Source organism: Pongo pygmaeus, chromosome 9 (genome assembly GCF_028885625.2).
Source record: "Pongo pygmaeus isolate AG05252 chromosome 9, NHGRI_mPonPyg2-v2.0_pri, whole genome shotgun sequence".
In the NCBI taxonomy this organism is placed as follows: Eukaryota; Metazoa; Chordata; class Mammalia; order Primates; family Hominidae; genus Pongo; species Pongo pygmaeus.
In genome coordinates, this window is record NC_072382.2 from 74355702 (window position 1) to 74629026 (window position 273325).

Here is a 273325-nt window from a genome sequence, read left to right on the forward strand (position 1 = left end):
GATGGTGCTAACAACAGGGCTCACCTCACGTGTGCTGTGAGGACCGAATGCCTTAACAATCATGAGCAGCAGGCACCAGCCACACAATAGATGTCAGCTTTATTGAGTGGATGACTCAATGGATTTCAACTCTGAATGGCTTCACTGTGCTCCCACATCACACACTTAGGTAGGTGCTGAAGTTGCCACTTACAGCTCCCCAGCAGCTGTGAGACCCTTAGGGCAGACCCCGTCAGATCAGCTGTAAGATGCACCATAGGTTTTTCTTGACTACTGAGAACCAGTTTAGCATCAACTTGGGGAGAAGCCCAAGGGACTCACTGGCCCAGCACAGTCCTCTGTGCCTCCCTCCCCAAGAACCACTCAGTCTAGTCACCTAAGACTTTTTTTTGGGGGGGAATTTTTTTTTTAATAGTTATTGAGTGTTCTACAGCTTACAGTAAATATCATAGTTACAAATTCTTGGCTTCAATCTTTCAGAGTGATCACTGTCTGATCTTCAAAACAAAACAAAAACCCAAAAGAATCCAAAACAACAAAACAAAACCAGATTTACACTTCATACACACAAGCGAGGCCATGGGGCTTTCCAATTTTTACACTCCGGACTGTGTTTTGAAAACACCTATAAATTCTTTGATCAAACTACTTGGAAGACACTGGTCAAAGGTTTATTATTATTATTATTATTATTATTATTTTAAATTTTATTTCTTTTTAAAATGTGAGTTCCAATAAAATTTAAAAATTAGATTCCAACCTGTAGATTAAAATGAATTAAAAAATACAAAATCATATACAACGCTCTCTTCACAGGGATGTTACATGCCATGAGAACAGGTTTCTGTCATGTGATACGAAACAGGGAAACAGATGCCTTTAAGTCAGGATGGGGACAGGCCCTTGGGCCTTTCAAGATTATTACAGACAACTCCAAGTAGCTAGAGGCCTGGCCTTACCTCCCCTGGGTAAGGAGGAGCTTGAATCACACCATAGATCCAGACTATCTGGCTGACCCGAGGTCTCTGGGACAGTCTCCCCTCTTTCCCTGACTCTCTTAGGCCTAAGGAGAAAGGCTGGGGCCTGGAGATGCTGGTCTTGCTGGGGTCAGGCCCAAAGCTGACTTCACCCATTTGATTCCTATGGGCTGGGACTTATCTGCAAAGCTGTTACATCTGTTCTCCTTAGGAAGGAAAATCCCCCCGCTATCAGTGGCTGGCATGGGTAGAGGACCTCACTACCACAGCAAGGATATCCAGGGACTATCCATGTGGCCACAGGGAAGCGAGTGCTGTCTTGTCCCTTTCTAGCTTTGTGGCAGCCAGTCCCAATTCCTGTGTGCCTCGGTTGGCCTTTGGGTTGGACTCAACAGCACGCACCACAGAAGATATCCACTGGAGAAACTGAGGGACTGGGACCCAAGTCTGGCTTAGGCAGGGCTGGCCATGGAATGTTGAAGCTGGCCGGCCAGGAATTTTGAAGGCTGGGCCCTGGAACCATATAATGCCTAATTTCAGAAACAAGGAGTTTTCTAGGAAAGGGGCAGATAGATAAGTAAAGGACAAACCCTGCAGCCCACCTGGCATGCCTGCCTGCGCGCTCAGAGGCTCTGCTGTGGAATCCCATCAGTTAGTCTGGTGTGTTTCTTCAGCTCTGCCGGTGGGTCCCACTGGCCCACTCTACTACTGCCCCTCTCTGGATTCCCAAGCTTGGCAAGCAGCGGGGGCCGCACAGCCAGTAGTGATATAGGAGAATACAGGATAGAAAAGCAGACTTCCACATACTCTCACTTAACTGCAATTCAGGAGGAATTCTGATACAGATGGTGATATATAAGACAAAGTTCACAGGGCACAGAATGGGGCCCGTCCCCTTTGGGCACAGAACAAAGCTGAGGAATTTGATATGGAAGCTCTGGGCCTCGCTTAGCCAGTGCCTCTTTGGAAACCTGGATGAGTCCTATCTGTATGAGGAGCCAAAACTTGGCGACCAAGGGGCCTGTCCTTTTATACTTCATGTGATTCCTTTCTGAAGGCCATCAGAACAAAGCAAGCCCTCCAAAGAAGGACCCCCAGATCTCTGGGAACGGGGTACCTCAAACTTGGAACAATTTGGGTGGCCAGGGGTAAGGATGCTCAGAGTCTGGTTCTGGTCCTCACCCATGGGAAAAGCAAGCCCAGGGACTTCAGTCTGTATGCTTTTGGCCAAGGCTACACCAGATCCCCTTGAAGTACCAACTCACTGGATCTGGACAGTGGGCAGGCTCTCAGGTGTTAGGAAGCCAGGTGTGCAGGCTTACCAAGGACATAGGTCTCCCAATAGAAAGATGCCTCGTGCTATCCTTGAACATGTCTTCGGTCCTGGGCATTGTGACCCCGAAGTGTTTTGTCCAGTGAGGCCTTTAGTTGCAAATTCTCATCCTCCTTGTGCTGCCAGCTAGATGTGCCTCTGGGTCCCTCCCCAGGGCTCATTACAGGTCCTGGCCCAAAGCATTTCATACAAATCTGCTCAGCTTAGAGGACTGGACTTCCCAGTTCTATAAAGTACAGTTAGCCCCTCCCTCCATGCTTGCCAAGAGACCCAGCAGGTGGCAGCAGAAAGAGCAGAGGATTTGAAGAATCACTTACAAGCTGTGTGACCTTTTAGCAAGTCTCAATCCTCCTGAGCCTTAGTTTTTTCATCTATAAAATGGAGGCCTTTGGCAACCAATGTCAAAGTACTTTGCATACCAAAAACGCTCTGGACAGGTGTGTGTGTCTCTGCTAAATATTCAGGAAAGAGGATATACATTTTAGGGTCATTGCCAGGTAAGAAAGAACAGCAACTGTCCTATCTCATGAGGAAGAAATTAAATATGCATTTTTTTCAAAACATGGCAAACCATTATGTTTCAGGCTTTCACTATTTGCAGGCAATCCAGCTCCCAGACTCAAACTTCTTGGCCCCAGGCCAGTGAGGAGACGGGATCAGGTAGAAGTAGAGGAATTCAAAAGGGTTGGCTGGTGACTGGAGCCATCTGTACCCCTGATCCTGGCCATAGGTGTTGCACCTGGGGAGAGGCAGTGGCATGAGGAGGAGAGAGGGGTTTGCATCCTGGGGCCAGTGCTGTAGCTGTCAGGCGGCTACATCCCTTGTCCTCTCTTGGTTGCCTGCCTTCAATGAGACGGCCCTTCCAGCTCTGACTTTTTGTCTAGCTTGACCATCGTGCCATCTAGAATCTTTGGAGGTATCTACCTATGGTACCTCCCACTAGATCTCTGTGACCTTACCAGTAACTATGCCCATCCTACCAGAGGCACATGACTGTCCCCGCTCTCCTGGGCTCAGTCCTTTTGCAGTGACTCCCCAAGCTTGGCTAGGCTTGTGGATCTCCATCACAGCAAGAGGCTGAGGCCGGCTGAACTGGGGCTCATACTAAAAAAGGGGTGCTGGACCTGGGCTCTTCCAGACCACAGCCTTTCAGTGCCTTATTTTCACCTTGGGGCCCCCCTTTGCTCTTGAATTACATAGTAGGGGCTAAGATAGGGCACAGAGCACAGATGCTTCAGTACGTGAGCCTGTGTGGGGATCAGATGGAGGGGAACGAGACAGCAGACAGCCTGGGATTCGAGTGGCTCTGTCACTTATTAGCAAGTCACTTGACTTTTCCAAGCCTTGATTTCCTTATGGATCAAATAGGAGAAATAACCTCTACTTCATCGGGTTAAACCAGATAATTTATGTTCAACTGCTCTGTGAACTGTGAGGTCCAGCTGTTAGTTTATTTACTGGTGTTGAAAGAACAAAAGTTACAAGGTCATTCCTAGGTCTCCTCTTCTTCCTTTCTCCTCTCTGTGGTTCCACCCCAGCCCACATGGAGGCAGCAGGGTTCTGGGAAGCCTGGCAGATACCAGCATGCTGCTCACTGTGGGCCTGTTCCCTTCCATAACCTGTTTCCTCATTTGTCAATTGACTGTAATAACTCTAACCCTGTCCCTCTCAGGGCGAGTACATGAAAGGCTGTGAAGTGCTTTGACCTCTGTGATGCACCTGACAAATCCAAAGGTTTCTATTATTATCATCATTATAATTATTATTATTTTGGCATTTTTCAAACACATATGACATAATCTAGAACAACCTTCACCCACCTTTACAAAACCAAAGAGGGTGGGAGGAGGTATTTGCAAAAAGTGAATTAACACTGGAAAATTTTCTATTGTTTTAAAGTGAAACCTCATCAGCACCCCAGAACAGATAATTTAGAACAGCTGAATTTTTTCTTACTGCTCCTAAAGTTCCTTGGAAGCCCAGGAAGGTGGGCCCCCAAACTGGCTCTAGGCCAAGGATGCTGATGGGCGTTACCCTCCTGGGAATGGCTAGACAGCTTCTGAGCTCCTTCCAACCCAAGGGTTTCCTGATTTTTCCCTCCCTTAGGGAGACATGGGAGGTTCGGGTAAGGATATGTCCAAGTTTGCGTGAATTTAAAGTGAAAGCAGTTCTTTAAAGTCCCAAATGTTGTCAATGATCCCATTTTTTACAATAAAATGTTCGTGCCCCACCCCCAGAGGGGCTGCTGGCCCAGCCAAGCGCTGGGTGCCGGAGGCTGCTGCTGGGCAATCCAGGCTCCTGGCTGAGACTAGCAGGGACCTCCTCGTCCCAGGGGTCCCTCTTCTCCCAGATGAGCCTGTCTCTTGGGCCTCATCCTCATCCTCCTCTCCTGATGACTCCCACTGTCTTCCTCCTCTTCCTCTCCTCTCAGGATGAGGGGCTACTGTCCTAAAAGCATGGCCTCTCCTTTGCGGCCAGTCCACCTGCTCCTTCTCCTGGAGGTGGAGTCAGGTACAGGACGAAAGTTCCAGATGTCTTCACAGAATTTCCAAATGCTATTTCTTCATTTGCAATTTCTGTTCCTGCCATCTGCCCCCATGTAGCCTCTGCCCAGTCTTCAACCCCTGCCTTTGGAGTCCGTGGAGGAAAAGAGCAGAAACAGGAGCCCAGAGACCATTCCAGACTCACCAGGTATGGGCGCTGCCGACTTAATTTTTACAAAACCAAGCCAATCCGTCCCTAGGTAAATTTTTGTAAGCAAGGTGCCCACTAGGTAGGAAGGCTGCATTTAATGCTAATTTACTGTAAGGTCTAGGGAAGTCCTTTCCTCTTCTCTGGGCCTCAGTTTCCTCATCTGCCAAATAGGGAAATGGATGAGATGATTGCTAAGGTCCCTTCAGTTCCATGAGTCTATGAAATGTTTATTGCTATTGCTTTTCCTTCACTATCCTCACCTTCAGAGCTGCCAGCACCCACCTGGAATGTGGTTCCTTCACTTGGGCCATGAATGGCACAGGTAACCAAGAGCTTGGCCTGCCTGCAAGCTCTACGGTCAGACAGGTGAGTCCTGGCACTGGGAAGGGCAAAAGAAAAGGGAGAGAAATGCCCTAGGTTCCCACTCCAATCAGGAGGAAACTCCTCATCAGAGTGGGTCCATGACAGCTCAAAGGCTGAAGTCTGGATGACACAGGGCATCTGGCCTTCCAAGGCCTCGGGATGCTAGGATCCCACCACCCTGCAGCCGCTTGGCAGGTCTAAGGACAAAATCACCTTTTGAGGAAGTGCCAGGTCAGTTAACATCACTGTGCAAATCAGAAGGTCCAGGGCCAGATGCTTTGGCCAGAGACCTTTCAAACCAAAGCCATGAGGCAAGCACCGCTCCTCCCTTCTTCCCTCTCCTTCCCCACAATGCCCTCCCTCCCCCCACCCTCCCCCAAATTCTAAAGACTTTTTTCCCCAGGTTCTCAGCCTGGGATATTAAGCTGCTAATAACACTCCTACATACTCAGGTGGTTTTGTTCTTGGTCTGTTGCACTGGTTCTCAGGAGACATTTCATTTGTGTCCGGGACATGGGAATGTCCTGAACTAATCTTGCTTAAGAAGAAACAACCAGAACACTCCCCTAGAGATGTAGCCTGCTCAACAGCTCTGAGTTCCTACCCTGGACCACATCTGTTTATGCTCTTCAAATGGAATCCAGCCTTCAGATGAACCACTGCAATAAACCCTACTTTCTGCTTGCCTCTAGACTGGGATCCCAGGGACAGGACACTTAGGGAAGAGCAGAGAGGACATGGCCTGGTCAGGTAGGAGGAAGGGGGTAGAGCTGGAAGGGCAGGGGCTAAGAGGGGGACAGTCGGGGAGAGGCAGGAGATTAGAAAAAGCAGCTTTTACAAAAACCAAAAATAAAAATCAAAACCATTAAAGATGCATAAAGTGACCCTTGCACTTCCGTTGTCTCTTCTTGCAAATAGAGGTGGTGCTGCTAGGGAACTGCTCCAGCACCGGTGTAAGACTTGAGTAGTTGCATACAATGTGTGACTCCAGATCTGTGGAGGGAAAGGGGAAAGAAACAGTGTCAGTTATATCCAGAGGCTTCTCCCCTCAACTCGGGCACCCTCAATGGAGCCTCTGTACCTTCCTAGTGAAGCTGCCCGCTTCCCGCCTGTGGACGTTGTTGTGCTCTGGTGCCAAGAGCCCTGGAGGAGATGGGGGAGGCCAGATGATGTGGTGGGCCAGAGGATTTCAAAGTGACATCCCTGGAGCCCTATGGTTCACTGTCACTGCCTCAGGAGCTGCCGAGGGGACCAAGGAAGCCAGAGGTCTGGGTCAGCCCAAAGCCTCCAAACAGCTCCAACCAAAGCTCTAACATATGATCTAGGCAAGAGTTCATTTGAAGAATGGGGCCCATAGTTAAAAGAAGTCCGAAGACCATAAGGTAAATGGCACAGAATTTAGTACTAGAGAACTGAAGTTTAAGCCCTAGCTTAATTTTTACTGGCTAAGTGATATTGAACTACATATTTATCTGTAAAATAGAGCTAATGATCCTTATTTCACAGAGCAACTGTAAGGATTATGAGATAATATAAGTAAAGGGATAGCTATTATTATTTCTGTTATTATTTAGATTTCAACAAGCAGTCAACAGAAGTGATAGCTAATATTAAGAATGATATTATGGACCTTGGAGCAGGAAAGCAACTGATAACTTGACAGCTGTTACCTGCCCCAGCTGACACCTGTGCTCCAGACCCAAACCAGGGACATTGAGGCAGTTCCTGTATGTATCCCCCTCCCACTTCTCTCACCCTGGCCACACTCACTTGGATGGGCTGCAGGCTTTACCAGTGTGGGGGCACGTAGCTGTACGCAGGGGTTCCTTGGGCCCTGTATGTTGGCATGGAGACAGGGTGTGCCCCAATCGCCGTGTGCTGGGGTGTAGTCAGCAGGGTACCTGAGCATCCAGAGAGAGAAGAGTAACCTGACGAGGCTGCACCAGACACAGGAATGAAGAGGATGAAGCTACAGTCTTTCGCATGGCTGCTCCCTCTGCCCAAATCCCCCATCTCCCTCGCCTTCCTGATGACCTGTTGTCTGCCCTTCTCCACCTCACCAGGCTTCACCTCCTTAGGGGAATCTTTTCTGATGCTTGAGGACAGAATCAATCACTATTCTAAGTCCTCCTTTTCCTTTTTTCTTTGAGACGGAGTCTCGCTCTGTCACCCAGGCTGGAGTGCAATGGCGCGATCTCAGCTCACTGCAGCCTCTGCCTCCTGAGTTCAAGCGATTCTCCCGCCTCAGTCTCCTGGGCAGCTGGGATTACAGGTGCCCATCACCACGCTCGGCTGATTTTTTATTTTTACTAGAGATGGGGTTTCACCATGTTGGCCAGGCTGGTCTTGAACTCCTGACCTCAAGTGATCCGCCCACCTCGGCCTCTCAAAATGCTGGGATTACAGGCGTGAGCCACCATGCCCGGCCTTCCTTTTACTTTTCTTTGTATGCTTCTCTTATTGCACAATCATACTGAGTAGTAATTGTGATGTCTGTGGTTGTATTTCCCACACTCACCTGGGTGTTCCTTAAGGACAGTGTTCTGATCTGATCTACTGATATTGGGTTCCCAGGACCTGAACAAGGCTGGCACTGAGTAGATATCCAACTGTTTGCCAACTTGATCTGGGGAGTAAGAGGCCTCAACCATACCCTTACGTTAGGGACAGAATAAAATCCAAATGCTCACTCTACCCCTTGTACTTTCTTACCTCAGATGGTATCCTAGCTGGTTCTTTAAAAGTTGGGTCTCTAGGCTAGGCATAATGGCTTATATCTGTTACCCTAGTATTTTGGGAGTCTGAGGCCGGTGGATCCCTTGAGCCCAAGAGTTCAAGACCAGCCTGTGCAACATGGTGAAACCCTGCCTCCACAAAAAAACACAAAAATTAGCTGGGTGTGGTGGCGCATGCCTGTGGTCCCAGCTACTTGGGAGGCTGAGGTGGGAAGATCACTTGAGCCCAAGCAGATCAAGACTGCAGTAGGCCAAGATCATGCCACTGCACTCTAGCCTGGGTGACAAAGCAAGACCCTGTCTCAAAAAAAAAAAAAAAAAAAAAATCTAACAATCCTTGGGGACTTCTGCTTTTGTCATCCCTCATAATTATTATAATTATTGCACAGGTCCTTAAGCTCCTGCCTAGTAAAGAACATTGCCCCTGTGTCCTCTTTTTTGGCACCCCTGCTGTTACTGGAGTGCTAGCATCATCTCTCTCCCCTGAAGTACACTGACAGCCTCTTCACTGACCTACTTGCTTCCAGATCACCCCTTCTAATCCTGTCTCCACTCTGCAGCCAGAGAATGTTTAAACCTAACCACATCCCTGCCCTGCTTGACCCCCACTGCGCGCAATAGAGGTACCACAAGGTATTCAGGACTTTCCAACATCTCATCCTTGCTAGCGATCCAGCCACCTTCCAACTCCAAGCCCCTATTTCCGAAGGGCCTTGGCTCCATTCCTCCATTCTGTGGACATGCCATGTTCATGTTCTTTCTGCACCGCCCTTCCCTCTTTCACTTCTCTAGTTAGCCTGTGTTCACCCCTTAAGGCCTAGCTCGATATGCCCTTCTTGGTGAAATCTTCCTTATCCCCATAGACAGATTTAGAGGCTCCTTCCTCTGGGTTCCCAAGCCCCCTAGCACAGGATCTCTTGTGCTGTGCTGCAGCCAATTCGATGACTGTGTTCTCTGCTCCGTTTTGAGTTCCTAGAGGAAAGGGATGGACACTGATGTAGATGCTGCCCTCACCTGCTGACATTGCCATGGTGGTGCCTGCCACCATGCCCATGGCCACGCCGTTGGTCCTCGGGGCAGCAACAGGTGCCGGGTAGATAGCAGAGGGAATGCTGTTGGGCTGAACAACCGTGGTGTGGTGGATGACATGAGGCTGGGCAGCATACACCGGCTGTGTGTAGTAGGCTCCCTGGGGGAAAGAGGCTGAGGTCACATAGGCATTTGGAGAGGTAGGTGGGATATGGAGAGAGCAGCACTGGCTGAAGGACACAAGGTCTGGACCCCAGCTGGGGCTCTGCTTGTCTTACTATGTGACTGTGGTCAGTGCAGTGCTGGGCTCAGCTTCTGGTCTGAAAAATAAGGCTCTAATCCTGTCCTGCCTTGCTCCTAAGGCTGCTATGATGATCTAATGGGATAAGAGCTCTACTCCCTTAACCTTGGTTTTAGCATTTTAAAATGTTCTATCTTACTGCAATGAACTTTTGTAAGCTGCCTAAAATTTAAAGTTATGAATAACAATCAATCAGTTACCAAGCATGTGAACAGGGCTGGTAAACTCCAGAACACATACACGGAAGGATAATTAGTAGTAGTATCATAATGGTATAAGTGCATGTTGTAAAAAAAAAAAAAAGTACATGTTGAAAAAAAATGGCAGCCGGGCACAGTGGCTCACGTCTGTAGTCCCAGCACTTTGGAGGCCAAGACAGGCAGATCACTTGAGGTCAGGAGTTCGAGACCAGCCTGACAAGCATGGTGAAACCCCATCTCTACTAAAAATACAAAACAATGAGCCAGGCATGGTGGCGCATGCCTGTGGTCCCAGCTACCTGGGAGGCTGAGGCAGGAGAATGGCTTGAACCCAGGAGGCGGAGGTTGCAGTGAGCTGAGATCACGCCACTGCACTCCAGCGTGGGTGACAGAGCAAGACTCCGTCTCAAGAAAAAAGAAAAAAAAAAAAAAGGCATACATGGATAGCATTTTCCAGGATGTCTCTTACTAGCCATTTCCCTTTAGGTAAAAAGGTAAGGATGAAGACACTGGTCCAAGGTGACTCCCAATGCCTGAATCACATGGCTGCTTCCTGCTGCCACAATCCACTGACTTATAGGGGAAGTAAACAGGAGCCCCTGAGATCATCTTAATTCAGAAATCTTCAAATGTTTCTACTAAATGAGATTAAAAAAAAAGAGGCTTGAGATCAATTTAAGTTTTGTCTTCTACTCTAAAATATAGCTGTTTTTTAAACTAAAAAAGTATTCTCCTCACCACTTATATTTCCTATAGAGTTGTCACTCCAGAAGAATGTGTCATGGGTGTGCTAGAGCCCCATATGGTCCCCTGTCTCATACCAATCCTGGAATGCATACATCCTCTAGCTGAAGGAGCCCAGAAAGGCCCATCAGGCACAGAAAGAGAGAATAACTTGCCCAAGGTCACAGAGGACACTGTTGGCAGAGCCTGTGTACTTTCCTCCTCCCCACTCAGTTCACAGACTGAGGAAGGGTAGATGTGGGGGTTAGGGAGAAAAGACCAAGGTGTTGGGGTCTCATCTTGACCAACCAATAGCTCGTGGTGTAACCTTGGACAAGTCATTCCCCTCTTTGGGTCTCAGTTTCCCCACTTGTTTAACAAAGGAGTTGAGCTAGAAAATCTCTGAGGGCCTTTGTCCTCTGATGTTCTGGGCTCTGTTAATCTAAATGACTTCATGCCTACCCCCTCTAGGGGCTGAGGTGGAGTGAGGGAGTAAGCAGACTGTGGGGATATTGCTTCAGTGATACAACAAGGACGGCTAGCCAGAGCCACAAACCATCCTCTCCTTCCCTCACTTCCTCACCCTACCCCACCACACTGCACCCAGGCTGGAGGCTCCTCTACCTGCAGAAGAGGTGGCTTTGACATGTACCTACCTGGGCATACAGATTCTGCTGGGGGTAGGCACTTCTGATTGGATACATGGCCGTCTGATAGGGGTTGGGTGATGGGGAGTAGGGGGGTGGAGCAGTATTACTCTGGGTTGGTGGGACCTTGTATGGTGTCCCCGCAGTATATCCTGTACCAAGGCAATAAGAGAGACTTCCGGTTAGTTGGCAGAAAAGCATTGCTAGAAGGCAGCAGGTCCCAGTCACGACTCCCCAGACAAAGATGGGCTGAATCCAGGCTGGAAACAGAGATGAGAACAAACAGAGAACAGGGCTCCACCCAGAAAGCCCTGGCCCCAGAGGCAGCTCCCTCAGTCCTGGTGCACAGGGCTGCATGGATGATTCTGGGCATCTTTTCTTTCTCTGGGTCTCAGGGCTCTCATCTATAAAATAAGAGGCTAGAACCACATGGTCCCTTTTAGCTCTGACAGCCTGGGATCTGGAGCTGTCTGTGTGAAATGGGCAGGTGCACGGAGATGGAAGCCCTCAACTCACTTGCTCTTTATTGCTACTATACTTGCTTTTCTGTCTTCTCACACAGAATTCAGGGTATCTTTTTGCTGCTGTTTCTGTCTTTCTCTCTTTTGCCCTATTTCTTTTTCTCCTTATCTTTTTCTCTCTCGCTCTCTTCTTGGACTTCCCTCCATCATGTTCCCTCCCCTCCCCACCAAGTTCGAAGGTGAAAACCCCATACAAAACACCATTCGGAGACCCTCATCTTCTGGGATGCTGACCATACAAAACACCATTCAGAGATCGTCATCTTCTAGGATGCTGAAAAACTTTGCTCTGCAGAGTTGGCTCCTCCTTCTCTCCTGGGCTCTAGGGGAAGGCCACCTCTGCCTGAAAATACCTGAAGTCAGGGATCACAAAGATTCACATCAACCTGGAACCTGGGCCATGTCTGTCCCTCAGCAGGATGGACAAAAGCTGGAGCTAATGGGGCTGAGAAGTCAGGCCCCAAGAAGCTCACAATTGCCCATGTAAATAAACTGTGCTGCCTTTTAATCCTCTGGAAAAAGAGTGACAGATCCTTTGTTCACAGAAAAAAACTTGAAACATGAGTCATTCAGGAACAAGACTGTCTCCTTTTAGAATCACAAAATGGAATCATTCTATGGAACCCATAGGGTTCCAATCAAGGGACTCCAATCCTTGCACTTTACACAAGGGGATCCTGGGCTCAGAAAAGGCAAGTCTTTTTAATAACTTCTCCTAAAGACTCTAAATTCTTCTAAGTTGGAAGGGACAGTGCCTGAGGACCTAGGCTTTGAAGCCCTGCTGGGGAGGTGCTGAGGTGGCTTCTTTCTTGTGGTTCCATCTTGGGTAGGTCTAGCAGACCTCACTGAACCTCTCTGGGCTTCAGCTCTTTCACCTATAAGATGCTCACCAAGGACCCTTTCAGCTCCGAGGTGTTGTTTCTATTATACAATAAGGGACTGGGGCAGAGTGGAGGGAGTGCTTTATTGGAAGAGAAGACATCTAGTCTTCAGTCCTGGCTTTCCCCCTAATTTTTCATGACAATTGTCAAGTCTTTGGGCCTTAGTTTCTTATTTTGTAAAATCAGGTGGCTAAGAATGAAGATCTCTTCCTAAACAAAAATTCCATGGTTCTAAAGATCCTGGGTCTCTTCTACCTTAACCCCAAGTAAAAGCAAACTACCACATGGTCACAAATCTCTCTCAGTCCACATCACACCTCTTTGGCTTGGCACCCCCCTGCCCCTGATGACTCAGGAGGATAGGAGAGCTGCTGCACAGCTGCCACAAAAGTCAGCCTATTCCCTGGATTCACATCATTTATTTTTTCACCTGCAGATCCATAGTTTTTTCCATAGTTTTGTGATCAAATATGCTTGGGAAATAAGTAGCAATGAGGATAGAGTGGAAAGTACATATGAAAGAGAGGGAAGCATGTTAAAGAGAAGTAGAAACTAACTGGAAGTGGGACTATGAGCTGAGTGAGAAGTCTAGAGCAGATTCCTCAAAGTTTCTAGATTATGGAGCTAATCATGAAATGTCATAGGAGGAGAAGCAGATACTGTGGGGGAAGACAGGCAGTCTAGCTTTGCAGATGTCTAGAAGGAACCATCTGATGTGTAGAGAGACACAATTTACTTACCTATAAAATAAAGGGGTTTTATAGATAAACCAGAGATAGGCATTTCCCAAATGTGGACAACGGACTATAGATTCCAAGGGATCTTAATAGTTGTTTTTGCCAAAGAAAAGGAAACAAAAGAGTTCTATAGTCCCATATGTAAAATAGAGATAAACAGTTAAGATTTTGTTTTTATTCCACGACCCTGAGAAGTTTTTAAAGCAATAGGGTGGGCTGGACGTGATGGCTCTCACCTATAATCCCAGCACTTTGGGAGGCCAGGGCAGGAGAAGCACTTGAGACCAGGAGTTTAACACCAGCCTGAGTAACATAGACAGACTACATCTCTAAAAAAAGAAAAAAACTTAGCCAGGCATGGTAGCTGGTGTAGTCCCCAGCTACTTGGGAGGCTGAGGCATGAGGATGGCTTGAGCCCAGGAGTCTAAGGCTGTTGTAAGCCATGATCACAATACTGTACTTCAGCCTGGGTGACAGAGCAGGACCCTGTCTCTTAAAGAAGGTGGGGAGGTGAACTGTGAATCTCTAAGATGGGAGTATGTACAAGACTGTATTTTCCAAATTAATTTTACCACAGAATCTTTTATTCATACTATAAACATTTAAAACAATTAAATTTCAGCCATGTTTTTTGTAATTGAAGCTAGTTTTGGTAAACAAAGTTATATTGTAACACATCCACATCCATTCATTTACATATTGACTAAGGCTACTTTCCTGCTACAATGGTAGTTACTGACAGAGAGCATATGGCCTTTTTAAAAGCCTAAATATTTGGCCCTTTACAGGAATGTTTACTGACCCCTGATTTAAAGGAATATATCAAGGTGTAGAGAAACCTAGCAGAGCTGAAAGCATCCCTTTACTATGCAGGAGAGTAGGACACCCCTGAATCAGAAGGTGCCCGTTTCTGAAAGCTCTGTAGCACAGAGCCATGGTTATGAGCAGTCTGGAGACAGACTGACTGCCTGGGTCCAAACCCAGCTCTGAGACTTAATAGCTATAGGATACATCAGTCTCCTCGTGTGTGATATGGGAACAGTAATGGTACCTACTTCACTGTGATAAATACATTAACTGTTAAGTAAAAAGCACTTAGAACAGTACCTGACATATTAGAAGCACTTTATAAAGATCAGCTATTATTATTTTCTCTCTCACTTTATAGAGACAGTAAGCTTCTGTCCTAATGGTATGCAGGCAGAGCCTGGTCTGAGAGACTAAAGCTAAACTATGACTACTATGGTCTGTCCCAGCTTGGAACACAGACTCCAGGATTCTAAGATTCTAAAGTGTTATGGCTTAAAATGCCACAATTTTATGATTCTTTAAAGTTAACAGGCCAACGATGCTGATGACTTTCCTTTATGCTCCTGGAGAATGTGCTCTGGAATTTTTCTCTTCCCTGGGGAAGCTGGATTACCCACTCTATGCCACAAGGACAGCCATATTACAAAGTGGTGAGACTATCCCTCTGAGGAAAATCAAAAAGCTCCAAGAGACTGCAGTAGAATTTGGTTCCCACATCTAAGAATAACCTTGTCTGAGAATGTTTTCCTTTCTTTATGTTATGAAATGAGACACACACATACTCAGAATACAAATCAGTAGCCAAAACACCCTTGGCAGCCAAAGAGATGATGCTGCAGAAGAAGACCTTGCTTGTTTGTCCAGACAGTCTGAGATAGGAGAAGCAGAACTGCAGAGTTAGAAGACTCAGAGATCGTTAAGACCAACATAAACATTTCACAGATGAGATAATGAGTAGTTGCTGAAAGAGAGAGCTGTTAGTGGGGATCTAAGACTCCGTGCTACTTCCTCTAACCACAGTGGTTCTCAAGGTTACTGTTTGTCAGGAGGATCTTCATGAGGCTGGAGAAACTGCCTGGGGGCCCTCCTCCTAGGTTCTGTCAGTAAGTCAGGTCAATTCCTCTCTCAGGGAATATCCTCATTTGGACTAGACAGTATCAGAGAACCTTTCTAGTGCTGACATTCTAAGTCTCTGAGTATTTCAGAAGACTTTCATGAGGAAATCATTGCAGAGGACTTTCCATAATTTACTGGTGGTCCTGTCAATACTCTTGAGGAACACTGAAAATTCCCCTGGAGCTATATAGCCTGAGCTTGGGTAACACAAAAATCAGGGTTTATTACTTTATGCATCTAAAGTAAAAGAAGCTGTTGGGCTTGTTGCAAAAAAGTCTCATAGATTTTGCCCAAATGAACTTAGACTCAGTTCACTCACTGGAGGCCTGGCTATCCTGAAAGGAATTCTAAGTCTGAAGGTCACAGAATTAAGACTTTGGAATGTTGTGCCTGAAGGATATTAGAGGTTTACATTCAACCTCCTCCTTTTCCGAGAAAGAACCTGGAGCCCAGAAAGACAGATTTTCCCCAAATTGTACAGCACATCACTACAGAGCTAGGCCCAAAGTTCAGGGCTCACCCTGCCCTAGGCAGAGCTCTTGCTGAGTTAAAGTCTCTGTAGTCCAATCTTGGGCATTTAATATACTGGCCTTTGTTGTCCCCATTTCACTAAAGGCAATATCATGAAAGAAAAAAGGAATTCGATCACTGGAAGTCCCAGCTCTGCCTTATAAAAGAGGCTTTGTTTATGATGTCCTATTCTTTCTCTTAGGTTCCTAACCATAATTTTAGAATCAAATGGGATAATAAAAAGAGTATGTACATTAACAAGATAAAACCTTTTCAGCCCTTTCTGCAATCCTTTTTCACTGTCATAAATCTTTTTCAGTTGTAGAAGCCCTACCACCTTCAAAGGCATTGATCCTTGCATCACGGATGCCTTTTAGACTAATTGGTTTATTGATCATCAGATTTATATGTCTGGACAAAATAAAGCTCTATGTCTGAATCTTGCTTTGACCCCTAAGACTCCTTGTTGGTAGCCAAGTAAGACAGTGATGAATAAGTAGGAGACCTAATTACAAACAGGCTTAGCAAGTATCAGTGAAATTGAACTGAATTTGTCAAAGTGCCCTGAATTTTCTGTGGTACTAGAAGCTACAAAATCTGAATGCTGGGAGGAATCTTTTTGAGTATGGTAGGGCCAGTCAACCCCAACTGCATTAAAAAATGGCACAGGTTTATACATTACTTGCTTGAAAGAGAGGTAGGCCAGGCATGGTAGCTGGTGGGCAGACAGCTTGAGCCCAGGAGTTCGAGACCAGCCTAGGCAATGTGGGAAAACCCCATCTCTACAAAAACTAAAAAAAATTAGCTGGGCATGGTTTTGCATGCCTGTGGTCCCAGCTACATGGGAGGCTGCGGAGGGAGGACTGCTTGAGCCTAGGAGCTTGAGACTGCAGTGTGACGTGATTGTGCCACTGGACTCCAGCCTGAGTGACAGAACAAGACCTTGTCTCAAAAAAAAGGTGGGGGTGGTCTTTTTCAGGGACTGTGATAGCCTGTCTGGGACGGAACAGTGGGATGTGGCTGCTGGACACTTAATGGGATTTCAGGAAGATTTCAACATAGTAGAAGGCAAGGCCTTCTGTTACTCAGACTTTCTAACTGTGGAAAGGGTTGCCTCTGAAGGGAATAAGTACTCCATTTTCGGAGATGGTTTGTTGGCCAGCTACTGTTAAGGGCAGCTAGAGAGGTGGTCCCTGTTGGGGTGGAAGACGCTGAGTACGCATCATCTTGCTAAGAGATAAGGAGTCTAATTGCAAGAAAGAACCTTGGAGATGATTTAGTTCAGTTCCCTCATTTTGCAGTTTGAAAAATCAAGGTCCAATGCATAGACATCAATTATCCAAGGTTACACAGAACCCAGTCTAGAATTCAATGCAGCTTCCACTCCAGGCTGCTTTCTGCTACACTACAGTAGGTGTGCCTATATGAGTCTATATCCAGATGTTTAGATGTAAGAGAGAATATGTATATCCCTATTTTTATATATATATATAATCTTATGTATGTTCATTCATTCTACCTGAGGTATCTGGAGAAACTCCTTATGGCTGACATACCTCTCTTTTTTTTTTTTTTTTTTGAGACAGAGTCTCGCTCTGTTGCCCAGGCTGTAGTGCAATGGCATGATCTCGGCTCACTGCAAGCTCTGTCTCCTGGGTTCACACCATTCTCCTGTTTCAGCCTCCCGAGTAGCTGGGACTACAGGAGCCCGCCATCATGGCTGGCTAATTTTTTATATTTTTAGTAGAGACGGGGTTTCACCATGTTGGCCAGGATGGTCTCGATCTTCTGACCTCGTGATCCGCCCACCTCGGCCTCCCAAAGTGCTCGGATTACAGGCGTGAGCCACCGCGCCTGGCCTGACATACCTCTCTTAAAGAGGAAAATCAATCTCATGAGAAAAGTCAGTAATTGAATCTTAACCTGGGTGATACCTTTTTCCGGTTGTGCTGCTTACTAGCTGGGTGGCGTTGGACCTATTACCTTTCTGAGCCTCATCTTTCAAACTGGGATGAAAATCCACCTAAATAACTTAGTAGACTGAGTGTAGTGTAGATTAAATGAGAGGGTGATTATGAAACTATATTTTACAAAAGGTGAGTTATGTTGTATAAATATAAACTGATGTTGACATCTAGGGGCAATGAAAACTTGAGAAAATGACATTGGATGTTGATATGGTTTAGATGTTTGTTTCCTCCAAATGTCATGCTGAAATGTAACCTCCAGTGTTGGAAATGGGGCCTGCTGGGAGGTACTGGATCATAGAGGTAGATCCCTCATGATGGCTTAGCACCATCCCCTTGCTGATGAGTGAGCTCTGATTATTTAGAGTGTGGCACCTTCCCAGCCCCTTGCTCCCTCTCTCACCATGTGATATGCTGGCTTCCTCTTTTGCCTTCCGCCATGACTGTAAGCTTCCTAAGGCCCTCACCAGAAGCTAAGCAGGGGTTGGTACCATGCTTGTGCAGCCTGCAGAACTGTAAGCCAATTAAACCTCTTTTCTTTATGAATTACCCAGCCTCAGGTATTTCTTTATAACAACACAAGAACAGACTAACACAGATGTTTTAAAGAAAAGAAAAAAATACAATGAATTCTTCTACACTTACTTAGTAGATTAATAATTTGTGGAACCACACACTATCAGGCCTTGTCTGAAATATCCCTGTGAGGGCTTATGCAGCCCTCACAACTTAAGAGATAAGTTCTCACCACATCCAAAGTCAGTCATTCCTCTATTGAACAGCTCCAACAAGACACAAAGTTCTTCCTTATATGGAGTCAAAATGCCACTCAGTAATTTTTTTTTTTTTTTTTTTTGAGATGGAGTCTTGTTCTGTCACCCAGGCTGGAGTGCAGTGGCGCGATCTCGGCTCAATGCAAGCTCCGCCTCCCAGGTTCATGCCATTCTCCCGCCTCAGCCTCCTGAGTAGCTGGGACTACAGGCGCCCACCACCATGCCTGGCTAATTTTTTTTGTATTTTTAGTGGAGACGGGGTTTCACCGTGTTAGCCAGGATGGTCTCAATCTCCTGACCTCGTGATCCGCCCGCCTCGGCCTCCCAAAGTGCTGGGATTACAGGCGTGAGCCACCGCGCCCGGCCACCACTCAGTAATTTCTAAACATCGGTCCTCATTTCCCCAGTGGAACCACTTTGTGTTAAAAATTAGATGTGAAGGTGACAACATCAGTTACCCTACTGAGCCTCAGGATGAATATGACCAGTCTGACTGGCTAGCTGGTTTCTGGCCTCCCTGAAGACTCCTCATACACACCTTGGTCCCACAGTGCAGCTTCCACTAGGGCAGTGTTTCTCATACAGAGGGCAATTTTGCCCCATAAGGGACATTTAGCAATGTTTAGAAACATTTTTGGTTGTCACAATGAGGCTTTCCTACTCGCATATAGGGTAGAGGCCAGGGATGCTGTTAAACATCCTATAATGCACAGGACAGCGCCCCCATAACAAAGAATTATTTGGCCTAGATGTCAATAAGTGCTGAGATTAAGAAGCCCTGTGCTAGAGGGGGGAGCCCTCTCTGTCCAAAGACCCACAGACCTTCAAAATGTGCCCTCTGTCCTTTGCCCCTAAAATGCAGTAACAGTCCTTCCCCAATCAACTTGTTGGCCAGATGAGTATTTCCTTCTCCCTCCCTCAGTGCTTTGTGTCTCCCCAAAGCTGAGCCCATGATCAAAGAGGATGACCTTTCCTGAATAAGGAGGGCCAGTTTTTTGCCTGGGTAAAAGAACCTCTTAAAACAGTATTTATCTCATAAATGTCATTTTAAAAAGCTCCCTTTCCTTTCTTCCTAAGAAACAAATCAGTCCCAACCAAGGGGAACAAGGAAAGGAGACAGGCTGTATTTACTGAAAGCCGCAGAGGATGCTTGGTAAGTTCGGTTCTCGGTCCCGGTGTCCACTGGGAGGTGGAAGGTGCCTTCAGTGCCACAGGAAGACGAGTTCTGTGGCCAGGCCTGTTTCATCAGCAGAGTTGCTTAAGGGAAGACACAAGAATGGCATTAGGCAGAAATAAGAAGTGGCCACCACCAATCACAGACACAAAGCAAGGGTCTTGTGCTGGACAGAAACATACAACCCAAGGGGCCTGTTCAGACACATGGGATGGTCAGCCTTTCTGAGATGGCTGAGTGGGTTAGGAGGAGTGCTGAAGTATGTTTCCAAATGATTTGAAATCAAGGAAATCTGAACTTATACTAAAAGAGTCAGGACTTTCTACCTCCTACTAAAACCACAAAGATGCCCATGAACAACCATCTCCTCCTACTACCTGACACTGTGGCCTAGGGCTCTGGTATATTCCTCAGCCACTTTCTCATTAATGTGTAGCAACTTGGGAGCCTTTGTGTGTTCACCAGATCAACTGAGCACTCTTTGTTGTCTGAAATATCATCTGGAGGTGTATTTATAAGCTGCTTTGAAAGACAGGCCCACAAATAATGACCACATTACATGAACCTTGCTGGACTACCATCTCTTCTGAAGGGACTGAGCTGTGGCCATGGTAGCTTAAAAGGCACTGGGCACTGTGCTGCACTGAACCTAGTTAGCCAGTGGGGCACTCCTTGCTAATAACTCCTTCTCCTGTACACCCAGCTGAGGCCAGACAGACATACTTCTTGCATACCCCTGAATATCTCCTACTGAGGTGTTACTGGGTGCCCCACCTGGGATATTTCCTCATGAATTAGAGGTGGTCCTTTGGGCCATTAAGAAAGCACATATGAAATTTGGGGTAGGTATGAAATATAGATGAGGCCCAGTTTAAGATCTGCAGAGACTTCCCAGGCTGACTCAAAGCTCAGCTCCAGACATCTGAAGGATGATACTTCATATGTTTTAGAAATGGGGAGTGACTCAAAAAACTTACCTTCATGGTGTCCTGAGGGGAAGGAGAAGAGAAACAGAGTTCTGAAGTGGGACTTGCCTAACTTTTTAGACATTTTCCTTGTTATAATTTCAAACACTAGAGAGGAAACATTCTTGACTCAAATTACTGTTTATGGTAAAATGAAGAATTTTAGCAACATCTTTTCCACTCAAATAAAGTCCTGGGTGGGGGCGGGTAATGGATATGGGGTGTTATATAGTATATTAGCAGAACGTGGGGCTGCATTGGCAATACTTAAAACATTTAAATAAAAGGCTAAGACAGGGTTTTATGAGAATAAAGTATGCCTATACACTCTCTAATTCCACCAGGACAAGGACATTCTACCTCTAGAGAGATCCCGAACCCCCTGTGCCCATTCAGGTAACAGGTAATGCCTCTGGTTCCTTCGATCCCGGAAGTACTGGGGCCAGAGAAGGTCAGGGACTGTGCTGTTTTTGTCGAACCAAGGCTAGAATTATGGCTACTGTAGGCTGACTCTGCGTTTGCATTAATGGCCCGCGATATATACAGCAGATGCTGAGAAATGAGAAGGAAATCATGGGCAGGAAAGTCACACTAAAAGGAGAATTCTGATAAGAGAAATGGAGACCCAGCAGTACTCCATGTAGAGCCCAGGGCCTTTCCTGGACATGAAGACATGGCTCTGTAGACAATGCAGGAGGAGGAGAGTCTGTTTTAAACAATCATTTTGCGTTTCTTTTCTTTAGGGGGTGAGAAACAGGAAAGGGATAAAGAATCCAATTAGTGTTAACAAATCTTATCAACATGTCTCCAAATTTAGACTCCGCCACACATGTGGCTGGAAAGCAGTGGCCACCCAAAACAATTCTCTAAAAAGTAAAACATGTAGCTCTGAAAAGTCAGATAGAGCAAACCCATGCCCTCAAGACCCCACAGGAATGCCATCAGGGGGCAGGAGGCCTGAATTTGGCTGTAGGAATTTAGAGAATTTGGAGGTTCTCTTCCATTCAAATTTTTTCCTCCAAGTGGTATATACTTTACCATAATTTTCATCATAAGCCAAAAGTCTGACATTAGCCTGAAGGACTGTGTGACCATTAAAGTTAGTAAATCAAACTAACTTATTCTTTACGAAAGAGTAAATCACTCTTTTATCCAAAGAGTGACTGAGGCCTACACTGCACTCAGCACTGAGGGGAGCACCACGGTGGAAGGGAACACACGTGGGTCACAGTCACCACACACAAGGTACTTATGGTCTAGCTGGGGATGCAACACAGCCACACGCCAACCAGGGAGTGAACAAGACAGCATGATACATAGTAAAATAATGTTCCAGGTTAACCAGGAAAGAAGCAAGTGCGACTGTGCCTTTGGTTACTATGTCTTTTCCAACTGATGACATGAACTATACTATATATTTTTCTGAATAAAAATATTTTTCTTTATTTTCTTCTGGTTTCTTTACAAAGAAAATGAATTAGTGTCTTCTGTACGTCTCTGTATATTTGAATCCTTATAATTTACATAACTAGATAAATGTGAAAACACATCAAAAAAACAAATATTAGCTGTCAATTTGACCTCCCCATTAGTTAGCTGTACCATGTGATCCAGCTACTCCATATAACGATTCTAAAGTCACCCATTCTATTGGTGGGAGCGATGCAGAGCTCAGTTGTGGGATGAAGACAATTCCAACTGAAGCTTTTAGAGGCATGGTCACAGAGGAGGCTGCTCTGAATGGCATGCCTGCCTTTGGGTGCTTGAAAAGTACCACTTCCTAGAGATGTTTTGTATTTTGAACTGAGTGGTAGTTAAATATAGGCATAAACATATGTAAAGACATTATTAAGCTGTACACTTAAGATTAGTGTACTTTATATACTTTGCCATCTATGTGTTATCCCTCAATTAAATGAGAGAGAGAGAGAGAAAGAACCCTTGGCAGTGAAGGGCCATGGGCCCAGTCACAGCATGCTGCCCACATCCAGGTGCTGGGTTGTTCACTTCCCTGGATACGGGGCCCTCAACACCCTCTGACAGTTGAACAATCTGTTTAGCACACTTACAAGGAGACGAGGCAGCAAGGGACCATCATCCTGAACAATGTACTGAGTCAGGAAATCTGAGTTGTAGCCTGGGCTCTGCCACTTATTAGCTGTGGGACCTTGGGCAAGTTACTTAAACTTTCTAAGCTTCAGTTTTGTTGTCTCATAAAATGGCAATAATCATCACTCCTTGATTGCTTCATAGTACTGATGTGAGGGTCAAAAATAAAGTGTCACCCAGTCTTATAGTTTGTAGTTCTGGTATCTGTCCCCTCTTCCATCTCCAAAGTTGTAGGCTACAGCTCTAATTGAAGCTCTCATCATCTCTCATCTGAACTACTGCAACTGCTTCCTCATGTTAAATCTGCTCCCTCCAATTTTCAAGCTGCATTCAGAGTGATATACCTAAGACCTAAACCTAATCATAAAACCCCCTTTCTTGAAAACATTCCATAGTTCTCCACTGACTCTAAGCGAAAGTTTGAACTCCTATGTAGCATTCAATGCCCCACCATGATCATCTTGTCCCAATGACCTCTCTAGACTCTCTCATTGTTCTCAATCTCCAGCCCATACTATAGCCACAGAAACTGCTTATCATTCCCAGAATATGCCAAGGAGCTTCACATCTCCATGTTTTTGTCCACACTGCTACCCCTTCTGGCATGTATCTCCCCAAACTCCGTCTGGTAACATTAATTAATCCATCAATCATGAGCTGAAGACTCACACCTACTACGAAGCCTTTCCTTCTCCCCACCCCTTAACAACAGCTCTCTCATGGATCCTTATAAACTGACTATCCCAATCCCTGTGATTCTTGGAAGCACCTGTACTTGATGGCATGTCTTCTCTCCACTAAACTGTGAGCTCCTTGAGAACAAGCCCCTTGTCTTACTAGTCTTCGTATTTTCAAAGGGCCAGCTTAGAGCCTGGCACAGAATTTTATAAAGTGAAGAGCTCCATCCATATTCTTTATGCAGATCTATTTCAGATGCTATAACTGGAAGGGGAAGAATGAGAGCTTCTCTAACTTTTTATGCACCCTTCTGTCCAGGTTCATATATCTTGAGGCAAACAAAAAATGACTATATGAGAAACAGGTCTGCGACTAACAAAATTGAAGTAATAAAATTATAAGAGGACAGTGTATTAGCATTTAAAGGGACCTCAGAGATCATGTGAAATTAAACAATTTATCTATGGCCTGGAGACAGTAGTAAATTGCCCAAAATCACACAGCCCACAGCAGTGGCAAGGAGAAATTTCACAGCTCATCTCCTGACAGATGCGCGACACACAAATTCAATTTCCAGCATCCAAATAATTCAAGGTTAAAAGTTGAGAAAGGGTGCAGAGATTTTACAAAAACATTTTCCTGAGCAGCCCAGGTGAGGGTGGTGAAAGTTGCAAGTCCCTCCCATGGTCCCTTCCTGTCTATGACAAAAAGGACCTAGTCAAGTTATACTGCTGGGACCCTCACAGGTGCCCAGAAGTTCCCGTGGTGCCTTGGGCCTGGAGTCCACACTGTCCAGAGAACCCAGTTCTGGTCCCTCATTTATTAGCACGCTGCCCCCCAACCTCTCACCATCTTCTAGGAAAATGAGCCCAGAGCTCAAGTTCTGGGCTAAGGGAACAGATTGTATCTAAAGTCAACCAGATCTTCAAACATGTCAGACTGCCGATGGAGATGGAAAATCTGATCCTGGGGCAGACTAGTTTTTTGGGTTCTAATAGGTATAATCCAGGTACTCCTTCACAGAGGCTGCCACAAAGCCAACTGAGGAGCTGCATACAGGCCCTGGAATTTTTATTCATTTGTTTGTTTGAATTCGGCAGCCAGGTTAGGGTGAGAGACGCCTTTTAGTGCCATGATCCTTTGCTGCTGCCCTAGGGACGGTTCATGTGTGTCTCCAACCCATGATTTTTGCACCATCAGACATGTTCCTGCATGCTTTAGGAACTGCTGCTGAGCCACCTGGGGGGAGCCCAAGCCTAGGGGATGGGATCTGGGGAGGAGAGGAGAGGGGATCTACCATTGTTACAAAAGAACACATTCATAGGCTGTAATACAGATGAGGAAAAATAGCTTTCCTACCATAAGCTGAATGCAGGAACTGAAACTCTGTTGGATAGAAATGTTAGTTGAAATTACCACTAAGAATTTGTGCAAAGTTGTATACATTGCAGTTACATAAACAGACTTTGTTTTGCAATAGCAGTTTCCCCCAAGCTTCACAAAAACAGTCAATAAAGATGTAAAGCACTTTTACCCTAGAGAGGGTGACAGACTTGTCATCTGGGATAGTCCATTCAATGCAGAGAGCCCCTCCCTGGATGCCATAGTGTCTTCCAGACAGCTGACCCAGAGCTGCCGGATGTGAACAAGCCCAAGTTCCTGCTTTTTGCTTGTCTGTTATAAGAATACATTTCAGTTCTCCCAGGAACTGCAGAGGGATTTCACATATGGCAGATATGTTAGAGGAAGTGAAGGTTCAGAGACAATATCACCATCTTTGGCCTCTAAAGAGCTGTCTGTAAAACCTCTGAGAGATAGGACCAATGCAGAGGCACTCCATCCCTGAAGTCTCTGGGTCACTGTGGTGCTATAGAAGGAGCACAGGTTGTGGGGTCAGACAAGTTGGGTTTGAATCCCAGCTATACTGCCTTTTTTGGAGACAGTGTCTCACTTTGTTGCGCAGGCTGGAATGCAGTGGTGCAATGATAGCTCAATGCAGCCTCCGGCTCCTGGGCTCAAGTGATCCTTCTGTCTCAGCCTCCTAAGTAACTGAGACTACAGGTGCATGCCACCAAGCCTGCCTGTTTTTTTAAATTTAATTTTGTGTAGAGACAGTGTCTTATCATGTTGCCCAGGCTGGTCTTGACCTTTGGCCTCAAGGGATCCTCCTGCCTTGCCCTCCCAAATCTACTGGTTTTTAGCCGTATAACTTTGGGCAACTTATTTAACCTGTTTGAACAAAGTTGGAGGCAGGAAGCCCCAACTCACAAAACTAAGGTAAAAATGAATGTTTGTAACATGACTTGTGCAGGGCTTGGAACAGGGCAGCTGTTCAGAAAGCACAAATTCCTTTTCCCTACCCTTCTCCATGTTTGTTATATGTAAAATGGGAATAATGTATTTGTACTTTATAGGGATGCAATGAAATCAAATGAGACAATAGGGGAAAATGTTTTGTCAACAGATTCTCACGAGGAGGTTATTTTATTTTTATCTGTATTAGTTAACCTGTTTATCCGTCCCTTCATTTATTTTCAAGCCAGATTACCATTAATAGGTCCCTCGATTCTGAAAGCCAAGTCTTGATTGGCTCTTACCTCTTGTGGGGCCAACGAGTTCTTAAATAAGATCCCTGAAATCATTAAGAGCTTGGGAAAAAGCTCCAAATACCCACATTGCTTTCAGAACCAATGAAAAGAGTGAAATGTTTCCCTGCATCCTGGACAGATGACATCTTAGGGTACTCAGAGCTGCTAAAAATAGCTCTCTCTCAAGCAACTTCTGGGTCTCCTTAAAGCAGCTGAAAGAAATTTAAACCTAAGAGCCTGGTTCCTTCTGAAGGCACCTCTCTGCATCACAAATGGCTGGCTCTGGCAGGAAGGTGAGAGTAACCTACACTGTCCTTTCTGACCTTGAGCCAGCTTCTCCATGGTAGGAAGTCCCCCAGTCAGGAAACCTGCACTGTGAATCCAGAGGCCGGCATTCCAAAATATGCTCTGTGTGTGTGTGTGTGTGTGTGTGTAAGTAACTCAAAGGGTGTGTGTGTGTGTGTGTGTGTGTAAGTAACTCAAAGGGTGTGTGTGTGTGTGTGTGTGTGTGTAAGTAACTCAAAGGGAAAGGGATCTTCCCAAGGTTGCACCAAAATCAGAAGCAAAGTTAGTACTACAACCTAGGTCTTTCAACTCTGAGTTTGGGGCCTTTAAATACAATACTCTAACGCTACCCTCTCTTGTGGATTTTGTGGGTTTTTGAGAAAATAGTCTGGGTGACTTTAGTAGAAATATGTTGACTTTTAAAAACAAAATTGGGGACAATCAAGTTAGATGAGGGCTTATTTTTTGTTTGGAAATATGTTTTATTTATTTATTTTTTTTGAGATGGAGTCTCAATCTGTTGGCCCAGGCTGGAGTGCAGTGGCGCGATCTTGGCTCACTGCAACCTCCACCTCCTGGGTTCAAGGGATTCTCCTGCCTCAGCCTCCCGAGTAGCTGGGATTACAGGCACATGCCACCACGCCTGGCTAATTTTTTGTATTTTTAGTAGAGATAGCGTTTCACGGTGTTAGCCAGGATGGTCTCTATCTCCTGACCTCGTGATCCACCCGCCTCAGCCTCCCAAAGTGCTGAGATTACAGGTGTGAGCCACCGCGCCCAGCCTGGAAATATGTTGACTTTTAAAAGCAAAATTGGGGAAAATCAAGTTAGATGAGGGCTTACTTTTTGCTTGTTTTAAAATTAAAGCTGAATATATATGCCAGGATGTACTCAATCTCAATCTCTTTTTTTCCCCTACAGTTTCAGCCTCCTCCTAGCTGTACTCCTTTTCCTCTTTAGCCAGTCTAATGCCTTAATTTCTCTCTGGCCCACTGATGCCACTACAATGTAGCAGTTAAGAGCTCATGCAGCACAGTGGCAGGGTGCTGGGGCTTGGATCTTTGGGCTAGTTATGTAACTTCTCTAAGCTTTAGTTTTCCCATTTCGGAAATGGGGATAATAAGAGTACCAACCTCAAAAGTTTATTGCAGTATGCAACAAGCTAATATAGATAAAGAACTTCAAATAGTTCCTGACACATAGAAAACGTTCAATAAATAGTAGCTATTTTTCCATGTCTTTCCACTTATTGGCAAACTGATCCTAAAACAATCCCACAGTCTATCACCAGAGGTGCTGAACATTATGAGAAAATAGCCCAGTGCTGGGGATGAGAGCCTGGACAAATTCCCAGCCTCCACCATTCAGATGGGCCCCCAGTGTGACCCTGCTCTGTTATCTTTTGGTAGTTTCCAGTCCTACTCCTTCCTGTGAGGCTCTCACATCCTGGCCTCCCTGGTTAAGAACCTCCTTGATCTCTACTCCCCTCTGTCTCAGCAAATCAAGGTCATTAGATGAAAACTCTCCACTTTCCACTGGGCAATTTATTCTAAGCACATCTACCTGTGACCTTTCCTTTAGTCTTTCCTTTAGTTGCCCTCCTGCGTGAGGCACCCTGTCTCCACCTGCTACTCAACTTCCCAAACCAAAGAAGAGAACTGAGCTCCAGATTTCCCACCCCTACAGCAGCCTCTGTGGAGGCCTGGCTCTGACTGGCACCACCTCTCCTGTATCTCTGACTTGCACCTTCCTATCGGTACCCCACACTCATATCCGAGAAAACCTTCCTTCAACCCTACATTCACTTCTAGTCAGTGTCCTTTTGTTTTTCCTTTCCTGGTAGCTAAGCTTCTAGTAAGAATAGGCTATATATGCTAAATCTACTTCTTCACTCCTGATTCACTGCACTCTGGTTTCTAGCCTCACCATCTCACTGACAATGCTTCCAATGAGGCCACTGATGGCCTCCTGACTAGAAAGACAATGAATCTTCTTCACTCTTGATCTTATACTTGACCTTTTGCAACAACTCATTTTGTTTCTAGACAGTTTACAAAGTCAATTCACAGATCTCACAGCACTTAAATTTAAGTCATTTATATATCATGATACACATGATCCTCGAAGCCATTGTAGTTAAGATAGAACTTACCAAATTTGATTATCAGAGAGAATTTCTGTAGCTTTGTTTTTGTCTTCTATCATAGATCTTAGGGAAAATATTATATGTCATATTGACTAAAAGTAAATATAAAACCAATGCTGAGATACCATTATAGAACTTTAGCCCATGTGTCACTGCTCCCTTCATAAGCTTTCCAAAGGCAGTGACTACACTTTCCTCAAGTTTGAATCATCTACGGGGTCTTCCAAAGTATCTTGGGCATAACAGCGTGGGTCAAAATGTCTGTGAAATGACACATTTATGTAAGCACCTTAGGGGATACCATCGCCTATTTACATAAAATAGTTCTTGTTTGTCCAAAAAACAGGGGCTGTCTGATAACTTCTTGGTGTGTGTGTATAATTATGACATGATTCCTACTTACAGATGGGGGAAATGAGGTTCAGATAGTTCAGGTGACTTTAAGGTTGCACATCTAGGAAATGACACAGTGAGGACTCAAATCTAGGTCTTCAGACAACCTTTTCTCCTTTAAGTAAGCCCCAAGAAAGAGAATGACAGTAGAATAAATACCAGATTGGCAGAGAAAAGCATAGGACGAGAGTCAGGAGATCTGCCGAAGATTCTAGTCCATATGCGGCTGCTGATTCACTGGGTAACTTGGGACAAAACACTGCTTTTTGATTCTCCTTTTTCAAGAGAAAAGGTTGAACTGGACGATCTCTAAGGTCTTTTGAAGCTTTCTAATTCTATAATGATAAGTACTAAACAAGAAAATGGGGGGGTATTATCAAGACATTCAAGGCCTCTCCAAATCAGCCGTTGTAAATCTATAGTTCAGATTCATCTAGCTGCTCACAGTTTAGCCACTCCCCTACTTCTACGTTCCTCACAGTGTCATGTTCTCACATCTCTAAGCCTCTGCCCACACTCTACTCTGCCTGGAATGCCCACTGTTCCTTTGTGTGCTTAAAGAACAGCTTCTACTTCTTCAAATCTCTGTTGTTCTCCACTCTCTGAAGCCTCCCCTACACTTTCACCCCCAGGCAGACTGTTGTTCCCTCCTCCTTCCCTTATATGTATTCCTTTTTTACAATACTTAGCACATTAGTACTGCAATGAGTTTATATGCCAGGCTCCCAAATGGGAGCTACTTCAGGCAGGCAAAGATGGCATCTTTTAATTTTTCTATCCCAGTATGGAAGACATTCAACAAATACTTGTTGAGTAAATGGAACTTACATAAAACCATCCACAACCCTGAGGCAGGTGCGTCACATTTGAATCTTAGAGAGGTGAGGTGACTTGCCCAAGGCCTTACAACTAGTGAGTTGGGTAATCAGGATTCAAACCCAGGACTTTCTAACCACAGAGCCCATACTCTTTCTCCTGAGTATTAGAGCACCAGCTGAGCATGAGGGTTAAGATCAGAACTAAGACCGCTGCAATGATCCAAGCCCAAAATAGAATAAACCTTTTCAACATTTTCAAACCCATTTCAACCTCAATCCGAGTGTCAAGCCTTTATTATTTTTGAAAAACAAGTAGCTTATCTCAGCTTGAAAACCAGCTCTTTACCCTCTGGTGGCAAGAGCATGTGTGTGTGTGTGTGTGTGTGTGTGTCCCAAGGGGTGTGTGTGTGTGTGTGTCCCAAGGGGTGTGTGGGTGTGTGTGTGTGTGTCCCAAGGTGTGTGTGTGTCCCAATGGCAGCCTCAGGGAAAACTGAGCAAAGAATGAATTTGGACATTGCTTGGGAGAGCAGAAAAGGTTCTATGAGGAGGATGCAGGTCTCAGACATTCCAGCATAGGAGAGATGAGCCAACCTTAAGTCCCAGACAGAGTGGAGGAGATTCTATTCCCGCCCCCACCCTGAGGCTGATTGTCCCAGTTCCCAGAAGGGACTCCCAGGAAAATCAAGCCTGGAGAGGCTGGGCCCGGAGCAATTAAGAACAGGAAAAGGCCAGCAAGTGGTTTTGTTTTTCCAAATAGAGTCCCCCTTCCCACTCCATTGGCCACTGCTGTCCCATTTCCTCCTTACCTGGGGCATAACTGGGACTATTGGTGGGGTACAGGCTGGGATTGTAGGCAGGGGCAGCTGCTGGATAGGCTGTGGGGTAACCTACAGAGAGATAAGAAAAGGCTTATTTAGTTAGGCAAACAAAAACAAAAACAAAAACAAACACAAAAAAACACCCCAGATTTTTGAGGAAATAGAATCCAAGTCCTAGGCTTGGCGTTCAGTCTCTCCATGGGCTATTTCAGATAGTATATGTGACCAGCTTTCAGCCTCTCAAGAGAAAAGTTACCAATACCAAAATCCCAATATATGCAGACTTTTTGGTCTATTTTTTAAAAGCGATACAAGAAATATTCTATATGCTCACTACAAAAAAAAAAAAAGTAAGTGGCCGGGCGCGGTGGCTCACGCCTGTAATCCCAGTACTTTGAGTGGCTGAGGCAGATGGATCACGAGGTCAGGAGTTCAAGACCAGCCTGGCCAAGATGGTGAAACCCCGTCTCTACTAAAAATACAAAAATTAGCCAGGCGTGGTGGTGGGCGCCTGTGGTCCCAGCTGCTATGGGGACTGAGGCAGGAAAGTCACTTGAACTCGGGAGGCGGAGGTTGCAGTGAGCCAAGATCATGCCACTGCACTCTAGCCTGGGCGACAGAGCAAGACTCCATCCACCGCCCCCTTTACCCCCCCGCCAAAAAAAATGGAAGCAACATTGAAGTTTACACTTTTTATGTTCAAGTTTACTTTCACATTCCTGCCACACTACTCTCCTCCCCAGAAGTAACACCATTAACAGTTTGGCATCTATCTTTCCAGATGGCTTTCTACACATTTTTATATACATATATTCAGTGGTGTGCTGGTAAATACTTAACAACAGGCTCAAAAGGGGTTGGAAATGAGAGCTACTTTGCAGCATTTGCCAACTGCCGTGGCATAAATGCTTCCACTATGACCAATTTGATGCTATCAACATCAATGAATGAGTAGTTTGGAAGAGGTGCCCACAATCAGCTCTCAAGAGCTTACACAAACCAACTCCAGCTCACTACAGTATACTATATTAAGTTTGGGGGATTTTTTGAAAATTTTTTTATCATGGTAAAATACGTGTAATATAAAATTTGCAATTTAACCATTTTAAAAGATATAATTCAGTAACATTAATGACATTTACAATGTTATGCAACTATCATCACTATTTGTTTCCAAGACATTTTCATCATCCCAAACAGAAACTCTATAACCATTAACAACACATCCCCCAATATTCACTCAGCCTGGTAACCTCTAATCTACTTTCTGTCTCTCTGAATTTGCCTATTTTATGTAATTATTTTATGTAAGTAGAATCATACACTATTTGTCCTTTTGTGTCTGGCTTCTTTCACTTAGCATAATGTGTTTAAGGTTCATCCATGTTGTAGCATGTACCAAAACTTCCTTCTTCTTTATGGCTGAATAATATTCCACTGTGTATATGCCAGATTTTCTTTATCCATTCATCTGTTGAGGGACGCCTAGGTAGTTTCTACCTTTTGGCTATTGTGAATAATGGTACAATAAACAATGACATGTAAGTATCTGTTTGAGTATGTGTTTTCAAATCCTTGGGATACATACCAAGTAGTAGAATTGTTGGGTCACATGGTAATTCTATGTTTAGCTTTTTAAGGAACCACCAAACTGTTTTTCACAATGTCTGTACTGTTTTACATTCCCTCCAGCAATGCATGAGAGTTCAAATTTCTCTACATCCTCAACAACCCTTGTTTTATTATTATTATTATTATTATTATTATTATAGCCATCTTATAATAAGTGTGAAGTGAGATCTTAGTGTGGTTTTGATTTGCATTTCCCTAACGACTAACGATATTGAGCATCTTTTCATGTACTTATTGGCTATCTGTATATCCTCTCTGGAGAAATGTCTATCCAAATCATTTTCCCATTTAAAAATACAATTATTTGGCCAGGCGCAGTGGCTCACGCCTGTAATCCCAGCACTTTGGGAGGCTGAGACGGGCGGATCACAAGGTCAAGAAATCGAGACCAGCCTGACAAACAAGGTAAAACCCTATGTCTACTAAAAAAATAACAAAAATTAGCTGGGTGTGGTAGCACGTGCCTGTAGTCCCAGCTACTTGGGAGGCTGGGGCTGCAGTGAGCCGAGATGACGCCACTGCACTCCAGCCTGGTGACAGAGTAAGACTCCATCTAAAAAAATTAATAATAATAAAATAAAACAATTATTTGTTTATTTTTTAGAGACAGGGTCTTGTTCTATTACCCAGGATGGAGTATAATGGCAGGATCATAGCTCACTGTAGCTTCCAACTCCTGGGCTCAAGCAATCCTCCTGCTTCAGCCTCCTAAATAGCTAGACCTACAGGTGCGTGCCACCACGCCCCACCTTTTTTTTTTTTTTTTTTTTTTTTTTTTTTTGTAGAGACAGGGTCTCATTATGTTGCCCACGCTGATCTCAAACTCCTGGCCTCAAGTGATTTTCCTGCCTCGGCCACCTAAAGTGCTGGGATTACAGGGCATTTTCCCATTTTTTCATTGGGTGGTTTGTCTTTTTGCTGTTACACTGCAGAAGTTCTTTATGTATTCTGAATATTAAACCATTATCAGATGTATTACTTACAAATATTTTCTCCCAGTCTGTGGATTGTCTTTTTACTTTCTTTATAATGCCTTTGATGCAAAAAAAAAAAAAATCAATTTTAAGTCCAATTTACCTATTTTTCCTTTTGTTGATTATGCTTTTGGTGTCCTATCTAAGAATCCACTGCCAAATCCAAGGTCATGAGGATTGACCCTTATGTTTTCTTCTAACAGTTTTATGGTTTTGGCTTATATTGAGATCACTGATCCATTTTGAGTTAATTTTTATATATGATATGAGGTAGGGGTATACATAGTTATATATTCTACTTTTTCACTTTAACATTATAAACAATTCCTCATGTAATTACATATTCTTCGAAAGGCTTATTTTAATATCTTTATGATATTCCATATGTAGATACATCATTTAACCATTGCCTGTTTTAGTTGTTTGAAAATTTCATTTTTATAATAGCTAACAAACTAAAATAACCTAAGTAAATCTCTGACTGATTATTTCTTTAGGAATGAATTCTAGAAGTGAAATCTCTAGGTCAAAGGGTAGGCCTTTTTTTTTTTTTTTTGAGATGGGGTTTCACTCCATCGCCAGGCTGGAGTGCAGTGGCGCTGTATCGGCTCACTGCAACTTCTGCCTCCCGGGTTCAAGAGATTATCCTGCCTCAACTTCCCAAGTAGTTGGTATTACAGGCGCATACCACCACACCCAGCTAATTTTTGTATTTTTAGTAGAGATGGGGTTTCACCATGTTGGCCAGGATGGTCTTGATCTCTTGATCTCGTGATCTACCTGCCTTGGCCTCCCAAAGTGCTGGGATTACATGCGTGAGCTATTGTGCCCGGCCAGGTAGGCCTATTTTTAAAGTTCATCCATCCAACAAACAATTTGAGTATCTATTTGGTGCCAGACACTGGTTTAGGGACTTTTGTCAGTGAACAAAACAAAGATTCCTGCCCCTGTGGAGTTTATATTCTAAGAGGGTGGGAGAAGGCACCCTTGGATAAATATTAAACATAAAGTCTTCAGTGCTATGGAAAAGAGAAAATGGGCAAAGTAAAGGGAACCAGAAGTGCCAAAGTGTCGAGGTTAAGGGCACTGAAATATTAAACATGATAATCAAAGTAAGACACATTGAGAAGGTATTATTTTTGCAAAGGCTTAAAGGAAATGATAGTGTTAAGCAGGTGGCTGAAGGAGTGTTTTAGACAAAACAGTCAGTGCAAAGGCCCTAAGGTGACAGCATATGGGACAAAGTTGGAGGAATAGCAAAAAGGCCAGTGTGGCTGGAATGGAACAAATGAGGGGGCAGTATTAGTAGAGGAAGTCAGAGAGGTAAAGGGCTGGCCAGTTCATGTAGGGCTTTACAGGCCACTGTGAGGTCTTAGACTTCTATTATGAGTGAAATGAGAAGACCTCATAGGGTTTTCAGCGAAGAATAACATGCTTTGACTTATGTTTGAAAAGGGTCATTCTGATTGATGTGTTGAAAACTGACTATAAGCGGGTAGAGAAGTACAGCAATCAGCTGAGAGGCTACTGCAAGCTCCTGGCAATAGACGTTGGGACTCAGACCAGGGAAATAGTGGAGATGAAGAGACGTGACATCCTAAGAACCTTCACATACTTTGCCATACTGTTTTCTAGAAAGACCATCAATTTGTACTTGTTCTAGCAGTGTAGAAGTGCCTGTCTCACTGCTTCCTGCAGTTGTTAAATGCTCATTGGTATTCTGAATGACAATGAAAAGCTCGTTTTAAAAGTCAAAGATTAAATCCCTAAATCCCTACAAGCTTCTTTGGGATTTGTAAATATTGGAGCTTTAATAATGTATCTTTGTTAATATGCCTTTCCCTAAATCCTTTCCAATTCCAAAGAAAATTCATCTCTTTACCCCCTAATCATTTTCTGATTTTAGAACTGAGGTAGCTAACTTGTCGATTAATTAGCAATCTGGAGGTGTGCTACTTCTCAAGAAGAAAGTCAGGGGTCTAATCTGGGAAGCCAAGTGATCCAGTCTCATAGCCAAAATCTGTATTCAGCTTCATGTGAGAAATTGTGCAGCCACAGGTAATCACACTCCTGTTCTGTCATTTCAGATGCCTTTCACTTTAGGGGCAATTATAGGATGTTCCTTCAATGTTTCCAAGTGGAATTATTTTTAATTCACTTGAATTTGGCAGATATTATATAATGGCAGCATTACAGGGAGCTTTATTTGGTCCTCCCTCCCTCTCTTTCCTTCCTTTCTTACTTCTTTTCTTACCTTCCTTCCTTCCCTTCTTACCTTACTTCTTTATTTATTTATTAATTACAGGGTCTCAAGCGTTGCCTGAGTCCAGGAGTTTTATAACTGTTAATACATTAAGTCTGGTCAGGCATGGTGGCTCACACCTGTAATCTCAGCACTCTGGGAGGCTGAAGTAGGAGGATTGCTTGAGCTCAGGATCTCTACAGTCTTGTGACACATGACTGTACACTGAGTTGAAAAGACATACCATGTATATTTCACTCATTTCTCATACAAAAGATATTTTTGCACTTGCTTTTCATTTGAGCCTCAAATCAATCCTAATGTGATTTCTCCCATTTTACAGCTAATCAAATAGAGGTTGAGAGGTGAAGTAACTTTGTGGTTAAGATTATTCAGCAAGTCAGTGGTCGAACTGGGAAGGGAATCCCAAAAGCAATGCCTTTTCCACACCTACCAAATAATTATCACTTTGTCCTTAGAAACAAATCTGCCCCTTTTGTATTTGTATTTTTTGAAGGTCAAGAGTGAAGAGAATAAATGGACACAAGTTAGCTTTTCTCCTTTATATCCTAAAGGCTGCAGTAGTGATCAGGTATTCTGGGATTTTGATGTGTACATTTAATTGCTTTATAGATGTCAATACAATCTAAGCCTCTTTTCTTGTTGGTACTAGGATTAGGACTAAAGAAATGTAAAGCTATTTTTTGATTAATATGGAAATTAGAAATTACTTTCAACAGAAATCAGGGGACTATTTCTGAAAATACTTTACCTTTAGGAGCTAAAAATAGCAGAGTATCAAAAGGCCAGAGGAAGACAAACTCCCTGGCTCAGAAAGACAAAGAGGCTTACTTCTTTGTGAGCAGGAGAATACTTAGGCAATGAAGACATTTTAGGTCTGAAGCTCACAATTAAAAAGAAAACTGCCCTGCAAATGACCCCCTAGGGTGATCAAAACCAAAACAAGACCAAAAAAAATCTTTATTCTCTCAAGATAATAGAGAAGAGGGCAAGAGGAAGGATGTAATTTTGAATCTGTATTATGTTCTGGCCACTGTGCTAGGCACTTCTTTATCTGATTTAATCTCTACCCAAAGTCAACAAAATATATTACTAATTCCATTTTAGAGATGAGGATATTAAGACTTCTCTTACAGAGCTAACAAGTAGAGAGTGGAGACAGAACCCATTCCTACCAACCTCCCTGCCTCTCCTCAAAATGAGTCTACTCAGAGAAAATCTCTGGATTTGGCTGCCATTTACTTTGCCAAGATTCTTTTACTTTATCTTCAAAACCAAGGAAAATAGGAAATTACTCAGGAGAGTCAATTTGGTCAAAGATGGCTGTGTTTAAGAAAAAAAATAAAACAACAACTACTGTTTCCACTCAGTGGAAAGTTCATGGTCCTTTCCTGTGTTATTCAAAGTATCACAGGCACTGAATTATAGAGTTGGAAGAGGTATTACAGGTGATTAAGTCCAATTTGTCACTCAGCACAGGAATACCCTTTATAGTGGCACACATGACTGGCAGCATAGCCTCTGCCAGCATACTCTTTTTTTCCCAAGACGGAGTCTTGCTCTGTCGCCAGGCTGGAGTGCAGTGGCGTTATCTCGGCTTGGCTCACTGCAACCTCCGCCTCCTGGGTTCAAGCAATTCTCCTGCCTCAGCCTCCTAAGCAGCTGGGATTACAGGCACATGCCACCACACCTGGCTAATTTTTGTATTCTTAGTAGAGATGGGGTTTTATCATGTTGGCCAAGCTGGTATTGAACTCTTGACCTCGTGATCCATCCAGCTCGGCCTCCCAAAGTGCTGGAGTGCTGGGATTTACAGGTGTGAGCTACCACACCCGGCCACTCTTTTTTTTTTTTTTTTTGAGACAGAGTCTCACTCTGTTGCCCAATCTAGAGTGCAGTGGTGCGATCTCAACTCACTGCAACCTCCACCTCCTCGGTTCAAGCAATTCTTCTGCCTCAGCCTCCCACAGCATACTCTTCTAATGATGGTACGCTCAGAACCTCTTCAGTGAGTCAAAGCACTGACTGGAGAGCTCTGGTTAGAAAATTCTTCACTCTGAGCTAAAAATCTGACTTATTACGAATCTTACCCTGAACATTTTTTCAGCCACTGGAGTGCAGAGGCTGAGGCAGGAGAACTGCCTGAACCCAAGACACAGAGGTTGCAGTGAGTCGAGATTGCACCATTGCACTCTAGTTCCTGGTCCTAGTTCTACCCTCACAGAACATGTCTGTTTCCTCTCCTCCAGGACAGCTTGCTAGAGATATGAAGATATCCATGATTCCTCCTGAATTTTCTTGTGTCCAAATCTAACAGACCCAATTCCTTCAATCTTCCCTCATCCTGACTGCTCACCTGTGATCAGACTTCAATTTACAAATCCCCTTCCCTTAAAACAATTCAATTTTTCTTCTTGCCTTGTTCATTCTTCTGCTGATAGTTTTTCCCCAATTAAAAAAAGATAATTAAGCTGACATAACAAGACTATGGTGATTGTGGTCAGTGAAGGCCTAAAGTGACTACATCCAGATTTCATCGTCGTCGTCGTCGTCATCATCATCATCATCATAGCATCTGGCAAATACTCTGTGGCAAGCAGGGTGCTAGGTTCTTTACAGAGCACTTACAGTCTAATGGGGAAATAATATAGTTATTTAAATTAATCTATAGCTGTAATATATGTAAGATATAATCAGAGAATGCTGAAAGTGTTATCAGAATGCTGAGGAGGAAATGAAGAACATGTTTAGAATAGTTGGGAAAGGCTTCTTAGAGAAATAAACATTTTAGTTGGCTTTGAACAATGAATGGGAGGAGTTTGTCAAGGTGCGGAGGGGGCAGTAACAAAGAAATATATACTGATTCCATGCATGAAGGTATGAAAGTGCATATCACATTAGGGAAATGGCAAATAGTTAAGTACAGTTGGAATTTACTGCGTGCGGTGAAAAGTGGCAGGAAATAAAGACAAGGTAGACTGGGGGACAGGCTGTGAAGGGATTTGAATGCCAGGCTAAGGGATGGAATTAATAAAAAAAAATAGGAAAACATTGGAGGGTTTTAAACTGGGGGGTTTCATATGTATGTTTTACAAAAACTACTCCGGTGGCAGCATGAAAAGGAGTTCAGAGTGGTTAAGATCAGAGAAGGAGGAACACGATAGTAAGTCACTACAGCAGCCCAAAGGAAAAGCTAAAACACTAGCAATAGGATGAAGAGAGGAGGGACTACAAAGATGTTTAGAAGGCAGAGCCTACAAAATTTGACCCTGAGCACAAAACCCCATTTTAGTCCGGTGGGCTAAGAAGCTACAAAGAATGACGGGAAACACTCTAACTGCAGGGTTTGCAAGTACTATCCCCCCGCCCCACCCCCGCTTCTTTTCTTTGATAGGCAGAAGGAAATAAAATAAATAGACCCTTAAATCTGTTAGCTCCAGAAAAATGCATGAATCTGAATTTCTCTTACTAGCTGGGAGGCTTGACTGCTGAGAGTGCTATACTGGTGAAAATGTAGGTCAGCCCAAGCAGGCAGCAGTTCTGTAGTGCTGGCTCTGAACCTGCCCACTAGACCTGAATCTAAGATAGCCTGTATATTAGATTCAAGGCCCAGCCACCCAGCCTTCCACTGGCGAGCGGCAGGCAATTGTAAAGGGTGTGAACTATAATAAATGAGGCACTGTTCTCATCTAGGGCAAGGCAGCTCCTCCTGAGGTAACAAGACAGGAGGAAATATCCAGTAATCAATTGTGCTCTGAGTTGTGCTGCATCTTCAGAGAAAGCATACCTATCCAGGTTAAAGGCCAGCAACCTCTGGGTCATTCACCTAGGCTGAGCCCTAGCACAGAAAGGCTGCTAAAACCAGATCAGCCTTAACTTCCTATGTTATTAGTGTACAAACAGTATCAACACAAAAAAAGATAAGAAAATAAGTTGCTTAGACGCTAGTAATATAACTGCTCCTAGGTAAAAATATATAAGGCCAAGAGTGTGCTGTTGCCTCAGGACAAATTTTTTTTTAACAAATCTAAAAATATCTCTGCAGTTCCCTATCTGCTGGTATAGGAGAAATTTTAATGGGAAGCAGATGGCCTATTCTCTCAATCCCCATTCTAGCAGTGTGCTGTTGCTTCTTTTTTCTCCTACATTTATAAGGCACTTGGGAGGTACTCAACACTTCAGACGTTGTTTGGTGTCTCTGACCTCTGTGTGTTTATCTTCTAAAACAGATCAAAGAGCAAGGTGAAATTTTGTGAATCGATAATTTGGTCCATGAATACCTTTGTCTCTCAGGTCAATTCACTTTTTTTTGAGTCGGAGTTTTGCTCTTGTCGCCCAAGCTGGAGTGCAATGGTGTGATCTCCGCTCACTGCAACCTCTGCCTCCCAGGTTCACGTGATTCTCCTGCCTCAGCCTCCTGAGTAGCTGGGATTACAGGCGCCTGCCATCGCGCCCAGCTAATTTTTGTATTTTTAGTAGAGACGGGGTTTCGCCATGTTGGCCAGGCTGGTCTTGAACTCCTGGCCTCAAGTGATCTGCCTGCCTCGACCTCCCAAAGTGCTGGGATTACAAGTGTGAGCCACTGCGCCTGGCCCAATCTTTTATTCTACTGTTCCATTTAAAGAGATCTACTGAAGGGAAAAATCTTGCTCAGATTCAACAAAATGTATTGGAACACTTGTTTTCCATGTAAAACAATAAAACTAGATACCCGCAACCCCACACCTCACACTTCTCCAATTCTAGAAAGACCAAAGACTTAAATATAAAATAAAACAGGCTGGTCATGGTGGCTCACTCCTGAAATCCCAACACTTTGGGAGGCTGAAGAAGGAGGATTGCTTGAGCACAGGAGCTTGAGACTTGCCTGGGCAATGTAGCGAGACCCTGGCTCTACAAAAAGTGGTGGTGTGTGCCCATAGTCCCAGCTACAAGGGAAACTGAGGTGGGAGGATCACTTGAGCCCAGGAGATTGAGGCTGCACTGAGCCGTGACTGCAGCGCTGCGCTCCAGCCTGGGTGACAAAGTGATACCCTGTCTCAAAAGAAGAAAAAGAAAAAAAAAGAAAAAGAAATAGGAGAATATCAGATTCCCAGAGAATATCAGTATGACCTTGGGATTACAAAGTGTTTCTTAGATGATACCAAAAGGGAGAACCACAAAAGGGTGAAAAATTTAACTAATTAAAACATAAAGTTCTATATGTCAGAAGATGCCATAAACAAAGTTAAAAGGCAAGCACAGAGAAATAAAAGACATTTGTAACATATGTAACATTGGACTAGAGGCCAGATTAAAAAACTCGTATTAATCAATAAGAAATGAAAATAAGCCAATAGAATCTAATCAGGCAACAATTCACAAAAGAAACCATACAGCTGACTGGGGAGAAACAGAAAGATGTTCAACCACAAGAGTAATCAGCAAAATGCACATAAAAGGAATATTATATCATTTCATACTTATCAGACGGGTTGTTTTTTTTTTTTTTAAGACAGAGTCTTGCTCTGTCGCCAGGCTGGAGTGCAGTGGCGCTATCTCAGCTTACTGCAACCTCGCCTCCCGGGTTCAAGCGATTCCCCTGCCTCAGCCTTCCAAGTAGCTGGGATTACAGGCACGTGCCACCATGCTTGGCTGATTTTTTGTATTTCAGTAGAGATGGGGTTTCACCATGTTGGCCAAGATGGTCTCGATCTCCTGACCTTGTGATCCACCCATTTCAGCCTCCCAAAGTGCTGGGATTACAGGCGTGAGCCACCGCACCCAGCCTAGGCAGGCAAAAAAATTTTAAAGTGTAACAATATCAGGTGTTGGATAGGACCCAAAACAATGCTCATATTTTGTTCAGGGTTTCTACATTTGTATTCAAATAGGTTATTGTTCTATCTATAGTTTTCTTGTGATGTCTTTGCCTGGTTTTGGTATCAAGGTAATGTTGGCCTCATAGAACGAGTTAGAAAGTGTTCTTTTATCTTCCATTTTTTCAAAGAGTTTGTGCAGGATTGATGTTAATTCTTACTCAAATATTTGGTAGAACTCACCAATGACACCATCTGGTCCTGGGCTTTTCTTTGCGGAAAGTTTTTTGATTACTAATTCTCTCTCTGTTATAGGTCTAGTCAGATTTTCTATTTCTTCACGAGTCAGTGTTGGCAGTTTCTTTCTTTCTAGGAATTTGTCTATTTCACCTAGGTGCCTAATTTGTGAGCATACAATTGTTCATGGTCTTACCTCATATTCCTTTTTATTTCTATAAAAGTCTGTAGTAATGTCCTCTGTATCATTCTTGATTTTAGTAATTGGAGACTTCTCTCTTTTGTTCTTCATCAGCCTAGCTAAAGCTAAAAAGGTTTGTTGATTTTGCCGGTCTTTTAAAATAACCAACTTTTGGTTTATTGATTTTCTCTGTTTTTCTCCATTTTATTTCATTGATTTCTTTATCATGTCCTTTCCTGTACTTGATTTAGGCTTCATTTGCTCTTCTTCCCCCCAGTGTGTTAAGGTGAAAGATTCAGTTATTGAGTTGAGGTCTTTCTTTTTCTTCTTTTTTTTTTTTTTTTTTTTGAGATGGAGTCTCGCTCTGTTGCCCAGGCTGGAGTGCAGTGGCATGATCTCGGCTCACTGCAAGCTCCGCCTCCTGGATTCATGCCATTCTCCTGCCTCAGCCTCCCAAGTAGCTGAGACTACAGGCGCCTGCCACCACGCCTGGCTAATTTTTTGTATTTTTTAGTAGAGACGGGGTTTTGCCGTGTTAGCCAGGATGGTCTTGATCTCCTGACCTCGTGATCCATCTGCCTCAGCCTCCCAAAGTGCTGGGATTACAGGCGTGAGCCACGATGCCCGGCCTCTTCTTTTTTAATGTAAGCACTTACAGCTATAAATTTCCCAGACATTTTGGTATGTTATGTTTCATTCATTTCAAAGTATTTTCTCGTTTTCCTTGTGATTTCTTTTTTGACCCACTGGTTATTTAGGAATGTGTCATTTAATTTTCACGTAATTGTGAATTTCTCAAATTTCTTTCTGTTACTGATTTCTAATTTTGTTCCACTGCAGTCACAGAACATACTTTGGTATGAGTTCAATCCTTTATACGTACTGAGAGTTGTTTTATGGCCTAGCACACTGTCTATCCTGAAGATTGTTCCATGTATTCTTGAGAATTATATTCTGTTATTGGAGTGCCCTCTAGGTGACTGTTGGGTATACGTGGTGTACAGTGTTGTTCAAGGCTTCTATTTCTTTTCTTTTTTTTTTTTTTTGAGACGGAGTGAGTAAAGATGCTGACAGTAAAGGAAAGGAGAGGAAGTGACAGCTTGAGGGGACAGAAGAGTCCACAGGAATTTTCCTTTATATATACAAAGGATATATATATATATATATATATATATATATATGCCAAGCCTTTTTTCCACCCTTAAAAATGGAGGAAATTAGGAGCACACATCTAAAGGCATCTTTGTTAACATTTACACATTTACACTCAGGTTGCTAACGTTCACTTTTATATTTATTTTATCATCCCGAAGCCTGTATCCTACAACCTTTCTTAGCCCTTTCCCAGTGCTATAATTAGTTGTAGGCTGGAAAGCCAAAAATCCATGCTTTTTAGAATTGTGTATACATTAAATGTTAATACTTGAGCGACTGCCTTCAAAAATAAGCCAAGTGCACAAACTTTGGCCAATTCAACTAGATAAATACTTATTTGAACACTTAATGTGTGCTAAGTGCTACAATGAATGCAAAAGGAAGACATAATTCTTGCCCTCCATGAACTCACCATCTAATGAGAAAGACAAGCAAGCACATAAGTAACCCTGATATTAGGCCGCCAGGGACAAAGGCCGTCACAGAGGGAGATATAAGGGTTGTGGGAGAACAGGGAAGAAAGACGAAAAGACTTTTAATCTGGTCTGGCTTCTGGATTGGAAAGGTTGCTGCAACTCCAAGTTAGTGACAGGAGATACCTTAAATAGAGTGTTACCTGTGCTCAGGTCATGTCCCCTTCCCTACTGTTGTGGACACTGACAGCAGGTGTCAAACTGAGACAACCTGTAGTGTTATGCAACAGTGGAGCTTCATTTACAGGCAGACCTAGGTTTAAATTCCAGCTCTTTTACTTTTTAGCTCTGTGACTTTGGGCAAATCACTTCAATTTTCAAAGCCTGGGTTTTGATATTTTAAAAAATAGACACAATCAGTTAACTTACTTATTGGTAAATAATTTTTGAGTACCTACTGTATGTTAGCACCAGTGTCCTTTTTTCCTTCTCCTGTATCTGCATGTGGGCTGGCTTGGAAGGTGAGCAGGGCCAGACCAGAGTAAGTTCAGAGCAAGCCCTAAACTTACTTTGTAGAGACCCATCTAAACATTCTTACTGTGAATCAAAAGAAGATATTTCCTCCTCTGGCTATCCTAAAGGTGCCATCACAGTCCAGTGGGAAGAACAGGGGTTCTGAAGGCAGGCAGTGTGGATTCAAAAGTCAGCTGTACCATTCACCAGACATAATATCATAGAAAAGTCCCTTTACCTAATCCTCATGAACACAAGGATATCCTATACTGCAGGCTAGAAATTTTTAAAAGATGGCATACAAAACACCTAGCATAAATACTTGGCATAGAACAGTAAGTACTTCAGTAAATAATGGTCTTCCACCCATGCCCTTTTCATTAAAAGTTCCCTGTTGGAAACAATTGTGTTTGCCCATGGATTTTAAGATTGTTTGATGAAAAATCTTCCAGATCCTCAGTCATGTGCCTTATCACCCTGCCTTGCCCTCAACTCTCACATGGCTCCAGCCGGTTAGGCCTATTATTGTTTGACCAAGCACAAGCTGGACAAAAGCAAGCTTCTAGTCAGCATGGCTTTTTGTAGAAACAGCAAACCAGTCATTCTCTGAATACAGGTAATTTTTTGTATACTGTTGTGTGTATGTGTATTTACAATCTTTTGTGCATTTTAAAACATTTTTGTCCCTCTTTAAAAAATTGTAAATGAAAGTGTCCCCACATTTTTGCCTTTTTATTTGTAATTTATTTCAGTCTATTATTTCTGCTTTATGCTACTAGCTAATAGTGAAAGTTCAAACAACCTAAATGTCTACCAACAGCGCATTAGCTGAAACAAATCTAAACCCAATCTAGAATTTCTTAAGTAAATTAAGGTGAGTTATAGAACAGTACATAGCATATAATCTCATATTTGCTGAAAAACAATGTATGTATGTTCATTTTAAAAGACCTAGAAAAACAGATACACCAAAGTGTTAACAGTGATTGTCTCTGAATCAGAGGAATTATTAGTGTTCCTCTATGTTCTTCTCATGTCAGTATTCTCTATTTTTTCTAAAATGAGCATACACTGTTTTGGAAATAAGGTAAAACAAGAGAAGCCATAAAATGATTATATTGGCTGGCCACAGTGGCTCACACCTGTAATCCCAACATTTTGGGAGGCCGAGGCGGGTGGATCACCTGAGGTCGGGAGTTCAAGACCAGCCTGACCAACACGGAGAAACCCCGTCTTTACTAAAAGTACAAAATTAGCTGGGCGTGGTGGTGCATCCCTGTAATCCCAGCTACTTGGGAGGCTGAGGCAGGAGAATCGCTTGAACCTGGGAGGTAGAGGTTGCAGCAAGCCAAGATGGCAACATTGCACTCCAGCCTGGGCAACAAGAGTGAAACTCTGTCTCAAAAAAAAAAAAAAAAAAAAAGATTATATTATCGGTCGGACATTAGATATTTTCAATTAATCTCTTACTGTTAGACATGTCATCTGTTCCAAATAACTGCCACTCATACTTCTGGCAGAGCCAGGACTAGAATACAAACACCCAGATTTTCTAGATATATGTAAAAATGTCTTTTTTTTTTGTAGAGACAGGGTCTCAATATGTTACTCAGGCTAGTCTCTCCTGGCTTCAAGTGATCCTCCCTCCTCAGCATCCCAAAGTGCTGGGATTACAGGTCCAGCCTTTAAAAACTCTTATTGGGCCCTACAAATTTAAAGGGTTGTTGTTTCTAGAGACTTTGTCAACAGGCTGGTGAGGTCCTAAAGGAAGTAGGAGGGAAATATGTGCAACATGCACACCAGGACAGGATTTTCAAATAAAGTGAAATGGAATATGTCTTAGGTCAATGATCTCTAGAAAATACTACCATTTCAACACTTTTTTGTTTAGAGCTACCACTAGGTTACTGTATGACCTGGGCAAGACACTTATAGCCCTTATCAAATATTCTATCTCTGTTTCCTCATCTGCAAGATAGTAACAACAGCTACTATTAAATGAACATCTCCCATAATGTTTTACAAGTGGGAAAACAGGCTCTAAGAGGTTAAGTAATTTGCTCATGGTTATTTAAGTGACAGTTAAGATTGAAACCAGATCTATCTGACAAAAGAGAATGAAGGTAGGGAAATGTTTGGCTCTATTTCTATGAGTTATTTTATTTTTTCCTTTTAACATTAAGGAGGTATCAGCAGAACTTTCTTTGTACAATGCAAATGACACTGTGTACTCTGTGGCATTGAATTAGAAGGTACATTGAATTACAATTAACTCAGGCCTCATCTTAACAGCTGAGTAATTAGATCAATCTAATCTTCTGAATTTTATTGCTTGTTTTATTATGACCTATAATCGGTTGAAATTATAACAGGAAGTCTAAAAGTCTTACACAAAGGCAACATGCTGCAAAGGAAAGAACATTTCCTAACTCTCAGTAGCTGGATGATTCAAGGCAAGTTACTTAACTACTTTGCACCTCAGTTTCCAAATCTATTAATATAAAATAGGAAGACCACTGTCCCACAATTACCAAGGTATACTGTTTAGAAATGCCCAAGAACTATAAAAAAGAGGGATTCCTCAAGGGATATGAGAAGATTACCTGAGCAACATCTAAAAGGAAAGGTCTCTGACACACACTCTGGCCTCAGTACCCCCAAGAACTCAGTGAAGGTCATGCCCATGCAACCTGTCACCTTTGCTGGAGGAAGCCTGAGGTAAGTCCAGATTCCTCGTCCTCCCTCACTCCCCAAGTCCAACATCAAGTCCTAACTTATTCATTCATATTCCACAAATATTGAATGCCTACTGAAAGCTAGACACTGCTCTCTCTAAAAATGTCTCAAACATGTCCCCACCTCTGCATCTCAAATACAGTTCCTAGTTCAGGTCTCTTGACTGAAGTATCAACACTCTCCTAACTGGTCTTCTCCTTTTTCCCTCTCTCTCCAATCCATCCATCTCATTACATCCAGAGAGATCTTTCAAAAATGCCAACCTATCCATCGTGCCTAAAAGTCTCTGGCAGCTTCCCACCACCAAGGATAAAGTTCCAAACTTCTTATCACAGCATAAAGACCAGCCAAGTCTAGCTCTTGCACATTTAGATGTCCTATTTCTTCTCTTGCCAAGCCGGGTCTGGCATTTTACACTTCAACAACACACAGCTGTTCTAACATTTGATTATTCTACTTTCATGTCATTGTTCAGGCTCTTTTCAATGCTCAGATAGTCCTTCTCTTGTTCACTTTACCTCCTTCTCCAACATGTCTTCCTTGACCTTCTCCCCTTCAGACTAGATTAGGTGTTCCTTCTGGTTATTATTCCCTTAACTAGTTTTTCTTATATTCCTTATCAAATTACATTTCCAGTTTTCTCAAATATTGCTGGGCATGGTGCCTCACACCTGTAATCCCAGCACTTTGGGAGGCAGAGGCAGGAGAATTGCTTGAGCCCAGGAATTTAAGACCAACCTGGGCAACATAGCAAGACCTCATCTCTACCAAAAATTAAAAAAAAAAAAAAAATAGCCAGGCATGGCAGTATTCCCAGCTACTTGGGAAGCTGAAGTAGAAGGATCACTTGAACCCAGGAGATCGAGGCTGCAGTGAGCTATGATCATCACACCACTGCATTCCAGCCTGGGCAACAGAGTAAGACCCTGTCTCAAAAAAAAAAAAAAAAAAAAAAAAATTCACCCCCCAATTTGTTAGGTCTAGTTTCAGTCCAGTGATGGCTCCCTACGTTGTGGTTCTCTATGTCCTTATATGTCCCATATGGGGGTTTCTGCTTGGGCTCTCACTGCCCAAACCTATTTTTTTTTTCAGTCTTCCTCCCTCTCTAATCCCTCTCTAATCACCAAGGCTTGTGGCTGATAAGACCCCTTGGCCTGGGTCTAGCCAAGATAGACCCATCAGCTAACTACCATTTCCCTGCTGATTCAACTTCCACTGCAGAAAAAGCTGCATGGACTTTAGATTCAGAGACAGACTCAAATCCTAATTTTGTCATTTCAAACTGTAAATTCAGGCAAGTTACTTCCACTCACTGAGCTTTAGCTATCTCTTATATAAAACGGATAATAATCACTTTGCAGAGTTGAGATGATAATGCTAATAATAAAAACCACTATTATTACTTATGTGTCAAGTTATTTTTTCGTTTGTTTGTTTGAGACACAGTCTTGCTCTGTTGCCAGGGTGGAGTGCAGTGACATGATCTCGGCTCACTGCAACCTCTGCCTCCTGGGTCCAACCAATTCTCCTGCCTTAGCCTCCCAAGTAGCTGGGACTACAGGTGCACAGCCACCACGCCCAGCTAATTTTTGTATTTTTAGTAAAGACAGGGTTTCACCACGTTGGCCAGGATGGTCTCGATCTCTTGACCTTGCGATCCGCCCGCCTCAGCCTCCAAAAGTGCTGAGATTACAGGCGTGAGTCACCACACCCAGGCCCATGTGTCAAGTATTTATGCTAAGCGCTTTACATTAATCCCATCTAATCCTCACAACCCTTTCATGAGGTAGGTCCTACCATTACCTTTATTTTATAGATGAGAAACCAACTAGAGAAGCTAATTTACTTGCCTGGGTAATTGTGATGGACAATGGGCTCACTAACCCAATGATCATTCCCAACACCCTTTGCCCTTACCAAATGCTTTCACTACTGAGGCTGGAAAAGCTAAATACTCACTTTCCCAGCTTTCCTAGCACTTAGGAATAGCCATGTGGCCCAGTTCTGACCAATGAGATATACACAGAAGTCTGCTGCGGGTATTTGGGTCTTTGCTTTCCTAGGAGAAGAACAGACATTACTCGCGTTCCTCTATACCCCTTTTTTCCTACCTCCATCAGAGACATAATGACTAGAGCTACAGCAGCCATCTTAGAGCAGGAGGAAAAGGCCAAAGAATCATAGAGATATTGGTCTTGTACTCACTGACCTAATAAATCAATGTCACCTGCCACTGACCTTCAGTCTTCTTTTTATGTAAGAAAAATATACCTCCTATTGACCTATTTACTTAAGCTCCTGTTTTTTTTTTTTTTTTCTCTCTCTCTCTCTCTAACTCTATCTCTATCTTTCCTTTCTTTCTCTTTTTGAGATGGGGTCTTGCTGTGGTGCCCTGGCTAGAGTGCAGTGGCATGATCATGGTTCACTGCAGCCTTGACCTCTTGGGCTCAAGCAATCCTCCTGCCTTAGCCTCCTGAGTAGCTGGGACCAAAGGTGTGCACCACCTAATTAAAAAATTTTTTTTGGAGAGCCAGGGTCTCTCTATGTTGCCCAGGCTGGTCTCCAACTCCTGGGCTCAAATGATCCTCTTGCCTCAGCCTCCCAAAGTGCTGGGATTACAGGCATGAGGCACCACACCTGGCCTAAGCTACTGTTAATCAAGTCTTCCAGTGGCATATTCTGGCATTTATAACAGATGCATAGTGAGGGATCAAACAGTGGAGCTGAGATTCAAACATAGGCAATTCTTAACTACTAAGCTACATGAAAAAAAAAATCTGGCACTGGATTTACTAGGGAATGGGTACTCAAATGATGAAAATAACTATAATAATATGAATCACTCAGCCTACCTTCTTAAGGCTCCAAGCTCCTCTGGAAACTCAGGATGGTTAGGAACCCAAATTACAACAGAACTGCTTAGGATCAGGTCTCCTCTTTGGACACTGTGCCCAGCCCTCTTATCTGCATTTCAATTCAGAGCTCCCAGCTCAGGATCCACACTAAGGCGGGAAGAGGGTAGGAAGGTTTAGAGTCAGGTCTTGATTCTTTGCCCATCCCCACCTATCTTATGGCACCCACAAAGATTTCAGGCCTCCTGCCATGCAGGCATAAGGCAACAGAGTTCAATGAACTCAGCATAAACTTACAAATTGTGTCAGCACTTGTGGTGACAGTGAAGGCCAAAGCTTCTCCTTGGTAGACAGAGACTTTTGGAGGTAACAAGAAGATATGGTTTTGTAGCTTAAACAAGACCAAGGACTACTGATTTTTCTGCATCTTCTCCTGCTGACAGCAGTAATAGCAAAAATCTGATTTAGACACTTAAATTCAAGTACCTTCCCCACCAGCTGAGCAATTTTCAAGTAATCACACTTTCGACCTTACCCAACATGAGTCCTTTTAAAGTCAATTTTGGGGGCCAATTATTTAGTTTTCCTAAAATGTGCAAGGAAAAAGAGAATTGTTGGCTATCCTGCTGGAAACTAGCTTGCATCCCTGTGTCCAGGGTTTAGGACCACCCAATCTGTCTTGAGAAGGTGCCAGCAGCCCCTCCTGTCATAGCTGACACATGTGTGACAGTTGACACATAACCTGCTTCTAAAGCTGTTTTGAACTTGAAGGAATTATGACATTCATGATGGCAAGATTCCTAGACAAGCTCACAAAATTGGGAGAGAAGAGGAAGACTATGGAACATTTACTAAATGGGAGATAGGTCCATTAGAATCATCTAGAGAGCTTGTAAAAACACCGATTTTGCTGGGAACCACCTCTAGGGTTTCTCATTCAGTAAGTCTGAAGCTGAGGCCCAAGAATTAGCATTTCTAGTAGGTTTGTAGGCCCAGGCGTTACATTTAGAAAATCACTGCTATAAAATATAAATCAATTATTAGTCACAGGGACTTTGGAAACTGACAATTGGGCACCTCCAGATGCTAGAAAAGTTTCTCCATCCGTAAGAAAAGGTTCACTGTATCAGGATATTCACCTAGCTTATGGCCTTTTTTTCCTCCCAAAAACAAAACAACCCCCCTTCTCCACTCCCCTCCCCCCAAATCTAAACAGCAATAGTGACAGGTTTCAACTGGTTTCTTTTTATGGACCAGACAGACCCTGAATGCTCAGAACACAGGGAAATGCCTGTGGGTTTTCACAAGGCAAAGCTGTCTCTTAAAAAAGATGCTTTGAGTTCAGAAGAGGAATTCTCCTAGAAGTTCCGAACAATATACCCTGAAAGAAAGGACAAGTCTACAGTGGAGGTTCTCTAACCTCCCAAAGTATGCATATACTACTACTAGCTGCTACTAAGAAAAAAAACTCTTAGACCAGCTTTTTCCACAACACACCTGTGCTTATCATAGTAAGAACCAGGAATGAATAGGTGCAAGGATGGAGACGAGTGTGTGCATGTGTGATATATATTAGGGGCTGGGAAGACAAACATAAACCAGATAATTCTGAGAACCTCTTCATGGTAGCTTAGGAGCTATCTAAATGGGTTACAGGTTGAGTTGAGATACTGATTCCTTAAGCTCTTAGGCTGTCTGGGAAGAAGGTGAGGCATAAGAGCTCCTGGGCAGCTTTGTCTATCTATCCAGAGTTCCCTAAAAATAACATCATTTTCTGTGTGAAAGCACTGGCTTAGAGCTAAATGTGAACCACTGTTTAGAGAAGACCCTCGGGACAAAAAGTCTATTCCAAACTCTCAGGTCAATTTGCCAGAGAGATTTATGGACCTCTGAAAAGGCTTCATTATTAGAGGTTTGATCATTCAGTCCTTTATTCACTCAACTAACCAATATTAATTGAGAGTTCACTTTGTGTTAGGCACTTTGTGTTAGCACTGAGAACACAATGACTGCCTGCAAGAGCAATGGGTATTACTAAAGATATAAACAATTATAAGACAGTCTACAGTCATATGCTGCATAATGACATTTCAGTCACTGACCGCATATATGAAGGTGACCCCGTAAGATTATAATACTGCATTTTTACTGTACCTTTTCTATGTTTAGATACACAAACAACCATTGTGTTACAATTGCCTACATTACTCAGTGCAGTAACATGCTGTACAGATTTGTAGCCTAGGCTATATACCACATACCCAAGGTGTGTAAGTAGGCTGTACCATCTACGTCTGTGTAAGTACACTCCATTATGTTTGCACAACAACAAAATTGCCTAATTGTTGCATTTCTCAAAATGTATCCCCCTTGTTAAATAGCCCATGACTGTAAGTTAACTATGTAGCTTAGTGGTTAAGAGCATGAAACATTCGAACTTAGGCTTGATTCTGGCTTCTCTACTTCCTGGCTCTGTGACAGAAACAAGTCCTTTCATCTTTCTTGATTTGTGTCTACACCTATTAAAACTTGGATAATACAGATTAAGTAAGAGAAACCTTGCAGCGCAGCTGCCAGCACTGCCACCACCTTGAGTCAGGAGAACCAAGCCCAGGCTGGGGTGTTGGAAGTCTGGGGATTCCAGCCTCAGTCACTATGGACAGTTTTTCTTCATCTGTAGCTCTCTGGCCACACCCACTCCTTTACATTCAAGGTAGAGGAAGAAGATAATATGAAGCATGTGCTGGCATTAATTATGCTCTGCTTCACCAAGGGGGCTAACAATGAGTGTAATGTGGTAGAAGGTGTAACCTGGAACTATGACCACCAGGAGATTACAGTCCCTCTGGCAAATCTCAAGTTGTCCTGTCAACCCAAGTTACAATACGCAATGATGTTTCTGAGGAAGAGGAGGAACCTGAGTTGTGCCCTGTCCTTCCTGCCAAAAAGCAGTGGGGATAAGACCTAACCCTCATTGTTTAACTAGCTGCCTGCTACATGTGCCATATACCATCTTCATGGACAAGACTGAAGAATTCTGAATGTCTCTTCTCTGATGAAAAGGAGAGTCTGGGGTGAGGGGGTGAGTGGGAGGGACTTGGGCCAGTGCTAGAAGAGAAGGAGGCCTGTTCTCCATAGGGCCCTGGTGTTCTGGTCCTGTACCATGTCTAGGGCTTACCTTTTCTCTAGGGGTGGGAAGCACTCTGAACTTCTATCCTGACCCTCTCTCTTCATCTACCTATGAAGATTGGAGGTCAGTATCCAAAGCTCAGGACTACACACTTTTAACCAGTTACATTTTTGGATGAAGGTTGAAATAAAATGGTGTGGAAAGTTTTGCAAAAAAAAAAAAAAAAAAAAAAAGATTAAGTAAAATAATGACATAATTCTCAAACTGGGTACAGGAACTCATGTGGTTACTCAACACTATGCTGCAGGGTACAAAAAAAGAGTACTGAATAAATAGGCGCACCGTCCTGGGGTGTTAATTTTACCAGACGGTAAATAATTTGAAGTGTTTGTTTTATAGAAAACAAGTACAACTACGTAACGGTGCCTTAAGGCAAAATCCTTATGAATTCTGAAGATAAGACATAGACTTCAAATAAATTTTAACCTTGGCGTAGCTGCTGTGGGCTATTCACTCCTGCATCAATCCAGAGATGAATTCATTCTCCTCTGATAGCAGGTACACTTTGGTAGAAAAGTTTCCAAAACACGGTGTATGGCCCATAAGGGCCCTCAGCAAACAGCAACCATTACTGTTATTCATAGATAGCTGTTATAATAAACCCATCCACTAGAGGAACAAAATGGGTGGGGAGAGGGGTCCTCTCTACCCAGACACCATTTTTTTCCCAAGCTCTGGACCTCTCTGGTTCCTGATCAGAATCCCTGTGATTCCATGGGAAGTAGAACTCTGGGAAGCTGGCCAATTCTGACCCCAAATGCCAAGGAGTTCTCTTCGAAAGAGAGATCAGCACTAGTAAAGTTACTAATCTCAACAGCCTCCTGGGGACCCAGCCCGCAAGCAGTTAACCCTCAAGATAAGAAAAGTCAGTACAAGGATCAATGCAGCTCTACCTATGACTAGATCTGTCACATTTAAAAGGTTCTTCCAGATCAATTATCTCCTTAAAGTGTCACAAATAAGTGACAGATAGGGTAGGTACTATTATTCCTACCTTTATAGAAGAGGAAACTGAGGCCCTTGGAAGTAAAGGAACTTATTAAAGTTTTTAGAGGCAGAGCCAGGAGTCAGACTCGGGTCTTCAGACTTCAAGAACAGGCTCTCCCCACTACATTAAGCAACAGAAACCATTCCAATGAGAATCTATGCAGCACAGCCAAAAGCTCTTCCAGTCCTGTGTCAACATCCCACTGATTTTCAGCTGTATTCGGGGCCACAAAAATTATATTACCATTGATTAAGGACAATACATAACTAATAGAAAGCTAAATTAAATTGCGCGAGCTTAATTAGCTGGAAAAGGGAAGTCACTCACTGGTGGTAGCTATGGCTATACCTGACTTTTCATAGGATACTTATGAACAGGCTGGCTTTCATGGTCTATTGAGCTTGCCCAAGAACTTCAGAAGGTCCAGAGAAAGAAGCCCTGGACTGTCACTGTAGGAGAGGGTGCTGAGTAAGGGTACTGAGCTCACCTCATCTTATCTGTTTCTGAACCCTTCATTAACACCAGGAATTCCAAGAAGGAACACAGAAAAATTGCATTCACAAGAAAATGCAAAAGAAATAGACTAAGGGAAGGAGTCAGCCAGTTGATTTATAATAAAAGAGATCTAACAAAAATTTAAAGATTAACACCCAGATTGTTAGAGCTAACAGGGAAACTACTAAACAACTCACATAAGCCCCTCATAGCCTAGATGGGAAAGTGAAGGCAAGGGAAATGGGTGGAACTTGTCAAGTGTCTCCTAGTTGTTAGTAGCAGAATCAGAATTACAACTTAGTAACTCCTCTCCTCTCATGCTTCAAGATTCACGCTTGCCTTCTCAGAAGGCTTTCCTGACACCAACCTCTTGATAGGGACAGAGGGCAGAGAAATTCTTGGCAGAAAAGAGCAGGTCCCTGGTGAAACCCCACCCTCAAGCCAAAAAGCCTGAAACCGTGGCCCAAAGTGAGAACTTATATCTCTGTTTTCCTGCTCTAATGTTGCCTTTTCCTAAACCACCCATGGTCCCACCCCATCCTGTGCCTATAAAAACTCCAGATTCAGCTGGTAGACGGGACTATGGCTGGACATTGGAGAGAAGTGGCTTGACTTCAGAGGTACAGCTTGACAGCAAAACTTCAAAGAATCTGGCTGGAGACAGCTGGACTTCAGGGGAAGATTACCTACCCGCCCCGTCCCTTTTCAGCTCCTCTTCCCACTGACAGCCACTTTCATCAGCAATAAAATCTCCTGCATTTACCACCCTTCAATTCGTTTAGGCGACCTCATTTTTCCTAGATGCCAGACAAGAGCTCGGGAGCCACGAGTGTGGATACAAAAAGGCTGGCACACTGGCCCTTTGCACTCGCTGGTGGAAGGCAGCCTCACACAAAAAGGCAAAGGGCCCACTGGGCTGTTAACACTTAAGCTGTTCATGGACAGCAGAGCTAAAAGAGCACTGTAACACGCCCTCTGGGGCTTCAGGGGTCGCAGGCACCCCCACCTGGACACTGCCTTGGGGCCCGAACAGAGTTCACTGATGCCGGAGCCCAAAAGTGGCCGGCTGGATCCTGTACTCACTTGCCTACTGCTCCCTTCCACAAAGGGTTGAGCATGGCGAGCTGAGTGAGCAGAGTTTGTTCCTGCCAGCGCCCAAAAGCACTTGCTCCAGTTCCTGCACTGGTTTGCTCACACGCTCCGTCCCACAAGGGGTAGATAAGGGTGGGCTGAGTAAACGAGGCACCCCTGTCGCAAGTCCGGCAAAGGGGTCAAGAAAATATCCTGCTTCACTCTGACAGTGTTGTGGCCCTCCTCTATACACACCATGCTTCCACAGCAATTTGTACATTTATTTATTATGTTAGGCTTTTGGAATACAGTGGCACATCCCTCTGAGACAGTATTTGTCTCAGTGTATTCTGTCTTCTTATACTTCTGTTTTTCCATTTCTTACAGATCTGTGCTGGTTAAGATGGAGAGTCTATGGAGGTACCATAAACACAAAGAACACACAATCACTGTGTGTATGAGTCTTTATAAAACTGGTAATCTTACAATTTAAAGAACAGAGTATGTAACACAATTGGAAGGTCAGACTTCATCCAGTCCAGTCATTTAGGCCCCCTCCTATGGCAGTAGAATCCTTCTCATCTGGATGCCTAATCTATAAAATAGGCAGGAGCAGATCTCTACTGGAGGAGAAGAGAGCACCTATGTGGCTTACTGCTTTCTCTTTTAACAGCTCCTAGGCATCCTGAGGCGCAATCTCCTAATTTTCTGAATAAGGAAACAGCTAAAATAAAGGAACTTTTTAATTCTAGCCTCTCCCTTCATTCAGCATGAACAAAGAAAAAAGTAGGGCCTTTGGAGCCAGGCAAACTGTAAGGGAATCTTCTATGACCTTGGAAAAGTCATTTGACCTCTCTGCATCAGTTTTTTAACTGATCAGTTTTTTAACATCTATCTTCTAGGGATGTCATGAGGATTAAATGAAATCAAATATATAAAGCATCCAGCTTGTGCCTGGTACAAGCTCAATAAATAGCCACCATAGAATTACTCTTACTTGAATCAGGCTGGAATCTGGTATTCCCTAGAGCACTGTTCAGCAAATCTGCCACCATCAAAGATTGGCTTACCATAGAAAAGATGTGACCACCAGCACCCCTGGAGGGTGGCAAAGCAGGTTTAAAAACCTTGATGCAAAACCTTAAATAAAATCTCTCCAGACATAAGTAGCCACCTAAATATTAATTCAAAACTCTCAGCATGGTAATGAGTAAAGATTTTTCCCCCTACCAGGGCAGAAGACAGGTAAGAAAGTGAGCTATAGGACAATTTTCCATCATTTTATAGAAATTTACCAATGACTGAATATACTGCTATGTCTTGAGCTAACTGTGAGAATCCATCATTGTGAACAGATACATGGAAAGCATGTCTCTCACTGTCATGCAGGGTGATGACCATTCTTTATTTGTAAAAAATATTGTGATATAGCAAGACTTTAGCCAGAAAAAGAAAAAAAAAATCCTTACCCGATACTTTCTTTTATGCAATGGTAACAAACTACATGACACTGACAGTTTTTCATTGTTTTTGTTTTAAGGATACCTACATTGGGAGCTCTTTTCCTATTCTACCTTTGTCCATAGGAATCCTCCACCTCAACAACTACTGAGCCAGCAGAAACTATCTGAAGTAACTATTTTGGAATTCCAGAGTCTAATCAGAACACTTGCAGTATGCAGAGGGAGAGTTTAATGAAGAGGCTGGTAAAATTTTCAGAGAATTTCAGCTTTTTGCCCAGCGGCTACCATCCTCCAAGTCCCTGGTGCAGATTGCTGGGGCTAGACGGGCAATAAGGACCTTGGCCTCCAAATATAGGGGTTATGTGTTCTGACTGTTAGTTTTGATCACTGAGAGGCCAGCACAGAGGCTGACAGCCATGGTTTCAACCTCTACTGGCCAAAGCAGATTCCAAGGCATTTACAAGAACAGATGAATGAATAAATAAATATTGTATGATTCTACTTATATGAAATATCTAGAATAGGCAAATTCATAGAAACAGAAAGAGCCAAGTATAATGGCTCGTTTCTATAATCCTAGTGACTTAGAAGGCTGAGGTGAAATGATTGCCCAAAGCCAGAAGTTTGAGATCAGCCTGGGTAACAGAGAGAGATCCCTTCTTTAAAAAAAAATTTTTTTTTTAAATTAGCCAGGCACAGTTATGTACACCTGTAGTTCCAGTTACTTGGGAGGCTGAGACTGGAGGATCCCTTGAGCCAAGGGACTTCAAGGCTGTAGTGAGCTATGATCGCACCACTGCACTCCAACCTATGGGACAGAGTGAAACTCCATCTCGTTTAAAAAAAAAAAGAAATGGATTTAGGGGTTACCAGGGGCTAGAGGCAGGGCAAAAGATGAGTAAAAGAAGAGTTATTGTTTAATGGTTACAGAATTTCTGTTGATGAAAAAGTTCTGGAAATAGTGGGGATATTTAAACAACACTGTGAATGTACCTAATGCCACTCAATTATACACTTAAAAATGGTTAAAATTGGCCAGGTGCAGTGGCTCATGCCTGTAATCTCAGCACTTTGGGAGGCTGAAGTAAGAGGATCAGCTTGAGCCCAAGAGCTGGAGGCTGCAGGGAGCTATGATTGTGCTACTGTACTCCAGCCTGGGTGACCAAAAAAAAAAAAAAAGAAAAGAAAAGAAAAAAAAGACTAAAATGGTAAATTTTGTATTACATATATTTTAGCATAATAAACTTTTCATAAGTGTACCCATATTTCACATAAGCTGGCTTTTATAAGCTAGCTTATAAAACCTTATTCCCTCATATGTAAATATTCAACCTTATTCCCTCATATGTAAAATAATAATAGCTCTCCCTTGAAGGATTATCATAAAAATTGGAGACTATGTTTGTAAAGTACCTGGCACTCCACTGACAGTAATTAATGGTAGTTATTACTATAATAACTAACAGCAACAATAATATAATTTGTATAAACTAATAATGATAATTTAATTCAACATATATTTAATGAACTAACTGCCTATTCTGTTGTGGGCACAAGAAGTACATAATTTCTGCCCTCAAGGAGCTCACAGTCTAGAAAAACATACAAATAAACAACTTTTTATAGAGAACAGGAAGCCAAGGAGAATTTAGGAGCAGAAAAATAATAACCCAATAACAGCAATACTTCTTTGTTTGGGAGAAAGAGTTATTCTTCTTTACAGAAGTGGGAAATTATTTTGTAACTCAGGAAAGTAAATCAGTCACAAGCAAGGGGGTGTAGCTCAGTGGCAGAGTGGGTGCTTCGCATGTAAATCAGTCACATGCAAACATGTAGTTTAATGTGCATGATTCTTGCCCTGACAAGGTTTAATCCATCTGCTTTTAGCATCACACACAGTATCTGAAACAGATACAAAATCACTGCTTATATGGACTACAAAACCCAGAGAGGACTTGCCTGATGCTTTGGTGGAGTGGAAAGAGCTTGGATTTCTGAGACTTTCCTCACCTGTAAAATAAATGTTCTAATAGAAATTTCTTTCTTTTTTTTTTTTTTTTTTTTTTGAGATGGGAGTCTCGTTGCACTGTCACCCAGGCTGGAGTGCAATGGTGCGATCTCGGCTCACTGCAACCTCCGCCTCCCGGATTCAAGTGATTCTCCTGCCTCAGCCTCCCGAGTAGCTGGGATTACAGGTGCCTGCTACCACGCCTGGCTAATTTTTTGTACTTTTAGTAGAGATGGGGTTTCACTATGTTGGCCAGGCTGGTCTCAAACTCCTGACCTCATGACCCGCCCGCCTTGGCCTCCCAAAGTAATGGGATTACAGGCGTGAGCCACTGCACCCAGCCTCTAATAGAAATTTCTACCTCACAGTGCTTGTTGTAAGGATTAAATGAGATCACAAATGGTAATTTTAAGTTGTAAAGTATTGTGCTTCTTATGTATTATATGGGGTTTTGTGAGCCTTTGTTCTCACATGCTTCAGAGAAAATTTGTCATAGGAAAGTCAAACTTTGTTTTTGTTTTGTTTTTATAGACGGGGTCTTGCTCTGTCACCCAGGCTGGAGTGCAGTGGCGTAATCATGGCTCACTGCAGCCTCAACCTCCTGGGCTCAAGCAACCCTCCCACCTCAGCCTCCTGAGTAGCTGGGACAACAGGCATGTGCCACCATGTCCAGCCAATTTTTAAGTTTTTTTTTGTAGAAATGAGGTCTCACCCATCCTGGCTAACACAGTGAAACCCCATCTCTACTGAAAATACAAAAAAATTAGGCGGGCGTGGTGGCATGCACCTATAGTCTCAGCTACTCGGGAGGCTGAGGCCGGAGAATGGCGTGAACCTGGGAAGCGGAGCTTGCAGTGAGCCGAGATTGCACCTTGCACTCCAGCCTGGGCGACAGAGCGAGACTGCATCAAAAAAAAAAAAAAAGGAAAAAGAAAAAAAAAAAAGAGGTCTCACTATGTTGCACAGGCTGGTCATATTTTGTTTTTAAAAGTCAAATCTCCTGAGCAAAGCAGCTGCCACTCAAAATGAGCTACCCTAAGGCTGACTACATAGGTAATATAAGAGGTTTGAAGACAGCTCTTCCTTGCTAAATAGCTCAAAGGAATTGTCAAATTTCAACTATCATTGTTCTAAAAAAGAATAATTGCTGTAAACCAAGCAGGCAAGGAAAGAGGGTCTCTTGTTTTCTCTGAGGATCTCTGCTGTCTCCATATGACTCAAAAACAGAAAAGTCTCCCTGTTCCATCTGGTCCATTCAGAGGAGTTGACCAGTCACAACAGATAATCCAAATGAATTTTTTTTTTTTTTTTTTTAAGACGGAGTCTCTGTCACCCAGGCTGCAGTGCAGTGGCACGATCTCAGCTCACTGTAAGCTCCGCCTCCTGGGTTCACGCCATTCTGCTGCCTCACCCTCCCGAGTAGTTGGGACTACAGGTGCCCACCACCACGCCTGGCTAATTTTTTGTATTTTTAGTAGAGACGGGGTTTCACCGTGGTAACCAGGATGGTCTCGATCTCCCCACCTCGTGATCCGCCCGCCTCGGCCTCCCAAAGTGCTGGGATTATAGGCGTGAGCCACTGCGCCCGGCCTCCAAATGAAATTTTTATTCACCTACAAAGCAGAAAAAAATCTCTCCCACACTGGCTACCTGTCCCAGACTCTCCTTGCCATATCAGAGGGCTACTCATTAGCAAGGATAGACAAATCACAGGAGTCTTTTCCTCAAACCCATCTCATACTTCTCTGCTGTGACCTTCTTCACTCATTAGAGCCTCACCTCCTTCCCTTTATTTCTTTCTTCTCCCCCCTTTCTTCCTTCAAAATTTACTGAGAGCCAACTCTGTACCAGTCCCTGTGCTAGGTGCTGGGGATATAATGATGTCGAATAATAAACAAAGGCTACTAATGCTTTTTTTTTTGAGACAAAGTCTCACTCTGTCGCCCAGGCTGGAGTATAGTGGCTCACTGCAACCTCTGCTTCCTGAGTTCAAGCGATTCTCCTGCCTCAGCCTCCCCAGTAGCTAGGACTACAGGAATGTGCCACCATGCCTGGCTAATTTTTGTATTTTTAGTAGAGACGGGGTTTCACCATGTTGGCCAGGCTGGTCTCGAACTCCTGACCTCAGGTAATCCACCCACCTCGGCCTTCCAAAGTGCTGGGATTACAGGCGTGAGACACTGTGCCCAGCCCATCAAAGCACTTTTGAAGTAAGCAGACACTATTATCCCTACTTTATAGAAGAAACTCAGAAAGGTGGGAAATCACCTAACGTAAGAGAGTTACCTTGTTTAAAGAAGTCTAACTAAGTGTCTTGGAAATTAAAAAGGAGCTATAAGATGAGCAGAAAGAGAACTATATTGGCTGCCAGAGGTCCGGATTCTACTTCCAGCTTTGACATCTATCTGTCCATCCATTTGTTGAAAAACTAGTCAATATTCATGGCATGCAGGGGCCTATCTGGGTATTAGAGATACAGGAGTAAATTGAACACTGAATTCATTGTCAATCTTTTTTTTTAAGACAAGGTCTCCACTCTTGTCACCCAGGCTGGGGTGCAATGATACAAGCATGGCTCACTGCAGCCTTGACTTCCTGGGCTCAAGTGACCCTCCCAACTCAGCCTCCTGAGTAGCTGGAACTATAGGCAGGTGCCACCACACCCAGCTAATTTTTACATTTTTTTATAGAGATGAGGTCTCGCCATGTTGCTCAGGCTGATCTCAAACTCCTGGCCTCAAGAGATCCTCCCCCATCAGCCTCTTAAAGTGCTGGGATTACAGGTATGAGCCACGGCACATGGCCCACTGTGAATCTTAAGTGCTTTCCTTAGGCACTTATTAGACCTCAAGTTTCTCATCTAAGAATAGGGTTGGATTTGATGGTCTCTAATAATCTTATAATTCTAAATAAAAACATAATACCAGCCACCAGCTGGACTGAGAATATAGATAAATAGGATGAGCAGGAGATGGGCTGGAGATACCTGAATGGTAAGGTCATAAAAACTTTCTATTGCAAGCTAAGAAGTTTGGACTTTATCCAAAGGACAGTGAAAAGTCATTGAAGGGTTTTAAGCATTGGAGTGATGTCAAATTTTCAAGAGAGAAAAATGATTATGGCTATGTTATGTAAAGAATAGACTGGGGACAGGGGTATATGAAAGGAGTTAGGAAGTCCAGTTAAGAGGCAACTTAAATAATCCCATAAAGAGTAATAATGACCTGAATGATAACAGTGGAAAGATAGGGAAGAAAACTCTAATCTAAGAAAGGTAAAGGAGGTTTTTTAAAAATAAAAAGAACATTTCAAATCCATTATGATGGCTATTATTTAAAGAGAGAGAGAGAAAAAAATAAACATTGGCGAAGCTGTGCAGAAACTGAAACTTTTATAAACCACAAGGGAGAATGTAAAATGGTGCAGCCACTAGAAGAAAAACAGTATGGCAGTTCCTCAAAAAATTAAAAATAGAATTACTGTATGACCCAGCAATTCCACTTCTGGATATATACCCAAAAGAATTGAAAGCAAGGTCTTCAAGAGATATTTGTACATCCATGTTCATAGCAGCATTATTTACAACAGACCAAAAGCAGAAGCAACCCAAGTGTCCACATACCACTGCATGCGGCATATACATACAACAGAATATTATTATTCAGCCTAAAAAGGAAGGAAATCCTGACACACGGATGAAACCTGAGGTCATTAGGCTGAGTGAAATAAGCCAGTCACACAAGGACAAATACTGTATGATTTCGTTTATATGAGCATCTAGACTAGTCAAATTCATAAAGATAATAAGTAGGCTGGTGATTGCCAGGAGCTGAGGGGGAGGGTGAAATGAAGAGTTATTGTTTAATGGATACTGAGTGTCAGTTTTGCAAGACGAAAGGAGTTCTGTGAATCAATAGTGATGACAGTTGCAAAACAATATGAATGTACTTAATGCCACTAAATAGTACACATAAAAATGGTTAAGATGGCTGAGCACGGTGGCTCACGCCTGTAATCCCAGCACTTTGGGAGGCCAAGGTGAGTGGTTCACCTGAGGTCAGGAGTTCCAGACCAGCCTGGCCAACATGGTGAAACCCTGTCTCTACTAAAAATACAAAAAGTAGCCAGGCGTAGTGGTACGTGCCAGCTAAGAAGGCTGAGGCAGGAGAATTGCTTGAACCTGGGAGGCGGACGTTTCAGTGAGCCAAGATTGCACCACTGCAATTTCTGGGCTATAGAGAGAGACTCCATGTCAGAAAAAAAGAAAAGAGAGGGGAGGGGAGGGGAGGGCGGGGGGGGAGGGGACGGGCGGGGAGGGGAGGGGTAGGGAGGGGAGGGTGGGGGGGGAGGGGAGGGGAGGGGAGGGGAGGTTAAGATAGCAAATTAAAAAAAATATATTTATTTATTTTTTGAGACACAGTCTTGCTCTGTTGCCCAGGCTGGAGTGTGGTGGCATGATCTTGGCTCACTGCAACCTCCACCTCCCAGGTTCCAGCGATTCTCATGCCTCAGCCTCCAGAGTAGCTGGGATTACAGGCGTGTGCCACCAAACCTGGTTATTTTTTGCATTTTTAGTAGAGACGGGGTTTCGCTTTGTTGGCCAGGCTGGTCTGGAACTCTTGGTCAAGTAATCCACCCCCCATCAGTCCCCCAAAGTGCTGAGATTATAGGTGTGAGCCACCGCGCCCAGCCAAGATAGTACATGCATTTTACTGCAATCTTTTTTAAAAAGGCAGGACTTAATAACTGGCTTTAGAAGGCAAAAGAGGCAAGAGTATCAAGGATGATGTTTTCTGATTTTAGGAATAGGCAGATAGTGGTATTAATCACAAAATGATAAAAAATGGGTTACAGGGGAATGATAAGATAATGAGCTCAGTTTTAGACGTAATAAGTCTAAGCAAAGCATGAGACATTCATGGAGGAGATGTTCAGAAGACGGCTGGATAAACTAGTCTGAAGCTCAGAAGAATGGTTTGCCACAGCCCTAGAGTTTATGAATCATCAGCCTATAGATAGCAGCTGAGGCTAAGAGAGAAACAGAGCCCTTGTGCAACATCAACTTTTAATGGATGAGCAGGGGAAGAAAATTCTGAAAGGAGACAAATTCAGGAACAGCTGGAGAAGAAGAAAGGGAAAACAAACAAAAATAAACAAACAATTATGGTCAATGAAAATTATGGAGGCAATGAAAGCTTGCTTCAAGAAAGGGGTCAGGTGTCAAATGATATAGAAGAGTCAAATTAGGATAAAGGCTAAAAAGGGTCCACTGGATTTAACCACAAGGAGATTATATTCATGAGAACAGTTAATAAGAATTCTCTTTAGATGCTCTTCTTCAACCATAGGTGAAAAAGTAATTAAGTGACCTTGGAGTTCTCTCCTGAGCAGAGGAGATCAGCTTGAACATCAAAGGGGGAGTTGTGAGAGCAGTTTCAGAAATTAGAATCCATTTTCCAGGCTCATCTGAGATCCTAATCACTGTACTGTCCAAGACATAGCCATGTATGCTAGAGCCCTAAAAGCACCTACTTTGTAACTGGGGTTAGTTTGGGCTCTGCTATACAGTGTGACCTTAGAGAAGCTTAATTTCATCTGGAAAATAAAAACTATCTTCCAGAGTTGTTATTAAAAAAAAAACACATATGAAGGGAAAAATCCCACAAAAGTTCTTTGCAAAGAATAAACAAAGTACAAATGTCAGTTAATCAAAACCTCCAACAGGTGATCCTTACAAAGTTTTAAGCAAAAACAGCAATCTAGGGGGGAAAAAAACCCACCACTGGTTTAAATAAAAAAAAAAAGATGGTAGTCTTTGAACAGATTAATTTCCTAGCCTTCTAACCTTCAGAGTTGTATCTTTTGTTAGTGTATTTGTAGCATTTAGACCTATGTTTTCTACTGGCTGAAACCAGGATATGCATTAAGGGTCAACACAGAAGGAGTCAGAAAGAGCTCTTGAACTGGAGTGGGCTAGCAGAGGAACGTGAAGTGGCCACAACGGAATGAAGAGAAGGGAGGATGCTTGTTATTCTGTGGTAGAGAGACAATGAATACACAGACCCAGATGGGGAGATATGGGTTCCAGACTCAACCCCAACACTTTCTTCAAAACACTTCTTATACTCCATCTTTTCACCTATAAAATGATGGATTCATTTAAGGGCTTCATCTGTTCTCCCGTTTTAGAATTATTTTCTAATTGTGTTTTGGAAACTTCATCACAAGTCAGTGGCTAGCCCTGTTACATTTATTACTCTCAGCTGTCACGTGAGGAAGGCATTCCTAACCCTGTTTTATCTTTTTTTTTTTTTTAAAAAAAAAACAAATGATAGATTGAGGCCCAGAAAGCTTGATAACTTATCTGATGTCATACAGCTCTTAAGCGGCAGAATAGGGTCTGTAATCTAAGTCACTAACTCTATGTCCCATGCTCTTTTCCCTGTAGGTGTATACTCATTGCTATGCATTACAACAACCATTAATTGAGTGTCCACTATGAGCCAGGCATGACACCAGAAGCTTTATAAACATTTTCACCGACTACAAACCAACCATCTGTATAGGTCATTATTCCATTTTACAGTCAAGGAAACTGAGATTCAGAAAGATTACTCAATCAAAGTTCCATAGCTAATTAGTGACAGAGACCAGATTTCAGCAGAGATCTGACACACTCCAGAACACATACTAGACCCCTGGGTGATGCTTAGACACTGACACAATCAGAACATTTTAGAAAAGAAAAGATAAGAAGAATGTTGAGGTCTTGACTACACTCCAAAATTCGAACAGAAAAACCTTTATGAAACTTTTGGAAAAAGAAATGCCCTAGTCTATAAACAGCCCACTGTCATGGTGAATCTAGGTAAAGGGTTTCAAGTGTTCACTGCACTCATTATCTGTCCCAGTCAGCTTGAGCTGTCATAACAAAATACCAGACTGGGTGGTTTAAACAACAGACATTTATTTCTCATAGCTCTGGAGGGTGGAAGTCCAAGATTAGGGCGCCAGCATGGTCAGGTTCCAGTAATGACTCCCTTCCTGGCTTGCAGATGGTTACCTTCTTGCTATGTTGTTACATAGCAGAAAGAGCTCTGGTGTCTCTTCCTCTGAGGGAACTAATTCCATCCTGAAGCTTCAACCCTCATGACCTCATCTAAACCCACAACGGTTCAATCTCCAATTACCATCCCATTGGGGATTAAGGGTTTCAACATACAGATTTTGGAGGGACACAAACATTCAGTTCATAATATATAGTCTATGCTTAAACATTTGAAAGTATATGGCATATTACATTCTCTAAATTCACTCTGCCAAAATATATAAGGAGCTAGTTATCACCACATTATAGATTGCTGCAAGTGTAAAAATAGGTATTTTCTGTAAAATACTGAGCTCAGGTTTTGTCACACAGTAAGTACTCGGTGAAGGGGCTTTAAAAGGGAGACAGAGAGAGAGAAAGAACACTGTCAATTGGCTAGAAGACAGCTGCTTACTGGAATATATTGCACCACAAAGCTATATTTTATTTCCCATCTTCAGACTTCAAGAGAATTTCAAACCAGGAGTGTTTCTGACTCCTCTGTTCCCTGCAGCCACCATTCCATTTCCTCTGAAGCAGATAACAGTACAATGGACTGGACCCCCTGTACTTTTGCCCTCCTGAGCCTACCCCAAAATGCTGGCCAGGAACAGACTTCTAGCTCCTCAAAGGGAAGCTTTCCTAGCCCTAGAAATGGAAAAGACAATCCTCTTCTTTAGTTTATCATGGGGAAGAGAGAAAGCAGCATAGATTTTAAGACAGATTAGCTTACTGTAACAGAAAGCACATATACTTTGAAACCACAAAGTACTGAGTTCAAATATTTTCTCATCCCTTAGAAGCTATATACATTAGTCAAGTCACATGACCTGAATTAAACTACCATAGTTTTTTTATCTATAAAAACTATAGCATCTATGATTAATGAAATTATAATTAATATATAGTACCCAGTATGTTCTTACCAAATGATAATATTTTTAACATAACCATATAAATGCTTACTGTAATGCAATATATTTGGCATTTGTTTATAAATTATCTTCACTTAGATCTTCCATTTCCAGTAATACAGAAGAAAAATAACCTGAAGATCTGCCTACTGCATAATACCTAGAAAAGCTGGACGAAGTATAACAAACATCGTATTACGTAGAGTTGAGATTTTAAGAAAGAAAAAGAAATCCCTATTACTCAAAAAATGAAGAGGAAACTAAAAATCAGGAAGTCTATGTAGTGAGCTGATATTGGGCTGCTTTGGGGAGATTTTTTAGTCTAGGCACTCAAAGGGCTTGCTTTTTATAGCCACCAGGGGTAGGAGATAGGCTGTGGGCCCTGGAGCAGCCAAGAGCTGCAACTCAAATTCCCCTGCATAAAGTTGGGACCTTGGAGGAGTCATAGTGTCAGTTAAAAAAAGAAAAAAAAAATCCAAAAGTACAGAGATACAACAGCCAAGGTTGGGTTAAAAAATAAAAGTCTCCCTACAAATTTGAAACTTTGGCCTGTATGAAGTCTGAATTTATACTACTTAAGTGGAGTTTTTACTATCTGTGTGGTCCTAGAATCTACAGCAGGGAATTAACTTAAAACAGTTCCAGGCTCATAATATTCCTTGGTGATTAATAGAGACAAAAAAAGATCCTCCTTTCCTCTAGAGGAGTACAAATTATCTTGTTTGATTCTCCCAACTGTCCTATGAAATGGATAATATTTTGTCCCATTCTCAGAATTATCTAGTATGAAATAGATAATATTATCCCAGTTCATCAAAGAAATTAAGTCAGGGGAGGTTAGGGCAAGTTGTCCAAAGTCACCCAGCTATTCTCTGACACAGCTGGGATTTGAACCTGGTTGTTGTCCAGTCAGTCAAAACACATTACCGAGTCCTACTATGTGCCAAGCACAGATAAAGTCTGTTCCCTTTCCAATTTTGGAAATTTGGAAAATTTGACAAAGTCAATTCCCCTTCCAGATTTACAATGTTTAAATCTTGATGCAAATCAATAGATAAATGCAACTGTTCTCTTCCTTCTCTAGTTTAGCAACTTAGTAAGAATGAAGGCAGCCAGGATCAAAGCAAATAGGAAACCAAAGCCCCACAGGGTTCCCCTGGGCTCTGTCTGCCAAAGCAGTTCAGTTCCCTCTGGCAAAAGAACTTAAGTTGCTGGAACACTCTGAACTGGAAAGGGGAAAAGCAACAAGCTCCATGAGCTAGTAGGGTGTAGGATATTGCCCCATGAGTCCTGGTTACTGGAAATTAATTTTGTTAGAATAAATATACAAATAGAAATTCAAACAGAAAATATTTACTGTTAATTTAAGTAATAAGGATAATGAAACTGTTGTGATAAACACAAACATGGGAAATAGAAAGTTAGTGATAACAGTTACAGTTATATCAGGCTTAAACTCCAATATATTTCTGAATGTTAATTTGGTTGCATAGCATTGAGAAAAACCTGACTTAAAAACATAAGCAGATGTAAATGGTAGCATTTTTTTAAAAAATTAACAGGCATTCTTAGAAGCTTAACACACTGATCATCTAACATGTATTCATGTTTTATAAAAACAGTCTCAATATTTTAAAATAATCAAATCAAATGTTTGTAGACTCTCTAAAACACTCTCCTGGTATTTTTGTAGAACAAAGTTGGGAAACAACCACACAACAGGTTCTCTGAGATCTTTCCACTGGACCTCAGACATATCTTCTGCATGTTCCCAAACTTTCCCAAGACTTTTGGAGGTGTATGTTAGGAGGAGGAACAAGTTATTTGGTAATATCCTTAACCACCATTTCTCAAAATGAGAGCCATTCTCACACTACTCACCCGTGTAGGCCATGTTCTTAGGGTTGCCATAAGGAGCCCCAGGCTGCACGGGGCTGTAAACAGGGTTCATTGTGGAAGACTGAGGATCCTACAGAGAAAACAAAGAAAACGGCACTGATTATTGATTGTTCATTCTTCCTGACATCAGCTTCTCCTCCATAATCTTCAGTTTTCCCTGAAAGGAAAGCATTAGGGTGTAGTGGAAAGAAGACTAAACAAAAAAGCCAATTTGCTTGTACTTGGCCCTATACTAAATACTTTCCCCATTTTACAGATGAAGATAGCAAGGAACAAGGAAGTAATATAACTTGCCTAATGTCAACCCAGGCATTTTGGCTCTCAGCTCAGTGTTAGTCCCACTGTCCCACAGACAGCTCTGGCACTAGAGTACTATGTGGCACTGGCCATGTCACTTCCTCTGTCTGGACTTCAATCTCCTGATATAAAATGAATTAGTTTAAGATCTCTGAGGTCCTTTCTAATTCCAATGCTGCTAGTCTAAGAGTTGGAAAAGGATATGCTTTCTACGGTTCACTAGCGGAGCTTGGTGTCTGGTGATGAGCAAACAGACTGCTGGAAGGAAAAGCAGCATCTCATCCGCCCCTTGCACCTGCAGAGGACAAGATACCAGTTACCAGCAGCTTTAAAAACAGAAAAGGGAATTTGTTGCCACTGATAATTTTAATGCAAACAAGGAAATATGGCCAGGATTTCTCTCCAAATTTATTCAAGGGAAAGAAATAAACTTGGAAATTTGTGTGCAATAAGTATCACCTGCACAAGTGCTCTGTTAATTATCTTAATGAAGCACATTCTCCATTCTGATTAATGGAAAATCTGTCATTAAGCTCTATTAGCCAGCCAATTTGTCCCACCTTGTTTAGGGAGCCTTTCCTTACTATATAGCCTGACACATTTGAAAATGTGTCTCCAAATATATTATTTACACACCATAAAAATCAAACAATTCCTTCCTAACTAGGTTCACAAGACAGACACACAATTTTTTAGGTCATTAACTTCTCTTGTATTACTTCAAAATAGGAAACAAGTCAAATGTTGAAGGCAGGCAGTGAACAGCTGGCATGATGACAACTGCTCTGCGATTAGTCTGTCTAGGGTTCAAAAACGAGATGTGGAGAAAAGGTGGGCTAACAAGGAGAGGAAGCTGGGACCATCAGATAAGCAAAACGGAAAATGCCACTGGCCAATTTCAGAGGACAGAATGTCCTAAAACATACGTAATGTGTAGCCCTGGCAAACTACCCCAGGGCAACGAGCTAGATAAAATTACCATCAGCCAACAAATTGAAACTAGAACAACTTGAAGATGAAAGTTAAGGGAGTTATACATATATTTCAGTTAAACTTAAGGGAAAAAAATATTCTCACAGCCAGAGTTATCTAAAAATATACCCAAGCAACATACACTCTCTCTCTCTAAATAAAAGCACTCTCCTCACAGAGTATTGAGACATTAATAATGAAAAGAGATTATAGATGTTTTTGTTTTTGTTTTTTTTTGAGACGGAGTCTCACTCTGTTGCCTAGGCTGGAGTGCAGTGGTGTGATCTCGGCTCACTGCAACCTCTGCCTCCTGGGTTCAAGCGATTCTCCAGCCTCAGCCTCCCGAGTAGCTGGGACTACAGGCACGTGCCACCATGCCTGGCTAATTTTTTGTATTTTTAGTAGACACGGGTTTCACCGTGTTAGCCAGGATGGTCTCGAACTCCTGACCTCGTGATCCACCCGCCTCAGCCTCCCAAAGTGCTGGGATTACAGGCGTGAGCCACTGCGCCTGGCCAATCACAGATGTTAAAATAAGTTGCAAACTGTCAAGTGACACGCAAATGTAAACAATGATGATGTGGCAATGTTGCTCATATGACAACAACAACACAGAGACTACTTGTACTCTTTCCAGCTTTGGGTCTCTCTTCTACCCAACCAGTTCTCTGCCTGGTACATCAGGGTGAGGAAGACTGATAAAGTGCTGCAGTGGTTTGAATGTTTCCCCCCAGAAAGCACGTGCTGGAAGCTTAATAACCATTTTAACAGTAATTAAGATGTGGGACTGTTAAAAGGTGGTTAGGCCATGAGGGATCTGCTCTGATGAATGAGTTAATGCCATTATTGCAGGAGTGGGTTTATCATGGTGGGCATGGGTTCCTTACAAAAGGATGCGTTTGGCCCCCTCTTGCTCTCTATCACCCTCTTTTTGCCCTTCTCTCTTCCACCATGGGATGACACAGCAAGAAGGCCCTTGACAGATGCTTGTACTCTGATATTGGACTTCCCAGCCTCCAAAACTATGAGCCAATACATTTCCATTCGTTATAAATTACCCAGTCTGTGGTATTCTGCTATAGCCGCACGAAAAGGACTAAGACAAGTGCTAAGCAGTACAACTTGCCTGTAAACATCTGAGCACTCTCCTACTGAGAAGACACTGTGTGTTGCTGATTGGACAAAGTACAAAATTGCTTTTTATAATCAAAGAAACTCATCAGCTTAGAAACTGGTCTCCGGCTGCTCCAAAATGAGGGTCACTGCCACAGGAGGAGATCATGCCTGGGGTAGCACTCCATAATAGCATCAATTCCAATCTCAATTAATGACTGACAGAAATGAGATCTGCCAGGGTTTCAAACTTTAGAATATGACAGCCACTTCTAGGGAGCTGCTCCAGGGTAGACGGGATTCCCAGCTTCTAAAGGAAGGTTGGCCTTTTATAACAAAATCTATACTGTAAATAGTTTCAGGGACAGGCTAAAAATGAGTAGGAAGATCATACACTCTACAATCAGACAGATTTAGGTTCAAATCCTGGATCTGCCACATAGCATGACGGGATCACAGGGTAGTCCTTTAACTTCTGAGTCTCTGTTTCTTCTAACCTCAAAATGGGAAAAAACAAAAAACATACTTTGTAAAAAAAAATTCTAAATGACAGGTTCATTAAAGTATAATTTACGTATAGTAAAATTTTACCTCTTTTAGGTATATAGATCTATGAGCCCCTGAAAAATGTATTCAGTTGTACAAACATCACCACAATCAAGATATAAAATATTTTCATTACCCAAAAAGTTCTCATACATTTGTAGTTAATACCACCCGCCGTCTTTAAAAGCCTTACGAATAAAATCCAAACTCTTTCACAGAGTATACAAGATCCTTGATACTCTATCTGGGATGGGGCTCAGAAATCTGTGTATTTATGTTCCTAAGGAGATTTTGATGCCCAGTTTGAGGACCATGCCTTAGGCTTTCTTTCCCAAATGCCATTTCTCTCATATAGGCTGTCTAGAGGAATTGAGATACAGCCGAGAACAAGAACAACAAAAATTTCTGCTTACATGCTAGTTGGGAGGGGAAAGAAAGAGAGATTTTTTTTTTCAAATGAAAGATATATCACATGGCAATAAAAACTGTAAAGCAGGGGTTCCCAACCCTGGGGCCATGGACCAGCACCAGTCCATTCCATGGCCTGCTAGGAACCAGGCAGCACAGCAGGAGGTGAGCGGCAGGCAAGCAAGCATTACCACCTGAGCTCACCTCCTGTCAGATCCGAGGAGGCATTAAATTTTCATAGGAGCGTGAACCCTATTGTGAACTGCACATACAAAGGAATCTAGGTTGTGTGCTCCTTGTGAAAATCTAATGCCCCCCTCCCCGCCCCATCCCCACACATACCCCTGGTCCATGGAAAAATTGTCCCTGGTGCCAAAAAGGTTGGGGACCGCTCCTGTAAAGAAATCCACTCAGGCTGCTTAGGGAGTGCTAAGGGCAGGTTGTTGCAATTTTAAATAAGATGATTAGAAAAAGTGTCATTGAGTGACATCTGAGCAAAGACCTGAATAAGTTGAAGGAGCAAGCCATGGAGATCTCTGAGAAGAAACTGTTCAAGTAGAGGAAACAGCAAATGCCCCCAAAGTAGAAGCATTTTTGAGAAACAGCTTAGAGGCCAGTTTAGCTGAAGTGGAGTAAATGAAGGGGAAGAATAGCAAGTAAGATCAGACAGGTAATGAAGGCCAAATCATGCAGAGCTTGTAGGCCACTATACAAACTTTGTTTTTATTCTAAATAAGATGGGAAGCCACTGGACTGTTTTACAAAGAAGAGTGAAATGATTTGTCTTCATTTTAAGAAGAGGTAGATTGTTGTGCTGAGATCAGACAGCAGGAAAGCAAGAAGAGAAGTACGGCAAGCGGGAGGTTTTAGAAACAGTTCAGATGAAAGATGATGGTGGTAGTAGCAGTGATGGTGGTGGTGGAAACTAGTCATGTTTTTTATATATTTTGAAGATCAAGCTCATAGGAATTGCTAATGGATTTAATATAAGGTATGAGAGGAAGAAAGACATCAAGAATGATGCCAAGGCTTGAGAAACTGGAATAATAAAAATGCCATTTACTGGTGAGAACTATGAGAGGAGTAGGTTTTGGGTCAAGAACAGAAATCTGGATTTGGACTTAGATTAGAGATGCCTAAGAATTTTGCTTAGAACAATGTTTGATATACAATAAACACCCTATAGAAGGTTAGCCATTAGGACTACCACAAACATTACCTCTTTGGTGGTTCTGTGGAGGTTAAAAAAAAAGGAAAAAAGAAAAATAAATAAATACTACCCCTACTACCAGCAGCTACCATTTACTGAACACCTACCATGTGACAGGTACTGTGCTAAGGACTTATTAAGTCCCTGTAAGTCTTACTTGCAAACTAAGTATTATTTTTATTATATTACAGATAAGTAAACTTAAGTCCAAAAAAATGAAGTGACTAGCCCAAGATCTCATAACTAAGAAGTGAGGAAAAGCCCATTTCAAAGCCAGGTCTGTTTGATTTCAATGTGCAAGTTACTTTCACTGTACTAGATGAGGCTCCCAGGCTCTCTAGTCACCTACCCCAGTACTAGGTTCGCCTCTGGAACAGTAGGCCTCAAACCCTTGTTCAACTCAAGAGCCTAAGTGCTCTGCTTGGACCCTAACAGATCACAACATGGAGGCAGTTCATATCTACCACAGTACCTGGCACCTGCTGGGTCACGGCTGGGCACCATGAGCAGTTATAACTATATGATATGGCCTGATGTGCCTACCTCTCTGGTTGCAACTTCTACCACTATCTTTTTGTTTTCTTCACTTCAATCACAATGACTTCCTTGTTGTTCCCTGAAGACATCATGCATGCTTGTGCCTCTGGGTCTCTGCACTTACTTTCTCCCCACACCTAGAATGCCCTTTTCCCCAGATATCCAAATGGCACAGTTCCTCACTTCATTCAGGTCTCTGCTCAAATGTCACCTTATCAGAAATGCCTTCCTTAACCAACTTACCTAAAATAGGTCCTCCACATACTGTTATTCTCTGTTCTCTCATCCTTTCTTACTTTTTTTTTTTTTGAGATGGAGTCTTGCTCTGTTGCCCAGGCTGGAGTGCAGTGGCGCAATCTCGGCTCACTGCAACTTCTGCCTCCCAGGTTCAAGCAATCCTCCTGCCTCAGCCTCCCAAGTAGCTGGGATTACTGGCACCCACCACCACACCCAACTAATTTTTGTATTTTTAGTAGAGATGGGGTTTCACTATGTTGACCAGGCTGGTCTCAAACTCCTGACCTCAAGTGATCCACCCACCTCGGCCTCCCAAAGTGCTGAGATTACAGACATGGGCCACCATGCCCGGCTTACTCTTCTTATTGATACCTATTTTAGTCTGCTTTGTGATGCTATAACAGAATACCTGAGACTAGGTAATTAATAATGAACAGAAATCTATTTCTCACAGTTCTGGAGCATGGGAAGTCCAAGATCAAGGGGATGGCATCTGGCAAGGGCCTTCTTGTGACATCATCCCATGGCAGAAAATGGAAGGGCAAGAGAGAGAATCTATTCCTGAAAGCCTTTTAAAAAAATGATTTTTTTTTAAAGAGATGGGGTTCTTACTATGTTGTTCAGGCTGGACTGCAATATCTATTCACAGGCACAGTTATGGCACACTACAGCTTCAAACTGCTGGGCTCAAGTGATCCTCCTGCCCTAGTCTCCCAAGTAGCTCCCTGAAAGCTGGCTCCTCAAAACCCTGTTAAACAGACATTAAGCCCACCCCTGAGGACGAGGCCCCCAGAACCTAATTACCTCTTAAAGGTCCCACCTCCCAATACTATTACATGGGCAATTAAATTTCAACGTAAGTTTTAGAGAGGACAAACATCCAAACCATTGTAACACCTATTACTGTCTGACATATTTTCTTGTTTATTCTTTCCCCCATTAGAGTAAGGTCCATGAGAATGAGATTCTGTTTGTCTTGTATCCCCAGTGCACAGAATATTACCTGGCACAAAACAGGCACTAAATACATATTAGTTGAATGAACAATGAGCCATCTTTCATGCTTCTCCAAAATAAAACTGTGAAAAAAGCTTCAAGATGTTTGGCATTTCTTGGCATATCCCAGTCATCTTCTTGGCTCCCTATCTCTCCAGCAGCTACTTCCAATGCCCAGAGAAGCCGCTACTAGGAGCTCATCTTGGGCAAAATAAGCAATGTTAAGGCCCAGCAGTTGCATGACATGTGAGAGAGAAAAGAGAGGTGCTAAAGATTCCTCCTGGTGAAGCTGATTTTTCACTTCTAGACTCCTACCCACTGTTCTGCAAATGGCTTCCTGCTACCCTCAAAACATCTGAACTATTTCTTTCAAAATAACAAAATATATGACCATTAAATGACAAGCAAAAAAGCCCAGAGATTAAAGTAATATTTGCACAACAGGTTGCAGTGTTTAAAATTAGTGTTTTAGTTTGCAAACTACTACACTTTGCAAACTAAAATGGTAAAATTCTTTGAAAAATTTACCTTTGAAAAATGGTAAAAATGGTAAATTTTTCAAATAATTTTACCACTTACACAGTGCTTTAGACTTTACAATGAGATTTTAACCATTATCTCACTTGGTCCTTTGAAGTAAGCAATGCAAAGATTATTAATTTCATTTGACAGACCAAGAAACTAAAGCTTAAAGGTTTAATGCCTTCTGGGATAGATACTGTTGGGAAAGGAAAAAGATTGTGTTTGCCCAAAAGAGGCTATGGTCTACCTAGGAAAGTTTAAAAGTTAAATAAAAATTAAAATGCCAAAAGTAATAGAAGGAGGTGGAACTTCTGGAACAAAGTGCTTACCAAACCCTTTCCCCCAAAAGCAAAAATAAAATGAGACAAAATGGTAAAAAAAACAACCATTTTGGGCCAAAGTATGAAATGTCTATTCAAGAAAAACTTCTGAATCACATTAAGAACAGTGAAAATCCATGGCATTTTACCCTGGGGCTGCCCCTATCCCAATCCCAAGCTCCGTAGGGGGCCTGCTACTAGGGCAGGCTAGACCAGGTTAAAAGGACTACTGCTACCAGAGTGGGCTGATTTAATTTGAAACTGAGCATAGAAAATCCTATGCCCAGAGTCATTGTCAAAAACAATAGTGAGGCAATTTGAGGAACAACAGCAAATAATCCAGGAAGGCCACTAATGCAGCTACTCTGAGGTCATACTAGTTGGTGCAGGCAACAGACGTGCAGATAAGCCAGAAATTTTAAAGGGAGTTCTGGGGAACACAACCACCATGGCGGGTCTTGATAAACTTTCATAGGATCCCTAGTGGTCTGTAGAGAAGGTCTTCTCTATCTGCTGATCCTCGGTGAATTTAAGGCCTTGGACATAACAAAACTAAAAGTTAGAGCATAACTGTAAATTGCCTGAATTTTGAATGCATTCCCCAAACCACATACAGATCCATTGGTAAAAGGTGGAAGCCTTCCTGGCCTACGTTTAAGCAGAACTCCTGATCAAACATTAGATGGCCACTAATCTATGCCAACCCAGGGGTGACCTTTAGGAAGCCAAGTTTAAAAATTAAAATAGTAATTAAAAAAATACGGCCAGAGACATCAGAAATCACACTGCAAAGGAGACAGACTCTACAGAAGAGTCTAAGCAAGTCACTAAACGAAAAATCCCAGCAACAACAACCTCCTGGTGGTGGGGCGGGGGTGGGGTGGGTGGGTGGAATCTGAATCAAGAATTGCTACAATATATATCTAAAATATGTAGTTTTCAACAATACCGACAAAATCATGAAACATGCAAAGAAACAATAAAGTATGTCCCATTTGTGGGGGAAAAACAGGTAACAATAAATTTTGTTCTTGCAGGGGTCTAGATATTGGAATCAGCAGATAAATATTTCAAAGCAGCTATTATAAATGTTAAAAAAAACTAAAGAAAACCACACTTAAAGAATTAAAGTATGATAATAATTTATCAAATAGAGAATATCAATAAAAAACATAAAAATTGAAAGAGTCAAATGGAAATCGTATTCTGAAATGAATCATTCAAGAGAGGCTCAGAAGCAAACATGAGCTGGCAGAAGAAAGAATCACTGAACTTGAAGACAGAGCGATAGAAATTATACAATCTGAAAAACAAAAAGAAAACAATGAAGAAAAATAAACTGTGAGAAACTAGCAAGCATCGGAGTCCCAGAAAGAGGAGAGAAAGAAAATTAGGTGGGAAAAATGGGAATACTATGCCATTAAAAAAATAAAACAAAAAACAAAATCATGTTCTCTGCAGCAACATGGATGCAGCTGGAGGTCATTATCCTAAGCAAATTAACCTAGGAACACAAAACCAAATACCACAGATTCTCACTTATAAGTGGGAGCTAAACATTGAGTACACATAGACACAATGATGAGAACAACAGACACTAGGACTTACATGGGCAGGGAGGGTTGAAGGAGGGTGAAAGTCAAAAAAAAATGTCAGGTACTATGCTTGCTACCTGGGTGATGAAATCATTTGTACACCAAATCCCAGTGACACGCAATTTACCCATGTAACAAACCTGCATATGTTACCCCTAAACCTAAAATAAAAGTCAACAGGGAAGAAAAAGAAATTATACTGCAAATTGAAAAAAAAAGAAGATATAATGTCCAAAAACTTCCCAAATTTGATTAAGACAACAACAACACATATTAAACTACACATCCAAGAAATACAATCAACTTCAAGTTGGATAAACACAAAAAGATCCATAACTGGACACAATATAGTAAAACTTCTAAAAGTCAAAGAGAAAATTTCAAAAGTGGCAAGAGAAAACAACTTATCTGATAAAAGGGAATAACAATAAGATAACAGCTGACTGGAGGCCAGAAGACAGGAGGTTGGTATATTCAATGTGCTGAAAAAACAAACAAAAAAAAAACCTGTCAACCAAGAATTCTGAATCCAGCAAAACTATCCTTTGAAACTGAAGTCAAAATAAACACATTCCCAGATAAATAATTGAGACAATTCATTGCTAGCAACCTGCCTTTCAAAAAATACTAAAGAAATACTAAATATTTATGACTGAAAGGAAGTGATACTAGACAGTAATTCAAGTCCACACACAAAAATAAAGAGCACCAGGAAAGCTGATATGTAGATAGATAGATAGATAGATAGATAGATAGATAGATAGATAGATAAAACAAGGTATAAATATTTTTCGTGTTAACTGGCTTAAAAGACAATTGCATAAAACAATTAATTATAAAACTGAATTGTTGGCCTTATGATATATAAAGATATCATTTACATAAAAACAAGAGTCCAAAGTAAGAAAGTATGGGAATGCTGCTATATTGGAGCAACATTTCTACATTTTACTGAATTACATTAGTTTGCATCTGAACTAGACTGTAATAAATGCAGTAAGTTATAATAAATTAAGATGCATATTTAATCCCCAAAGCAACCAGTGAGAAAATAAATTTTAAAATCTTAAATATCGACAATATCAATAAAAAGGAACAAACTGCTGATACATGTCACAACATGAATTAACCTTGAAAATATTATGCTAAGTGGAAGAAGCCAGGGCAAAAGAACACATATTGCATGATTCCATTTATATGAAATGTTCAGAGAAGACAAATCTGTACAGGAAAACAGTAGATTTTTGATCATCTGGGACTCAGAGTAGGAATGGCGATTGACTGCAGATAGAAGCAAGAGATTTCTTTGGTGTGAAAAAAAGGTCTAAAATGATTTTTGGTGGTTACAAAATTCTGTAAATTTACAAAAAAAAAAATTCTGTACACTTAAAATGAGTATATTTATCATATATAAATTATACCTCAATAAAGCTACTAAAAATACAAATTGGTGATTCAATAAATAGTTACAAATTTTTAATAAGCTAAAAGAGATTAAGTCATTTACTTCAGCACACTCATTTTATATAAACTGATACCTACTGTGCCAGGCCATGCATAAAGTGTTACAGATTCAGGGGTAACAAGGCACAATTTCTGTCCCTGTGGTATTTATATGAGGGAAACAGCCTTGGAATTAATAGCAATATAGTACTGTTGTTATACTGAAAGCTAGAATTTAAAGGAAAAAAACAACTAAAGTGGGGTGATGGGGGAGCAGGTGGGCAGTGCTGTGACTGCCACTAGATGGCAACATGCTCAGTTAAAGGTTTCTATTTCCCAACTTCCCCAGGAATAGTTAGGTGTGGCTTTCTGATTAGTTTTGCTCATGAGATGTAACCGAAATACTCTGTAGAACTTCTGAGAAGGCTGCTTAAATGGAACTCTGTTACCTGGGGAAGGTGCCCCTTCCTCTCCCCTTACTGTTTCCTGCTATCTAGAATTAGGACATGATGATTATAGCTCAGCAGCCTTCTTTTCCATGAAGTGACCTTGAGAATGGAGGTCTTAAACTGAGAAAGGTAGAAACAACCTTGATTTCATGGAACAATCATTTCAGCTCTGCTATACATACCTCTGCGCTTCTTTTACATGAGAAAATAAAACTATATTTTAAAACCACTATTATTTTTTATTACTGTTATATGTAGCTGAACCTAATCCTATTTAATTGGGAGGATAATACAGGTTTCAAAAAAATATGTCATTTGATCTATGTTTTAAAGGATGAAAGGAATTCTACAGAGAGAGGAGGAAAGGCCATTTGTGAAATTACACTGTGAGAGGGCAAGAAAACATTCAGAAAATATCAAGTAATTTGGGAAGGTTGGACCATACAATCTGAGGGAAAACACAGCAGGGATTTTATTCCTGTCCCCATTTCTCAACTGAGTCCACTTAGCTCTTAGAAAATATCTCAGAAAGCCAGACTGTGCATGGCTACAGGTAATTTTATGATCCCAGAGCTCTCCACGCTTCTGTGTTATAAATACTCCTTCCAACTGTAATTTGCTTGCCCAATTCTTTTCTTCTTGCTACATTTTAAGCACCATGAGATCAACAAATTACCTCTTTTATTTACTACTGAATTCCTGGAAAAGGGCCTGATATTAAAGCAAGGTGCTCAATAAACATCTGTTGACTAGATGAATGAATTAATGGATGAATAAAAAGAAACAGTTTACTGGAATTCAACAGCTTAATTTCCCTTTAGAAATTATTTCTTCTTACCAAACAACTTTAAGAAAACTCCATTTCAGTGGTTTTTTCTTAATTCTATCAGTACGATATATAAGAAAGCCATTTTTATAGTAGCTGTCTGCTTCTTTATATTGCTTGCCAAATATAATCAGACAACACATTAGATTTCTACATTTTATAATACTGTATATAATATTTCATCTCAGAAAATGCTTCAATTTAAAAATGAAATGGAGGAGAACCCTGATTTCTAGGAATCTGCCAGAGAAACTCAATATCTGAAAGGCTTCCACAGTTACCAGAAAGATCTTTCATGCAAAAGCTCAACACCCAGCTTTGTGTGTGCCTGTAAATGAGATGCTCATCTGCAAAATGTCACATTTCAACCACCAGAGCATTTAGCCCATTAAAATAGCTTTAAGAAAATGGCTTTTTAGCTAATCAAAACCACAACAAAATTATCTCCAAAGCAAATGCTTACAAATAATAGAAAATTTCTCTTTTTTTTTTCTTAAGAACAAATTTCAGAGAACACCTGCCTAAAGAACCCAACTATTCATTAAACCACACAAGTACTCGGACCTTACTATGTGCCAATTCTCTGCCCTTAAAAGAACTCATCTTTTAGTGGGGAAATAGTTGTATTTAAGATTGACTGTAATACAAGGTGCTGCATTAGAACAAAGTGCTTGAAACAGAGACAGGATGTCATTTTTCTTGGTAGAAGGGTCAAGAAAAGCTTTCACAGTATAGCACTTTTATAGCTTATAAAGAGGGTGCAAGAGTTAACAACGACCATTTTACAAAACAAACAAACAACAACAACAACAAAAACAGAAGTTAAGTGATTTGTTCAAGGTCCCATAGATAGTGGGATGCCAGAAACTCAAACCTAGGTCTACAGACACCAATTCCAGTGTTCTTTCTATGATATCATGCTGTTTCACAATCCACACGTATTATCTAAAACGGATGTAATTTCAAAATAGCATTTTTCTGCGTTCACAATCTACAATACAGCAGACTTGATATTTTGAGTTCCCCTGAACATGCCATACTCTCTTGTCTCTGAGTCTTTACACATGCTGTTTTGTTTTTAATACCATCGTTCTCCATCATTTCTGGTTTTTCTCAATCATCTTTCCTAGCTCTCTCCCTCTGTCCCTCAGTCTGGATAATTCTTCTTCTTCTTTGAAGATGCAGAGTATCACTATATTGCCCAGGTTGGACTCAAACTCCTGGGCTCAAGTGATCCTCCTGCCTCGGCCTCCCACGTAGCTGGGACTACAGGCATGTGCCACCACACACAGCTTCTGGATAATTCTTACTCTTCTTTTTAGGGTTCAATTACATGCAACTTTCTCTGGGATGATTCTGTAGCATTTATCACACTATAATTGTATCCCATCCCTGACTGTAAAGCCCATGATTTGTCTTGACCAGACTTTCATCCCTAATACCTAGCACAATCAGGCACAGAGTACCAGGGTTTCACAACCACATCACACAATGGCTTTAAACTACCACATACCTCTGAAGCAGAATTATAATTTGCTAGAAATGGATTGCTGCAGGCAGACTTTCTGTAACACCCCCACATATTAGAAATTGTGATCAGGGATTTCTAGAGAGACAATAAATCAGCAATCCTCAGAGTCTCTCTGTAACAGTTACTTACAAGAGGTTACGTGTGCAATGCAAATATATAAGCTGGATTTTTATCTCCTTAGTCCAATAAAGGCCTGTGATACAGTATAAAAATATAGGGGCTCCTCTTCAAAAGTACAAACTGCCATATTACCTATCATATGTAGTTACAGAGAGCTAGTTGGAAGAAGTCTATGGCATGGCATCTGCTATGGTCTAAATATGTCTCCCAAAATTTATGTGTTGGAAACTTAATCCCAAATGCAACAGTGTTGGGAGATGGAGCCTTCTGGGAGGTCTTCAGGTCATAAAGGCTCTGCCGTCATGAATGGATTAACATCCTTATAAAAGGGTGTGATGGAGGAAGTTCATCCTTTCATAGCCTTTCCACCTAGAGCCATGTGAGGACACAGCATTCCTCCTCTCCTCTGGAGGACACAGCATTCAAGGTGCCGTCTTGGAAACAGAGATGGAACTCTTAGACAATGAACTTGCCTTGATCTTGGACCTCCCAGCCTCCAGAATTGTAAGAAATAAATTTCTGTTCTTTATAAATTATCCAGTCTCAGGTGTTTTGTTACAGCAGCACAAAATACATAAAGACAACATCCAACAGCCCTTTTTTTTTTTTTTTTTTTTTTAAGGGGGAGAATACTGAAGCATAGAGAAGAGAAGGGACTACCCTAGAAATGCACGGCAAGTCATGGTTGTGGACAGGGCTCTGAGCAAAACCCAAGCCTCCTGACTTTAGATTGGAGGCTTTCTACTATAAGTCATCTTGATACTCTTCTCTGGATGGACAGATGAACAACTGGATAGAAAGACCGACAAATGAATATATAAGCTATGTGACAGCATACTTCCAGGAAAGCCCCTCCCCACCTTTCGCTGGTCATAAGTCTTCCTGGGTATTTCAGATCCATCTGTCATGAGACATAGGATACTGAGGGAATCTGAAGAAATACAGGTGTTTGTTGAAGAACCCACAGAGTCAAGGGGTTCTACCAGAATATATTAGTTTTCTGAAGCAAACCTATGAGGCCCACTAGATTATAAATTCTCAACAGCAGGTTTATAGCATGCAAAATAATCACCTTCCCTGAGGAAGCAATATGTGTGAAATGCCACCTAGAAATTTCATATAATGGTTAAGAACAGGTTTTTTGTGTGTTTTTTTGTTTTTTTCTTTTGAGACAGTCTCGCTCTGTCACCCGGGCTGGAATGCAATGGCGCAATTTCAGCTCACTGCAACTTCCACCTCCCGCGTTCAAGCGATTCTCCTATCTCAGCCTCCCAAGTAGCTGGGATTAAAGGTGTGAGCCACCACGCCCGGCTAATTTTTGTATTTTTAGTAGAGACGGGGTTTCACCATGTTGGCCAGGCTGGTCTCCAACTCCTGTCCTCAGGTGATCTGCCCACCTCAGCCTCCCAAAGTGCTGGAATTATTTGGCACACCCAACCAAGAACAGGTTTTTAAGCCACAGTTAACAGCTGTGAGGCCTTGGATAACTTAATCTCAGTTTCTTCTTCTGTGTAGTGGGAAATACTAGTGGTATCAATATTCCAAGATTGTTGGAAAAATTAAATGAAATAATATATGTTCTGCCTGAGCACATGTAAAAACGATAAATTGTGGTTTTTATCATTATTTTGCCTATAGGAACATCCTCATCACATGCAACTGTCAACAACCAAGACCTACAGTGTCCATAGGGACCCAAGACACTGGACTGTCCCTTTCCCAGGTCTAGGGCTTTAGAAGGGTAATTACAGAGCCTCAAATGAGTAAGGAAAGCGTTCAGTTCACCTTGAGGCTATCTGTCACAGGAAGACAATTACCTCCTTCTCTATAAAACAGAAATACTACCACTTAATATAAAGAATTGCTATGAAGATGCTATGGAGGATAAAAGTAACAAAGTAATATAATCATATCTGTGTTCTAGAATAATATTTCATGGGAAGATGAAGGATGGGTTAGCAAAGGAAAAACAGAAAGTCTTAAAGCAGCTATCCAGGTTAAGGAAATGAAGGTATGAACTAGAAAGGAGAGCTAAAACGGAAAAGGAAAGAATATAGGAAAATATTTTGCAGTTGGAACTGACAGAATTTGAAAATTCTCTGTATGCAGGGCTTGATGAGGGGAAAGTCAGAGGTTTCCGAGGTAAGCATTCAAAGATGGTGTTCATTTTGAAGAAGCAGAGACAAAGATGCCCAACAGAGAACTGGGAATCTGGAAATACTGATTTGGGAGATGATGGTTGCTGTGAACTAATTACCCACCAACCATTATTTTTATTAGCTTAGAGGTTAGCAGAAGAGTCCAGCAAGAGTATAAAGGTAGGAAGGAATGAAGATTGTATGGGGGAAGTATAATAGCACAAGAGAATATTGTCAGATGTCATAATTCAGAGCCAAACAGGGCTCTCAGAAAGAATGTCTTTTGAACCTTCTCAGTCATTAAAGAAGCAAGCCTGCTTGGTTCCCAATGTACTTTCTTGCTGCTTCCTTCCTCCCTCCTTATCTTCAGTCAATAAACCTTTACTGGGTCTTTATCTTATGCCAGGCCCAGCATCAGAGCTGAGGATACAGAGTACGTTATATACCATAACTGTTAACATCTTTAATTTTAACAGATGTTTAATGTTAACATCTTTAATTTTCACAGCCACTTTATTTATTATCCCCATTTTACGGATGTATAAGCTGAATAGCCCAGCCTATGATGAACACTCTCCTCTGAGCTTTCATAGTCCTTACAGATTTTATATCACACAGTACTCTGTATCATCAGGTTTTCTTAAATAACCATAATTTATTCATATCCTTTTCTTCCCCGGGGTACAGCACAGGACCAACTACACACTACAGGTATTCAGTATTTGATGACTGTATTAGTCAGGGTTCTCTAGAGGGGCAGAACTAATAGGATATATATATATATCCTATATATACATATATATCCTATATATACATATATATATATCCTATATATACATATATATATATCCTATATATACATATATATATATCCTATATATACATATATATATATCCTATATATACATATATATATATCCTATATATACATACATATATATATATATGGGAATTTATTAAGTAGTATTAACCCATAGGATCCTAAGATCCTACAACAGGCCATCTGCAAGCTGAGGAGCAAGGAAGCCAGTCCAAGCCCCAAGCTGAAGAACCTGGAGTCCAATGTTCAAAGATAGGAAGCATCCAGCATGGGAGAAAGATGTAGGCTGGGATAAGTCAGTCTGGCCTTTTCACATTTTTCTGCCTGCTTTATATTCAACGGTAGCTGATTAGATGGTGCCCACCCAGATTAAGGGTGGGTCTGCCTTCCCCAGCCCACTGACTAAAATATTAATCTCCTCTGGCAACATCCTCACAGACATACCCAAGATCAATACTTTGCATCCTTCAATCCAATCAAATTGACACTCAGTATTAACCATCACTTTTATTTTAACAACCATCATGTTGTTAAATATACATAACACATCTAAAGGACTGTTTCAAAGTCATTCCACTGACCAAGTTTTTACCTGAGATCCTAAAAAGTAATTTCTTACTAATTCATTCAGCAAATCCCTAAGTACTAGATCTGAGCTAATCACTGGTACTGGATCTACAAGAAACAAATCATGCACAGACCCTGCCATCAGGTTTATTGTGGCACCCACTAATGTCACCTATTGTTTAAAATGAGTTCTACTTCCTTCAGACATTAGAACCAGAGATACACATGTCTTTTGAATATTCAAACACTTAATAGGAATAAACTATCAGCTGAAAGAATACATGAATGAATGATAGACAATCTGAACCTTGGACCAGGCCTTGGTCTGGTCACTGGAAAGCTGAGCATTCTTAGCAATGAGCAAAAACTTCTAGTACTAAATTTACCCTGGCTTTTTTACTAAATTTACTATATTCTCCTATTTCCCCTTCACTGATAATCTGTTTGTTTTTCGTCCTATTTTATTACGTGTATTTTAAAAATTCATTCCCTTTGGGAAAAAACCGTAGATATACAGAATGTAATCAATCAACCTGAAGATGGTATAATGAGTCTCCTACTTTGTCCAGATGCCCTGCTGAAGGTTTGGAGTCAAACCAGGCCCAATGTGCAAGTCAGCAGCAAAGTCAGTAGCTACTACTACCTAAGTTCAATAAAAATAATAAAAAGTTCCTCCTCTCTGCTGGAGGAACTGTGTTGCTTCAGAGCAGCCAGGGAACTCTATTCTTCAAAGCCCACCCTCTTCAAGTTTTCAGCCCCCACATTTATAAATAGGGAAGTTCTGGAACTAGACCATGGAGGACTACATGTGTATCTCTATCCCTGACCTACCAATACCTTACAATCAGCTTCCTTATTTATTCTTATCTACCTACTATACAAATGTAAAGTTTGGGGGAAAAGGGCTCATTATTGGTAATACAATGTGGGTATGGTTGACTTAGTTTAGACAAGCAGTCCTGTAAGCACTGAATACTCAAAACACTGGGGGTTTTGCTTGTTTTGTTGTTAAAATATACATAACACAAAATTGACTACTTTAATCATTTTAAAGTGTACAGTTTTGAGGCATTAAACACATTCACATTGCCATGCAACCATCACCACCATCCATCTCCAGAACTTTTCATCTTCATGAACTAAACCGGACTCTTCATACCCATTAAACACTAACTCCCCATTCTCCTCTTCCTACCCAGTCCCTGACACCACCATTCTATATTCTGTCTCTAAATTTAACTATTCTAAGAACCTAATTTAAGATGAGTCATACAATATTTGTCCTTTTCTGACTGTCTTATTTCATTTAGCATAACATCTTCAAGGTTCATCCATGTTAAAGCATGAAAATGCTGGTTTTCAATAACATTCCAGACTTCCCATTTCAGATAAAGATAATCACAAACTGTAAGTCTGACCATCATTTATTAGCTTTTAGAGATAAAATTAAAAGCTCACTGTAGAATTTTTCCCCTCCTGTGCCATTGAGATTTCCAGATTGATTTATAATCTGGAACAAGTGTTTCCAAATAGATCATTTAGATGGAGCATCCTGCTACTTGGAAAATAAGTTCTAACACTTTCATCAGGAATCAAAATGGCCCTCAATAGAAAAGACAATGTGGTATCAATGTTTGAATAAAGATTAATGCCTAGCATAAGCTACTCATCTGTTTTGGTATCCCTAAACATATTTTCTTGCAGGAGAACAAGTGTGCATCTATCTGGTTTTCAGAATATATGTACAAATATTTCTTATTACTAGTAGTATGTTTTCAGGATTAATAAATTTATATCATCCACATTGATGAGCCATGGATTATTTTTTAACCAGCAAGACCAATGTGAATAAAATACGAATGATCTTACTAAAAACAAACAGAAAAGACCTCTTCCTCCTCAGTTGGGGATATTATTTTTTGTTTGCTTTTTTCCTTTTTTCCAGCTCTCATCTTCCAGACTTTAATCCTATGTGGCTCTGTACATTCCATGCTCCAACTCTCATCACTCTCCCCTCTTCATCTTCTGATCTTTTTCCACTGTATTCTCTGGAACTCAAGGTTAGCAAAATCCTCTACAACTTCAACCTCTCCTATGAATGTACCCTGCTGTAAGTGAAATCTGGCTGTCTCACATAATAATGCTTTCCTGTGCAGCACTTTCAAGCGGGGGCTGATTTTCTCTCACTTCTCACCTTCCCCTGGGCCTTGAACCTCACTGTTACTTACAGACCCTTCTCCATAAAAACATTCAGTTCTGAATCTCACATCATCAGATTCAACATCATCCCTCTTTGTAGCCATTTACTGTTTCCAAGTAACTTTCCTCTTATGCCTTAAAGATTGTGGCTCCTAGCTCACTGTCATTCTCTCTAATATATTCTTATCATAATTCCTGGTAATTTTAATAACTACATAAGTAATGATTATAATGCATTGCCCTCTCAGTTATTTGATCTCTCCTCCACTGATCTTGACACTTCCACCCAACCTCAGCCTCTCATTTCCATGGCTATAATCCTTGACCATGTTATTACTAATAACCAAAACCTTTTTTCTCTAATCTTAATTTCAAATACCTCATTCGCCAAACACCATCTCTTATTTTTCTAGTTTGCTCACTATAGTATCCCAATTCTAACAATCCCTCAACCTATCAGGACATTCAATCTACTAATTCTACCTATATTTCATTGTCCATCACCCTCCTCATACCCTCACATCTCTCCTAACCCTGGCTATCCTAAATTCCTTGGTCAATTTTTTAATAATCATTCCCTTGCCCCTCTATCACTTGTATTGACACTAGTTTGGTTAAACCACAACCCTGGTTAAATTCAGTCACCATCTACTCTCTGCCAACACTGGTATAGGTCTTGGGAGTAGGAAAACACACAATTATGTTTACTAAAGTTAAAATTTAACTTTAAACTCAGGATCACTATTTTCACGTGGGTCCTTTTTTTTTTTTTTTTTTTTTTTTAGACGAAGTCTCACTCTGTTGCCCAGGCTGGAGTGTCCTGGCACGATCTTGGCTCACGACAACCTCTGCCTCCCAGGTTCAAGCAATTCTCCTGCCTCAGCCTCCCAAATAGCTGGGATTACAGGCGCCTGCCACCGTACTTGGCTAATGTTTGTATTTTTAGTAGAGACAGGGTTTCACCACACTGGCCAGGCTGGTCTTGAACTCCTGACCTCAAGCGATCTGCCCACCTCAGCCTCCCAAAGTGCTGGGATTACAGGTGAGAGCCACTGTGCCCAGCTTCATGTCGGTTCTAAATGAAATCTGACAATCATTCTATATTTGCCTCATCCATCCTATACTATTTCATGCTTTCTTTGCTCCTAATCTCACTCTCAACTAGTGATTTTGCTTATTTGTCTAAAGAAAATTAAGCATCAAGAAGAGAGTTTTCAAGAGCTCCCACCACATTTACCTACCAAACTGCACCTGTACCCACATACTCTTAACTTCTCTCCTATCACCATGGATGAACAGTCCACGTTCCAACCTTCCAGTGGTACACTAGATTCCATTCCCTTACCAAACAAAGGATACTACTTCAAGTCATTTCACCCCTCTTTCTTGAGCATTATTAGGACTTCCCTTCTCTGCAGGATTATTCATATTAACATACTGTTACTTGTCTCACATAAAATAAATACATAAAATAAACAAAAAGTTCTGTCTTGATTCCATCTAACATACTAGCTACCATTTCTTTCTTTTTTTTATCTTGAGACAGAGTCTTGCTTTGTCACCTGGGCTGGAGTGCAGTGGTGCGATCTCAGCTCACTGCGACCTCCACCTCCCAGGTTCAAGCAATTCTCCAGCCTCAGCCTCCCGAGTAGCTGGGACTATAAGTGTGTGCCCGTCTAATTTTTGTATTTTTAGTAGAGACAAGCTTTCACTATGTTGGCCAGGCTGGTCTTGAACTCCTGACCTCTTGATCTGCCTGCCTTGGCCTCCCAAAGTGCTGGGATTACATAGGTGTGAGCCACCGCACCAGGCCCCAGCTACCATCCTTCCCTTCACAGCAAAATGAAGGGAAGGGAAGGTCTCCTTCCCTTCATAGCAAAATTCCTATAAAGAGTTGGGTTTTTTTTCTTTTAACCCTCCTGTATTGAGAATTCTAGAAAGAGCTGTTTTATACTGTACTTGCTTTCTCTTATCTTTCTTCCGATTCTTTTGAACTCATTCCAATCAGATTTCCATTCCCACCACTCTACCACCATGTTCTAATCAAAGTCACCAGTGACCTCCACTATGCTAAAAACTAGTCGTCAATTTTCAACCCTCATCTCACTTGACATGTCAGCAGCAGCATTTAATATAATTGATCATTGTCTCCCCCACACCCCATCCCCCCCACTTTTTTTTTTTTTTTTTGGAGATCGGGTCTTGCTCTTTTGCCCAGGCTTAAGTGCAGTGGCACAATCATGGCTCACTGTATCCTCAACCTCCTAGGCTCAAGCGATCTTCCCAACTCAGCCTCCCAAGTAGCTGGGACTAAAGGCACATGCCACCACTCTTGGCTAATTTTGTTTTTGTTTTCGTAGAGATGCCGTGTTGCCTGGGCTGGTCTTGAATCCCTGGGCTCAAGTAATCTGCCCACCTCAGCTTCCCAAAGTGTTGGAATTACAGGCATGAGCCACGGTATCCAGTGTCTCCCCTGTTTTCAACATTTTCATCACTTGGCTTTTGGACACTATACTCACCTGGGTTTTGATATGTTTGTTTTATTTTTCTCCCTATCATTCTGGCAGCTCTTTCTCAATTTCTAAACTTTGTGGTGACCTAGGCCCCTTCTCTTTTCTAAAGTCTCCATACACTCTCAAAGCCCCCTTATCTAATTGCATAACCAAATACCATCTATATTTTTATATTTACCACCTCCCACTCTCCTAAAATCTGTTTCTCCTGAAGTCCTCCCCAGTTCACTGAATAGCAACTCCATGCTTTTAATTGCACAGGTAAAAATTTTGGTGTTGTTCTTGACCTCTCTTTTTCTCATACCTTAACAACTAGTCCGTCAGCAAATCACTTTCAGCTCTGTCTCTAAAATATATTCAGAATTTAATCAATTCTCACTACCCTCACTTCTACCATCTTAATCTAAATCACTATCATCTCTCACAAGTATTACTGCCCTCCCTGTTTTTGCATTTACTCCTTCTTTTGTCTGTTCTCAACACAGCAGCCAGAATGGCTCTCTGAAAACATAAGTTAGATCAGGTCACTCATCTAATCCTCAATGACTTCCTACCTCACGCAATGGAAAAGCTAAGTCTTTACTAGGATCTAGAAAACCAAACAAGAAATGAATTTATAATGCCACACATTATAAGTTATCATCTCAACCTTTTGACTCCTGTTACTCTCCTCAACTTCAGGCACTTCACTTCAGCCATCCTGTTCCCTGTTCCCTTGCTATTCCTTAAAACACACCAGGCTTGACCTCAGGGCTTTGGCATCTATTCTCTCTGCCTGAAATGTTCTTCCTCCAGTTCATTCTCTCACTTACTTCAGGTCTTAATTTAAAGTCGCCTTCTCAGTGAGGCTTTCCTTGGCTCCCTACCTAAAAGTGCAAACCTTTAACAAACTCAACATTATAGTTATCTTCCTTGCTTTATTTTTCCTCTTTCCCACATATCTATTGTACTTAATATTTTATTTTTTATCTTGTATGTCTTCTCCCCCCTTCACCCAAAATGTAAGCTCCATGGTGATTCAGATTTTAATCTGTTTAGTCTACTGTTGCATCCCCAGTGCTAGAACAGCATCCAGAATATTGATCACTCTTCTCCACACTTTTGAGGGAATAATTTGAGAGGTGCCCCTGTTCTATGACTCAGATGATACACAGATTATACATAATGAAAACTCCCATTAGTCAGTGCCTACTGACAAATACTAATTTCAGTTGGCCTCACTGATATTATTATATTTATTCCTCATAATAATCCTGAGCCTTCCAGGACCAGCTGTTGACAAAGAAAACACACATATATACACATAGTCCCCCGACAGCTGGCCAGAGAGGGAGGTTAGGAGCTGATGGGAGATGAGAAAAGAGCCCATGGAGAGGGGAAGACCACAAACAGAAAGGAGACATGATGGGAAGTTACTTATGGTAATACCACTCCAGCGGGAAGGAGACTTAATGTTTGGTCATCCATGGTGGAAGCCTGCATGTCTGCATAATACTAACAACCAAAAGACGCTCTTACAAGGCATAATTCTTCTCATTGGACTGAGAGTTCCTAGAAGACTCTCCTTTCACTTCTGAAACTTCAGAATCCAGCTAGCACAGAGAAGACTCCCATAAATGTTTGTTAAATTGAACTGAATAACTATTGAGGTGTTTATTCTGTTTTTACTCAAGACAAAACTGAGTTTCAACAGTATTATGTAACATACTCAAGGAGGATGCATAGTTTCTAAGTAACAGACCGGAGACTTGAACTCAAGTTCCCTATTCTTTCTCCTGTACCACACCGTTGCTGCTGTTGTTGTATAAAAATGATAATACCTAGTAGAACACTGACTCTCATCTCATACGTGGGATGCAGACCTGTTAACCCAGCTATAGTCTAAGATGTCATAGAAAGAATCTTCACAAAGCCAGCCAGATCTCCAAACTGAACCACATAAGCTTGCAAGTCCAACATTCATATTCTCCAATTATTTTCCCCATCTACCTCCTTTGTTCACTCCCTTGTTCCTTTGTGTGCATAACTGCCTGACCAATAAGGTGTGTAAAGTGTAAAGTCCTTGGAATACAAAGGCCATGTATGATTCTTCTTTCCATTCCTCCAGCACAGGGCTTATTATATCAAAGGTACTTTGTGAATGTTAGTTAAATTTAAAATGCCAAAAGCCAAAGAAATAAAAAGATAGCTTTATGATTTCCAAAGCATTTCCATAGTCTCCATGGAGAATCAGAGCTGGTATTAGTGTCTCCTTTACAAATGAGAAAAGCATAAAAGGAGAGAAGCAACTTGCCCAGACTTTACCCTGACTCCTCACATGCCAAGCCCAATGTTCCTCCCATCATGTCATAATGTTAACCGTATTTCTTAGAGCCAAGAAGATGGCTGAGGCAAGAACGAAGGATCAAGATAGACAAAAAAGAATACCACACATTATAAATTAATCACTTAACAACTTAACCAGCACATCCTGAAAAAATAAGCAAATATGACACTCATATCAGAGCAAAAGACTTGGTTTAAAATAAACAAACTCAGCCTGGTGTGGTGGTTTACGCCTATAATCTCAGCACTTTGGGAGGCCGAGGCAGTGGATCCCTTGAATCCAGGAGTTCAAGACCAGCATGGTGAAACCCCATCTCTACAAAAAAAAATACAAAAAAATTAGCCGGGCACGGTGGCGTGCACCTGTAGTCCCAGCTACATGGGGGGCTGAGGCAGGAGGATTGCTTAAGCCCGGAGGTCAAGGCTGTAGTAAGCTGAGATCGCACCTCTGCACTCCAGCCTGGTGACAGAGCAAAACTTGTCTCAATAAAATAAAACAAAATAAACCATATTTAATGATACTCTGCTCTGGATTATTCCTTATGTAAATCACTTAGAGGTGGCACAGATGATAAGAGAATAAGATATGTTTTGTCCTTAGAAGCAGATAGTCTAATAGCAAAAATGTGACTCAAATACTCAGAGTTCAAAATCCTGGTGGCAATGGAACACAATGCAGCCATAAAAAAGATCAAAGTCCTGTCCTTTGCACCAACATGGATGCAGGTGGAGGCCATTATCCTCTATTCATTCTTGCAAATGAATGCAGAAACAGAAAATCAAATACCACATGTTCTCACTTATAAGCAGGAACTAAACATTGGTAAACATGGACATAAAGAGGGCAACAACAGACATTGGGCTCTACCAAGAGTGTGGAGAAGGATGGACTGAAAAACTACCTACTGGGTACTACGCTCACTACCTGGGTGACAGGATCATTCATACACCAAACTTCAGCAACATGCAATTTATCCATGTAACAAACCTGAACATATACCCTCAAACCTAAAATGAAAGTAGGAAAAAAAAATCACAAAGTGAAAAAAAAAGTCCTGGTGGCAGACAAAATGAGAGAAGTAGCTTGAACTCATACTTCCAAATAATAAAAGAAAGGCAAGATAACAAGAGCTAAATGAACTTTACAGGTAGCCTGTAGACCATACGTATACAGTTATTGTAGAGGTTCGGAGAAGGGAGGAAAGGCTCACTGTGACTGTGTATGTATCTTTAGTTTTTAGGGGTTTTTAAAGGTTGTTTTGTTTTGTGTTTTTGAGACTGGGTCTCACTCTCTCACCCAAGCTAGAGAGCAGTGGTGCAATCTCAGCTCACCGCAATCTCTGCCTCCTGGGCTCAAGTGATCCTCCCAAGGCCTCAGCCTCCTAAGTAGCTGGGACTACTGACGTGTGCCACCATGCTAGGCTAATTTTTGTATTTTTTTGTAGAGACAGGGTTTCACCACGTTGCCCAGGCGGTCTCGAACTCCTGGGCTCAAGCAATCCACCTGCTTCTGCCTCCCAAAGTACTGGGATTACAGGCGTGAGCCACCATGCGCAGCCTTGTTTTGTTTTTATTTAAGGAGGAACGTAACTTATCCTGAAAACTGTCCCAGAGTTTAAAAAAAGACCAGGTTTGGGAATTCACACAGAGATGGGGAGAGGAAAGAACAACAGAACAGAGATAAAGACAAGACCAAAGACTCAAATGCTGTCTCCTACATGAAGCTTCACAGACCCTTCCAACTAAAACTAATCACTGTCCTCTATCCCAAAAATACACGGTGACAGTGCCATTCTAGAAACACTTCATGTTAGAAGATCTAGTTGTTTATGCAACTGCTTCCCTCCTGGACTATGAGCTCTGAAAGCAGAGGCTATTTTATTAACCTATGGAGTGCCCCACTGGCTAATAAAGAGCCAAGAACACCAAGACATGTATATTATGTATAGTATGTACATATACATGTACATGTATGATTAACAGAATTGAACCAAAGAATGTTAGAGCTTGGTAGGACCTCAAAGATCATTTAATTTAAGCCCTTCATTTTGCAACTGGGAAAACAAAGACAAAGTGACTCACTCAAAGTCACAGAGCAGGTCACAAATCCAGAACATGACCTCAGGCCCCTAGAGTCCCAGCCAAAAGAGTGGCAGTGAGGCTGCTCTTCTACTCAAAGGACAAGAGATCTCCTGTGCTTATTGGTTAGTTCAAAGACACTGAGCCATTGCAGTGGGAGGTCTAAGGCTCTGAATCAGGAACTGTTACATTCCAAGCGGTTGACATTCTGAATACTAGGCCAAGTCCTTTGTCTCAGGACAGAAGGGCTCAGAAAAACCTGGCAGAACCACCCTTGTTTGATGCAGAGGCCCCAGAACATTTTAGTCTGCAGGCTTGGGCAAAGAACCAGGAAGAGTTTTATTGTGATGAAGATGTAGAAAAATTGGGGAAAAAATGGAGGATGGGAGCAATGGAGAGGTAGATTCCTAGGAGCACCAATACCAGGAAAGCACTCTTGATGGAAAAGGAAGTACACTTTTAGAAGTTAGCTCATGCCTGTAATCCAGCACTTTGGGAGGCTGAGGAGGGCAGATTACTTGAGGTCAGGAGTTCAAGACCAGCCTGGCCAACATGGCGAAACCCCATCTCTACTAAAAATACAAAAAATTGAAAAGAAGTCATGGCGGCGCTGTGTGGGACCCGTGCTGTGGCTGCCGAGAGCCATTTTCTGCGAGTGTTTCTCTTCTCCAGGCCCTTTCGGGGCGTAGGCACTGAGAGTGGATCCGAAAGTGGTAGTTCCAATGCCAAGGAGCCTAAGACGCGCGTAGGCGGTTTCGCGAGCGCGTTGGAGCGGCACTCGGAGCTTCTGCAGAAGGGTTCTCCAAAAAATGTGGAATCCTTTGCATCTATGCTGAGACGTTCTCCTCTTACACAGATGGGACCTGCAAAGGATAAACTGGTCATTGGACGGATCTTTCATATTGTGGGGGATGATCTTTACATAGATTTTGGTGGAAAGTTTCATTGTGTATGTAGAAGACCAGAAGTGGATGGAGAAAAGGAACCAGGGTCCGGTTGCGGCTATGAGATCTTGAACTTACGTCTAGGTTCCTGGGAGCAACAACAGATACAACTGTACTAGAGGCTAATGCAGTTCTCTTAGGAATCCAGGAGAGTAAAGACTCAAGATCAAAAGAAGAACATCATGAAAAATAAATGAACTTTGCTTAGTGGATTGACTCCTTTGCTGAAGTCAGGTATTCATCAAGAATGCAATTAGACTAATTGTGAATAAATGATTGAATGAAGATATAATAAATAAAAGCTATAATTATAAAAAAAAAAAAATACAAAAATTAGCCAGGTGCGGGGGCCCATGCCTGTAATCCCAGCTACTACTTGGGAGGCTGAGGCATAAGAATCGCTTAAACCCAGGAGGTGGAGGCTGCGGCAGTGAGCCAAGATCATGCCAATGAACTCCAGCCTGGGTGATGGAGTGAGACTGTCTCAAAAAAAAAAGAAGAAAAAGAAGAAGCTAAAGGCTGAGAAAATGGAAGAGAGGGTAATTTCAGGACTCAGTAAAGACTCCCCAGGGAATTGCCTGTCTAATTTGAGGCTTAATGGTATAGACGTAAAAAAAAAAAAAATCAAACTGACCCCATCTCTGCTGAAAATACAAAAAATTAGCCGGGCATGGTGGTGGGCACCTATAGTCCCAGCTACTCGGGAGGCTGAGGCAGAAGAATGGCGTGAACCCAGGAGGTGGAGCTTGCAGTGAGCCGAGATCGTGCCACTGCACTCCAGCCCGGGCGACAGGGCGAGACTCCGTCTCAAAAATAAATAAATAAATAAATAAATAAAATCAAACTGAAGAGTGTGTGATGCCAAGAATAACCCAATCAAGAATAATGCAGTTTGAGCAACCAAGCCTCCTCATTCTCCATCACCACTGCTGGCCCACTCACCACCAATCTCCATTGAAATCACCTGGGGTGCTCTTCCAGCCTCCTTGAGTGACATCTCCAGGCATGGGAGCGAATCAGACGGATAGGGGTACTATTTAAGACATAGAGTTTTACAAATAATACAATTTAAAAATGGATAAAGAACTTGAACAGGCATTTCTCCAAAGATATACAAATGACCAACAAGCATATGAAGGTATGTTCAAGATCATTAGTTATCAGGGAAATACAACTTAAAACTACACCGAGATACCACCTCACACCCATTAAGATGACTATTATCAAAAAAACAGAAAATAGCAAATGTTGATGAGGATGTAGAGAAATTGGAACCCTTATTTAAAATTTGGTGGTAATATAAAATGGTGTAGCCACTATGGAAAACAATACAGAGGTTCCTCAAAAAATTAAAAATATAATAACCATACGATCCAGCAATTTCACTTCTGCATATACATTCAAAAGAATTTAAAGGAGGATCTCAAAGAGATATTTGCACACCCATGTTCACTGCAATACTATGGACAACAGCCAAGAAGTGGAAGCAACCTAAATGTCCACTGATGAATGAATGAAGAAAATGGTGTATACACATATGCATACACACAACCCGCATACACGCAACCTGCACCCACACACGCACGCTGGAATATTACTCACTCTTAAAAAAGAAAATCCTGCTGTATACTACAATATGCATGAACCTTGAGGACATTATGCTAAGTAAGCTACTCACAAAATGACAAATACTGCATGATTCCACTTACATGAGGTATCCAAAGAAGTTAAACTCTTAGAATCAGAAAGTAAAATGGTGGTTACCAAGGTGGAAGGTGAAAAGGGGAGTTGTTGTTCAATGGATATATTAGGTTGGTGCAAAAGTAATGGCAGCTTTAACCATACTTTCAATGGCGAAAACTACAATTACCTTTGCACCAACCTTTAGTTTCAGTTTTGCAAGATGAAAAAGTTCTAGAGATCTATCACACAACAAAGTGCATATAGTTAACACTACTGTAGTGTATACTTAAAAATAGTTAAGATGGTAAATTTTATTTTTTTTGTTTGTTTGGTTGGTTGGTTGGTTTTTTGAGACAGAGTCTCACTCTGTCGCCCAGGCTGGAGTGCAGTGGTGCGATCTCGGCTCACTGCAAGCTCCGCCTCCCGTGTTCACACCATTCTCCTGCCTCAGCCTCCTGAGTAGCTGGGACTACAGGCGCCCACCACCATGCCCGGCTAATATTTTGTATTTTTAGTAGAGACAGGGTTTCACCATGTTAACCAGGATGGTCTCGATCTCCTGAACTCGTGATCCACCCACCTCGGCCTCCCAAAGTGCTGGGATTACAGGCGTGAGCCACTGCGCCCAGCCCTGTATGTTCTTGTAACACACACACACACACACACACACACACAAAGTTTTAGGTCTAACACCAAAACTACTAAATCAGGCCACCTGGGAATCAGAATTTTAAACAAATTCCTCACGTGTTTTTGAAAAATGGCCGAATTCAGAAAACACTTGCTTCAAAATAAAGTCCAAATTTGATTACTGCATCGAAAGTCCTGTTTGATCCCATCCCTTTTTATCTTTCATTCTCACCACTTGCTCTTTCCTCAGGCCTCACTCTGTTTTGGCCTCTGGCCTATGTACCAGGAGGAACTACTGTCCACCAGGCACGGTGGCTCATACCTGTAATCCCAGCACTTTGGGAGGCCCAGACAGGCAGATCACGAGGTCAGGAGATTGAGACCATCCTGGCCAACATGGTGAAACTCCGTCTCTAGTAAAAATACAAAAATTAGCCAGGTGTGGTGGCGCGCGCCTGTAGTCCCAGCTACTTGGGAGGCTGAGGCAGGAAAATCACTTGAACCTGGGAGGCGGAGGTTGCACCACTGCACAGAGAGAGACTCCATACCCACCCCCCCCAAAAAAAAAAGATACACTGTCCGGATGAACTTTCCATAATGATGGAAATATTCTATTCTATCTGTGCTGCCCAATATAGTAGCTATTAGCCACATGTAGCTACTAAGTACTTGATATGTGGCTATTGAACAGCACAGGACTAGAGCAACAACTAGGTCTCTAGAAGAAAAAGAGAGGGCATGATTAAAACTCAAAACAGAAAACCAAACACCACACGTTCTCACTCATAGGTGGGAACTGAACGATGAGAACACTTGGACACAGAGCAGGGAACATCATACACTGGGGCCTGTTGTGGGGTGGGGGGATGGGGAAGGGATAGCATTAGGAGAAATACCTAATGTAAATGACAAGTTAATGGGTGCAGCAAACCAACATGGCACATGTATACATATGTAACTAACCTGCACGTTGTGCACATGTACCCTAGAACTTAAAGTATAATAAAAATAAATAACTAAAACTCAAAACAACTCCATTTAATTTTTTTCTCACATATTATTGATGTGCATTCATTCATTTAACAAATGTTTATTGCTTACTACATGCCAGGTACTACTCCAGATACTGGTGAAATAGCCATGAACAAAACAAACACCCCTGCCCTCAAAAAGCTTATGGTCTAATGAGGCTGACTAGTACAGCAGTTAAGAGCAATGACTCTGGGGGCCAAGATGGCCGACTAGAAGCAGTGGCGTTTGGAGGCTCCCATCGAAAAAAAACATAATAAGCATGTGAATCCTTCACCGGCCACCAAGGATCTAGGTTCTCTCATCAAAATTGACTAGAAGGCTGGCGTGACCCACAAAGAAAAGGAAGAGCAGTGCGGTACAGCAGCCCACCCAAGAGCTGCACAGGAAAGGGGAACCCCCTTCCCCCCAGCCAAGGGAGGCAGTGAATGAGCACCCTACCCAGCCAGGGAAAGTGTGCTTTTCCCACACAACTTTGCAACCCACGGATCAAAAGATCCCACTAGCGAACCCACACCACTGGGACACACAGATTCTTACAGCCTCTCAGCTGGAATCTGCTTAAGCCTACCGAACTCTCTGGGGGAGGGGCGACCAGCACGGGCTGCGGCTGCCTGCTGTCTAAGCCGTTTGAGCTCCTTGGGGAGGGGCAGCAGCCAGCACTGGAACTCGCAACTGCCTGACATGCTAAGCTGCCTGGGCAGGGTAAGGGCAGCACCCATTTCTATAGCTCCAGGCTGTGTTTTTCCCCTGCTGGAGCCCGGGAGGCTGAATGGCTCGGTCCCAAGACTTGTCCCACAGCCCAACACACAGGGTGTGGCAGTCTGTGGGCAGAGTGCCACTTCAGGTCTAACCCTGACCCATCCTTCTTCAGTGAGAGGGGCTTCCCTGCAGGATCTCCAATAATTCCAGCCAGAGGCTCAGGGATGGAATTCGGATCTCCCTGGGCCTCAGCCCCTAGTGGGGAGGGGTGGCCATAGTTTCTTTGGACCAGCAGGCTTAGCCTCTCCTGGTAGTTCTGAGGAATCTGCGCAGCCCAGATGAGTGGGTTTCCCCCCAGCAGAACACACCCTCTCCACCAAGGGACAAAGTGCTTCATTAAACAGGTGCTGCTCCCCATGCCACCTGAGACCCTTCAACAGGGTTGTCAAACACCCTATACAGAAGCAATCCTACTGGCATCAGACTGGTGCCCCTCAAGGTCAGAGGTCCCAGAAGAAGGAGCAGGCACCCATCTTGGCTGCTCTTCCAGCCTCCTTGAGTGACATCTCCAGGCATGGGAGTGAATCAGATGAACAGGACCTGAAGTGAACCCTAGGCAAACTGCAGCAGCCCTACCTACAGAAGAGGGACCTGATTATTGAAAGAAAAACGAACAAGCAGAAAGCAACAACAACAGCATCAACGACAACAAAAAAAGGCTCCCACAAAAACCCCACCCAAGAGTCAGCAGCCTCAAAGACCGAAACTAGACAAACTCACAAAGATGAGAAGAAATCAACGAAAAAATGTTGAAAACTCAAAAGGCCAGAGTGCCTCTTCTCCTCCAAATGATTGCAACATCTCTCCATCAAGGGCACAGAACTGGACAGAGGATCAGATGGACGAATTGACAGAAGTAGGCTTCAGAAGATTGGTAATAAAAAACTATGATGATCAAAAGGAACATGTTCTAACCCAATGCAAAGAAGTTAAGAACCTTGATAAAAGGTTGGAGGAATTGCTAACTAGGATAACCAGTTTAGAGACGAACATAAACCACCTGATGGAGCTGAAAAACACAGTACAAGAACTTCGTGAGGCACACCCAAGTATCAACAGCCGGATCGGCCAAGTGGAAGAAAGGATATCAGAGTTTGAAGACCACTTTATTGAAATAAGACATGCAGACAAAAATAGAGAAAAAAGAATGAAAAGGAAAGAACAAAGCCTCCAACAAATATGGGACTTCATAAAAAGACCAAACCTACGGTTGACTGGAGTACCAGGAGATGGAGAGAATGGAAACAAGCTGGAAAACACACGCCAGGATATTATCCAGGAGAACTTCCCCAAACTAGCAAGAGAGGCCAACATGCAAATTCAGGAAATACAGAGAACACCATTAAGATATTCCACAAGAAGATCAACCCCAAGACATATAATCATCAGATTCTCCAAGGTCACAATGAAGGAAAAACTGTTAGGGTAGCCAGAGAGAAAGGCCAGGTCACCTAAAAAGGGAAGCCCATCAGAGTAACAGTGGACTTCTCAGCAGAAACTCTCAGCAGAAACTCTTCAAGCCAGAAGAGATTGGGGGCCAATATTCAACATTCTTAAAGACAAGAGTTTACAACCCAGAATTCCTTTTTTTTGAGACAGAGTCTTACTCTGTCACCCAGGCTGGAGTACAGTGGCGCGATCCCAGCTCACTGCAACCTCTGCCTCCAGCGTTCAAGGGATTCTCCTGCCTCAGCCTCCCAAGTAGCTGGGACTACAGGTGCCTGCCAGCACACCCAGCTAATTTTTGTATTTTTAGTAGAAGACAGGGTTTCACCATGTTATCCAGGCTGGTCTCGAACTCCTGACCACAGGTCCACCCATCTCGGCCTCCCAAAGTGCTGGGATTACAGGCATGAGCCACTGCACCCAGCCTTAACCCAGAATTTCATATCCAGCCAAACTAAGCTTCATAAGCTAAAGAGAAATAAAATCCTTTCCAGACAAGCAAATGCTGAGGGATTTCATTACCACCAGGCCTGCCCTGCAAGAGCTGCTGAAAGAAGCACTAAATATGGAAAAAAAAAACCGGTACCAGCCACTGTAAAAACACACCAAAATATAAAGACAAATGACACTACGAAGAAACTGCATCAACTAGTATGCAAAATAACCAAATAGCATCATGATGACAGGATCAAATTCACACATAACAATATTAACCTCAAATGTAAATGAGCTAAATGCCCCAATTAAAAGACATAGACTGGCCAATTGGATAAGGAGGCAAGACCCATTGGTGTGCTGTATTCAGGAGACCCATCTTATGTGCAAAGACACACACAGGCTCAAAATAAAGGGATGGAGGAAAATTTACCAAGCAAATGGAAAGCAAAAAAAAAAAAAAAAAAAGCAGGGGTTGCAATCCTAGTCTCTGACAAAACAGCCTTTAAACCAACAAAGATCAAAAAAGACAAAAAAGGGCATTACATAATGGCAAAGGGAACAATTCAACAAGAAGTGCTAACTATTCTGAATATATATGCATCCAATACAGGAGCACCGAAATTCATAAAACAAGTTCTTAGAGACCTACAAAGATACTCAGACTCCCACACAATAATAGTGGGAGACTTTAACACCCCACTGTCAGTATCAGACAGATCAATGAGACAGAAAATTAACAAGGATATTCAGGACTTGAACTTAGCTCTGGATCAAGTGGACCTGGTAGACGTCTACAGAACTCTACCCCAAATCAACAGAATATACGATCCTCTCAGTGCCACATGGCACTTATTCTAAAATCAACCACTAATTGGAAGTAAAACACTCCTCAGCAAAAGCAAAAGAACTGAAATCATAGCAAACAGTCTCTCAGACCACAATACAATCAAATAGAACTCAGGATTAAGAAACTCACTCAAAACCACACAATTTCATGGAAATCGAACAACCTGCTCCTGAATGACTCCTGGGTAAATAATGAAATTAAGGCAGAATCAAGAAGTTCTTTGAAACCAATAAGAACAAAGAGACAACGTACCAGAATCTCTGGGACATAGCTAAAGCAGTATTAAGAGTGAAATTTACAGCACTAAATGCCCACATCAGAAAGCTAGAAACATCTCAAATCAACACCCTAACATCACAATTAAAAGAACTAGAGAGGCAACAGCAAACTAATCCAAAAGCTAGCAGAAGGCCGGGCATGGTGGCTTAAGCCTGTAATCCCAGCACTTTGGGAGGCCAAGGCGGGCAGATCACAAGGTCAGGAGATCAAGACCATCCTGGCTAACACGGTGAAACCCCGCCTCTATTAAAAATACAAAAAATTAGCCGGGTGTGGTGGTGGGCGCCTGTAGTCCCAGCTACTCAGGAGGCTGAGGCAGGAGAATGGCATGAACCTGGGAGGTGAAGCTTGCAGTGAGCCGAGATCGCGCCACTGCACTCCAACCTGGGTGACAGATCAAGACTCTGTCTCGAAAAAAAAAAAGCTAGAAGAAGACAAGAAATAACTAAGATCAGAGAAGAACTGCAGGAGCTAGAGACACAAAAAACCCTCAAAAAAAAAAAAATCAACAAATCCAGGAGCTGGTTTTCTGAAAAAATTAACAAAATAGATAGACTGCTAGCTAGACTAATGAAGAAGAGAGAAGAATCAAATAGACAAAATAAAAAATGATAAAGGGGATATCACCACTGACCCCACAGAAATACAAACTACCATCAGAGAGTACTATAAACACCTCTACACAAATAAACTAGAAAATCTAGAAGAAATGGATAAATTCCTGGACACATATACCCTCCCAAGACTAAACCAGGAAGAACTCAAATCCCTGAATAGACTGATAACAAGTCTGAAAATGAGGCAGTAATTAATAGCCTATCAACCAAAAAAAGTCCAGGACCAGATAGATTTACAGCCGAATTCTACCAGAAGTACAAAGAGGAGCTGGTACTGTTCCTTCTGAAACTATTCTAAACAACTGAAAAGGAGGGACTCATTTTATGAAGTCTCATTTTATGAAGCCATCATCATACTGAGACCAAAACTGGGAAGAGACACAACAAAAAAAGAAAACTTCAGGCCAAATATCCCCAATGAACATCGATGCAAAAATCTTCAATAAAATACTGGCAAAGTGAATCCAGCAGCACATCAAAAAACTTATCCACCATGATCAAGTCAGCTTCATCCCTGGGATGCAAGGCTGGTTCAACATATGCAAATCAATAAACATAATCCATCACATAAACAGATCCAAAGACAAAAACCACATGATTATCTCAATAGACGCAGAAAAGGCCTTTGATAAAATTCAACATCCCTTCATGTTAAAAACTCTCAGTAAACTAGGTATTGATGGAACATATCTCAAAATAATAAGAACTATTTATGACAAACCCACAACCAATATCATACTCAATGGGCAAAAGCTGGAAGCATTCCCTTTGAAAACCAGTACAAGACAAGGATGCCCTCTCTCACCACTCCTATTCAATATAGTATTGGAAGTTCTGGCCAGGGCAATCAGACAAGATAAAGAAATAAAGGATATTCAAATAGGAAGAGAGGAAGTCAAGTTGTCTCTGCTTGAAGACAACATGATTTTATATTTAGAAAACCCCATCATCTCAGCCCAAAAACTTCTTGAACTGATAAGCAACTTCAGCAAAGTCTCAGGATATAAAATCAATGTGCAAAACTCACAAGCATTCCTTTACACCAACAATAGGCAAGTAGAAAGCCAAATCATGAATTAACTCCCATTCACAATCACTACAAAGAGAATAAAATACCTAGGAATACAGCTAACAAGGGATGTGAAGGACCTCTTCAAGGCTAACTACAAACCACTGGTCAAGGAAATAGGACACAAACAAATGGAAAAACATTCCATGCTCATGGATAGGAAGAATCAGTATCATGAAAATGGCCATACTGTCAAAATAATTTATAGATTCAATGCTATTCCCAAACAATTCACTGACATTCTTCACAGAATTAGAAAAAACTATTTTAAATTTCATATAGAATCAAAGAAGACCCTGGATAGCCAAGACAATCCTAAGCAAAAAGAACAAAGCTGGAGGCATCATGCTACCTGACTTCAAACTATACTACAAGGCTACAGTAACCAAAACAGCATGGTACTGCTACCAAAACATAGAGACCAATGGAGCAGAACAGAGACCTCAGAAATAACACCACACATCTACAAACATCTGATCTTCAACAAAGTTAACAAAAACAAGCACTGGGGAAAGTATCTCCTATTCAGTAAATGGTGCTGGGAAAACTGGCTGGCCATATGCAGAAAACTGAAACTGGACCACAGAAAACTGAAACTGGGCCTCTTCCTTACATCTTATACAAAAATTAACTCAAGATGGATTAAAGACTTAAATGTAAAACCCAAAATCATAAAAATCCTAGAAGAAAACCTAGGCAATACCATTCAGGACACAGGCATGGGCAAAGACTTCATGACAAAAATGGCAAAAGCAATTGCAACAAAAGCCAAAATTGACAAATGGGATCTAATTAAACTAAAGAGCTTCTGCACAGCAAAAGAAATTATCATCGGAATGAACAAGCAACCTACAGAATGGGAGAAAAGTTTTACAATCTACTGATCTGATAAAGGTCTAATATCCAGAATTTACAAGGAACTTAAACGTATTTACAAGAAACAAACAAGCAACTCCATCAAAAAGTGGGCAAAGGATATGAACAGATGCTTCTCAAAAGAAGACATTTATGTGGCCAACAAACATGAAAAAAAGCTCAACATCACTGATCATCAAAGAAATGCAAATGAAAACCACAATGAGATACCACCTCATGCCAGTCAGAATGGCAATTATTAAAAAGTCAGGAAACAATAGATGCTGGCGAGGCTGTGGAGAAACAGGAACGCTTTTACACTGTTGGTGGGAATGTAAATCAGTTCAACCATTGTGGAAGACAGTATGGTGATTCCTCAAGGATCTAGAACCAGAAATACCATTTGACCCAGTAATCCCATTACTGGGTATATACCCAAAGGAAAATAAATCATTCTACTATAAAGACACATGCACATATATGTTTATTGCAGCACCATTTACAATAGCAAAGACATGGAACCAACCCAAATGCCATCAATGATAGACTGGATAAAGAAAATGTGGTACATACATACCATGGAATACTATGCAGCCATAAAAAGAAATGAGATCATTTCCTTTGCAGAGACATGGATGAACCTGGGAGACATCATCCTCAGCAAACTAACACAGGAACAGAAAACCAAACACCGCATGTTCTCACTCATAAGTGGGAGCTGAACACTGAGAACACATGGACACAGAGAGGAGAACGACACACACCAGGGCCTGTTGCGGGGTGAGGGGTGAGGGAAGGGAACTTAGAGTACAGGTCACTAGGTACAGCAAACCACCATGGCACACGTATACCTATGTAACAAATCTGCATGTTCTGCACATGTATCCCATTTTTTTTAGAAGAGATCTTTTAAAAAGAAATATGATGCATACACATAATATGGCCATTTTGCCAGCAACATTGTGATTAGTTCAAAAGTGGAAATTAAATGTCATGGAGTTTTGCAAAAAGGAAAAAAAAAAAAAGAGCAAGGACTCTGGAGACAGAAAGCTCAGGTTCAGATTCTGGCTCCACTGCTAACCTTCTTGTGTTCTTTGAAAATCACTAAACTTCTCTATAACTCAGTTTCTTCATCTGTAAAATGACAATAATAATAGTACTATCTAACAGGGTTTTTATGAGGATTAAATAAGAGCTAACATATGTAAAGTGTTCAGAACAATGCCCAACATATAAAAACTAGCTATTATCATTATCATTTTATTTTGTTGTTATTATCATGAATGGAGAGGAAGACAATTAGCAAACAGCAAAAAGTAAGGACTATTAGTGATATAGGAGAAAAATAAAGGCAGGGCAAAGGGACGAGAGTACCAGGACAGAAGTTACAATTTTTAAGAGGACAGTCAAGGAAAGCCTCACTGAGAAGGTGCTACCTAAGAAAAGACCTAAAGGAGGAAAGAGAACAAGCCAGCAGGTACGTGGAGAAGAATGTAACCCCTTCGTGAAGTACTTGGTGTACTTCACCATTTTATAGATGGGAGAACTGAGTCTCAGACTAAGGAAACTGTTACATGGCTGATAAATGACTGACCTGGAGTTGAATTCAGGACTGCCTGATTCCAATCCGTTCTCCACTGAGACACTGACTTCCATTCTTTTCTGGACCAAATCAAGATCAAAGGACCTTTTTCACATCAGCTTCCCCTATTGGAACTGAGATTTATAGATTCAATATGACTATACAAGCTCTCTAGGTTAATGGATTAACCAAATAAGTTAAAGGCATAGGCTGTTAACCCACTTGCCCACTCTCACACGCACTCACTCTCACCCACCACTTCCTAAGAAGTTCCACACCAGGACCTCCATGTTAACTGCAGGCAGCGCATAGAAAACAGGCATTTATCAAAACCAACAAGCCTCAAATACCAAGAAGAAGAGGTAAATTATACATCAGAAACAAAGGCCACTTCTTCTAACCAGGCCTTTGAGGGGAAAAGCTCTGCTAGATGTGGGCTGTGAAGAAACTTGGATCAAAAGTGAGGTTCAACCTACTGAATCTGATCTAATCTAACCTTGGTATACAAGATCTATAGAAATAAGGAGAAAGGAGCTCCAGTGGCGCAATCAGTTAGCACATGGTACTTATGTGAAATAAGGAGAAAAAAAAAAACAACAACCCTCATATCTCACCTTAGCTTTAAAGAAGGCAGTGATTCAAAATACTTTCAACAATATTTTCTCTGTATGTTTTGCCTGTGCTCATGAAATCCCTGTGAAAATATTAGAAATCTATTACAGGAAATCATTAGTGCTGCCAGGAGCAGTAGATTCTGGTCCTCCTCTACAACTTACTAGAAAAGTCACTTCAACTTTCTGGGCCTCAGTTCCCCCATCAGTTAGAAGCAGAGAACAGACAAGATATTCTTTAAACGTCCTCCATCTTTAACCCTCTATAGCATACTATGTTAATGTGATAATGTATAGCACATTTAATATATTATATATCACATACATAATAATGAAACAGTATTCTGCACCTTCAGACTCAGACCCAAAATTCACTCACTCAATAAATATAAGTACTAATAGTAAATCAGGCATTGAAAACACAGATATGCTAAATGACAAATTCATAAAAAGCTTCATTCACATATATTGCTTTCCCCACTCACATATATAATCATTTCAGAGTTAAGTTCCTACTAAAACAAACAAAAAAACTTGACTCTAAGATTCTGTAGGTTTTTTAAAAATCACACAGAAGAGTGTTGCAAATCTTTTATTATCATATATTATACTTAACAACCCTCAAAAAGAAAACACACACACAACAAAATCCTCCCTATTAAAACATAGCTCACACTGATATTTCCTGGCTAAATCACTTATAGTCTGAACTACTCAGAGACTTTTGTTTTTTCCCCACGAACTATACAGTGGGAGCACTTCTAATTGTGTTCATATCTTGTTTCTTACAACCATTAGGTCCTTGGGAACAGACCCAACATCTTATTTTTCTTTGCCTCCCCAGTAAGACCATTTTATAATTTATTTATGATCCATCCAAGAAAAAGTGTGAAGTGGCTCATCTTATTAAGATATAAAAATAAGACAGTTAAAGATAAAAATAAATAAAACCCATCTGGGACAAAGTCCATTCTAAATTAAATAATCAAAATTCAGGTCCTACAAAGAGGGGAATAATAGACTCTGAGGCCTACTAGACGGTAGCGGCTGGGAGGAGGGAGGGGACCCAAAAAATAACTATTGGGTACTGGGCTTAATACCTGGATGATGAAATAATCTGTACAACAAACCTGAGTTTACCTATATAACAAACCTATGTGTGTAATCCTGAACCTAAAATAAAAGTTAAAAAAAATTTCAGGTCCTGATAATGTCTACCATATACATGCCATGTTATTATTGGTAGTTTACTCATTTTTAAATGAACGTGCAATATTAACAACTGACCTCTGAATAATATCACAGGTTTGAAATGTACTGATCCACTTATATGCCTCCCTCTGACCCCCTGACCAAATATGGATCACAGGATGCGAAACCAGCATATATAAACGGCCAACTTTTCATAATCAAGGTCCTGCAGGGCTAACTGCAGGACTTGGGTATGTGTAGATCTGGGTATTCACAAGGGATCTTGGAATTCAATCCCCTGGGTATACCAAGGGACAACTGTACTTCACAGATATAATACAATCAGCTGTTAGACCAGACACTATTCAGTTCAAATCATAGCTCTATCACATAATTAATTGTGTAATCTCGGGCATAGTTACTTAACCTCTTTGGGTCTTGGTGTCATCTCTCTTAAGCGGTGATAATACCATTTTTACAGCTGATGTAAGAGTTAAATGAAATAATAAAGCCATTTAGCACAATGTCTAGCACATAGTAAGTACTCAATAAAAAGTAGCATCACCTCTAGATTGTTTATTAAAATATTTTAAATAAGTGGGGGAAAGGCTCTGAAGTTTAAAGTGCTATGAAATGTTCAGAATGCTTATTACCATTACTCATATCCAAAATTAAGGAGCAAATAAAAAAGGAAAAAATATTCAAAGACAGTTGTCTTACACAACATAGTTCTCTGTTTTGCATTTCTAGCCTCCCTTTAAACATCTTTAATACACAATAAAATACAAGTGGAAATAAATGCAAGCTATGCATTTGCAACTGGCAGAAAGGTGAGGCCTGGGGTTTTTCCACCAAGTCGAAACAAAATTGCTACGTCTCCTACTTCTAGCCCTGCAGGTAGGTGCATGTGTGCATGCGTGCATGCATGTGTGTGTGTGTGTGTGTGTGTGTCCCTGAGAATACCAGGGGTGGGTAGGGGTGTGTGGGTGTTTAGGGGTGTGTGCGTACGTGGGTGTGTTTCCCCTGAGAGTACTAGGGGTGTGTGTGTGTGCACGCACGCGTGCCCTAATAGTACTAGACCACAGTAGTTCTCTCAGTCTGTGGCCTGCTCTATAGGATGACAGGGGGTACAGCCTCCTGGCAGCAGAGGACATAAGAAAAGACAACCAAAGAAGGGTAAGACAGAAGAAAAATACTCAAAAAGCCAGTGTAATATGATCACCAATGGGATCTAGTTTGTGCATATATGTTGAATAAGCCAGTATGTGTGTAGTCACTGATCATTATGTTTTATTGCATTAAAACATAATGATGGCTTTATAAAGGGCAGTTCCCCTGCACATGCTCTCTTGCCTGCTGCCATGTAAGACGTGACTTTGCTCCTCCTTCACCTTCTGCCATGACTGTGAGGGCTCCTCAGTCATGTGGAACTGTGAGTCCATTAAACCTCTTTCCTCTATAAATTACTCAGTTTCAGTATGTCTTTATTGGCAGTGTGAGAACAAGCTAATAGACCAGTACAGCATCATTGTTATTACAGATACAGTAACTAAGGACCAGAGAGGGAAAGAAGCTTATCCATGATCACACAGGCAAGTCAAGGAGCAGAGCTGGATCAGAACTTAGGACAAGGCTGATTGTGAACTTGAGTATAAAGTGTGTTAGGAAGGGAGTCTGTTAAAAACCTTATCATTTGTTAACAAATCTCCAAGGATGGCTTAAGAATTCCCACAGTTACAAATCCTGCTATTAAGTGGGAGTCACTAAGTAAATCCTGCTAAGTAAATAATTCCCATCCACCACTGCCTTGGTGAATGTTTTTCAAAGGTTCACCTCAAAAAAATGGGAAATTATGACATGTCATGGACCTTTGAAGCTGCTCAAGAATAGCCAAAGCGCCACATATTAAGTACATCAAAGTGAGATATCCACCACAAAACCCCAATTTGTAAAGGGCAAAAAGGCAGACAGTTCTATACCCAACTGCTGTACAGGGTTCCCACAACTAACTTTATAGAGGGATCAGTGGTATTAATGGAAATAAAAATTAAATCCCCAAATCTAGAATTCTAGGCTTTTAAGACCTATCAGCCTCCACTCTCCAGCACTTAACAATGTTCTAGGCAAACTGAACAGGTGCTTGGCCTTCTAAACTTTGTGTAAAGAGGAAGAGAAGTGTGTGTTCACTTTCCCTCCACAAATTTTATGCCATCTATGTAAATTCAAATCCTGGCCATCCTTCAGGCCTAGTTCAAAGCTCCCAACTCTGGGAGGCTTTCCTTAAAAAGCCCATAGTACAGAGATCCCCTTTTCACCTTTTTCCTCCAGCATTTCTCACTGCTTTCCCTTTAGCGCCATTCACTTAATACAACTTATGCTCTGGCCATATTAGTCTAATTGCTTCTCTTCAAGTGCAGCTAACACTCAACTGCCTCCAGAGCTCTGCTCCGTCTGTTTCTCCCCCGTGTAAATCATACCAATCCACTCATAGTGTACTAGAAAGCAGACTAGACAACTCAGATTCAGAATATCTGAGTTGGAACCTTGGATCCATCTATTCGTAGCCAAGATCCCCCATCCAAGCCTACCTAGCTCTTTCAACTAGGCAACACATCCCCATTATGTAAAACCTGATAATAACCACTAATTTAATAAACCTGAGAGGTTATTAGGCATATCTTTGAGGGATAAGAGATAAGGCATAATCTCTGTCCTCTAAAGAGCATATGACCTTATGTGAGTAGAAAATTAGGAGGTAGTAGAGCCTCGTAGGGAGAAAAACTGGCCTGGAGTCAAGGCATCAAAGTCCTAGTCTCACCTCTGCCACAGAATATGTGGGATCTGGGTAAGTATTAGGTTAGTGCAAAAGTAATTGCAGTTTTTGCCCTTACTTTTGCACTAACCTAATACTTTCACTTTATTGGGCCTAAGCTTTCTTCCTCTGTAAAATAAGCAGGGATTAGAGGCCATCCCAGCTTTGATATTCTGTGGAAAATAACCACAGTACTAGCCCGTTCATGAGATAAGCCAAAAGGCGGTATAGATAATGCCTAATGTAATCAGAAACAAGCTGCTGAATTCAATGGAAGCTGCTCTGTGACCACCAGATCCAATGGAACCTCAAAGGGGGGATGGAAAAGTTGAAGCCAGATGATGAATGCATCTGTTGCTAGGAGGTCAGGAACACTTCTCATTCACAGGAAGCTCTGCACAAACCCTCAAGTCCCAAGGTCCCTTCCCACAAAAGGAACCTCGTGGCCCAGAAAAGGAAAGGTACCAATCAGGAGCCTGGAGACACAGACAACGGACAAAGCCAAATGGTGCAGAGCCCATTCAGCCCAGAACCAAGGCCACATCTTGGGCCTTCTCAATTGTCAGGTTTTTTTTTTTTTCCTCTTTCGGGTAAAAGGGAGCAATAAGCTCCAGTAGCACTGAATTTTTCTTTATTTTTCTTTTTTTTTTTTTTTTTGAGATGGAGTCTAGCTCTGTTGCCCAGGCTGGAGTGCAGTGGTGCAATCTCAGCTCACTGTAAGCTCTGCCTCCTGGGTTCTCCTGCCTCAGCCTCCCAAGTAGCTGGGACTACAGGCACCCGCCACTACGGCCGGCTAATTTTTTATATTTTCAGTAGAGACAGGGTTTCACCTGTGTTAGCCAGGATGGTCTCAATCTCCTGACCTCATGATCCACCCACCTCGGCTTCCCAAAGTGCTGGGATTACAGGCGTAAGCCACCGTGCCCGGCTGAATTTTTCAAAATATGTAATGAATCTTAAGCTCTTTTAGCCAAAAACAGTTTTTGCTTTGTAGGACTTATTTGGAAATTTCAGAGAAACAGCAGCAAATTCTTTCTGTAAGCATCAGAAGAGTAAAAACACAGGTTTTGCACTTCATCAGAGTCAGGTTCAATCTAAGCTCAACTATTTACTATCTAGATGATGTTGTGCCAGCTATTTAACATCTCTGAGTCTTAGTTTCCTCATCTGTAATAATGTGACTAAGGAGCCCCACACTTCACAGGATTAGCCTGAGAATCAAATAAGATACATGAGAAGCACATTTCAGCCACTTTGTGTATTCCTCTTTCCTTCTTGCTCCCATATCACAGTGTATTTATTTCTACCACAGCATTAATCCTAATATAAAGTATGATCTAGCTATCTATTAGTATCTTTACATACTCTTTATCTGTCTCTGTCATGAGATTGCGAAAAGCTTGCAAACAGGGGAAGTATTTTAATCCATATTTGAGATCCCCTAAAACAGTACCTGGCACATAGTAGAACCCCTAGGAAACTGGATAAATGTGCCTACCATATGTCCGGTCCTATGCTAGGTACTATACAAGGAATGAAAAAATGATCACAATAATATTGAACATAATAAATGCATAACAACAAACACATATAATTTACTTTGTGTTAGGCACAATTCTAAGCCCTTTAACTCTTTCCCTGCTCCCATATCACACTTATAACTACCTGATGAGTAGGTATTATCATACCTACATTTTTTATGAGAAAACTGGGGCACAGAAAGGTCAAGTAGCTTTCCCAAGTCCAAAATAGGCAAATCCATAGAGAAAGAATGTAGATTATTGGTTGCCAGGGCCTAGGAAGAGGAGAGAATGAGAAGTGGCTGCTAATAGGTACAAAGTTTATTTTGAGGGTGATGAAAATATTCTAAAATTAGATAGATGTGATATTTGCACAAGTCTGTGACTATACTAGAAACCTCTGAATTGTGTACTTTCAAAGGTGGATAAGGGTGGATTTTACAATATATGAATTATATCTCAATAAAACTATTTTATTAAAAAAGAAAAGAAAAAAAAAAAACCTTGCCCAGGGTCAGAAAGCTAGGAATTGGCAGACCCAGAATTCTGACCCTTAAAATCTATGCTTTTAACCACTATTCTATACTATACCATTCTATACTAAAAAGTTAAAATCTAGTACTATCTAGTTATTATTATTTACATAAATATAATATAGCTAGCTAGCTAGCTAGACAGATAGAAACATAGAGGCTATAGATATTGGAAAGAAAACAAGGCCTGGAATTGCAGATGTTCAATAATGTTTAGTTGAATAGAACTGAAAAATATGCCCATTTATTAATTTAATCCCTGACCTCAAGGCATTCAGTATGAAACATGGTCCAGACACACTAGCAAACTCGTCCTAATGTAAAGCTGGAAGGAAACATGCACTATGTAAAGATATTGCCCTAGGGAAACATCTGCTGTAAAGTAGTCTGGCAGAGATATTCAATACCACTGACTATCCAAAAGCTCTTCAACAGTTTCCAGTTCCATGGTTTCTCTCTTGTAGTTAGCACCATATGACCAGTTTTGGCCAATGTTCTATGAACAGAAATGACATGTCTCACTTCCAGGTCAAAGTTTTTTTTTCTTTTTTTTTTTTTTTTTTTTTTTTGAGATGGAGTCTCGCTCTATCATCCAGGCTGGAGTGCAGTGGTGCGATCTCAGCTCACTGCCAGCTCTGCCTCCCGAGTTCACGCCATTCTCCTGCCTCAGCCTCCCGAGTAGCTGGGACTACAGGCGCCCACCACCATGCCCAGCTAATTTTTTTTTTGTATTTTTAGTAGAGATGGAGTGTCACCATGTTAGCCAGGATGGTCTCGATCTCCTGACCTCATGATCCACCTGCCTTGGCCTCCCAAAGTGCTGGGATTACAGGCATGAGCACCGTGCCCCACCCAGGTAAAAGAATTTAAAAGCTAGTATATGACTCTTCTGCTCTCTCTCATCTACAAAGGCACCCTAGAAATCTCATGTTGAGATGGCAGCATCATAAGACTGAAACAGCCTAAATACACTAGTCATCACATCCTGGAGGACAACGGCCCTCCAGAGTCACCTGACCCGCACTGGAATTCATAAGCAAGAATTCAACAAATCGTTTTTATATTAAACCACTGAAATCCTGGGGCCAATAAGTTACCACAGCATAATTCTGTCTGTCTAATGTAACAAGAAACAAACCCAGAATATGTGAATTCAAATCTGTACTCTACCATTTACTATTTTGGCTATGTTATTTGAACTTTCTGGCCCTTGGTTTACTCATCTTTAAAATGGAGGTAGTGGCCAGGTATGGTGGCTCATGCCTATGATCCTAGCACTTAGGGAGGCCAAGGTGGGCAGATTGCTTGAGCCCAGGAATTTGAGACCAGCCTGGGCAACATGGCAAAACCCTCTCTCTACAAAAAATACAAACTTTAACCCAGAGTTATGGTACATGCCTGTAGTCCCAGTTACTCAGGAGGCTGAAGCTGCAGTGAGCCATGATCACGCCACCGTACTCCAGCCTGGGCAACAGAGTGAGACTCTCTCTCAAAAAATAAATAAAACAAAATAAAAAGAAGGTAGTGAGCACGCCACTGTACTCCAGCCTGGGCAACAGAGTGAGACCCTCTCTCAAAAAATAAATAAAACAAAATAAAAAGAAGGTAGTGAGCATGCCACTGTACTCCAGCCTGGGCAACAGAGTGAGACCCTCTCTCAAAAAATAAATAAAACAAAATAAAAAGAAGGTAGTGAGCATGCCACTGTACTCCAGCCTGGGCAACAGAGTGAGACCCTCTCTCAAAAAATAAATAAAACAAAATAAAAAGAAGGTAGTGACAACACTGCCCTTTCAGAGTTGTTATGATAGTTAAATGAAATATATAAACGCACCTGGCATAATACAACTGCTTTTGAGGAAAAAAAATAAAACTGAATCTGGTGCTTGACTGAGAAATTCTAATTGAATTTCTATGTTGTCAAAAGCAAGAAAGGGCATATATAGTGTTTGGGGGAAATTGTGCTTTAACTAGTTTAGAAAGAACAGTTAATTGCTTCTCTAGGGGAGAAAAAAACAATCCCAGACTTCTGTCTGTACAACACTTTATTTGTATGTCCAAAATAACCTCCCTGTGAGGTGTGGTGGCTCACATCTGTAATCCCAACACTTGGGAGGCCAAAGCAGGTGGATCACTTGAGTCCAGGAGTTCAAGACCAGCCTGTGCAACATGGCAAGACCCCTGTCTATAAAAAAATACAAAAAATTAACCGAGCGTGATGGTGTGCACCTGTAGTCCCAGCTACTCAGAAGGGTGAGGTAGGATGATCACCTGAGCCCAGGAGGTTGAGGCTACAGTGAGCCATGATCACAGTACTGCATTCCAGCCTGTGTGACAGACTGAGACCCTGCCATCCATCCATCCATCCATCCATTCATATATCCATCCATCTATCCATCCATCCATAACCTGTACACTACTACATTTGATCTTCACAAGGGTCCAGGAAAGCAAAGATCCTTATCAAAGAAAGATTAACACAAGCCCCCAAAGCTTAATCTACACCTACCCATGGACCAGTGGGAAGAGAACAGTGTCCTTTTAAAGCAATGGAAAGGAAAAGTACTTAACCTATCAGTAGCTCCCCACAACCACCTCAAGGAGTGACAGAGGTGCCATAATTTGCTCTGCCCCAAAATAGCTCCCTCTGGCCCATTTATAGTGCCTAAGCTTCCTTCATTAAGATACTCACTCCAGGAAGAGATAATACAACATCAACAATTAACACATAAGTTCTTATAAACCAATGAAACGGCCAGGCACGGTGGCTCACGCCTGTAAGCCCAGCACTTTAGGAGGCCAAGGCAGGCAGATCACCTGAGGTCATGAGTTCAAGACCAGCCTGACCAATACAGTGAAGCTCCATCTCTGCCAAAAATACAAAATTAGTCTGGTGTGGTGGCAGATGCCTGTAATCCAAGCTACTCCGGAGGCTGAGGCAGGAGAATCACTTGAACCCGGGAGGCAGAGGTTGCAGCGAGCCGAGATCGTGCCATTGCACTCTAGCTGCGGTAACAAGAGCAAAACTCTGTCTCAAAAAAAAAAAAAAAAAAAGAAAAGAAAAGAAACAACTATCAATTAATTAATTTTAAAAGGAAAAGAAAAAGTACCATTACCAATCTATCTCATTCACAACAAAAAAAAAAATTTGTAGGGGAGATATAAAAAAACTATAATCATTCATAATATATAAATTATAAAATCCCATGACCTAACATAGGGGCTCAATTGAACGGGCGCTAATCAAGAATAGAAATGTCATAGAAAGAATGAGGTCGAGGAAACACTTCTCACAGGACAAGTATCATGAAAGAGGTAACATTTTGGCTCAGTCTTAAGGGTCTTAAGAATCAGAATATTCTGGCCAGGCTCACGCCTGTAATCCCAGCACTTTGGGAGGCTGAGGCGGGCAGATCACAAGGTCAGGAGATCGAGACCATCCTGACCAACATGGTGAAACCCCGTCTCTACGAAAAATACAAAAATTAGGTGGGTATGGTGGCGCATGCCTGTAATCCCAGCTACTCAGGAGGCTGAGGCAGGAGAATCGCTTGAACCCAGGAGGCGGAGGCTGCAGTGAGCCGAGATCGCGCCACTGCACTCCAGCCTGGCGACAGAGTGAGACTCTGCCTTAAAAAAAAAAAAAAAGAATCAGAATCATCTTAGGAAACTCCTCAAAGGCATTAAGATTTCTGGCTCTTTGGGGGAACATCTGGGAGCTCTAGAAAATGAACTTATAATATAATATAAAAGGCTTGTAGTCAAAAGATCTAAATGTGTCCTGGCTCTGTCCTTTATTAGCTGTGTTACCTCAAGAAAGTTACTTAACCTCTCTGGTTTCAATTTCTTCATTTGTAAAATGGAGACTAAAACCACTTACCTTACTGGATTGTCAAAATAATTAAATGAGAGAAATTGTTGAGGAAGTGCCTGATAAACTGAGATTGCTAACAATACTTAACTCTAAAGGAATATCCTTGGGACTAATACCCCTCCATCCCTATACTATGATAGAATCAAGTTTAAGTAATTTTCTACTGTTAAATTATTGCTGGAACTGAATGCTGTTACATTTCTAATAATTATACTTTAAACTAAGCCCAGTTAAAGTTTACTTTTAAATGTAGATTCCTTACCTCCTTCTCTAGGTTTCTGCAGAACTTCATGTTAAACTTCTAATATATATATTTTTTCCATGTCCACCTCTTCTCATAGATTTTGAGTGTCTCTAGGCAGAGTGTCTCATGGGCAATTCACTTCTAATTCAGTGCCTAGCAGTAAATGTCTGTTGTGTGTTGTCTACAAATGAGTCAATGGACCTCTGGTACTTTAAAGAATGTCTGCATGTTAGAAAACCCCTTATTCATTCATCCAAAAATATTTATTATGCACTTTCTATGTGCCTGCTCAATCTTACAGAAGCAGCAATGAACAAAAGAGACATTATCCCTGCCTTCATGGAGTTTACTATCTAGTGGGAAAGACATATATGAATCAAATAATTTCAAGTATACTAATAAATTATTTTTTAAAATGCAGATTGCTATGGGAGCTTACAGTAGACAAGAGCATGTAGTAACCGAAAATTTGTAGCTGTAAGGCACTTGCGAGACCACTGATTCCACATACTTGCAGTGGCACAATCACAGCTCACTATAACTTTGAACTCCTGGGCTCAAGCAATCCTCCCACCTCAGCCTCCCGAGTAGCTAGGACGACATGTGTGCATCACCACACTCAGCTAATTTTTAAATTTTTTGTAGAGACATGGTCATGTTGTTCACACTGGTCTTAAATGATCCTCTCACCTCGGCCTCCCAAAGTGCTGGGATTACGGGTGTAAACCACCACACCCAGCCTCTACATACTTTTTAAAAAGTAACTGAGTAGTAAATAATCTCCCCCATCCCAATTTCCACCCCCCTTCCCCTCATGCAGCTAGTCCAGAATCCAGATTACCTGACTGCTAGAAGCTATTTGCTCTTTTTACTATTCCAATTCATAGATTTCTAAGTCCAACAGAAAAAGATTCTATATTATTAACAGTTAAAGGGTACTGTTTCAGGGGGTGGGGGTTAATACATGACGTGGTGGATTGTGATTGCCCATTAGTTCTTCGGAAGGTACACTCCTAACATGCAGAAATAAATACTTCTGTCTCTCAAGAGGATCAGGGAAAAACAATAACTCAGAAGTGTCTTTTATACTATACAACCTTGGTCTTGGCTCAGGAATACCAATTACTTTTTGAAACACCCGATATGACCTTGAGTGTTTTTTAACACGAAGGCAGATACTGTAGCTTTTTAACATAAAATAGGAAGCATTTGCCATTCATATAAGGGTCAATTACAGAAGTAGAAGATTTGAAATCAGTCCTTTCAGCATATGTCACAACTCAATAGCAAATGTCTATTCAAAAAAAAAAGGAGTGGGGACTGTCAATGATTCCACTTACTGCCTTGCAGGCAGGAGCAAAGGCAATCTGGTTCACTACTGCATTCTCAGTGTCTAACACAGTGTCCAGGTCTTGACACATACTAGTACTTGTTGAAAGCCTGAAAGAATGAAGAAACTACATTTTTAAACAGGTTTTCTTTTTCTATCACTAGTAAGTGACAGAACCAAGCTCTGAACTCCTGACTTTTACACCATAGTGGTGACTATCCAGGGATATTAGAGAGTAGTATACAGGCCTATAACCAGGCTGAATCAATTTCCCAGGGAAGATATGCAGTACCCAGCTAGGAATAATCTCTTGCAACAGATTGTATTTTCCAAAGATGGTCACAATTACATCTCTGCTACAGTTTGGAAATCTGACCTTCCAAACTTCATGTTGAAATTTGATCCCCTATCCTAAGTGAAATAAAAGAAATTTTAAAATATTAAAAAACATTAAAAATTAAAAATTAATTAAAAATTAAAATATTTTCATGTTAAAATATTTTTTAAAAAGAAATCTGATCCCCAGTGTTGGAGGTGGGGCCTAGTGGGTCATGGAGACAGATCCCTCATAAACAGATTAATGTGGGGAGGGGGCATGGAATTGTGATGGGGGAAAAGTTCTTGCTCTGTTTGTTCCCTCCAGTGCTGGCTCTTAAAATGAATTTCGGACAGGTGCACTGGCTCACACCTGTAATGCCAGTACTTTGGGAGGCCGAGGCGGGTGGATCACGAGGTCAGGAGTTTGAGATCAGCTTGACCAACATGGTGAAACCCCATCTCTACTAAAAAATACAAAAATTAGCTGGGCATGGTGGTGCGCGCCTGTAGTCCCAGATACTCAGGAGGCTGAGGCAGGAAAATTGCTTGAACCCAGGAGGCAGAGGTTGCAGTGAGCCGAGATTGCGCCACTGCACTCCAGCCTGGGCGAGAGAGTGAGACTGTCTCAAAAAAAACTGGCACCTCCCTCAACTTCCTCTCTCACCATGTAATTTCACTGGCTCCCCTTCCCCTTCTGCCATGAGTGGAAGCAGCCTGAAGCCCTCACCAGAAGCAGATGCTGACGCCATGCTTCCCACACAGCCTGTAGGACCATGAGCCAAAGAAGCCCCTTTTCTTTATAAATTACAGCCTTAGGTATTCCTTTATAGCAACACAAATGGACTGAGACAATCTCCCATCCCACATGCTCTACTACAATGTGATCTTGCCACAACTCCATCAAGAGGTAGATACTATTTCTCCTCCCCTTGAATCTGGGTGGGTCTGATCTTATGAATACCATTAGAATGCAGCTTTTGCCTGGTTTTCATGGGATGCTTCCTAGGAAGAAACTATGAAAAAAAATGTAAGGGTCTCCTTCATTCATTCAGGCTTTCAACAAATATTTGTTATGAGTTCCTACCATGTGTCAGGCCCTAGACATTGTGTTAGGCACTGAGAATGCAATTATACATTACTCAGCCACTGCCCCGTCCTCAGAGTTTACACTCTAGAGGAGGAAAGAGATGAAGGGCAAGTGGGACAGACTAATACATCCTATAATTACAACATGTAACAGAAGCTTATAAAGAAGCAAAAAGAGATTTGCTTGAGGATGGCAAGTCAAGAAAGGGCATTCCAAGGCAGTGACATTTAAACAAGCCATAACAGAGAAGTAGTTAGCCATGATGGACAGAGGAACAGGCAAATATTTTAGGAAAAAGAACAGCATGAGCAAAGTCACTGAAGGAGAAAAAAGCTTGACAGGCTCTCAGAGGAGCTGAGAGATGATGAGAATAGCTGGAACACAGTGAACAAGGGAGAGAGCAGCACAAAGACCAGGGCGTGTATGTGTGTGCATGTGCATTTGTGTGTGTGTGTGTGTGTATACATATATATATATATAATTTTTTTTCAAGAGATAGGGTCTCACTATGTTGCCCAGGCTGGTCTCAAACTCCTGGGCTCAAGCAATTCTCCCACCTCAAACTCCTGAGTAGCTGAGACTACAGGAGGTGACTCTGCCCAGTACCTAGATTTTTGAAGCAATATTGCTGGGTTAATCACAGGTCAAGAAGTGTAGCATATCAGATTCACCTCTTAAAATTATAATTTTATTATTATTATTATTATTTTGGAGGCAGAGTCTCACTCTGTCACCAGGCTGGAGTGCAGTGGCACAATCTCAGCTCACTGCAACCTCCGCCTCCCTGGTTCAAGCAATTCTCCTGCCTCAGCTTCCTAAGTAGCTGGGACTATAGGTGTGCGCCATGATGCCCAGCTAATTTTTTTTTGTATTTTTAGTAGAGATGGGGTTTCACCATGTTGGCCAGGATGGTCTCGATCTCTTGACCTCGTGATCCACCCGCCTCAGCCTCCCAAAGTGCTGGGATTACAGGCGTGAGCCACCACACCCGGCCTAATTTTATTGTTCTCTTAAAGCTAGCTTTATATAATTTCAGATATAAAACAAAATAACTCAAGTAATAAATGCTGGTACTGAATACTGTATAACTAGATGTAGTCACATAGAAAGCACATTATGCAAAAATGGGACTGTTTCCAAGACAAAGAAACATATGGTTTGAAGGCCTTCCTGTAATTAACCTCTTTAGAATTTCAGGACACAGAAAGACAGGGCTTTCTCATTGCCTCATTAATGGTGCATTACATAAATCACACCTGATTCGACCTAATTTTGTTAGCAGTCATCTCAAAATGTTTCACTGAAATTATAATCCTTGAATGAAAAGGATAATCAACCCTGTCACCAAAGGATGCCCTGTCTAAAATGAAACTTAGCCCCTTTATATATTCAGAACATCAATGAGGCTCCCTACATAACCTGCCCAATGGCTTTGTTCCTCTTATCAGGTGTCAAGCCCATTAAAAAAAAAGAGAGATGTGGTTATATATTATTTTAAACCACTGTCAAACATCTGTTCAATCCCCCAAAGAAAATGGAAATAAGCAGCTGAAAAAAAACAGTACTGGTAACGGGTTCCAGGAAACCACCTCACAAGACCAGGGACCTTCCAACAAACACTACCTTATAGTGTTTTGATCTAGAAAACTGTCTTTTACATTTATGAAACCAGTAGGTTCCAAGTGATAAATGAGTTGATAAAGTTTCATTGTGATAAAATAGTTTCAGGAAATATATGTGCTATCATTTTAATAAGACTGATTATAGCCTTATAATTTGACAGGATTGGTAGGTTGTTCTGCATGTGCGACCTAGCCTATGAATGTTGATTATCTCAGTAAGTGCCACAGTCTTTTCCAGTTAGCCCCATAAACGAAATCTTTTGGCCCCCTCTCCAGGGAAGCCTGAGTAACAGGACACACACCCTATACTATTGTGTGTACTATTGTTGCAACTGAAGGGACTGTTCCTCAGGGACAAGAGAGCTGAGACACAACCTACCCTACTACCCTACCACCCATCCTCTCATCATGGGCACTTGACCAAGCTGAGGGGCCCCCTCTTCCATGCCACTGAGCCCAAGGGTGGAAGGAGATTAGAAAAAAAAAAAAAGAAGAAGAAGAAAACTCTGCTCTTCTTTTTGCTCATATCTAGTTATAACTTTTGCTCTGGTGGAGATGGAGAGGTAGGGGATAACTGCTCCTAATTTCCTCTTTAGAACTAGGAATTAGTCTTTACCTGGATAAAATAACCACAAAGTATCTTCACTACTAAGCAAAGAAAACGCAGGGAGCTTGCAGCTAATGTCTGAGAAGAAGAATGCTTTAATGGTAATAACAATGGGGAAGGGGACAATCTAGTATTTGATGTAAACCACCAGGATACTGACTCATCTTGAGGCCCTCATTCTGGGCTTGAAGCTGTTAGTTGGCACATGAGGGCAAAGAATGACTCCCCAGCACTAGACAATGGGACTCCTCACTGAGAATAAAACTGTCACACATGATGGATGAGTGATAAATTATTTACAGAAGTAACCCAAAAGACTACATGAGGCACAGCAAATTTGGGAACAGTAGAGTTCAACAAAGGTGTTAAGGAGGGAATTCTCAAGGAAGTTGAAACTGTACCCTAGAAAAGAAGATATCCTACTTTACTAAAAGGAGGAAAAAAAACGAAAGAAAGTAATGGAGCATAGCTTGCACTCAAGTTCTCTGACTTCTAAACTCTGGCTGTGACTTCTCTCTTACCACAGGGGTATTCTGTCAGGGGCCAGCAATCAACTTTTAAATTGAAGAGCATGGATGTATATAATTCCTATAAAGGGGTATCTCTAGTCCATCAAAAAAAAATGGACATGGCTGCAGAACTGACATTTTGGAAAGCAATTTTATGTTAATTTATTAACACAGCATCAGCTACTCAAGAACTGGGGTCATCAGGACTCTAGGTTTTTTTTGTTTGTTTGTTTTGAGACGGAGTCTCTCTCTGTTGCCCAGGCTAGAGTGCAGTGGTGCGATCTCAGCTCACTCCAAGCTCTGGCTCACTGCAAGCGCCACCTCCCAGGTTCACGCCATTCCCCTGCCTCAGCCTCCCGAGTAGCTGGGACTACAGGCGCCCACCACCACGCACGGCTAATTTTTTGTATTTTTAGTAGAGACAGGGTTTTACCGTGTTAGCCAGGATGGTATCAATCTCCTGACCTCATGATCCACCCACCTCAGCCTCCCAAAGTGCTGGGATTACAGGTGTGAGCCACTGCGCCTGGCCAGGAACTGGGGTCATTAGGACTCTTACTGGCTATGTCAGATACTTTGCAGTGTCCCAAATGCACAGGTTGTAACAGCCAATATAAAAGACAATGAGGCCAGGCATGGTGGCTCACGCCTGTAATCCCAGCACTTTGGGAGGTCAAGGAGGGTGGATCACCTGAAGTCAGGAGTTCGCGACCAGACTGGCCAACATGGAGAAACCCAGTCTCTACTAAAAATACAAAAATTAGCCAGGCATAGCGGCAGGCATCTGTAATTCCAGCTACTTGAGAGACTGAGGCAGGAGAATTGCTTGAACCCAGGAGGTGGAGGTTGCAGTGAGCAGAGATAGCACCACTGCACTCCAGCCTTGGGCAACAGAGCAAGACTCTGTCTCAAACAAAAAACAAAAAAACGAAACAAAACAAAACACACACACACACACAATGAGAGGAGGGTGCTGCTGGAACCACAGGTTTACTCATGTGAACATCACCAGCAAACACTCCAAAGAAGGTTTCTGCTTTCTCTAGAGCAGAAAGGGCAATGGTGAGAGTCAGAGAGTCAGAGCCAGAACTGGAGTCTCAGCTTCTCTAGTAACTCATTCTAAAAACCTTTGGCCCCGTAATTCTACAGGCCTTATTTCCATGTATGGTAATAACACTTTACTTCATATGTTTTTGGGGAGAAGGAAGGCATAATGATCATTTATAATTTAACTTAATTTTATTTTATTTATTTTTTAAGAGACAGGGTCCTGCTATGTTGCACAGGCTGGCCTTGAAGTTGGGCTCAAGTGATCCTCCTACCTCTGCCTCCCCTGTAGCTGACACTATAGGCACACAGTGACCGCCTTAATTTTACATTTGATTAAAGCTAATAGATTGATAGTTTCACAAGTCAAACTCAATACTATAAGGCTTATATCAAAAAAGCAGCAATCCCCTATCTTACCTTTGACCTCTGCTTCCCAATGGTAATCTCTTTCAACTTTTAGCACCATGCCTGGTTAATTTTTCTGTATTTTTTGTAGGGACGGGGTTTCGCCACATTGCCCAGGCTGGTCTCAAACTCTTCCTGGACCCAAGCCATCCTCCCACCTCAGCCTCCCAAAGTGCTTGGATTACAGTTGTGAGCCACCATGCCCAGCCCCTCTTCCTTTTCTATCTCATTTAGGTATATCAAACTACCAAGTTTTCTGAGATAGCACAGGTAGGAGATAAATCTTTTAAGATATCGCATATCTGAAAATGCCTCTTTTCCCCTATTTTTTTTTTTTTTGAAGAGACAGTCTCACTCTGTCGCCCAAGCCACAGTACAATGGTGTGATCATAACTCACTGTAACCTCAAACTCCTGGGCTCAAGCAATCCTCCCATCTTGGCCTCTCAAAGCACTGGTATAGGTAGGAGCCACTGCCCCCAGCCCCTACTCTCATAATTAATTGTTAGTTTTGACTGGGTATAGAATTATAGCTTGAAAATCCTTTCCTCTCAGAATGTAAGATAATTCATCCACTTTCTTCTAGCTTCCAATACTGCTTTTGAGAAATCAAATGCTTTTGTATATAACCTCTTAATTCTCTCTGGAAGCTTTTATATTCTCATTCCGAAATTTTATGGTGTTCTGAAATTTTATGGTGACGTGTTTCTTTTTTCATTCAGTGTATTGAGAACTGATAAGGTTTTCAATCTAACACATGTGTACTTAAGTCCTGGGAAAAGTATAATTTCTTTGATGATTTCTTTCACTTCATAAGCCAAAATCTAACTATGAGGAGATCCAAAACTCTGAAGGGAAGAAACTAGAGAAACTGGAGAAAAGGAAATCATAAAAAAAAAAATAAATTAATATTCTTAAATTTAAATATCTTTTAAATTTAAATAAACCTTAAATTGATCCTCTAATTTATTTCTTTCCTCTTCTATTTTCTACTTGTTTCCATTCTACTTTATTTTTGATATTATATACATATATATGTGTGTGTGTATGTGTGTGTGTATATATATGAAACAGAGTCTTGCTCTGTTGCCCAGGCTGGAGTACAGTGGCATGATCTCAGCCCACTGCAACCTCCGCCTCCCAGACTCAGGCAATTCTCATGCTTCACCCTCCCAAGTAGCTCGGATGACAAGCATGCACCAACATGCCTGGCTAATTTTTTGTATTTTTAGTGAAGACAGGGTTTCACCATGTTGGTCAGGCTGGTCTCGAACTCCTGGCCTCAAGATGATCCACCTGCCTCTGCCTCACAAAGTGCTGGGATTACAGGCAACAGCCGCTGCATCCAGCCTACTTTCAATACTGTATTTTTAAGTGTTCAAAAATTATTTCTTGCTGACTATTCCTTTTTCAAATAGGACCTTATTCTTGTTTCACTAAGGTAATAACTTTTTTGATCTGAGTCTTTTGCAAATTTTTTTTTTTTTTTTTTTTTGGCTCCTACATTGTTTCTCTCGTGCTTGTATGCTTTCCCTTTGCCTCAATCCTTCTCCCCTCTCCATTCCCTCTCTTTTTCGGGGGGTAGGGTTCCTTCTTTTCTGTTATTCATGCCAGACGTTTTTCTCAAATATCAGGTGATCTTTGCCTATTCTTTCATATTTAAGATTAAGACACACATAGACACGTACGAACAGTAGAGCATTTTAATTGCTAGGTTTCACTGTAACAAGACAAAATGCCATGCCAATTTTTTTAAAATTGGGGAAAGAGACGTTCAAATGTCTATGGGTCAGTTTCTCAGCAAAACATCCTCCAGTCTCCTATCTGAGGAGATTAAGTTTGACTACCTATATCTGGGAACTAAGAACTGAATGAAGACCTTCACTAAATCCCTGTTTTGGGAATGTCACCTCTCAGCTGAGTCTAGCATCCCCAAGTACAGGTCCTGCCTGATTTTATTTCTCCAGAAAATAAACCTCCAAAGTTCTGCTGAGAAAGGATGTGGGAGTTTAATTTTTCCTTATGTAACCTTTGAACTAATCCTCCTCTTTTCACAGCTCCACCTCTCAACATTTGAGAACCTCTAATACCTAGGCTAGGGTCTGTACCACAAAATGACTGTTGATACTGACATTCCTCTGCAGCCTAAGTTTTCTGCTTTCTGCAATTTGCTAAATTGTTCACAACCTGCACCTCTTCCCATCTTCCAAAATCTTGTTCCCTCTTATTTACTATTATCTCCTCTCCTATCTTCTTAGCCCTTGTGAAATACCAGTTTTGTTCCATTTCAATGTTTTTGAAAAGATGTAAGATGTACATGTTCAAATTACCTTATTTTAATTACAAGCCCCCTCATGAAGTTCTTGAAAGGACAAAAGACATAAAGAATATGAAAGTTTCTTGGAAAACTCAGAAAATAAATTTTAACTGGTAGTGTTAACAGGGATAGTAGTATGCTGTTTTTTGAACAATTAGCCTAGTATAAAGGACTATTTTCTTTGGTGCTCTAGGGAAGCACAAAGTTTCATAAATAAAACATCAAAAATATTTGCACCATGTATATCAAAAGAATTAATACTCTTAACATACAAAGAGTCTCCACAAAAGTGATAAGAGATGAAGAACCCAATATAAAATGTACAATAAATGACACAAAATTCACAGAACCATAAATGGCCAATAAATATTTAAAAAATTAACTTCACTAGTAACTAGGGAGATAAAAATTAAAACAATGAGATATTTTTCTTTCAATGGGTTGGCAAAAATTACAGAGTGATAATATCTAATGTTGGCAAGGTGTGCAAGGTGTGACGATGTTCTTAGTGAAAATCAGAAACCCAAAAATAAAAGGGCTTTCTTGCGCCTGAGTTCTATTTCTAACCCTGCCTTTGACTCGATAGGTGTCTCTGAATTAAGTCACCTCTTCTCTGGGCCTCAGTTTCCTCATCAGCTAAAAACAATAACAAAAATCATTAAGAGTATCTAACTTGCTTATTTTATAGAAGTATTATGAAGAAAAAATGCAACACTGACCATGAAAGGACTTTGAAAACATCATAGCTCAATACAGTCTTATAGCATTTATGAGAAGGAAAACCAGTGAATATTCTTGAAAACAAATTGCTTATTGTTGGCTAAACATCTTGTGAAATAAACAACTAATTTCCCCAAAGAACTACAGGAAGAAAGTTAAAAGGAAGAAATCTAGGTTCACCGTATGACTTTAAACAAATCCTCTAATCTCTGTGTTTTAGCTTTTGAAGATCTCTCCACTGCACTCCAGCCTAGCGACAGAGCGAGACTCCATCTCAAAAAAAAAAAAAAGAGGGAGAGAAATGAAACAAACTGAAACAGTTGGAATTCAAACTTGCCAGAGTCTCTGGCTTGAAAAGACTAAGTAGATCACAGGTCAGCTTTGTGGGAACATCTAGCTTCTGGCCCACAAATATTTTTTACTGGCCAGCCCTCTTTTGTGGTTTGGTATAAAGAAACAGCAAAACTAACAGCATGATCACACCTCCTTAAAGGACCATAACAAACACTCCTTAATCTTGTGTACTGACCAGACCCAGAAATACAAAGTATTGGAGGTTTTGAACCACAACTCAGCCTTTCTCATCCACTAACAGCAGAAATAGGACTAAAAGTTAGGAAGGAAACTCATGGGGGAAACGACTCCATGGTTCCATCTAGATACATGAATACCAGAAGACCACATAAAACTGCCCCTAAAGGAAATGACATGAGCACCCCACTGAAAGAATTAATCAATGAGTATGTATTAAGCCCTGACCCATCCCACAGGAAATAACTACCTTTAATGATCTCTTTCTTTAGGTCTTCTAAAAACAATGGGTCATAATCACTTATTGAGCACTTAGCATATGCAAATTCTATGTACCAAACATACCAGTAGACATTTCCATTTAAATTAGCCAATTTCTTTCTCAAACCAAACCTATTGTTGAGGAATTATTGCATCCATTTTACAGATAAATTGAAGTTCATGGAAATTAACAGACATGCAAAACCATGGATTGCTATTGTCATTATTATCATTATTCTCATTTTAATGAGAAAACTGAGGCTCAGAAAGGATAAATAACTATTATTAAGTAGCAGAAGGGGGTTTTGCCCAGGTGGGTTCTAGTAAAGCTCATACTAATACCACCACACGACCTTTCCTGTTCTATGCTAAACGACAAAACAAAAAAGACTTCAACTTTATATAGAGCATGCAGTTAAAAATAAGTGACACATACAGGCTCTTTCAGGTCCTACCAAAGAATAAATGTCATCACTTCTGAAAAGCAGTTAGGCAGCAGTGTTTACAGCCAGGAAAACCAAAGAGGAAGGTGACTATCCTAAGATTCCCTCAATAATCATAGTACCAAAAGAAACTAAGGAAAGATGACATTGATCCAAGGACTTCTCACTCTCATCATGAGAGCACACTTTCATGTCAGCCAGTCTCTGTAGCCATCCAGTGGATAATCACAAAATAAACAGCTAAATAATTTGATTAGCAAATCCTGACATTACTGGCCTCATCCAATACTTTTGATGAAAATTGTCTCCTAAAACAGAATCTCTCCCAGGCCATATGCAATACTCTTGTCAGAGGCGTTCGAACCAGAGAGACTCCATTTTTAGTGAGGGCTAGGAAAATGAGGCTGAGACTTGCTAGGCTGCATTCTCAGAAAGTCAGGCATTCCTAGCCTCCAGATGTTTATGGTTAAGGGAACAAATTAATAATGTTTACTAAACAGATCCACACTTGGGAGTGTACAGATATCCCAATATCCGGAAAACAAAGTAGCATTCCTAATTTTGCTTTAAAGATAATAGTATCAATTCTTGCAAAATATAGTAATTAAGAAAATTAATCCCTTATCACAAACTCTTGTAGCAGAACACATCTCCCCATATATACAAATATTGTACCTAGAGTGGATATGTTACTCCTCTTACTTTCAGGAATGTCCTATTCTTTCTATGCAGTAGCTGTCCTTTCACCACTTTACTTCCTTAATAAACTTGCTTTCACTTTGCACTGAGGACTTGCCCTGAATTCTTTCTTACATGAGATCCAAGAACCCTCTCTTGGGGTCTGGAACCTGGACCTCTGTCCTGTAACACTCTGACCCTGCAAGTAATGAGAGACCAGGGTCCCCACTTGTGCCTGGATGATGATCTGGGAAAGGCATAACTGACTCCCAATCCTAAATACTTTACTGAGAGTCTTTGTGTCTGTTGGCCCAGAAGCAACAACACCAGCCTCATAAATTTTGCTTACTAATAATAATTAAGTGGTCTACCTAGCTTCAGCCCCCAAAAAAGGAAAGAAACCTGCCAGAGCAAGAAAAGAGACGCTTAATATTGCAGGGAATACATCTGCATTCTTTTGTGAGCTGCTAGTATGGGATTTAAAAAAAAAAAAAAATACCCTGCTGCTAGGTAGCAACTGTTTCACAAATCAGGTGTCTGAAGCTCAAGCTCTAACTGGCTTATTTAAAAGGTCGATTGTTACCAAACATTATTACTGCAGCTTGCAAGTGCTGCTATTTTGCATTGTTGTTGCTTGCCCAGCCCCCCAAACAGCTAGGAAGAGAAATCACTTCCACAGATTTCTACTGCTATCAGCTAGCAAAAACTCTAAGCTTGCATTCATAAGCTGGGAGAAAGGAAGGTGTTGCCTGTTCAAATTTTAGAACAGCCAAACCTGGGCTCATGTCCTAGCTTTGCCTCTTACTTTCTGTATAACTTTGCGTAAGTCTCTCAACCTTTCTGAGCCTCAGTTTCTCCATCTGTAAAATGGATTTTAAAAATGGGCTCCAGAAATGAAATAAACTAATTGTAAATGACAGATAATGTTTGTCTCTTTGCCCTTCTGAGGAGTACACTATGGGCAAAGCACCTCCCCTAGATTTCAGATGGTCACCCTTTAGGAAAGAGGATATGTTTAATCTCAGAGTATATTAATATCAACAGTAGAATGTTCTCCTTACCCTCTCTCTAGCATCTAACACAAGCTATGCACATGACAGGCACAAGAAAAATGACATTCAATAAAGCTTTAACTTACATAAGAACAGAGCTTCTAGGGAGGATGCCTATTCCAGTGGTCCCAATCCATTCCAAGAAGAATCAGAATTAAGCCAACCTAGAGAAACACCTAGGGAAACAAACACCTTTCCCTATCTTCAAGAGACATTCCTTCATTCAAACAATAATTTTTTCTTTTTTTTTTCTTTTTTTTTTTTTTTTTTTGAGACGCAGTCTTGCTCTGTTGACCAGGCTGAAGTGCAGTGGCGCAATCTTAGCTCACTGAAACCTCCACCTCCTGGGTTCAAGCAATTCTTCTGCCTCAGCCTCCAGAGTAGCTGGGATTACAGGCGCCCGGCACCACACCCAGCTAATTTTTGTATTTTTAGTAGAGATGGGGTTTCACCATGTTTGTCAGGCTGGTATCGAATTCCTGACCTCAGGTGATCCACCCGCCTCAGCCTCCCAAAGTGCCAGGATTACAGGCATGAGCCACCACACCCGGCCCAAACAATAATTAATGATCAACTTTTTAGTGCCAAAGTCACTTCTGGGACAATGCAGATATGGAGACAAATCAGACTGTTCCAGACACTACCAAGTTCATGATGCAATAAGGAAGACATATCAAAAACAGACAATTATACAGAAGTTAAATTATTGCCTTACAGTTCCAAACTAATTCTTCATTGCCTTGCTCTGTGATACTAGACTAGCCTAGGCTGACTACATTTCTCCTTTCCCAGTGGAGTGTGTGGCTCTTAGGTTCTGCCAATAGAGGGTGCTGGAAGGAGAATACAAAGCTAGTTGCAATGCTCAGTTTTTTACAAAGTAGCAAGTAGATCAGTGTGCAGAGGGGTCTTGGTACATTTCAAACCAGCGACTCTCCAGGTTCTGAGGTGAGCACCCTCCAGCCAGTTTCTTCTTCACCACAGCAACAAGCAGCATACTGCCACAGCAGCCATACTCTCCTCAGAGGTCTGAATCTCAGCCTTGTGGAGCTCTTATGTTCTTTCCTTTTTCACTTTTTCCTCAGCCTTAGGTACAGCAATCTTTTTCGGCAGTTACTATCTCTATTATACCTTAGAATTCTCTTTTATCTCTTTTAAGTAGTTAAAAACCTTTTACCTAAACAATTCTTAATATTAAATTTTATCTATTTAAATTATTGATGGCATTTCTGTCTCCTCAACTGGATCCTGACTGATACAAGTAGGATAAATGTTATGATCCTGGTCATAGAGTGCAGCCCCCATATTTTACAGATAAACTGGAGCTCCAAAGATTGGAGTGACCTGCCCAAAGTCACACAGTGGTAAACCTGGGATTAGTAGTCCTGTTCCCAACTCTCAATAAATAATAAACATGTAACAAACACCTAGTCTGCATCTGGGCTCTATGTTGGCTGTTGAAAAAAACAAGACATGAACTAACAAATCCCTCCCATCAGGGGAACCTACTACCTAGTAGAGGAGACAGACACTGAAACCAGAAGGAGTTCTAATGGAGGATGACAAGCACTAAGACAAAGAGAATAGGAATTACTAACTCTGGGAGAGTGGGAGAAGGCTTCCTAGAGAGTCTCATTTCACTACACTTTACTCCCCAATCTGAAAGATACCTGAGTTGAACAGAGGGTTAAACAACTTCAAAATAAACCTGTAACCAAGGCTTAAGAAATGCAAGTAACCAAACAAGAAGCCTCAACTCTGGGCATAACCAGAAATACCACTAATGGCAAATCCTAAAGTAGAAAGCAATACAGAAACAAATTATGGATGAACACTCATCAATATTAACTTAGGAGATGAACTGCGCTGGCTTACAAAGAGCAATAGATATCAGATGAACGACAACATCCTGGAAGGCTTTTGAGAGGAGAATATAATCATGCTAACTAAGCTCTGAAGAAAGCCTGGCAAGACTACAGAGGAGATGCAGCCTGTTTCAGAGAGCACTTGCATATGAGTAAGAATATACCTATAGTGAGCAGACACTGGCACAGAGTAACAGGAAGAGATCTTGAGAGCCCCAGACCAGAGAGGAGACCTAGGTTACCTTACTCTCCAGTTCTAACTGAATCAAGCTTCTCACTGCTTCCCTTAAACAACAAGCTCTTTCATATTTCTGTGATTTTGTATATACTGTTTTCTCTGCCCACAATGCTTTTCATTCCCTTTCTGTCTAAAGAGCTGACCCATCCTGCAAAGCACAGACCAAGTATCACTTTTTTTTTTTTTTTTTTTGAGACAGGGTCTCCCTCTGTCACCCAGGCTGGAGTGCAGTGGTGTGATCATAGCTCACTGCAGCCTCAATCTCCCAGGTTTAAGTGATCCTCCCACCTCACCCTCCCAGGTAGCTGGAACCACAGGCGCACACCATCATGCCTGGCTTATTTTTTTTTTGGTAGAGAAAGATTTTCGCCATGTTGCCCAGGCTGGTCTCAAACTACTGGACTCAAGCAGTCTACCCTCCTTGGCCTCCCAAAGTGTTTAGATCACAGGCATGAGCCACCATGCCTGGCCCCAAGTATTACTTTCACTGTAAACTTTTCTCCAGTCATTCCCTGCACTCTTGATCTGGGCAAAATTAATGATTATCTGTTTAGTGCTCTTTATACATCTCTTCATTATAACTTATTATGCTGTAATGTAATTATCTGTGTGTCTCTTTCCAAACAAACCATGAGATTCTTATCAGGACATATACCTACCCCACCCCTGCCCAGTGCCTGTTATTATTCCTAGTACACAGCAGGAGTAATGTATATAGAATTGCTCTACTGAATTGCCTGGATAAACTCAGCCTTTAAGCCTAAGAATGAATGGATCCTGGAGCCCCAAGATTTCCCAATTCATGATAAATCCTTCCTGGGGTCTAGAACATTAGGCTGTACTAGAAATTCAGTAAATATTTCTACTTGAGAGCTTAAGTATTTCTTTGTGCCAAACTGGCAATGCAACTGTGTATCTTTAGAGCTTCCACTAAAGGAATCAGTTTTTTGCAAGTCCAAACACAACAGTTCTTTATCCTCCTCCTCTACATAAATTGGAAAATAGACTGAGAATTCCAATCAGCTGAAACCTTCCTAGAGAAGAGGACTTGGTTGTTTACTACAGTTCAAACCATTGCTATCTAAATTTCAATGTTGCTGGCATATTTTTTCTTTTGGCAGCTCATTCTGACTTAGGGTGGATGATGCATCATGCACCGCAATCAGAGAGCAGGAGTTGGAGTCAAAAGAAGAGAATGAGTCCCAGACTCTGTCACGCCTTATTTTTTCAGGTGAACTTGGACAAGTCATTTAATCTCTCTGAACTTCAATTTTCAGCTGGGAAAGAGGAAAAATGCTACCTGTCCCACCAGGCTACTACAGGATCAAATGAGAAGTATTCCTTACTGCATTGCTCTCTGACCTTAAGAATTTGACCTTCTCTGTAGAAGGCCATATACAAAGGCTAGAACAGAGAAACGACAGAGAAGTAAGGTTCGAATCAGACAACCTGAGATTAGTCCCAGCTTACCACTCAATTATGTGATACGAGCAAGGCATTTAATCCTCTGAACTTCAGATTGTCCAATCTATAAAATGGGGATAATCCTACCTGCCCTACTTACCTTACAGAATCATTATGAAGCTTTAAAAAAATGAGATAATATAGATGAAAGCAATTTATTTGAGAAATCATGAAGTTTCATTATAATATGTCACTTACGTGGAATTCAGCAACCCAATTACCTTGTCTTTCTGGAACACACAGAGAACTAGGAAGCAAGCAAAAAAGGCCTCTCTAAAGCCAAAATAACTGTCTTTAATTCTTCACACTTTACTACTAGTAGAGTCCCTAGGGCCTTACTCTTCCTTTGAAAACACATCTAATAAACAGTAATTTGGGAGCACCACACAGAGTAGGAGAGAAGTGACAAAGTAAGAAAGGAGAACAATATTCTCTGTTGTGTTTCACAAACAGCAAGGAGAAAAGGCAAAAAAAAATTCAAAACAACCACAAAAATGTAAAAAGCATAGTATTCACACCAAAAAGTGGCTTTTAGCTTTTTTGTTTTAAAGTATAGTATTAGGGTATTTAGTATAAAATGTATTACTGTAATATAAAAAAGCAGACTAGCTGATGTTCAAAATAATTAACTTGAACCTCAAGAAAGATTCAATAATGTTCTAACTATTCTGAAGAGGGTAATATATAATGTTTTTAGGGGGAAAATTCACTCAAAACAGTAAACTTTTGGGGGGAGTGCTTAAATGAATAAAGTGTCAACTGTCAAGGTAAGTTAGTCATCTGGTGGGTGCCTCTACCTAATTTGCTAACGGACATAAAAATTTATTGATGGAATTATGAATAAGTGCCCTAAGGTCACACAGCTTGTTAAGCAATGGATTCAAAACCCAAGCCGCTCAGAATCAAAAGCCCATACTCTTCCCAGTGCAAATAGCTACCTTCAAACATGGTAATATATGATTTCTTCACCTGTCAAATAGGGAATGAAATGCTGCTACAGACATCATGATAAAGTTGATAAACTGAATAAATGTCCTCTCCTCAGACCCTACTTTTGGATTTTAAATAAAGTGTAAAACCATAAAAACAAAGAGAAATGGAGAAGAGCAATAGCCATAAAATACTGAAAGCTAGAAAGCAGACGGATGAGCAGAAACTGACTTATTAGATCCAAGGAAAATGAATACTAAGTCAGCAGTGGGAAAAAACAAAAACTAACTCAATTTTACCTGTAGAAGCCACACAAGGCTCAGAAACTGGCAGTACCATGTATTTCTTTCTTTCATTTTTTATTTTTATTTATTTTTATTTTTTTTGAGACAGAGTCTCACTCTGTCACCCAGGCTGGAGTGCAATGGCGCGATCGCAGTTCACTGCAACCTCCACCTCCCGGGTTCAAGCAATTCTCCTCCCTCAGCCTCCCGAGTAGCTGGGATTACAGGTGCCCAACACCACGCCTGGATAATTTTTGTATTTTTAGTAGAGACAGGGTTTCGTCATGTTGGCCAGGCTGGTCTCGAACTCCTGACTTCAGGTGATCTGCACACCCCCCCCGCCAGCCTCCCAAAGTGCTGGGATTACAGGTGTAAGCCACCACACTCGGCAGTACCATGTATTTCTAGAAAGAAAGCATGCTAAAATCAGGGGAATTGATTACATGAAAATCTGTCTGAGAACCAGTTAAAGACCAAGATTGCCTCCCCTAGTATAGAAGACTGAAGGTTTTCTTTTCCCTCTGGAGAGAGTAAAACAGAGAGGGTCTCCAGACTAGGAAATAACAGGCACAGTTGAGGGCAGGGTTACTATACAGCAAAGAAGACTGTAAGTGAAATGAATATTGAGGATCCCCCTGCAGCCTTCTTCTCCCACTTAGCTTCCAGACCACAGGCAGCCAGGACTCCAACTTGTAGGAAGGGGACTAAAGCATTCTTCCAGAGAATCTGACCAGCTCTAGTGGAAAAACCTAAAGATACTGACATGTAGTTGCCCCATACATAGCCCAGGCAAATCATCACACAGAGAAGTCCATACTCAGTAAGCCCAACTCATGTATTTAAAACCTTTTACAGACAGGGTCTCGCTGTCACCTTGTCTTCACACTTTACTACTAGTAGAGTCCCCTTCTTTGAAAACACATCTAATAAACTCAGTAATTTAGGAGAATCACACAAGGCTGGAGTTTAGTGGCACAATCACAGCTCACTGCAGCCTTAAACTCATGGGCTCAAGGGATCCTCCCACCTAGCCTCCCATGTAGCTAGGACTACAGGTGCTCACCACCACATCCAGCTATTTTCTTTCTTTCTTTTTTTTTTTTTGAGACAGAGTCTTGCTCTGTCGCCCAGGCTGGAGTGCAGTGGTGTGATCTGCGGCTCACTGCAATCTCCACCTCCCAGGTTCACACCATTCTCCTGCCTCAGCCTCCCGAGTAGCTGGGACTACAGGCGCCTGCCACCACACCCGGCTATTTTTTTGTATTTTTAGTAGAGACGGGGTTTCACTGTGTTAGCCAGGATGGTCTTGATCCTCTGACCTCATGATCTGCCCGCCTTGGCCTCCCAAAGTGTTGGGATTACAGGCGTGAGCCACCGCACCCCACCCTTCTTTTTTTCTTTTTTTTTTTTTTGAGAGATGGGGGTATCACTATGTTGTTCAGGCTGGTCTCAAACTCCTGGGCTGAAGTGATCCTCCCGCCTTGGCCTCCCAAGGCACTAGGGTTGCAGGTGTGAGCCACCACATCTGGCCTGCACTTAAAACATTTTTTTTTTTTTTTTTGAGACAGGGTTTCACTCTGTCACTCATGGCTCACTGCAGCCCCAACCTCCCTGGACTCAGGTGATCCTCCCACTTCAGCCTACTGAGTAGCTGGGACTACAGGTGGCACACCACCACGCCTGGCTAGTTTTTCTATTTTTTGCAGAAATGAGGTTTCACCGTGTTGCCCACGCTGGTCTCAAATTCTCGTCTCAAGCAATCTGTCTACCTCAGCTTCCCAAAGTGTTAGGATTACAGGTGTGAGCCATCACACTCGGCCAGCATTTAAAACTTCTAATCAGCTTTTTAGTATTCCACTTTTAACAATGAACAGACAACCAAGAATCATCAGATATACAGGAAAGCCCCAACATAAAAGACAGAATTCAGATCCTATTTATACCAGAAGAAATTTGGGGCCCCAAATAAAAAGTTATTTGAAAGAAAGCATAAACATGCTTGTCTTCATCAAAGTTTGTCAGTGGTAAATCATATCAGGTGAACCTCAGCCATCAACCTGAGAATAAATAGGCCTCCCCAGGCCAGGCGCGGTAGGTCACACCTGTAATCCCAGCACTGTGGGAGGCCGAAGTGGGCAGATCACGTGAGGTCAGGAGTTCGAGACCAGCCTGACCAACATGGAGAAACCCCATCTCTACTAAAAATACAAAATTAGTTGGGCGTGGTGGTGCACGGCTGTAATCCCAGCTACTCGGGCGGCTGAGGCAGGAGAATCGCTTGAACCCAGAAGGTGGAGGTTATGGTGAGCCGAGATCATGCCATTGCGCTCCAGCCTGGGCAACAAGAGCTGAACTCCATCTCAAAAAATAATAATAATAATAGGCCTCTCCAAACCTAGGGTTTGTTTTATTGATGGTTATTCACTTCATGGGGGCAAGAGGTACAATAAAAAATAATTTGCTGAGTCCTGCAAGATGCTGCACCGTATCTGCACTTATTTTCCTGATTCCAAAGATATCTGTTGTGAATGGATCCATATGTGGATAAATTGAGTGTTCCAATGAAGGCACTAAAATAAAGAAACTAATGGGTCATAAACAAAGCATTAAAAGATGCATCACTGTGTTTACTAATCATTGATGCTACAACATGTAGTTAGATTTTTGTATGAGGAAGGAGGTCTCTCATGCCATATGAGAAAGGAGGTCTCTCATTTCCCCTTCAGAAGTCAGGGAGAACCTCACACAAAACATGGTGCTTGAGAAGAGTTTTAAAGAAAGAGTAGAAGTTTGTCAGGCAAAACAGAGGAACAGAAAAGAGGGTAAGTGTAACATAAAAGAAAGACTACGAAGGGCTAGTCTAAATGAGCACAGAAGAGTTGAGAAACTTCAATTAATACAGTATTGCAAGAGCAGTAGGAAGTGAGGCTGAAAAGGCAGGCAGAAATCAGATCAAGAAACACTTTGTAGGCCAGGCATGGTGGCTCACACCTGTAATCTTAGCAATTTGGGAGGCCGAGGCTGGGGGTTCACTTGAGCTCAGGAGTTCAAGACCAGCCTGGGCAACATGGCGAAACCCCGTCTCTACTAAAAATACAAAAATTAGCCAGGCATGGTGGCATGCGCCTATAGTCCCAGCTACTTGGGGGACTGAGGTAGGAGGATCCCTTGAACCCGGGAGGCAGAGGAGGCAGAGTGAGAGTGGCTATAATCTTCCAAGCTATGTACTAGCTGTTCCCAAAAGGCAGTTCTCATACTTACAAATTCCAGGTTCCGTTCTCAGCTTATTGTGAAGCAAATTATTCCATTTCTAAGAGACCAGTGACTACCAGAGACACTCTAATGGTCCCCCTGAGAAAATCAGCAGCTCAAGGCCTCTACCCTCAGGTTCTTTCATTTTTCCTCCTGAGGTCTTCTTTAAGCACACAAACGTTGTGTTATGTTAGCTTATCAGAAAGTATTTCTCAGTCTGGTTTCAAAGAAGACATGTATCTGCCCCAAGCCTTCACTTCCCAATTCTCAATGATGGTGGCAAATTCCAGCCACTTTTTAGAACTATATTAAACTAACATGTGTACACACACACTTGCATAAATGTCTGACTTCCCCATGTATACTCCTTAAGGAGACAGGAAGAAAAATAGAAGGGAATAGTTAATGAGCACCAACTTAACACTTGATCCTTTCCTATATATTCTCTCATTTAATACTCACTGTAACCTTGGGAAAGGTGATATCTATAACTCCATTTTCAGAGATGAAAAAACTATGGCTCAGAAATTAAATGATTTACCCAAGGTCTGAAAATTGAAGCCACATGTTTGGGTTGACCAACACTTTTCTACTACCTCATGTTAGGTTCCCCATATCTTATTTTATTCATTACTAAATATTCACTCAACACAGTCTGCTGAATTGCATTATACTAAGCCTCCCACTGAACAAATTAGCAACCAGGAAAAGCAACTGAACAGAAAAACAAAGGACAAATTAAAAACTTGGACAATGGATGCAGGTTCCAAAAAAAAAAAAAGAGAGAGAGAGTGAAGTAGCAACATCAACCCCAACAAGCTCTTCGGAGCCCTGACTAATACTGGCAAGGATTGAAATAGCCAAAATGCATGTTGATAGATCTCCATTCCAGAATTTTATCTCCTCAGCCAGCCCAGCGCCCAGCACAGTCCCTGGTAAATTACTGCCAGTTAGGCACACATCACAAATGAATTACAATAAGCAGATGCAATCTCTCCCTGTAGCCTTCCCACTCTCACAAAACCACTAGGAACTAAAGAAAGCTTTTGTTCTCCATCTGAACTGCCCTTGCTGGTAAAGGGAAATTGGGTTTGAGAAGCAGATGGCTTGTCAAAGAGCCTAAAACCTAAAGTGAAAAGGAAGTGATTTACTAAAACCAAACATTCCAAAAGAGAAACCAAGCTTCTCTGAGGTGACAAAGAGTGTCTTCATTGTCATGGTTTGCCGTCTAAACAGAGTGTCCCCAAATCACCTTGTAGGAGGGGCTGAGGCAAAGACTCAGACTAGCTCTAGCCACATTCATCTAGATTTTTCTAAAAGTAAGCATCATTTGTTTGTAGCAACTGTGTTTGGTTATGGAGATTTGACTATCAAAGTATTTTGTTATGGAAGAAAAGTACTACTACAGTAGTTAGATCCTCAATATAAGAAGATGAGACAAAAAGGAACTTACAGGTTAAATAAGATAATGTAAGTAAAGAACCTAAAAACTGAGCTAGCACAAAGTAGATGATTAATTTGGCTGCTCATTTCAATCTGCTATGCAACTTAGGTCTCTTCCCCTATCTGGGTCTTCATTTTCTCAATTCAACAGTTAAATGGTACAACATTTAACTTAAAAAATCAATTGAATTAAATGATCTCAAACACTCCAGGAACATAGGATACACAATCAAGACTCTTTGTTTTTATTTATTTTTTTTTTTATTTTTATTTTTTGAGACGGAGTCTCATTCTGTTGCCCAGGCTGGAGTGCAGTGGCACGATCTTGGCTCACCACAACCTCCGCCTCCCAGGTTCAAGCAATTCTCCTGCCTCAGCCTCCCGAGTAGCTGGGACTACAGGTGCATGCCACCATGCCTGGCTAATTTTTTGTATTTTTAGTACAGACGGGGTTTTACTGTGTTACCCAGGATGGTCTCGATCTTCTGACCTCATGATCCACCCGCCTCAGCCTCCCAAAGTGCTGGGATTGCAGGCGTGAGCCACCGGGCCCAGACGCAATCAAGACTCTTTACTAGACAAAAGCTCTTACTGCTCCTTCTAGCTACACTCTCAGGACTAAGAGATTACCTCTACCTGTCCATCAGCCACTTCTAAGCCAGGAGCATCCTTTACAGTGCAGCTCACCATCTGTGCTAGATGCTTCATTAAGTGTAAAGCTGATACTGTACTTTGTTAGAAAGCTAGTGCACAAATGTTACCTGGAGATGAATAAATCATTCCAGTTGTGTTGGGTTGCAATTGCAAGGGCAGCATCTGTGGGTCTGAAAACAGATGGTCTTATAAGGATGGAGGATTTGGCTCTTATCTGAATTTCCTAAGGCAAGCAGGTTTGGATCAGCAGGAAGCCTGACAGGGAAGTGCCAGAGTAGAGCTAGTATCCAGTGATGAGGAAAGACGACAGAACTGCACATGCAGTTTCTTTCCATAATAAATGAATATATCAGAGGATGCAATTACCAAAATCCCAAGCTCTTCTTTTTGTACCTACTCATCAACTTCTAAATCATTTTCTTTTTCGTCCAACACTTTCTTATTTCAACACAAAGACATGCTCAGAGAAATTACCTAGTAAAGCCCTGGCACAAAATAAGAACTTTAAGATCTACTGACTAAAACAAACTGAAAAAACAAAGAAAAACAAATTAAACTGATTTGATAAAAGTAGAATAAATGCCTATGATACTGTCAATAATAGTAGGTATACATTAAACACGTTAATGTTTGAGGTCTAGGTATTTTACATACATTCTCTGATTCAATTCTCAAGGTAACCTTTATTTTATTATCTCTATTTTATAGATAAGAAACTTAAAGTTCCAAAATGTCAGATACTCTGCCCAGAGTCACACACCAAATTACCTAATGGAAGTCAGAACTAACCACCACTCCCACCCCTACCAAGGGCTAAATGACTCCACAACTCTATGCATTTTGTCTGCCTCCTGTCCAAGCAATTGCCTTCTTACTATTCCACAAAATGCACCTGGCTCATTCCCACCTCTGGATCTTTCTACTTGCTGTTTCCTCTGCTGAACTCCCTTCTATTATATCTTCTCATGGCTTACTACTTAAAATCATTCAGGACTCTGCTCAAATGCAATCTCTTCAGAGAGGCTTTTCTTGATTACCCTCCCAACATATGGTGTTTCCTTATCTTGCTTTATTTTTTATTATGGCCCTTACATTATATTCTTTACTAACATATTTGTTTATTGTCAGTTTCCCCCACTAGAATGAAAGACTTATGAGGGCAGGAACTTTGTCTTGGTTACAACTGTATCTCCAGCACTTTGAGCAGTGACCACTAGAGCAGGTGCTCATCAAATAGTCATTGAGTAAATAATTAAATTAGGCCGGGTACGGTGGCTCGTGCCTGTAATCCTAGCACTTTGGCAGGACAAGGCAGGCGGATCACCTGAGGCCAGAAGTTCAACACCAGCCTGTCCAACATGCTGAAACTCCCTCTCTACTAAAAATACGAAAATTAGCTGGGTGTAGTGGTGCGTGTCTGTAGTCCCAGCTACTCGGGAGGCTGAGACAGGAGAAGCACTTGAACCTGGGAGGTGGAGGTTGCAGTGAGCCAAGAACGCATTACCACACTCCAGCCTGGGCGACAGAGTGAGACTCCATCTCAAATAAATAAATAAATAAGCTCACAATCACAGAGCTCTATAATATTAGTGTAAAAAGGTAGTTGCTATATAATAGAAAGACCACAGGCTTTGAGATCAGGCAGACCTGCATTCAACTTTCTCACTGATTATGATAGTGTAACTTTAGACAAGTGCCTAAACTTCTTCTTTTTTTTTTTTTTTTCCTTTGAGACAGAGTCTCGCTCTGTCATCCAGGCTAGAGTGCAGTGGCGTGATCTTGGCTCACTGCAAGCTCCTCCTCCCGGGTTCACACCATTCTCCTGCCTCAGCCTCCCGAGCAGCTGGGACTACAGGCGCCCGCCACCACACCGGGCTAATTTTTGTATTTTTAGTAGAGACAGGGTTTCACCACATTAGCCAAGATGGTCTCGATCTCCTGACTCGTGATCTGCCCACCTCAGCCTCCCAAAGTGCTGGGATTACAGGCGTGAGCCACCGCGCCCGGCTCCTAAACTTCTTTAATCTCTTCATCTGTAAAACAGGTATAAATATCTAGGTCCCATAGATTTGTTATGATGATTAAATGAGATAAACTTATGAAAATGCTTTGTGTAAACTATAAAGTATTATAGAATGTTTATGATGTTTATGATGATGATAGGAGAAAGTTTAGAGACAATCTAGTTAAGCCCTTCACTTTAGAGATCACCCCAAGGCCCTAAAAGGTAAAGTGAACTATCCAATGTCCCACAGTTATTTAAAACCAAACCATAATTAGACTCTAGGACTTCAGGTGATCACACTAGGACACTTGGCATTACCCACCACAGATTACCTGATCTCTGGTACTCCACTTTCTCTAGGTTCTTCCTCTACCTCACTGGCTACTCCCTTGATCTTCTCAACTTCTCTATGTTAGAGTGTCCAGAGTTTGGCGGTCAGATCTCTTCTTTGCTCTAAGTACACACATTTCCTAGGTGAGCACATCTACTCCATGGCTTTATATATGCTAATTACTCCCAAATTTATTATCTCCAACTTGAACTTCTCTGAATTTCAGACTTGTATATCCAACTGCCTGACATCTTTTGGTTATCTAATAACCATTGTAAAAATGTAGTATGTCCAAAACCAAATGTCTAACTCCTTCCTGCAAACCTGCTCCTCCCACTGTTTCCCAACTCTATAAGTGGCAATTCTAATCTTGTAGTTGCTCAAGGCAAAAACCTCCGAATCTTCTTTGACTACTTTCTTACTTTCATAATCCTCATCCAATCTATCAGCAAATTCTGTCAGTTCTACTTTCAAAACATATGCTGATTCTAACCATTTCTTACCATTACTACACTGACTCAAGTCTTCATTATTGTTTATAACTATTATAACAGCCCCTGCTTCTATCCTTGCCATCTGCTTATCCTGTCTCTCTCTTCCCAGAAGCCAAAACGATCCTTTTAAATTCAGTTTGGAGCATGTAACTCCACTCTGTTCAAAACCCTGCAATGAGTTATCATCTCAGAGTAAAATACAAGGTCATTATCATGACTTACCAGGTAATCTAGCTCCCTTTCACCTATCTAATCTTACCCCATAGCACTCTCCCCCTTGCTCCATACTACAGTAAATTTAAATTTTAGCATCAACATTTGTGTTGTTTAGAAACCATTCTGAGGGGGCCAAAAGCACAGACACCAAGAAGAATATGTAAGCCTTGGATCGCTTAAGCTGAACAACAGGAAAATTCTCCTCTTCTTGTTATTCTTTGAAAAACTAGGTACATTCTCACTTCAAGGAGTTAGTACTTACAGTCCTCTCTGCCTAAAGCATTCTTCCCTCAAATTATCAATATGACTTGCTCCTTTATTTCATTAAGATCTCTACTCAAATTTCACCTCATCAGCAAGGCCTAAATTAACTGATTATATCTAAAATGGTTCCCACCCTTTCAATCACACCCTTTTCCCATACACTGCCTGTTTTTTCCTATTACTAGGACACAATTAAAAGCAGGGACTTTATTTTATTCACTGCTGTATCCTTGGAGCTAAGATCATATTGTAAGTATAATCAATACTAGTAATCAACTTCAGCCATTAATTGTTCTTTTTTTTTTTTGATGGAGTCTTGCTCTGTTGCCCAGGCTGGAGTGCAGTGGCACAATCTCAGCTCACTGCAACCTCCGCCTCCCAGGTTCAAGCAATTCTCCTGCCTCAGCCTCCCAATTAGCTGGGATTACAGGCACCCACCACCATGTCCAGCTAATTTTTCTATTTTTAGTAGACACGGGGTTTCGCCATGTTGGCCAGGCTAGTCTCAAACTCCCAACCACAGGTGATCCACCCACCTCGGTCTCCCAAAGTGCTGGGATTACAGGCGTGAGCCACCGCGCTCAGCCCGTTAATTGTTCTTTATATCTTCAGTCTTCAATTGGGTCTTCCCCTAAACAGACTGAATATTCTTTGAAAATGGCCATTTTCTAGATATGCTAACTGAGTACTTTCAATTTAACCTGATAGAAGTAACCAAAAGAAGGAAAAATGATAAGATTAAGCTATATTTATTTCCTCTGGGACTCTCTTATAATTAACTAACAAATCAGTATTAATAAGCACTTTTGGGTGCAGAGTACCATCTTACTAAAGAAGGATATCACCAAGCTAGGTAGTAAAGCACGAAGAGATACATAAAGTGGCTCACATCTATAATCCCAGCACTTTGGGAGGCCAAGGCAGGAAGATCTGCTCAAGCCCAGGAGTTAAGAGACCAGCCTGGGCAACAAAGCAAGATTCTACCTCTACAAAAAATAAACAAAATTAGCTGGGTATGGTGGCACACGCCTGTAGTCCTAGCTAGTTGGGAGGCTGAGGCAGGAGGATCACTTGAGCCCAGGAGTTTGAGGCTGCAGTGAGCTATGATCCCACCACTGCAATCCAGCCTGAGTGACAAAGCAAGATTCAGCCTCTTAAAAAAAAAAAATAGTAACAAGGTGAGCAATGAGCTAATGAAAGATGTTCAGCATCATTAGCCACCAGGAAAATGCACATCAAGCCAAAATGATATACCATTTCACACTGAGTAGGTTGGCTAAAAGAAAAAAGACAAATAACAAGTGATTACAAGGATGTGGAGAAGAAAATGGAACCTTCATACACTGTTGGTAGGAATGAATGTGAAGTGGTACAGCCACTGTGGAAAACAAGTCCTCAAAAGGGTTAAACATAGAGTTACCACATGCTCTAACAACTCTACTCCTAGATGTATACCCAAGAGAAATAAGAAACCTATGTCCACATAAAAACTTATATGCTAATGTTCACAGCTACATTACAAATAATAATAATAATACATTACAATGATAACAAGAGAAATAAGAAACCTATGTCCACATAAAAACTTATATGCTAATGTTCACAGCTACATTACAAATAATAGCTAAAAGTGGGAACTATCCAAATGTCCATCAACTGATAAACGAATAACAGGTGGCATATCCATACGATGAAATATTTAGCAATAAAAAGGAATGAAGTACTGATACATGTAACAACATGAATGAACCTTGAAAAAAAAAAAAATATATATATATATATATATATATATATATATATTTTTTTTTTTTTTTTTTGAGACAGTCTCCCTCTGTTACCCAGGCTGGAGTGCAGTGGCACAATCTTGGCTCACTACAACCTCCACCTTTCGGGTTCAAGTGATTCTCTTGCCTCAGCCTCCTGAGTAGCTAAGACTACAGACATGCACCACCACATCCAGCTAATTTTTGTATTTTTAGTACAGATGGGGTTTCACCATGTTGGCCAGGCTGGTCTCTAACTCCTGACCTCAAGAGATCCACCCATCTCAGCCTCCCAAAGTGCTGGGATTACAGGCGTGAGCCACCACACCCAGCCAAACCTTGAAAATATTAAGCTAAATGAAAAAAGCTAGCTATAAAGGCCACATATTATATTATTCCATTTATATGAAATATCCTGAATAGGTTAGTGATTGCCTAGGGCTGATGGAGAAGGGGACAACAGAGAGTGATTGCTAAAGGGTGCAAGTTTCTAATAGGTAATGAAAATATTCTAAAACTGACTGTGGTAATGATTACACAACTCTATATATACTAAAAAACACTCAACTATACAATTTAAATGAGTGAATTGTGTGGCATATGAATTATATCTCAGTAAAGCTCTTTAACTTTTAAAATATAATCTTGGGCTTATTTTGGATTCAACTTAACATTTATTGAATACTATATACTTTTTTTTTTTTTTTTTGGAGACAGAGTCTTGCTCTGTCATCCAGGCTGGAGTGCAGTGGTGTGATCACGGCTGGACTCAAACTCCTGGGCTCAAGTGGTCCACTTGCCCCAGCCTCCCAAAGTGTTGGGATTACAGGCGTAAGCCACGGCGCCCAGCCAACATACTCTTTATTTTACTTAATATTCACAACAAAAAAAACCCTGAGATGAGGGTTATCAATTCACCCATCTTGCAGACAAAACACCTACATCTCACAGAAATTAAAAGATTTAAGGTTTTTTAGAAAGTTGTCAGAGCCAAGAGTTGATTCTACATTCACTATCTCAATCTAGGGCTCTTTCTTTGCTCTTCCCACTTCTTACTACTGAGCATACTTAAGACCTAGCTGTAGTTCTTTTTTTATAAAAGCTTCTATGGATTAATAAACCAAAGACTAAGATCATAAGAACACAGATTGACAACCACAGATTGAGAGAATGTTTGCCAAAGTTATATATCTAAGATCCCATATCCCTGCATTTAATTATTTGGTCAGCAGTAGTACTCTGCTACATGAAAAGAAGGGGCTAAGTCTGATTCCCAAGTTCACCTATGTGGGGGGCAGGAAGGGGGGAGAAAAAAGTATAGAGTATACCCCAGCAAATCAATCAAGAGCCATAAGCACTTTGGACTAATTTACAACTGACTAACCAATTTTGAAATAAGACAGCTTCTCAATAACACTACTGGAAAGCACCTATTAAAAAGCTAGCTGTTGGGCTGGGCACAGTGGCTCAACACCGTGTAATCCAGCACTTTGGGAGGCTGAGGCAGACAGATGACCTGAAGTCAGGAGTTCAAGACCAGCCTGACCAAAATGGTGAAGCCTTGTCTCTACCAAAAATACAAAATTAGCTGGGTGTGGTGGCACATGCCTGTAATTCCAGCTACTCAGGAGGCTGAGGCAGGAGAATTGCATGATGTAATCCCAGCACTTTGGGAGGCTGAGGCAGACAGATGACCTGAGGTCAGGAGTTCAAGACCAGCCTGAACAAAATGGTGAAGCCTTGTCTCTACCAAAAATACAAAAATACAAAATTAGCTGGGTGTGGTGGCACATGCCTGTAATTCCAGCTACTCAGGAGACTGAGGCAGGAGAATTGCTTGAAACTGGGAGGTGGAGGTTGCAGCGAGCCTAGATCGCGCCATTGCACTCTAGCCTGGGCAACAAGAGCGAAACTCCATCTCAAAAAAAAAAAAAAAAAAAGCTAGCTGTGATAAAGATGATTTTTAGGGTAATGGAACTGTTCTATATCTCGACTGTGGTGTGGTGACAGTTACATAAATTACATATGTGTTAAAATTAAAAGAATTTTATTACAAGTTTGATTTTACTGTTGTTAATTTTAAAATAAAATTTAACAAAAACTGCATATGAAAAAATAACAACAACAACAAAACAATTACAATTTTAAAATGTGCAAAGAACTTGAATAGACATTTCTCCAGAGAAGATATACAAATGGGCTGTGCACAGTGACTCACACCTGTAATCCTAGCACTGGGAGGCCAAGGTGGGAAGACTGCTTGAGCCCAGAAGTTCAAGAAAAAAAAAAAAGAAAGAAAGAAAACAAAAAGAAGAAGAAAGAAAAATGAGGAGGAGTAGGCAGAGGAAAAGGCGGGGTGGGGAGGAGGAGGAGGAAGAAGAAGAAGAGAAAGGAGGAGGCAAAAGGAAGGAAAAAAGAAGAAATACAAATAGCTAACATGCATTTTAAAAGATGCTCAATATCACTAACCATTAGAGAAATGCAATCCAAACCATAATATCACCTCATATCCATTATGATGGCAGGTATTAAAAAAAAATCCAAGACAAAATAGAAAATAAGAAGTGTTGAGGATATGGAGAAACTAGAACCCTTGTGCACTGTTGGTGGGAACGTAAAATGGTGCTGCTGCTATTGAAAATAGTATATCTGCTTGCAGGAAGTAACAAAAGAAAAAGAAAAGAAAATAGTATAAAGCTTCCTGCAAAAATTAAAAATAAGCCAGGTGTGCTGATGCACGCCTGTAGTCCCAGCTACTTGGGATGCAGAGGCAGGAGGGTCTCTTGAGCCCAGGAGTTCGAGGACAAGAGTGTACTATTATCATGCCTGTGACTAACCACTGCACTTCAGCCTGGGCAACAGAGTGAGACTCCATCTCTTAAAAAATAAAAATAGAATTACCATACTATCTGGCAATTCCATTTCTAGATATACATCCAAAAGAACTGAAAGCAGAATCTTGAAGACATATTTGCATATCTGTGTTCAGTGCAGCATTATTCACAACAGCCAAGAGGTGAAAGCAAACCAAATGTCCATCATTGAATGAATGGGGAAAAAAAAACACGTGATATATACATACAAAGGAATAGTATTTAGCCTTAAAGAAGGAAATCCTGTCACATGCTACAGCATGGATGAACCTCGAAGACATTATACCAAGTGAAATAAGCCAGTCACAGAAAGATAAATATTGTATGATTCCACTTACATGAGGTATCTAAAGTAGTCAAACTCACAGAAACAAACAGTAAAATTGTGGTTGTCAGGAACTTGGAAGAAGGAGGAAGGGAGAGTTGTTGTTCAATGGGTATAGAGTTTCAGTTTTGCAAGAAAAAAATGTTGTAGAGATCTGTTATGCAACAATGTAAATTAGTTAATACTACTAAACTATACACTTAAAAATGGTTAAGACAGTAAATTTTATGTTTTTCATCACAATTTATAAACAAATAAATAAGCAAGCAAGCTGGGTATACATGGTAGTAAGAACTAGGAAGTAAGATGATAATAATAATAGCTAACATTTACTGAGTGCTTACTATAAGCAAGCACATTATTTCGCCCAACTGTGACTAAGGTGGGGACTATTATGACCTTTCTTTTACAAATGACAAGGTTCAGCCTAGAAAAGTCAAATCACTTGCTCAAGATCAAACAGCCAGGGGCTCCAAGACAGTGTAATTCTTTAAGCTGCATATGTGACAACCAGTTATATCTACTCATTTTTTAAGACTCATAAAGATATAATACTTTCTTGAATCCCTCTCCCCACTCCCAGAACTGACCTAATCCTAGAGAGAACCCTAGATATATTTCTTTCTTTTTCAACTTGATTTTTTTTTTTTTTTTTTTTGGTGAAAGGGTCTTGCTCTGTCACCCACACTGGAATGTAGTGGTGCAATCGTGGCCCACTGCAGCCTTGACTCCCTGGGCTCAAGTGACCCTCCTGCCTTAGCCTGCTGAGTAGCTGGGACTACAGGTGTGCTACACCAAGGCCAGACAATTTTTTTTTTGTAAAGGTGGGGTCTCCCTATGTTGCCCTGGCTGGACTTGAACTCCTGGCCTCAAGTGGTCCTCCCTCCTTGGCCACCCAAAGTGCTGGGATTATAGGAGTAAACGACTTCACCTGGCTCCATAGACATTTCTCTTTTTTTTGAGACGGAGTTTTGCTCTGTCGCCCAGGCTGGAGTGCAGTGGCACGATCCCAGCTCACTGCAACCTCCACCCCCCGAGTTCAAGCAATTCTCCTGCCTCAGCCTCCTAAGTAGCTGGGATTACAGGCATGCGCCACCATGCCCAGCTAATTTTTGTATTTTTAGTAGAGATGGGGTTTCACCATGTTGGCCACACTGGTCTCGAACTCCTGACCTCAGGTGATCCACACGCCTCGGCCACCCAAAGTACTGGGATTACAGGCATGAGCCACCACGTCTGGCCTCCATAGACATATTTCTATCATAGTACCTACTACACTTAATTGTACTTGCTTATTTACATGTCTGTCTCTCCACCGATCGGCACCTCTAGATCTGTGCTTCCAATAGCCATTAACCATTCATAGCTGTTTAAATTCAAATTTAAATTAATTAAAAGTAAAAAAAATTTAAAATTCAGTTCTTCAGTCTCACTAGGCATATTTCAAGCACTCAAGACCCACGTTTAGCTGGTGACTACTGTATTGGACAGCATGGATATAGAACATTTCCATCACTGCAGAAAGTTCTGCAGGACAGCGCTATGTCTAAATTCTGTGTGTTCCCGGAGGCACAAACAGTCTAGCAGGCAGTCTGGCAGGAGCTATGCCTAATTCATTTCTGTATCCCAGCACCAACCTTTAGTAAATCTCCAGTAAGTGTTTCTTAGCAATGACTCGGGGTAACACAGAGCTTGTTCTACCTTATTATCACACACCACCCATGATTTAAGTTCCATACATTCAATGTCCCTTACAGACTAGCATCTGTGTAATAACCCACCATCATCCCAACTTGTGGAAAGAGGGAGGAATCACAATAAGTAGAGCTAATCGGAAAGTCTTTGTCTAGTCCTTCACCCCAAACCGAATTTCCACTACTTAATGTGAGACTTGATTAAGAAGAGGGCTTATTTCTTACTTCAGGTTTGGCATGTAATTAAATTACAGGTGTTTCTAAAACGAATTTTTTTTCAAATATTGGAACAACCTCATAACTTGGCAGAAATAAAAATAAGAAGACTGGTTGAAATTTATCATACTTTTTATCATATCATTCATACTCTATGAATAAATATATATGAATGAACATATCCTCAGAATGCTCTTCATATTAAAAAACAATCACTTGACACACATTTTCTGAGAAACTATAATAAAGAAAGAGAGATAAATAAATTGTGTTGGTAGACAGAAACTTAAATTGGAATAATAGAAAGTGGTAAGAGCTCTAAGATAGAGAAAGAACTGCTAGCAACTATGAAGACCACAAAGGAGAGTCAGAACTCAGTAGTGAAATGGATAGAAGGTGGGGAAACCACAAAGGAAGCTACTCAGAGATAAATCCCAATTAAGTTTTAAAGGGTAATTAAGGCCAGGCTTGGTGGCTCATGCCTGTAATCCCAGCACTTTGGGAGGCCAAGGCAGGCAGATTGCTTGAGCCCAGGAGTTCAAGACCAACCTGGGCAACATGGCAAAACCCTGTTTCTACAAAAAATACAAAAATTAGCCAAGTGTGGTGGCAGGTGCCTGTAGTCCTAGCTACTCAGGAGGCTGAGGTGGGAAGATCACCTGAGACTGGGGGGTCGAGGATGCAGTGAGCTGTGATCGTATCACTGCACTCCAGCCTGGGTGACAGAGTCAGACTCTGTCTCACAAATAAATAAACAATAAGTAAATAAATAAATATTTTTTTAAAAGGAGGGTGAGAGGGTGTCCCAAATAGAGATAAATGTCATGGATGAAGATACAGGAATATGACCTGGACAGCACGTGAAAAGTAGTTCAATTTGGCTGGAACAACACATGAAAAAAAAAGAATTTGGCCGGGCATGATGGCTTATGCCTGTAATTCCAGCACTTTGGGAGGCCAAGGCGGGCAGATCACAAGTCAAGAGATCGAGACCATCCTGGCTAACACGGTGAAACTCTGTCTCTACTAAAAATACAAAAACAAAATTAGCTGGGCACGGTGGTGGGTGCCTGTTGTCCCAGCTACTGGGGAGGCTGAGGCGGAAGAATGGCATGGACCCAGGAGGCAGAGCTTGCAGTGAGGCGAGATCGCGCCACTGCACTCCAGCCTGGGCGACAGAGCGAAACTCCGTCTCAAAAAAAAAGGAGAATTTGAGGCTAATGAGGCAAGCAGAGGCCAAACCATGAAAGAGCCTGCAAGCTAAGTTAAGGGGTTTGAATTTTATCCTCCAAGTTATGAAAAAACCTCTGGAAGGTTTTAAAGCAGAGAAGAGTGCAATCTGTACTCAACAAAGCTCAGGGAGAAGCAGTAGGGAGGACAGATTTGGTGGAGATGAGACAGTACGTAGGGAGACCAGCCAGGAAGTTGTTGCAAAAAGTAATGAGACAGGAACTATCTGATACAAATAGTTTTAAACATACCCTATCTTAAATGGGTCTCTCTCTATTCGTCTATGCCTCTCAAAGCTGGAACACCATGATTCAGCTATATAGCACAATTACAAAAACAACTGTTAAAGTCAATTCTATAAACTAAAATTTTAACTGCACTCCTTTATTCAATAGCCATTCCAGATTTCGAACTAAAACTGCTCATTCTTCTCTTTCCCACTGCATACAATTTTGGAAAAACATTTCAGCCAGACGATCACATCTGTGCAGTGTGCAACAAGTGTAAACAATTTAACAGGAGTTTAATGAAACATTTCCTATTCAATTGGAGAAAAAGATTAGAAAATTCTAACATGGCAACATCAGGTTGCAAATTGACATTTTTTAATTAGCTTTTTAAAAAAATATGAACATGCCAATTTTAAATCCCATCTGGTTGCATGTTGCAGCTGCCCTGAATGAATTTCCAGTTATTAGGCACTTGGCTAAAGCATTCAGAACTGCCATGTGCTATCAGCAGCAGCAGCCACAGTACAGTACTTAGGAAGTACTTAAATACCCATGCTGGTACAAAAGGATTTCTTAGTCTGCCCTGGAGAGAAAGGAATATATGGGGAAAAGGAAGGAACGATCTCACATTTTTAAGAAAATATCTTTCAGTTTTACCTCCTCTCCTCTTCAAAAGCAATGGACTTTCTTATCTTTGACCTCACAGTGCCTTAGCCTGGAAAGTTTTACCTACCCTTCTGCCTTGCATAAACAAAATCCTAAGAACCAAGGATTTGGAATTGGACTAAAACTGGGTTCAATTCCAACTCTACCTCTTACAAACTGTGAACTTGGGCACATTTCTTAATCTTCCTTAGACTCTATTTCCTCATGTTTAAATGATAATGCCTAACCTTGAAGAGCTGTGGGGAAGATGAAAGACAATGTATATAAAATATCTATAGAATGTCTGGCTCATATGGGCATTCAATACATGGTAACATTTAACACTCTCCTTTGTATTCCACTATAATTTGTACTTTACAGTAATTATGCACTTTCTTTAAAAGTTTAAGAATTAAATGAATTAATTTAGGTAAAGGCTTTATAACAGTGCCTGGCACATATAGGCAAGCATTAAGTATTAGTTGTGGTTGTTGCTACTATTACATACCAATATCATAGTATGTTTCATAGTGAACTACAATTTCTTTATTTGCTGTTTTCCTTCCTATCTAGTACTTAGCATAAAACCTGGCATGAAAGAAGTACTCAATTAACATCTGTTGACCAGTTGAATAAATAATGGATGAGGCCAGGCATGGTGGCTCACGCCTGTAATCCCAACACTTTGGGAGGCCAAGGTGGGTGGATCACTTGAGGTCAGAAGTTCAAGACCAGCCTGGCCAACATGGCGAAACCCCATCTCTACTAAAAATACAAAAATTAGCCTGGTGTGGTGGCACACAATTGTAATCCCAGCTACTCAGGAGACTGAGGCAGGAGAATCACTACAACCCAGAAGGCAGAGGTTGCAGTGAGCCAAGATCGTGCCACTGCATTCCAGCCTGGGTGACAGAGTGAGATTCCGTCTCAATCAATCAATCAATCAATCAGTCAATAAAGGATGAATGACTGAAGGAATGAACTTAATTTATCATACAATTTTACAAAGTAGCCATTCAATAATATATTGTTTTATGAATTAATTAATCCTATCAAGCCCATATGATAAGAAAGGGAGTTATTATTATGGCCCTTTTTACAGATAATAAACAGAGTCCCAGAGAGATCAAAGGTAAAGGTCACCCAGGTAGAGTAGGAATTAGAATCCCTTTGGTCTCTCAGACACAAATTCTAGATTTTTTTTCAACGAGACCTTAATCTCTCTCCATATTTTAAATATTACCTACAGGATTGGTCAAGTTTTTCAAGTCTCTATGGTTTCAAGAACGGCCCTCAAAGTCAGAAGATGCTACCAATAAATGATGGAAGGGTGAAGAAAGAACATGACCAAATGAGAAGTTCAGTATCTCTTCTTTGGGAAAGAAGAAATAAAGACCTGATTTCATCTGGCCTGAGCACAAAGAAAGCAATTAAGTCTGACTAATAAGAGAATAAAGCCCTTACTGTAAACAAATGAGGATGGAGGGCACTGAGAGGATCAAATATGAAAGGCAGTATGGGGAGTTAGAGCCACTCATCTACTCCTGTAAAGAGCATGACTACTCAGTCTTTCTAGGGGGTAGTCATTCTTTCATTTAACAAATACTTAGTCCCTGCAATGAACTAGGATAATAACTCAACAGTGTATAACAAGAGCCTTTAAAAAGTTATACCTGGCCAGGTGTGGTGGCTCATGTATGTAATCCTAGCACTTTGGGAGGCCAAGGCAGGCAGATGGATTGAGCCTAGGAGTTCCAGACCAGCCTAGGCAACATGGTGAAACCCTACAAAAAATAAAAATAAAAATAAATTAGCCAGGTGTGGTGCCATGCACTTGTAGTGCCAGCTATTCAAGAGGCTGAGGTGGGAGGATAGTTTGAGCCCAGGAGGCGGAGGTTGCAGTGAGCTGAGATTGTGCCACTGCACTCCAGTCACTGCACCCCAGCCTGTGTGACAGAGCCAGACCCTATCTCAAAAAAATAAAAATAAAAATAAATTATACCTTCACTCCAATTACCCTATTCCTATTTATCCTAAGAAAACCATCAAAAAAATAAAGACTGAGGCCAGGCGCAGTGGCTCACACCTGTAATCCCAGCACTTTGGGAGGCCAAGGTGGGAGGATCACTTGAGCCAGGAGTTCAAGACCAGCCTGGGCAACACAGGAAGAACCCATCCCTACAAAAAACAAAATTTTAAATTAGCTGGGCGTGGGGTGTGCGCCTACAGTCCCAGCTACTTGGGAGGCTAAGACAGAAGATTTCTTGAGCCCAGGAGTTTGAGGCTTCAGTGAGCTGTGATCGTGCCACCGCACTCCAGCCTAGGTGACAGACCCAGATCCTGTCTCAAAAATAAAAGGAAAATGCTTATGATATAATGTTAAATTAAAAAGTACTCCAAAAGACTACCTATAGTATGATCTTAATTATATAAAATAAATAGAAAAAAAACTTTTCAAAAAAGCCTAAATGCTGAGTTTTAAAAGTAATCTCTGCATGGCAGAATATAGAGCGATATTATTTGCCAAGTTTTCTAGTTTTTCCATGACAGGCATTTTTCCAAAAAACAAGGTGAAGGAGATTTTAGGACAAAAAATGAGTATATAAAATGCCATCAGGATTAATTAAGATCATTAGAATCTCTGCTAGGTGAGAAACATATTAGAGGCATATTATTTTTACACAAAAAGATTATGTTAATCCTACTGAGAACTGACACAAATGCAAGGGTGAAATACAATGGGAGAGCAATAAAGAGGAAATCCCATCAGACTCCCAGGAGGTCACTTTCATTTCAGAATGTCTGTCATCAGCAAAGCCAAGTTCAATGAGTAAAGAGAGAAATGAAACTTGATGGGTGAAGAAGATGGCAAGCTAAAACCCACTGCTAAAATCCGTAAGTTCCTCAAGATCATGGAACTTGTCAATTACCATATAGTGTGACAAAGGCCATGGAAGGAAGGCAGCAGCAGGAATGTGGCAAAGTCAAGAGAAGGTCAAGGTAGCCTTTGTTGAAGATGACTAATTTAAAGGAGAAAGACATTAGCCTAGAGGAAAAGGGCATTCTAGGAAAAAGGGAGAGCCTAGAGAATAGAAACAGCTTAACATGCCTTGGGAAATGACATTTATTTCAGTGTTGCTAGAGTCCAAAGTGCAAGGCAGCCTGTGGTGAAAGATGTAGTTGCAAAAGTCATCAGGGGCCTGTCTCAGAGGACCTGAATATCTGGTCTACCATTAAGCCAAGCAGCTATACATGAGTCAGTCAACAAGGGTACCATTCCAGTAGAAGAGAGAGTTAGGCAGCATTATAATAAAGATAAGTGATGGGTGGTTACAGCAGAAGAGGAACACCCAATCCAGCCTGGGGGCTCCTGAAAGGCCTCTAAGAGAAAGTGCCAAAGTAAGGCACAAAGGAAAAATGGGGCTAAGGTCCCAGCACTTTGAGAGGTCGAGGAGGGTGGATCTCTTGAGGTCAGGAGCTTGAGACCAGCCTGGCCAACATGGCGAAACCCCATGTCTACTAAAAATATAAAACAAATTAACTGGGCGTGGTGGTGGGCGCCTGTAATCCCAGCTACTTGGATGGTTGAGGCAGGAGAATTGCTTGAACCCGGGCGGCAGAGGTTGCAATGAGCCAAGATCACACCACTGCACTCCAGCCTGGGTGACAGAGCAAGATTCCACCTCAAAAAAAAAAAAAAGAAAATGGGGCTAAGGGCTGCAACATCCAAAGTGAGGACACACAGTTGATACCTGGCCTAATCATAAACTCAGCAAATCAGGGAACTAGTCCCTGGCAAGGCTTCCAAAGAGGGAACCATCTTATCAACAGAATGTAACCTCCAATGACCTTGTTAGTCTTGTTCACTGCCAGGCTTCTAATACTAAAAATAGTGGGCATAAAGAAGCTGCTCTACAAATATTTGTGGAAAAAAAGAAAAAGAGAAAGGAAGGCTTGCTGTTATATTAAAAAGCAATGGAGCTGGTAAGCTTCAACCCAGTGTCATGTTAAAGACAAAAGAACAACAAAAAAAGCAATGGGGCTGGGTATAGTGGCTCACATTGTAATCCCAGCATTTTGGGAAGCAGAGGCAGGAGGATCATTTGGGGCCAGGAGTTCAAGACCAGACTGGGCAACATAGCAAAACCCTGTTTCTACAAAAAAAAATTTTTTTAATTAGCCAAGTGTGGTGATACACGCCTGTAGTCCCAGCTGGTTGGGAGGCTGAGGCAAGAGGATGGCTTGTGCCTAAGAATTCAAGGTTGCAATAAGCTACGATCGTGCCACTGCAGTCCCTCCTGGATGACAAAGTGAGAACTGTCACTTTAAAAAAAAAAAAAAAAGCAGTGAGAACCCATTCCCTCCACCCCACCACTAGCAAATTAATAATAATAATAATTTAAATAATTAAATAAAATAAAAAGACAAATCCTATATGATTCTACCTATATGAGGTACTCAGAGTCATCAAAATCACAGAGACAGAAGATCGAATGGTGATTGTCGTGGGGGTAGGGAGAATGGGGCAATAGGGAGTTTGTGTTTAATGGGTAGAGAAATTTCAGATCTGTAAGATAAAGAGTTTTAGAGATAGTTGACAGTGATGGTCACAACGTTATGAATGTATTTATACACTTTCAAAAAATTGAGATGATAAATTTTATGTTATATGTATTTTACTGCAATAAAAAAAAAATTGAGGGCCAGATGCAGTGGCTCATGTTGGTAATCCCAGCACTTTGGAAGGCCAAGGCAGGTGGATCACATAAGGCTAGGAGTTCAAGGACAGCCTGGCCAACATGGCAAAACCCTGCCTCTACTAAAAAAAAAAAACACAAAAATTGCCAGGCACAGTGGCATGCACCTATAATCCTAGCTACTTGGGTGGCTGAAGCATAAGAATCGCCTGAAACCAGGAGGCAGAGGTTGCAGTGAGCCAAGATCACACCACTGCACTCCAGCCTGGGCAACAGAGCAAGACCCTGTCTCAAAAAAAAAAAGAGGAAAAAAAGCAATGGGAAATTCACAACCACCAAAAGGTGGAAGCAACTCAAGTATCTGTTGATGGATGAATGGATCGAAAAAATGTGGTATATACATACAATGGAGTATTATTCAGACCTAAAAAGGAAGGAAATTCTGACATGTACCAAAACATGATGAACCTTGAAGACATTATGCTAAGTGAATTAAACCAGTAATAAAGGACAAACACTATTATTCTACTCATATGAGACACACAGAACAATCCAACTCATGGAGACAAAGTTGAATGGTGGTTGCCAGGAGCTGGGGTAGGGGAGAAATGAGAGTTACTGTTTAAGACAATAGTGCCACCACTCCTGGCTAAATTTTTTTTTTTAATTTTTAGCAGAGATGGGGTCTTACTATGTTGCCTAGGCTGGTCTTGAACTCTTGAGCTCAAGCGATCCTCCTGCTTTGGCCTCCCGAAGTGGTGGGATTACAGGCATGAGCCACCATGCCTGGCCAAAATTAAGTTATTAATTTAAAAATCCTGTATTCATGAATTGGAAAATTTTAATATTGTTAAGATGTCACTTCCAAAGCAATCTACAGATTTTATCAAAAGTCCAAAAACCTCTTTTTGTAGAACTGGAAGAGCCAGTCCTCAAATTCATATGGAATTGCAAGAGGCCACAAATAGCAAAAATAATCTTGAAAAAGAACAACAAAGTTGGAAGACTCACACTATGGTAATCAATACAGCATGGTACTCGCATAAGGACAGGTATATAGACCAATGGAACAGAATCACAAATCTAGAAATAAATCCATACATCTCTGGCCAATTAATTTTCAACCAACATGCCAAGACTAATCACTAATCAATGAGAAAAGAAAAGTCTCTTCAACAAATGGTGCTGGGACAACTGAATATCTACAGGCAGAAGAATGAAGCTGGACCCCTATCTCAAACCACATATAAAACTTAATTCAAAATTAAAGACCTAAATATAAGGGATACAACCATGATAAATCTTCATGACCTTGGATTTGGCAATGGATTCTGAACTATGACAACAAAGTAAGGAACCAAAGAAAAAATAAACTGGACTTCATCAAAATTTAAAATTTTTGTGCATTAAACGATATTATCAAAAAAGTGAAGAGGCCAAATGTGACAGCTTACACCTGCAATCCCAGCACTTTAGAAGGGCCAAGGTAGGAATTCAACATCAGCTTGGTCAAATAGCAAGGCACTGCCTCTACAAAAAATGTAAAAAAGAAAAATTACCCAAGCATGGTGGTGCACATCTGTAGTCCTAGCTACTTAGGAGTCTGAGGCTGGAGGATCACTTAAGCCCAGGCATTCAAGGCTGCGGTGAACTATGATCATGCCACTGTACTCGAACCTGGGCAACAGAGCAAGACCCTATCTCTAAAAAAAAAAAAAAAAAAAAAAAAAGTGGAAAGACAACCCACTGAATAAGAAAAAATATTTGGAAATCATATATTTGATAAAGGTCTGGAATCCAGACTATATAAGGAACTTTTATAATTCAACAACAAAAAGGCAAAAAAAATTTTTTTTAATGGGCAAAGGACACGAATAGGTATTTCTCCAAAGGTATACAAATGGCCAACAAGTACATGAAAAGATGCTTAACATCATTTATTAATCATTAGAGAAATACAAATCAAAATCATATGATATATTATGCCATACTCATTACAACAGCTATTTATTTTTTAAAAAAGAAGAAGGAAATAAGTATAAGCAAGGATGTTAAAAAATATGAACCCTCAAACATTGTTGGTGGGAATGTTAAAATGGTGCAGCCATTATGGAAAAGTCTGGCCAGCCCCTCTGCAAGTTAAACACAGAATTACCATATGACCCAGCAATTCCATTCCTAGGTATACACTGAACTAAAACAGGTACTAAAATACATCTACCCACATGTTCATAGCAGCAACTTCACAATAGCCAAAGGTAAAAACAACTCAAAAGTCTATCAGTGGACAAACTGCAGCCTATCTATACAATGTAATATTACTCAGCTATAAAAAGCTTAAAAAAGTAATGAAGTACTGGCCGGGCATGTTGGCTTATGCCCGTAATCCCAGCACTTTGGGAGGCCGAGGCAGGTGGATCACCTGAGGTCAGGAGTTCGAGACCAGCCTGGCGAACATGATGAAATCCTGTCTCTACTAAAAATACAAAAATTAGCTGGGCATGGTGGCAATCACCTGTAATCCCAGTTACTCGGGAGGCTGAGGCAGGAGAATCACTTGAATCCGGGAGGTGGAGGATGCAGTGAGCCGAGATCACGCCACTGCATCGAGCCTGGGCAACACTGGCAGTGAGCCGAGATCATACCATTGCACTCCAGCCTGAGCGACAAAGAGTGAAACTCTGTCTCAAAAATAAAAAAGTAATGAAGTACTGATACATGCTACAACATGAACATCAAAAACATTATTCTGAGTGAAAGAAGCCAGATGCAAAAGGCCACACGTTATATGATTTCATTTATATAAAATATTTACAATAGGTAAATCCATAGAGACGAAAAGCAGATTAGCTGTCGCCAGGGGCTAGGAGGGAATAGGAATGGGAATGACTGTTTAATGGATACAGAACTTCTTTTTAGGGTGATCAATGTTTTGGAACTAGACAGAGATGGTTGTTGCACAACACTGGGAGTGTATTAAATGCCACTAAATTGTTCACTTTAAAGTGGTTAATTTCAACAATGATATATAAACTTCACCTCAGTCCCTCAGTCAATGATGAGAATCCTCCCTTCACGCAAACTTCCCAAAAATTGTTTTGTTATCTTTTCTTCTTCCCATTGCCCAAGTTGTAACCACAACAGATGGCAAAGCATTTCTTGATTCTCAGCAGGAAAAAAAACAACAGCACTGAGGAGTTGCCACAAATGAGAACAATGTAAACAAAATCCTTAGTACCACTACTGCAGCATTAAATAAATGCAAGCAGTTATATCCACAGAATTAGGCTCACTTAAGGAAAGGCCAATGAAAGTTTTTTTCTTGTTGTTTTCTGAGACAGGGTCTCACTCTGTCTCCCAGGCTGGAGTGCAGTGGCATGAACACGGCTCACTGCAGCCTCGACCCCTCAGACTCAAGCGATCCTCCCAGCTCAGCCTCCTGAGGAGCTGAGACTATAGACATGTGCCACCATGACCATGCCCGGCTTTTTTTTTAAAGAGATGGGGTCTATGTTGCCCAAGTGGTCTTGAAATTATGGCTTCAAGCATTCCTCCCACCTCAGCCTCCCAAATTGCTGGGATTATAGGCATGAGCAACCATGTCCACTCTCCAATGAAGGTACTTTTGCTAAGATGTGTGAAGATACCTGTTGCTGGGATCAGGAGACATGAAAAAACTAAGAAAAAAAATACTGAGAAAAGTTTTCAATAGCTTTGTAAGCCTTCAGAACGTAAAGTACATTAAGAAATAAAAACTTAAATGCAGTGGGTACAAACATGGCAAATATGAAAGCTAAACCTGACTAAGGCTATCAACCTGCCATGTGCTAAAAACAAATGTACTCACTCAGAAAAACGGAAAGAGGTACTACATACCTATTAAAACAGCTAAATTTAAACAGTGATAATACTAAATGCTGACAAGGATGCAAAGAAACTGGACTTCTCATACATTTCTGGTAGGAATGTAAAATGGTACAGACACTCTGGAAAATAATTTGGCAGTTTCTTATAAAACTAAACATGCAGTCAGGCATCGCTGCTCACGCTTGTAATCCCAGCACTTTGGGAGGCCAAGGCGGGCACATAGCCTGAGACCAGGAGTTCGAGACCAGCCTGGCCAACCTGGTGAAAATGTCTGGACTAAAAATACAAAAATTAGCTAGGCATGGTGGCACACACCTGTAGTCCCAGCTACTCAGGAGGCCGAGGCTGGGAGAATTTTTTGAACCTGGGAGGCAGAGGTTGCAGTGAGCCAAGATTGCGCCACTGCACTCCAGCCTGGGCGACAGAGCAAGACTCTGTCTCAAAAAAAAAAAAAAAAAAGACCGGGCGCAGTGGCTCATGCCTGTAATCCCAGCACTTTGGGAAGCTGAGGCGGGCAGATCACCTGAGGTCAGGAGTTTGAGATCAGCCTGACCAACATGGAGAAATCTGTTTCTACTAAAAATACAAAAAATTTGCCGGGCATGGTGGCATGCGCCTGTAATCCCAGCTACTCGGGAGGCTGAGGCAGGAGAATCGCTTCAACCTGGGAGGCGGAGGTTGCAGTGAGCCGAGATCACGCGCCATTGCACTCCAGCCCGGGCAACAAAAGCGAACTCCATCTCAAAATAAAAAAAGTTATCCTTCTCTCCTAGACTTCCAGGAAATTCAGGGGTAAATTTGTAGCTCACCTACAGCAACTGGGGAGACATATATATATATATAATTCTATTTTCAATAGTACTCAGGGTTTTTCTTTTTTAGGTTATTTTATTAGATTACTTTTGTAAACTACTCTCAATCCCTTGTGGAATAAACACAAAGACCACACAAACGTGGTAAATGCTACTCTGTCCCTAATAAGTACGTTAAAATTATTCCACAGAGAACTAGAAATGGCATAGCCATTCACTCTTTTTTTAAGCATCTGATCATATAAGCAGAGTCATTCACTTTTTTGTTTTTTAATTCACAAACCAAGATCTTTATGAGGCCTCCCTTCCTTTATTGAAATAACTTTTACTTTTATATCTGTATCAACTAAGGGGTAAAAGTAACACTTTAGTCACTTTGGACAATAAAAATAAATTTTTAGATAATTTTAATACCCTTTTATCCCATACGATTCTTCATCTTGAATTTCAATGCTGCAATCTTAGGACTGTGGTTTAAAACATTACAGGAGGATTTTCTTTTTTTTTTCAAAGACTGAGTCTCACTCTGTCACCCAGGCTGGAGTGCAATGGTGCAATCTCAGCTCACTGCAACCTCCACCGCCCAGGTTCAAGCAATTCTCCTGCCTCAGCCTCCTGAGTAGCTGGGATTACAGGCGCACGCCACCACGCCCAGCTAATGTTTGTATTTATAGTAAAGATAGGGTTTCACCATGTTGGTCAGGTTGGTCTCAAACTCCTGACCTCGTGATCCGCCTGCCCTGGCCTCCCAAAGTGCTGGAATTACAGGTGTGAGCCACTGCGCCCAGCCTACAGGGGAGTATTTATAGCTGTATGACCTCTCTTCATCTCTCTGACCCTCATCATAAATGAGGATAGTAACACTTATGCTGAAAGGTTCTTTTGGGGATTATATAATATATGCAAATCATCTAGCAGGTCCTTATAAACAGTATCATTTGACTCAGACCTCGGTCTACAATCTAGATCTCTTGCTTCAAGGAGAAAAGTGTTTTCCATCACAGAATGAAGCGTATAATGCTAGCGAGACTTTTTCATTTGATTTCTTGCTTAATCTAGAGTATGAGTTTAACACTCAATAAAGAATAGAAGGTTGGCCTGGCACGATGGCTCATGCCGGTAATCCCAGCACTTTGGGAGGCCGAGGCAGGCAGATCACCTGAGGTGAGGAGATCAAGATCAACCTGGCCAACATGGTGAAACCCTGTCTCTACTAAAAATACTAAAATTAGCCGGACACGATGGTGGGCGCCTGTAATCCCAGCTACTTGGATGCTGAGGCAGGAGGACTGCTTGAACCCAGGAGGTGGAGTTTGCAGTGAGCCAAGATCACGCCACTGCATTTCAGCCTAGGCAACAGAGTAAGACTCTGTCTCAAAAAAAAAGAATAAAAGGTTACCTACTAACAGGGTGGTTCTGCCTGAACCTGAGCAAAACGTACCCTGAGTACCAGCTGAGCATATTTAGTAAGGCATCAATTCACACGGGCCCCAGGGAGGGGACATCCACTGTAATATTCAATGGGACATCACCATAATATACAGTATCCTCGTGACCAGTATTTCTAATGCCACTACTCTCTGTATCTTTTATTATTATTTAATAGTGATGCAATGGATTAGTGAAGTCAATTAAACTATGCCAAGAAAAGACTTGAAAAATAGCTTTTCAAGCAATTCCAAACCAGGCCAGGATTTCATCCCCATCAGGTATTTACTTGATGTTCACTTCTATCATTCACCTAAGGCAGACACCTCAAACATTCCTGGTATACGCTTTGGAAGGCTCCATCACATTTATTTTCCATCATAACTCAACCAACAATTTTAGCTCTCCCGTTTGTTAGCTAAGCAACTATCCTCTGAGGACAATACTGCTTATCTAATAATAGCTATCTAATACTGCTATTAGCTGAGGTTTAGAGATAATTTATGTAGAATGCCTACACACTATCTGGCCCAATAAACGTATGCAATAAACTGTAGCTGCTATTGTCATCACTAATAAATATTCATGAGTGCCCACTATTTTCCCAACATTGTGCTGAGCAGTAGGAGGAAAACAATAAGTATGTAAGATGCCATCCATTCTAAGGGGGTACATAATCAAGTTGAAAAAAAAAAATTATACAATGGTTATATGTAATTGTATAATTAAATGGTCAATTGTTTGGTATAGACTAAGTTCAGAAGGAGAGACCCAAAAGCTTTTCCTTCTATTAACTCACAACAACCTTTTGAGCCAGGCAGGCAGAAATTATCATTCCCATTTTACAGAAAAAGAAACTGAGACTAAGAAAGACAAAGTCATAGAGTTCAATCATTTACCTAATTAACAAATTCTAGGCTATGAACTATGCTTAAGTGCAGAAGAGAAATAGATTAGTTAGGACTCTTGGTTGTAAATGACAGAAAACAAACTGGTTTAAGCAAAAAGCCTAATTACTGACTTAATTAACTAAAGCCCAAGATTAGGGTAGACTATGGGGGAGGCTCAATTCAGAGCTCAAAGTCACTGCCTCCACCTGTTTAGCTTCACTTCCTCAATGTTGGTTCTATCACAAGCCAGACTCTCTCCTCCTAAGGTGGCAAAATGGCTATAGCAGCTCCAGCCACACACCTCTCTAGTGTAGCAGGACTTGGAGAAGGTCTTCTACAGTGGCTTACAAAAGTCCTGAACATTCAGTTTAGACCAGCTTAAAACACATTTACCCCTAAACCAATCACTATGGCCAGAGGAATGTGATGCCTTGGTTACCTTGAGCCTGGTTCACATAATACTAGAGCTAAGAAATTCCTACCCAAACTATATGAAGCAAAGCAGGGGGGAGGTGTGGTTCCTAAAACCAACATCTGAGGCCATTGCTGAGATAAGAAGGAAGCTACAGAAGCAAACTACAAATGTCCACCACAAGGAACCCTGTGACTGTGCTCTCACAGAACATACAGTTTGGGGCAGTGATTCTCAAGTGCAGATGGGCTGATAGTAAAAAGAAGGCTAGAGGTGGCCGGGCGCAGTGGCTCACGCCTACAATCCCAGCACTTTGGGAGGGCAGGGTGGGCAGATCACAAGGTCAAGAGATCAAAACCATCCTGGCTAACACAGTGAAACCCCGTCTCAACTAAAAATACAAAAAAAAAAAAAAAAAAAAAATTAGCTGGGCGTGGTGTCGGGCGCCCGTAGTCCCAGCTACTCAGGAGGCTGAGGCAGCAGAATGGAATGAACCCGGGAGGCAGAGCTTGCCGTAAGCCGAGATCGCACAACTGCACTCCAGCCTGGGCGACACAGTGAGACTCCGTATCAAAAAAAAAAAGGAGGCTAGAGGTATAGCTCTAGTCTGAAAGAAACATAATTGCAGAACAATGTAGTAAGTGCCATACAGCCAATACTTAAAACAACGTGTCACAGTGTCCAGAAAAAAAAAAAAACGGAAGGCCACCCTAAGACTTTAGGGAAGTCTTCAAAGAGATTTGGTACTGACCAAACTTAGTCCTGAAGAAAAAGGGTCAGTTAGCAAATCACCTAACTACAACTATAGCATCAAAGTTTCCTGATTCCCTATCAAGAGCTCTTTCCACTACTAGGGTGGAGAGGAAAACAGGCACTGAGGCCTCAAGGGAAGTGACTGCCACAGAAGCTCATTTAAACCAGCTGTCAAAACTGCTCAGCACTTAAGTACACTGTAAAAGGACTTGTCCACACTGCAGCAGGACCACAAACACGCTGCCAACCTTACAGGAGGATGTTTCAGTTAGATAGCAGTCATGATCTAAGCATGGAATGGGATATTTCCCGGCACTTTGGCTTCCTCACCTACTACCAGGCTGCTCTTTCCACTATATGTGTAAGAGCTGACAGTTCAAACAGAAAAGTACCAAACACAGTAAGCTAAATTGAGACCACATTATAAGTTAAAGGAAAAACCCACTATACTGATATTTCCACACATGCAGTTTATGCTCATTGAGACAGGAGGTTTGCATCAGTAGGTAGGGTTTGCATCTATCTCTACCACTTACTAATTGTGTGACCCTGAGCAAGTCACTTTTCTGACCCTCAATTTCCTCATCTGTAAAATGGGAAACATTATAATACCTTTCTTGGAGCTACTATAGGAATTAAAACAAGATAAAAGGAAAGCACTTGGTCAAATTGTAAAGCATCAGTAAATATTAGTTATGTTCCCTAACTCTTTAAGGAGAGACATTTCAAAGTACTATATGACTTCTAACTTCATAAAGAGCAGAATCCTCAACACTCCATTCCATTTGGACTTGAAACAATCAAAAATCTTTCCAGGGAAGGCTTTTAAAAACAATACCACATTAAACATTGGTGATTTGTTTTAAAAGCTGCAATTAAGAGGATTCCACTGTTTCACCAGGCTCTTGTGGCATCCAATTAAGTAATAACATGAGAGAGGAGCTCTTAATTACGGAGGAAAACTTCCACAAGCCACTGACAGGTGTGCAGGGTTCAAGCTGAGATCAAAATAGTTGACTACCGCATTAATTCCCCCCTTTCCTTTTTCCCAAAGACACTTAAGTTTGCGTGCAATTAGTTGAAAAGTAAACCACACCAAATGACTGCCATATTTCAAGCTTTATTACCTTTTATCATGTTAACATCTACCAATTGAGTTTTAAGGGATTAACACCAGAACAGATGGTTTAAATGCACAATAAGTGAGCTTCAGTGATCAGAAATGGTAATAGCCAAGCCGAATTTACACTTACACTGAGATGTTAGCATTTTTCCCTAAATTGTGTCTATTGTAAACTGAAGTTATTCCTTTTCTATTTTCATGTATATACTTTGTAAATAACATTAAAAATAAAACCCTCTTCAAGGGGATGCATTTTTTTCTAATTTGCCTGCCTTCCCTCCAAATGTAAAGCAAACTTCTTTTATCCCTTGATGTAATCAATAAAAATTAAAGCCAAACATCCAGCATTTATTTATTTTGCAAGTTACAGACAATGGTTTTAGCAGCACCTACCAAAAAAGCACATCTCCAAAATCCAAATGGAAAGATAATTAAGCATCCATTTGTTGAAACAGCCCCTTTTAGGGCTACACTTGATTGCCAATGAAAAGAGCTCCTGGAAAGTCAGACCTCCAAATTTGGTGTTGGGAAGCAACTCAGGAAATATGTACACACTTACACAGGATGAGCCATCATGACAAGAAAAACACAAGATTTGGATTCAAGTCCCAGTCTGTCATACACTCTACTCATTCACGCAATTACGGAGTAGCTGTTTTCTGTCAGGTACAATATTGAGTGCTAATGATAAAAAGCAAGACACATTACAAATTATTACTATAAAATGTTACAGGTCCTATAACAGGCATCAACACAGGAGAAGCATGAGGAGAAAATAGTCAATTCTACCTGGAAAAGAAAGCAACAACTTTACAGTGGAAGCAATGTAGGTGGTAGATTTTTAAAAATAAAATAAGGCCATGTTTGCCAAGTTGAGAAGGGAAGAGGACCATTTGAGTAGAAGAAGCAACACGAGTAGATTTGGCAGTTTAACAGCATATAGTAAGTCCCAAGGATTGCAAGTGGTTTGGCAGGGTTGGGCTGAGAAGAAGGAGTCACTGGAGGTGACCCTGGCAGCAGATGGAAGAATGGAAGCTGCTGTCCACACAAGAGCTGCTGGGAGTCTGAGCTAAGGCAACAGCTGTGGGGATGGAGAGAAAGGCATAGATTCGAGAAATGTTAAGGTGATAGTATCTATACAACTTAGTGACTGAAGGAATATGAGAAGATAAGGAAATCCCAAATTTCCGGCTTGAGTGACTGAGAAAATGGTGATGTCATTCTCTGAGATAAGAAACACAAAGAGAAGTAGGTATGGGGGGAAAGGATAATGAGTTCAGTTTTGAGCCAGACTTTTGACTTTAAACTAGTCACTTGATATCTCAAAATCAGTTCCCCAGTTAGCAAAATGGTTATACCACTTACCTCAAAGAAATTCTCAATGTGGTGAGAATTAAGATAATAAATGAGGAAAAGGTTTTATTATTTTTACCCTCTACCTATGACTCTGTGGAAGAAACTGCTAATAGTATCCATTTTCCCTTGCTTCCTTTTAATACAGACACTCCCCTACCACAACCCTCTGCCAAAATAACTGAGCACATGCAACCGAGTTGGAAACTACATTTCCTAATGTTATTTATAATTTGATATGTCTTGTTTCTAAACATAATGAATGAGATGCTGGGAGAATTGACATATAGCTCACTTTTTTTTTTAAGGCAACTATGTGTCCTCTACTCTCTCTCTTCTCCCTTCTCATGGACTTATTTCAGGGTAGATGTGTTAATAAGCTATCATTGAGAATGCAGATGAGGGCATTGCTCCCGGATAACAAGACAGAAGGAGGCTGGATCTCTAGATGATTTCATGGAGCAGAACCTCTGCCCACTGTGGTCATAAAGAGACTTACCCCTGAACTGTTTTATAAGAGATAAATGTCCACCTTTTTTGAGCCACTCAATGTTTGGGTCTCTTTCAGCAGCTACCCTGTACTCTAACTACTCATCTTTCAAGCTTGTAAAATCTGTAAGGAAACTGAGCAAGACAAATTTTAGGGCCCTAGAAATCTACTAGAGGTTGGCAGTACCTTTTAGATTGGAGAAAGGAACATTCATGAGTATATACGCACACGCACAACTAACAGACATAAAATGAGAAAAAGATTTGGACTGATGTGTGCCAAGCAACAAAGCAGGCCCAGGACTGCAGCCAACTAATCAAGGCTGAAAATTCCAATTTTTTAATCTCATATGGCTTCCGCATTAAAACTACTAATTCTTAAAAGATCCAGTAATATGTAAATTACTACCTGACACTCAAATCTACAATCTGGAACAATGGAATCAATTATGACACTCTTAGGTGAGGGGTAATTTACCTGAATATAACAATCTCAGACTAAAACAAGAAGAGAAGCTTAGGAATTCTTAAATATTTTGCACTATAATCATACACAAAAATAATGCAGGGCAGGGCACATGGAAAACCAAGTAGCTATGCTATGACATGACTGTATCTGAATGTGATATAACCTAGAAGCTAAATGAAGTATAATGGCTTCTTCTCAAGGGTCAGGAAGAAGGCTATTAAGAACTAGACCCTTGGTCGGGGGTGATGGCTCACACTTGTAATCCCAGCACCTTGGGAGGCTGAGGCGGGCAGATCACGAGGTCAGGAGATTGAGCCCAGCCTAGCCAACAGAGTGAAACCCCGTATCTACTAAAAATACAAAAATTAGCTGGGCACGGTGGCGGGCGCCTATAATTCCAGCTACTCAGGAGGCTGAGGAATGAGAATCGCTTGAAGCCGGGAGGCGGAGGTTGCAGTGCGCCAAAATCCAGCCACTGCACGAGCGAAACCCTGTCGCAAAAAAACAAACAAAAAAAAACTGAAAAACTAATTTGCCACTGTCATATCTTATTTATATAAAATACAAAAGAAATCTGACAAGGCAATCAAAAAGAATTCAATACAATTAAGTTCACCTAGACATCAAAAAAATTGTTTCTTCAGTGTTACAAAATGCTTAAGTGTAATCCCTCTCTTATATGAAGGCTCTGTTATAGACAGTTACCATATACTGGCTCAACTATATTTAATGCCACTATATTAGCACTGTTGTAATTCTCAAACATAATCAACTAGTGACTAAGAAAGAAGCAATCAGGAGAAAGCATAGGATATAAAAATAAACTAGCAATTTTAGTATCATCACTCTTTAATACTAGACAGCATCAACTTTTTCAGTCATGCATTCCCTCAGCAATCATTATGGAAAACACACTGTTGCCAGCTACTAAAACAGAGATAATACACATAGGAACACACACACACAGCGGTCTTATCCACCTTCAAGTAGCTCTCACAGTCTGTCTACCACGGAATTTTGCTCCTTGGATTTGAGAAAGAAAGATGCACAGAAAGATTTTTAGGGTTACCTCTTATCTTCAGTTAGTATCAATGAAAGTATCTATTTTACATACAAAAAAGACTATCGTGTATTCCTAAGAAAACAGATGTTGGCTGGGCACGGTGGCTCATCCCTGTAATCCCAGCACTTTGGGAAGCTGAGGCCGACAGATCACGAGGTCAGGAGTTCGAGACCAGCCTGGCCAATATGGTAAAACCCTGTCTCTACTAAAAATACAAAAATTAGCCGGGCGTGGTGGTGCGTGCCTGTAGTCCCAGCTACTCGGGAGGCTGAAGCAGAAGAATCACTTGAACCCGGGGGGATCGGAGGTTGCAGCGAGCTGGGATCACACCACTGCACTCCAGCCTGGGCAATAGAGTGAGACTCCACCTCAAAAATAAGTAAATAAATAAATAAATAAATAAAATAGATGTGAAGCTCTAATCAACAGCTAAAAGTATTACAGAAGGGGAAAAAATATGAGATTTGGAATCAGGAGACCTGGGATGTGGGGTCCAGATTCTGTTACTCAACAAATGAATGATCTTGTGTAATTAACTCATCTTAGTTTTCCTAACCTATAGAATGGATATGAAGAGCATAATTAACTGCTTCACAGAGTTTTAAGACTAAATAAGAGAGATAATATCTTTCATATACACCTACATATTCATACAAGCTGTTTCTGAGAAAATATAAGGGTTAAGTACATAGCTCTGAAATCAGATTGCTTGGGTTCTAATCACAGCTGCATCCCTTCATTAGCTGTGAGACTAAGCAAGCTACTTCCTTTCTCTGAGACTCAGTTCTCTTCTCTATAAAATGAAGATAATGAGGATTAAAACAAATACTGCACTTGGCACATGCCTGGCATAAAACACAGTGTTAGCTAGTATCATTATCATTATTCTTAGCTCTGTCCTAAATAAAGTGAGTACAAAGATGAAAAAAAAATGGTCCTCACAAAAAGAGCTACCAGTTTAGTACAAGAAACATATTAGTAAAAAGAAAAATTTTAGACTGGACATGGTAACTCACACCTGTAATCCCAACACTTTGGAAGGCCGAGGCTGATGGATCACTTGAGCTCAGGAGTTTGAGACAAGCCTGGGCAACATGGCGAAACCCCACCTCTACAAAAAATTAGCTGGGCATGATGGCATGCACCTATGGTCCCAGCTACTCAGGAGGCTCAAGTGTAGAGATCACCTGAGCCTGGGAAGCTGAGGCTGCAATGAATCATGATCACATCACTGTACTCCAGCCTGGGTAACAGAGTGAGATCCTGTCTCAAAAAAAAAAAGAAAAGAAAAAAAAATATGTAAGTACCATGAAAATACTTTACAAAGAATTATGCAAATATCAGTTGACATTATTATATATAAAGTTAATATGATAAAGTAACTCAGGCTGATCCTGACTGGGGCCTATGGAAACCCATCTCCTTACTTAGTCACTGTATTATGTTCATACTAGCAGACCAAGAACAGAGAAGAAAGATGCCTAAGTATGTTCTTATAGGCAAATAAAACACAGACTTTGAAACTGTCCTGAACAACTATTCTACTGTAATACTTAATACAGAAGGCAATGATCCAGACAACATCATGCAGTTACTTGCAGTGAAGAAAAACTGACATCCCCCTGGAAAAAAATGAATAAAATTAACGTAGTACCAAAACTCAGAGCCAGAAGCCTCTCATATGGAAAAATCCTTAACTAATACACTGCAGCATTCAGATACATCAATAATTAAACACATTGAAAATTTAGGTTGATGTTCCACTTAGGAAAAATATCATCCACATTACTGAAATGCTGTAAACAGAATCAATTTTCAGGTAAGAGATAATCTGAATAAGTCTCCATAAAATTAAGCATTCTAGCCAGTGGAAGCAGATCCCCCACTTGCCAGCTACCATCTGTACCTCTTTAAATGAAGATACATCAATGTGCTCACCTGAGAGATACCACTGGATTGATGCGCAATGATCGCAAGACGCACTTGGAACTTTCCCCTAAAAATGGACACACTTAACTGTTAGAAGATAGAAAGAGGAATGAAAAAAAATCTATTTTAACTTCTGTACCTACTCCTAGAAGGCTTAAAACCAGGATTTCAACTTGAGTGTCATCATGAGGGAAGCTACAGTTGTTACCTCTATCCCTATGTCTCAACAGTTCTCCACACACTACCCTGTGTCCTAAGTTTTTCTAATCAAGGAGCCTCCCACTTCCTTGTTCTAGGGATCAAGACTAGACCAAGATCCAAACCTCAAGTCTAAGCTCTTCTCTAAGTCCTCTGGGCCTGCCTCACAGTAGTACCTCACCCCATTTTCTCACTTCCACTATGCAGTTACATTCACTCAATACTTTATCTACCCAGAACATCATTCTGGCCTCTTTTCTTCTGCTGTCCCCAAGGACTACCATAATAAAACTCATCAAAATGTCTTTATATAGTTCGAGGGAAATTTTAAATTTCCCTCTTAAAATAGCAGTGAATTCCAGCAGGGCACAGTGGCTCATGCCCGTAATCCCAGCACTTTGGGAGGCCAAGACAGGAGGTTGGCTGGAAGACAGGAGGTTGGCTGGAGGACAGGAGTTCGAAACCAGTCTGGGCAACATAGAGACCCTGTCTCTACAAAAAATTCAAGAATGAGCCAAGCATGGTGGTACATGCCTATAATCCCAGCTACTCAGGATACTGAGGTGAGAGGATCACTATGTCCAGGAGTTCCAGGCTGCAGTAAGCTATGAGCAGGACTCTGCACTCCAGCCTGGGTGACAGAGCAAGATTCATCTCAAAAAACCAAGAGGCAGGGGTGGGGGCAGGGCATGGTGCTGCACACCTGTGGTCCCAGCTACTCAGGAGGCGAGGCGGGGGATCACTAAGCCCAGGAGGTGGAGGCTACAGTGAGCCATGAGCCCACCACTGTACTCCAGCCTGGGTGACAGAGCAAGACCCTGTCTCAAAAAAAAAAGGTAGTTAATTCTCTAAGCCCCACTTAATACTAATTATGAATGTCACGTAATAGTTACTATCTTGGCTGGCATTTTTCCAATTTAAAAGGCATTTTCACATTCATTATCTCATTTGATCTTCACAACAGATGGGAAAGTCAGCTATTATTATCATCTCTATCCCAAGTTTCAAACAGAGAAAGTCAGTTGTCCCATGAAACTTAGCTAGTAAACAGCAATGCTGGACCTCCCACCAAGTTTGTATGATCACAAATCCAATGCCCTTTCCACATATGCACTCACTCCCTTGACCAAGAGAGTATAAAAAAATACATCATCTATCTAACTATCCCTTAAACAAATTACCTAGATGGAACAGCAAGTTCCTGGAGAAAAATAAGCTCTACTAGTTTAACAGTATCACATGAAAATATAACATAATGGCACTTGAAGTTGGCCATCTTTTTTTCTGGGATGGAGTTTCCCTCTTGTCGCCCAAGCTGGAGTGGAATGACATGATCTTGGCTCACTGCAACCCCTGCCTTTTGGGTTCAAGTGATTCTCCTGCCTCAGCCTCCCAAGTAGCTGGGACTACAGGCATGTGCCACTATGCCTGGCTTTTTTTTTTTTTTTTTTGTATTTTTAGTAGAGACAAGGTTTCACCATTTTGGCCAGGCTAGTCTGGAACTCCTGACCTCCGGTGACTTGCTCATCTCAGCCTCCCAAAGTGCTGGGATTACAGGTGTGAGCCACCATGCCCGTCCGATGTTACCATCTTTTAATAAATCCTGAGGCCAATGATGAAAGCACCAAATTATCCCCTGATACTCTACTAGCAGTAGCATTACTCAATAAAGGAAACCAACATATTACTGAGCCCCTATCATGTTACAGTCATATACTAGACCCCACCACATACATTAACCCTAACATCCCTGTAAAGTGTGTATCATATCCCTATTTTGCAGATGAGCAAAATAAGGCTCATACAAGAGTAAGGGTTATCCAATGATGGTCAAGAGGTTTATCCAAGATAATCCAATAAATGGCAGTGCCAAGATTTTGAAACCCAAGTCTGAGGCTATTTCCAGTGACTACGCCATGCTTTGGAGCCTTTTAAAGAATTCTTAAAACAGGATTATGCCTAGAAGTCCTTCAATTTTGGTGAGATAATCAAAATACTCCATGTATGTTACTGCTGTAAAACAAGATTAAATGACAGGAAGAACAATCAGATATATACATCTGATGATAGGTACTAATTCACATATAATATTATTTTTGAGCCAACTGCTGTAATATCTAACAGTTTAATTTAAACTTGAATCTATCTTCACAATGTCTTACCCTGTAATTGAAAACCTAGGATAAGCTTTGAATCTGGTAAACTGTCTGCCGCTAATTAGCTGAGTCCCTTAATTTAGTTACTAAACGTGTCTTAACTTTTTACATGGGTGACATGGAAACAATACCTACCTATCAGAGTTCTCATTAAGATTTAGAAATGGCCGGGTGTGGTGGCTCACGCCTGTAATCCCAGCACTTTGGGAGGCTGAGGCAAGTGGATCACCTGAGGTCAGGAGTTTGAGACCGGCCTGGTCAACGTGGTGAAACCCCGTCTCTACTAAAATATAAAAATTAGCTGGGCGTAGTGGCAGGAACCTATACTCCCAGCTACTCAGGAGGCTGAGGCAGGACAATCACTTGAACCTGGGAGGTGGAGGTTGCAGTGACCCTAGAGCGTGCCACTGCACTCCAGCCTGAGCAACAAGAGTCAAACTATGTCAAAAAAAAAAAAAAAAAATTAGACATAATGTAAGTAAAACACCTATGGCAATGTCTAGCATGTGTAGCTATTATCAGCCTCTGCCCTCTGTGGATATTCCCTGCCAAAACATGCAAATGAAAATTTAAAACTCAAACATAAGATATTCCAAATATAATAGGTTGTTTGGTGTCATGGAAAATAAATATTCAGATGAATTAAATTTTCAATTTTCATCAAATATTTTGGTATTAGATAATTCTTTTAATCCCAGATAATCAAAACAAACCTGGGTATTCGCCTTGAATCCCTAAGCAGAGTTTCTTCCCCATTCAGAAGATCTTTTAGTTACCTAGTAACCACCTGCCAGCCCCAAACTGAAAAAAACTGGCTCTGTTCTGGGCTAATTACCCAACCAGCATGAACAATCTAAATCAAAGTATAGAATAAAGGGAATTGTCAGCCAGAATGTTAGCAAAATTATCCACAACAGGAGACCTGAGAATCCAAATACCACCGGGCAGTTATTTCCATGAGAATAAAATCACAATTTATGAACCCTGCAAATTATACCATTATTAAAACAAACATCCCATTGAGGCTACAGCCATCAGATAAATGGTTTTATTGTCCCCATTGTTTCATCTACTGCAGCAAAGAGGTGAAAACTGAATGAGCGGTTACCAGAAGCAGTAATTTCTAGGAAATTACAATGCAGACCTCCATCTTAAAGCTCCCTTTGTGTTGGAGTGTACAGGCTCTGGAAGGGAAGAGGGAAATGGGGAATCAACTGTTTTCTACATGCCCCCCAATTCAAAGATCCTGACAACTTTACAAACAGAACTCACCAGTTTTCTCCACATTTTCCTATTTCTTTTCTTGCCCAGTAGTTCGATCCTGGGCTCACCCAGGAGGGAAGAATCTGAACTCAGCAAATCTACTTTATTCACTAGGGAACTTTTAGACAATCCTCCAACCCAAATAAACACAGAGAGACAAGAAAATGGCCCCTAGTTTCCCTGGTTCTCACAATACAAAGTATCTCTAGCTAGACAGAGCAATGAGAATTGATGAGAAAGTACAAAAGCAAAGCATAGGTGCCACCCATTATTAAAAAAAAAAAAAAAAAATTCCTTTGCAATAACTGTTAGCACCACAAAGCTCAAATGACATTTACAGACTTGAATGGGAAACCTGAGACACTACCTAACAGCTAACCTGTGCTGAACTGCATCACGGAATAGAGAAGGCAAAAGTAATCCCTTCAGGAATAGTTCAACAAATCCACAAATCTACCAATTTTGGAAATGGAAGGAATGAAGCCAGCATCACTGGGCATCTGCTATATGCCAACTACTGTACACATATTATTTCTAATCCTCCCAACAACCCTCTGAGGTAGAACAGATATGCCTTATTAACAGGTGAGAATTTAAGGCTCAGATAAATTAAATAACTTGTCCATGGTCACACAGCTACTTAACTAAGATCTGAATTAAAGTTTCTCTGACTTTAAAATGGAAGCACTTTTAACCTTGAGCAAATAATTTAACAAATTATTTATTTGTTGTTATTTATTTTTGCCATTTTATTCTATTAGCAGAGCCCAATTTAAAATACTTATATTAAAAACCTGTAAGATATCAGATTTAAATGCTACCTGATCCTTTTACAAAGTTCTAACACTGTGAGGCAGTCATGGGAGGATGCAGATGAACTATAACCTCATCATACAATTCACTTTCAGAATTCTCCTTTGATCCTCTCAACAAACTTCTGAGGTATGACTCCACCACCACCACTTGACACTGAGAAAACTGAGGCTCAGAAAGATTTTATGATTTGCCCATGGCAGAATAGGAACTAAAACCCAGAACTCTGACTACAAACTCATTGCTTATGCAGCTTGATCACAATGCCAGACTTAAACATAGGCATAAAGAACTCAAAAATCTGCTGTGGAGATCTTTGCTTATTATTGAAGAACATCTGTTCATAATTAATAGCATGTGTAACACTGTGCATGAGGGAAGGAAGGTAGGAGCAACAGAAAGTCCCTTAGGGCCTTAAGCTGCCTAAATGTAAATTTTCCTGTTTCAAAAACACTGGAAGCCCATTCAGTGGAAGAGAACAGGAGCTCTAAGTGACAGAAATGCATTTTGGCACTCTGAACTCCTAAATGTACTCTAGACCACCAAGTGAAAGCTTGCTGGTAATACTGGCTTCTAGGGATTGAGGGCCTACTATATGCATCAGACATTATGCTAGGCTCTTTATATACATTAATCCTAATCTTCTCCGGTGGTCCTTTGGGAAGATGGTAGAATCCCTGTTTCACAGATGATCAAACTACAGCTGAGAGGTGAACTGACTGAATCTTGATTGATCTGACCATTGTTTAATCTATAGTGATAGAAAAGCCGATAGGTGGTTGCTTAAATGGGGGGATATGAGGAGAATGAGGAGGGAAAGACTTCAAAGGGGCACTAAGAAACTTGGGAGGTGACGGGTATGTTCACCATCCGCTTTGTGGTGATGGTTTCATGGGTGTATATGTATGTCAAAACTTAGCAAATTGTACATAAAATTTGTATCACTTATTGTATGTCAATTTTACTTCAATGAAGCTGTTTAGGAGAAAATACACTCACACACAAACACACACACACAATTTTCTTTTTACTAACCACTGACTACCACCCCAGAATATCTGCCCTAAAACTGTCTGATCACAGGGAGGCCAGGCCAAAGAGTTCTTTCCCTAACCAATTTAGTTTCAAGTTTATGTAAACGGTTAGTAAAACATCACTGAAAGTTTTAAATACCTAAGAATAACAAATTATTTCCAAGCACTCTACAGCATTTCAGAATACGTTTCCGTACAAATGAAATGTTAATTAGAAAATATAGCCTGGTAAAAGAATAAACAGTAAAGTCTTTGGCATCACACAAACCTGGACTGAATCCCATCCTTGCCTCTTACTATAAATCTAATCAGGTTTCTAAATCTGTATTCATCTTCTCGTTTATAAAATGAAAGTGATAATAACAATGCTATCCATCTTAGTCAGTTCAGGCTGTGTACATAACAGAATACCACAAACATTTATTTTTCACAGGTCTAGAGGCTGGGAAGTCCAAGATCAGGGTACTAGCAGATCTGGTGTCTGGTGACAGTCAGCTTCCTGGTTTGCAGATGGCCCTCTTCTCACTGTATCCTCACATAGTGGAAAGCAGAGAGAGAGGAATTAAGCTCTGCAGTGTCTCTTCTTATACGGGCACTTATAGAGCTCCATCCTAATGACCTAATGACTTCCCAAAAATCCCACCCCAAACATCACACTGAGGATTAGGGTTTCAACATATGAATTTTGGTGGGATACACTCAGTCCATAGCACTACCATTTTCTGAAATCATACTATGTGCCAAACAGTGAACTAAGCACTTTAGTTACTTCCTAACAATTATATAATGTAAATACCATTATGTTTCCATCTAATGGATACAGAAAATAAGTTATAGAAAGATTAAGTAACTATATAATATAAATGCCATTAATTCTCCACCTAATAGATGAAGAAAATAAGTTATAGAAAGAATAAGTAACTTTGAAGGTCACACAGCAAGTAAGTACAATAGCTGAGATTTAAACTCACCTTACAAAATTATTGAGGAATAACTGGAAGAAGGAGGTAAAACATCATCAGTGTCAGTAAAGCATAAATAACAGAATTCCCCCCACCCACCATTTAGAGCAAGTTTCTCTAAAGAAATCTACTGTAATTAAATGGAAATTTGTTTAATATTCCATAAATTAACTTTTAACTGATGAAAGCTAGTGGTAAGCAATTTATCCAGTTTATTCCTAATTCACAGTCTACAAAGTAACTATTATTTTTCTCTTTTACTGATGGAGAAAATGAAACTCTGAAATGTTAAATAACCTTCAGTGGTGGCACAGATATAAGCTGCATCACCTGGACGCAAGCATAAGTCTTCTGACAAGAAATGAGGCTCTTTCTAGTTCAGCTTGTTGCTATCCAAGCCACTCAGAAGCAAACTCAATAATTCTTCAGACACCGTTCATTTAGGGACCTTAAGCAGTATCTTGCACAACAGCACAGAATCAAAGTTTCATGGATCTGAACTTTAAAATCTTTGCCCTGATACATGTTTACAGTGTTAGCACTTCATAAATGACACCTACAAACTAATATACTCAATATTTTCCTCACTTATTTCTGGTTTGGGTAAGAAAACTGATGCTACAATCTGTCAAAATATAATTGTCAATGAATAAGTAAAAACCAAAAACCAGAAGAAGAGGTGAGAACGACCCCCAGACCAACCAAAGCCTGTGCTCCGCTGCATCCCACACCCCAGTGCCTATGTCCCGCCGCCGTCGCTGTCGCCACCACCATGCCCAAGAGAAAGGCTGAAGGGGATGCTAAAGGAGATAAAGCCAAGGTGAGGATGAACCACAGAGAAGATCCACAAGGTTGTCTGCTAAACCTGCTCCTCCAAAGATAGAGCCCAGGCCTAAAAATGCCCCTGCAAAGAAGGGAGAGAAGGTACCCAAAGGGAAAAAGGGAAAAGCTGAGGCTGACCAGGAGGGGGATAACCCTGCAGAAAATAGAGATGCCAAAACAGACCAGGCACAGAAAGCTGAAGGTGCTAGAGATGCCAAGCGAAGTGTGTGCATTTTTAATAACCATGTACTTCTGGTGACTGTACAGTTTGAAATACTATTTTTAATCAAGTTTTATAAAAATGCAGAATTTTGTTTTACTTTTTTAAGCTATGTTGTTAGCACACAGAACATGTCATTGTTGTTTTGAGAGGAAGGGGCATATGTCACTAATAAAATGTCTCCAAAGCTGGATTGATGTGGGGAAAACACCTTTCTCTTCCAGTTTTGAGAGACTTCCCCTTGGCTCCCAGGAGCAAGGATTCCCTGACTTTGACACAAATGGCCACCTTGGCACAAAAGCCTTGTGGTATGGAAAAACAAATTTGTTTTTATGTCCTCTTCTCCCTTTCCACCTTTCAGCTAGACTTAACTCCCTTAAACCCAGACATCTGTTGGGACCTGACCCCTAATCATTGGTTACCAGTGTGTCAGGCAATCTGGACTTTCCAGTGATGCCACTGAGATGGCACCTGTCAAAAGAGCAGTGGTTCCGTTTCTAGATTGTGGATCTTCAGGTAAATTCTGTCACTTTCACTTCACTTCCTGAAAGTCAGGGTCAGCTTATGAAAAGTTGTTAAACAACATGCTAAATGTGAAATGTCAACCCTCACTCTAAACTTTCCCTGTTCAGAGCATCAGATGAAGACTTCATTGGGTTTTATAGTGGCTTTCTGATTTTTGGTAGGCCATTAAAGAAGGGAGTTTGAAACCTGTTGTATACTGTTAATGACTGTCTGCACATGTCCTGCCTGAAATACCATGATTGTTTATGGACAGTATCTTTAATAAAGCTGGATACAGTTTGGCTTGGAAAAAAAACAGAATACAATACTTGTATACCACATTTATGAGCTAAAAAACAGAATACTTGTATACCACATTTATGAGCTTCTTTCAAATGTATTAAATTTCAAAGGCGGATATAGATATGACTGTCCCCACTTTACATGGGAAAAAACTGAGATTCACACAGTACTTAAACAACCTGTCCAAGTCAGACAGCTAGTAAGTGGCTGAGCTGGGGTTCAAATTCAGTTCTTCTGACTCCGTGTCCAGAATTGTTCACACATAAGACCTAGTCTTCTTTCAAAAATAAGCTCAGGTTACTCTTCCTCCAAGAACTCTTCCCTAAAAGAAGGTTTGAATACCCCATCTCTGCTACTTATTTTATAACATCTATAACATTGAACTGTAACTTGGTTTTCGGGTTTTTTTTTTGAGATGGAGTCTCCCTCCATTGCCCAGGCTGGAGTGCGGTGGCGCAATTTCGGCTCACTGCAAACTCCGCCTCCTGGGTTCAAGCGATTATCCTGCCTCAGCCTCCTGAGTAGCTGGGACTACAGGCACGCGCCGCCATGCCCAGCTAATTTTTGTATTTTTAGTAGAGACAAGGTTTCACCACGTTGGCCAGGATGGTCTTGAACTCCTGACCTCGTGATCCACCCACCTCGGCCTCCCAAAGTGCCGGGATTACAGGCATGAGCCACCACACCCAGCCAACTTATTTGTTTATACCTCATCTCTGAAGAACTACATAGTACAATGCAAACTTCAGGAGTACTGGAGGTAAAATGTACAAGCCAGGAGGAGAGACAATAAATGACAATGGTGAGGAAGTTGGGGAGAGGATCTTGAACTACCTCAGATACCATATTGGGAAACCTGGACCTCATCTCAAAGGTTTTAAGTCAAGAGTTTAACACTAACTCCTAACTGGGAGACAGTGTCCCTACAATGACACTTGGTTGAAGGGCAGGCTTTCAGATGTACTCATTTTAAAGGGTGTTGGTTTTTCCCTTCATAATTACACAGCCTGATCAAAATGTAAGTAAACACAGAAAAATATTTTTAAAAACACTCCTTTGCTTCTGGGGCAGGGATATGGAGAAATACTGTACCTCCTCAATGATGATTGATCCAGTCAGAAAAAATTTAGAAAGGGGTGTTTTTTACATTCGCTGACTTTTTTTTTTTTTTTGAGACATTGTCTCACTCTGTCACCCAGGCTGGAGTGCAATGGCATGATCAGTGCTCCCTGCAGCCTCAACCTCCTGGGCCCAAGCGATCCTCCCACCTCAGCCTCCCGAGTAGCTGGGACCACAGGCATGTGCCATCACTGCCAGCTAATTTATTTTTATTTTTTTGTAGAGATGTTGCCCAGGCTGGTCTCAAACTCCTAGTCTCAAGTGATCCTCCTGCCTTGGCTTCCAGAAGTGCTGGGATCACAGGTGTGAGCCACCACGGCTGGCCCACTGACTTTTTTTTTTTTTTTTTTTGAGACGGAGTCTTGCTCTGTCACCCAGGCTGGAGTGCAGTGGCGCAATCTCGGCTCACTGCAAGCATCGCCTCCCGGGTTCACGCCATTCTCCCGCCTCAGCCTCCGGAATAGCCGGGACTACAGGCGCCCTCCACCATGCCCGGCTAATTTTGTTTTTGTATTTTTAGTAGAGACAGGGTTTCACCGTGTTAGCCAGGATGGTCTTGATCTCCTGACCTCGTGATCCGCCTGCCTCAGCCTCCCAAAGTGCTGGGATTACACGCGTGAGCCACCACGCCCAGTCCACTGACATTTTTAATTCAGAAAGAACTATCAACCTCAGTGAACTCTCCAGAACAATCCAATCTGTTTCAACCAAAAACCACAAAGTTTAAAAAGATGATAGAGTCCAAGCACTCTGGGAGACCAAGGCAGCAGAGGATTGCTTGAGGCCAGCAGTTCAAGACCAGCCTGGGCAACATAACAAGACTTCATCTCTACCAAAAAAAAAAAAGAATGATGGAGAGTCAAAGGTCATACCATACCTCCACTGGTTCACCAAGAAATCCAGGCAAATAGCCAAAGTTTGATCTCTGTTGCCAAGAAGAGACCAAGTAAGCTACAACCAGAAAATAGGTCCCAAAATACAGAAACCAGTAAAGTCAGCGCTTAATTTCTCTAATAAAGGTGTTTTAAAAGACAAAACATTATTCCTTCTTCATATACTGAAAGTCACAATAAATTCCATACTTCCACTCTAGAAAGATAACATTAATAACAGCTACCATTTATTGAGTAATTAATATTTGCCAAGCACTGTGGTAAGTTCTCTATGAATTATCTCATTCAATCCTCACAACTACGTAGGAATTATGTACAATTATTACTACACTTCCCTTTTAAAGGTTACAAAAATGAAACACAGAAAAGTGTAGTAACATACCCAAGGTCTCATAGCTATTAAGAGAGTAAGCCAGAACAAAGTAGATGCAGTATGTATTTCTAAAGAGATCATTAACAATCTAGGGAAAATTCATCCCATTAAATTTCTTAGACTACTAAATATCCAAATTATTTAAACAGTTTTACGTTTATCATCAAGAAGACTGACCCTGGCCAGGCGTAGTGGCTCACGCCTGTAACTCCAACACTTTGGGAGGCCAAGGCAGGAGGATCACCTAAGGTCAGGAGTTTGAGACCAGCCTGGACAACATGGTGAAACCCCGTCACTACTAAAAATACAAAAATTACCTGAGCATGGTGGTGCGTGCCCGTAAACCCAGCTACTCAGGAGGCTGAACCAGGAGAATCACTGGAACCCGGGAGGCAGAGGCTGCAGTGAGCCAAGATCATGCCACTGCACTCCACCCTGGGTGACAAAGTAAGACTCCGTCTCAAAAAAAAAAGAGATTGACCCTTTCCCCACAGCAACAAATGGTGACCAGATCCTAGTGTGCAAAACCACTGCATTACTCTATACTTTGTAGTACCAACATGCACATTAGCTCAGAGGGGTGAGTTATATCCTGCTCTGTAAAAACTGGTTCACTCACTTAGCACTGGCTCAATCACTCCACAAAAATGTACTAAGCCCCTGCTAGGTTCCAAGTATCAGGGATATACAAATAATCAGTGAGACACTGTCTCTGGAAGGCAGCATGTCACATAGGAAAAAGCACTCATAGGTTTTGGAGGCAGAAAAGTGTGGGGATTAAATCCCACCCTAGTCACTTATTGGCTGATGGGCCTGCATAGCTCAACATCTCTGAGCCTCTGTTTTCTTACACATAAAATAATTATGACCACCACAGCAGGGTGCAATGACATACACCTGTAGTCCCAGCCATGCAGGAGGCTAAGGCAGGATGATCACTTGAGTCCAGGAGTTCAAGACCAGCCTGGGCAATATAGCAAGACCCCATCTCAAAAAAAATAAAAAATCATCATCATCATCTTTTTAAATGTCTAAAACTAAAAAATATGGCCACATACACACAGAAAAATTGTCAGGTTTAAGTAAGATAAGAGGGTCTAGCACAATGTCGGTACACAATGAATGTTAATTTCCCACCCCCAGAACAAAGGTTCCAGGCTATACAGGGGTGTTAACTGGAAGATAAAATAATGTTTAGCACTATGACTTGTCTAGACTACTTCTTTCTCCATTCTCCTCTGTCCAATCACAGTGAAAAACCAAAGTCATTATACAAGATTATTTGCCTATGGCTACATCTGTACCTTTGTCTTTTTCTACTGTAAATGCACCAGGCTAAGGGTAGGGAGACCTAATATACCTTAAAAACCACTCTTACGCATAGCTATGGATAGTTCTCTAAAAGCCACTTCACACCTTTCCTTAACCACAAAGTGGAGAAAAGTAAGCACCAAGCCCAATTAATTTTCTAACATCCTGACAAAGTTATGAAACTGTTCAACTCTAAAGTTTTTTTATTCTACTAAGGCAAAGAAAAAATTGCATTCACATTGGCTTTCAAAACAGTATTTTTAGTAAAGGTTTGACAACATCAGCCATTCTCCCAATAAGAAATAAGTAAAGCCTAGAAACATAATAATATCAACAAATAAAAATATATCATTTTATACTGAATCAAGGCAGTGACACCAAACTAATAGTGTCATTGCATTCTTCATGGACATGTTAAAAAAAAAACAACTAAGTTTCAGTTTCATTAAAGAATGTTCTTGCCAGACGCAACGGCTCACACCTGTAATCCCAGAACTTTGGGAGGCCAAGGTGGGCAGATCACCTGAGGTCAGGAGTTCGAGACCAGCCTGGCCAACATGGCAAAAACCTCGTTTCTACTAAAAATACAAAAATTAGCTGGGCATGGTTTCGGGCGCCTGTAACGCCAGCTACTTGGATGGCTGAGGCAGGAGAATTGCTTGAACTCAGGAGGCGGAGGTTGCAGTGAGCCCAGATCGTACCATTGCACTCCAGCTGGGGTGACAAAGCGAGACTCCGTCTCAAAAAAAAAAAAAAGGAATCTTCTGGAAGTCATAAAAACTATTAATTTTACCGAGGCACAGTGGTGCAGAGCTGTAGTCCCAGCTACTGGAGAAGCTGAGGCAGGAGGAGCACTTGGTGCCAGGAGTTCAAGACCAGTCTGGGCAACACAGCAAAACTCCATCTCCAAAACAAAGTATTAATTTCACTAAATCTTAATCCTTAATTATACATCTGTTTCATATTCTATGTGAAGAAATGGAAAAATGGAATGTACATTTAAAGCATTTTTTTTTTTGAGATGGAGTCTAGTTCTGTCGCCCAGGCTGGAGGGCAGTGGCGCAATCTTGGATCACTGCAACCTCTGCCTCTCCAGTTCAAGAGATTCTTCTGCCTCAGCCTCCCAAGTAGCTGGGATTACAGGCGCGTGCCACCACGCCCAGCGAATTTTTGTATTTTTAGTAGAGATGGGGTTTCACCATGTTAGCCAGGCTAGTCTCAAACTCCTGACCTCAGGTGATCCACCCGCCTCGGCCTCCCAAAGTGCTGGGATTACAGACGTGAGCCACCGCACCCAGCCTCACATAAAGCATTTCTGCTGCATATTAAGGTACAAGAATTGTCTCAAAGAAAAGCACTAAAGCACTTGTGTAATTGAGTTGCAAACTGTACTGGCTGGTTTTTTTTATAAACACCATTTTTACTTGAAAAAACGACTGGCAGAAAAATTATGATTATTCAGACTTGGATGTTTGGCAGACAATTTTTTGAAAATGAACAATGTGAGACTGTCACTTCAACGAAAACAACTGTCAGTATTGGTTGCCAATGATAAAATTTGAGCTTTCAAGTGAAAATTAGAAAAGACTTGTCTGATGAGATGAGTGGTGATATTAACAAATGTGGGTTCTTAAACATTATACAGTTCAGAAGATCTGCACATGGCCAGGTGCGGTGGCCCACATCTGTAATTCCAGCACTTTGGGAGGCTGGGGCAGGGGTATCACTTGAGCCCAGGAGTTGGAGACCAGCCTGGGCAACACAGTGAAATCCCGTCTCTACGAAAAACTACAAAAATTAGCAAGACACGGTGGCCTGCACCTGAAGTCTCAGCTACTCAGGAGGCTGAGGTGGCAGGATTACATGACCACATGAGCCCAGGAAGTTGAGGCCAAAGTGAGTCGTGAATGCACCACTGCACTCCAGTGTGAAACCCGGTCTCAAAAAAGAAGCTCCGCAATAACTCAGTAATATAGACTGAACTGCCTCCCCTCAAAATTCATAAATTGAAGCCCTATTCCTCAACGTGATAGTATCTGGAAACAGATCCTTTGGGAGATAATTAGGTTTAGATGATTTATAATTAGGTTTAGATTGGGTCATGAGGGTGGTGCTGCCATGATGGGATTAGTGCCTTCAAAAAGAGACACCAGAGAGCTGCCTGTTCACTCGCACTTATTCTTTCTCTCTCTTCTCCCTCTCCAATCCACCATGTGAGGAAACATCGAGAAGGTGGCCATCCAGATGCCAGTAAGAGAGCCCTAACCAAAAACTAACCATGCTGGAACACTGATCTTGGACTTCTTTCTAGCCTGCAGCACTGCGAGAAAATAAATTTTTGTTGTTTAAACCACCCAGTCTATGGCATTTTGGTATGGCAGCCTCAGCAGACTAAGATATTCAGTGAACCAATATTTTCCAAATGACCAATGCATAATGCTACAAAAATTATACATGGGTAAAAGATCTAACAAAGGACAAACAGACCAGTGGTTTTTCTTGGAGAAATAAGCAAATTTAAAAATAATAAAGAAAAAAACAGACCAATGGACTTTAATGTCACAGAGCATGAAAAGCTCAGTGTTGTGGTTCAGACCGTACAAGGCAATGAACCTTAAACTACCAATTGTCAAGTTTTGGTGTAACATGGGCGTCCAACCTTTTGGTTTCCCTGGGCTACAATGGAAGAAAAATTGACTTGGGCCTCACATAAAATACACCAACACTAACGACAGCTGATAAGCTGAAAAAAAAAAAAAAGAAAGAAAGAAAAGAAAAAAAAAAGTGTGTATAATTTTCATGATATCCACTACAGATAAGCAAAAAAGTCCTCACATTCAAAGGGTTGGACATGACTGGTGTAGTATCAAAGAGGAATATCCACAATTACATAAAAACATTCCTCGTTTTGGCTGGGCACGGTGGCTCACACCTGTAATCCCAACACCTTGGGAGGCCAAGGTGGGTGGATCATGAGGTCAGGAGTTCGAGACCAGCCTGGGCAAGATGGTGAAACCCTGTCTCTACTAAAAATACAAAAATTAGCTGGGTGTGGTGGCACACGCCGGTAGTCCCAGCTATTTGGGAGGCTGAGGCAGGAGAATCACTTGAACCCAGGAGGCGGAGGTTGCAGTGAGCCGAGATCCTGCCATTGCACTCCAGCCTGGGTGACAAGAGCGAAACACCGTCTAAAAAGAAAAAGAAAATTCCTCCTTTGTGGGACTGGATTTTCTTTATATTCCATGCAAAACAACAAACTGCAACAGATTGAATGCAGAGGCAGATCCAATAAGATACTAAAGAGATTGTTTTAAATGTAAAATATTATTCTAATTTTTTACATTTAGAATAATATACTTATTTTCATTAGAATATGCTAACACAGCTGAAGGCAGTGGCTCACACCTGTAATCTCAGTACTTTAGGAGGCTGAGGCAGGAGAATTGCTTGAGCCTAGGAGTTCGAGACCAGCCTGGGCAACAGAGCAAGATCCTGTCTCTACAAAAAAATTTTAAAATAACCAGGCATAGTGGCACATGCCTGTAGTCCCAGCTACTTAGGAGGCTGAGGTTGGAGGATCGCTTCAGCCTAGTAGGCCAAGGCTGCAGTGAGCCATGACTGCGCCACTGCAAGCAAAAGTTCTCTGGAGTTGTCAATAAATATGAATGTGAAGACATCAAAATGTTTGAGAAACTGTTGCTACATAGCAATAAGCAAGAACACACTATACCTACATACAAGAACATAAATGAATCTCACAAATATATTATATATGAAAAGCCAGTCACACCTATGAAACGTCATAAACAGGCAAAAATAATCTACGTTATTAGAAGTTGTTGGTTTCTTTGGAGGAGGAGATAATGTTCCCTTTCTTGATCCGAATGCTGTTTATACATTTTGTGCATTTTTTTCTACGTGTTATACATACCTCAATATAATTTATTTTTAATTTATATTTTCTATATAAATACACACATCTGCCTTATGCTCACCTACAGAAGTTTTGTTAACACTGGTAGAGAGTAGAACTGACACTTATCTTTTTTTTAAAACAGTTCCTCAGGTGATTCTAAAGAGTAGCCAGATACTACCTGTCTAAGTAGGTTGAAGACTACTGATTTAGGCTGGGTGCAGGCTCACGCCTGTAATCCCAGCACTTTGGGAGGCCGAGGCAGGCAGATCATCTGAGGTCAGGGGTTCAAGACCAGCCTGGCCAACATGGTGAAATCCCATCTCTATCAAAAATACAAACAATTAGCCGGGCATGGTGGCACGTGCCTGTGGTCCTAGCTACTCGAGAGGCTAAGGCAGGAGAATCACTTGAATCTGGGAGGAAGAGTTTGCAGTGAGCGGAGATCACGCCACTGTACTCCAGGCTGGGAGACAAAGCGAGACTCTGTCTCAAAAAAAAAAAAAAAAAAAAAGAAGACTACTGATTTAACAGCTTAAAACCAGGAAGATTTATATGTAGTACAACAAAAAGAACAATGGCTCTGCAGCAAGGCAGATCAGGTTTTTAAATACGAGCTTTTCTTCTCTTACTAGCTATGTAAACAAATGCAAACTAGTTAATCACTATATGCCTCAGTTGCTTCAGTTTCTTCTTCTGTAAAATGGTCACAATTCCTTATACAATAGAAATATGAGGATTAAATTCTATCTACAAGGAAAAGAAAGCACAAAGCATACTGCCTGCCATAAACACTCAAATGTTAGGTACCTTTTGTCTTTCCCTACTAATTCCCTACTTGTCTTAAGGCCTAAGTCAAATTACCCTCTTGAATCTTTTTATTCGTTTTATTGAGATATAGTCTTGCCCAAGCTAGAGAGCAGAGGTATGATCATAGCTCACTGTAGCCTCAAATTCCAGGGCTCAAGTGATCCTCCCACCTCAGCCTCCAAAATAGCTACGAACACAGGTGCACACCACCACATCCAGCTAATATTTTTGGTTTTTGTAGAGACTGGAGCTCACTAAGTTGATCAGATCGGTCTTGAACTCCTGGGCTCAAGCGATCCTCCCACCTTGGCCCCCCAAAGTCCTGGGGTTACAGGTGTGAGCCACTGCACCCAGCTACCCTCTTAGAGTCTTAATTTCTTCATCCTTAAAATGAAAACAATGCCACGTGACCAACCTAAGAACTACATATAAAATGGCATAAGTATAAATAGCATAGCTGTTATCTACTGATAGAGACATTTGCTATCAACTCAAAATAAAAGAGGAAGACACATTAGAAAACTAAAATACTTAGAAAAATTATAAAACAGAGGCTAGAAAAGAAATACAAGTTAGCAGAAATCGTCAAGCTTGAGGGACATGATCAGAAGGCAAATCAAGATCATAATCTCAAGTAGCCAGGGATTGAAGTTTACTGTGAAAAATATGTCATCTCAGGGTTCCTTCAAAATGTCTATATCTAAGAAAAAGCACAACCTATATCATCGTAAAATAGGCATATTCTGAAAGAACCCAGACACCTGCCTAACTGGCAGGAGGAGGAGGTGTATTGGAACTTTATAAACTGAGGTTTTCTCAGAGTGTCTTCATACAGAAAATAATGGCTCATTTAATAAAATGTTAAACTTTCAGATAAACATAATTTGACAAAAAAATTCTATACCATTGTTTTCAATACTAAAGATATGCATAACTGTCCAAGGAACTAAATTTAACAAAACAAAGCAAGAAATATGAACTTGGTTTAGTCTCTTTGCTCTTCAACATTTTACAACTTTGAGTTGATTTCTGTTAACATACCAGGGGTCGGCCAGCTATGGCCCGCCCATGGCCTATTTTTGTATGGCCTGTGAGTTTTACATTCTTAAAACCACATAAAAGGAGGAGAAAGAGAAGGGGAGGGAGAAGAAGGAATGGGGAGAAGAAGCAAGAGGAGGGGCTTCGGGAAGGAGAAGAATGGGGAGGGAGATGGGGAGACGAAAGGGAAGGGGAGTGGAAGGGAGGAGAAAGAACAACAGAGGCCATATGTGGCACAAAATATTTTCTACAAAAAGCATTTGCCAGCCAGGCATGGTGCCACATGCCTGCATTTGTAAGCACTTTGGGAGGCCGAGGCAGGAGGATCACTTGACCAGGACAACATAGCGAGACCCTGTCTCTACAAAAAAAAAAAAAAAGTGTTACTGGGTAATGGGACTAAAAACAATACTTTTGCTTCTTTTTACTTTTTGTAATTTCTACTTTCTATCATGAGCGTACATTATTTAATGGTGGAAGAAATAAAGCTTTTTTTAAAGTTAAAAAATAAGAATAAGAATAAAGCAAGTCAGAAGAATATCCTATAATTCTATTTATAAAAAGTTGCAAAGGTAAAAAATATACTGTTTAGGGATATGCACATATTTGGTAAAAGTATAAAGAAAAGCAAAGAAATGATTCACATAAAATTCAGGAAACTGTTTATCTCTGAGGGAGAGAGAAGGTGGGAGATTCAATCAAGTAGGACCTCACAAGAGGCTTTAAAGGTACTAGAAATCTCCTTTTTGTTAAGCTAGGTAGCAAGTAGAAAAGTCTTCAATTTGTTATTCTTTAAGTTATGGGTTTATGTTAAATATACTTTTATACATATGACATATTTTACAATTTAAAAAAAGGATATAAATGGGGTTGACAAATTAGAATTTGGGGGCTGTAACCCAGACTTTTCCACTGACTGTGTAACCTTAAACAAGTCATTTAAACTCTCAGAGCATAATTTTTCTTCTTATTTTATTAATGAGGAAGCTAACAGCTAACATCTGTTTAGGACTTTGGCATTTAAAGAACTGTTTAAAGTTCCTAGACTGTAAACATGCAAATATGCATGAGATCATAAAACAAAATCATACGTCATTAATAAATACCACAATACTAAGAACTCATTGGTAGGGCACACAAGGCTATTCACCATTCTAGCCTCTGCCTATCTTTCTAACAATAAAGGCAACAACTAATTTTTTTTTATGTGTACTATAAAACATATTGTGTGAAATGCTTTCCATTGATTATCTTATTTAATCCTCAAAACAATCCTATGATATTAATTCTATTATCCCCACTTTACAAATGAGCTCATTGTGCCCAACGTCACACAGCTAATAGTAAGTGGCAGACAGACTTCAAAACCCACATTTAACCATAGCATTCATTTTGCCTCACTTTTCTCACCGTATTTGTCTCTTTCCCATGACACTGAAAGCTCCTTGACAACTGCTTTCTGTTCATTTTTATTTCCCCTGGCACTTAGCAGACATTCATTAAATAAATAAATAGTGAACAGATATTTCATATATGTACAGTGTTTTCAGGACATGAACTGGTTTGTTCCCCTTGACAGCCTTGCGAAGTATGAAAGTTTGATTGTGTGACAGGGTCTCACTCTGTAACCCAGACTGCAGTGCAGGGAAGCACGATCATGGCTCACTGCAGCCTTGACCTCCCTGGCTCAAGCAATCCTCCCCCCTCCCTCCTGAGTATCTGGAACTACAGGTATACGCTACCACACCCAGCGAATTTTTTTTTTTTTTTTGTAGAGACGGGTCTCCCTATGTTGCCCTCACTGGTCTCGAACTCCTAGGCTCAAGCAATACTCCCAGCTCAGCCTCCCAAAGTCTGGGATTATGGGCGTGAGCCACTATGCCTGGCCAGTTTTTTTGGTTTTTGAGGTTTTTTTGTGTGTGTATTTTTACCTTTTCTAACCAAATATAAGTGTAAAATTCAGTGGTATTAACTATGTTCACAATGTTTTGCAGCCATTACCACTAAATATGAAAGGTTTTTTGTTTGTTTGTTTTTTTGAGACAGAGTTTCGCTCTTGTTGCCTAGGCTGGAGTGCAGTGGTGCAATCGTGGCTCACTGCCCACCTCCCCAGTTGTAGCAATTCTCCTGCCTCAGCCTCCCAAGTAGCCGGGATTACAGGCACGTGCTACCAGCTAATTTTTGTATTTGTAGTAGAGACAGGGTTTTGCCACGTTGGCCAGGCTGATCTCGAACTCCTGACCTCAAGTGATCCACCCACCTGGGCCTCCCAAAGTGCTGGGACTACTGGCGTGAGCCACCATGCCTGGCCATCTGAAAGGTTTTTAATGACTTGACTGAAATCACTCAGCTTTCAAGTAGTAGAACTGGGATTTGAATCCGGGACTCAACTCCTAAACTCATGGGCTATTCGTTCCACCAAGGCTTCTGTCTACCAATACCTCCATCTGCTCTCTTCTCACCAAGATATCTGGAGGATCAAATGAGGTAAAGATACAAAAACACATTACTACTACACAGGTAACCACGCCTGTGGAAAAAAAATGCACCAACACATTTCTCCCAGGCACTTTTCATTTTGGGCTTTCAAAAGCTAGGGCTTTAATATAAACATCCCACCTCTAGACCAAGCCTGGAGATCTGCAAAAACAACGTCTAGACCTCAGAGTAAAGTTATGAGAGAAATGCTCGCATTAGATTACAGTCTCACTGAATTACAGGTAACTGCTCAAACCTGATCTTTATTATAATACAGAAAGCTTCCTCATTACAAAACACTTTCAATTCAAAGAAGTCCAACGTTCCATCATTCTGCCCATTCTGGAGCTAAAAAAAAAAAAAAGATTCTAAATGGTATTTTTATATGCTCAATTGTGAAAGCCAAGGAAAATGGTTTGTTTGCGAGCTAAATTCTGAAGCTTGAACAAAAATAAAAAGAATTATTTCGATCCCAATGGTGCCAATTTTATCTTCTTTACATCCCTCCTTATTTTTTTTCAGTCTGAGCTCTAATCAACAGCCACTTTATGTTTAACATATGATCACTGTTAATGCAATTAGGTCCAGAAAACTGTTTCTCTAAAGATGTTCCATTTGCACTCCTGTGTACCTTCCATTATCACCATTCTGCCCTAAGAATGAGCATATCGCTAAGGTTTAAATCGAATTTCTGATGAATAGGTGGAGATATTGTTTCTGCAGTTAATACAATGCACCTACATCAACATCATTCCCTAAAAAATAAAATAAAAATGACTCAATATGCTTTATTTATTCACATCTGACAGAATTCTGATCACCTGAATTCCTTTGGAAGAAAATTCAATCTTTAGAAATACAGTCCAATTATTTTAAATCTTATCAACGTCAAAAGACAATCATGAAAAACTCCATCAGTACCAAACCATCTCACCAATGAATATTTATGACATTTCCATATTTCCTGTCTTCTCTGTTTACATAAAGCGGTGGTGCCAAGACTCATCTCAGGATTATTAGCCTGCAATACAATGATGGGCCTAATTGCCTTGCAAACCAGGACACTAACAAATGGCGTCTTCAAGCAATCAATTTAAAGAGGGGGTAAAAAAAGGCCCAAGCTCTTTTTGCCTATGTGTATGTTACCTACCTACAAAATAAATTCAGTCTCATATTTTTCAGGCTCACTCATTAGTTCTCAAGCAAGGAATGCACCCTTAACAATCTCAAGCTCATCAAATCTATTTAAATTTCAAAATGCCTGGCTAGTTTTTAAATGCACCAGGAGGAGAGAGGAAAGGAAAAGGCAGAGACATCATAAAGATATCTATTACATTCCAGTTTATCTTCTCCCACCTTTAGTTTGGAAGTATGTTTTTTTCCCCCAACTTACTTTTTATGATATACAAATAACAGAAGACACCCTCCCCTCCTTAATTCTACCTTAACTAAATCCCCTTTCAACTTTACCCTTTGGGCTGACTTGACTTCCAAATTATACTAATATAAATAAAACAAACAAAAAGATCAACCGAACAGATTAAAATGGCCCCTAAGAATGAGCAGGTCTCTTCCGTGTCCCCTGCAAAGTCCTCTCTAACAGCCTTACTGCCTCTCGCCCAACCACAGCCACCAAGGTTGTCCATTTAAGTATTCCAACCCTTAACCCTCATGTGTCTCTTGGAGACCATCCCAATGCTTCACCACCAAAATAATCCAACCCAATTCCCCCCTGCTCTCCGGCATAGCTCACTGTCCCTTTCCATCCTCTCTGCCCCATCCATACCAACAACTCCAGGTCTCCCATTCCTTAAATTTCCCCTGTGCCACCTCACCATCAGCAACCACCTCCCCAGGCCTACCAGCTCATCTCCGAAAGTCCTTCTCCAAAACTCCCTCTGCCACCTTGGCCAAGGGACATTTTCTTCAAGATACCATCCCCCAACTGTGCTCACCCCTGCCGCTATCCTTTCAATGAATGCAGCCCAGTGATGTTTTATGTGCCCTCTGCCTTGACCCTGAAACCAAGGAGCCACCATGCCTTTTCCAGTGATTGTAAGATCACCCTAAATCCAACCCACTGTGCCCCACACTCCATTTTCATCCCTGTCCTCCCATTTCGGGCCTGACTTCCAATGTGACCCCTTCCTGCCAGCTCACCATCACACTCCCCTCACTGAATGTCCCACCTCCACCAACTCCTATTCCAATCTCCATCAGTCCACCCCAGGAAACCCCCAAATTGCACTCCTCTGCTCTATCCTAACCCATGCTATTCCATAAGTCTCCACAAATTCCACCAGCCCCAGATGACAAACACCCACTTCAAGCTTGGGTCTCAACCCATGCCAAGCCCCTCACCCCCAACTCCTGCCACCTCCATCATCCTGCCCCAGGTCCACCCCAAATTCCACCCTCCTGAATTAACACTCCGCACGGTCCTATCCAACCCTGTACATGCCACTCACTCTCCGTTGAAATCATTCCCCTACCCCTCACCCCAGCTCAGATCCCAAGCTGTCAACTGCTCCAGGCCAAACCCAAATCACCACCCTCATTCAGTCCCCTCCCCCATTAAAAGCCATCCCACCCTAGTCTCATCTTCCACCTCGCCCCAAGACCATCCCGAATCCCAACCCGACGCCCCCACCCCACTCTCCTGTCCCAGGTTGGGTTATTCTCCATCAAAAGTCCTCCTCCCTTGTCGCCCGCCCCCCAACGTGCTTGGGTCCCACCCTCACCCCACCCCCAGCCAGCGCCTGGACAAGTCTCCCCCGCCAGCCCGCCGTTCCATCGCGACCTCAACCCCCTCCCCCCAACCTGCACGGGGGCTCCGCAGCCTCCCCTCTCATTCTCGCCAGCGCCACCGGCCCAGACTCAGGACCAGCGGACCCTGTGGCGGGGGGAGTCTCCTCACCGGTGAGCAGCTGCAGGCGAAAACGGCGGCGGCGGCGGCGGCGGCGGCTGAGGCGGCGATGCCCTTGTCTTCTCCGGAGGCTACGGCAGCAACGCTCTCGCTCCCTCGCCCGTGTCCAGTAGGGTGGCGGATGGCGCGCGGGGACCGGAGCCTCCTCCTCCTCAGCGACTCTGCTCTGAATCCTCTGCAGTAGCCGCCGAGGAGCCCGACGGGTGGGGGGAGGGGACGCTCGGCTGCGGGCGAGGGAGGAGGAGGCGGAGGGAGGAGGCGGGGGACCGCTGAGAAGGGCAGGGAAGGAGGAGCCGGCGCGGCGCCGCGACACGTCCCACAGCCTCAGAGCGCCGGGACCACAACTCCCGGCATGCCCTGCTTTAGCCCGCGCCCGGCCTGCGCGTCCCGCCGCGAGCCTGGTGCAGAGGGGCCGCGCCCTCTCCGGTCAGGGACAATGGAATAAAGCCAACCATCCTCTGGCAGATTTTGTAGACTCAAAGACCACCTGTGAGGAAAGTCAGGTCGCCCGAGGCCCCATCCCCAAGGGGCCGTACTCGCAACGTCTCCATCCTCTTTGCATAGACATACACACACCCACACACACACTCTGTCTCTCGCTCTCTCTCTCTCTCTCTCTCTCTCTCTCTCTCTCTCTGGACTACACCTCCCAGCATGCCCCTCAGCTTCCTATTCTCCTTCCGGACCCTTCTCAGACCCGGTACTACAGTTCCCAGCGAGTGTGTTCCCTGCGAAATGCTGGGAGATGCAGTTCTCGGTTCTTCCTCCATGTTAAGAAAAAGAAGTGAAAGAGAGGAAAAAGGGAAGGAATACGCCAGCCCACCGAGGACGGGCCTTGATGGGCTAGATCACCTGTGATTCTGTTCTTCCCTCGCCATCTCCGTTTCAGCTGTCTCTCACCAGAACTAATGCCGGAGCTTCCTCGCTGGTCTCCCTGCAAATTTGAGGATGATTCGGCAACCTGAATCCAAACGACAAAGGGCATACTTCTTGACCCAACTCCATTACTTTTAAGAATTTACCTTAAAAAGATAATCGAACAATTTCGAAAAGATGAATGCACAAAGTTGTTATATGACGTAGTTAATTATGAGGGGAGTAAGTGTTCATCAATAGGGTGCTGCTTAAATAAGGCGTGACATATACATGCAATGCAATACTAAGGAGCCATTTAAAATGATGATATAAATCTATTGACATGAAAAGCTATTCACAATTTATTCTTCAGAGAAAAAAATTGATTACAGAACAGCATGTCTACACAAGTACATTTATGTGAGGTTTGACACAATATTCTATAAGCATGGAGAGATTTCAGGAAAGAGGTTCGCCAAAATATTAGCAATGATTATCTTGGGGGAAAGGGTGTCAGATTGCACGTAGGTTTTTTTTGTTTTTTGAGACGGAGTCTGGATCTATAGCCAGGCTGGAGTAAAGTGGGGGCAATCACGGGTCGCTGCAACCTCTGCCTCCCGGGTTCAAGCGATTCTCCTGCCTCAGCCTCCTGAGTAGCTGGGACTACAGGCGCGCGCCACCACACCCAGCTAATTTTTGTATTTTTAGTAGAGATGGGGTTTCACTATATTGGCCAGGATGGTCTCGATTTCTTGACCTCCTGACCTGCCCGCCTCAGCCTCCCAAAGTGCTGGGATTACAGGCATGAGCCACCGTGCCCGGCTGTAATTTTTATTTTCATATTGTTTGAATTGTTTAAAAGGAGCACATAACGACTGTTTTTTGTTTTCTTTTGCTTTGTTTTTTGTTTTGTTTTAATTGTAAGAGACGTCATCTCACTATATTGCCCAGGCTGGTTTCAAACTCCTGGCCTCAAGAGACCCTCCTGCCTCAGCTCTCAAAAATGCTGGGATTACAGGTGTGAGCCACACTACACCTGGACAATTTTTTAAGCTGTGCTACTTCCAAAGAACATAATTTCCAAATCTAACAACCTTTCTTTGCTGCCTAGATGCTTTCCATGGCTTCCCATTGCCTCATTCATGCTTCAGCACTGTGCCTGCCTGGTTTTAATAGTTCCACTACTAAAACAAATAATAGTAGTCACTTCCAATTCATAAAGTTGGAAGGGAGAATTTTCTCAATTTTCAATGCGTCTTCTCAAAATTTTTCCTTTTCTGGTCTTTCCACACCCATTTTCTCCTTTTCTCTTACTCATTCTTCAAACTCAAGCCAAAGTCCTATCTTCTGTAGAACATATTTTAGACACACTGGTTTTCCTTATATCTGAATTCTTTTTTGTTTGTTTGTTTGTTTGTTTGAAACAGAGTCTTGCTCTGTCAGCCAGGCTGGAGTACAGTGGTGCAATCTCGGCTCACTGCAACCTCCATCTCCGGGGCTCAAGCAATTCTCCTGCCTCATCCTTCCGAGTAGCTGGGATTACAGGCATGTGCCACCACGCCTGGCTAATTTTTTTGTATTTTTAGTAGAGATGGGGTTCCACCATGTTGGCCAGGCTGGTCTTGAACTCCTGACCTCAGGTAATCCGCCCGCCTCGGCCTCCCAAAGTGCCGGGTTTACAGGCGGGAGCCACTGCACCTGGCTTATCTGAATTCTTATAGCAATGGTTTCTAATCTGTTGGCCAGAGATCACGGTGGGGAGAGGAAGTGAAGATAGAGGTACAGAGTTACTGTAAAGGGCCTATGAAGCTCTGCCTACACAAAGCTATATGTCTTGCACTTTAAAAAAAGTTTTTCTCTTCTTCTGACCCCTGTGTCCAGCTCTTCTAGAATACAGAACGTAGTATCAGATTATTTTTGATTTCACGATTTTTTTCATTTAAGCCCTGTTTGACTTGATGTTTTCTTTTCTTTTTTCATTTTTTGAGACAGAGTCTCACTCTGTTGCCCAGGCTGGAGTTCAGTGGCATGATCACAGCTCACTGCAGCAGCAACTCCCTGGGCTTATGTGATCCTCCAACCTCAGCCTCCCAAGTAGCGGGGACTACAGGCACCACCATGCCCGGCTAATTTTTCTTTTTTCTTTTCTTTTTCTTATAGAGACAGGGTTTCGCCATGTTGCCCAAGGTGGTCTCAAAGTCCTGGACTCAAGTGATCTGCCCACCTCGGCCTCCCAAAGTACTGAGATTACAGGCATGAGCCACTGCGCCCAGCAGAATTTGATATTTTCAATTTTATATGCCATTGTTCCTTGGTGTTCTGTAAGAACCACCAGGACACTTCAGCTCTACTACAGGCCTACAGGAAAATGCCCAGGTTGCTTAGCTCAGAGGATGACTTAGTCCCCATCCCGCTGCAGCCTCTCTAGCTTCACCCCACCTCACTCTAGTTAGACTCCTGTCCCTCAGGACTCACTTTCCCCAAATACATCAAGCACTCTCTTTTTCAAACTGCCTATCTCCCTTTACATCCTATTCTCCCAGCCTTAAAATCTGAGCCCCTCTTCTCCCTTTTCTGAGAATAATGAGAAAGATAGCTATCATATGTTGGCTATGTGACAAACAAGTCTCTTCCTCTTAATGTTACACTGACCTTGCCCTCTTCTAAACCCCGTCTTCTCCTCTTACATTTCCCCACTTCTTTCTCCTAGTGGCACAAAGTAGGGGCTAGGCAGTCTATCTAGTAGGGGCTAGCTTGGTCTATCCAGCAAGTAAAGCATTGTCTGAGTTAGGAGAATAAATAGGTATGAGAAGCTTACTGGACTAGTAATCTGAGAATCAGATCCTAAATTAGAACTTGCCATAAACATGATGGGTGACGTTTAGTAAGTCCCTTAACTTTTCGAAATCTCAGTTACTATAATACATCCGCAAAATGGAAGGAATGAGTCCCGCCTGCCCTGCCACCTCATAAGGTTATTAGGAGAATCCAATGAAACAATGGGTGTGAAAGTGCTTTAAAGACTGTAAAATACCACTTACAGTCCAAACCCTTCATCTAACCATTTGCGAATTCTCTCTCTAAATCCCTGCAAAATCATGGTATGTAAACTTTTAACTCTGAATTATATCGATATTAATGAATTTATGAAAGTTTTAAAGAAATGAACTCTATTAAACCAATTTAATTCCTGGATAAGTTTTTGATATAGCACAGTTAAGTGATTTCTAACTTTTAAAAATATTTTTCTATACTGAATTTTTATCAAGATATATATATATATATATATATTTTTTTTTTTTTTTTTTTTTTTTTTTTTTTTTGAGACGGAGTCTCTCTCTGTCACCCAGGCTGGAGTGCAGTGGTACAATCTTGGCTTACTGCAAGCTCTGCCTCCTGGGTTCACGCCATTCTCCTGCCTCAGCCTCCTGAGTAGCTGGGACTACAAGCGCCCACCACCACGCCCAGCTAATTTTTTTGTATTTTTAGTAGAGACGGGGTTTCACTGTGTTAGCCAGGATGGTCTCGATCTCCTGACCTCGTGATCTGCCTGCCTCAGCCTCCCAAAGTGCTGGGATTACAGGCGTGAGCCACCACGCCCGGCCTCAAGATATATTATTTAGCAGCTCGGTGCTGTGGCTCATGCCTATAATCCCAGCACTTTGGGAGGCCAAGACAGAAGGATCCCTTGAGGCCACGAGTTCAAGACAAGCCTGGGCAACACAGTGAGACCCCATCTCTTCAAAAAATAGAAAAATTGGGCTTAGCATCATGCCTCACGCCTGTAATTCTAGCACTTTTGCAGGCCGAGACGAGTGAGTCGCTTGAGGTCAGAAGTTTGAAACCACCCTGGCCAACATGGTAAAACCCCATCTCTACTAAAAATACAAAAAATTAGCCAGGTGTGGTGGTGCGCACCTGTAGTCCCAGCTACCCAGGAGGCTGAGGCACAAGAATCACTTGAACCTGGGGGTCAGAGGCTGCAGTGAGCAGAAATCATGCCACTGCACTCCAGCCTGGATGACAGAGGGAGACTTCATCTCCAAAACATAAATAAATAAAATAGAAAAACTGGCTGGGTGTGGTGGCACGCACCTGTAAGTTCTAGCTGATCAGGAGGCAGAGGCTAGAGGATCACTTGAGTCCAGGATTTTAAGGCTGCAGCGAGCCGTGATCGCACCACAGCTCTCAAGCCTGGGTGACAAAGCAAGACTCTGTCTCTAAAAAATAAAAAAAAAGATATATTCTTTATGAATTTTACAACAAAAAAATTTGATTGACCCAACAGTTTTATTTTTATCAATTTTTACTGATTATTGGTTGGTTATAATGAAATTTCTTTGTTAGTCATTATTTCTACCAAGTCCACCTTTTCCTGACAGTAATTTGAACCATTGTTGGATTTATCTTGTATTGATTATTTCTAAGTAGAATTTTCCCAGGGAACAACTTTGCAGATTGCAGTGTTACCAACAAAGATGGGATCATTCAGTTTGCTTTTTTATCCATAGTAAATTTCATCATGTGTAGCTTTAGCCATTGTCAGTTTTATTTTGTGTTGATTATTTCTACCATAATTTTTTTCTGCAACCCCATCAAAAAAACTCGGAGTCAAAATGACAGTGTCAAAACAGTATCCTTTGCCTGTTACTATCTGATTACCATTGTACTTTGCAATGGTTTTCTCCCAGCTGTGTTAACATGCTTCTTTGCCACCTCTCTCTCAAAGCATCTCTTTGGGAGCTTTGGCACATATGCATCAGCTTTACTTTAAGAATTGCTCTAGGCCAGGCGCGGTGGCTCATGCCTGTAATCCCAGCACTTTGGGAGGCTGAGGCAGGTGGATCACTTGAGGTCAGGAGTTTGAGATCAGCCTGGCCAACATGGCAAAACCCCGTCTCTACTAGCAATACAAAAATTAGCTGGTAGCACATGCCTGTAATCCCAGCTACTTGGGAGGCTGAGGCAGGAGAATCGCTTGAACCCGGGAGGTGGAGGTTGCAGTGAGCCGAGATGGTGCCATTGCACTCCAGCCTGGGCAACAAGAGTGAAACTCCATCCAAAAAAAAAAAAAAGAATTGCTCTAGAGTCACACGAAAATGGACATTAGAGATCATGCTAGGAGAACTGATCTTGAATGAAGCAGGTATTATGCTGGTGTCTAAGATCCATTATCTCATTAAATCTTTCAGCTTAAACATCCCTCACATGTCCATTTTATAGTAGAGGAAATTGAGACCCGGAGAGAGGAAGGGATTGGCCACACTAGGATTAGAACCAGGCCTTGGTTTAATCCTCAGTGCAATTGGAATGATTATAAATTCCAAAGTTATCTCATTTAATTTAAAAACTTTTGTAATGATCTTATTGGAAAATTAAATATAATTTTTCAGTTTAGCTAAGACTTAAAACAAGAGAAATCACATGAATATAAACAGAGCACTCTCAAAGAGCTTTTTGTCACAGCAAATGAGACGAGAGGTGTGAAAATGTTTTGTAAATGACCCAGCACTGGGCAAATGGAAGTTATTGCTATTTATGCTGAAGACTTTATATAAACCTGCTATGCTTGCTTGCCAGAGTGTTAGAAAGCTAACAGCATACCGTTAATATCGACAGATGAGTATCAAATGCCCATCCTAATATTTAATTATAATAACCAATATTAAAAGCATAAAATTGCATCCTGCTTATCCTCAAGACCTAATTCAGACATCAAAAAGCTTCTGCTGACCTCTGGCTAGGTTAGAAGTCCACTCTGGGCTCCCACAGCCCTGCTCATATTCTGTGATCATTGTCTACATGCTGCCCCCAAGGACAAGGCTTAAGGTGGTCTGATCCGCCTCTGTGGCCCAGAGCTCAGTCCAGCTCAGGGCTTCTCACAGGGTAAGGGTTCAATAAATGGTGGTTGAATTAATGAATCAATCAATTAGCATGACAAGTATATAGACTATATAGATAATCAATTAGAATGACAAGGGAAAAGTACACATTAAATAAAGTTAAGGGCAAGAGTGAATCACAAATAAATCTGCATGAACTGATTACAGCCACTGAAACTCTTGTACAGCAGCAACTATACAAGGAAAGAGCCTTGATGTTCTAGGTTCAATTCCTGCCTCAGCCACTTCCTAGCTGGGTGTCCTCTGTCAATTCACTGCCCTGGATGTGCCTGTTTCCACATCTGTAAAATGGTCAACCTGGCCCGGTGCAGTGGCTCACACCTGTAATCCCAGCACTTTGGGAGGCTGAGGCAGGCAGATTGCATGAGCCCAGGAGTTTGAGACCAACCTGGGCAACACAGTGAAACTCCATGTCTACAAAAAATACAAAAATTAGCTGGGTGCGCTGGTGTACATCTGTAGTCTCAGCTACTTAGGAGGCTGAACAGGAAGGATTGCTTGAGCCTAAAAGGTTGAGGCTGCAGTGAGCCAAGATCATACCACTGCACTCCAGTCTGGGCGACAAAGCAAGACCGTTATCTCAAACAAACAAACAATCCAAAGCCAACCTTGCAGACCTCCTAGGGCAGATAAAATTGTTAACTAAGGTAATAGATGCTTTGCATGTCATGAGGAGCTGATAGAGTGAGAATTGTTACTGACAAAGACCAGAAGATAGTCTGGAGGGAAATGGTTGGAGTTTAAGTCTAGCAGGATCCTTTACATAAAATCCCTCAAGTTCATAAAGTTGGAAAAAAAAAGTATACCAATTGTAGCAGGTTGAATTGTGTCTCCCCAGAAGATATTGACCAAGTCTTAACCCCCATATTTGTGAATGTGACTTCATTTGAAAGTAGGGCCCACGGTGGTCTGATGCATCTCTGTGGCCCAGAGTTGGTCTAGGTAGATATAATTAAGAAAGGATCTTGGGATGAGATCCTCCTGGATTTAGGTGGTCCCTAAATCCAGTGACCGATGTCTTCATAAGAGAAAGCTCTGTGCCTGAGACATAGAGCAGAAGGCTATGTGAGAATGCAAGCAAAGATCAGAGTCAGGAAGCCCCAAGCCAAGGAATGCCAAGAATACTGGCAGCCACCAGAAGCTGAGAGGCATGGAACCGATTCTTCCTCAGCACCTCCAGAAGGAACTAATCCTGCAAACACCTCGATTTCAGACTTCTGATCTCCACAGCTGTGACAGAATACACATCTGTTGTTTTAAGCCACCCAGTTTATGGTAATTTGTTAAGGCAACTTTAGGAAACTAATACACCAATTAAGTTGGAAACCCATGAAATCAAATAATTAGCAAGTATTTTAAGCCCCAGATTCAGAGGAGCCTATTTCGGTAAATGTTCATCAGTTCTGGGCCAGGCGCGATGGCTCACGCCTGTAATCCCAGCACTTTGGGAGGCCAAGGTGGGCAGATCACCTGAGGTCAAGAGTTCAAGACCAGTCTGACCAACATGGTGAAACCCAGTCTCTACTAAAAATACAAAAAAATTAGCCAGGTGTGGTGGCTGGCACCTGTAATCCCAGCTACTCGGGAGACTGAGGCAGGAGAATCTCTTGAACCCAGGAGGCAGAGGTTGCAGTGAGCCGAGATTGCGCCAGTGCACTCCAGCCTGGGCGCCACAGAGCGAGACTCCGTCTCAAAAAACAAAAACAAACAAAAAAAACGTTCATCAGTTCCATTTAATTTGTCATCCCTAACAGCAGCTATGGAAAATTGATGTTAACATCCATTGTCTTTGAATCTGTGCCTTTTCTCTTTTTAACTCCTACTGTACGCTTAGTTCTTGCCTTGTCTCCTGGGATAGCCAGTATGTCTAATTAATGTGTGAAAAACTCTGATGTCATACAAAGTGCACAGAGACAGGGAGGCCAGACCTGGATTCATACCCCACCTGAGTAACTTACAGGCTGTGACACCGGAAAAATATCTTCTCCTTACTGGACCTCTATGTCCTACATTGTAAGATGTGATTATCGTTATCTCCTTCACAGGATGAAATGAGTTAATTCATGGAAAACCCAGTGCCTGATCCAGGACTTTCATAACTTTGCCTTGTACAGAGAGCAAGAGAGATCTGGGGGCGGGGGGCAGGAGGAGGTGGTATTCGCTTGTTTGTTTCTGGAGTTATGGATGTTTGAATGATGGGAGATAGGGAACGAGGGAGCCACCAATTTTCATTTTAGCTAGAAGGTGGGAAATCTCTCCCGAAAAAGGGTCAGAACTGAAGGGCTTTTATTCCCAGAAGAGCTGAGTTTCCTCCAGCTGGAAGGTGATGAACAACATTGAATATTTATTCATTTTTCACTCAGCTTAAAATACTAACCAGGTCTTTTGCTGGCGCCAGGGGCCTAAGGGAGACTCAAGCGTGGCTTTGTCTCCAAGGAACTCATACTCTAAGGAATACACTGACACAATTAATCCCAGTGTAATCAATGCCATGGAAGAAGAGAGCAAGGGACTGCAGGAACCCAGAAGAAACACCAGGCCAAGCACAGTGTTACCACCTGCACATTCTCCTCCAGCTGCTGTAAACTCCACAATGGCAGTGGCTCACACCTGTAGTTCCAGCACTTTGCCAGGCCAAGGTGCAAGGATCGCTTGAGTTTAGGAGTTGGAGACCAGCCTGGGCAACATGGCAAAACACTGTCTCTACAAAAAATAAAAATAAAAAAATTAGCCAGGTGTGGTGGCGCACACCTGTGGTCCCAGCTACCCAGAAGGGAGGATCACTTGAGCCTGAGAGGTCAAGGCTACAATGAGCTATGATCGCACCACTGTACTCCAGCCTTGAAAACAGAGTGAGACCCTGTCTCAAAAAAATAAATAAATAACAAGATTTCACTGCCAGTTTAAGTTTGACTGCCAAAAGTTTACTGTAATGATGAACACAAATAATATTTTGAGATATCTGCAACAATTGTAATGTGATATGAAAACACCTGTGATTTCTGTTAGTGACAAAGTCACAAGTACTGTGGCACTGCAGTTTGACTGTAGTTTGTTATGTGTATTCAGAATTGGAGGAAATACTAAATTTCTGTAAATATAAATGAATGTAAAAATGTAACTTTCCCATCCAAGATCGTGGAGCCCCTGAGTTCTCTCTGTGGACTCTCAGATAGGTTCCAGGTAAAGAATCTGTCTCACAATTAGTTTGACAAGAGCAGGGTATCTGGGGAGGAATGACAAAGATTGAGGGTTTGTGCCTGTGACAGTGATTTTTAATCAGGTGTTATGTCGAAGAGGTAGTGGGATAGAGTTGACAGAGAATAAAGAGCCAGACAGAATTGAATTCCAATCCTCCTCCCGGTCTGTCCTTGCACCAAACCAAGCTATGTGATCTTAGGTATAAGTCATTTCACCTTTCTGAAAAATGCAGAGACTGACATATAACCTCATTTATGAGAGTCCAGTGTAAATTTCTCATCAACTCTAAAGCTCTGCACAGAGACAAACAAGACACAAATATTTTGTGTTTTGTTTTATTTTGTTTACATTTGTATTGTTTTGGTTTTTATTAAGGAAGTAAGCTCTAGAAATGTTGGCAGGAGGCACTTAAGGATGTCAGGGTGGAGTGCAGCAGAGTGGACAAGATCAGGAGAAGTTGTCTCAGGATGGAACAACCTAGCACTTCTCAGAGAATATACTCTAAGAAAGCAAAACAGTACACAGAGCGGGGCTGAGGCAGGAAAGCCTCCCAGAGGGAAAAGCTGGGAAGCTGGAGCCCCCACAAAGGCCAAGGCTGTGTCCAAATACCTGTGTTGTTTTATGTTCCTGTTCATAAAATCCAACAGATAGGCCAGGCACAGTGGCTCATGCGTGTAATCCCAGCACTTTGGGAGGCTGAGGCAGGCAGATCACTTGAGGCCAGGAGTTCGAGACCAACCTGACTAACATGGTAAAACCCCGTCTCTACTAAAAAATACAAAACTTATCCGGGGGTGATGGTGCGCACCTGTAGTCTCAGCTACTCAGGAGGATGAGGCACAAGAATCCCTTGAACCTGGGAGGCAGAGGTTGCAGTGAGCCGAGATTGCGCCACTGCACTCCAGCCTGGGCAAGAGAACAAGACTCCGTCTCAAAAAAAAAAATTCAAAAAATAAATAAAATAAAATAAAACCCAATAGATAGAAAAGTTCTATCAATTCCTAACGTTTTGCAAGAGTACTTCATTAAAAAAATATAAAACATTGCAGAGAGTGTTGAAAATCTCTGTTCCTCTGTATCCTGTATTAGCTGTAAATAGATAATTAGTTCAAGAGACTTGATTAAGGCCGGGCGCGGTGGCTCACGCCTGTAATCGCGGTGGCTCATACCTGTAATCCCAGCACTTTGGGAGGCAGAGGCGGGCGGATCACGAGGTCAGGAGATCGAGACCGCGGTGAAAGCCCGTCTCTACTAAAAATACAAAAAATTAGCTGGGCGCAGTGGCGGGCGCCTGTAGTCCCAGCTACTCCGGAGGCTGAGGCAGGAGAATGGCGTGAACCCGGGAGGCGGAGCTTGCAGTGAGCCGAGATCCCGCCACTGCACTCCAGCCTGGGCGACAGAGCAAGACTCTGTCTCAAAAAAAAAAAAAAAAAAAAAAAAGACTTGATTATACTCAGATTCTATATTTTGGGGAAAAGATACCCCATATGGTGTAGTATACTTTCATCAGAGGCAAATAATGTGAAATTGTTTCTCTTTTGAGGATGTTATCATTCACTGATGATGATTCCTAGATCCAGTAATCTATTAAATGTTTCAAAATGGTGACATTATAATTCTATCATTTCCTCTTCCTTTACTAGCTGGAATTTTTCTTCTCTTCATCAACTATTTAATTACCCTGAGGTATGTAATTCATTCAGAAAAGACTACAATAAGTGCTTGATACTTTCCTTTATTTGCCAATTTTCCGAAGGATTAGTTAGTTCATAGCATTCTCTAAAGTTGACCAATGAGTTTTTGTTTTTGTAGTATCATTACGAATTCCTGGATTTAAATATGTGTAATGTATTTTCATCCACTGCAGTTAGTATTCTTGGCTCCAGCTAAGCTTAGCGGGAGCTTCTTCAATGTGGCTCCTGACACAACCCCAATGGCCTTTGACAGATTCCTTGATTCCTGGTTCAGCAAGACCTTCCAAGCTCACTTTGCATTTCCTTCCCTGAATATAGAATCTAAGTAAGCAAAACAATACAGAGAGTGGGGCTGAGGCAGGAGAGCCTCCCAGAGATAAACCAAGAAGCCCTGGTTTATTTAATGGCACTTACAGTCTAGGTCTAAGTGCTTATTGTTATTGGTTAGTCATTGTTTCTGGGCTTTTCTTTTTAGTGGATAAAGTTGGGAAATAACTTTTTTTTTCGGCCGGACGCGGTGGCTCACGCCTGTAATCCCAGCACTTTGGGAGGCCAAGGTGGGCGGATCATGAGGTCAGGAGATCGAGACCATCCTGGCTAACACGGTGAAACCCCGTCTCTACTAAAAATACAAAAAATTAGCTGGGCATGGTGGCGGGCGCCTGTAGTCCCAGCTACTCGGGAGGCTGAGGCAGGAGAATGGCGTGAACCGGGAGGCGGAGCTTGCAGTGAGTGAGCTGAGATCACGCCACTGCACTCCAGCCTGGGCAACAGAGCAAGACTCCGTCTCAAATAAAAAAAAAACAAAAAAAAAACACTTTTTTTCTAAAAGAAAAATGTGTCACAAGTTCATAATGATATTTCCAATTTAATTCTAGGCTCATAGGCATTTTACTTTTTTTTTTTTTTTTAGACAGGGTCTCACTCTGTCACCTAGGCTGGAGTGCAATGGTGTGATCATAGCTCACTGCAGCCTCAACCTCCTGGGCTCAAGCCATCCTCCCATCTCAGCCTCCTTAGTAGTTAGGACCATGTGTACACACCACCATGCCCAGCTAATTTTTAAAAAATTTTTTGTAGAAATCAGGTCTCACCATATTGCCCAGGCTGGTCTCAAACTCCTGGCCTCAAGCAATCCTCCTGCCTTGACCTCCCAAAGTGCTATGATTATAGGCGTGAGCCACTGCATCAGACAGGATTTTTACTTCTTTGATTATATATCTATATATATTTTTTCCAATACACTGAAAACCTTGGTTCCTAGCAATATTAAGATAATTACTAATTTGCTTGGTCCTACTATATATGGGTGTGTATATGAATATATATGCATGTGTATACTGAACATATATAATAGTTTCAGATTATGTAGATCATTTACTAACAAAATGATCATTGAACATAGGATTTCTGCAGCACTTTTTCCTTTGAATCTATCTCCCTCTGCATGTATAGTCCAATTAATATATTTAAAAGTCAGTTAAAATAATTCATCTCTGGCTTAATATAGAGTTTTGTTTATTTTATATTTGATTTGCAGGGATTTTTCTTTTTTTTTTTTTTTTTGAGACGGAGTCTTGCCCTATCACCCAGGCCGGAGTGTAGTGGCGCAATCTGGGCTCACTGAAACCTCTGCCTCCTGGATTCAAGTGATTCTCCTGTCTCAGCCTCCAAAGTAGCTGGGATTACAGGCATGTGCCACCATGGCTGGCTAATTTTTGTATTTTTAAGTAGAGGCGGGGTTTCACCATGTTGGCCAGGCTGGTCTTGAGCTTCTAACCTCGTGATCCACCCGCCTCGGCCTCCCAAAGTCCTGGGATTACAGATGTGAGCCATTGCCCCTGGCCAGATTTTTCTTTTTTTAAATTTTATCTTACAACTGTGTAAAACATTTATGTAGTTCCAAAATCAAATCTGCAAAGCAAGGCATATTCTCCAGAGAAATCTAGTTTCTACTTTTCCCTCCACAATGTTCATCCCTTCCTCTACAAGTAAACTTTGTTTCTCTTAGTTTTTGGTTTATACTACTACCTTTGAAAATATATACAAATTTACAAGTATATTTGTATTCCCTCTCATTTGTTAGCTTAACAGTAGCATACTAGACACAGTTTTCTCTTTCTTTTTTCACTTTATAATAAGTCCCTGAGATCATTCCACAGATATGTAGAGAGATTGGGCCGGGCGCAGTGGCTCACGCCTGTAATCCCAGCACCTCGGGAGGCTGAGGCGGGCGGATCACTTGAGGCCAGGAGTTCTAGACCAACCTGGCCAGCATGGTGAAACCCCATCTCTACTAAGAATACAAAAAAAAATTAGCCAGGCATGGTGGCGCGCGCTTATAATCCCAGCTACTGGGAGGCTGAGGCAGGAGAATTGCTTGAACCTGGGAGGCGGAGGTTGCAGTGAGCCGAGATTGCGCCATTGCACTCCAGCCTGGGTGACAGAGTGCGACCCTGTGTCAAAAAAAAAAAGATAGAAAGAGAAATATGTAGAGAGAGTCCATTCTCTGTTCTTTTTTGCAGCTGCATCATATTGCACTCTATAGATGGATTTTTGCTAATTTTGAGGTGAGAAATTGTTTCTCAGTGTAGTTTTAATTTGTGTTTCTCTTATTATGAGCAAGGTAGGTCGTCAGGTCGTCTTTTCATAAGCTTAAGGATTATTTGCATTTCTTTCTCGATAAACTCTGTTTCTGGTCTTTTTTCTTTTTCTTTTCTCTTCTTTTTTTTTTTTTTTTTTTTTTTGAGACAGAGTTTCACTCTGTCGCCCAGGCTGGAGTGCAGTGGTGCAGTGGCGCAATCTCGGCTCACTGCAACCTCTGCCTCCCAGGTTCAAGAGATTCTCCCGCCTCAGCCTCCCGAGTAGCTGGGATTACGGGCACCCACCACCACACTTGGCTAATTTTTATATTTTTAGTAGAGATGGGGTTTTGCCGTGTTGGCCAGGCTGGTCTTGAACTCCTGACCTCAGGTGATCCACCCACCTCAGCCTCTTAAAGTGCTGGGATTACAGGCATGAGCCACCTCGCCTGGCCTTCTGTTTTTTTTTGGGTGGGGGTGGGGGTGGGGGTGGGGACAGAGTCCTGCCCCATCACCCAGGCTGGATTGCAGTAGCACAATCTCAGCTCACTGCAAACTGTACCTCCCGGGTTCAAGTGATTCTCGTGCCTCAGCCTCCCAAGTAGCTGGGACTACAGGCATGGGCCACCACACCCGGCTAATTTTTGTATTTTCAGTAGAGACTGGATTTCGCCAGGTTGACCAGGCTGGTCTCAAACTCCTGTCCTCAAGTGATCCACCCGCCTCAGCCTCCCAAAGTGCTGGAATTACAGCCACCACACCTGGCCACTTGCCCATTTTTTTTTTAAAGGATTGCTGCCATCTTTTTAAAGCTTTTTACTCTGAAAAAACAATATACTTAAAGTTGCAAAAATAGTACATAGAAAAAAAAAACATAAGAACAAATAGTACATAGAGTCCCATGTACCCTTCATCCAGCTTCCACCAATAGCGACATCTCATATAATGGTAGTATAATATCAAAACCAAGAAATTTACATTGGTAATTTTTTTTTTTTTTTGAGGCAAGGGTCTCATTCTGTTGCCCAGGATGGAATGCAGTGATGCTATCATGGCTCACTGCAGCCTCAATCTCCTGGGCTCAAGCAATCTTCCCACCTCAGCCTCCTGAGTAGCTGGGACTACAGGCACGTGCCACCACACCTGTCTAATTTTTAAATTTATTGTAGAGACAGGGTCTTGCTATGTTGCCTAGGCTGGTCTGGAACCCCTGGGCTCATGTAATCCTCTTGGCGTTGGCCTCTCAGAATACTGGGATTATAGTTGTAAGCCATCGTGCCTGGCCAGTAAAATATTTTTAACTAAACTACAGACTTGGTTAAGTTTTCACCATTTTTTACATGCATTCATTTGTGTGTGTGTGTGTGTGTGTGTGTATAATTCAATGAGATTTCTTATGTACAAATTCATGTACCACCACCACAGTCAAGATACAAAACTCATCCATGCACTACAAAGGAACTCCCTTGTGCAGTCCCTCCCCCCTTGTCCCCTGGCAACTACTAATAAGTTCACCTCTCTGGTTTTGTCATTTAGGAAATGTAACCTTTTGAGATTGACTTTTCATTAAGCACAATGCCCTTGAGATCCATCTAAATTATTATATGCATCAACAGTTCATTCTTTTTGATGACTGGATAGTATTCCATCATGTGGATGTACCAGAGTCTGTTTAGCCATTTACTCATTGAAGGATATCTGGATTGTTTCCAGTTTTTTTTTTTTTTTTGGTATTATGAATAAAATAAAGCTCTATGCACATTCATGTATAGGTTTTTGTGTGAACAAAAGTTTTTATTTCTCTGGGATACATGCCTAACAGTATGATTGCTGGGTCATATGATAAGTGCATGTTTAGTTTTATAAGAAACTGCTGGCCAGGCGTGGTGGCTTACACCTGTAACCCCAGCACTTTGGGAGGCTGAGGCGGGTGGATCACCTGAGGTCAGGAGTTCGAGACCAGCCTGGCCAACATAGTAAAACCCTATCTCTACTGAAAATACAAAAAACTAGTCGGGAGTAGTGACGCATGCCTGTAGTCCAAGCTACTTGGGAGGCTGAGGCAGGAGAATCGCTTGAACCCAGGAGGCGGAGGTTGCATAGAGCCGAGCTCATTCCACTGCACTCCAGCCTGGGTGACAGAGCAAGATTCCATCTCAAAAGAAAAAAAAAAAACTGCCAAACTGTTTGCCACAGTGACTGTATCATTTTTGTTCCCACCAGCAATGCATGATGATTCAATTTCTCTACATCCTCATCAGCATTTGGTGTTATCACTTTTTTTTTAAGTCTACCTGTTCTAATAGCTATGTCCTGAAACCTCATTGTGGTTTAAAGGGTTGTTCTTTCTTCCTCTATTTTCAGAAAGTCTTTATATATTGTGAACAACCACCCTTTGTCAGTCAAAACTGATTTCAAAGAGGGTAAGAAGTCTGTGTTTTAGGCCGGGCGCCATGAGTCACACCTGTAATCTCAGCACTTTGGGAGGCTGAGGCTAGTGGATTTCTTGAGCTCAGGAGTTCAAGACCAGCCTGCACAACATGGGGAGATCCCATCTCTACAAAAAAAAATTTCAATTTGTGGGGCATGGTGGCATGCACCTATTGTCCCAGCTGCTCAGGAGGCTGAGGTGGGAGAATCACTTGAGCCCAGGAGATCAAGGCTGCAGTGAGTTACGATCTCGCCACTGCATTACAGCCTGGGTGACAGAGTGAAACCTGTCTCATAAAACCTTATACGCTACATGTAGGGTAAAAACCTTATACGCTACATAATCAACAGAAAAAACAAAAACTGAAAATGGCTAAATCATATACAGTGAAATTACTTATTGACTAAAAGTTGATGGAAAAATCAAAAAAATGTTGGCTGGGCGATGATGGCTCATGCATGTAATCCCAGCACTTTGGGAGGCTGAGGTGGGCAGATCACCTGAGGTCAGGAGTTCGAGACTAGCCTGACCAACATGGTGAAACCCCGTCTCCACTAAAAATATAAAAATTAGCTGGGCACAGTGATGCATGCCTGTAATCCCAGCTACTCAGAAGGCTGAGACAGGAGAATTGCTTAAACCCGGGAGTCGGAGGTTGCAGTGAGCCGAGATCATACCATTCCACTCCAGCCTGGACAACAAGAGTGAAACTCTGTCTCAAAAAAAAAAAAAAAAAAAAAAATCTTGACAAAGTGCAGATCTGCAAAATTCATCCCAGAAAAAGTGGACTTGATAGAAGATAGAAATAATGACCACAGGCCAGACGTGGTAGCTCACACATGTAATCCCAACACTGTGGAAGGCCGAGGTGGGCGGATTGCTTGAGCCCAGGAGTTCAAGACTAGCCTTGACAACATGGTGAAACCCTGTTTCTACAAAAAATACAAAAATTAGCTGGGTGTGGTGGCACACCTGTAGTCCCAGCTACTCAGGAGACTGAGCTGGGAGGATTGCTTGAGCCTGGGAGGTTGAGGCTACAATGAGCCATGATTATGTTACTGCACTCCAGCCTGACAGAGTGAGGTGAGACCCTGTATCAAAAAAAAAAAGAAAAAAAGGACCACAAAAAATAACTTACAATGGCAAGAGCTATAATTATTAAGCTGTGATATAGATTTTTAAGATTGATTGATGACTCAAATAATCATAAAATTTATATTGAAAATCATTTTTCAGATGAAGATAATTGAGTTCAAATTAAATGAAAATGGATAAGTCAGAAATAGATTTCACAGGCTATGTAGAAAATCAAAGGTATCGAACTGACCTAATGGCATTTGTTCTGGTAAATATTCTCAGTGAAAAATAATCAATATGATGTAATTCTATCTAAAAGCCTATATTAATAAACACAAGACAAAAACATCTGTAGGGTCAAAGAGGAATTCAAATAGCCTGACACCCTGCTGGAGCTCCAAAGAGAAAACAGAAATGGAGACAGTGGCCAAGCATTTCCTGATTTATGTTTTGTTTTGTCTTGTTTTGTTTTGTTGAGACAGGGTCACACTCTGTAACCCAGACTGGCATGATCTTGGCTCATTGCAGCCTCAAGCTGCCTGGGCTCAGGTGATCCTCCCACCTCAGCCTCCTGAGTAGCTGGGACTACAGGTGTGCATCACCACACCCAGCTAATGTTTGTATTTTTTGTAGAGATGGGGTTCCACCATGTTGCCAAGGCTGGTCTGGAACTCCTGGGCTCAACTGATCTTTCCACCTTGGCCGCCCAAAATGCTGAGATTACAGGTGTGAGTCACTGTGCCTGCTGATTAATGTTTTGTCAAGGATATTTATTTGATTATTTCATCAATAAAAACTTTCACTGTGTGTAGTTTTACTGTTGTAAGTTTCATTTTTTTCTGTTGATTATGTAGTGGTTACTGCTTACCTAGTAAAGGCCCCTACCTCGGGGCCCCATGTTTCAATACCTCCTTTGTCTATTCATCTCTCTGTCCATTCAGCAGATATTTAGCAAGTGCCTACTGTTTGCCAGGCCCTGGCAGAAGAATCAATCCAAATCCATGCCCTCAACTAACAACAGTTTTACTTACTTATTGATTGATTGATTAATTGATTGATATGGGGTCTCCCCCTGTTGTCCAGGCTAGAGTGCAGTGGCACAAACATATTTCACTGCAACCTGAGGTCCTGGGCTGAAGGCATCCTCCTGCCTCAGCCTCCTCAGTAGCTGGGACTACAGGCATGTGAGGCACTGTGCCCAACTAATTTTCATATTTTTTGTAGAGACAGAGTCTCACTATGTTGCTTAGGTGGTCTCAAGCTTCTGGGCTCCAGCGATTCTCCTACCTCAGCTTCCCAAAATGCTGAGATTACAGGCACGTGTCATCATGCTGGGCTATTTGTTCTCTTTCTAATTCTACATCTTTTTTTGTCTCATTGAGGAGAGCCTCAAGTACAATGTTGAATAGAAGTGGTGATAGTGGGAACCCTTTTTCATTCTTTTCTTAGGTGTTTATCTCACCAGTATGATGTTTGATGTAGGTGTTTTGTGCAAGCTGTTTATTAGATTAAAGAAGTTTCCTTCTATTCTTAACTTGAAAAGAATCTTATAATAAATAGGTGGTGGCTGGGCATGGTGGCTCATGCCTGTTGGGAGGCCAAGTTGGAAGGATCACTTGAGCTCAGGAGTTTGAGACCAACCTAGGCAACATAGAGAGACCTCATCTCTACTAAAAATCAAAATAAATAAATAGGTGGTGATTTTTTTTTTTTTTTTTTTTTGAGACGGAGTCTCACTCTGTTGCCAGGCTGGAGTGCAGTGGTGCAATCTCGGCTTACTGCAACCTCTGCCTTCCAAGTTCAAGCGATTCTCCTGCCTCAGCCTCCCGAGTAGCTGGGACTACAGGTACGTGCCAATATGCCCAGCTAATTTTTGTATTTTTAGTAGAGATGGGGTTTCACCATGTTGGCCAGGATGGTCTCATTCTCTTGACCTCGTGATCCACCCACCTCGGCCTCCCAAAGTGCTGGGATTACAGGCGTGAGCCACTGCACCCAGCCAGTTGTAACTTTAATCAAATGATTTTTCTGCATCTCTTGAGATGATTCTATGATTATTTTTAAGTTTATTCTGTTAATTTGGTAGACTATATTGATTGGTTTTCAAATGTTAAACAAACTTTGTATTCCTTGAATAAACACAATTTGGTTGTGTAGTATTATCCTATTTATAGATCTTTGGATTTGGTTTGCTGATATTTTGTTTAGAATTTTTGCATCTTTGTTTGGCCTGTTATTTTTCTTCCTTATAATGTTCTTGTCAGGTTTTCATATCAAGGTAATGCTGAACAGATAAAATGAGTTAAGAAGTATTCCCAGTTTTTCTGTTTGCTGGAAGACTTTGTATAAAGTTATTATTATTTCTTCCTTAAATGTTAGAAAGAACTCACCATTAAAACATCTGGACCTGGAGTTTTCTTTGTGGGAAGATTTTTATAAGTAACGGAATCAATTTCTTAAAACAGGACAACTAAGTAGGCTGTTGTTCTAGAATATGGTTGTTTTCTAGAATATAGTTGTTTATAATATCCTCTCACTATAGTTCAATAAATGTAGGCTCTGTAGTGATGGCCTTATTTCCATTCCGAAGGGATAGTTTTTTGTATCTCATCTTTTTTTCCTTCATCACTCTTGCCAGGAGTTTATCAATTTTATTTTATTTTTTATTTTTATTTATTTCTTGGGACAGAGTCTCCCTCTGTTGTCCAGGAGTGCAGAGGCGTGATCTCGGCTCACTGCAACCTCCGCCTCCCAGGTTCAAGAAAGTCTCCTTCCTCAGCCACCGCAGCGTGCCACCACACCTGGCTAATTTTTGTATTTTTAGTAGAGACAGGGTTTTACCATGTTGGCCAGGCTGATCTCGAACTCCTGACCTCTGGTGATCCACCCACCTTAGCCTCCCAAAGTGCTGGGATTACAGACGTGAGCCACCACACCCAGCCAAGTATATCAATTTTAGTAGTCTTATCAGCTAATTACCTTTTGGTTCTGTTGATCCTCTCTTTCATATCTTGGTTTTCTATGTTACTAAATTCCTCTGTCATTTTTTACTACTTTCATCCTTCTACTTTATTTGGACTTAAATTTCTGTATGTTTTTCCTAACTACTTGAGGTAGACAGTTCAATAGTAGATTTTTCAGCCATTTTTTATTTCTAATATATGCATTTAAAGCCATAAATTTTACTCTAAGCATGGCTTTAGCTGCTTCTCACAAGTTTTGACATATCGTATTTTCATTATTATTTGATTCAACTGGTTTTAAATGTTCATTGGGGTTTATTTTTTGACCCATAGGTTATTTAGTAGTACACTGCTCAATTTCCAAACATTTTGGGATAGTCTAGCTTTCTTTTTCTTTTTCTTTTTTTTTTTCTGAGACGGAGTCTTGCTCTGTCACCCAGGCTGGAGTGCCGTGGCACGATCTCAGCTCACTGCAACCCCCGCCTCCCGGGTTCAAGCGATTCTTCTGCCTCAGCCTCCTGAGTAGCTGGGACTACAGGCTAATTTTTGTATTTTTAGTAGAGACGGGGTTTCACCATGTTGGCCAGGCTGGTTTCAAACTCCTGACCTTGTGATCTGCCCACCTCGGACTCCCAAAGTGCTGGGATTACAGGCGTGAGCCACCACACCCAGCCAACATTCTAGTTTTCTTTTTGTTTTTTATTACTAGCATAATCCATCTGTGGTCATTGAGTATATGCTATATTATATATTTCAGTTCTTTGAAATTTAGTGCTATTTACATTGTGGCCTAGCATATCAATAAGTATTCCAAGTGCACTTGAATATATGTTCTATAGTTGTTGGTTTCAATGTTCCATATATGTCAATAATAAGGTCAAGTATGTTAAATGTGTTATTCAAATATTCTTTGTCCTTACTGATTTTTTTAATTTGCATATTCTATCAGTTACAGAGAGAGGTGTGTTAAAATCTCTCACATGTAATCATGGATATGTCTGTTTCTCCTTGAGAAATAGGTCCTGCCCTAGAACCTTGCACAGCTGAATGTGAGGGACTGACACATAATGAGACAATAACTGTGAGAATACGTTTAGACATTCTGGCAGAGAAAAATCCAGTAAACACTCAAAGTTTTGTTCCTACTGAACTCCTAGAAGTTCCCTGAATGCAGATTTTGTTTTTCCCTATAAGACTATGGTGGTTGCTGGGTGCAGTGGCTCACGCCTCTAATCCCAGTACTTTGGGAGGCCAAGGTGGGCAGATCACTTGAGGTCAGGAGTTTGGGACCAGCCTGGCCAATAAGGTGAAACCCCGTCTCTACTAAAAACACAAAAATTAGCTGGGCATGGTGGCACACACCTGTAGTCCCAGCTACTTAGGAGGCTGAGGCAGGAGAATTGCTTGAACCCAGGAGGCGGAGGTTACAGTGAGCCGAGATTGCGCCACTGCACTCCAGCCTGGGAGACAGAGTGACACTCCATCTCAGAAAAAAAATGACTATGGTGGTTAATTTTATGTGTCAACTTGACCGAAATAGAGTATGCCCAGACATTTGGCTAACCATTGTCTTGATGTAGCTGTGAGGGTTTCTGGAACAGATTAACATTTGAATCCGAAAACTAAGTAAAGCCCTAATGTCGGTGGGCCTCATACAATCAGTAGAAGACCTGAACAGAACAAAAAGGCTAAGTAAGAGGAAACTCCTCCTGCCTGACTACTTGAGCTGGATGGGTATCAGGTCTTTTCCTACCTTTGGAGACAGGCTGAATCTTCAGCTTTTCTTGAGTCTCAAACCTGCTGGCTTTCAGGCCACATTGGTGCTCCAGGTACTCCTGGGTCTTCATGTTGCTGACTGTGGATTTTGGGACTTCTAAGCCTCCGTAAGAGCATGAGCCAGTTCCCTAGTGTGTGTGTGTGTGTGTGTGTGTGTGTGTGTGGTGGGAGTGGTTATCAAAATGGACAGCAGAGTCAAAGCAGCAATGAGAATAGTCTGATGTGCACAGATCTATGGCGTTGGCTAGCTGAGCATGGTGTTCCTAGAAGTGAAATAGATAGGAAGCCTACTAAATTCTTACTTGATCTGTAGAAAGCAGAAAAGTACTAGGTTAAGTGGACAAAAGTCTAACTCGAATCATAAAAACAGAGAGCTGCAGAGGCTCAATCAATTCCCAGGCTTAAGCCAGTTTATAAGCCCAGAACCCCTTAAATGGAGGGGAGACCAGGTTCCCTTCAGGAAGAAGCCTGATACACAGACCCAAATTTACACTGTCAATCTTTTATTTTCTTTTTCCCAATACACAGTGACCGTGGTGAAAGGTGAAAGTGACCCTTTCACCAGGGTCACTGTGTGTTGGGAAAAAGAAAATAATCAGCCCTTTTGGGGACTCCTGGACACTGACTGAACTGGCACTCATTCCAGGTGACCTAAAATGTCATGGTGGTCCATCAGTCAAAATAGGGGCTTATGGATGTCAGGTGGAATTTTAGCTCCAGTCCATCTCACAGTGGGCCCAGTGGCTTCCCAAACCCATCCTCTGATTATGTCCCCAGTTCTGTGCATAATTGGAATAGACTCACTCAGCAGCTGGCAGAATCCCCACATTGGTTCCCTAACCTATAAAGTGAGGGCTATTGTGATGGGAAAGGCCAAATGGAAGCCACTAGAACTGCCTCTACTTAGGAAGCTAGTAAAACAAAAGCAATACCACATTCCTGGAGGGACTGCAGAGATCAATATCTCAATCAAGAACTTGAAAGATTAAGGCATAGTGATCTTCAGGGGTGGAGGTACCCACCAAATCCCCATTCAACTTGTCCATTTGGCCTGTGAGGAAGCCAGATAAATCTTAGAGAATGATGGTGGATTATTGTAAACTTAACCAGGTGGTGACTTCAGTTGAAACTGCTATACCAGATGTGGTTTCATTGTTTGAGCAAATTAACATATCCTATATGTGGTATCTGGTATGCAACTATTATCTGGCAAATGTGTTTTTCTCTATCCCTGTGAATAAGGACCACCAGAAGTAGTTTGCTTTCAGCTGGCAAGGCCAGCAGTACACCTTCACTATCACACTTCACAGGTCTATCAACTCTTCAGCTCTATTTTATAATTTAATTTGCAGGGACCTTGATTGTCTTTCCCTTCCACAGGGTATCACACTGATCCAATACATTCATGACAATATCTTGATTAGATCTAGTAAGCGAGAAATAGCAACTGCTCTAGACTGATTAGTAAGACATTTGCATGTCAGAGGATGAGAAATAAATTTAACAAAATTTCAGAGGTCTATTTCAGTGAAATTTCTAGGGGTCCAGTGGTGTGGGGCATGTCAAGATATTTCTTCTGAGGTTAAAGTTGTTGCATCTGGCCCCTCTTACAATGAAAAGCAAGCACAATGTCTAGTGGGCCACTTTGGATTTTACAGGCAACACATTCCTCATTTGGGTGTGTTTGGCCCAAATGAGGGCCATTTACCAAGTGACCTGAAACACTGCTAATTTTGAGTGGATCCCACGATGACAGAAGGCTCTGCAACAGGCTAAAGCTGCTGCGCAAGCTGCTCTGACGCTTGGCCCATATGATCCAATGGAACTTGAAGTGTCAGTGGCAGATAGGGATGCAGTTTGGAGACTTTGGCAGGGCCCTGTAGCTGAACCACAGTGCAAGCCCTTATGATTTTGGAGCAAAGTGCTTTCATCCTCTGTGGATAACTACTCCCCTTTTGAGAAACAGCTCTTGGCCTGCCACGGGACCTTAGTAGACACTGAACACCTAACCATGGGCCACCAAGGTACCATCCAACCTGGGCTGCCCATTATGAATTGGGTGTTATCTGGCCCATCAAACCATAAAGCTAGGCATGTGCAGCATACTCCATCATCAAATGGAAATGGTATATATAAGACTGGCCCTGAGTAGGCCTTGAAGGCACAAATAAATTATACAAGGAAGTGGCCCAGGCAGGGGCGTGGGGGTTCACGCCTATAATCCCAGCACATTGGGAGGCCACAGCTGGCAGATTACTTGAGGCCAGGAGTTTGAGACCAGCCTGGCCAACAAGGTGAAACTCCATCTCTACTAAAACTACAAAAATTAGCTGGGCGTGGTGGCACACGCTTATAGTCCCAGCTTCTCAGGAGGCTGAGGCAGGAGAATCACTTGAACCCAGGAGGCAGAGGTTGCAGTGAGCCGAGATCGTGCCACTGCACTCCAGTCTGGGCAATAAGAGCAAAACTCCATTTCAAAAAAAAAAATAAAAGTGGGGGGGGCCCAATGCCCAAGGTCCCTAGTATAGCACCTTCTCTCTCCCAGCCTTCACCTATGGCTTAATGGGGCGTTACCTACAATCAGTTGACAGAGGGAGGAAAAACTCAGATCTGCTTAAGAGTGCCAGGGTTGGTGTCCATGTTCATAACCAAGCATCCTGACTGATGAAACAGAGAGACAAGGCTGGATGCGGTGGCTCACACCTGTAATCCCAACACTTTGGAAGACCAAGGCGGGTGGATCACCTGAGGTCAGGAGTTTGAGACCAGCCTGGCCAACAGATGGGCCAACCCCATCTCTACTAAAAATACAAAAAATTAGCTGAGCATGGTGGCACATGCCTGTAATCTCAGCCACTCAACAAGAGCAAAACTCCATCTCAAAAAAAAAAAAAGAAAAGAAAAAAAGAAAGAGAGACAGTAAAGAGAAGAGAGGAGAAAGTAACTCAGAGAAAACAAATCCACTCTGAAGCCATTCTGAGAGTAAAGTAAATGCTCATTGAGTTTTTTTGTTTTTGTTTTTTGGAGACAGGGTCTCACTCTGTCACCCAGGCTGGAGTGCAGTGGCGCAATCTCCGCTCACTGCAACCTCCACCTCCCAGGTTCAAGCGATTCTCCCACCTCAGTCTCCCAAGTAGATGGAATTACAGACACACACCACCATGCCCAGCTAATTTTTGAATTTTTTTTGGTAGAGATGGGGGGTTTCACCATGTTAGCCAGGCTGGTCTCGAACTCCTGACCTCAAGTATCTGCCCACCTCGGCCTCCCAAAGTTCTGGGATTACAGGTGTGAGCCACATACCCACACCCAGCCCTCACTGAACTTTGAGGCAACACATGGCATTTTTGCGGCAACTGGCTAATATAATCAGCGATAGGAAATTCAGGAAAAGAAAAGAGACGATGTCACTGGGGAGGGCACACAGGGCTTCAGAGTATTAGTAATTCTCTGTTTTTCAAGCTGAGTGGTGAGTTCATAAGTGTTCATTACATCACTGTTCTTTAAACTTTACACATCTATTTTACATACACTGTTATTTTTTATTTTTTTAGAAACAAGGTCTTGCTTTATCACCCAGGCTGGAGTGCAGTGGCACAATCACAGCTCACTGCAGCTTCAAACTCCTGGGCTCACACTGTCTTCTTGCCTCAGCCTCCCGATTATACATACTCTATTATTTATTAATTTTTTCATGATAATAAAAAAAGAATGAGGGAGAAGTCCAGGCACGGTGGCTCATGCCTGTAATCCCAGCACTTTGGGAGGCTGAGGTGGGCGGATCTCTTGAGGCCAGGAGTTTGAGACCAGCTGGCCAACATGGTGAAACCCCGTCTCTACTAAAAATACAAAAATTAGCTGGGCATGGTGGCTCATGCCTGTAATCCCAGCTACTCGGGAGGCTAAGGCAGGAGAATCACTTGAACCTGGGAGTCGGAGATTGCAGTGAGCCAAGATCGCGCCATTGTACTCCACCCTGGGCAACAGAGTGAGACTCTGTTTTTTTTTAAAAAAAAAAAAAAAGAAGGAGAAGTTTGGGACCATGTGCTGAACGAAAGCTGGTTTGAGAGAGGTGGGCAGATTTCAAGGGCTGGTGCAGAACAAGGATGGAAGGGCTAGAGTACAAAGATGGATAAAACCAGTGCAAAGTGGGTAAGACAATAGTTGGATCTGGGTGGTGGAATCTGAGGGGATTTTATTTTCTTCTTCACCTTTTTCTGGGTTTCCCAAACATTCTATAATAAACATACATGACTTCTGTAATCAGAGAAAATAACAAAAAATATTATGATGGACACTATGGGTCACTTCCCAACAGGCATTTTCTTTCTTCCCTGTTGACAGCATGAGTCATGATTGGTCTAATCCAGTCCTGGTAGTAGTCTCCTTCCTCTGTGGTTCATTAAGTGGTGTCTTTGGGCCCCAGTTCTGACCAATGAAATGAAAGGGCAAGTCTGCTGAGGGGCAGGATTTTAAGAAAGATTTTCTTACTTGAGAAAAAAAAAAAGAAAAAGACAAAAACAGGAGAGACAAGGCAGGAAGCTCTTCTGATATTCCCATCTAGGTTTTGGGTGTTGTCAGGTCATGATATGATATTTGGATCTGCAGCCATCATCTTGCAACCTTCAGGGAAGATGTTGCCACAGACAGTGGCTGAGGGGAGAGACGGCCAGGCCCTCGATGACAGGTTGAGCCACTGAGTCAATCCAAGGACTATTCTGCTAACTTCTTGTTAAGCAAGGTACAAAACTTCCATGGCTCCAGTCACTTTTGGTTAGAAAGAGTCAGTTACAGCCAAAAATGTTCTACTTGACACATTTTTTTTTACATGTGAGAAGAGATACATCTGGATGTCCTTAAAAGTCAGTTTCATCTCCCCAGACTTCTAGCTCAGCAAGTCTGAATTAGCCCAATGAAAGAACTGGCTGCTGTTATCAGCCACTGGGTTCCAGGGGCTCCCCATTCTAACAAGGTCACTCTTCTACAAGGGAGCTTCTAATGCGACATAGTCACACAGCTGTTCCCTCCCCTCTGCTGATCCTATTTATAAGTTCCTTTTTCTATCATTCATGTCAGCAAAATATGTTCCTTCCCCATTTCAGCATTACGGAAAGTGGGGTAATGAGCGTTCCAGGGATTGCTTGTGCCCTACTTCTCTGCTTGCTCATTTCTCCCTATTAGATCCTATTTTATATTTGCACCACTGAGCAGAGCTAGTAGTTAGCATCCCATAACCTCTTTGCATGACAAAGTGCTATACAAAGAAGAAACCTTGAGATAGAGACAGCAGAATAGACACAAACTCGAACTGACCAATGTCAATATCTGCCGATTGCAACTGGCTCTGTCCTCTCAACCAGATATGCTCTTCAGGATGCTTGCATGCATCCAGTGTGAGAGGCAGGGGAGGGGCAGGGTCTGTAGCGCCAGCAGTGCCATCTACTCAGGAGTCTTCCCCAAGGGTCCACTTTCTGTGGCCCTTCATCCACCACAGCTCATCTGAAGAAATCAGCAGTCCCTCCCACCTCCCCAGAGAATGAGCTTTTAATAACATGATTCAGGCTGGGCATGGTGGCTCACACCTGTAATCTCAGCACTTTGGGAGGCTGAGGAGGAAGATCGCTTGAGCCCAGGAGTTCAAGATTGCAGTGAGCTATGATTGCACCACTGTACTCCAGCCTGGGCGACAGAGTAAGACCCTGAAAAAAAGAAAGGAAAGAGAAAGGAAAGAAAGAAAGAGAGAGAGAGAGAGAGAGAGACGAGGGGAGGGGAGGGGAGGGGAGAGGAGAAGAGAGGAGGGGAGGGGAGGGGAGGGGAGGGGAGAGGAGAGGAGAGGAGAGGAGCAACATGAGTCACATCATGTCAAACTCTCCAAGGCTTTCCATTGCAGTCGATATGTGTTTGCTCCTGTCTTCCTCTCTGTGCTTCCTCACACTGGTGGGTCACAGCCTGTGATCTCCAGGGTACCTGTGGCCATGTCCCCTCCTTTTTGTTTTTTTTGAGACGGAGTCTCACTCTGTTGCCAGGCAGGAGTGCAGTGGCGTGATCTCGGCTCACTGCAACCTCCACCTCCCGAGTTCAAGCAATTCCCCTGCCTCAGCCTCCCGAGTAGCTGGGACTACAGGCACGTGCCACCACACCCTGCTAATTTTTTTTGTATTTTAGTAGAGACAGGGTTTCACCATGATGGCCTGAATGGTCTCGATCTCCTGACCTTATGATCCGCCCACCTTGGCCTCCCAAAGTGCTGGGATTACAGGCATGAGCCATCACACCCGACCTTGTCCCCTAGTTTTTATTGAAAACCCACCTATGACACCTTCTCTAATAAGACCTGAGAGGAAGAAGAGGCTCTGGAGAATGTGGACTTCAAGACTTCGGCCATATGGGCAGGCCCAAGGTCCTCCCAAGCAGTGAGTTTTGAGAATGCCAAAGCCACGATCTGTAATAGCTGGTTGTTGGAGGAAACCTTCAGCTGCCCCTCCCGACTCCCCATCCAAACCCATCTCCTCTCCATGAAGGACAGGCTGTTGGTGGAAATCATCTACCAGGCACAGGGGTGACTTTATAAGTTCTAGCCAGGCTGGGGACTGTCAGATTACTTTGGTCTGAAGAGTTGCTCTAAAATGCCAGCCCAGGGCCAGGCGCAGTGGCTCATGCCTGTAATCCCAGCACTTTGGGAGGCCAAGGCAGGCAGATCATGAGGTGAGGAGTTCAAGACCAGCCTGGCCAACATAGTGAAACCCTGTCTCTACTGAAAATACAAAAATTAGCCGGGAGTGGTGGCAGATGCCTATAGTCCCAGCAACTTACGAGGCTGAGGCAGGGGAATTGCTTGAACTTGGGAGGTGGAGGTTGCAGTGAGCTGAGACCATGCCATTGCACTCCAGCGTGGGTGAAAGAGTGAGACTCCATCTCAAAAAAAATAATAATAATAGAATAAAATAAAATAAAATGCCAGCCCAGAAGGAGCCCAGTTTATCTAGTTCTTCACTTGGCTAAAGCATCATAAAGTCCCACCTGCTGGGTGCCTGGCTTGGGTGCAGCAACCAAATATGGCCACAAGGGGGAAGTAATGCCTCTCGCCTGCGGCAGGGGTTTGGCTTCAACCAGGAATAGCTGGATATTTTTATCCTATTAAAGCAGAAGAGCCAGATGGAGATCTGGGGGTGCCCTGGTGAAGACAAATAACTTGATGTGCCATTAAAATAACATTCTTGGCCAGGCGTGGTGGCTCACATCTGTCATCCCAGCACTTTGGGAGGCCGAAGTGAGGGGATAGCTTGAGTTCTGGAGTTTGAGCCTGGGCAATATAGTGAGACAAACAAATTTAAAAATTAGCTGGGCGTCGTGGCGTGCCTCGGCGGTCCCAGCTACTCGGGAGGCTGAGGCGGGAGGCTTCCTTGAGCCCAGGAGTTCGAGGCTGCAGTGAGCCGTGATCGCGCCACTGCACTCCAGCCGTGGTAATAGAGTGAGTCCCCGTCTCAAAAAAATAAATAAGTGAAATAAAATAACATTCTTTAAATACTCGTTCAAATGTATTTAGTGGGGACGAAATGAATACTTTTCTGTTAATACAACAGTATATTTAAATAAAAAACAATAACTGCAAATACATTTACTGTATGTAAATATATACAGTAGGGTTAGCGGTGGGTTCCAGGACACCCATGGATACCAAAATCTACAGATGCTCAAATCTCTTTTATAAAATGGCATTGGCCAGGAGCGGTGGCTCATGCATGTAATCCTAGCACTTTGGGAGGCTGATCACCTGAGATCAGGAGTTCGAGACCAGCCTGGCCAACGTGGTAAAGCCCCGTTTCTACTAAAAGTACAAAAATTAGCCGACAGTGGTGGAGGCATATCCCTATAATCCCAGCTACTGGGGAGGCAGGAGAATTACTTGAATCCGGGAGGCAGAGGTCACAGTGAGCCAGATCGTGCCACTGCACTACAGTCTGGGCGGCAGAGCAAGACTCCATCTCAAAAAAAAAAAAAAAATCAGTGTTAATGATAGATCACTTAAAAATTGCACTCTTTATGTTCAAAATAGAGATGTATTTTATGCATTGAATGTAGCATACATTTTTTGAGGAGAATAAATAGTTAATACATTCACAAGGTTTAAAATTCAAGTGATACAAAAAGGGTGAATTAAAATCTCTCTCCTGGTCAGGAACAGTGACTCATGCCTATAATCTCAGCACTTTGGGAGGCCAAGGCGGGAGAATCACTAGAGCTCAGGAGTATGAGACCACCCCGGACAACATAGCAAGACCTCATCTCCACTAAAATAAACAAAATTAGCCAGGCATGGTGGCACACACCTGTAGTCCCAGCTACTCAGGAGGCTGAGGTGGCAGGATCGTGTGAGCCTGGGATATCGTGGCTGCAGTGAGCTATGATCCCACCACTCCACTCCAGGCTGGGTAACTGAGTGAGACCCCGTCTCAGAAAAAAAAAAATCTCCTCTTTCCCATTCATATACTCCAACCATTCAAACCATTCAGTTCCCTCCCATAATAGTTATCTATTACTGTGTATTAAACCAACCCAAAACATTAAAACATAGTGGCCTAAAGCAACAAACTTTAAAAAAATTTTTTTTTTTTTTGAGGTGGAGTCTCACTCTGTCGCCCAGGCTGGAGTGCAGTGGCGCAATCTTGGCTCCCTGCAACCTCTGCCTCCCGGGTTCAATCAATTCTCCTGCCTCAGCCTCCCAAGTAGGTGGGATTACACCACGCCTGGCTAATTTTTATATATTTAGTAGAGATGGGGTTTCACCATGTTGGACAGGCTGGTCTCAAATTCCTGACCTCAATGATATTCCTGCCTTGGCTTCCCAAAGTGCTGGGATTACAGGCGTGAGCCACCATGCCCAGCTAAAAAAATTTTTTTAACAACCTTTTTTTTTTGTTCAGGATTCTGTGGGTCAGTAATTCGGGCTGGGCTCAGCAGAGCGGTGCTGCTGCTGGTCTTGCCTGGGGTGAATCATGCTGCTTCAGTCCTCTGATAGATTGATGGGGATACACCTATGATGGCCTCACTCACTAGTGTGACTGTTCACGCTGTTCACGCTGGCTGGCTTTTAGGCCCCTCTCTCCCTGTGGTCTCTCATCCTAAGGAGGGTAGCCTGGACGTCTGTATGTGGCAGTCTCAAGGCAGCAAGGAAAAAAGGGTGGAAGTTGCAGGGCCTCTTCAGACCTAGGCCCAGAACTCTGACATCACTTCACTTGCCTTCTATTTTTCAAAGTAAGTCACCTGGTCAGCCAAATTTGAGGATGAGGAATAATATAGACTCTACCCCTGCAGAGAAAAGCAGCAAAGTCACATTACAAAGCTCTGTGCATACAGGGATTTTGTGTCTATCTTTTGCAATCTACTATGCCTCCCATGGAGTTTCTTAGGCGTCCTTCTATTAATATTTTGTACATATTTAAATATTCACAGACAAATGACTCCACTTCAAGCCAGAAACCTGAGTGTCTTTCCTAAATTCTCCTTTTCCCTCAAGATGTACACCCAATCCATTAGCAAGTTAGCAAAATCTCCAAAATGCATGCAAAATCCATATATTTCTCACCATCTCTGTTGCCACCACCCCCCTTCCAAGTCACATCCATCTCCTGCCTGCCTCCTAACTAGTCTCCCTGCTTCCACTGTGGTTGCACTTAAAGCCATTCTCACCCAGCAGGTAGAAGGAGCTTAAAAACAGAAATCACATCATGTTATTTCTTTGCTGAAAACTCTCCAAGGCCTTCCATGCATTCAATATGTGTTTGCTCACGTCTTCCCCTCTGAACAATCTCATTCCACTGTCCCCCTTTTTTTTTGAGATGGACTCTTGCTCTGTTGCCAGGCTGGAGTGCAGTGGCATGATCTCAGGTCACTGCAACCTCTGCCTCCTGGGTTCAAGCAATTCTCCTGCCTCTCAGCCTCCCAACTAGCTGAAACTACAGGCACACGCCACCACACCCAGCTAATTTTTGTATTTTTAGCAGGCAGGGTTTCACCATGTTGGCCAGGATGGTCTCGATCTCTTGACCTTGTGATCAGCCTGCCTCGGCCCCCCAGTGTAGGGGTTCAATCAGGATGGTGGGAAAAATTGTAAAATAAACACAAACCTTCTTGGAAGGCCAGAAAGTTTTTGCAAAAGCCTCAGGATAGAGTTATGGCTGAAGGCAGCCTAATCCTCTTTGAGCTATAACAAGGGTAATTAACATAGGAATGTAGAGGAGTCTATCTAAATAGCTTGTTTACTCATGTGGTCCTAAGACTAACCTTTGACCATCCATGGGTCCATGATTGCTGTCTACTCTGGGGGTCAGCAATGGTAATTACCTTCTAGTGGTGTTTACTTGAGACTTTTGTCATTTAATGTGTGCTGAATAAATGCTGGGAGGGCCAATGAGTAGGGGCTGCAGTTGCAACTCTTTACAGCACTCTGCTGGGAGTCTGTAAGCAGCCTAGACTCTCAGCCGGACTGAGAAGCATAATATCTGTGTCAGTGTATGTTATTCATCCATCATTGGGTCAGGGTCTGTGGGATGGACCCCCGCATCCCAAAGTGCTGGGATTACAGGCGTGAGCCACCGCACCCAGACACTCTCCCCTTTTTTATTCGCGAAAGTACAGCCTCTTTGCTCTCATTTGAGAGCAGGCTTTTCTCTGCCCCAGGCCCTTTGGAACAGCTGTTTCTTCAGACTAGGCTGCTCTTCCTCTTGGGGTTTCACTCCGTTTTTTCTCCTTTGTGCAATTGCTTAGATATTATTCCTCAAGAAGGGCTTCCCTGACCATAATTTCCCCCGCCTGCTGTACCATCATTTCTATTACAACATGCTGTTTATCTCCTTTGGTATGCATCATATTATCTTGCTTAGGTATTGGTTGTCTTCATTTTTTCTCTCTCTTCTTTTCAGAACTTAAGGACTTTGTCTTTTCACTGATGGATACTCTGCATGGAGTATAATGTCTGGTATACAACAGGGGTTCAATATATATGTGTGTATGGAATGAAGATTAAAGAGTACATGAATGGCTGGGCGTGATGGCTCATGCCTGTAATCCCAGCACTTTCAGAGGCCAAGGTGGGTGGATCACCTGAGGTCAGGAGTTCGAGACCAGCCTGGCCAACATGGTGAAACTCCGTCTTTACTAATAAGAGAAAACTTACCCGGGCATGGTGGCATGCCCCTGTAGCCCCAGCTACTCAGTAGGCTGAGGCATGAGAATCGCTTGAACCTGGGAGGCGGAGGTTGCAGTGAGCCGAGATCGCATCATTGTACTCCAGCCTGAGTGACAGAGAGAGACTCTGTCTCAAAAACAAAAAAAAAAAAAAAAAGGAGGACATGAAGAGTGACATTACCTTATGGTATGATAAAGGGAAGTCCTTGACTATGGGAGCCTGGAGGAAGCTCATAGCACAGACAGAGAACCCTGGGGATTCTGGCACGACTTCTCGGGGCTGTGGTGTTTGAGCTGTGTTCAAAGGGATGCATCTGAGGATGTTGGGCTGCAGGCAGTTGGGATGCCAGGCAACCTCCGGAAAACAGGGTCACTTTAATAAGTGGAGCAGATATCATAGTGCTTATGAGCACCAACCCTAGAAAAAGATATTTTAGGCCAGGTACAGTGGCTCACACCTGTAATCCCAGTGCTTTGGGAGGCCGAGGCAGGAGGATCACTTGAGCCCAGGAGGTCAAAACTACAGAGAGCTATGATCGTGCCACTGCACTCCAGCTTGGGGGACAGAGCAAGACCCTGTCTTCTTTTTTTTTTTTTTAAGAAAATAAAAGGGGGGGGCATTCTAAAGTGGGATCCACTGACTCATGTAATTATGAGGTCTATGAACTGGGATGGAGAAAGAATTACATTTAATATTCTCTAACCCTTATCAACTTAAAAAAGAAGAAGCTGAGGCAAAATGAGTAGAGAAATGGGCCAAGCTTGGAACTTGGGATCATAGATTAAAGTTGCCCTGAATACACACTCCAATTAGCAGCAGTTACAAGTGGATTTTTTAAGGCAAAAAAAGGGGACAGGAAGTGTGCAGATGCAAAGTTGTTTGTCAGGAATTCTCATTGGATTACAGAAATAACATTGATTAGCAATTGGCTATACATTGTTAAGCTATAGGGTGTGGGTTACAAGGTCCAGTGTGGTATTATTAGGTTAACTTCTAGCTACTTGTGGCAATAGCAAGCAGTTCTGAGAGATGAATACATAGCTCAAGGGGGAAGTAGGATGAGATTCCTGTCTCTTTCTTTTTTTAATTTTTGTGGGTACATGGTTGGTATGCTGTTTTTTGTTTTTTTTTGTTTTTGTTTTTGTTTTCTGAAATGGAGTCCTGCTCTGTCGCCCAGGCTGGAGTGCAGTGGCGCGATCTCAGCTCACTGCAACCTCCATCTCCCGGGTTCAGCGATTCTCCTGCCTCAGCCTCCTGAGTAACTGGGATTACAGTGTGCAGCTGATTTTTGTATTTTTAGTAGAGACGGGGTTTCACCATGTTGGCCAGGCTGGTCTCGAACTCCTGACCTCAAGTGATCCGCCTGCCTCGGCCTCCCAAAGTGCTGGGATTACAGGCATGAGCCACCACGCTGGGCCTGCTGTCTCATTTTAATGTCTCCCTGGATCTGATAATTTAAAAGAACTCACATTCCTCAGATAAAAGTTATTTTCTTTTCTCATCTATAATGAAAATTAGCATTTCCTTCTATTACGAATGTCGACAACCAACTGCAGTAGTATTAGTAGTAACTGTGACTATGTCATTAACAGAATTCACAGCTATTTTCACACTACATTACAGTTGTTCCAGATATCTTTAAATATCCTTCATACTCATTATTCCTTCAAAATTAGGATTTATCAGACCTGCTGCTAGGTCTCGTTGTTGAATGTGTGAAGCACATACGTTACTATATCTCAAGTATGTTTTTAAAAATAGCTTGATAATTAAATTTCAGTCATATTAGTTTTCTTTTGTTGAAGTCAAAATAAAAATGTTGAGACGGCCTGGGCTTGGTAGTTTATGCCTGTAATCTGAATACTTTGGGAGGTGGCCAGAGGATTGCTTGAGCCCAGGAGTTTGAGACCAGCCTGGGCAACACAGGGAGATCTTATCTCTACAAAATAATAATAGTAATAATAATAATAATTAATAAATAAGTAGAGACAAATCTCTAAATTTAAATTTTTATTTGAGAAAAAAGAATTGCAATTTGGGGCATGCATGCAGACTGGGTGCTCTTTAGTATGATCAAAGAGCAAACAGAAGGTTGGAGGTTTTATAAAAAAAGAGAAATGTTACATATTGCTCTCTGAGAAAGTTCCTTGGCACAAGGAAGGTTCTGGGGAGTTGGCAAGTTCTGGTTGGTAAGGGATGGCGGTGGGCAAAATTAGTCCTAGAGTTTCAGGAAGTTATCTCAGCAGTTATAGATCAAGCTGGTCTCAGGTTATAGCAGGCAGTTTCAGCAGCCAGGCTTGCAGGGAATTATATTCTAGTGCAATGTAATGTGTCCTGAGTGTTTTCTCCCCCTGGCTTCTTGACTGTGTTTTAGTTGGGTCTCATGAGAATGACCCAATTTGCATGATCAACTTCCAAACTTTTTAATCCTATGTGTTTTTCATACTTAAAGACATGCTTCTGGGCCAGGCATGGTGGCTGACTCCCATAATCCCAGCACTTTGGGAGGCCAAAGCAGGAGGATCCCTTGGGCTCAGGAGTCTGAGACCAGCCTGGGCAACATAGTGAGACCCACGTCTCTACTAAAAATAATAATAATAATAATTAACCAGGCGTGGTGGTGCATGCCTGTAGTCCCAGCTACTCAGGAGGCTGAGGCAGGAGGATCACTTGAGCCTGGGAGATCAAGACTGCAGTGAAGCTATGATAGCACCATTGCCATTGCATTCCAGTCTGGGTGATATAGTGAGACCCAGTCTCAAAAACAAAACAAAAGAAAGCATTATTCTGAAGAGGGGTCCATTGAGGGACACTTGGGTTGCTCCCAGCTATTGGCTATTTTGAATAATGCTGCTATGAACACGGGTGTATAAATATCTGTTCAAGTCCCTGCTTTCAATTCGTGTGTGTGTATCCCCAGAAGTGGATTGCTGGATCATATGGTCAATTGTTTTACCTCTGTTTTATAGTAGGGGTTTTGGCATATCTCTCTTGGTCACCAGACCTAGAATTGTCCAAGAACTCTGGAGGCGTATTTCACACAAAGAGGATAGTCCTGCTCCCAAATTCCACCAAGTGCAAGGATCCCTGGACCATGGCTGATTCACAGCCCTGAACAGACCACAGGGGCTCTTCCAACTCAGGCCCTCCTGCTGAGTGCTGCCCCCAGCCAGATGAGCAGGCTGGATTCTCTGAGTTCCTTTCTCCTGTTCAGTCACTGCATGTATTCTCAAAACATAGAAATTCATTCTTTCTGGAGGGAGCCATGAGCTGAGCATAAGCAAGGCTATGTTTCCAGTATTCCTTACAGCGAGAGACTTCGAGGCCTTTCGCGTCTTTTCCTGCAGGCTCAGCTAGTACCAGATCAACCAAGAATGTTATAGCAATATGACCTCAATGCTTCTGGAAGGCTCATTGGCTGAAATGTAAAGTTCTCTACTTCCTTCCCAGGGACCAGATCAATGGGTAAGAGGAAAGGTCTTCTTTAAGACACCAGACGCCTGTATCACCCTTCTCCCAGAACACTGGTATCAATTTATGCTATATTTACATAACCAAAGTAGCCATTCAAGTAACTCCTTCTCAGTAAAGTTCTGCTCCCTGGAGCCTTGCTGTCTCTGCTCAAATGTATAGGCTATTGTTTAAGTCCTCCCAGCAGCCCTTCCTACCCTTCTAACCTTTTGTAGGAAACAGGACCTGCCCATTGGCTAGAAGATAAGCACATGACAGACTGGGCGAGGTGGCTCAAGCCTGTAATCTCAGCACTTTGGGAGGCCAAGGTGGGTGGATCACTTGAGGTCAGGAGTTTGAGACCAGTCTGGCCAACATGGTGAAACCCCGTCTCTACTAAAAATACAAAAATTAGCTCGGCATGTTGGCACACACCTGTCATCCAAGCTACTTGGGAGGCTGAGGCAGGAGAATTGCTTGAACCTGGGAGGCGGAGGTTGCAGTGAGCTGGGATTGCGCTATTGCACTCCAGCCAGGGCTACAGAGCAAGACTGCATCTCAAAAACAACAACAACAAACAAACAGAAGATAAGCACATGACAGAAGCTGGGCCAATCAGTATCCTTCTGTGGGATTTTTTTTCTCCTAGGGCTGGTAGGTAGGAGAGAATGAAGCAGACACAGGAAGACCAGGTGCAGAGAGAGAGAACATACTTTTTGCTTAAGCGAGACCCAACTTCCTGTGTGTACAACCAAAAGCCCTGCCTGATACAGGCTGTTTCTGAGAGTTCCTCCTGATCAGGCATATTTATCTATAAAGAGTTGGGATTTGTGCCATGTTATGACTAGAAGACTAGAGTTCATGTCTAAATTATTCATACCCCTACTTTTAAAGCATAAAACTAAAATCATAATCTCAAACATGCTTGCTGTTATCACCAGTCATTGAATATAGAATGGGTTGCTTGGGTGGCACGTGGAGTTTTTTGCACTGTGTAAAAAGGCCATGCATGGGCACAGTGGCTCATGCCTGTAATCCCAGCATTTTGGGAGGCCAAGGCAGGAGGACTGCTTGAGCCTAGGAGTTTGAGACCAACCTGGGCAAAATAGTAAAACTTCATCTCTACAAAAAAAAAAAAAAAAAGTTTAAATAAAAGATTAGCCAGGCATTGGTGGCACATGCCTATATTCCCAGCTACTTGGGAGGCAGAGGTGGCTGGATCACTTGAGTCTGGGAGGTGAAGGCTGCAGTGAGCCATGATTGTACCACTACACTCCAACCTGGGTGGCAGAGCAAGATCTGGTCTCAGAAAAAAAAGTAAAATAAAATAAAAGGGCCATGGCTTAATAGATTGCAAGCGACTGCCTTGCACAGTCCAATCTTGGGGATAATCTGTCTGAGGGCACCAGGGTCATGAGTCCCTCCAACCCATGCAACCTATTTAACCAGTGTATTAGCAAATGTCAATGGCAGACCCAGATACAGGGATGAGCTGGGAAATCCAACAAAGTTGACATATCTAGGACATAGAAGGAAGCTGGTGCAGCCAGGATACCCAGAAGTGAGATCAGCAACAGCGGGAGAGGTGGGGCCTTTGGATCCCTTCAAAAGGCCTCCCCAAGGAGACACAGCTGTGGATGATGAGTCTGAGTGGGTAGGGGTCCTACCACCACCCCCTCTAAACTCTCAGCTGCTGCTCCTCCCTTTACAACTGCAACCCCAGGACTAACTCCATGCCTGGTACATGGAAGCATTTGGTTAAACTAATGAGTAAGTCAACAGTCCTCACTTAATTCCTAGATGGGCCACATTGCTGAGAAGCAGCACACAAGCCATCCATGAAGAATGTTCCCTTCTTGGGAAATTCACAGGCACCCAAGTTCACTTATTGCTGGGGCAGGTTTGAGAGCCCAAGGAGTGTTTTGAGGGTTGAGCAGTCACAGGCTCTTGCAGGCAGAGTTTGGGGTTTCATTGATAGCACTATTCCTTCAAGAATGTCATAGGCCTTTAATCCATTTTGTTCTGGTCAGTTCCAACGTGAATAACTGTAGCCAAAAATCTTATCTAGACATGGTTTCCAAGCCTGAAAACTCTGATCTTTCACTACCAGCCATTCCCCAAACTTAATGATGGTTTTCTTCAAGCCATCTGAAACAACCGGCTTGAGTGGGAAAGCACCATCCTTAATTCCTTCTTTGCCAACAGGCTCACGGCTTTTCTAAAGAGGGCACCAGTCTTAATTCCTGCTAAGGCTACCACTTTGCAGTTACCACTTATAACTGCTTCAGTGCAGAAGCAATGGCTTTTTCAAGTCTGCAGAACTCAAAATTACAGGATTCTCAATCAACCCAGATTATAGGTTATAGCAAAGAGTTCCTCCCTTAGCAAAGCTATGCAAAGAAGCTAACTCTAGCTTGATTTTCTCTCTCACAGGACTTGCTAAAAGTAGCAAGAAGAAGCCAGAAAACAGGAACATTCTGAATTTCCGTATCATTTATTTTTTATTTTTTTTGAGACAGAGTCTCACTCTTGTTGCCCAGGCTGGAGTGCAGTGGCGCAATCTCCGCTCACTGCAACCTCCGCCTCCTGGGTTCAAGCAATTCCTCAGCCTCTGGAGTAGCTGGGATTACAGGCATGTGCCACCACACCCGGCTATTTTTGTATTTTTAGTAGAGACGGGGTTTCACCATGTTGGTCAGGCTGGTCTCGAACTCCTGACCTCAGGTGACCCACCCGCCTTGACTTCTCAAAATGCTGGGATTACAGATGTGAGCCACTGCGCCCGGCCCTGAATTTCCTTATCATTTCTACATGGCTGCATTGCATTGCTACAACCTCAGTCAGTCCACGATCTGCCTTCCAAGGTGAGGTAGCTGTTGTCTGAAGATTGTCCCCAGAGAGCCATGTCACCAGTATTCACAGCCTTGTGTAGTATGCTCCCTTTACATCTGGGCTGGGCCTGTGACTCACTCTAACCAATAGAATGTGGCAGAGCGACACTTGCCAGTTCTAGGCCTAAGTCTTAAGAAGGTCTTCCACTTTCGCATTCTTGGGATCCAGCCGCCGTGTTGTGATACCCAGGCTAAGCCACATGGAAGGAAAGGTCACAGCTTTTGGCCATCCTGGGGCCACACACGTGAATGAGGCCAACTTGCATATTCATCCCCAGCTTCAATCTGACTGTAACCTCATGAAATACCCCTGTGAGATCCAGAAGAACCACCCAGCGATCACGGTCAACCCACAGAATGGTGAGAGGTAATAAAACACTTGTTGTTCTAACCTATTAAGCTTGGAGGTGGTTTGCCACACAATAATAGCTAATTGAAACACAAAGTTTTGATCAAATGTTTGACCACTGCATAACAAGGATCACAAGCTTCCCAGTCAGCAATGTCTGAGTCTGCCATCTGCCACCCACCTGCATTCATTAATTAAGCATTTAGGTTCTGTCACTTGTAGTAGTCTTTTTCTAGGTGCCAAATTTAATATCAGTTAGAATCAGGTTTGCCTGTGATTGACAGAAAAAATAAAGTAATAGTGGCTTAAACTAAATAAATGTTTATTTCTCTCTCTCTCATAAATGAAGTCCAGAGATAAGTCCTGGGTCTCTTCCACAGTTTCAGGGACCCAGGCTCCTTCTGTCTTGTTGTTCTTCCACCATCAACATATAGCTTTTCTCTCCTAGTCCAAGATGGCTGCTCCAATTCCAGCCAAAATGGCTGCTTTCCAACCAACAGAAGGTGAAAGGGACAAAGAAAGATGTCTCTCTCCCTCTAAGGACATTTTCTGAAGTTGCACAGGACACTTCTGCCAGTATTTCATTTGCCAGAATTTACTCACATAGCCACACTAAGTTCAAAGATAGGCTAGGAGATGTGGTCTTTATTCTAAGTGGCTATGTACCCACATGTAGATCTAGGGTTCTAAGGAAGAATGAATACTGAGGATAGACTAGCAGCCTCTGCTGTCAATTGCTCTGATTACACTGGTTTTCTGATCAATCCTGATTTCTGGAGAACAGGTCTCCTCTGTTCTTATTTTTCATACTTTTGACAATTCTTTTTTAAAAAAGAAATTTAATATTCTAGCTGGAACTACATGAAATTTATATAGTAATTTTAAAGAGTTTTTATGAATTTATATCTTTTCATACAAAAACATGATGTGTCTTTTCATTCATTCAAATCTTGTTTTATATCTTTTAATAAGATTTTGCGGTTTTCTTTTTTTTTTTTTTTTTTTTTTTGAGACGGAGTCTCGCTCTTTCGTCCAAGCCAGACTGCAGTGGCACTATCTTGGCTCACTGCAAGCTCTGCCTCCCGGGTTCAAGCCATTCTCCTGCCTCAGCCTCCCGAGTAGCTGGGACTAGAGGCACCCGCCACCACGCCCAGCTAATTTTTTGTATTTTTAGTAGACATGGGGTTTCACCGTTTTAGCCAGGATGGTCTCGATCTCCTGACCTTGTGATCCACCTGCCTTGGCCTCCCAAAGTGCTGGGATTACAGGCGTGAGCCACCGCGCCCAGCCGTGGTTTTCTTTTTATGGGTTCAATACTCTTCTAAAGAAAATGTATTCTGAAGTATTTCATAGTTTTGGTTGCTATCATAAGTATAATCCCCACCACCATTTTGTTTCCAGGTATTCATTTTAAGAGTAAAAAGAGATTGACACTTTTGCTTCCAAGTATGATAGAGCAGCCTTTGGCATTGAGCACTCCTGCTGAGAATGACAAGAATCACCAGATAAAATAGCCTCTAACAAGAACCCCACACCTTGTCCCAAACCAAACATATAAAGGCAATGAAAATCTGCTCAACCAACCAGGCCTAGGGGGCCAGTGTTCCAGAAAAGGGAATGGAGGGAAGGGGAGCTAACAGTCTGTTGCTGCTTTTTATTCCTCATTGTAAAGTTTTCTTTAAAAACAAACAAAAAAAAAACACAGGTTTTTTGCTTTTTTTTTTTGAGACAGAGTTTCACTCTTGTTGCCCAGGCTGGAGTGCAATGGCACGATCTTGGCTCACTGCAACCTCCACCTCCCAGGTGCAAGCAATTCTCAATTCTCCTGCCTCAGCCTCCCAAGTAGCTGGGGTTACAGGTGCCTGCCACCACTCCCAGCTAATTTTTTTTTTTAGACGGAGTCTCACTCTGTCACCCAGGCTGGAGTGCAATGGCACAATCTTGGCTCACTGCAACCTCCACCTCCTGGGTTCAAGCAATTCTCCTGCCTCGGCCTCCCGAGTAGTTGGGACTACAGACACATGCCACCACGCCCAGCTAAATTTTTGTATTTTTAGTAGAGACAGGGTTTCACCGTGTTAGCCAGGATGGTCTCGATCTCCTGGCCTTGTGATCCACCTGCCTCAGCCTCCCAAAGTGCTGGGATTACAGGCGTGAGCCACCATGCCCAGCCCTAATTTTTGTATTTTAAGTAGAGACGGGGTTTCACCATGTTGGCCAGGCTGGTCTTGAACTCCTGACCTCAGGTGATCCACCCATGTCAGCCTCCCAAAGTGCTGGGATTACAACTGTGAACCACCGCGCCCAGCCGGTTTTTTGCTTTTTATACTTATCTTATATGCAGTCACCTTGCCCAATTCTCTTATTAATTCTTGCAGTTTTTACTAGAATCTCTTCTGTTTACTAGACATATTATTTCTAGCAGTAAAAAGGGTTTTATTTCTTTTTTTTTTTAAGTTTATAGCAGCTATTTTATTTTCTTATTTTCGTATTTTGAGCTCTGGCTCAACCTGGGTAAAATAACCAAACATTTGACTAACAGAAAGAGTTGCTAATGTCTTGGATAATGGAATAAAGAAGTTCACTAAAAGGTAGTGAAGCCCTTACCTGCTGAGCTCTGTGTCATCCTCCTAATCCTCCCAACACTCACATGAGGAGGGCAGTGCTCTCTCCACCTACAGAAGAGGAAAGGAGACTTAGAAATGTTCAGCAATTTGTTCAGTGTCATAGTGGGGGTGGCAAGAGTGGGTGTGGGGGGTGGGGCAAGAGGGAGAGAGGAACCCAGGCCAGAGTTGCCACCACCTCGTCTTCTCTCCACCGTCCTACACTGAGTTCTGAAAGGAGTTTTAAGTTTTCCTAAAGGAATTATCTGTCAAGTCAACAAAGTATTATATATAAATCTTCATAGATGACAAATGATGGCTTCATTCACTCCCTCATTCATTTGTTCTTTTTTTTTCTTTTCTTTTTTTCTGAGATGGAGTCTCACTCTGTCACCCAGGCTGGAGTGCAGTGGCAGGGTCTTGGCTCACTGCAACCTCCGCCACGAATCTGTACCACGGACAAACCTAGAAGATGCTGCAGCAGAGTTCTTTTTTTTTTTTTAATGAGACACTCTCACTTACTCTGTTGCCCAGGCTGGAGTGCAATGGCGTGATCTCGGCTCACTGCAACCTCTGCCTCCCAGGCTCAAGCAATTCTCCTGCCTCAGCCTCCTGAGTAGTCTCCTGAGTAGCTGGGATTACAGGCATGCACCATCACACCCAGCTAATTTTTGTATTTTTAGTAGAGACAAGGTTTCACCATGTTGGCCAGGCTGGTCTCGAACTCCTTACCTCAAGTGATCCACCTGCTTCGGCCTCCCAAAGTGCTAGGATTACAGGTGTGAGCCACCATGCCTGGCCCACTGCAACAAAGTTCTATGGAGAAGTATCTGACAATGTAAGACTAAGATTTACTCTCCTGGGGAATCAATGGGAGAGAGTTAATGTGTGTTGTGATACTACATGTGTTAACAGTAATCTTGGTTTGCAGCAGAATTTTTCTGTTTGTTTGTTTGTTTGTTTATTTTGAGACAAGATCTCTTTTTCTCAGGTTGGAGTACAGTGGCGCTCTCATAGCTCACTGCTCCCTTGAACTCCTGGGCTCAAGCAATCCTCCTGCCTTAGCCTTCCTAGTAGCTACGACTATAGGTGCATACCACCATGCCTGGCCTAAAGATAAAAGATGTGACAGCTTCCCTTGGGGAAGAGAACATGGGTAATAACTTAGAATCTGCAGGTGAAGACAGTATTTATGACCAGACAAGAGGAGCCAGGAGGAAATTGATGTTGAAAAGTCAAGTGTACATTTAAACATCCCAGATGGGAGAAAAATCAATTCTACATCAACATTGCTAAAGAAGAAAACAGAAAAGCCAAGACAGATCAGGTAAAAAATCTTCAGGCTGAGCAAACCTCGATTGAAAGTGCAGATCAAAATCTTCTGCAGTGAGGAAATGAAGTGACTGAACTTTGTCAAGACAAAGCAGGGCCGTCTCTTGAGAAATGATCTGTCTGGGAAGGTCATTGTTGGAGCAAGAGGAGGAAAGTTCTGAAGCAAATGCCAAGATGAGCCTGTTATAAAGAGCTGAAGACCTTCAGAAAGCAAGTCAAAGACCTTGTAGTAAAGCGCAACAGGATCATTTGTTCTTCTCAAAACCAAGTTATTTCCCTTGAATTAAAAGCTAATGATCACTAGCTGAGAGTACAGGAGGCTGAAAGAAAGCTCTTCATCTCAAAACTAGAGATCGCAAAGATGAGATAAAGAATAAAGAGGCTGGGCGCAGTGGCTCACACCTGTAATCCCAGCACTTTGGGAGGCCGAGGTGGGTGGATCACCGGAGGTCAGGAGTTCAAGACCAGCCTGGCCAAAATGGCAAAACCCTGTCTCTACTGAAAATACAAAAATTAGCTGGCCGTGGTGGTGCGCACCTGCAGTCTCAGCTACTCAGGAGGCTGAGGCACTCACTTGAACCCAGGAGGCAGAGGTTGCAGTAAACTGAGATCGCGCTGTTGCATTCCAGCCTGGGCAACAAAGCAAGACTCTGTCTCAAAAAAACAAAAACCAAAGAATAAAGAAAACAGTGATTAAACTTCAGTTTCTAGAAGTCCTTATTCATCTGATGATCCAGATGGAGTATTGTTCAGGGAACATTTTCACCACCCCCCATCTCTAGACATGGGGTACCATTTCCTCTAGACGGGAGGCTCTCAACACCCTCCCCTCAGATCTCCTTGTCTGCCAGGCCTTCCTCCTTCATTCCCAAACCTGGTGTTTCCAATTGATTCAAACTGGGAGTTAATGGAAGCAAGACATCCTCTTCTTCCCTGCATTAGTCAGGGCTCTCCTGAGCAACAGAAATAGTAGGAGATATATACATATACAAAGAGATTTATTTTAAGGGATTGGCTTATATGATTGAGGGGGCTGGCGAGTCTAAAGTCTGCAGAGCAAGCTGGAAACTCTCAGGCTGGGGCTGAGGCTACAGTTCAATCCACAGGCAGAATTTCTTCTTTCTCAGGGAAACCTGTTTTGCTTGTTAGACCCTTCAACCAATTGGTGAGGCCCACCAATTACAAAAGATAATTTCCTTTACTTAACTTCAAATGATTGTATAGGTCAACCAAATCTACACAATATTTTTACAGCAACACCTAGATTAGTGTGTTAGATTGAGTAACTGGGGACTATAGCCTAGCCAGGTTGACACATAAAACTAACGATTACACTTCCTGGCTGGAGTGCAGTGGTGCATTCCATCTCCCGAGCTCAAGCCATCCTACCACCTCAGCCTCCTTCCTAGCTGGGACCACAGGTGCATGCCACTCCCAGCCTTAAAAAAAAATTAGAAAAATATTTCATTAGTTTTGAAAACTTTTTACATCTCAACAACAAAAGCCAAATAACCCAATTAAAAAATGGACAAAAGATTAGAATAAACATTTCCCCAAAGAAGGTATACAAATGTCTAATAAGCACATGAAAAGATAACTAACATTGCCGGGCGTGGTGGCTCACGCCTGTAATCCCAGCACTTTGGGAGGCCGAGGCGGGCAGATCACAAGGTTAGGAGTTCGAGACCATCCTGGCTAACATGGTGAAACCCCGTCTCTACTAAAAAAATACAAAAAATTAGCCAGGCGCAGTGGCGGGCGCCTGTAGTCCCAACTACTCAGGAGGCTGAGGCAGGAGAATGGTGTGAACCTGGGAGGCGGAGCTTGCAGTGAGCCGAGATCACACCACTGCACTTCAGCCTGGGCTGAACAGAGCGAGACTCCGTCTCAAAAAAAAAAAAAAAAAAGATAACCAACCTCATTGGTCATTAGGGTAATGCAAATAAAAACCACAATGAGTGAATACTTAAGACAGACAATAACAAGTGTTGGCTAGGACATGGAACTATCGGAACTCTTAGAGGTTGTTGATGGGAGTGTAAAATGGTGCAATCACTTTGGAGAATAAGTTGACAGTTCCTCAGAATGTTAAACGTAGAGTTACCAAATGACCCAGAAATTTCACACCTAAGAGAAAATAAAGCATACATATGCCCACACAAAAATGTGTACACAAATGTTCACAGCAGTATTATAATAGCTAAAGAGTAGAAATCACCCAAATGTCTATCAACCAATGAATAGATAAATAAAACACGATATATCCATAAAATAGAATATTATTCATCAATAAGAAGGAGTGGGCCAGGCGCAGTGGCTCAGGCCTGTAATCCTAGCAGTTTGGGAAGCTGAGGAAGGAGGGCTGCTTGAGCCTAGGAGATGGAGACAAGCCTGGGCAACATAGCGAGACTCCGTCTCTGCCAAAAATACAAAAATTAGCCAGGCGTAATGGCATGTGCCTGCAGTCCCAGCTACGTGGCAGGCTGAGGTGGGAGGATTGCTTGAGCCAGGAAGGTTGAGGCTACAGTGAGATCGCACCATTGCACTCCAGCCTGGGTGACAGCGTAAGGCCTTGTCTGAAACAAAAACAAAAACAAAAAACAAGGAATGAAATACTGATAACATGCTACAACCTGGATAAACTTTGAAAACATTATGCTAAGTGAAAGAAGCCAGTCACAAAGGGTCACACATTGCATGATTCCATTTATTTTTTAAAACTATTTATTTATTTAGAAACAGGGTCTCTCTCTGTCACCCAGTCTGGAGTACAGCAGCGCAGTAACAGCTCGCTGTAACCTCAAACTCCTGGCCTCAAGAGATCCTCCTGCCTTCACTTCCCAAAGCACTGGGATTTTAGGTGTGAGCCAACTGCACCTGGCCCATGATTCCATTTATATGAGATGGCCAGAATAGGCAAATCCGTACAGAAAGAAAGCAGATTAATTTTACCAGGGGCTTGGGGGGAAGACAGATTGGGAGTGACTGCTAAAGACTGTAGGGTTTCTTTTCTTTTTTTTTTTTTGAGATGGAGACTCGCTCTGTAGCCAGGCTGGAGTGCAATGGTGTGATCTCGGCTCACTGTAACCTCCGCTTCTCAGGTTCAAGTGATTCTCCTGCCTCAGCCTCCTGAGTAGCTGGGATTACAGGTGCACACCACCACGCCCAGCTAATTTTTGCATTTTTAGTAGAGACAGGGTTTCACTATGTGGGCCAGGCTGGTCTCGGACTCCTGACCTCAGGTGATCCGCCACCCTTGGCCTCCCAAAGTGCTGGAGTTACAGGCGTGAACTACCGTGTCTGGCCTAGGGTTTGTTTTTAGGGTGATAAAAATGTTCTGAAGGCAGGGCACGGTGGCTCACACCTGTAATCCCAGCACTTTGGGAGGCCGAGGTGGGCAGATCAAGAGCTCAAGATATCGAGACCATCCTGGCCAACATGGTGAAACTCCAACTCCATCTCTAAAAATACAAAAATTAGCTGGGCGTGGTGGTGCACGCTTGTAGTCCTAGCTACTCGGGAGGCTGAGGCAGGAGAATCACTTGAACCTGTGAGGCGGAGGTTGCAGTGAGCCGAAATCATACCACTGCACTCCAGCCTGGTGACAGGGCAAGACTCCGTCTAAAACAAAAAAAAAACAAAAAAAACCCACTGAATTTTTTACTTTAAAAGGGTGAATTTTATGGTAGGTGAATTATATCTCACTAAAATTATCATTTTAAAATGTTTTCTTTCTTTCTTTTTTTTTTTTTTTTTGAGACGGAGTTTAGCTCTTGTTGCCCAGGTTGGAGTGCAGTGGTGAGATCTCGGTTCACCACAACCTCTGCCTCCCGGGTTCAAGCAATTCTCCTGCCTCAGCCTCCCTAGTAGCTGGGATTACAGGCATGTGCCACCACACCCAGCTAATTTTGTATTTTTAGTAGAGTTGGGGTCTCTCCACGTTGGTCAGACTGGTCTCGATCTCCCGATATCGAAGGCCCGCCTTGGCCTCCCAAAGTGCTGGGATTACAGGCATGAGCCACAGCGCCCGGCCATTTAAAATGTTTTCATAAGCACTTTTACTTTTGCTCAAATTGCATCTTGATATAAACTTCATTTTTTTAAATAAAGATAATATAAATTATTCTCATTATATTATACTCTCTAGATAATGTAAGTAGCAAATTTGAATTTGATGAGCCAGTCCACTATTGCCTAAACAATGTATTATCTGTGGGCTGTTCATTCACCAGGGACACTTGAAATGGCAAAATCTTTTCCTCTCTGCCAATGGTTCTGTGCACCATAGCCACAAAGAAATGTAAAAGTTACTTGTTGGCTTATTAGTCTCAATAAGTTTTGGTTGATTAAACAAACAAAGTCTCTCACACCCAGGACTGCTGCAGCTGGAATTCCTGACATACTGTCATACTTCTCACTGGTCAATCTACAATCTACACTCATACTTCTCCTCCCATCTACACAGCTTTGGAGATTAAAAACAATCCAACCATGACTGTCATGGCTTCAGAGGTCTATGAACTCCCAGGAATTACACGCAGATTTGTTTCCTGAGGAGAGTCTACACTTCCTTATTGGCTTCTCAAAGAGGGTCACTGACCAGCTTTTAGAGACATGGGCCAAGTCCGGCTACATTTAGATTCGGTAGTGGTGTCTGTGGTTTTAATTTGCCACGTCCTTTCTTTTTCTTGTCATAGTGCCCGCTCTTTGGGAGGTGGGGGAGAGTCTTCCCCTGAAGTCTCCACTGCTGCTGGAGAACCTTCCTTTTTCATCTGGTTGCTAAATCCAGAGAATGAAATCTAGGAGATGATTGCACCATCCCCGCCCCCCAACATGAAGGATGCCCCACTGCCCATCGGGGAGGGGAGCAGGGAGAGCTGGAGAGAGGCTGGGTCGGGGCAGGACCCAGGCGCAGATCCTCCGAGGCCAGCTGCAGCCCTGACTGCCTGCCTTCCCCTTTCCCCTCCCTTCTTTTCTCCTTCTCTCTTTCCTTCCTTCCATATCTCTTTCCTTCCCTCTTTCCCCCTCCCGCTGCTTCCTTTCTTCCTTCCACTGTGGAGGTGGAAAATTTAGCTAGGAGAAGCTGGGGCTGGGACGTTCCAGGAACCAGACAGAGAGTGAGTTAAAGTCACAGAGATGAAAACGCGGTTTGGGAGAGCTGGTTCTTGAGTCGGCTAAGAGGGGATGAACTCAATGGTTAATAGGATTGGCCATGGCGAATCCCTCAGCAGGGCACGCACCGCACAAAGGGCCGAAACGCGAGGGTAGCTCGAGGTCAGGATTACAGAGACTCAGGAGTAAGAGAGGAAGGCTTAAAGAGCCAGACTGCGCAGCCAGGACTGGGGTGATGGGCGCTGTCCTGCCAGGCCAAAGAATGAAGATGTAGCCCCGCCCCCAACCTAGGGAGGAGGACCAGCGCCGTTCCTGTCCTCCCCCGCAACCTCGTCCAGATTCCACTCCGGGAACCTCGGCGATGCTGAGCCAAGACCACTTCTGAATCAGGGATGACTTGTCTGGTGAACCTAGGGTCAGAGCCATCAGTTGGAAAGGCTGGGAGGAGCCTGGAGAAAGAGGGCGACCTTCCTTGGGATCTGTGCGCTCCCTCCTTGCCTCCCCCTCCAGCCTCCCACTTGGTAGCACCTTCCTGATCCCCTTATCTCTAAGGCGCTCAGGGAAATGCCCCGCTGCGGGGGCCTTCTGGGAAATGCTGCCCTGGCCGCCCAGGAACCATGAGCCCTGCAGCCCCGGTAAGGAAGAGTTCTCTGGGACAGGAGGAAGGGCCCAGGGCAGGGTGGGCATCCTTGCCACATAGGGGACGGGACAGAAGTCTTTTGGGCCCTGACAGCCTCTGGTCTCTGAATGACATCCTGTGGCTGCTGGTAGGTGAGGGTTTGCGAGGCTGAGCTATTGAAGGAAATGATCACAGTCCGAGGTGATAGCTACAGAAAGTCTTCCTTCTCCAGATGGGCTCCCTCCAATCCATTCTTTACTGTGCCCTAGAGGGGCCTTTCCGGCCCCCTAATCACACACCTCACTCATCTTGAAACTCCCACCCCCAGCTCCAGTCACTGCGTCGCAACATCCAAGCTCTCCGCCTGTCATGCAAGGCCTCTGTGCTATTTCTTTGCAGAACCTGCAGCTCTGTCGCCTGCCACTCCCCATGCCCTCCCCACCCCTGCGCTTTATGTTCTAGACACACGGAAATGCTGGGCACTCTTCAACATCCTGACAGTATTCATAGGGGACATTTCGGGTCGCCCTAGGAAACTGACCCTCATCCTCCAAGGCCCCTTTCAGCCTCCTCTGGGAAGCCTTCCTGAACCCCTTGGGAAAAGTCAGGCTCATCTTTTCCATTGTTAAATCACACCCTGTGCTCCAATTGTGTGTTTCCACGTAATCTCCCTCACTAGACTGGAAGCTGGGGATGGAAAGGGGAAGCATCAAAAAAACATGCAAAACTAGGAGCTTGGCTTCTCCTTGCAACTTTACTTTTTCTTTTTTTCTAGGAACTGAGTTCACTGATTCTTAAGAAAAAGTATTTCATGATAAATGAGTGAACAAATGTCTTAATAGAAAAGTAAAATTGCAGGCGGGGCTGCCTCTGCCGAGCTCTAGAGGGGTAGACTACAAGTCCCAGTACGCCTCGGGTCAGCATCTCTTCAAGTCACTCCCCGTCCCTGGGGTGGGCAGGTCCGGAGGGCGGGGCCCGGGGCAGCTGGGCTCTCAGGCGCTGCCGCAGGAGAGAAATGCCCCAGGCTCTCCGGGGCACACAAAGCGCAGGCGCAGCGGGTTGGGTGGCAGCAGCATCGAGTAGCGGCCGCTTTGGCAGCAACATCCGCAACAGGTGTAGACAAGGTGGGTGCATCAAGGGGAGGGGCTGGAAAAGGAGTCTGCACCTGACCCTCTTGTCTGACCTGTGTCAAGACCGTGGAGAGGGGAGGGAGCGGCAAGAGGAACAGACAAGGCTGGCCTTCCAGCCCAGGTGTGCCAGCCCTTGTTACGCAGCAACAGGTGTGAGCAGGTGGGGGAGGGGCGGAGGCACCCGCTAGTGAGTCGCCCTCAGGAACGGAGGGCACCTACCTGGATTCCAGTGCAAGCTACATCACATACATGGATGAGTCATTTGCCGATCCTCAGTTTGTCCATCTGTAAAACAGGAGTAAAGATTCCCTTCCTAACAGGGTTAGAGTGGGGACAAGGCGAGGGAGTAGTATGTGCGGTGACGTCCAAACTTAGCTGTACATTGGAATCATCTGAGGATCTTTGAAGAGTACCAGGGCTTGCCTCCTGCCCTCAGACATTCTGATTTAATTGTTACGGAGTGTGGCCTGGTATCGGAAGTTCTCAAAGCTCCTGCTGGCATAACGGTTTGAAGCCAGGACTGCTGGGTGTGAGTCTGGGCTCCATTGCTTACTAATCAAATGGCCCCGTGCAACTGACTGGACCTTTCCGGCCCCCGTTTCCCCATCTCTGAAATAGGAATAATAAGGACTGTAGGGAGGCTTAAATGAGATAATGGATGAAAGCACTGAGGGGGGTACCCGGACAGAGTACTCGGTCCATCACAGCTGCTGTTGAACTGCTCTTTTAAGCACTTTGTAAACAGCTCTAGTGGGGTCCAAATGGGAGGGAGCCTTTCCCTCATCCACTGCTGTGATTCTAATATTCTGCACTTCCACATTACAGAATTCTAAGGTTTCTAATACTTTAAGAGCCTCATGCTCCACCGACTGAGCTAGCCAGGCGTATTCTAATGTTTCAAGAGCTCCTCCCTCCAGCCTCTGCCTGCCTCGCAGACACACTTCTACAGATCTAGAAACTAAGACCAGGACAGAGGGCCAGGGAGGAGGGATGTGGCCAAAGTTATGAAGCTGAGGCTGGAATCCAGGCTCCTGGTCCCCACCCCACCCCACACCAACGGCTGCCCTGCTGACCCCACAGTGACAGTGCTCCCATTCTCTTCCTGAGCAGAGAATGGGGAGGAGGCCGAGGCTGCCGGGCCCTTGTTTACTAACCCTCCCTCAGACGTTTCCTGGGTGGCTCCCCAGGGACGGCATGGCTGGGGGTTTCTCTCCAGGGAGTTGCTGCTGAGGCCTGTGTCTCCCGTGGCTCCTCTGACAGGTCCCGCCTGACTCCGCCCTGGAAAGTCCTTTTGAAGAAATGGCCCTGGTGAGGGGCGGCTGGCTGTGGAGACAGAGTGAGTGATCCTGGGCCCCTGGTCCTGGGGCAGGGTGAGGGAAGTGGCTTACAGGGCTTGCCACGGGGAACCCTTCTCCCAAGGAGCCAGGACCTTTTCATCCTTCCCTTGTTTGTCCACGCTCTTCCCTCTGCCTGAAGGTCCTTCCCATTCCCGACTACGTGGTTTAAACTTCTATTTGTTCATCACAACCCAACTCAGATGGGCCCCTCTCTAGCAGCCTTCTCTGACTTTTCCTCTGGCCCCCACCCCTGCCCCTGCAGTAGCGTCAAGCTGGATTAGAGACTCCCTCCTCGGTTTTCACGGCGCCTTACAGTGATCTCCTTAGAACAGAACTGTCTATCTGTGGGTCTCCCCACTCCCTTACCCCAGACTGGCCCCAGTCTGCGAACTCCTCAAGGACAGGGGCTGGGTTTGACCCTCTGTGTATCCACAGTCCCCTAACCCCAGGGGGGCTGGGTTTGACCCTCTGTGTGTCCACAGTCCCCCAACCCCGGGCTGGACACAGAACGAGGCACAGAACAAAGTGAAAAATGCCTTTGTGCTTTGGAATCCACAAAGCCCTAAGAAGCTCTCTTATGTCTTTGCCCTTCCCTGTTAAGATTTCCAGTTGCAAAATGTCAGAAGCTCGGTCTCGGGCTTCTAGACCCACCTCTGACCAGAGTCATGACCTGAGCAAGAGCTATCCTGGGGACCCCTGGGACAAGCAGCCCCATGCCCCATACCCCTGTCCATTCTTAGTTCATTTAGTTCAGCAAACACTGAGCCAGGTCTCCCTGGGTGCCAGGACCTGTGTGGGGAGCCACAGCACCCAGAGTGGTACAGGAGGCAGATGCTACACAAATAACCATCACACAAGTCAGAGATGAGAGATAAGAGGCCACGCACAGTGGCTCATACCTGTAATCCCAACACTTTAGGAGGCTGAGTTGGGAGGATCGCTGGAGCCCAGGAGTTTGATACCAGCCTAGACAACATGGTGAGACCCACTGTCTCTACCAAAAATTAAAAATTAGCCAGGCGCAGTGGTGCGTGCCTGATGTTCCAGCTGTTTGGGAGGCTGAGATGGATCACTTGAGCCCAGGAGGTTGAGGCTGCAGTGAGCCATGCCTGTGCCCCTGCACTCCAGCCTGAGTGACAGAGCAAGACCCTGTCTCAAAAGAGAGAGAGAGAGAGAAGATGGAGGCTCAAGGTAGGGAGAGGTCTTTGCCTTTGAAGAGACCTGGGGCTTGGCCTTAGAAGCTTCCAAGTAATGGGCCCAGTCACTCATTTCCCTGCTCAGCACATGTATCGAGCTTCTGCTATGCATCAGACCCAATGGGAGGCAGGAAGTGAACAAGACAGAAAGAGGTCCTACCCTCATTTCAGGGGGTAGATAGACAAGAAAAAGGTGGTTGTAACACTAGGGACCGAGGCTGAGGGGACTTGGGAGTCTGTCTGGGGCTTCTATCCCCAGCAGGCTCTGGGATCAGCCTGCCTAGTGCATCTGGAATATCGTACAGGCTCCATCCTCCGCCGCTGGAAGCGGAACTGGTTTGCCCTGTGGCTGGACGGGACCCTGGGATACTACCATGATGAGACAGCGCAGGATGAGGAGGACCGTGTGCTCATCCACTTCAATGTCCGTGACATAAAGATCGGCCAAGAGTGCCATGGTGAGCAGAAGCCCCTTCCTCTGTGGCACCGTGACTGTGGGCAGAGCCTCCCACTGTCTCCGTGAACACCTGCCTCTGGAAGTCTCTTTGCAGCTTTCAGAGGCATTTCACAGACATTGCTTCTGAGCCTCTGTCAACTCCAATTCAGTTTGGTGTGAGTTAAGAAATAGGTCCTTGGCTGTGTGTGGTGGTGCACGCCTGTAATTTCAGCACTTTGGGTGGCTGAAGAGGGAGGATGACTTGAGGTCAGGAGTTCTAGATCAGCCCGGGCAACATAGCAAGACCCTGTCTCTAAAAAAAAAAAAAAAATTGGTGAGATGCAGTCGCATATGGCTACTGGGGAGGCCGAGGCAGGAGAATTGCTTGAGCCCAGGAATTCAAGGCTGCAGTAAGCTATAATCCTAGTACTTTGAGAGGCATGTAGATTACTTGAGTCTAGAGTTCAAGACCAGCCTGGGCAACATGGCAAAACCCCATCTCTACCAAAACAAAAACAAACAAAAATTAGCCGGGCGTGGTAGTGTATGCCTGTAGTCCCAGCTACTTAAGAGGCTCAGGTGGGAGGATTGCTTGAGCCTGGGAGGCAGAGGTTGCAGTGAGTGTTCATGGCACTGCACTACAGCCTGGGGGACAGAGCTAGACCCTGTCTCAAAAAAAAAAAAAAAAAAAAAAGAAAAAGAAATCAGTCCTTTAGTGTCTTTCTCCTCTGTGCTGTCTCAGAGGTGAGCCAGGCACAGTTCCTGCCCTCCAGGTGCTCGGTACTGGAGGAAGATGAAATGAAATTAGGAGGCCCAGAAAAGCAAAGTGGCCCAGAGTCACAGCAAATCTCCACATTCCTCCACCAAGGCCCAGGCCACAGTTCTAACAGGGTAACTTGGAGCTGTGCTGAGGGAAGCCTCAGCACAGAAAGGTTGGAAAGGTTGGAAGCATAGAGTAGAATCCCTCAGAGAGTATATGGGATCAGAGGAGGTTGGCAGTGGCCAGTAAACAGCCCAAAGAAGTCAATTCCTATTCCTGTTCCTGGTTTACTGGGGGGACCTGGGGCTTGTGCCTGTGGAAACCCATATATGTGTGTCTGCTTCCAGATGTGCAGCCCCCAGAGGGCCGGAGCCGAGATGGCCTGCTGACTGTGAACCTACGGGAAGGCGGCCGCCTGCACCTCTGTGCGGAGACCAGGGATGATGCCCTGTGAGTCACTCCCAGGAGAGGATGGGGTGGAATCTCAGGGAAAGTTACCATGTGCCCCCTTCTCATTGGGCCCTCTGGTTCTCTGACCATAGGAAGAGGGCACTAAGGCCAGTCAGCAAGGGTGTCTCATTGGAGGTGGGTGGAGTGGGTTTGAAGGGCTCATGGTGACTGGCATGGCACACAGTGAACTCCTCATGTGGTCTACGATGAACTCAGCATTGCCGAGGGGGAGGTGTGCACACCCGCCTCAGGTATCTGTTTCCTGGTCTTTAGCGGCCTCTGAGGTGAGCCCTCACCTGAGGGTGATGCAAAGCAGCAGAGCAGCCTAGTGGCACCCTTGCTCTCTTCTTAGAAGATGCCCTGGTGGGGGACTCTGATCTGAGGGGTAGCCCTGGACCTGCCTACAAAGGCAGTTAGCTGCGACCCAGGCAGGGGCACCCCAATGTCAGATGCACATCCATGCGGCCAGCCTGAGTGTGTCCTTCTCAGGCGCCATCTGCTCGCTCACATTCCATCCCTTCCTACCCTCTGGCTGAGGGGTACATGGCCTTTGCGCTGGAGGAGAGTGAAAGAAATGGGTGTGTGGGAGTGGGGGAAGCTGAGCTCCAGGCAGACAGCACAGAGCCGCCTTGTCCAACCCAGCCAGGTGCCATGGCAACCAACAAAGGCCCCATTGTCCCGTGTCTGCTGGGCCTTCCTGAGGCTCTGGGGTCAGAGCTTTGGGGAACTGTTTTGTTTGTAGATTTGGGATGTGGAGGGGGACTGGGCTAGAGCACCCACCCAAGAGTGTCAGAATCTGACATCCCCTGAGAGACCACCCAAGCCCAACCGTCCACTGTATAGATGAGGAAACTGGAACTCCTAGAGGGGACGAGAAGAATGAATTAGCCTAACTTAGTGCTCTATCCATGTGACTGGGGCAGGGAAGGGGTCACTTTTGTCTTCCTGAGGGAGACAAGAGATCTCTCCTTTCATGAGAGACTTGGGCTTGAGGCTGGGTTGGAGAGGAAAGTCTAAAATGTGGGGGTCCAATTCACCTACCCCCAAACTCCCTCCTCATGGTCCGGTGGGATTTGCTTTGCAGAGCATGGAAGACAGCGCTGCTGGAGGCAAACTCCACCCCGGTGAGTCTCCTGTTCTCTCCCCCTCTCCCCACCACCTCCATGTGCCATGGAATCATGAGTGACTCAGACTCAGTCTCCACCTGCCAGAAGTTCTCAGTCTTATGTGGATAGGTTTGTGCAAACTCTGATGCCTGAGTCCCAAGTGGGAAAGGATAAGAGAGAGCCAACTGGTGCTCAGAGGAGAGAGAAAAGCCTCCATGGAGATTTGCTGGAGGGAGTGGCACATGAGCTGGGGAAAAGGAACTGTCTTTTATCGAGCAACTATTATGTGCCGGGCATGGTGCAGGTATCATTCCAGCTGCTCCTCACAACAGTCCTGTGAAGTTGGGGTTATTGTTCTCTCTCTGCAGATGATAAGACTGAAGCTCATTCATCCACACAACAAATATTTACTGAGCTGCTACTATGGGCCAGGTGCTGGGCCAGGTGATTTGCCAAGTGCCAGGGATCAGAGGTGAACCAAGGAGATATGGGCTCTGCCTGCCTGGACTCAGCCTAGTGAGAAGCCAGACATGGGACAACTAATTAATTATTCCATTTCAATAGTAATAACGGCTCTGACAGAGATTTGCAGTGTCTGGCCCTTTCATCCAGGTGGGTAGTTCAGGCAAGGCTTAAACCGAGAACTGAAGGATAAACAGAAATTGACTGGGTGAAAGGTGTGAGGATGGGGTAAAGGGAACAGCATTCCAGGCAGAGGGATCAGCATGTGCAAAGGCTCTGAGAGAGGTTAAGACATTGGCAAGTTGAGGAACAGAAGGACAGCTGGGGTGGCTGGTGCTTAGGGAGTGAGTGGGTAAGGAGGGAAGGAGGGTTGGCACGACCAGGCCTTGTGGGCTGTATGAAGGATGTTGGTTTCTGCTGAGAGCACCAGGGAGCCATGACAAGTTTTTGAACAGAGGGATGGCATGATCAGATCAGGTTCAATTTATATTTTTTAAAAGATAATTGTTGTAATGTTGGGGCATGTAAAAAAAAGGGGGTAGTCTGTCAGTTTATGAAATTTTGTTATAGAAAAAAGGAAAAAAACAAAGATAGTCTGGCTGGTAGGTAGGGAATGGATTGTAGAGGGTAACTGCAGACACCCAGAGGCCACTTAGGAGGCTGGGACAGTGTCCGGGCAACAGACTGGAGATCTGGACTAAGGCCTTGCTGGCTGAGACAGGCTGATGAGTACAGGACATATTTAGGAGATGGAGTCAACAGAGCTTGTGACTGATGGAAGTGGCAGTTTGAAGAGCTGCCCAAAGCCCAGCTTGGCCTCCACCCCCATCTGCCTGACTCCAGAATCTGTGCTTGCTCTTTCTCTGTGTGGCACAATGGAGCCCCCTCTCACCTATAGAGAAAGTCCGTTGGGAAGTAGCAGGGGAGACCTGGATGCATTTAGAAACCTCCTCAGGCATCCATGTGCTGAGCGCCAGGCATCATGCTAAGCCCCTGGCATCACTGACATCATTTCATCTTCCAACAACCCTGGCAGGGCAGCTGGGTGGGGGTTGGTATTATTAGTCCCATTTTACAGATAAGGAAGCCACCTCAGAGAGGGGAGGTGACTTGTCCAAAGCTTATACTCTTAAGTCAGTGGATAAGCCTATCATGGAACCTAGGTCAGTGAGATTTTGAGTGGAGGGTATTATCTGCAGAAGTAACTGCATGAGCAGAGACAGAGAAGTGATGTGTGCACGTGTGTGTGTGCACAAGTGTGTGTGCACATATGCATGTGTCTAAGGGCCCAGAGTCTGCCTGGCTGGAGAGCAATTCATGAAGTGAATGAAACAGGAGAGATGACCTCTGAGGTCATCAGGGCCAGCTCATGATGGGCCTCAAAGTCCAGTTGGAAGAAATGGACTTTCCCTGAGGCCTGTAGGGAGCAATAAAGGGCATTCAGCAGGGAGAGCTGTGGTCAGATTTTGGGGGGCAGACTCAGGCTTCCAAGTGGCGGGTGAATTGGAGAAAGCTGGGAGTAAGGAGGCTACAGCAGTAGTCTGCAGGGTGGAGGGACCCAGGTCAGGCTACCCTGGCTCTGAGCTCCGAAGCCTCTTTATGTGGGGCGAGTCAGTTCCACCAAAGAGAGGCGGAGGGAAGGAGGCAAGGGCGACTGTCTGCACTCTGTGACTCTATGAAGCGGCCTCGTCCTTCTCTGCCTGTCCATCTGCTGTGGCTCTGCTGACCCTTCTCTCTGCCCCGGCCTCTGTTGTACCTCCCACTACTCCACATATACACGTCCCTCTGTGCCCGGGCTTACTACAGTCGGGGTGTGTTTGTGCCTGTGTCTACCTGTCTCTGTGTGTTCACCTCTGTGTTTATGGGCTTCTCTCTGTAGCCTGTGTGGGAATGACCTGCTCTTTGTCCTCCAACATGCTGGAGTTCATACCTCACTCCAGCAGATGGAGGCTCCAGGAGCCCCTAACACCAGCTTTACTGGGAACACAGGGCCTGAGGGCACAGCTAGGGATGAGGCTGGGGTGAAGCGGACCAGGTGGGCTAGAGGACAGATGGGAGTCGCCCTGTCCTCCCTGGAGACTGGGAACCCCAGCAGGATGAAATAGGGGAGGGTGGGCTAATTCTGGAAAGAGACTACTTGTCCTTCTTTTCTGCGTAACTTTGGCAGTTGTCAGCCTTCTCTGAACCTCCCCCGTTACCATGAGCTGAGGAGAAAGAGGACACTCCCTGCCATAGCCCAGCTGGCGGAGGGCTCTGGTAGGGTCCGGAAAGAGCTCTGAGTCTCTTTAGGTGTAGAGGGCCTCTGACACCCCCTCCCTCCCTCCCCCTTCTTGGGTTTCTGTGGCTTGAGCAGGCCCCAGCTGGAGCCACCGTCCCTCCCAGGAGCCGCCGGGTTTGCTCCAAGGTCAGGTGTGTGACCCGCTCGTGGAGCCCCTGTAAGGTTGAGAGGCGGATCTGGGTAAGTGCTGGCTCGGCCCTCCCTGCCTCCATACTGGCCACCAGGATGAGCCTCCAAAACCAGGCCCAGTCCATCCCTTCCCTGTGACAAACATTCCATGGCTCCCTATCACCCACAGGACACAAACCAGCTGCTCTGCTGTACCCTCTGTCCCCAGCCACACCAGACCTTTTCCCTCGCCAGCCTTCACACATGCTATTACCTCTGCTGACAAGACCTCAGTTTCCTCATTCACCTGACAAACTGATGCTCATCCTGTAAGGCCCACCTCAAAGGCTGCCTGTCACCTACTCAGTGGGGACTTCCTAGACCACTAGGCATCGTCATTCCCTCCCTCAGCCTAGCGGCACCAAGTCTTAGTGCTTTCTTCATTCTGCCTGATTTCAGAGCTGCTTTATTCCTGTCTGTGTAGTCTTCCATGAGGCCTAGAACTTCCTCCAAGGCAAGAATGAGGCCTGATTGCGCTGCCTCTATGGAGCTTGGCACAAGGCTAGGTAAATGGCACATGCTCAATCAGTCCTCGATGATGGGGAGTCTATGCTGACCCTTCTTACACAGTGGGGCTCAGGGAATGTTCACTGAGTGAGCAAAGGAAGGAAGGAGGGAGTGAAAAACTTCTTTTATAGCAATACTACTACATAGTCTAATTTAGTCTAGGTCTGCCTCCCCTCACCCTGAATGTTTCTTGAAGGCAGGATCTGGCCTGAATCTTTTCTCTGTCCCCAGTGCTCAGCACAGGGCCTGGCATGGGGTGGGTGGCAGGAGGGGGCTTGAGTGAGAGTACCTGTGATCTTACAGTCAACTCTGAGTTCCTCTTACACAGTGGTGCTCAGTGTGGCTATGTATCAGGATTGCTTAGGAACTTACAAGCACTAATAACAAGTATTCATGTTCTACCTCTGGATGTTTTAATCTGGCATGGGGCCTAGGCCTAGGAAACCTGTAGTTTAAACCTGTCTCCTGGCCAGGCCTGGTGGCCGACACCGATAATCCCAGAACTTTGGGAGGCTGAGGCGGGCGGATCGTAAGGTCAGGAGTTCGAGACCAGCCTAGCCAACATGGTGAAACCCCATCTCTACTAAAAGTACAAAAATTAGCAAGACATGGTGGGTGCCTGTAATCCCAGATACTCAGGAGGCTGAGGCAGGAGAATGGCTTGAACTCAGGAGGCAGAGGTTGCAGTGAACCAAGATCACCCCACTGCACTCCAGCCTGGGCAACAGAGCAAGACTCCATCTCAAAAAAAAAAAGTCTTCTCCTGATGACTCTGATGTGCAGAATCACTGAGCCTAGAAGTGCTTGGGTCACCAAATTGTATAGATGTGGCACTGTTAGATCCTCAGTGGCTTGGAGAGGTTACCTAACTTGATCATGGTCACTCAACTCATCAATGGCAGGTCTGGGACTCCCAGCCCATCGTTCTGAGGTATTTTCCATGCCCAAACTAGGATACAAGTTTGTTTAAAGTGGGATGTCAAAAACTAGGATTTAACAGACTGTAAACCTAATAACACAACAGCTCAGCTAAGGGGAGTCATTTGCATGTGACCCCCTGATTGGTCAACACTGGTTGTACCCACAAAGTAGCTGGGCCTCTGGAGAGGGAGAGGCAGGTTCAAACCCTCAGGTTCTGCCCATTAGTCTCTGGGCTGTCCCTACTTGTTGCCAGGTGACTTACAGGAGTTTACTTCTGTGCCTCCCAGACGTGGAGAGTAAAAACAGGTGCCCTAGAGGGACTTGGGGTGCTCCACCCTCTCCAGGGCCTCCCAAGGCCACTGGCTCACTGTGTAGCAGCAGGGCAAGGTGGAGGCTCTGGACCTCAACTTCCCCACCAATAAAATTGGACCTGAGAGCTTAGATCCCTCCAACCCCTTTTGGGCCTGGAGCCCCGATCCTGGCACTGCCTACCAGAAATCCCTATTGGATCACTGATGGGGAGGGAGCACGGTAGAGTTCACTGACCTACAACATTGCTTGTCTGAGCCTCTTGCATTGTCTTGGGACTATTTGTTTTCCCTGACTTGAAACTGAACTCAGAGTTGGGCAACCTTAGTTCCAGTCTGGCCCTGTATTTGATTCACTGGAATGAATTCAATAAACATTTGTTAGGTACCTGCCATGTTCCAGTCAGATCTGATTAGACCCAGTCTCTGCCCTCACAGGCTTCTCCAGGTCTGATGGGAGAGACACAGCGACACAAAGGGAAGACAGCATGATCGGTGCTGTGATGCAGGGACATCCAAGGGCTGTGAGTGTCCAGATGGGACCCCAACAGAACCTGAGGTTCAGGGAGAGTGATGCTTGAGTTGAGTCTGAAAGACAGGTTGAATGAGGTGAGAAGCACATCCCTATCAAAGGAAAATGGCATGGAGACTTGAAATCACAAGGTGTGCTTGGAGACCTTCCCCTTACCACCAGACTTCTTGAAAGAGATGTCATGACATGGAGATTGCATCCTTCACCTCTCAGCCTTGCTTCAACCCTCCATAGCTTGGCTTTTGCTACTCAGCAACTCCTCTGAAAAGTTTTTTCAAGGTCACTCACAACTTCCAAGTTGTTAAACCAGTGGCCTATTATCTTGGAATTGGCCAAAAGAATGGACAGAAGAACATATTTAGAAGATAAAATCACGAGACCTGGTGGCTGATGTGTGGAAAGTGGATGTGTGAAGACAAGGGCAACAACCTGCTTTCTTCTTTCTTTCTGTCTCTTTCTTTCTTTCTTTTTTTTTTTTGACAGGATCTCCCTCTGTTGCCCAGGCTGGAGTGCAGTGGTGCAAACACTGCTCACTGCAGCCTCTATCTCCTGGGCTCAAGCGATCCTTCTGCCTCAGTTTCCCAAATAGCTGGGTCCACAGGCATGCATCACCACACTCAGCTAATTTTTTAATTTTTTGTAGAGACAGGTTCTTGCCATGTTGCCCAGACTGGTCTTGAACTCCTGCATTCAAGCAATCCTCCCACCTCAGCCTCCCAAAGTGCTGGGATTACAGGCATGAGCCGCTGTGCCTAGCCTTTCTTGATTTGAGTGCATGGTGATGGCATGTACTGAGAGAAGCATTTATGGGGCTGGGTACTTTGGGAGGCCGAGGCGGGCAGATCACCTGAGGTCAGGAGTTCAAGACCAGCCTGATCAACATGGTGAAACCCTGTCTCTACTAAAAATACAAAAAAATTAGCCAGGCATGGTGGCAGGAACCTGTAATCTCAGCTACCTGGGAGGCTGAGGCAGGAGAATCGCTTGAACCCGGGAGGCGGAGGTTGCAGTGAGCTGATACTGTGCCATTGCACTCCAGCCTGGACAACAAGAATGAAACTCTGTCTCAAAAAAAAAAATGATTTATGGGAAGAGCGACAGTTTTAGCAGATGGAGAAATGTTGCAATCATCTTGAGATGAGTGGAGTTTGAGACACCTGGACCTCTAAGGGGAGCTGGACTGTTCAGGTGTGAATCCCAGTTAGAGAGAGATACAGGGTGGAAGGGGGCTAAGAGGAAAGATCCAGAAGAGACCTGACCCCTCTCCAGGTCTGCTCCCCCATGGGTAAAATGAGGGGTTTGGAGTTTCCATTTAATTCAGCACATAGTTCTTGGTTCCTGGTATGCACTTGGCCCTGCTGGTGACACAAACAAATCAGAGTCCTTGTCTACAAGCAGCTCACATTTGGGCTGCAAGAAAGGCCAGGAGAAAGGATAGCAAAAAGAGGCACAAGCAAGATCCACAGAATTCAGGGGGAAAAAAAAAAATCATTCTTCCTGAGACCAGGAGAGCTTCCTGGAGTGGAGTGGGTGACCGCTGAGCTAGGCTTTGAAGGGTTGGCAGAAATCTAATGGGAGAGAGGGGAGGGCAGGGAATGCATTCCAGAGAGAACACTGACCATTCTCTGAGCCTCAGTCCCCAACCCCATGGTCATGTGGAGCTAATACCTGCTTTAAGGATTAGAGGTGGTATAACACACGTGATCACTTCCTTCAGGACCTAGTACACAGTAGGTGCTCAATAATCGTTACAGCCTAGTGCAACCTAACAATTTTGGGTCAATGATGGACCACATATACGATGGTGGTTCCATAAGATTATAACGGAGCTGAAAATTTTCTATCACCTAGTGATGTTGTAGCCATGATAATGTTGTAGGGCAATGCATTACATTTTCTACGTTTATATATGATTAGTTAGATAACAAATACTTACCGTTGTGTTACAATTGCCTACAGTATTCAGGGCAGTAGCCTGCTGAACAGGTTTGTAGGCTTGGAGCAATAGGATATACCACATACCCTAGGTGTGTGCCATCTAGGTTTGTTTGTAAGTACACTCTATGATATTCACATAACTAAAATTGCCTAAGGATGCATTTCTCAGACTGTATCCCTGTTGTTTAAAAGACGCATAACTGTATTTTAGTTACTTCTCATCCCTATCCTTCCTTTCCCTTCCTCCCCAACCCCTGTTTATTTCCTGCGCCTGGGGCTTGGCCATGTTCCCCTCCCTGTGACTAGTAGAGCTGGGTCTTTCCAAGTGGCATCATTGTAGAGCTGCTAGCAAATATCAGACTATCTGTGAGGAGAAGTTGGGAGCCATAGAGAATTTTTTGAGCCAGGTGGGAGGCCAGAGTAGGAGAACGGGCGTCACTGGGAGCTGGATGTAGGGCGGAAGTTTTAGAGGACAAGGACCGTGGACCTTGTGGGGAGGGCAGGGCCTTTCTCCAAGAGCTTGCTAGTGGCTGGAGGCCCATTTCTAAACTTGGGGAGGCGGCTCCATGGATCTCAGAGAGGCCTGTGCCAGGCGTGGGGGTAGGGGACCAAATCCGGGCCAGGGAGTTCCTGGGCACCTGACGTGGCTGGATTCCCCAGGTGCGCGTCTACAGCCCGTACCAAGACTACTACGAGGTGGTGCCCCCCAATGCACATGAGGCCACGTACGTCCGCAGCTACTACGGACCGCCCTACGCAGGTAAGTCTCCAGCGTGCCCCGGGGCTTGCCTCGATCCAGCACCGATTCAGCGCCAGGCCCAGCCCACGGTCCGTCAGTCCGGACCAGGCTTCATCCTTTTAGCGTGCAAGGATTTTCCCAGGCAGAACTCTCCGCAAGCCCCTCTCCATCCTGAGACTGGGAGAGCTCTGGGACCAGCGTTCGTCCCGAGCTGACCTCACCCTTCTAGGCTGGCTCCTCAGCCCTGCGGTCGGCAATACCCATTCCTGAGCCGGTAGCGGCCCCTGGTGGCTACTGCGGGAATGCTGCCTCCTCCCCGCTCTGGGGCCTGGCGGTTGGGAACGCCCATCGTTAGGTGCCTCGTGGTTGTGCTTAGCGATCTCAGGGTTTCCTCGCTGCTCCGCTCTAGCCTGCCGTAGCGGACCGTAGGTTCTGGGAGATCCGTAGCCGATCCAAGGCCTGGGAGCCGTAGGGTGGAGCTCTTCCCGCGTCTAGATCTGTTCTTTGGGGAGCAGGAGAGTGGGTTCGGCGCCTTACACTGGTTTGGGCTGGAGTGATGCAGGAAGGGTACGAAGATCACTCTACTCCCTCCTAAGTTGCTGATCCTCATGGGCTGTCTCCCTCTGCAGGCCCCGGCGTGACGCACGTGATAGTGCGGGAAGATCCCTGCTACAGCGCCGGCGCCCCTCTGGCCATGGGCATGCTTGCGGGAGCCGCCACTGGGGCGGCGCTCGGCTCGCTCATGTGGTCGCCCTGCTGGTTCTGAGCCCTGGGACTCGGAGCACTGACCCCTGAGCTTGGATTGCTAGACTCCTCTTCCTCCTGGACCCCATCCTCTGCCATCCAAGCCCTGTCCCACTTTGGCCTTATCCTCTCCATTAGCTCCTTCCGGGTTTGGACCATTCCCCCAACTCCCTACCCTTAATCCCCACATGGGAAGAAGCTGTCATCCCAGGTACAAATATCGCTTGAAGTCTTCACATCTACCGCCAGACACTCCCAAAATCTGTTATAGACATTTATGGATACATTTCCTCTAAACATACCAGGGCACAGCAAATACTACTTCATTTGGCTTTGAGTTCCCCAGGCGCTGTAGACACGACATGAATCGGGCTCTCTGCTCTCTCCTCAGGGAGCTCGAGGCCTGGTGGGGAGAACAGGAGTAAACAAGGACTTGACAAAGCTGAAGAGTTATCAGTCCTTTGACAAGGACAGGTGGGGCAGGGAGCAAGACAGGTAGGCTGGAAGAACAGTTATTGGCAAGTATGCAGAGCCGTGAACGTCATGGCATGTCCAAGGAATTAAATGGGAGTTCATTTGGGCTGGGGCGGAGGCTGGGATCAGACCGTGGTGGGCCTTCAGGCTAAGGAGCTTCCTAGGTGAAAGGGGAGATGTGAGCCTTCTCTGGAGGGAAGTTTCATGATTGCATCTGTAATGAATATATTGCCTGTTTTGTGAATACTGACACATGTCCATACCCAAAACACCCGAGTTAAGTCCCATCCTTCCCACAAACAGCTTCCTGGCTGGTACCCATGATAACAATTGAGCTGAACCTGGGGACCCCTGGTTGGGGAACAGGTGAGTTCTATTTGAGACTTCTAGTCCTAGAAAGCTGCCTCCATCCGGAAATGCCTCTCACACCAGGAGCTCGGCCCTCTCTTTGTAGCTGTGACTGTCACCCTCTCAGGCTTTGTCTCATCCTTCATTCTGAATGAAATGGCAGTGTTCTCCTCTGGGGACTGATCCAACTCTACACCAGCCCAGGAAGCCCCATCTGTGCCTGCCCTCAGGTGGTCCAGCAGTCTCCCCCTTTGGTCCCCTTCCAGTCTCTTCCCCCTTTCTATCCCAATCACCAATAGAAATGGTAACATCCCTGCCTGGTAGCCAGACTAGCCCACTAAAGCTCCCCTGTAAATGGGGGCTCCATTAGTTCTGCTGCAGAGACTAATAAAGATTTGGTTGGCTCTAGCAGTAACTGTGGCTTGCTTTGTTCCCCCAGAAGGCCCTGTTTCCCTCTCCATGACCCAGCAGCTACTAGTGCCTTCACTGGTCTAGTGAAAAAGAGCGTGGATTCTGAGATCAGTTGGAACTGGTGACAGCATGTTAGCTGAGTCATTTGGGGCAAGTCACTTAACCTTTCTGGATTTTGTTTTCCCTACACTTAAGGTAGCTGGTTGAAGTTGACCATTCCTGAGGGCTCAAGAGGAGGGACTGCCTTGGAGTCTCTGTTGTCTGAGCTGATGGATGATCCAAGCCAGGTCCTGCCTGCTTTCTGAGAATCCTGTTCATGTTGGAGTCTTTTCCAGTAGGTTCCCATCCTTCTAGAGTTGAATCAACAAATTGTTCTCATAGAAAACCAGGTAGTCAGGAAAGGAAACACCACCATCTTGCATTAGGCCTCTTGGGGCTGTCAGATAGAAACTCCCTGTTCAAACTGATTTAAGCCAAAGGGAAAAGTTTGAGCCACAAAACTAAGAATTCCAAGAGCTGTGTGATCCAGAGGCTCAAACAGTGTCACTTAGACTTTGCTTTGTTTCCATCTTTATACCTGCAGGCCTGGCTCATTTGGAAGCTGCAGTGATGTTCAGCAGCTCCAGGCTAATGCCCTCCTGAGTTCAAGTCCAACCAAGAGAATTTCTCTTCCTCTAACAGTATGACTGAAAGTCCTGGGCCTGGTAGACATCAGTCTAAATTGGGTCCTGTGGCCATCCCTGCATCAACCCCAGTGGTCTGGAAACAGATGGTCTAAAATAACAGGGCTTACAGCAGGGGTGGGATGGTGTCCTAGAGGAAATTCAGGGCACTGTTCCCAGAAGTAGGACGAATAGATGAAAGCTGGTTGGCAAAAATATCAGGTATCCACCTCAGCCACAGTTCCAGAGACACCAACTTAGAGGTGAGACATGTATAAAAACAGCAATGATTGAATGAAGTTACAGAGGAACGTGGTGCAGTTGGAGCTCTGAAGAGGAGGCATGCAACTCTGCCAAGGGAACTAGGAAAAGCTTTGGGACAGGAAGTGGAAATTTAGTCTGAACCTTGAAAAATGAGTAGGAGTTTGCCAATCTGAAAAAGGTAGGAGAGCTTTCCACACAGAAAGAACAAATGGAAGAAATGATACGAGCAAAGGCATTAGAGGCTTGACAGCACCCTGAAGTTCAGGAACCAGTCTCATGCTATAGCAGGTTGCATGGTGAGAGGTGGTAGATGAGGTCAAACTATAAGGAACCTTTTGGGCCAGGCTACTGAACACAGGGCATAGTCCAGTATGTGGCACCAGCTTGAGGACAAGCATGGATGCAAGAAGGAGCCTCTTGAGAAAACCAAGGTCTGTTAGCATTTGTGCAGTCAGAGATTACATACCCTGGGTGTCCTAAGGTCTGTACAGTGTTCAGGGGATCCAGCAGTGCATCAGACCCAGTCCATGCTTTGGAACTTCAGCCTTAATTTTTCCTTTTGTTTTGCTCCCCTCCTTTCCCCTCCCCACAGCCTTAATTTTTTCTGTTTTTGTCTTTCCTCCTCCCCTCCCCTCCCTTCCCCTCTCCCTTCCCTTCCCCTCCCCTCCCTCCTCCCCCCTCCCCCTCCCCCTTCCCTTCCCTTCCTTTGCAGCAGTAAGAAGTGGGGAGAGAGAACAGAGTTTGATCTGTAACTATGAACAGTCAATTGAGATAACTCACTACCTTCAGCCCAGCCTCAGCCTTAATTTTCTCCCAGATGGACCCAGTTACCCTGTCAGTCCTTTAGTGGCATCCCCATTATGCCATCTCATTAGAGGGTGTCCTGCATGCTCCTGCATCTCTGAGTTTGGCTCTGGGAATGACCTTTCCTCTTACTCTCCGGCACAGTCTCAGGACTTTTAGAGATCAATATGTAGGACTAGCCCAAGCTATCTAGACTCCTTTCCCAAGAATGTGGGTTAAACAAGGATCAGGGAGCTGGCTGGGCAGGGCATTTGAGATCAGACAGAGCTGGGGACATTGCCATTCATTGCCCAAAGCTTCCCCTGCTTTATCTCATAGGTCTTTGCAACAACCCCATGGTGCTGGTGTTACTATTCTTATTTTACCTACAAAGAAACAGATGCAGAGAAGGAAAGTAGATTGTCCAAGTCATGCATGCTGTGTCAGAATCTGGATTCAAATGCAGGTCACTTGACCTTGTCTACCACACCACACTGCTTCTGTACTATAAATCCTGTGTGGCTCATTACCTGGCAGGAAAGTAATTCCCAGAGAGGAGGTCAACTGTATAACACAAACATCTCTTCTCTTTTCCTTTAGCAAATGCTTTCCTGAGAGGTTTTGTTGGCAGACAGGGCTGAGAGCTGAGTACTGGAAGATGAATGAGATTTGGGCCCTACATTCAAGGAGTTTGTGCATGTGTGTGCGTGTGTGTGTGTGTGTGTGTCTGTCTGTCTGTCTATCCCAGACATGGGCACAGACTATGACAACATGGGCTGTGGGAACTGGTAGCCCTGAGGCTGTAGGGGCACAGAGAAAGCAGCCCTTAACCCAGGTACGGGTGGAAGTGTCTTAAGCTAGCTGTGAAGACAAATGCTCTTCCAACTATGGTCTTGTGGGAGTTGCTAACTTAGATGAAGAGGAAATAAGAATAAAGCAGCACTCAGTGCCGAGAGTTCTCTGGGTGAGGCTGGATCTGCAGTGTGATGGGTGGAAACAGGGGTCAGCAAGGTCAAACCGTCAGGGGCCTTGGATGCCAGGGAAGGAGCTTGAACTATATACTAACTTCCAGGCCATGGAATGCCTCCAAAAAATTTGAAACAAAGGAAGCACATGGTTGAACCTGTAAGTTCGATCTCACACACACAAAGACAGATATTCATTCTCATAGACAACACAGTCTCAACCCAGACAAAACCATCTCTGCAAACTGTCTGAGCAGCCCAGGTACTGCCTGGCCACTCATAGCCAGCTCACTGCGGGTGCTCAACTCCACATCCATTCCTGAGACCACCTGCCTCCATCAGCCCCTACTAGAGGAGATTCTGTAGATAGCAAGGGTCTGTGGCACTCTGAGCATCCTGGCAGTGAGCACTTCTCCAAAATCAGGTATATGACTCAGTCTCAGAACTAGAGCCCTACATTCAGAGTACCTGGCTGGATATGACCCTCGATGCCCTCTAAAACGGATTTGTCTCCCCTTTGCCCCACCTGAAAGGGACCATTCTACTGCTTTCTGCCACCCATAGAGACTGGGAGTACTCTTACCCTTTCCCTTTCCTGCCCTTGTGGGATAGCTCAGTCTGGGAGACCTCCTTCCTCAGGAGTTGAGATCTGCCTCCTGAGAACTCCCAGGGTTGGGTCCCAGATTTACTTCTGACCTCAGATTAGTGTTCCCCAACCTTAGAACTTTGCAGAGGTTTGCAGACATCTTAAGTGGTCATCAGGAGACTTCATTGTCAGAATCATGGTCCAATCAGTCTATCACCCTTAAACCTGAAGCACAGAACCCTGAGGTTTGACCCTTTCTAGGTTGGTCACGAGCCTTGGGGATGGAGAGAGGTAACAAGCTAAGGCCAGGATATGCTTAGGCAGGAACATGTACTGAATATAGAAAGAGTTCCAACTACAAAGCAGATGTCAGCCTCTGTCCTCTCAGACTGTCACCTTCTGGCTGGGTGTGGTGGCTCAAGTCTGTAATCCCAGCACTTTGGGAGGCTGAGGCAGGTGGATCACTTGAGGTCAGGAGTTCAAGACCAGCTTGGCCAACCTGGTGAAACCCTGTCTCTACTAAAAATACAAAAATTAGCCGGGTGTGGTGGCAGGCACCTGTAATCCCAGCTACTGAGGAGGCTGAGGCAGTACAATCGCTTGGACTCGGGAGGTGGAGGTTGCAGTGAGTTGAGATGGCGCCACTGTACTCCAGCCTGGGCAACAGAGTGAGACTCCTTCTCCAAAAAAAAAAAAAAAAAAAAAAAAAAAATCACCTTCTTCTAGTGTATCAGGGGAGGAAGGAGGCTTTCTCCACCGGCCAGCTGCTCTCCCCCACACCTTAGTCTGTCTGGACCCACTGGTTACCATTTGAACATCTTAGTGAGATTCTCTCAAATGGATGCCTGTTCTTTCTACCTGGACACCAATTATGGGATCAATGTGGGGTGGTTTTCCTTTACTGCCCGAGTTTTCATTCTCCCTGTCATCACCAGCCCCAACAAAGCACGTGCATCAGACTTCATAGAAATGGTGGAGTAACAAAGGAAAAAGAAGGACATGAAAAAATAAAATGAAATTACTCTTTATCCCCCCAGTAAGGGGACAGGTTTTTAGTTCACTTGCAGAAGTTCCTACTTCCTCACTTCAATCCCCTGTCCTCTGTTCTGGCTTGCTCCAAAAACCTCTCCACATTTGTGCTTTCCAGTCACCCCAATGAACAAAGCAATGAGTGCAAATAGATGTTCCTGATGCAGTTTGCTTCAAAATCTCTCCACTAGTAGGACTGTAACATGAATTTTTAATTCTTCCAGCTGTCCAGTAGACAATTTTTAAATTATTCACATATACATTAAGACAGACATTAATCCTCATAGACAAAACACTCTAATCTGGAGGTGGCCTATGGATGACATCTGGCCCACAAATTGTTTTGTCTGGTCAGCACATGGTTTTTAAAAAGTTTTGAATTAAAATGGGCAAAGATGAAAGAGACAGACGACACTAAGTACTGATATGGAGTCTCATACACTTCTGGAATAACTGTAAAGTTAAACTGGTACGATTGCTTTGGAAACTGATTGGTAAGGCCAAGTATATGCACACATTGTAAAGAATCAAATCTACTCCTAGGGCGCACCCAACAGAAATGTGTACTTACCTTCACCAAAAAGTAAGTAGAAAAGTGTTTATAACAGCAATGGAAAAAACTTAAATTCTACAGGATAAACCTACTGGTAATATTCATAAAATTGAATAATAGTCAACAGAATTAATTATTCACAAGTATACACAAAATTACGAATGTAATAAAAAATATACCAAAAAAGCAGAGAGGACAGGGAGTGGGGGTGGGACAATAGAATGATACTCTGGTAAATTTCATTTCACAAAATACCTTATGTGAAGTAGTACAATATTAAGTATATGCTGATAAGTCAAAGATGCACATTGGAGTCCCTAGATCAACTGGAAGCCAGGTTTCTCAGTGGTGAAGTAGAAATTTACAGATAAGCAAAGGGAGGAAGCTAGAATGATTCATGTGGTAATGGATTAGAGTTGGAGACATCAGTATGAACTCATGTCTAGCTTGATATAGAGACGGGATTATATACAGAAATATTTACAGATATGTGTATATACATGTCAGTACATACATATATTTCCTTCATCTGCCAGCTGAGAGAGCCTCAAAGAAATGAATACACCTAGGCTGGGCACAGTGGCTCACGCCTGTTATCCCAGCCCATTGGGAGGCCAGGTGGGTGGATAACCTGAGGTCAGGAGTTCAAGACCAGCCTGGCCAACATGGCGAAACTCCATCTCTACTAAAAATACAAAAATTAGCTGGGCGTGGTGGCATGCACCTGTAATACCATCTACTGGGGAGGCTGAGGCAGGAGAATAATTTGAACCTAAGAGGCAGAGGCAGAGGTTGCAGTGAGCCGTGATCGTGCCACTGCACTCCAGCCTGGTTGACAGAGCGAGACTCTGTCTCAAAAAAAAAAAAAAAAAAAAAAAAAAAAAGCCAGGTGTGGTGGTGGCACGCACCTATAATCCTAGCTACTTGGGAGGCTGAGGCAGGAGAATCACTTGAACCTGGGAGGCAGGGTCTACAGTGAGCCCAGCCTGGGCAACAGAGTGAGACTCTGTGTCAAAAAAAAAAAAAAAAAAAGAAAAGAAAAGAAAGAAATGAACACACCTAGCCCCATATCTTTTGTGTTTGTTTGTTTTTTGAGACGGAGTCTCGCTCTGTCACCCAGGCTGGAGTGCAGTGATCTCAGCTCACTGCAATCTCCGCCTCCTGGGTTCAAGCAATTCTCCTGCCTCAGCCTCCTGAGTAGCTGGGACTACAGGCACGCACCACCATGCCCAGCTAATTTTTGTATTTTTAGTAGCGACGGGGTTTCACCATGTTGGCCAGGATGGTCTCGATCTCTTGACCTCGTGATCTGCCCGCTTCAGCCTCCCAAAGTGCTGGGATTACAGACGTGAGCCACCACACCTGGCCCCACATCTTCATGTCTAATACCAGTTCTCCAGTCAAAGAAATCAAGGGATCCTTGGAGAAATGGCTGATTACAGGACTGGATAAAGTAGTATCCATGATGAGCCTGGAGCATCATGTACTGCCATAAAGAAGTACTCAAAAGACCAAAACAAGTGCACATCGATGGGGGTACATCGAAGGGGCAAAAGAACTGAAAGAGCTGGAACAATCTGGGCAACCAAATAAAGTAGTATTAGATTATAACCCAACGTATAAAATAAGTATCCATGAGTCCATACTGATATAAATTATTGAATATTTAAATAAATAAATGAGGGAGAAGAGACAAATCTCCCTTGGAGAATTCCAAACAATTTACATAGATATTCCCCCCTAAAGAAGAACAAATCCCAACTCCTTAAGTATGGGCTGCACATAGAGATATCCTTCAAAGAACAGAGATGGAGGCCGGGTGCAGTGGCTCACGCCTGTAATCCCAACATTTTGGGAGGCCGAGGCGGGTGGATCACGAGGTCAGGAGATCGAGAACGTCCTGGCTAACATGGTGAAACCCCATCTCTACTAAAAATACAAAAAATTAGCCAGGCGTGGTTGCAGGTGCCTGTAGTCCCAGCTACTCGGGAGGCTGAGGCAGGAGAATGGCCTGAACCCAGGAGGCGGAGCTTGCAGTGAGCCGAGATTGCGCCACTGCACTCCAGCCTGGGCAACAGAGCGAGACTCCGTCTCAAGAAAAAAAAAAAATAGAGATGGAAATGCAGTAGGTGAGAAGAGTGACTTTTTTTTTTTTTTGGAGATGGAGTCTCACTCTGTCGCCCAGGCTAGAGTGCAGTGGTGTGATCCTGGCTCACTGCAACCTCCGACTCCCTGGTTCAAGCAATTCTCCTGCCTCAGCCTCCGGAGTAGCTGGGATTACAGGCACGTGCCACCACATCCACCCAATTTTTGTATTTTTAGGAGAGAAGGGGTTTCACCATGTTGGCCAGGATGGTCTCAATTTCCTGACCTTGTGATCTGCCCGCCTCGGCCTCCCAAAGTGCTGTGATTACAGGCCTGAGCCACCGTGCCTGGCCTATATATTCACCTTTTAATGGGCATTTGGGTTGTTTCTAGTTCTTGGCGATACTAGCTACTATGAATTTTGTGTACAAGTTTTTTTGTTTTTGTTTTGAGACAGGCTGGAATGCAGAGGCAAAAATCACAGCTCACTGCAGCCTCGACCTCCGAGGCTCAAGCAATCCTCCCACCTCAGCCTCTCAAGTAGCTGGGATCACAGGCATGTGCCACCACACCTGGCTAATATTTTTATTTTTGTAGAGATAGGGTCTCTCTATGTTGCCCAGGCTGGTTTCAAATTCCTGGGCTCAAGTGATCCTCCCGCCTCAGTCTCCCAGAGTACTGGGATTACGAGCATGAGCCACCACGCTCAGCCTGTGTACAAGTCTTTGTATGGACACATGCTTTCATGTCTTGTGGGTAAATATTGAGGAATGGAATAAATGGGTTATATGACAAACATATATTTAACTTTAAATGATGCCAAGCAACTTCTTTTTTTTTTTTTGAGACACGGTCTTGCTCTTTCACCCAGGCTGGAGTGCAGTGGCCTGATCTCAGCTCACTGAAACCGCCTCTCAGGTTCAAGCGATTCTCCTGACTCAGCCTCCTGAGTAGCTGGGACTACAGGCGTTCGCCACCACGCCTGGCTAATTTTTGTATTTTTAGTAGAGACAGGCCACCACGTTGGCCAGGCTGGTCTCAAACTCCTGACCTCAAAATGATTGAGCTCCACTGTACTCCAGCCTGGGCAACAGAGCGAGACTCTGTCTTAAAAAAAAAAAAAAAAAAAAAAGAAATCATCCCTCAAAGTCTTAACCCTTCTAGCATCAACTCAATCAAAAGTCCAAAGTCCATAGTCTCATCTGAGACTCAAGGCAAGTTCCTTCCTCGTATGATTTTCTGTAAGATCAAAAACAAGTTACCGGCTCACACTTGTAATCCTAGCACTTTGGGAGGTTAAAGCAGGTGTACTGCTTGAGCCCAGGAGTCCAAGACCAGCCTGAGCAACATAGTGAGACCCCATCTCTACCCAAAATACAAAAATTAGCCACGCATGGTGGCACATGCCTGTGGTCCCAGCTACTTGGGAGGCTGAGGTGGTAAGATTGCTTGAGCCTGGGAGGGAGAGGTTGCAGTGAGCTATCATGCCACTGCACTCCACCCTGGGTGACAGAGCAAGATCCTGTCTAAACAACCACCACCACCACCAACCACCAACCACCCCCCGACCAAAAACACAAGTTATTTACTTTGAGGATACAAGGATGGTATAGGCATTGAGTAAACATTCCCATTCCAAAAGGGAGAAATCAGCCAAAAGAACAAGGCAATAGGCCCGAAGCAAGCCTGAAACCCAGAAGGACAGACATTAAACCTTAAAGCTCCAAAATAATCTCCTTTGACTCCATATCCCACATCCAGGGCACATTGATGCAAGGGTTGGCCTCCCAAGTCCTCAGGGAGCTCCACCTCTGTGGCTGCTGTCATAGGTTGGAGTTGAGTGTCTGCGGCTTTTCTAAACTCCGGGTGCAAGCTGCTGGTGGCTCTAGCATTCTGCAGTCTGGAGGGCAGTGGCCCCTCTTCCCACAGTTCCACTTGGCATTGCCCTGGTAGTGACTCTTTGTGGGGGCTCCCATACCACATTTCCCCTCTGCACTGCCCTAGTAAAGGCTCCTGCGGGGGCTCTGCCCTGTGGCAGTCTTCTGCCTGGGCACCTAGGCTTTCTCATACATCCTCTGAAATCTGTCAGTGGAAGCTGCCAAGTCTCCTTCACTCTTGCATTCTTCACAGCTGCAGGCTTAACATCACGTGAAAGCCACAAAGGCTTATGGCTTGCGCCCGCTGGAACAGCAGCTCAAGCTATATCTGGGGCCCTTTGAGCAGTGTCCTGAGGCTGTGCAGGCCCTGGGCTTGGGCCCTGAAACCATTCTTTCCTCCTAGGCCTCTGATGGGAGGGACTGGCCCAAAGACTTCTGAAATGGCTTTGAGGCCTTTTCCCACTGTCTTGACTATTAGCACTTGGCTCCCTTTTAGTTATACAAATTTCCCTAGCAAGCTGTTGCTTGTATTCCTCTCCTGAAAATGCTTTTTCCTTCTCTACCACAAGGCTAGGATATACATTTTCCAAATTTTAATGCTCCTCTTCCCATTTAAATATGTCTTCTAACTTTAGATATTCCTTTGCTCCCGTATCTGATTGTAGGCTGTGAGAGGCAGGCATGGCACACCTTGAATGCTTTGCTGCTTAGAAATTTCTTCAGCTAGACACCCTAGCTGAAGGTCATCACTGTTTTCTTATTTTTTTGAGATGGAGTCTCACTCTGTCATCCAGGCTGGGGTGCAGTGGCACAATCTCGGCTCACTGCAACCTCTGCCTCCTGGGTTCAAGCGATTCTCCTGCCTCAGCCTCCCCAATGAGAGTAGCTGGGATTACAGGCGTGCGCCACCACACCCAGTTAATTTTTGTAGTTTTAGTAGAGATGGGGTTTCACCACGTTTGCCAGGCTGGTCTTGAACTCCTGACCTCAAGTGACCCACCTGCCTTGGCCTCCCAAAGTGCTGGGATTACAGGTGTCAGCCACCATGCCTGGCCAGAAGGTCATCACTCTTAAGTTCAACCCTCCACAAAGCCCTAGGACATGAACACAATGCAGCCATGTTCTTTGCTAAGGTGTAACAAGGGTGATCTTCACTCCAGTTCTCAATAAATTCCTCATTTCCATTTGAGACCTCATCAGCCTGGTCTTCACTGTCTATATTTCTATTAGCATTTTGGTCATAACCATTTAACCAGTCTCTAAGAAATTTCAAAATTTCCCTCATCTTCCATCTTCTTGTGAGCCCTCCAAAATCTTTCCCAACCTCTGCCCATTACCCAGTTAAAAAGTCTCTTCCACATCTTCAGGTACATTTATAGCAATGCCCCACTTTTCAGTACCAATTTTCTGTTAGTACATTTTGCATTGCTATAAAAGAATATCCAAGGCTGGGTAATTTATAAAGAAGAGGTTTAAGCTGGGTGTGGTAGCTCACGTCTGTAATCCCAGCACTTTCGGAGGCTGAGGCAGGAGATCATTTGAGGTTAGGAGTTTGAGACCAGCCTGGCAAACATGGTGAAATGCTGTCTCTACTAAAAATACAAAAACTAGCTGGACGTTGCGGTGTGCGCCGGTAATCTCAGAGACTCGGGAGGCTGAGGCAGGAGAATCGCTTGAACCTGGAAGGCAGAGGCTGCAGTGAGCCGAAATCACACCACTGCACTCTAGCCTGGATGACACGGCGAGACACCATCTCAAAAAAAAAGAGAAAAAAAGGCCGGGCACGGTGGCTCACGCCTGTAATCCCAGCACTTTGGGAGGCCAAGGCAGGCAGATCACGAGGTCAGGAGATCGAGACCATCCTGGCTAACACGGTGAAACCCCGTCTGTACTAAAAATACAAAAAAATTACTCAGGCATGGTGGCGGGCGCCTGTAGTCGCAGCTACTTGGGAGGCTGAGGCAGGAGAATGGCATGAACCCGGGAGGTGGAACTTGCAGTGAGCTGAGATCGCGCCACTGCACTCCAGCCTGGGCGACAGAGGAAGACTCCGTCTCAAAAAAAAAAAAAAAAAAAAAGAGAAAAGAAAAGAAAAAAGGTTTAATTGGCTCACAGTTCTGTGGGCTGTACAAGAAGTATGGTGCCAGCATTTGCTTCTGGTGAGACTTCAAAAAGTTTACAATTATGGCTTACAATCATGGCAGAAGACAAAGAGGGAGCTTTGCCCTGCTTTTTGTCACATGGCAAGAGGAACAAGAAAGCTATTTCTGTTTTCCTTTTTTTTGAGACGGAGTCTCGCACTGTTGCCAGGCTGGAATGCAGTGGCGAAATCTCAGCTCACTGCAACTTCCGCCTCCCGGGATCAAGTGATTCTCCTGCCTCAGCCTCCCAAATAGCTGGGATTACAGGCACGCGCCACCACGTCTGGCTAATTTTTCGTATTTTTAGTAGAGACGGGGTTTCACCGTGTTAACCAGGATGTTCTCGATCTCCTGACCTCGTGATCTGCCTGCCTCAGCTTACCAAAGTGCTGGGATCATAGGCGCCTGGTCAGCTGTTTCTGTTTTCTAATGAATGAGTTCCTCAATTTAATGTTCCAGCTTACCAACTCCATTCTAACTAACACAATCCATTCTACCATTTATCCCACCTATGTGTTCCTTATCTTTCCTTTAAGAAACAGGGTCTTGCCTTGTTGCTCAGGCTGGAGGGCAGTGGTGTGATTAGAACTCACTGCAGCCTTGAACTCCTGGGTTCAAGCGATCCTCTCACCTCAGTCTTTGAGTAGCTGGGACTGCAGGTATGTACTACCATGCCTGCCTAATTTTTAAATTTTTTTGTAGAGATGAGGTCTCACCATATTGCCCAAGCTGGTCTTTAACTCCTAGGCTCAAGCTGTCCTCCCACCTTGGCCTCCCAAAGTGCTAGGATTACAGGCATGAAACACTGCACCTGGCTGTGTTCCTCATTTCAACAATTACAAACTTTTCACACTTAATTTATGATTCCAAATTCTTGTTTCATATCTTATCTCCTTAATATTTATCATGTCATCCTTATATTATTCGTTGTCTTTCCCAAAGTATTTCTGCTTTAGATATTTACTTTTACTTTTGAGGCAGTTTTTAGGTATTCAACTATATTGCTGTGTGAGTTCAAATTCCCCTCAGGGTATAGGCTACTAGTCTGGAAGGCACAAGGGACAAGACTGTCAAGGAGAGGAGGGGACAAACTTTGGGGCAAAGAGTTCTAGGAACTATAAGCCCACATGTAATCACTCCCATTCAGTATCAGTATCATCCCCCCAAGCCACGACTTATTTCACGGACTTGCCTTTATTTCCATCAGCTTATTAGGGCTTTTGTACTGCCCTAATATTACCCTTGCAGACACCTGCACTAGTATTCTGGCCTGTGGCCTTCATTTTACTGTAAGGGGTTCAGCTATGGTTGTCCCAAGGCAGGGGTTGCCCTTTTCTCTGTAAAGGGCCAGATAATAAACAGTTTTTTGGCTTTTAGGGCCATAAGGTCTGTGGAAGCTATTAAGCTCTGCCATTATCGTGGAAAAATATGGCTGAGCTCCAATAAAACTTAATTTT

The 273325-nt window shown here is 42.9% G+C and overlaps 2 protein-coding genes and 1 pseudogene across 16 annotated transcripts; 2 read left to right on the forward strand and 1 right to left on the reverse strand.

The window, feature by feature from the left end:
- Positions 1–670: 670 nt before the first annotated feature.
- On the reverse strand, positions 671–237682 carry FAM168A (family with sequence similarity 168 member A). 12 transcript variants are annotated; one of them, XM_063672072.1, is made up of 11 exons: positions 237620–237682; positions 204021–204113; positions 199603–199727; positions 195505–195613; positions 68143–68230; positions 30280–30360; positions 19449–19574; positions 11012–11154; positions 9117–9291; positions 7138–7268; positions 671–6360 (listed from the first exon to the last, which is right to left on the reverse strand). In XM_063672072.1, exons 5-10 carry the CDS (start codon positions 68210–68212, stop codon positions 7156–7158), a joined length of 708 nt encoding a protein of 235 aa, XP_063528142.1. In that variant the 5' UTR covers positions 68213–68230; positions 195505–195613; positions 199603–199727; positions 204021–204113; positions 237620–237682; the 3' UTR covers positions 671–6360; positions 7138–7155. The 12 variants fall into 12 exon arrangements, with proteins under 12 accessions (XP_063528142.1, XP_054296870.1, XP_063528133.1 ...); XM_054440895.2 differs by lacking the exons at positions 199603–199727; positions 204021–204113; positions 237620–237682 and adding exons at positions 24603–24629; positions 194644–195139 and having other exon boundaries at positions 195505–195585; XM_063672063.1 differs by lacking the exons at positions 195505–195613; positions 199603–199727; positions 204021–204113; positions 237620–237682 and adding exons at positions 24603–24629; positions 106117–106238; positions 194644–195244.
- LOC129008544 (small ribosomal subunit protein bS1m-like) lies at positions 94519–95172 on the forward strand (annotated as a pseudogene).
- Positions 237683–244235: 6553 nt separating the features above from the next.
- PLEKHB1 (pleckstrin homology domain containing B1) lies at positions 244236–260927 on the forward strand. Of its 4 annotated transcripts, XM_054440906.2 has the most exons (8): positions 244562–244694; positions 247069–247144; positions 248647–248799; positions 249885–249987; positions 251072–251111; positions 253909–254013; positions 258868–258967; positions 259576–260918. In XM_054440906.2, the coding sequence occupies exons 1-8, from the start codon at positions 244677–244679 to the stop codon at positions 259710–259712; spliced, it is 732 nt and encodes a 243-aa protein (XP_054296881.1). In that variant the 5' UTR covers positions 244562–244676; the 3' UTR covers positions 259713–260918. The 4 variants fall into 4 exon arrangements, with proteins under 4 accessions (XP_054296878.1, XP_054296881.1, XP_054296879.1 ...); XM_054440903.2 differs by lacking the exon at positions 253909–254013 and having other exon boundaries at positions 244236–244694; positions 259576–260927; XM_054440904.2 differs by lacking the exons at positions 244562–244694; positions 253909–254013 and adding an exon at positions 245640–245802 and having other exon boundaries at positions 259576–260927.
- Positions 260928–273325: the final 12398 nt, after the last annotated feature.

Excerpts from the sequence above, each read along its gene's own strand:
- FAM168A (XM_054440895.2), bottom strand. The coding sequence starts at position 68,212 with ATGAACCCTGTTTACAGCCCCGTGCAGCCTGGGGCTCCTTATGGCAAC. Across the intron at positions 11,155-19,448 it reads AGCATCCTCTGCGGCTTTCA|GATATACTGCGGGGACACCA; the intron begins GTAAATACAGCC and ends GCCTTGGTACAG. Across the intron at positions 9,292-11,011 it reads AGCAGAATCTGTATGCCCAG|GGAGCCTACTACACACAGCC; the intron begins GTAGGTACATGT and ends TCTTTCCCCCAG.
- PLEKHB1 (XM_054440906.2), top strand. Across the intron at positions 248,800-249,884 it reads GATCGGCCAAGAGTGCCATG|ATGTGCAGCCCCCAGAGGGC; the intron begins GTGAGCAGAAGC and ends GTCTGCTTCCAG. Across the intron at positions 258,968-259,575 it reads CTACGGACCGCCCTACGCAG|GCCCCGGCGTGACGCACGTG; the intron begins GTAAGTCTCCAG and ends CTCCCTCTGCAG.